The sequence below is a fragment of the Pelophylax lessonae genome (genome assembly GCF_965119305.1).
Source record: "Pelophylax lessonae genome assembly, chromosome: 1".
Taxonomy (NCBI): Eukaryota; Metazoa; Chordata; class Amphibia; order Anura; family Ranidae; genus Pelophylax; species Pelophylax lessonae.
The window spans coordinates 30,544,129-30,780,985 of record NC_138768.1 but is presented as its reverse complement, the minus strand read 5'-3'; the positions used below and the strand labels follow the sequence as shown (position 1 = coordinate 30,780,985).

Genomic DNA, 236,857 nt, shown 5'->3' with positions numbered 1-236,857 from the left:
TGCTGCAGTGTCTCCACAATGACCGCTGAGTTGCCCACATTCTAATTTGTGCTGATTACTGGGTGGCCACGCTGCTGGATCCCCGTTACAAGGACAACGTACCGTCCTTAATTCACTCACTGGAGTGCAATCGCAAGATGCGCGAGCACAAGCACACGCTGGTAGACGCGATGCTGCTGGCATTCCCACCTGACAGCGGGGCGACAGTGGAAGCACAAGGCCAAGGCAGAGGAGGAGGAGGAAGAGGTCGCCAACGCAACCAGGGCACCGCCAGCACCTCAGAAGGCAGGGTTAGCATGGCCGAAATGTGGAAAAGCTTTGTCAGCACGCCACAACAAACAGCAGCACCAGCAGCTCATATGGAACGTCTTAGCAGGAGGCAGCATTTCACCAATATGGTGGAGCAGTATGTGTGCACACGCCTACATGTAGTGAATGACGGGTCTGCCCCCTTCAACTTCTGGGTCTCCAAATTGGGCACATGGCCTGAGCTTGCCCTTTACGCCTTGGAGGTGCTGGCGTGCCCTGCAGCCAGTGTATTATCTGAACGTGTATTTAGCACGGCTGGGGGCGTTATTACAGACAAGCGCAGCCACCTGTCCAGAGACAATGTGGACAAGCTCACGTTCATTAAAATTAACCAGGCATGGATCCCACAGGACTTTTCCGTACCTTGTGCAGAATAGAGATGGATACCGACCTTACCCAGCCATTGTTGTTATATTTTTGATCTTTCTCACTCTTTTGAGGTGTACCCTAATTTAAAATGACTGAAAAAAAGCAGTGTTGGCTACCTCGTCCCCCTCCACCGCCGCTTCCACCTACACCGCCACATCCACTTCCACCTCAACCTCCCTCCTACTCCATATGGGCCTCGTCCTTCACAGATGAAGAAAATTGTTTTATTTTTCTGTTTTTTTTGTTGTTGTTTTAGGTTTTTTTCCCTATCCACATTTGTTTGCAGAGCACTTGCCATGCTCTTAACTACGTTTTGCTGCCATTTGCAGCACTCTAGCCCTTTCCATTGGTGTTTTAGAGCCATTTTAGTGCCTGAAAGTTCAGGTCCCCATTGACTTCAATGGGGTTCGGTGTCCGGGTAAAGTTCGGAAAAAGTCCGGGACACGGACCTGGACTTTTTTTTTTAAGTTCGGCCGAACCCGCCGAACACGGACATCCAGGTGTCCGCTCAACTCTATTCCTTGTGTATGGTCTGACCATCACATATCCTTGTTTTCCACGGAACTCATAGGCCTTTCGACAACCCCATACTCCTGGAGACTACATGATTCGCTATTGTCAGTTGACAACACCAGTTGTCAACAGCAAATTTCTGCGAAGATTGAAGAATATTTTCGTCTAAATGCCTCCCCTCAAACTCTCCCCTCTACTCTTTGGTTGGCCCATAAAACAGTCCTTAGAGGTAATTTAATTAAATTTTCTGCAGACCAGAACAGGGAAAGATGGAAAGATATCTTAAGAATAACAAATGACCTCCAACATCTATACAAAATACATTATAACATACACAATCCGAAAATTTCAGATACAATAAACCAGAAAAGGCTCGAACTTGACACTCTACTATCATATAAGTTCCTACTCAACCATGTTTGCTCGCAAATTCAACCAATCCATTAAACCACCCCATATACACAAACTTAAAAATAACTTAAACCAGATTGTCACCCATCCTCAAGACATCCTCTCTATTTTAAAAAAAATATATTAAGACCTTCTATCTAGTCCCACCTCCTTCATTTGATCCTCTAACACAGTGGTCCTCAACCCTGGCCCTCAGGGCCCACTAACAGGCCAGGTTTGCAAGATAACTGAAATACATCCCAGGTGATATAATTTGCTGCTCAGTGATTGCAGTACTCTAGTCTGCATCTCCCCAAGGTAATACTTAAAATCTGGCCTGTTAGTGGGCTCTGAGGACCGGAGTTGAGGACCACTGCTCTAACATATCCTGGCTGGACGGGATTTCCATCCCCTCCTTATCTTTAAGCCAACTTGCAAAATACAATGCTCCCTGCACAGAATATGAAATTACCCAGATTATAAAATCCCTAAAAAAAAATCAGCTCCAGGTCCGGATGGATTCTCCTCTTTATATTACAAACAATTCTCCCAGCTTCTTCTCTGTCACCTGTCCTCACTATACAATGACATTCTTAATGGGGATGTATTCCCAGAGGAAATGTTATTGGCCAATATGTCTCTAATACCTAAGCCGGACAAAGACCATACATTACCGCAAAATTATCGCCCCATTTCAGTTATAAATAATGATTTAAAAATTTTCAGCAGACTATTGCCTAATAGATTGGCTTCAATTATCCCCTCACTGATTTCCCCATATCAAACAGGCTTTATCCCAGGCCGCCAAATAACGGACAATATTTGTTTAGTGACAAACATAATCCAAGACGCAAATTTAAACATGAAACAAGTTCTCCTTTTGAGCTTAGACATCAACAAAGCTTTCGATAGCGTCTCCTGGCAATACTTAACTCTCATTTTACAGAAATGTGGGTTTTGTGGTGAATTCCTCCACGCATTTCAAACTTTATACAATAATCCACAAACAAGAATAAGAATTCCTGGATGTAATTCTTTGAAAGTGGCAGAGGAACAAGACAGGGTTGCCCCCTTTCTCCCCTGTTATTTCCGTTGGCCATAGAGCCCCTAGCCAAAGCGATTTTGTCACACCCTGATATTAATGGTTACACAACTGGCAAGACAATATATAAACTGAGCATATATGCGGACGACATGATTTTATTTCTCACCAATCCAATTATCTCCCTTCCAAACTTATTCAAAACGTTAGAGGACTTCTCCTCTCTCTCCGGTCTTACTATGAACATTTCCAAATCTATTGGCATACCAATAAATATTCCATCCGCACACTACAGCTCTCTTAAAAGCTTGTTTACAACTTCCGGTTCCTGCGCCGCATGGAGTAGTCGCACTTCACCTCAGCTCCCGCACCCGTCTTGAATATCTGCCTTACTCCCGCTTACACATCACTCGGGGACTCGCAACCCGGATGTGCACTCAACCGCCACCCTGATGGAACGATTTCTGGAGAAATCTGGTCCGCGGTCATCACAAGATTCGTCCGCTGGTCACGCCGTGCGTTCCTCACAGCGAGCGGCAGAGGCCTCAGAGCCCGCCATAGAGGTAGGCGGCTCCTCCTCCTCCCTTCCTCTGCAAATCAATCTGGGGCTCACCAAGCGGATCGCACAGGCCGTGGCCTCCCGGCTCTCCCCTACCATACAGAGCACTGTGGAAAAAAAGACTGGTATGCTTCAAATCAAGAAGGAGCTGGGGGAACATGCCACCAGGCTAAATGAGGCTGAGCAGCGTATATATAGCCTGAAAGATGAACTGTACCACATGCAGGCACAGGAACAGATGCAGGAAAAAACAATGTATTCCTGTCACAAAACCTTGAGGACTTAGAAAACCGCGCCAGGCGCAGCAACCTCAGATTTGTGGGGGTACCGGAAACTTTACCGTCCCCAGAGCTAATTGATTTTTGTGCCCGCCGCATCCCAGAGGCCTTTGGTCTGTCCGGAGTTCATGTGGTGAAATGTGCGCACCGCATTGGGGCTCACTCTAGCGACCGTAAGACCCCTAGACCCATTATTGTTAAGTTTCTAAATTGCGCAAGACAAAAACCTGATACAGCAGAAATACAGACAATCCAAATCTCTCCAAGTGGGTGGGGTCAGAGTTTTAATATTTGCTGATTACTCTATTGAAGTGTCAAAAAAACGCAAAGCCTTTTAGCCGATCTGTTCCCAGCTTTTCTAACAGCAAATAAAAGTCACTTTGGCCTACCCCGCCATTCTGCGTCTGAAGTCATCCACTGGTGAACAGCTATCATTCCAAGACCCCTCTGAAGCAGAAGCATATTTGCGCTCCATGCATCCAGGTGATCAGCAACCCTCTACTCCAAGACCATTCTCTTTCCCGAGACCTTTGGGTCAACGGACCCCCCACAAGTAATCACCGAAACACCTGCGCTTTTCCGGTCCGTCTCACCGTACAAGGCCTCGCTGAACATTTTCCTGCTTCTCCAGTCACAACACTTTTGTGGTATGATTTACCCACGTTTTGTAGGCCTCCGGCCTGCCTGTTCTACAGCTGAAGGTACTGTTTTCGGCCTTTTCACCTTCCATCCTCACAAACTCTAGTCTTATGGTGATACCTAATAAGGGTATATACTCCAGTGAGTGTATATTCTTTGCGCCTATGGGTGGCTAGGAGGGGGGTGATACATTGGGATTAATAAATAGGGGGAAAGGTGGTGTTAGCAGCTGCTATAAAATGGGTATAGAACAAGTAAAAACAAACCCAAAGTAGTTGGGATTAATATAGCGCTTGCTGTTGGGGTTCAGAGTGGGCAATTTTTGTCAGTAGCCTGAATAATGTATGTGAAATCAATAAACATATATATAAAGCGATGAATAAAATTACTAATGAATACATTTAAGTGATGACTTTGTGACTCAATAAATACCATATACTAGATAGTGATACATCAAACAATAATACAGGGGAAGGGCGTGGCTTCCGGCGCTGAAGATGGCCGCTTAATTCTTCAGCTCCGCTCGGCCACCCGGGACATCCTCCGACTACAGCCTCCACAGCGGGCGCCAAACGCCGCAACTTTTCCCTATCGACTCCGGGAACGATGAGGAACAAGAAGGGATCGTCTCAGTCGCGCAAGCTGGACGGATTTCTTATATCCAGCTCGGCTGGACTCCGGCAAGATGGCGCCGGCCGGCCCCCGCAGCAAGCACCCAGCCGAGGAGGGAATCAGGGCGGCGGAGCACAGCCATACAGGCAAGTGGCCAACCCGGACAGTGGCAACTCATCCGGAGCATCCTCTCCCCCTTCTCCCTCCTCAAGGAGTCCGGCCAAGCAGCGTCCCCGCTGGGGCTCTCCCCCCCCCCGATCCCGCTCAGCCATGCGGGATGGATCAATCTGCACCTTCCTCTGGGGAGCCTGGGGGATCGAGCACAATGTCTGCGGATCCTTTTGCCGCCTTCCCAGTGGGTGATCACCCGATTTCTGGCACTCTGCTTAAAGGAATGCTACATTCCCTCTGGTCATCGCTTCATACAGATTTAATGCAAGGCCTTAACCGAACAAGACATGATGTGCAGCAGCTGGAGGTGAGGATGGATGCTGCTGAGGCCTCCATGTCTAAATGCTCTTTGTCTCTCAATACCCTCATTTCAGCTCATAATGACCACACGGAGGATATAGATTGGATAAAAGACAAGCTTGCAGACCTGGAGGACAGGTCTCGGAGGAACAATTTAAAGTTAAGGGGGATCCCCGAATCTGTGCAGCCCCAACATCTGCGTAAAATGGCTACTGATCTCTTTTCTGCACTGGTTCCTACTCTAACCGCGGCAGAATTGGAGATAGATAGAATCCACAGGATTCCTAAGCCTCACTTCATTGCACAAGACCTGCCTCGGGATGTGCTCCTCCGTGTGCATTTTTTTCAGACAAAGGACAAAATCCTTCTGGCCTCTAGACAACTTCAGGCTCTCCCTGGGGATTTCCCGCAGGCCCAGATACTGCCAGACTTATCCAGGCACACGCTCCAGAAGCGAAGGAACCTCGCCACCATAACAAAAGCCCTGAGGAACCACCAAATCGTGCACAAATGGAAACATCCGGCTCAATTGTCTATTACCCATCTGGGCAACACTGTTACGATCGCTTCCCTGGAGGAAGGTATGGCCCTTTTGCATCGCTGGGGCATCATTCCGGATCCGCCAGCCGCTTAGTCGCGGTCTTCCAGATCTCCCTCGCCGCAGACCCTCCCAGAAGATTGGCAAGTGGCTTCCCGCAAGCGGTCCAGCTCTAAACACTTCTCACCCGGAGGTGAACGCAGCACGACGCCTGTTCAACGTTAGTCCCTGGCCTAGGTAATGTTGACCTACTGGCCCCTCTCTTTTGGTTGCAGGTTTTACCTGCCCCTAGACTCTTTTTTACTGTTTACCAGACCTACCCTGCCTCCCTGCCTTTCCTCCCTTCCTCCTCGTTTTGCTCCAGTCGGACTTTTGGACCTTTTGTTACTGAACGAACTGCACCTCCCTTGGCCCCCGACCAGACCATCCGCTCCGTCTCTCCGATGATTCCATGACCATCAAATTTTTGTCGTTAAATGTGAACGGTTTGAACCATCCAGTTAAGCGGTTCTCCCTGTGGACCGAGTTATGCAATAGTGGTGCTGATGTGGTATGCATCCAAGAGACCCACTTCAAGCTTCACCATCAGCCCAAGTTCTCCCACAGGAATTTTCCTACTTTGTTTTTCGCCAACGCCTCGGAGAAGAAGCGTGGAGTACTGATAGCTCTGAGAGACTCGATTGCCTTCTCGATGCATAAGCTGATTCAAGATCCTGACGGCAGATACCTCATCCTGCAGGGTGACTTTAACGCAAAGCCATTAACCCTGGTGGCTGTCTATGCTCCCAACACTCATCAGAAACGCTTCCTCTCTAGGTTGCTGAAAAAGGTTTCCGGTGACATTTACGGTAATCTGGTGATCTGTGGTGATATGAACTCAGTGGTCGACCCGGGGCTTGACACCTCGGTGCCCGCCCGGGGCCGACAACTCTCCTTGGGCTCTCTTTTAGCCTCGGAACAACTATTTGATGTTTGGCGCTGCCAACATGGTTCGGAAAGGGACTACTCGTTTTATTCCTCAAGACACAACTCCTATTCACGTATTGATATGTTCTGGGCTGACCTCCCTATCCTGGGTAGAGTCTCCTCCTCGGCTATCAAAAACATCACGTGGTCTGACCACGCGGCTGTTGAGATGGTCCTGGAGGAGTCTGGACCCAGGGAACGGACGTCGGTATGGCGATGTGATGTCAAGGTACTCCAGGATCCAGTTGCTGGTAAGCTGATTAGAGACCAGCTTTCTGAATATTTTAATCTCAATGCTCCCTCCGCGTCGGACTCCTGGGTGCTCTGGGGAGCGCACAAGGCGGTCATCCGCGGTGTGTGCATTCAACAATCTGCCAGAATGCGTAGGGCTTATAGTCGCAAACTCACGGCTCTCCTAACCGAGATACGCGATCTTGAGACTACACACAAATCCACTCCCACACAAGCCATTGCCTCGCAGCTCTCCAGAGTGAGAGACTCTCTGAAGTCCCACCTCATGGAACGCTACGACCGCCAATTGAGAGTGCTCAAACTCAAATATTACGCGCAGGCGAATAGGGCAGGCAAGTTTCTGGCAGCAAGGATCAAACAACGCAGGGTATCCACACGCATCTCCCACCTTTCCCAGCGCACTACTGGATCCAGACTAACCCATCCCCGGGATATAGCGAATGAATTCGCGAACTTCTATGGGTCCCTATACAATCTGGCCCTAGACCCAAACACTACCCAACCGACAACAACCCTCATTCGTCAGTTCCTAGACAAACTACAATTACCGTCCCTGACTGTGGATCAGCTGCAATCCTTATCATCCCCATTCACCCTGACTGAAGTATCCAAAGCCATAAAACTGCTCCCCACTGGGAAATCACCGGGTCCAGATGGCCTTGGTAATGAATATTACAAAATTCACGTTGATACCTTGGGCCCCCATCTAGTTGAGGTATTCAATCTGGCGATCCACAGGGCTGAATTCCCAAGAGAGATGTTGAGTGCCTACATCACCACCATCCCCAAACCCGGCAAAGATGCCAGTCTCCCAGCAAACTATCGTCCCATTTCTTTATTGAACAGCGACCTCAAGATTTATGCCAAAATCTTGGCGTCCAGACTTCAGCCCCTCCTCCCCCAGCTGGTGAGGGATGACCAAATGGGCTTTATGCCGGGCAGGCAGACGTCTGATGCCACCCGGCGAATCATAAATTTAGTCCACCTTGCGGAGTCGTCTAAAACGCCTTCTCTGCTCCTCACCTTGGATGCAGAGAAGGCGTTTGATAGGGTGAACTGGTTGTTCATGCGACTCACACTGGAAAAGTTTGGCTTCTCGGGTGGTATACTCTCTGCGATTCTTGCCCTTTATTCATGTCCCTCTGCTCAGGTCCTCACTGCTGGCACAACCTCGATTCCGTTTAATATAACTAATGGCACCCGCCAGGGCTGTCCCCTCTCACCTACGATCTTCAATTTGATGATCGAACCCCTGGCGGAGGCCAATAGATCGGATACTGATGTGATGGGATTTCAGCTGGGTTCCGTCTCCCATACGGTTAATTTGTTCGCGGACGACGTCGTGCTCGCTCTCACCAATCCAAACCAGTCTCTCCCGGCCGTTCATAGAATTCTCTCAGAATTTAGCTCAATATCCTACCATAAGGTGAACACGTCCAAGTCTTTAGTACTGAACATGGGTGTCAGCAAGCGAGATGCTGACCGCCTTCAGAGGGACTTTCCCTACCCCTGGACCGAAGTCTCCATCCCTTATTTAGGAATTCATATCACCCCCTCCACCAAACGCCTACTTCCTGCTAATATCGACGCCTTATTAAAAAAAACTTCTAAAGAAATGTCGGTAATATCCAAAACAGAACTCTCCTGGGGTGGCCGGATGGCCGCCTACAAAATGTCAATCCTGCCCCAAATATTATATATATTTAGAGCGCTCCCCCTCACCTTTCCCAAAAAACATCTGGACGCACTCTCTAGGGCTATGCGTGGCTTCGTATGGGGTGGTAAGAGAGCCCGTGTGGCTACCTCTACCTTAACCCTTCCCAAATCCCTGGGCGGCGCTAAACTCCCTGACTTGGCCCTTTATCTATGGTCCACTAGATTGGTTCAGATCCAAACTTGGTTCTCTAACTCCCACGCCCTTCCATGGGTCCACCTTGAAAGCCATCTCACTCCCACTAGGGACCTCCGTCTGTTTCTCCTCGGCGACTTATGGATCCCTTGGTCCTTAGCTCAGCTGCCACCCACGTCGCAGTCTTCGCTTTTGGCGTGGCGCAAACTTGCTCTCTCCGGCGAGAGGCAGGCGGATAGTCACTCACAGGCTTCTTTGTCGCTCCCTATCTCCATCCTGGCTGCCCACCTTCCCTCCCTGCAACTGACCCAACTAGTCAATCTAGGTATGACCTCTCTCTCTCACTTTTATCTACATGGCGCACTACGCTCTCCAGCCTCATTGGTAAGGGATTTCAATGTCCCTCCCACGCTAATCTTCACAATTCATCGTATATACAGCTTCCTAGTCAAACACCCTCCAACGACGGCCCGTGTCCCCGCCAAATCCTGGGAGTACTATCATGTGGAACCTAGTCCGCCCAAAGGTATCTCCCTCTTTTATGAGAACCTACTCCGTTCTGCAGACAACCCTAAGTCTATGTCTATGTTAAGGTGGGAGAAAGATTTAGCGACCACTTTTACTACAACTCAATGGTCCAGAGCTTTGTTGTCCACATATCGGTACTCGCATTGTACTTCACATTGGGAATTAATGCTCAAGATCGTAAATCGGTGGTATTATACCCCATTTCGGCTCTCGAAGTTGTTCCCCTCCACTTCAGCGCACTGTTGGCGGGAGTGTGGGGGAACGGGTACACTGGTACATATCCTCTGGGAGTGTCCTTCACTCACTAGTTATTGGAAGAAAGTATTTTGTAGTATTGCGGACTGCACAGGTATCCTTAGTCCCCCCAGAAAGGAGCTTGCGCTGTTGAACCTGGGCATCGACGGCTACCCACTGCTCTTCCGACAAATGGTGGTGCATATCCTGTTAGCGGCAAGAACGCTCATTCTACGTAGGTGGAAATCGCTGGAGATTCCGGGTTTTTCTGACCTGGTCTTACTAGTGAACGCTAATTACCGCTTGGAAAAAGCCCTGGCAACCAATGATATCTCCCTGGCGTTATTGGAAATATCACCAAACGTGACCTTGACGCTTGGTAGTCTTGTGGGATTCGGCCTCTTCCCTGGCAAGTATGTTCCCACTGGGATGTCGGGGGAGGGGCGATTGAAGCCCTCCGGGCCGGCCCGGCCTCATTGTCCTTTTTTTTTCTCACGTCCCTGTTTTAGGCCCTTCACAAGTCAGCTGGGTCTTGGAGTACATCCTAGTTTGTTTTGGGATATGATCTAGGGCTGAATGACGTGCATTATTTTCATGACTTGTTTTCTTTTTCTCTATTCTATATATTTTTTTCTTTTTTTTTGGGTTCACACGAGACAGTATCCATGTCTGTTTGATTTCCGCTGTTCACCTGTTGACCATTAACTGGTTGTGGCATATGACCTTCCTCGTTGCATATTTGTTTCATGCCTGTTATTAGACTTTACTGATATTTTGTTAGGTCCAATCTGGAACAATGCTCCCCCCCCTCCCCCCCCCTTTTTTTCCTTCTTTCTTCCCTTCCCTCCTGCTTCCCCCCCCCCCCCCCACATCGTTGCCTTTTTGAGTTATGTTCTACGTGTCCTGTAAACTATGCTCATGCATCTTGAATGTTTGTATACCTTTTCTTCATGTGAAAAATCAATAAAAATTATTGTTTAAAAAATAAAAAAAAAAACAATAATACAGTGTAAAATCAATATATAGTCATATGATATCAAATTATAAAGGAAACATATCACATAAGTGCCTTAAAGTGCAAATGAGTGCCAAAATAAGTCCAATCAAAGTTCATATGTGACTTAGGTGCATAAAATAGACTTCAGTGCCAAAGGGAAGGAAAGTGCAAGTGCTTGTGCTAGATCCTCCAGTAGTCCAAGGTACTTGTGGAGTAGCTTTAGGGAATGGTGGGGATGTGAACTCACCAGAGGTTGTGGGTCTAAGTTACCATATGGTAAAAATACCTATAGAGCCTTGTGGCCTCCTCGGCCAAAGAAGTGGCGACTGCTGGGCTTTGTAGTCCCCTCACGGCCGCGGTCCCCTTCCTGTATCAGCTAGGTCCTCAGGGTCCTTAGTCACTGGTGTTCCATAGAAGAGTTTATGACTTCCTGATATGTAGATTTAGAATGTAAAAACCAGTAAGACTCAGGAAGCAGGTTCATCAGCTGGCCTCATTGAGGCCCTGAGGACCTAGCTGATACAGGAAGGGGACCGCGGCCATGAGGGGACTACAAAGCCCAGCAGTCGCCACTTCTTTGGCCGAGGAGGCCACAAGGCTTCTATAGGTCTTTTTACCATATGGTAACTAAGACCCACAACCTCTGGTGAGTTTACATCCCCACTATTCTCTAAAGCTACTGCACAAGTACCTTGGACTACTGGAGGATCTAGCACAAGCACTTGCACTTTCCTTCTCTTTGGCACTGAAGTCTATTTTATGCACCTAAGTCACATGTGAACTTTGATTGGACTTATTTTGGCACTCATTTGCACTTTAAGGCACTTATGTGATATGTTTCCTTTATAATTTGATACCATATAACTATATATTGATTTTACACTGTATTATTGTTTGATGTATCACTATCTAGTATATGGTATTTATTGAGTCACAAAGTCATCACTTACATTTATTCATTAGTAATTTTATTCATCACTTTATATATATATGTTTATTGATTTCACATACATTATTCAGGCTACTGACAAATATTGCCCACTCTGATCCCCAACAGCAAGCGCTATACTAATCCCAACTACTTTGTGGTTTTTTTTACTTATGGTGATACCTAACCGTCTGGCTCCTGGCCAGCCTCTCAATTACTTAGTCGCATAGTTTTCCGTTCGAATGGGAAAATATATTTTACGTTACATAAATGTGATTTTATACGCCATTTACCCCCCCCCCCCCCCCCCACCTGGGTCAATGGCCCTGCTGCTCGCTTCATCCCTCCCAGGGCGCACAATCTTTCCCCCCTGCTTTATTAAGCCAGTGCAGCCATTTTGACATCTTTGGGGTGATTTTGTGAGCATCTGCGTGGGCCGTTGTGAGCGGGAGGCCTCTTGATTGTGACCCCATGCGGAAAAAAGAGAAGTTGTGTTGTTTTTATCATGTTATTGTAGGCTATTACCATCCCCTGTCTGTGGAGGGAGTAAGGAGAGGAGTTGAGCAGGAGAGTCATATAATTAAAAGGCGCATTCCCTTATATATTGAGGTGAGCGGCTAGCACACCCTTAGGGGTTTTAAGGATTGAGAAGCACCCCCTATTATCACTTGGTGAAAGGTGGCGGTCTAACATCAAAAAAGGAGGAATACCGCTTATGGAGTTAAAAAAAAAATTTTTTTTTGGACACTACAAGCACTTGTATTACCCATAAGCACTTTATGCTAAGTTTGTTTTTATATATTTGTCTGTATTGATTGAGCACTTATCACTTTATTTTTTCACCTTCCAGTCCGCCAGGAATATTAATTTATAGTTAAGATTGTTCCCTGGATATCAGCACTGTTGCACTTTATATATATTTATATATCGAGGTTGGTCCCACTAATATTGTTTAATTTATTTTTGAGTCACATATATGAGTGTGCATTTTCAAGGAATATTTAACCACTTTACCACTAGAGCATTTTGCTGTCTTACGTCTGGGCCACTATTTGCGATTCGGCACTGTGCGACTTTAACTGACAATTGCGCAGTCGTGCGATGCTGTACCCAAACGAAATTTACGTCCTTTTTTTCCCACAAACAGAGCTTTCTTTTGGTGGTATTTGATCACCTGTGCGATTTTTACTTTTTGCGCTATAAACAAAAACGAGCGTAAATTTTGAAAAAATAATATTTTTCACATATTTTTTTTATATGAAATTCCCCCCAAAAAATTTAAAAATCTAAATTTTTTTAAATTTTTGGCCAATTTGTTTTCTCCTACCTATGTTTGGTAAAAAAATTCACAATAAGCGTATTTTGATTGGTTTGCGCAAAAGTTATTGCGTTTACTAACAAAGGGAAAGATTTATGTAATTTTTGGTGTTTTTTTTTTTTAACGCGTAATGGTGGCGATCTGCGATTTTTTTTGCGGGACTGCGACATTGCGGCGGACAGATCGGACCCTTGACTGACATTTCTGACACTTTTGGGGGTACCAGTGACATTACTGCAGTAATCAGTGCTATATATATGCACTGTTACTGTAAAAATGACACTGGCAAGGAAGGGGTTAATTTTATTGGAGAGGGAGGGGTTAATATATGCCTGGTGCTTACTGACGTGTGTGGGGGGGGGGGGGGGGACTGTGTGAGACAGGGACAGATCGCATGTTCAGCTATGCTGAACAGTCCGATCTGTCATTTCGTGTCACTTAGGAGATCCGCCCGCTCTGTTTACACAGGCGGGCGGATCTCCAAACTGGATTACCCGACGATCGGGGCAGAGCAGCGGCGATCGCCGCCGCTCCTCCCCTGGCCCGACTCCCGCTGTGAATAAAAACAGCGGGAGCACGCCGCCTACAGGGGGAGGAGTCTGGCGACGTAGGTCTATGTCATCAGACGATAACGAGCCACTTTGCCGCAGTAGTACTACGGTACTCAGCGGTAAAGTGGTTAATGATTTGAACACCACCACAGAGATGCTTTATTGATCTAGACATTTTTCAGTATCACACTATATATTCACTATTTAGATTTATAAAAAAAATTTCCCTGAAGCGCGATACCTCCCCCCCCCCCCTCTAATACATGTCCTGTGGTTGATGAGACCAAGATAAACTTATTTGGTTGGTTGGTTCAGATGGTGTCAAGTGCATGTGACGGCAACCAGGTGAGGAGTACAAAGACAAGTGTTTCTTGCCTACAGTCAAGCATGGTGGTGGGAGTGTCATGGTCTGGGGCTGCATGAGTGGTGCCGGCACTGGGGAGATACAATTCATTTAGGGAAGCATGAATACCAACATGTACTGGGACATACTGAAGCAGAGCATGATCCCCTCCCTTCGGAGTCTGGGCGCTAGCAGTATTCCAACATAATGACCCCAAACACACCTCCAAGATGACCACTGCCTTGCTAAAGAAGCTCAGGGTAAAGGTGATGGACTGGCCAAGCATTTCTCCAGACCTAAACCTTAATAAGCATCTGTGGGGCATCCTCAAAGGGAAGTTGGAGGAGCGTAAGGTCTCTAACATCAACCAGCTCTGTGATGTCGTCATGGGGAGTGGAAGAGGACTCCAGTGGAAAAACTTTGAAGCCCTGGTGAACTCCATGCCCAATAGGGTTAAGGCAGTGATGTAAAATAATGGTGGCCAAACAAAATATTGACACTTTGGGCCCAATTTGGACATTTTAACTTAGGGGTGTACTCACTTTTGTTGCCAGCAGTTTAGGCATGAATGGCTGTGTGTTGAGTTATTTTCAGGGGACAGCAAATTTACACTGTTATACAAGCTGTACACTCACTACTTTACATTGTAGCAAATTGTAGTAACATCTTCAGTATTGTCACATGAAAATATGTAATAAAAAATGTACAAATGTGAGGGGTGTACTCACTTTTGTGAGATACTGTATATATATATATATATATATATATATATATATATATATATATATATATATATATATATACACACACACAGCATATTTATTAATAGTTAGACAGTTTTAAATAAAATATTTAACTTGCATCAATATATTGTGTGTGTGTATATATGTATGTATGTCCTGTATACGAGGAGGACTCGCAGCCCGCTCCGCTGACCACCAGTGATATGTTATTTTTCCTGCTTTTGAACCCGATATATGGGAAATAAACAATTTGAATCTTAATACTACTACACTATTTGGAGCCTTTTTTCTCCTTTTCCTACCACACTTGGCCGTTTACCCCGGAGCCTAAAGGAGCCGTCACCAGCCCATAGGACCACAAAGGGGAAACCTATTTAGCCCAGGGGGCTATTAAGCTCGAATGGTTCTAATGCCATATGGCATATAGGACCCACTAGATCAGGTAAGTGATCCAATCTATTCACTCACACGTGGCAAGGAATCGATGATACGGCCAATCACGCCTGAGCACTTGCACCTTCGAATTTTGAAGACTCACTTTCACTGAGGACTTTTACTAATATTTGAGCACTACAGTCACCGTTTATTCTGGACTATTCATAACTCATTCATATTATAATACTGTTGATTGTATTCATTTTTACCAATTTTATATCTAAAATTTTTTATATATCATTCACCAAGTCACTTATGCACATTTTGGCACCTATTTAATTATTTATTGGGAGTTTTTGAGGATTTATATTTATATTTGTTTACTTGATATTTTAACCTATATCTATAACACTTTTTATTGATTGATTATTTATACCTACCACAGAGATTGGCATGGAAATTGCTATCCAATAGTGATTTATTAGCAAGCGCTGTATTTGACCTTTCCACAAGGCCATTTATTTTTTCATTTATAAATAATGTTTAATAAACATATAGGAACTGTGAGAATGAATAAGTTTGTCTGGTTGTATGACAGAGGTCAGATTTATGGTTAGTTACGATGATGTAAATCTTATTAACCAATCATATTGTACCACATGTAATTCTATGGTGAAACTTTGCTAGAAAAATAGCCTGCGCTCCTTCTTGCTTTGAGCAACTAATGAATTTGCTTCCAGCTGAAGCTGATATTAAAGTCTCATTTAAAAAAAAAATAAATAAATAAAATAACAAACATGTTATACTTACCTCCTCTGTTCAGTTGGTTTTGCACAGAGCAGCCCGGATCCATCCTCCTCTTCTCGGGTCCCTCTTCGGTGCTCCTGGCCCCTCCCTCCTATTGGGTGCCCCCACAGCAAGCAGCTTGCTATGGGGGCATCCTAGCTGAAGTGAAGCTCCATGTGTCCATTTTAGACATGGAGCTTGCGTTTGGACCCCACACCCTTTCTCTGTAGATTGGCTCACTGACTTTGATTGACAGCCGCGGGTGCCAATGGCGCCGCAGCTGTATCTTAGCCAATCAGAAGGGAGAGTCCCAGGATGGCCGAGGAACTCGTGGACATTGCTGGACAGAGAGGGGGCTCAGGTAAGTATTAGGGGTGCTTGGGAGATTGCTGCACACAGAAGGCTTTTTATCTTACTGCATAGAATGCAGTAAGATAAAAAAAAAACCTTTGTGACTTTACAACTCCTTTAATAAACCTCTTGCTCTTTTGGAAATTCATTGCCCAGTTGTTTGTTATTATTTTTCATCATTCTGGAGGCCCCAGTGAGATCAGCACACCCCAGTACCCCAGTAGTCATCTAACTGATCTCCATGCTGGTGAGGCAATGGTTGCAACACAATCATGCGCATAATAATAAAAGGTAATGCAGACACCATTTTATTGAAGGTTCTGCATTGTGTTGTCCATGTTTTCTCAGCAATAGGGAGAGAGAAGGATTGTTGCCGCGTATCGCTGTGCCAGACAGATTTTCATGATAGCAGATTGGGTCTTTTGAACTGTAAGTGCATTAGATGCATTGTTAAGGATGAGATACCCTCCTGGGTGATAGCTTTTAGAAAATATTAAAGGGTAACCCTGCAGAGGTTTAGCTACCTCCATGTATAACCTGAGATTTACATGCATGTTGGTTCCCTAGACTGATAATAATTTTTACTTTTTGCTATAAAACACACCCAATAAAAAAAAAATCAAATTTCTTCATCAGTTTAGGCCAATATGTATTCTGCTACTTGTTTTTGTTAAAAAAAAAAATCCCAATGAGCGTATATTGATTGGTTTGCGCAAAAGTTATAGCATCTACAAACTATTCTTATTATTTATTTTTTACTAGTAATAGCGGCAATCAGCAACTTGTAGTGGGACTGCAACATTGCGGCACACAAATCAGACACTAATGTAAGTGAAACTTTTTGGGGATCAGTGACACCAATGCAGTGATCAGTGCTAAAAAAATATGCACTGTCACTGTACTAAACATCAGGGGTGATCAAAGGGTTAAATGTGTCCCTAGGGTTTGCTTTCTAACTGTGTAAGGGGTGCTTGTACTGTGGGAAGGCAGCGATCCATGTTCCTGCTTAGCAGAAACACAGGATCTCTGTCTTCCCTTGTCACAGAACGACAGTCTGTCTTGTTTACATAGGCAGATCGCCATTCTGCCTCTATTGAGAACGATCAGTGGGTCCCGCCGGACATCAGGTCCACTGGACCTACTGATTGGCTCCCCCTGTGTCCAATCACAAACCCAGAAGTGGCGAAGATGTACAGGTATGTGATTTTGCCTGTAGGAGCCCCCCACAATACATATACGAAGGGTGGTCAGCAAGCGCTTTATCATCATTGAAATAGTTTTTGGGGATTCTTTTTTTACTCCCCTCCGCTATATGTCTCTCACGGTCTACCTTGGCTGCCTTGATTGTGTTCTTACACTTCTTATTGCATTCCTTGTAGTGTTTGAATGCCGACAATGACCCCTCTGCCTATATTTCTTAAAGTTTTTTTTTTTTCCTTTTAATGTGACTTTTTACATTAAAGTTTAGCCACCCAGGTTTAATCTTAGCTCATTTATATTTGTTGCCTATTGGAATCCACTAGCTAATGCCTCTACAGTATTTAATATGTTCATAAAATTCTCTAATTTTTCTTCAGTGTTCATTGTTTCTAGGATTTGGGGATCAATACACTAACGTTCACCGCATATCAGAATCTGGAAGCCCTCCTTCATGTGAATGAGTAGGGTGTACTTATTCACCCAAAAAATTGTCCAAAAAAATAAAAATACACACACAGCTTTTGACTATTCTATATTAAAACAAAATGTCCCCCCGAAGTAGATCCAATGTCAATCATGACACCCGCTGCGCCTACAGACCGAAAAAGGGGAGAAAACAGAATATAGCATAAATACCAGAGACATAATTAAATCCTTCAGGGCCCCAGTGCAATGGAGGGCCCCTATTACCCCCCTAGTACTGGGTCATTTCCATTGGTCCCTGGACTTTTCTCTCAAAGCCTGGGGCCCTTCCAACTGATCCCAGGCTCTGCACTCCTGTCACAGGGCCCTTTAATACAGTCCCACAGTGGACCCTTTCACATGTTCGCAAGCCCCATTATACCATCTTGGGGCCTCAACATGGTGGTGGAACACCAGGGCCTGGTCCCAAGTGTGACCTTCGTAGTTCCATCACTGATGTGGGATCAGTGCAGTGAGAAGTGATGGTGCTTGGGAAAGACATTGTATGGAAGGTGTTGTATTTGTAGTGGCGTAAGTCAGTGTGGGATCGGTGCAAAGAGGAATGATGTCGGGAGAGACATTGTTTGGTAACTGCTGTGTTTGGAGTGGGATAAGTTGGTGTGGAATCAGTGGACAGAGAAGTGAGGGAGGGGTAAAGGGCTGGAAAGTGATGTGTGTGGCAGTGGTGAAACTAACATGGTCGCAGAGGTTGCACTTGCAACCGCGGGGCGGCTCCAAGATGGCAGGAAGGAGGCCTGCTGCAGAACATGTGAAAGGGTCTCGCTGCACACCTTAGAACACTGAGCACAGTGGGAATATGTACAGATCTCTGAGTCTGCAATATTACTATACACCGACATTGTAATAAATATAAAGAGGCAAGGATGACCAGCATCACACCAAACACTACAGAGAAGGTAACACATAATACAAGTTCTCTTTTCTGTGCAATCCAAGTTAGAAACTATTACATTGTGTAGATCTATTTATAACTGCATTCTGGAGCTCTGCTAGCTGCATAGAAATTGCACACATCGAAATGCTATAAAAACATCATTATGAAAATAGCAGAGACTGCTGGCTGTAGAACCTCAGGGGATACTAGAAGATCATGTATAACAGATGAAATATCAGCACACAGTCAAAAGCAACAATAAGAGTTAAAGCAGCTATGCACTCAAAATACAAAACCAGTCCACAGAATCACATAGTAATCAGTGCAGCGCTAATAGAACTAAAGAAACCTATAAAACTTAAAATTGGCATAAATAGTCCATATAGGAATTCTATAAAACCAGCGAAGATAGTCCATACAAGAAATCAGTGAGACAAGAGTGTTAAATACTGGACACGTGCTCTCAGTGTGTCGACCACCACCACATAGATTGGCCTCTCACCTGAAAACCAAAAAACAAGGGCGTACGTATATCTCCACTCAGCAGCCTCAATAAGAGAATGGTTAATCCAGTAAGATGCTGATGACCCCACAAAGAAGGCTTAGCTAGCCAGACAGAATCCCTTTCCTTAGGAACTGTGTAATCTAAGGCTTATGAAATATTCTCCTCCACAGCACAACTGCAGCATCCCAGCATTCGAAGCACTTTCGATTATATGCACATGCATCGAATTTCCATTTGTTCTGACTGGTACTTCCCCCAGGTGTCGTGTGTCCTTGTCCCACTCCACTCATCCACGATACCAAATTCAGGCTGCACTCTGTAAATGTCAATGTTTTAAAACTTGTTCTGCAAGGTTGACTATATACATCACTGTGCTCAGACATGCATATAATTGCTGTTCTTTTGATTCTTTTGATTTTGGATACTTTCCAGCCTTGTTGGAAGATCAAAGAGTAACAGCACACTAAGAAATCGGTGTACACTGGGAAAGCTGTAAGGAGGAAGACTAGGAGATCAGTGAATCTGGGTATAGCAGGAGATCGGTGACACACACACAGAGAAGTGATCTAACAGAGCTTGCCCTAACCTCTTACCCAGGCGTAGCAGCAGCTGCTAAATAGTGTTGGGTGAACAGTTTGGCCCGAGCATGAGTTCAGGCCAAACATTGGCCGTTTACTCTTTTGCCGAACACCCGAATTGTCATTATCTTTTGTTCGGCCTGCTAAACGCCCCCACAATGCACTGTGCACCACACAGTGCATTGGAAGCCCTGATTGGCTAAAGCAATGTAAGGTTTGCCCAAACAGGGCACAGAACACTGTCAGAGCCATAACTGGAATAAGTAATGATGACTGTTCCCAATCATGGCTCATTGCTCATAGACCCACCCCACAATATAAAAAGGTCCTTCCCAGAGCAGCCATTTGCAGTGTGATGTTAGAGTGGTGATAGATAGAACAGGGCTCTGTTCATTGCTACTAGTAATTTAGTGTGCTATAGTGTTCTATAGTGTTCTTTTGTGATTATATTGGAGTGTAGAGTGTTAGTGTAATTTGAATATAGTGATAGTGCAGCGTGAGGGTAGTGCGACCATTCATTTTTACTGTAGTGTCAGGGCAGGCTACATGCAGTATATTAAAGTGTGTCAGTGTAAAGTGGCAGAGCATTTTTATTGCAGTATAGTAGTGCGCCAGGGCACTTTTACTGCAGTATATTGAAGTGGGTCAGTGCGATTTTACTGCAGAATTTAGTATTGTATCAGTGGAGTGTGTCTGTGTAGTGAGTACTGAAATTAAAGTACACCAAACACCACTTTCCATTGATATAACTGCATCCAAGTACACATTTTTGCCCATCTTTATTACATTTAGGTAATAAGCCCCCCATCATGTCTGGGAGGCCAACAATGAGAGGTGGATGTTCCCATGGCACTGTGAGGGGGCCAGCAGTGTCTGTGTCCACAGGCAAAGGTGGACATCACAGACATTACTCTATTCTGATGTTAATTCTGACTCTGAGGTTGAGGAAGGTAGGAACATGAGAATACAAAGAGGGTAGAACACTGGTAAACAACAAATTGGCAGTCATGTTCCCCCAGCTGCAGCATATTGCCAAGTTGGCTCCAGTGATGATGAGGATAGAGAGGATAATGATGATGAGGTCACTGATGCGACTTGGGTAATGATTGTCATGATCTTTTGTTTGGCCTGCTGAGCACCCCACAATGCACTGCGCACCACTCAATGCATTGGAAGCCCTGATTGGCTAAAGCAATGTATGATTTGCCCAATCAGGGCATAGAACACTGTCAGAGCCATAACTGGAATAAGTAATGATGACTGTTCCCAATCATGGCTCATTGCTCATAGACCCACCCCACACTATAAAAAGTTCCTTCCCAGAGCAGCCATTTGCAGTGTGAAATTAGAGTGGAGATACATAGAACGGGGCTATGTTCATTGCTACTACTGATTTAGTGTGCTATAGTGTGCTATAGTGTGCTATTGTGATTATAATGGAGTGTAGAGAGTTAGTGTAGTTTAAATATAGTGACAGTGCAGCGTGAGTGTAGTGCGACAGTTCATTTTTACTGTAGTGTCAGCTTAGTGTGTCAGGGCAGTCTACATGCTGTACATTGAAGTGTGTCAGTGTAGAGTGTCAGGGCATTTTTTTTGCAGTATAGTAGTGTGTCAGGGCACTTTTACTGCAGTATATTGAAGTAGGTCAGTGTGATTTTACTGCAGAATTTAGTAGTGTGTCAGTGGAGTGTGTCTGTGTAGTGAGAACTGAAATTAAAGTACACCAAACACCACTTTCCATTGATTAAAGTGCATCCAAGTACACATTTCCCCATCTTTATTACATGTCTGGGAGGCCAACAAGGAGAGGTGGATGTTCCCATGGCACTGTGAGGGGGCCAGCAGTGTCTGTTTTCACAGGCAAAGGTGGGCGTCACAGACATTACTCTATTCTGATGTTAGTTCTGACTCTGAGGTTGAGGAAGGTAGGAACATGAGGCTACAAAGAGGGTAGAACACTAGTAAACAACAAATTTGCAGTCATGTTCCCCCAGCTGCAGCATATTGCCAAGTTGGCTCCAGTGATGATGAGGATAGAGGGGATAATGATGATGAGGTCACTGATGTGACTTGAGTGCTGTATAGAGCCGAGGAGGAAAGTCAGGGTGAACACAACCCCAAGAAAAAGAGTAGAGAGCAGCCACCCTATTCCATCACATTGTGGATCTGTTATCTCCCTGCCCACTTCCCACAGCTCAGCTGTCTGGGCCATTTTTTTAATACATGTGCAGCCGATTGCACTGTTGCAATTTTCAAACTATGCCTAAAGCAGATCAAGCGTTGCAAAAAAACACCAGTCCTTTGGGTATCACATGCTCAGAGATGTATAGTAACGAAGTAGAACTACTTAAGTACTGTACTTAAGTACCGAAATGCGGTATCTGTACTTTCCTAGAGTAGAATTTTTTTCTCCTACTTCTACTTTTACTTCACTACATTTTTTCGATGATTTCGATACTTCTACTCAAGTATTTTTTTTTGTGCTGCATAGTTACTCGTTACTTTTAAAAAAATTACCACTGCCAGAACAGTAGATGGAGGTTGCATAAAGCTCAAAAAATGTGTATAATGTCATTTGTAAATCAGCGCATACGAAAATAAAGGCTGTGTATAATAAAAGCTGCTATACCAAATCTTTCCAATAAAAAGAAAATATGAAACAAACAAATAAATGGTGCTACAGCGCTTAAAGTGCATCAAGAAACTACTAACAAACACAGGTTAATCATTTGAATAAATCATTTGAAATAATAAAAAACAATATGATGTTCAAACTTTTGACTTCTTTCTTTAATAACAACATAACACAGTACTTGTACTTCTACTTTCAGTACTTGAGTAGAAATTTTTTTTCAAAACTACTGGTACTTTTTACTTTTAGTACTTAAGTAGCAAATTTTTTGAAAAAACTACTTGCAATACTTAAGTAAAAAAATGTTGAATACTTTAGTACTTCTACTTAAGTAACTTTTTCTGTGAGCACTTCGACTTCTACTCAAGTCACTTTTTGATCGAGCACTTGTACTTTTACTCAAGTAGAAATTTCGAGTACTTTATACAAGTCTGCACATGCTTGACAAGTCATTTAAGGTCCCACCACTCAGCCCATTGGCAAGAACACATGAAAGCCACACATAAGGGACGCAATTCTGCTCCTCCTCACTCCTCACCTTTCTGGTCTACCCCTACTATATCTCATGGCCTCTCAGCAGCCTCCACTGACAGGGATGATGGTATAGTAGGGATAATGGGTGTCACAGGTCTTTGCAGCACGTCTGCCAGCAGCACACCACCAGCTGTAGAGCATAGCAGGCAAATTTCTCTGCCCTAGCTGCTGAAGCGAACAAAAAAAAATACAGTCACTGCCTCTCACATGCCCAGGCTCTAAATCCAAGCTCAGGCTCTAAACACAAGCTAGCGCATTATCCTCAGTAGGCTTTTATTAGTAAAATATAAAACAAAATGGCTACTCACAAGCATGCAATGTAAATCAGCATATCAATTCCATCGAACATCGTCCATGATGTTAGAGTCCAATATCTCGTAAAGGTGAAAGGCTAACGCGTTTCGAGGCAATGCCTCTTCCTCATGCTGATTTACATTGCATGTTTGTGAGTAGCCATTTTTTAATAATTTACTAATAAAAGCCTACTGAGGATAATGCGCTAGGCTGGTGCACCCTTCTTTTTGTTTATGTCTACAGTGCTTTATCGACCACCCCGGTCGTAGAGGCCAGCAAGGCTTAGCCATTAGTGGATGCCAAGTGAGAGTCCCGGGATAGAGGCAGTCTGTGAACCTGATTCTGAGCACAGGAGCATGGTGCCAAGCATCGCAATTTTCTTTCTAAATCCAAGCTGCTGGCTTTGCAACTTCTGCCTTTCCTTCTGGTGGATTCTGCCCCTTCCATGAATTTGCAGAATGTCCGTTACCACAATGGCAGGTTCCCAGTCACTATTTATTTTCATGTAAGGCCATTCCAGCTCTGTACCATCACATGGAAAGCAATGAAAGAAAGAAAAGGAGGCGCAACCACCTAGTGCATTACCCGTGGTACTGTATAAAATATTTAATAAAGGTGGGGGCGTGGCGACCGCCGAGGAACATGGCCGCATAGACCCTGAGCTCCGCTCCACTCAGGACTACATCGACTGACATCGGGCTCCCTGGACCCGTTTACGGCATCGCTACAAGCCGCCAGACATCCCCCACATCCTGCTGGCCCCGGCTATGCGGAGACGCCGCAACGATCCGCCGCAGATTAAGAAGTTATCCACCTTCTTCCCCCCGATGCAGCGTGGAAGCCGCCAAGATGGCGCCGCGGCCGGACCTCCGCATCCACCTCTGACCGCTTTGCAGCATCCATCCATGGACGGACCGGGTCGGGAGCAGGCGCACCAAGCACCACAGGCAAGTTTTGTGCCATCATCTTCCTCCCCCTCTTCAGAGCCATCCTCCCCCACCTCCAGGAGCCCGGTCAAATCTAGGCCGCGGTTCGATCCCCCCCTCCATGAGGCCTACTCACTCCCCATGGACACCATAGCGGCCCCCTCGCCTGATCCCTTTCTGAACTTCACCCCCTCAGATCAGCCTCTGTCAGTAACCCTCATGCTGGACATGCTGCGGACCCTGCGTTCATCTATCCAATAGGACATGTACTCCTGCATCAGGGAATGCAAAGCGGATATCTCACATCTGGGGGACAGAGTCAATCAAGTGGAAGATCAAATGGGGGAATTCACCTCTTCCTTTAACTCCCTAGTGGACTCTCATTCCTCTCACCACGATGTCATATCTTCAATGCAAGCCAAGATTGCGGACCTGGAAGACAGGTCTCGCAGAAACAACCTTAAAATCCGCGGAGTCCCTGAATCCATCTTACCTAATCAACTTCCGCACTACGCCAAGGACTTATTTCTTGCTGTCCTCCCATCACTCTCATCTGCGGATCTCACGATCGATCGAATCCACAGAGTCCCCAAGCCCTCTTTTCTGCCCGCTGAAACCCCCCGTGATGTACTGTTACGCGTACATTTTTTTCAAGTAAAGGAACACCTTCTGGCAGCTTTCCGCAAGCGCACAGATCTGCCCCCCCAAGCCGCCAATCTGCAAGTGCTCCCGGATCTGTCCCAATATACTCTCCAAAGGCGCCGCAATTTGTCCTCTATCACAAAGGCCCTACGGAACCACCAACTTGTGTATCGCTGGAAGTACCCGGCTAAACTTGAGATCACTCGTGATGGCTCCAAGCATTACATCTCCTCCCTGGAAGAAGGCATCCGCCTGCTCAAGTCCTGGAATATCCTTCCAGAGGAACAGGTTCACCACGGCAAGTCTGCTCCCTCGCCCCCTGCCCACATGCGCCAGGACTGGCACACGGTATCCTATAAAAAGGCCTCCAAGCAGAATAAAGGAACCAGGAATGCTCTTCTATTCTCCCCTCCGACTTGATTCCTGAGTGTGCTGCGGGTACTGGATGTTGTACCCGCTGCCCCTGCTACAGGCAGTGTCAACTGCTCTGGCCTCCCTGAGGCCGCTCTTTTTACCTTTTTTGTTTTTTGTTGTTTGCTACAGCTCCCTCATTCATGGTCACCATGGCTCTTTTCTTTCCCTTCCACCATATCCCCCTCTGCGACCTCTCAGTATCACCCGAGTCTCTACTGACTGTCTGCTGTCTCTCTGCTCGGTATTGTGGCCTGCACTGAGGCCCTCCCTTTATCACCATTGGACTTTCACCCTCTCCATTCCAGGTTGGACCTTCACCCAATGTCCTACTGCTCCCCTGGACTCTAGGTTGCCTGATTATGCCCCCCTCCCTCCGGAGTCGGGGTCTACACCTACACATGATGCCTTGGTATGGGGGTAAAGATTGTTTCCATTAACGCCCGGGGCCTCAACCACCCGGCAAAGAGAAGGTCCCTCTGGCAAGAAGCCCTCCAACTGAATGCAGATATCCTCACGGCCCAAGAAACACACTTTGACGTCCGTGCTTCCCCGAACTGTTCCCATCCGGCTTTCCCTCATATCTTCCGAGCCTCTGCTGAAGAGAAGAAGCGAGGTGTCCTTGTAGCAATCCGGGATTCTGTTTCATTTACCCTCAAAGACTCAGAGCTGGATCCTAATGGTCGGTATATTATTTTAAAATGTGATGTGAATACTTTGCCTCTCACTTTGGTATCTGTTTACGCTCCCAATGTGTGTCAAAAAAAATTCCTCCGCACTGTGCTAAAGAAAGTTTCCCTCTCCAAGTATGGTAATTTGATTGTGTGTGGTGACCTTAATGCCCCTGTTAACCCGGACCTCGACACATCCTCGTCTCACAGTCGGAGACCCCCTGCCCTGGCGGACCTGCTTGAGTCAGAGGATTTGTTCGACGTCTGGCGCTGTCTGAACTCTACAGATAGGTCATATACATACTATTCCTCTAGCCATAATTCCTATTCCCGCTTAGACTACTTCCTGGTGGACAAGTTTCTACTCCAAAGAGCTTCCCAGTCTTCCATCCATAGTATTGTGTGGTCAGACCATGCCCCAATTTCCCTCTTACTGGAGGACGGCATTTCCTCCTCCCCAGCTAAGGTGTGGAGATGTAATGCCTCCCTCTTTCAAAACCCCACCACCCACGCCAAGATCTCCCAACACCTTCAACAGTTTTTTGCACTCAACTCCCCCTCTGATACCAACCCCTTCACTAACTGGTGCGCTCACAAGGCCTTTATCCGAGGCATACTCCTTAAACTGAACTCCCAACTTAGGAAATCCTTCCGCTCCAAGCTAGACTCCCTCCTCAAGGACATTCGAACCTTGGATCTTGAAAATCAATCCTCCCCCTCCCTTACTTTGGCCGACAAAATTGCCACCCTACGCCACTCCCTAAGAGAACATCTGACTTCACAACACGACCAGCACATGAGTTCGTTGAAACTTAACTACTATGCCAACAATAATAGAGCAGGCAAACTCCTTGCAAACCGCCTCAAAGCCCGCAAACGTAAGACCAAAATAACATCCCTTACCCACCCGCACACCAACACTCTTCTTACTAATCCTCAGGCCATAGCTGATGCGTTTGCGGACTATTATTCTTCCCTTTACAACCTAGAATCCTGCCCCTCCACCCCACAACCTACGGATCCTAACATAGTGGACTTCCTCTCCAAATTGAACCTTCCCTCCCTGTCCTCTGCCCAACTGGAATCACTCAACCAACCTTTCACAGAGGAGGAGTTATCGAAAGTGGTCCGCTCCTTGCCCCTTGGCAAGTCCCCGGGCCCTGACGGTCTCTCCTCGGAGTACTTTAAATCCTTCCTCCCCACTCTGTCCCCTCACCTCCTCCTATCCTTCCAATCTGCAATCACTGGCAGCTCCTTCCCCGAGGAAATGCTGCTGGCTCATGTGGTTACCATCCCTAAACCTGGTAAATACCCCGACACCCCTTCCAATTTCCGCCCTATATCCCTCCTGAACGTGGATGTCAAAATCTACGCCAAGCTCCTAGCCTCTAGACTTCAAACCGTCCTCCCTTCACTGATCGCCTCGGACCAATCAGGCTTCATGTTAGGCCGACAGCCATCAGACGCCACCCGTCGGATGCTAAACCTCATACACCATGCAGGAGCTAGTCGGACGCCTTCTCTTCTTCTGTCTATAGATGCGGAGAAGGCGTTCGACAGGGTCCATTGGGGCTACCTCAAGGCTACTCTAATCAAATTTGGGTTTCAGGGACCGATCCTTTCTTCGATCCTTGCACTCTACTCCTGCCCTTCGGCCAAGGTGCTCACAAATGGCATGCTCTCGAAAGTCTTCCCTATCACGAATGGTACCCGCCAGGGGTGCCCCTTATCGCCATCCATATTTAATTTGGCCATAGAACCACTAGCCGAAGCAATCCGCTCCCACCCTCATATCACAGGATTTAAAATCAATCGAAGATCCCACACCATCAACCTTTTTGCGGACGACATTATCCTTTCCCTCACAAACCCCACAATTTCCCTCCCTTTCGCCCATGAACTCCTCCAGAGATTTAGTGATGTCTCCTTCTATAAGGTGAACTTTACAAAATCCATGATCCTTGACCTTGGAGTCAGTGCTCCTGCCAAATCGCACCTCGTGAATTCACTCCCCTACCTTTGGACTAGTCAGAGCATACCGTACTTGGGAATTTCCCTTGCCCCGTCGTTGGCCCAAATGTCCTCCTTGAATCTAACCGCCCTGCTGTCCCAGCTCAATACAGACGTGGCTTCCTTAGCCAAACATGAGATCTCCTGGGTGGGCAGAGTGGCCACCTTTAAAATGCTCCTGTTACCCAAAATTCTTTACCTATTCCGCACCCTCCCGATCCCCCTCTCGGCCCTCCAAATTAATAAATTGGCCGCCTGTATGAGACGCTTTCTGTGGCAGGGGAAGAGGGCCAGATGTGCTACGAAATATCTTACTTTGCACAGAAGAGCAGGGGGTCTGGGCCTACCGGATATCGGTGATTACTACACGGCCTCTGTCCTTGCCCAAGTGCCACATTGGTTTGCGGGACAAGGAGACTCTTGTTGGACCCATCTGGAGGCCGCCTGCTCTTCTACCCCCAATCTTTCCCTGCTCCTCTTGGCGGACTCCTGGATCCCACTTAACCTTTCCACCCTTCCCCCCCCAACGAAAACTACCATTCTGGCATGGAGATCTCTCCTCTCCCACTCCCACCGCAACCCCAACACCACGACGGTTAGACTCCCTCTTCAGACTTTAGAGGTTCTGATTCCCCACCTTTCCCTCAGACTTTTCACCGAAGCGGACATACTCTGGGTTGATCAACTATACCAGGGCACACAACTGCTCACATTTGACGTGCTATCCTCTACATTCGGCCTTCCAGATAAGGCCCGCTTCTCTTACACTCGCATCAAGTCCTTCCTACTTAAACGCCCACCACCAACCTTACACGTTGACTACCAAGCATGGAACCATTTTAATAAACCTAACGCACGCACCAGGGGCATATCCCTTTTCTACTCATTGCTCCACCAGAAGTCCCAGCTTCGCAAAACTCCCCAGATGCTCACATGGGAAACCGACTTAGCTACAGAATTCTCCCTCACCCACTGGGCGCGCTCGTTGGCATGCGCGTACTCCTCCTCCCACTGTATTAACCACTGGGAGACGTTCCAGAAGCTGTTGACTAGATGGTACAGGACCCCGCAACTACTCGCCAAATTCTACCCCTCACTGTCTCCGCTTTGTTGGAGAGAGTGCGGACAAAAGGGGACCATCCTTCATCTCTTTTGGTCGTGTAAATCGCTCACCAGCTACTGGAAACAGATATTTACTATACTCTCCCAAATCATTGGTATGATTGTTCCTCCTGGACCCGCCCTAGCTCTATTGCTCCTGGGCATAGACGTCTTCCCACCGGCTCTACGCACCTTGATCTCACACATTTTACTGGCTTCTACCTTGGCTATAGCAAGACATTGGCGCTCCCCTTCCCCTCCCAATCCTTCTGAAGTGGTCTCTCAGGTCCAACTGGACTATCATTATGAGAGCCTATTGGCCCTGAGATCCGCCTCCTACACAACCTTCGAATCCAACTGGGACCCGTGGCGGAAGTGGTATGGGAGTTCGTCCTTCCGGCCGCTTTCCCCTAGGGCTTCTCCATAAGCTCCTGGCCTCAGTTCCCTCCAGACCTCACCGCCCTCTACTTCCCAAGCAGAGAACTCCTCCTCCTCCCCTCTGTCCTCCTCCCCCCCCCCTCCCATCATCCAGACAGTTGAGTTGGGCTAATCGCCCATTCCCGTCCTCAGTGATACTAATGTTGTCTTACCCCTGTTGATGACTCTCTCAATTCCCTCATTTGATGATGTCCTGTATGCCATGACCATCTAGCACATGTTTGCAGTTCTAAAGTTTGTATCTTTCTCCTACATACCCCAGTTTATCAATATTGCTCCACGGCTGCGCCCGTGAGTTTTGCTTACTCTGCGTTGTTTTTCTTTCTTTGTTTATGTGAAACTCCAATAAAGAATATTTGAACTAAAATATTTAATAAAAAATGCCAAATGCATACTCACAAACATGCAGAAATAAAATCGTGTTACAAATTCCCTTCACACGTGTGCTGGAACATGTCCCTTAAGATGCGATAGCTAACGCGTTTTGGGAGTCAAGCCCCCTTCTTCAGAGCTTGCAGCATTGCATTTGGCATTTATTATTAAATATTTTATACAGTACCACGGGTAATGCACTAGGTGGTTGCGCCTCCTTTTCTTTCTTTCATATACCCGATTTGGAGTTCCCTGCCTGAGGAGAGCCGCACGCCAGTCTTTCCCTTTGAAGTGAGCTCTTGGTTGAAATATTTACATGGAAAGCAATGTTGCGGAATCGCTGGGCAAGACAATCAGCCGCAAGGTCCACATTACTGCAGATACATGGTTTAGCAAGCATTGTCAGCGCACTGCATACTATTTAGTTCACAGCACACTGGGTGTGTGATACAGCTGGTGGTGATGATGCAAGATATGTTAGCTCTACCCCCTCCTCCTCCTCCTTCTCCTCCATGCCCTTCTCTGCTGAATTGTCCTATGAACCACCAGTACCCCCTAAGCGTTTAAGGGGCTATTTAATAAGTTAGGCTAAATTATGCCATGCATTGCTTCAGATGGTCTGTCTAGGTGACAGGACTCACACCAGAGCAGAGATTCTTTCAGCTCTGCAGGGGCAGGCCCAGAGATGCTTTACACCACACCAGCTGGAGCCAGGAATGGTGGTGTGCGATAATGGCACTAACCTCCTGTCTGCCCTTTAACAGGGAAAGTTGACACATGTGCCATGCCTGGCACATGTCCTCAGTTTGGTTGTGCAGTGTTTCTTAAACAGGTACCCAGGGTTGGAAGATCTGCTAAAGCAGACCAGAAGAGTCTGTAGCCATTTTAGGCAGTCAAACACAGCCAGTCCTCAGTTGGCTGAAATTCAGCGGGAATTCCACCTGCCTCTAAACTCCCTGATTTGGGACATGCCCACCTGGTGGAACTCAACTTTGACAATGTTGCAGAGGTTGCACATGCAGCAGAGGGCTGTCAATGAGTACCTGTGTCAGTATGGCACAATTAAAGACTTAGGCCAACTTGGCTTTTTTCCCCATGCCAATGGCTGCTGATAATGGATGCATTAACTGTACCGTCACCATTTGAAGAGGCGACAAATATGGCGAGCCATGACAATGCATGCATCAGTGACACAATCCCTGTCGTGTACCTGCTAGAGCAGACTCTGCATGGCATTATGGACAGGGCACTCGTGGCAGAGCAGTGGGAGGAAGATGAGGATTTCCTTTTCTCTCAAGGCCACTTTATGCAGACACCATTCTTGCGATGCCACAGAACACACAAGAGGAGGAGAAGGATTCTGGCAGTTTTGCAGGCATTGAAGCAGAGCAAGACATACGTCAAACCTTAACAGATGGTTTTCTGTCTCCAGAACCCTTGGTTAGTACGTGTGTCAGGAAGGTCCTGCAAGAAGACTAGCTGGCAATCGCAGGCAAGGTCCTGCCCCTCGAATCTTTCAAGGAAGAAGTGCACTTAGCTAACGCTAACGTGTTAGCACACGCTAATTGGCGCTTTGGGGAATGCGGAAGCGCTGGGATGCAAATTTGAGTGTGCATGCGCTCGCTAATGTGAGCTAAACCTCATGACAGTTTAGGCACCAAAAGGGCTATTTAAGCTGGATCTGCTCCCAGGATCAGTGCTGTCTCGTCTACAGCGTTCTGTGCCAGTCCTGCTTCATGTTAACTGTGTTGATCCTGAAATCTTGACCCGGCTTGCCTCTGACTACTCCAGTTCTCTGCCTGCACCAACCCCAGCCTGTTCTTTGACCATTCTCCAGTCTCTCCACTTGTACCTGATCTGACCTCTCTGTGTATGACCCGGCTTGTCTGACTCTGCTTATCTTCCAGTATTCCACGAGGCTTCCAAGTTTCTGCTTTGGTCCAACTACTCCCAGGACACCTTCTCCTTCTGGAACTCTTCACTACCAGAAGTCCTGCAGCCTGCATGTCCATCAGCACTTGTGCGACTCTGCACTCTGCGCCTCCTGTTTACTCTATTAGGGGCTCTGAGTCAGAGGAGTAAGAGAGGCCTTCCTCCGCACATTCAGGCTCTAACTACCAGGTATGTGACAATGTGGCTGGGAGGAGGTGGTTCAAGATACTGTAATCCTCAGTAACTCTGAGGACTCTGCTTCTCATGCCTCTGAAAGTTTGCGGTCATGGGCATTCTTCAGACTATGAAAGGACCCGATAATTTGTGGTATCAAGGGGAAGGATCACTATTGGTTGGCAACCCTCCTTGACCACCATTAATAGGGGCAAGTCTCAGAACTCATCCCATCCTCGCAGAGGGCGCAGAGGATGAAATATCTTCAGGACACCTTAAAGAGGAGTTTATGTAATGCCTTTCCAGACTCTGCTAGGTTACAGTCTCATAGAAGGGCTAGTTTTGAGGCTTCTGTTGGTCAAAAGAGAAGCAGTGGAGAAGGGTGACACCTCCGTGATGCCTTTCAAAATTGTTTTAATCCTCGGCGCCCAGAGCTTGTAGGTTTCACATCCCATCAGCAGCGTCTGCATCATATAGTGGGAGATTATCTAGGTCTGAAAACAGACATGGAGAGCTTTCCAGTTGACGATCCACTGGGTTACTGGGCCATGAGAATAGACCACTGGCCAGAACTTGCCCAGTATGTAATTGGGCTGCACTGCATCCAGCCTGCTTTCCAAATGGGCATTCGGTGCTGCTGGAGGTTTTGTGACGGATAAGCACCACTCCGTTGACTGGCTGACAATAATCAAAATGAATCAGTCCTAGATTAGATGCAGCTATCAAGCGCCAAATTTTAGTGTCGCTAATTACGTTTTTTTTTGATCTGGAACCTTTACAAGACTGTCTACGCTTCCTAGCTGTGTGGGTGTTGATTTTATCTAGAAAAATTTTTTGGTATAGGTCTCATGGCACAATTACCACATTAGGACCAATTATTCCACACATGATTGACAGGTGCATATCATTTAAATCTTTTACAGCAAGGCCAATTCTTCCTTTTATCAAGAGTACCTCTATAGGGTTGCAGTATGAGAACTAGTGATGGACGAACATCGGCCGGGGCGGTTCCTGAACGCCAGCCGCAAATCTTTTCAAATGTCCGCAAACCGCAAGTTTGCGGCGGGCCCCATTGACTTTAATTTTAACCTTTAATTTAAACTTTTATTTGCAGCCACAAAATACTTACTAGCTGTGCACAAATAGTCCCACCACATGGACAATGTCATAACAGAAGTATTGCAATTGTAAAAGTTGCCCTAATTTTTTTTTTTTTCATAAATCAGCCAGAACTGACAGCAGTCGATAAATACATGTCAAATACATGTTGGGTCCATTCACACATCTGTAAAATGGGTCTGCATCCATTAAACAAGGTTAATAGATTGGTTTTGCAAGAACGATTTTACATGAATCCATGCTGATTACTACTAATAATACCGTTTTCATTACTAAAGTCTTGTATGTGGTCCCTTAACATCCCCTAAAAAATCTTGCAGACTACTGATGTTAGGCTGACCGGCCTATAGTTACCCGGGATATATCTCGGCCCCTTTTTAAATATTGGTACCACTTTGGCTTTTTTCCAATCAGCTGGCACCATACCCGTCTGTAAACTATCCTTAAAGATCAAGAATAATGGTCTGGCAATCAACTGGCTGAGCTCTTTAAGAACCCTCGGGTGCAAGCCATCTGGTCCCGGTGATTTATTTATGATAGTTTAGTTCTAAGTCTATCTTCTGTTAGCCATGGCGGTATTTCCTGAGGTGTGTTGTTTAGTTTGACCTTACAAGCTGGGTTAGTGTAGCCCCCCAATTCTTTTGTGAAGACTGAAGAGAAGAAATTATTTAACACTACCGCCTTTTCCCTGTCCTCTGTGGCCAAAACTCCCTTATCGTCTTTTATGGGGCCAATGTGTTCTGGCCTCGCTTTCTTACTGTTTATATACTTAAAGAATTTTTTGGTGTTCTTTTTACTCTCTTCCGCTATATGTCTCTCGTGTTCTATTTTAGCCGCCCTGATTTCGTCTTTACATTTCTTATTACACTCTTTGCAATGCTTGAATGCTGCCAATGACCCCTCAGTCTTGTATTTTTTGAAGGCCTTTCCTTTAGCATTAATATGCATTTTTATGTTGGAGTTTAGCCAACCAGGGTTTAGTTTTACTCTTTTAAATGTATTTCCCTTTGGAATGCACTGGTCAATCCCTTTGTTTAGTATGCTCTTGAAGCACTCCCATTTTTCCTCCATGTTCTTTGTTCCCAGGGTTCTATTCCATTTGATATTTTCTAGCAGAGAGCGCAGTTTTGGGAAATTGGCTCTTTTGAAATTCAGTGTTCTTATATTGCCCTTGTGTTTCCTATTACTATAATTAATACTGAAACTAATTGACCTATGGTCACTGTTTCCTAAGTTGCCCCATATTTCTATATCCATGAGCAGGTCTGTATTGTTGGTAATCAGTAGGTCAAGTACCGCATTGTTTCTTGTCGGTGCATTCACCATCTGACCCATGAAATTGTCCTGCAAAACATTTAGGAATTGCTGAGCCTTGGCTGAATGCGCGGTTCCTTCTGCCCAGTCTATATCTGGATAATTTAAGTCCCCCATTATAATGACATTTCCCATCCTTGCTGCCAATCTTATCTGTATAAGAAGGTCCGCCTCCCCCTCCTCCCTCTGGTTGGGGGGCCTATAGCATACGCCCAATATTACCTTCCCCACAGTGCCTTCCCTTTGAAGTTCTACCCATAGGGATTCTGCCTCGTCCATAGCTCCATTATTAATATCATCCCTCATATTTACCTGTACACTGTTCTTAATATACAGACATACCCCTCCCCCTTTTTTACCTTCTCTAGCTCTGCGATAAAGGGAATAACCCTGAATGGTCGCCATCCAGTCATGATTGCTGTCAAACCAAGTCTCTGTTATCCCCGCAAAATCCAAGTCCTCCTCAAACATCAGTAGCTCCACCTCTCCCATCTTGTTAGCCAGGCTTCTGCCATTGGTATACAAACCTCGTAATTTTGACCGGTTACATATATCTTCATTTGATGTTTTTAGGCTGCTCTCTTGATTTTTCCCCATACCCACCCTGGGTTTAGGAGCTCCGAACACCCTACTGCTAATGCCCCCATTTCTGCCCTCTGAATCTTGCTTTCCACTGGCTAATTCTACATCTGTACCCTCCCCCCCATCACCTAGTTTAAAAGCTCCTCTAACTTTGTGGCCATCCTCTCACCCAGTACGGCTGCACCCTCCCCATTTAGGTGCAATCCGTCCCTACCAAAGAGCCGGTGGCCGACTTAGAAGTCGGCCCAGTTTTCCAGGAACCCAAAACCCTCCTTACTACACCAGCTCCTCAGCCACTTGTTAACTTCCCTAATCTCCCACTGCCTCTCTGGTGTGGCTCGAGGTACAGGTAGTATTTCTGAAAATACTACCTTGGAGGTCCTACTCCTCAACTTAGCGCCTAAGTCCCTGAAATCGTTTAGGACTCTCCATCTTCCTCTGCCTATGTCATTGGTACCCACATGTACCATGACAGCTGGGTCTTCCCCAGCCCCACCCAGTAATCTGTCCACCCGATCCACGATGTGCCGAACCCGAGCGCCCGGTAAACAACAGACTGTTCGGCACCCACGGTCTTTGTGACAGATTGTCCTCTCCGTCCATCTAATGATTGAGTCCCCTATCACCAGCAACTGTCTTTCCTTCCCCTTTCTCCCGGCCTCACTGGAGGAGTTCTTCCCCTGGCAGCTAGGGGCGTCACTCTGCTCCAGCAATGCTGGTCCTGACTGGTTTCCCCAACATCACGCAACGGGGCGTATCTATTGGGGTGCTCCAGCCCAGGACCAGCCTCCTTGCCTTGTCCCCTTCTACCCCTCCTGTCACCCAGTCACACGCACAACACTCTCAGTCGCACAACACTCTGTCACACAACACTCTGTCACACAACACTCTCAGTCGCACAACACTCTGTCGCACAGCCCGGTCAGTCACACAACACTCACAATCGCACAGCCCAGTCAGTCGCACAATACTCACAGTCACACAGCCCAGTCAGTCACGCACAATACTCATAGTCGCACAGCCCGATCAGTCGCACTGCCCGGTCAGTCACAGTCGTAGAGCACAGTCACACAACACTCACAGTTGCAGAGCCCGGTCAGTTGCAGAGCCCGGTCAGTCACAGAGCCTGGTCAGTCGCAGAGCCCGGTCAGTCGCAGATCAGTCGGTCGCAGAGCAGTCGGTCGCAGAGCAGTCGGTCACAGAGCAGTCGGTCACAGAGCAGTCAGTCACAGAGCACAGACAGTTGCCTACAGTCCCTAGCTATTCCCCTCTGGTTTCCCCCCACCAGCTGCAAAACAGCTGATCGGTCACCTACTCACGTGAAGCTGTTCCGTTTCACCAGCTCACTCCCAATCCTTCAGCCCCCCTAGCCGTCCTCCGCCGCTGCCGCCGTTCGGTGGTCAAAAGTGGTCCCCCGCACATCTCCCCCCGCAGCTCCTAATCACTCACACACACTCACAGCGCTGCACACGCTGCCACACACACACACAGCTTGCGGCTTCCGGTCCTTCTCTTGTATTCTGTGGCTGAAGGTACATTAGGCATTCACAGGGTACAGAAGTAACTGTTGACCACTATAGGCCCCAAAACTTAGCCCACATGGGTTTATCTGACAGCTAAGAACATAGTATTCTGTGGCTGAAGATACATTAGGCATTCACAGGATGCAGAAGTAAGAGTCGGCCATAACAGGCCCCCCACAAATTAGCCCACATGGGTTTACCTGACAGCTAAGAACATTGTACTCTGTGGCTGAAGGTACATTAGGCATTCACAGGGTACAGAAGTAACTGTTGACCACTTTAGGCCCCAAAAATTAGCCCACATGGGTTTACCTGACAGCTAAGAGCGTAGAATTCTGTGGCTGAAGGTACATTAGGCATTCACAGGATACAGAAGTAAGTGTCGGCCATAACAGGCCCCAAAAATTAGCCCACATGGGTTTATCTGACTGCTAAGAACGTTGTATTCTGTGGCTGAAGGTACATTAGGCATTCACAGGATACAGAAGTAAGTGTCGGTCACTATAGGCCCCAAAAATTAGCCCACATTGGTTTACCTGACAGCTAAGAACATTGTATTCTGTGGCTGAAGGTACATTAGGCATTCCCAGGATAAATAAGTAAATGTCGGCCATAAAAGGCCCCAAAAATGAGCCCACATTGGTTTATCTGACAGCTAAGAACATTGTATTCTGTGGCTGAAGGTACATTAGGCATTCACAGGATAAATAAGTGTCGGCCATAAAAGGCCCCAAAAATTAGCCCACATGGGTTTATCTGACTGCTAAGAACGTTGTATTCTGTGGCTGAAGGTACATTAGGCATTCACAGGATACAGAAGTAAGTGTCGGTCACTATAGGCCCCAAAAATTAGCCCACATTGGTTTACCTGACAGCTAAGAACATTGTATTCTGTGGCTGAAGGTACATTAGGCATTCACAGGATAAATAAGTGTCGGCCATAAAAGGCCCCAAAAATTAGCCCACATGGGTTTATCTGACAGCTAAGAATGTTGTATTCTGTGGCTGAAGGTACATTAGGCATTCACAGGATACAGAAGTAAGTGTCGGCCAGTATAGGCCACAAAAATTAGGCATTTAATGAACATGAAATGCCTTTTATGCGGCTGTATTTACCGAAGACAAGGACCATGAATTGTTATGGGTGGATGGCGGTCTGGCGGATATTTGTGGCCTGTCAAGAGGAATTTAAATGAAACATGGTCTACTGGTCACATATGTTGAATTCCTCAGAGATCCATACCTCATTCATTTTTATAAATGTGAGGTAGTCTACACTGTCATGAGCTAGGCGAGTGCGCTTATCGGTCACGATCCCCCCCTGCTGCACTGAACGTCCTTTCGGACAGGACACTGGACGGGAGGCAAGCCAACAGTTCCATTGCAAATTGTGCAAGCTCTGGCCAGACATCAAGCCTGTCCACCCAGTAGTCCAGGGTTTCATCACTCCTCAGAGCATCCACATCGGCCGTTAACCCGATGTAGTCGGACACCTGTCGGTCTAGGCATTCCCTCATGCTGGATCCGAAGTACAGCTGTCGATGGGTCGGCTGAAAGAAGGATCTCATATCTGAACTGATCAAGACATCTTCAAACCGCCTTCTTCTTGCAGGCGCTGTTGGATTGCTACCCCCAACTGTCGCTCTGTGACTGGAAATTCCTCTGCCAGCGCACGCAAAAGCAGAATGCAGCATTTCTCGCAGCATGGCCTGGAAGTGCTGCATTCTGACCGCCCGCTGTGATGGTGGTAACATTTCTGCCATTTTTTGTTTTTTTACCGGGGGCGAAGTACGTTGCCACCCAGTACTGGTCCTAGCCCTTTATGCTTTTTATATGGGGGTCCCCCGTAAAAAAATGGAGCATGAAGGCCCCCATTTGCACTAAACTGGAAGTGGTGTAGTGGCCTGGCTCCAGCTCATCATCCAGGATAATGTCGTCCTCGTTCTCCTCCCCCCAATCCACGGATAACACCACGGATCCCAGATGGGTTTAAAACATGCTCTTCTTGCTCCTGTTCATCCCCCCCACCCCGGCACCATCTTCCTCTGACTCCTCTTCAGACGCCTTTTGTTGACTTGTCTCAGATGGAGTAGCACCCCCTGGGAATTCATCCAACATTGCAACTTCCTCATCTTTCTGCTCCTACTCCTCGACGGCTTAATCAATGACATAACACAATGCACGCTCCAGAAAGAAGGCGTAAGGTAAAATGTTACTGATGGCGCCCTGGCCGTGACTGACCAGTTTGGTGATCTCATAAAATGGCCACAGAAGTCTGTATGCATCGCGCATGAGCAGCCACTGGCGCGGTGAATAAAACCCAAGCTCCCCAGAACCTGTCCTGCCGCAGAGTTTGTACACGTAGTCGTTAACTGCACGTTTCTGCTGAAGCATCCTATCAAGCATATGCAACGTTGAGTTCCATCGCGTCGGACAGTCACAAATAAGACACCTGACGGGCAGGTTGTGTAGCCGCTGAATGTCAGCAAGGTGAGCCATGGCTGTGTAAGATCTTCTGAAATGGCCCAAGATTTTCCTGGCCTGCCTCAAGACGTCCTGGACCCCAGGGTATTTGGAAACCAATCGCTGCAGTCAGGACCAGGTTTGGACATCGTGCATGCAGTCACGTGCATGACTACGTGTGTTATTTTGCCCTGTTTTAGCACACTCAGCAGATTGGCACCTTTGTCGCACACCACTTTACCAACCGTCAAATTGAGCGGTGTCAGCCACTCATCTGCCTGTGAACGCAAAGCTGAAAGGAGTGCAGGACCAGTGTGGCTCTTTGGTTCCAGGCACAACAGACACAGCACAGCATGGCAAAGTCTCACCTGGCATGTGGAATAGGTTCTGGGGATCTTGGGCGGTGCAGCGGAAGAGACGGTAGAAGCGAAAAAGGAGGAGTCAGCCGAGGAGGAGAGGGAGGATGAAGGAGAAGAAGAGGCAGGCGTGCATGCAATCCGTGGTGATACAATCAAATCCACACGGGTGCCATGGGTTACATGCTTGATGGCTGTCACAACATTCACCCAGTGGGCAGTAAAAGTAATATACCTTCCCTGCCCGTGTTTGCTAGACCATGTGTCCGTGGTCAGATGTATCTTGGCACCAACACTGTGTGCCAGAGATATATTCATTTGCTGCTGAACATGGCCATACAGCTCTGGAATGCCCTTCTGCAAGAAATATTTCCTGCCTTGGACATTCCATTTTTGTGTTCCAATGGCCACAAATTTCCAAAAGGCCTCAGAGTCCACCAGTTGATATGACAGTAGTTGGCGGCTATCAGTTCCAACAAGCCAGCAGTCAAACGTTGGGCAAGAGGGTTATCCGGCGTCATCATTTTTTTTTTTAAAGCTCCAACATTTGGGCCATGGAAGCCTGCCTTTTTCCAGAACAACGTGAGGACAGCATCATGGAAAATGAAGTGAAGGATAATTGTGAGGAGAGAGGAGAAGGAGAAGAGGCTGGATGGTGAGAGCCTGGAGTGTGGCTTTGTGGGTTCTGACGGTGTTGCTCCCACTGGGCTTGTTGATGGCAGTCCAGGTGCCCTCTTAAGGCGGTTGTCCCTAGGTGAGTGTTGGGCTTACTGCGCAACACTGTTGTCAGCAACGGACACATTAAAAAAAGCCCACACTGCAGAGCCATGTGCTGGCGTCCTGGGAGCGCCAGATGGTTGATGGCTCGCTCCTGATACATTTGCAGTCTGCTTTGTACCTCTTGTGCAATGCAAGTTCCGCCTACCTCTCCTCCTTATCTGCTGGTCTGTCTCTCCCTCTGAACTCCCCTCCTCTTCCTCTCTTGTGGCCACCCACGTGACGTCCATAGACACATCATCATCCACGTCACCTTCCCCACAACTAACATTCGAGATCTCGGAGTAGGCAGCAACAGCGGGGACCAACCTCCTTGGGCTGATCTTGGTACTGTCGTCAGACTGCTGAGTGGCGGCTGTTGCTACCTCCTCTTCCTGATCCGATGCCAACAATGGCTGCGCATCACAAATGTCTTGTGATGGATTGGAAAATAATTCCAGTGACTCAAGTGGAGAGAATATGGTGGTGTCTTTGGGGGTGCACACAGCAGAGACTGAAGAGGGTGCAGATAGAGAGGATGAGGAGGGTGATGAAGAGGAAGGCTGAGTGAGCCACTCAACCAAGTCTGGTGCGTCCTTTCTGAAACCACCTTCTGAAACTTCACACTTTGGCTCCGGCCTACTGCTCCTGCCCTACCCCTACCACCCATGCGTAAGTGCCTGCCTCTTCCTCTGCCTGTCATTTTTTAAATAACCCTGTGACAAAAGTCTCTAGAGAAGCGCAGTATATGTGGAACAAGGTATATAACACCCCGCCTCAATCTATGGTATTCAGGGGCCACAGGTTTATCACCCCAGTTCTACAAATAATTGCCCAGTAACTGTTGTCACTGTGTGTAGCACAGTTAACACAGCAAAAGAGGCCAGATTTTTGCAGGACTAAAACACACTGTTATAAAAGTATACTGTTAAATATACCACTTCAATATGTGGTATTGGGGGGCCACTGGTTTATCACACCAGTTGTACAAAAAAGTGGCCAGTGAGTTTGGCACTGTGTGTAGCAGAGTTAACACAGCAAAAGAGGCAATATTTTTGCAGGACAAAAAGACACTTATACAAGTATACTCAGATAACACCCCACTTCAATATGTCGTATTGGGGGGGGCACTGGTCTATCACACCAGTTGTACAATAAATTGGCCAGTGAGTTTGGCACTGTGTGTAGCAGAGTAAACGCAGCAAAAGAGGCAATATTGTTGCAGGACACAAATACACTTAAAAAAGTATACTCAGATAACACTCCGCTTCAATATGTGGTATTGGGGGGCCACAGGTTTATCACACCAGTTCTACAAATAATTGGCCAGTAACTGTTGTCACTGTGTGTAGCACAGTTAACGCAGAAAAAGAGGCCACATTTTTGCAGGACTAAAATACACTGTTATAAAAGTATACTGTTAAATAACACCTCACTTCAATATGTGGTATTGGGGGCCAATGGTTTATCACACCAGTTGTACAAAAAATTGGCCAGTAAGTTTGGCACTGTGTGTAGCAGAGTTAACGCAGCAAAAGTGGCAATATTGTTGCAGGACACAAATACACTTATACAAGTATACTCAGATAACACCCCACTTCAATATGTGGTATTGGGGGGAAACTGGTCTATCACACCAGTTGTACAAAAAATTGGCCAGTGAGTTTGGCACTGTGTGTAGCAGAGTAAACACAGCAAAAGTGGAAATATTGTTGCAGGACACAAATACACTTATACAAGTATACTCAGATAACACCCCACTTCAATATGGGGTATTGGGTGACCACTGGTCTATCACACCAGTTATAATACTTTAAAAGTGCTTTTGTCACTGTTTGTAGTATTGCTGTAGAAACGCTCAACACACCAGTCACAATGGTGCACAGTGCCCAATACAAATTCACTATAATATGCTTTCTATATTAGAGAGTATATTATAAGTGGATTACACCCCTATATAGTGCAATGCACACCTATACCAAATACCAGCCCTTAAAAGGACTTTTGTGGACCTTAACCACTTAAGCCCCAGCCCTATTTCGGACACTTTTTGTTCACACGTTAAAACCAGTATTTTTTCCTAGAAAACTACTTAGAACCCCCAAACATTATATATATTATTTTATCAAAGACTCTGGAGAATAAAATGTCGGTCATTGCAATAATTTTTGTCACGCGGTATTTGCGCAGCGGTCTATAAAGCGCCATTTTTTTGGAAAAATTTTGAAAAATCACATTTCACTGCATTTAAAAAATACTAAACAGTAAAGTTAGCCCATTTTTTTTGTATATTGTGAAAGAAAATGTCACGCCGAGTAAATAGATACCCAACATGTTACGGTTTAAAATTGCGCCCCCCCGTGGGATGGCGACAAACTACGGTCAATAGAGATCTCAATCTGCGACGCTTTAAATTTATTTAACGGTTACCAGTTTAGAGTTAGAGTATAGCTCTTTTTTTTAATTATTGCTCACACTCTGGCGATCGCGGCGATACCTCACATGTGTGGTTTGAACAGCGATTTCATTTGCGGCTCGACTTGCGTATACGTTTTTTTTTGTGCGCGAGCTAACGGTGACGGGGGAGGCTAAATTTATTTTTTTTTCCCATTTATTTTATTTATTTTTTTAACTTTATTACAGTTTAAAAAAAAAAAAATCTGATCACTTTTATTGCTGTCACAAGCAATGTAAACATCCCTTGTGACAGCAATATGTGTGACAGGTACACTTTATGGAGGGATCGAGGGTCTAAAAGACCCTAGACCCCTCCACTACACTTCCCTGTATGCAAAACGCCAAAAACGGCGTTTTTGCATACAGCCGATTTTCAAATTTGCCGCCTTTTGCAGCACAGTAACCCGGAAGTGACGTCATGGACGCCGCCTCCGGGTTACGTCAACAGAGACCCGATCGATGCCGTTTCCGGCATTCATTGGGACTCCATCCAGCCTGTCGGATGTGCCGGCTGGGTGCTCGGGGCTCCCGGTGGGACGGGAGCCCCGAGCAAAGCCACGGAAGGCGGCGGGAGGGGGGGGACGTCCCCTCCCGCTCCCCCGGGTACCGATCGAGCGGTTCTCGAGCCGCATCGGTCGGTACCGACGGAAAGCCAACCATCGGCTTCAAACCACGGTACCGGAATGATCCCTTTAGCTAGAGGCATCATCCCGGTACACTACCGCAAAGTTTACTGACGTAGACCTACGTTAGTATGCGGTAAGTGGTTAACAGAGCAATTTGTGTCACTGACAATCGTCCCTGGTGGCCACAGCACACCTCTTCCTACACTGACAAAAGAGACTGTAGACCTATACCAAATACCAGCCCTTAAAAGAACTTTTGTGGATCTTAACAGAGTGATTTGTGTCACTGACAATCTGTCCCTGGTGCACACAGCAAACCTCTCCCTACACTGACAAAAAGCAAAATGTGAAATGGCCGCCAGCTCAGGTCTATTTATAAGGTAGGGGGTATGTCCATGTGCTGCAATGTTTCAATTGGCCGTCCCGTTCCACCTGATGACTGTGTCATGGGTCAAAGTTCTCCCCAATGTAAACTAATATGGCCGCTGCGAACAACATCATGTGTTTGCAAAATCGGCAGGCTGCAAACGAGCAAATTTCGCCGTGAACCGACCGCCGGGCAAACCACAGGGCCATCTCTAATGAGAACACCAACAACACCAAAAGCCCAATGTTTCCACCACTGTTTTATTGGGGCGTATCATTAAAATTTTTGACAACACAGCCAATTCTTGCTTTTATCAAGAGTATCTCTTACGGGTTACGGTGTGAGGGCACCACCAACACCCAAAGCCCAATTTTTTTTGCACCTGTTTCTTTCATCCAAAGTCTGCGAAACAGACACCATAAGAGAGAGTGTTGGTAATAATCGGTCACTTGCGTACATCTATTAGCAACACAGGTCACCTATAGGGCTATCGATTACATTATATCAGTGAGAGTATTGGAAATAACCGCTCACTTGCGTACATCTATAAGCAACACAGGTCACCTATAGGGCTATCGATTACATCACATCAGTGAGAGTATTGGTAATAATCGCTCACTTGCATACATCTATAAGCAACACAGGTCACCTATAGGGCTATCGATTACATCACATCAGTGAGAGTATTGGTAATAATCGCTCACTTGCATACATCTATAAGCAACACAGGTCACCTATAGGGCTATTGATTACATCATATCAATGAGAGTATTGGTAAAAATTGCTCACTTGTGTACGTCTATAAGCAACACAGGTCACCTATAGGGCAATCGATTACATCACATCAGTGAGAATATTGGTAATAATCGCTCACTTGTGTACGTCTATAAGCAACACAGGTCACCTATAGGGCTATCGATTACACCATATCAATGAGAGTATTGGTAATAATCGCTCACTTGCATACATCTATAAGCAACACAGGTCACCTATAGGGCTATTGATTACATCATATCAGTGAGAGTATTGGTAATAATCGCTCACTTGCATACATCTATAATAAACACAGGTCACCTATAGGGCTATCAATTACATCACATCACTGAGCGTATTGGTAATAATCGCTCACTTGCGTACATCTATAAGAAACATGGGTCACCTATAGGGCTATCGATTACATTACATCAGTGAGAGTGTTGGTAATAATCGGTCACTTGCGTATATCTATAGGCAACACAGGTCACCTATAGGGCTATCGATTGCATCACATCAGTGAGAGTATTGGTAATAATAGCTAACTTGCGTACATCTACAAGTCCTTCTCAAAAAATTAGCATATTGTGATAAAGTTCATTATTTTCTGTAATGTACTGATAAACATTAGACTTTCATATATTTTAGATTCATTACACACAACTGAAGTAGTGCAAGCCTTTTATTGTTTTAATATTGATGATTTTTGGCATATAGCTCATGAAAAACCAAAATTCCTATCTCAAAAAATTAGCATATCATGAAAAGGTTCTCTAAACAAGCTATTAACCTAATCATCTGAATCAACTAATTAACTCTAAACACCTGCAAAAGATTCCTGAGGCTTTTAAAAACTCCCAGCCTGGTTCATTACTCAAAACCGCAATCATGGGTAAGACTGCCGACCTGACTGCTGTCCAGAAGGCCATCATTGACACCCTCAAGCAAGAGGGTAAGACACAGAAAGAAATTTCTGAATGAATAGGCTGTTCCCAGAGTGCTGTATCAAGGCACCTCAGTGGGAAGTCTGTGGGAAGGAAAAAGTGTGGCAGAAAACGCTGCACAACGAGAAGAGGTGACCGGACCCTGAGGAAGATTGTGGAGAAGGACCGATTCCAGACCTTGGGGGACCTGCGGAAGCAGTGGACTGAGTCTGGAGTAAAAACATCTAGAGCCACCGTGTACAGGCGTGTGCAGGAAATGGGCTACAGGTGCCGCATTCCCCAGGTCAAGCCACTTTTGAGCCAGAAACAGCGGCAGAAGCGCCTGACCTGGGCTACAGAGAAGCAGCACTGGACTGTTGCTCAGTGGTCCAAAGTACTTTTTTCGGATGAAAACAAATTTTGCATGTCATTCGGAAATCAAGGTGCCAGAGTCTGGAGGAAGACTGGGGAGAGGGAAATGCCAAAATGCCTGAAGTCCAGTGTCAAGTACCCACAGTCAGTGATGGTCTGGGGTGCCATGTCAGCTGCTGGTGTTGGTTCACTGTGTTTTATCAAAGGCAGGGTCAATGCAGCTAGCTATCAGGAGATTTTGGAGCACTTCATGCTTCCATCTGCTGAAAAGCTTTATGGAGATGAAGATTTCATTTTTCAGCACGACCTGGCACCTGCTCACAGTGCCAAAACCACTGGTAAATGGTTTACTGACCATGGTATTACTGTGCTCAATTGGCCTGCCAACTCTCCTGACCTGAACCCCATAGAGAATCTGTGGGATGTTGTGAAGAGAAAGTTGAGAGATGCAAGACCCAACACTCTGGATGAGCTCAAGGCCGCTATCGAAGCATCCTGGGCCTCCATAACACCTCAGCAGTGCCACAGGCTGATTGCCTCCATGCCACGCCGCATTAAAGCAGTCATTTCTGCAAAAGGATTCCCGACCAAGTATTGAGTGCATAACTGAACATAATTTTTTGAAGGTTGACTTTTTTTGTATTAAAAACACTTTTTTTTTATTGGTCGGATGAAATATGCTAATTTTTTAAGATAGGAATTTTGGTTTTTCATGAGCTGTATGCCAAAATCATCAATATTAAAACAATAAAAGGCTTGCACTACTTCAGTTGTGTGTAATGAATCTAAAATATATGAAAGTCTAATGTTTATCAGTACATTACAGAAAATAATGAACTTTATCACAATATGCTAATTTTTTGAGAAGGACCTGTATATGCAACACAGCTCACCTATAGGGCTATCGATTACAACACATCAGGTCATTGAGTATCTATTGGTCTGTTGCGTATACCCTATATTGATCTATAGTAACATCATGTCCAAAAGGCCGACAAGTAAAGGCCGACACTCACAGGCCACGAAAAGAGGGCAAGCAACCGCCTGGATCCATTGTGAAAAGTGGTGGCCAAAGTCGACATAGTGCATCCTCTGCAGGCGGGTCACTCCCGTCCTTTATTTCCGGTGCTGTCCGTGCTATTCAGCCACAACAAGTGGAAGAGTTGGTAGAGTTGATCCATAAGCCGTCCTCATCCTCCTCATCCTCTGACACCCATGCTCACAGCAGTTTTCCTTCCACCGCAGCTGCCAAAGCGGCCCATTCCACATGCTCCTTATCCACAGCTGCTCCTTCTGTCACCCCACCATCATGCACTGAAGAGTCACCTGAACTATTCGATCACAGTGTCAGTGACATGCTGCTGGAGGATGAGCAGAAATTTGAAAGCTGTGATGTTGGTTTGCAGGTTGATGAAGTGAATAACGTGAGCCTAGAGAGAGGGGGTGACAATGACGGACAGGAAATCAGCAGTCATGTTGCCACAGCTGAAGCATATTGCCAAGTTTGCTCCAGTGACAAGGAGGGAGGGGATGATGAGGTCACTGACTGTTCTTGGGTGCCTGAAAGGATAGAGGAGGAGGAGGAGGAGGAGGGGGAGGATGAGGACGCACAACTCCAACAAGGCAGGATGTGCTCTAGGGGCCAACATAGCAGTAGCCAAGCTATTACGTCACAGCACAGATCTCCACAGGTGCAGGATGCTACAAACTCCCTGCGGACTCCCAAAAGTTCATTAGTGTGGGCTTTTTTCAGCACATGTGCAGTAGACCGCAGCGTTGCTGTTTACAACACCTGTCTAAAGCAGATCAAGCAAGGCCAGAACACCAGCCGCTTGGGCACCACATTCTTGACAAGGCATATGACAACCTGCCATGCAGTCTTTTGGCAACAGCACCTGAAAGAGGCACCAGATTAAAACAAGCATACAGTAACATCACCTTGCTCCTCATCTGTGATCTCTAACCCTACTATACCTAATGCCTTCTCAAATACCAGTATTGAGAGGGATGATGGTATAGCAATGAGTGGCCCAGAGACTTGCATCCAATCTGCTAGCAGTACACCACCGCTTGATTTGAGCAGCAGGCAAAATTCACTACCCCAGATTTTGAACCGTAGAAAGAAATACTGTCCCAGCCATCCACATGCTCAGTATCTTAACGCTAGCTTGGCCAAACTGCTAGCATTACAGTTGCTGCCTTTTGATCTGGCAGACTCAGTTCCCTTTTGCAAATTTGTGGAATGTGCTGCACCACAGTGGCAGGTCCCAAAAATTGCATTTCTTTTCACGTAAGGCCATTCCGGCTCTCTACCATCATATGGAAGGTAGTGTTTTGGCCTCATTGGACAAAGCAGTCAGCAGGAAGGTGCACATTATTGCTGACTCTTGGTCCAGCATGCATGGACAGGGCTGTTACATTTCTTTCATGGGGCACTTGGTAACTCTGCTGGCAGCTGGGAAGGATGCAGGACAGGGTTCAGTGTTGCAGCTTGTTTTGCCACCACGCCTCCAAAAAGCTGGTGCTGGTTCTGCCACATCTGGCTACTCCAACACCTCCTCCTACTCCTCCTCCTCCTCCATGTCCTCTTCTGCTCAATTGTCCTCTGAAGCAGCAGTGCTCCCTAAGTGTTCAAGGGGCTACGCAAGCAGTCAGGCTAAAAGATGCCATGCAGTGCTTCAGTTGGTCTCTCTAGGGGATAAGAGTCACACCGGTGCAGAGAATCTGTCAGCTCTACAGGGGCAGGCTCAGAGATAGTTGACGCCATGACAGCTTGAGCCAGGAATGGTTGTATGCAACAATGTCACCAACCTTCTCTCCGCCCTCCCACAGGGACACTTGACACATGTTCTGAATCTGGTGGCGCAGCATTTCTTGAGCAGATACCCAGGCTTCCAAGATCTCCTGAGGCAGGCCAGAAAAGTCTGTGGCCATTTCCACCATTCGTTCTATGCCAGTGCTCGCTTATCTGACATTCAACGGGAATTCAACCTGCTCACCAACCACCTTTTTTGTGACATGCCCACCAGGTGGAACCTAACGTTGGCAATGCTACAGCGGCTTCAGACTCAGCAGACGGCCATCAATGAGTAACTGTGTGAGTATGGCACAAGGACATGCTCAGGGGAGCTTGGCTTTTTTTTGCCATGCATCGTCCTGTCACCATTTGAGGAGGTCACAAGGATGGTCAGCCAGGACGATGCATGCATTAGTGACACTATTCTGCTAGTCTACCTGCTGGAGCACGCGCTGCGTGGAATCATGGACAGGGCACTTGAGGAAGAACAGCGGGGGGAAGAGGAGGACTTCCTTTCCTCACAAGGCCCCTTTTATGCAGATATCATTCCTGCAGGGCCACAAGACACACAGGAGGAGGAGGAGTATTTCGGCAGCATGGATGTAGAGGATAGCATACAGAAGTCTTCAACGGATGGATTTGATTCCCCAGAAACCCCAGGAGTTGTACGTGGTTGGGGAGAGGTTGCTCCTGCTGACAATGTCATCCTTTTTTTTTACAAACAAGGTTGCTCTTTATTGAAAAAAAAACACACGACAATATCCAACATACAGTACATGTGTAGCTGCTGTACATCATCAGACCACAGGGGAAAAAACAGATGTGCCGAAGGCAACTAAACCTATACAGTGGGGGATCCAACAGTAAGAACACGGTAAAAGGCATGGTGGGGCTAGATGCAAGTCCACTAAAAAAGAACAAAAAAGAAAGGAAAAACAAATGGAACACAGACAGATAGCATCAAACAGAACAGAGGATCAACCCGTGCCATCTATCCAAGGCTGCCAAACCTTTTCGTATTTATGGGGACAATTCCTATTAATGTAGGTGAGCTTATACATTGGGAGAGCCCCATGCACCAGGGCCCCCCACGCAGCCAGCGTGGGAGGGGAGGGGGAGACCCACCGAAGGACAATCTCCTTCTTAGCATAATACAGCAATAGAGAAATCAGTAAACGGGAATACTTATTGCGCCTAACCTGATCGGGGATGCCCAAGAGCGCCAGCTCCGGGGCGCACGTGACCGAGAGGTGAAGACGGGTGTTCATGACCTCGAACACCGCCCCCCAGAACTCCGCCACCCGTGGGCATGCCCAGAACATGTGGAAGTACGAACCCTCTGCAGTAAAACATTTAGGACAATCTGCCGGCCTCGCAGGAAACATTCTGTGCAGTCGCTGAGGAGTATAATAGACCCTGTGCAGGAACTTGACTTGAATAAGCTTGTCCCTGGAGGCAATGACCAGTCTGGAACCATTCCCCAAGCAGTCCTCCCAGTCCTCCCTATCCAAGTCGGGGATGTCCAAAGACCACTTCTGCCAAAGACGCTCCAACGCAGGGGAGTCAACAACAAGCAGGGTAGCGTATAGGGCAGAAAGGGGCTTAGGGAGGTCCGCCTGTGCCAGCACATCCTCCAGACGATCAGTCTGTATGACAGGGGTGACCGGGAACTGAGCACTGACCGCATGGCGCAACTGGAGATAACGAAAGCCTATCCAGCGGGGCAAGGCAAAGGACCCCTTAAGGTCCCGGAGCGAGCGTAGCTCGCCCACAGGCATGATGTCCCTCAAGCGCTGTATACCACACCGGCCCCACACCTGCGGGTCAGGAAGCATCCGCAGATGAGGGAGCGACGGATTGCCCCATAGGGGCTGATAAGGGGACCAGGTGTTAGGTTGGAGAAACCGTGCCCTGGCCACCCGCCAGACCCGCAGCGTAGTCATAGTGGGGAGGGGAAGAGGGGGGTACGCACCCGCGCCCCTGTAGGGCAGGTTGCCGAGGTCAGCTAAGGAGCCCAGGCAAGCTGCCTCCAGGCACGTCGCCGCGTTAGAACGAGAGCCGGCAAACCACCAGTGGACGGTAACTAACACAGCCGCCCAAAAATAAAATTTAAAGTGCGGCAAGGCCAGTCCTCCCGAGTCCACCGGGAGCTGCAGGGTGGAACGCGCCAACCGGGGGTGAGCTCCGGCCCATAAAAACGCGCCGATACAGCTGTCTAGATCACGAAAAAAAGCGGCGGGGAGCCAGGCCGGGGAGTTGCGAAAAACGTAGAGGAATTTAGGCAAAAAAATCATTTTGATGATATTGATACGACCCAGAAGGTTAAGGGGCAGGGAGGCCCACCCAGCGCATCGCGCCCGCAACCGCTCCAGGACAGGGGTCACATTACGTGGGACGTATGCCCCCGGGTCCCCAGAAACCCAGATACCCAAATATTTAAATTCGTTCACCCACTGCAAGGGGGAGGGGGCAGCCAGGGCTCGGGCGTCCGGGTCCAGGGGAAACAAAACAGATTTACTCCAATTTATCCGTATCCCCGAGAACCTCCCAAAAGACTCAAAAATATCCAGGGCCGCCCGCAGAGAGGAGGACGCATCTGCCAAATACAGTAGGGTGTCGTCGGCGTACAGCGACACCTTCTCCTCCAGGGGACCAATTCGCCATCCGCACACCTCCCTCGAGGAACGGAGCAGGGTAGCCAAGGGCTCCAGCGCCAGGGCAAACAGCCCCGGCGAGAGAGGGCACCCCTGCCTCGTCCCCCTGCTCAGCGGGAAGGCCCCCGAGACATCACCATTGGTACGAACACGGGCCATGGGTCGACGGTAGAGCAAGCGCAGCCAACGCAGGAACTTGGGGCCAAACCCAAAGCGACGCAGAACGCGCCATAGGTAAGGCCACTCGACCGAATCGAAAGCCTTCTCCGCGTCGAGAGAGGCCACCACCCTTTGCCCCGGATTAAGATGTGAAGCAGAGAGATTAAGGAAAAGGCGCCGAAGGTTAATGTCCGTCCCCTTCCCCGGCATAAAACCGGTCTGGTCCACATGGACAATATCCTCAATGACCGATGCCAAACGAAGAGCCAAGATTTTGGCCAGGAGCTTGGCATCTGCATTCAGCAGGGAGATGGGGCGATAGGAGGCACAGTCTTCAGGGTCCTTACCAGGCTTAAGTATAAGCACAATGAGGGCCTCAGAGAAAGAGTCCGGCAAGGCATCCAGGTCCGCAAACCTGGCCAGCAGTTTCACCACACGGGGGGCCAGCTGCTCCTGAAAACAGGAGAAAAACTCAATCGGAATGCCATCAGGGCCCGGAGCCTTACCGGACTGCATCTTAGTCAGAGCAACCTGAACTTCCTCCAGCGTAATGGGGCCATCCAACCTAGTCCTAGCAGCAGCGTCCAGCTCAGGGAGCGCAATACCGTCAAGAAAGCTATCCAACTCCTCAGCGCCATAAGCCACCCTAGAGGCGTACAGAGCACGGTAGTAGTCACTAAAACTATCATTGATGTCGCCCAGGTCAGTCAGTAAAACCCCCGATGACAGGCGAATCCGACCAATGTGCGTGACCGGAGCCTGTTCCCTCGACAGCCAAGCAAGAAGGCGCCCGTTCTTATCACCATATTCAAAAATGCGTTGAGCTGTCGAGAGAAGCGACTTCTCAGTGGCAGCAGTCCTGCACACCGCCAGATCACGAAGTGCGCACTGGAAGGATGCATAGTGAGCAGCATCCGGAGAGGCCACGTAGGCACCCTCCGCGGTACGGAGGGCCGCCTCCAGCTGCTCCAGAGACTGCACAGAACTCCTACGGGCCATAGCGATTTGAGTCATATACACCCCCCGCAACCACGCTTTAAAGGCATCCCACAGTATCAGAGGATTAGGGTGGCCCTCATTACTCGACCAGAATTGAGACAGTGCAGCCGGCAACGCCGCCAAGATCGAGGGCTCCATGATCCAGTACCTGGACAGCCTCCAACGCCCACCCAACCTCCCATCCGCCACCCGAAGTGAGAGCAATAGGGGGGCATGGTCGGATATGCCCCTAGGCAAGATAGAGGCAGATGTAACCATTCTCAACACCTCGGTGGAGGCCAGGGCCAGGTCAATACGAGACATGGTCCGGTGGGAGGCCGAGTGACAGGTATATTCCCTATCCGACGGGTGAAAGCAACGCCAGACATCCACCAAGGAAAACATGGACATCCAGCGGGCCAGGCCGTCAGACCAGGCAGAGGGAGGGTGGAGGCGGTCCAGATCAGGAGTGGGGGACAGATTAAAGTCCCCCAACAAGAGCACATTAGACACATCATAAGAAATGACAAGCTGCATAAGCGTGTACAGAAATGCGGGGTCAACGGGGGGAGGCAGATATAATCCCACAATAACAAATGGTACAGAGTATATAGTGGCGTGCAGTAGCACATAGCGGCCAGCCGGATCGGTCCGGACCTCCAGCAAGTGGAACGGCAATGACCTGTGAACCAAGATACTGACCCCCCTGGCGTAGTTAGAGTACGTAGCATGGTAGTGGGCGCCCACCCAGGCCCGCTTCAGGCTCAAAACTCGAGAGCTCAGCAGGTGCGTCTCCTGTAACACACAAATGTGAGGGGCGAATCGGCGTAGGAAATTAAACACCAGCGAACGCTTAACAGCCGAATTCAGCCCCCGCACATTCCATGATATCACGTCAACCTTAGCCATAGAGATACAAGAGATATAGCACCATGCGGGCGGGCGCCCACCACCCCGCCACCCGCGCCAGAAGGGGCACACAAATCAAATTCCCCCCCACCCCACCAGGCAGCCACACAGCAATGTAAATAAAGAGCAACAACATTAGAAAAAACAAAAAAAACAGTAAAAACCAGCAACGGCTGGGATCTCCCCCCCCCCACCCCGCCCGACCCCATCCCAGAGGCAGGCATGGAACCCCAAACCCCAACAATCAACCAGTCAAAGAAGTGGCGTGTAACCAAGGGCCAACGGGCACCAGGGTAGCACAGCTGTGTAAGGCACAACAGGTACCGAGTCAGTGCAGCTGCATGTCGCATCCGAGAGCAAAAAAAAAAAAAAAAAGGGGGTGTCTAGTGATATCCTGCACCCCAACAAACAGGGGGGGAAGAGCAGATAAAAAAATAAGTACATGCAAAACAGGAGGATAGTAACGCAGCATCGCTGAACAGGGAACAGCCCCAATAATCCTCGGAGCTAGTCCATGCCCCAGGTCCAGGAAAGACCAGCAGGATAGGCCGCCAGGCACAAGGGGTGAGAACTCAGGACCTCAGCAGAACAAGGACAGCACAAGACAGGCAGGGCAGTCACTTCCAGGGAGGCATCCTCACGCCCGAAGCAGTACTCACCCCCGGGGGGGCAGCTGATCCAGCCAGTCCGAGGCGTCCTTCGGATCCACAAAGAAGCGGGTGGTCTCGCCATCGACCACCCTCAGCTTGGCGGGAAACAGCATGGCATACTTGATTCCTCGGGTACGGAGAGCCGCCTTCACAGCATCAAAGGAGCGGCGCTGCTTCTGCGTCTCGACCGTATAGTCAGGGAAAATCATCAGCCTGGCATTTTGGAACGACAAGGAGCCCGCGACCCGGGCCGCCCGCAGGGTCTCATCCCGGTCCCGGAAATTGAGAAGCCGAAGGATCAGCGTGCGAGGGGGGGCACCCTCCGGACCCGGGCGCGGGGGGACCCGATGAGCCCGCTCCACAGTATAGTGCGGGGAAAAGCGGGCTGCAGGTAAGAGGGACTTCAGCAGGTCTTCCACGAACAACGTCGGGTCCTTACCCTCCGCACCCTCCGGGAGGCCAACGATCCGGAGGTTGTTGCGCCTATTGCGGTTTTCGGCATCCTCAGCACGAAATTCCAGGGCCCGAACCCGGGAATGGAGGACCCGGAGGGAGGCAGAGTGCGCAGCAAGAGTGTCCTCGACAGGGCCTACACGCTGTTCCACCACGGTAAGACGGGAGCGGACCTTGTCAAAGTCCTGTCTCAGCAAGCCCACATCCAGCTGAACCTCCTCGATTTTGGTGGTGAGGGCCGTTTGACAGGACACGATGGCCGCCATCACCTCCGGGATGCCAGGGGGATTAGCAGCAGCCCCCTCACTCGGGTCCGTCTGCGTGGCCATGTTGGTAGAGCACAGAGCGGGCTGCGGCCTAGTCCGCGCGGGATCAACGATCTCGGGTGAGGCTGTAGAAGGAGGAAAGTGGAGCTTCTTCCCCCTCTGGGACCTTCCGGAGGACCTGTAGGGCATGCAGAACGCCGGAACGGGGTACAGGTGAGTAGAATCAGGCTACGGATCACCGCCAGGATAGAATGCTCTCGGAGCTCACAGCAGGCACGTCTGTTCAAGTCGCCATCTTGGACACGCCCCCCGACAATGTCATCCTTAGTGACCCAGAGGACTCAGAAGCTCATGCCTCATCCAATTTACATTGCATGGGTCCCTGATTCTGAAAGGACCCGGGGATGCGTGCTATCAAGGAGAGGGATAATTACTCGTTGGCAACCCTTCTTGATCCACGTTACAAGGGTAAAGTTGCAGAGCTCATTCTGCCTTCCCAGAGGGAGCAGAGGATGAAACATTTTGAGGAGGCCTTGAAAAAACAATTTGTGTACCACCTTTCCAGACACTGGGAGGTCAATATTCTCTGGACGTGTTTCTGAGGCATCCTTCAGCCAAAGGAGGAGTGGTGGAGAAGAAGCGGCCAGCTGACCGATGCCTTTAATCAGTTCTTTTGTCCTCAGCAGCACCCAGGGCTGTTAGGTTTAAGCAACCATCGGCAGCGTCTCCATCATATGGTGCATGATTATCTAGGCGCAAGAGCAGACTTGGAGACCTTTCCAGCTGAGCATCCAATGGCTTACTGGGTCTTGAGGATGGACCACTAGCCAGAACTTGCTCAATATGCAATGGAGCTACTGGCCTGTCTTGCTTCCAGCATGCTTTCCTAATGGATGTTCAGTGCTGCTGGAGGTTTTGTGACAGACACAAGAGTGCGTCTGTCCACAGACTCTGTTGACTAGCTGACTTTTATCGAAATTAACCAGTCCTGGATCAACAAGAGCTATCAGACCCCTGATGCTGATGTAACTGATTTAATTTGCTAGGGGTCTGCCATCCCTTGAAGACTGCATATGCTGCCTATCCTATTCCTCTATCTTGATTCTGCTAGCTTCCAACAATGTTTTCGGTTTAGGTCACCACCCACCCCCAAGGCCTAATTTTTCTGCACTTGTATGACAGATGCATACAATTTAAATGTTGTATGTCATTTTTAACAGTAGGCCCTGTTCCTGTGCCCTGCTAACTGTGAGGGGTTACGGTGTTCAGGCACCACCAACACGACAACAGTGGGCCCAATATTTTTGCACCTTTATGACAAGTACATGCAATTTCAAATTTGTATGTAATTCTTAATAGCAGGACCCATTCCTGCACCCAGCAAGAGTAACAGTGAGGGCTTAGTTACGGTGTTCAGGCACCACCTACAGCAAAGGCCCAATTTTTGGCACTTGTATAGCACATGCAATTTCAAATTTGTATGGAATTCTTACCAACAGGTCCCGTTCCTGCACTCAGGAAGAGTAACTGCGAGGGCTTGGTCTTGGTGTTCAGCCACCACCTACAGCAAAGGCTCAATTTTTGGCACCTGTATAGCACATGCAATTTAACATTTGCATGGAATTCTTACCAGCAGGTCCTGTTCCTGCACCCAGCAAGAGTAACTGCGAGGGCTTGGTTATTGTGTTCGGGCTCCACCAATAGCAAAGGCCCAATTTTTGGCACCTGTATAGCACATGCAATTTCAAATTTGTATGGATTTTTTAGCAGCAGGGCCCTTTCCTGCGCCCAGCAAGAGTAACTGCGAGGGTTTACGGTGTTCAGGCACCACCAACAACCAAGGCCTAATTTGTCTGCACCTGTATGACAAGTACATTTGATTTGAAATTTGTATGTATGTTTGTATATGACATTTTTTGCTTTAGAAATGTCAGTATTGCTGCACCAGGCTACATACATTGTAGAGATGCACTACTTTACAGGCACATTCAGGGGACCAACAAGGCATAATATTTGAAGGAATTTTTAATTTTTTTAGTTTCACTTTAAGCCTCATTAAAAATCAGTAAATCAGTGCTCCTTTAAAAACAATAGTTTTTCAAAAACGTTTTTTTCATTTCTACATATTCCCCAGGTCAGTACCCAGACCCCCATACACTTTTTTGGGGCAATAACTTGCATTTAAGCCTTCAAAATGAGGCCGCTTGATTTTCAAGGTTTGAGTCCCATAGACTTCAATGGGGGTCGTTTGTTCGAACACACTTTTCCTCTGTTCGCTGTGTTCTGGTGCGAACCGAATCACTACTCCGAATCTATATTTTGTAAGTGACGGTTTAGGCTTAGGTTGTATGAGAATAATTTCTCTCCCCGCCTTCATTAATGTGAGGTTGAGCTGAACCCCCTTTTTTTTCTTTATATATACTAAGACCTTATCGCCTGCCAGTATATTTCACATTTTCTTCTTACAGCTGGCATGGAACAATAAGGTCCCAGTAGCTACCTTATGAATGACAGGATGAAGGAAAGAGAAGAAGTTCCTTGCTTTCTGATCTGGATGATCTTATTGCCCTTAGTACATAGGACCCCTGAGCATTCTTGGAAGAGAAGACCCACTTTTTACCACTCCTTGGAATATTTTTGGGTCTCAGAGGTGCATGTGCCTTCACTAGTTATGAGGAACCTATGCAGTTGACATTTCCAGGGATTATGCATTTGTTTTACATATCTGTCTCCCGAAACCAAAACCCTGGGCATTATGTTTACTTTCATCTCTTCTCCTTTGAAGATCCTTTGAAGACACTACATTTTGGACAGTGTGGTAATTATTCAGGTTTTCTCATTGTCATTGATATAATTGATATAACTGATGTCTTTTTGGAACTTGTCGGTGTACTGCTAGCCCATTGGGTGCAAGTATCTGTGGCACTCATTGCTATACCATCATCCCTCTCTGTGCAGGTTTTTGAGAAGACATGAGGTATAGTAGGGGCAGACATCTCAGATGAGGAGCAAGGTGAAGTATGCTTTTTTTTATGATGTTGGTATTTCAGGTGCTGTTGTCAACGGACTGCATGGCAGGTTGTCATATGTCTTGTCAAGCATGTGGTGCCCAAGCGGCTGGTGTTCTGGCCATGCTTGATCTGCTTCAAGACAGAGATTGCAAACAGCAATGCTGCGGTCTACTGCACATGTGTTGAAAAAAGCCCACACCAATGAACTTTTGGAAGTCAGTGTGAAGTTAGCAGTGCCCTGCACCTGTGGAGCTCTGTGGTGTAATACAATAGGGTGGCTGCCCTTAAGGTGGCCATTGGAGCATATCCTGCCTAATTGGAGTTGCTTTCCGAACGGACATTCAGTGCTGCTGGAGGTTTTGTGACGGACAAAAGAGTGTGTCTGTCCACAGACTCTGATGACCAGCTGACTTTTATCAAAATGAATCAGTTCTGGATCAACAGCAGTTATCAAGCCCCTGATGCTGTTGTAACTGATTGAATTTTCTAGGGGTCTGCCATCCCTTGCCTATTACATATGCTGCCTATTCCTATACCTCAATCTTGATTATGCTAGCTTCTAACAATGTTTTTGGTTTAGGGCACCACTAACACCCAAGGCCTAACTTTTCTGCACTTGTATGAGAGGTGTGCCAAGCTGCAAGTGCCTGGAGAATCAGAGTTGGCAACAGAGCATACCCAAAATAGTGTTAGTGGCCAGAAGTGACAGGTGGAGCATACCAGGAACAATCCATGGCCCTAAGATAGGATTTCATTTTCATTTTTGAACTAGAAGTAGAGAGAGGTCACATACAGTGACAAGAAAAATTATGTGAATCCCTTGGAGTTAACTGGTTTTCTGCAGTAATTTGCCATGACATGTGATCTGAGCCTCATCTTAGGCTGGGTTTGCACCAGCTCTCAATGGAGCCAGTCCATACATCTCATGGGCTACTGGGGAGCAGAATGAGGCGGCACTGATGAGGCTGCACTGATGGGCTCTGATGAGGAGGCACTAATGGGCACTGATGAGGAGGCACTGATGGGGCTGCACTGATACATATCAATGATTGGCTCTGATAGCCAGCCTAGATGGGCACTGATACGCAGCACTGATGGGCACTAATAGGTGTCACTGAAGGGCACTGATAGGTGGCACTGATAGACATCACTAATGGACACTGATAGGCGGCACTGATAGGCAGCACTGATGAGGAGGTACAGATTGGCTGCACTGATGGGCACTGACAGGCAGCACTTTAGGGCACTGATAGGCAGCACTGATGGGTGCTAAAAAGCACTGTTGTTTATGATCAGTGCACTGATTGTCAGTGTAGAGCAGTGCTGCCAACCGTGCGTATATTTACAGACAGCCCGTTAAATCAGGGCACTTTTCTCCTGCCCGTAAATGCCCGTAGCCGGAGAAAAGTGCCCGTGAAAAACGGCAGCGATCGGCTCGGTTCGGAACTGCACATGTGCAGTTCCGGAAATGCCCGAGATGACCTGATCATTTCCTGTATTCGGGCGGGCGGGCGGAGCCCTGGCCAGGGGGGTGGGTCTGGCTGCTGTCAAGACTCAGAAGCTGAGTGCGGCACGCCTACTTGACTTGTGACAAGGCGCCGCGACTCGCGAGTTGAGTGCTGCTGATCGGATGTCATGGCGCATTTCCTGCCACACCACCGCCAGGCGCCAGAATTTAAAAACCAGGAGCCAAGCTGAGCTTGAAGTTGAGCAGGCGGCGGCGGCGGAATATGGAGCCTTGTGTCGTGGTGGAGACAGTGTGACTGACTGTGCTGCAGGACGGAGTCGGACACGGACAGCATCCATCCACAGTCACAGAGGGAGTCACAGACACCAGCTCAGGAAGGCACAGGTTGGTCAGATAAAGGCACAGTCTTTGCTGTTCAGAGCTTCATGTTAAGTTAATGCAGCAGATAGATTTAGTTTGTGTAGAATGGACCTGGGTTAACGTATATTTCAGTAATTTTACTAAAAAGAATGTTTGCTCTGCCTCTGGCAAAGACAAATGTGTATTAGAAAGGAGCTTTTAAGCTACAATGTAAAACCATTTTTCAGCAATCATTAGGCTTTTAAATTGGGAGAGTGGTTTAAGAGTGCCCAGAGAAGAACTTTAATTTAAAAGCCTAATGCTTGCTGAAAAATTGTTTTACATTGTAGCTTAAAAGCTCCTGTGAGGAGAGAGCTCTTCCCAGCAGAGCAGACTGGCTGAGGAGATTCACCTTTTGGGCCCCAAAAATACACTAGAGGAGAAGAGAGAGAGACTTGGCCAGAGAGGCCCCCTCACCAGTCACCCACACAGTGCTAGAAAGTCAGACAGTCACTCAGGCAGAGACAGAGAGTGCAGAATGTGCTTTTGTTGGTCCCAAAAATGAAGTTGTCTTGGTTTAGTCAGCAATTATTTAAAAGAGATGATGCCATGATGGCACCTATCTCTTCTATTGCTGAAGAGTGTTGAGCGAACACGGACTGTATTATTCGTGTTCGTACCGAATAATTGGATTTTTTGTACCCGAACACGGACACTTTACTGTATGTTCGGGTAAAAATCCGTGTTCGGTCGTTTTATTTCCGGGTTTTGCATGCTTTGGCGCTCTTTTCATGGCGGGCTTTCAACAGCCAATCAACAATCGTTTAACTGGTGTGCCTTAAGCCATCCCAGCCATGCCTGCAAATGTCTCAGTAGCTGTGATTGGCCGTCTGAAGCATGTGACCAAGTCTTTATAAGTTCCAGGCAGCCGCAGCGGCTTCATTCTGCTGCTTAGATCAGGGACAGAGCACACATACGTGCTGGCTGCTGATTAGGGAAAGACAGGCAGGGAAAACAAATTGGTGTCCGGATAGAATTGAGGGACAGGTCGGAGTGTTTAGGCAGGGCGAGTTGTAGGCATTTTAGGGATAGAGTCTGCTGAATTATAGGGTCAGTGTCTTCTACAAACTACAATCGATATTGCTGTGTGGGGGGTGGGGTCTGCACTCAATCCTGATCTACGATCTCTTCTCAATCCTGTTAGGGAGAGGCTGCTGCTGAATTTTAGGGTCAGAGTGTTCTACAAACTACAATCGATATTGCTGTGTGGGGTCTGCACTTAGTCCCGATCTACGATCTCTTCTCAATCCTGTTAGGGAGAGGCTGCTGCTGAATTTTAGGGAAACTGTGTTCTACAAACTACAATCGATATTGCTGTGTGGTGTGGGATAGGAGATAGGCAGGTGTCAGTGATCCACATCCATTTTTCTGTGTGTGAGCTGCAGTGAACACAATCTTTTTGGGCTGCAGTGAACACAATCTTTTTGGGATGCAGTGAACAACATCCTTTTTGGGGTGCAGTGAACAACATCCTTTTTGGGGTGCAGTGAACACAATCTTTTTGGGGTGCAGTGAACGAAATCCTTTGTGGGGTGCAATGAACACAATCTTTGTGGTGTACAGTGAACAGAATCTTTGTGGGGTGCAGTGAACACAATCTTTGGGGGGTACAGTGAACACAATCTTTTTGGGGTGCAGTGAACAAAATCCTTTTAGGGTGCAGTGAACACAATCTTTGTGGGGTGCAGTGAACAAAATCATTTTTGGGGTGCAGTGAACAACATCCTTTTTGGGGTGCAGTGAACACAATCTTTTTGGGGTGCAGTGAACAAAATCCTTTGTGGGGTGCAGTGAACACAATCTTTGTGGGGTGCAGTGAACAAAATCCTTTTTGGGGTGCAGTGAACAACATCCTTTTTGGGGTGCAGTGAACAACATCCTTTTTGGGGTGCAGTGAACACAATCTTTTTGGGGTGCAGTGAACAAAATCCTTTGTGGGGTGCAGTGAACACAATCTTTGTGGGGTACAGTGAACAGAATCTTTGTGGGGTGCAGTGAACACAGTCTTTGGGGGGTACAGTGAACACAATCTTTTTGGGGTGCAGTGAACAAAATCCTTTTAGGGTGCAGTGAACACAATCTTTGTGGGGTGCAGTGAACAAAATCCTTTGTGGGGTGCAGTGAACACAATCTTTGTGGGGTGCAGTGAACAAAATCCTTTTTGGGGTGCAGTGAACAACATCCTTTTTGGGGTGCAGTGAATACAATCTTTTTGGGGTGCAGTGAACAAAATCCTTTGTGGGGTGCAGTGAACACAATCTTTGTGGGGTGAAGTGAACACAATCTTTTTGGGGTGCAGTGAACAAAATCCTTTGTGGGGTGCAGTGAACACAATCTTTGTGGGGTGAAGTGAACACAATCTTTTTGGGGTGCAGTGAACAAAATCCTTTTTGGGGTGCAGTGAACAACATCCTTTTTGGGGTGCAGTGAACACAATCTTTTTGGGGTGCAGTGATCAAAATCCTTTGTGGGGTGCAGTGAACACAATCTTTATGGGGTGCAGTGAACAAAATCCTTTTTGGGGTGCAGTGAACAACATCCTTTTTGGGGTGCAGTGAATACAATCTTTTTGGGGTGCAGTGAACAAAATCCTTTGTGGGGTGCAGTGAACACAATCTTTGTGGGGTACAGTGAACAGAATCTTTGTGGGGTGCAGTGAACACAATCTTTGGGGGGTACAGTGAACACAATCTTTTTGGGGTGCAGTGAACAAAATCCTTTTAGGGTGCAGTGAACACAATCTTTGTGGGGTGCAGTGAACAAAATCATTTTTGGGGTGCAGTGAACACAATCTTTTTGGGGTGCAGTGAACAAAATCCTTTGTGGGGTGCAGTGAACACAATCTTTGTGGGGTGCAGTGAACACAATCTTTTTTGGGGTGCAGTGAACAAAATCCTTTTTGTGGTGCAGTGAACAACATCCTTTTTGGGGTGCAGTGAACAAAATCCTTTTTGAGGTGCAGTGAACAACATCCTTTTTGGGGTGCAGTGAACAAAATACTTTTAGGGTGCAGTGAACACAATCTTTGTGGGGTACAGTGAACAGAATCTTTGTGGGGTGCAGTGAGCACAATCTTTGGGGGGTACAGTGAACACAATCTTTTTGGGGTGCAGTGAACAAAATCCTTTTAGGGTGCAGTGAACACAATCTTTGTGGGGTGCAGTGAACAAAATCCTTTTTGGGGTGCAGTGAACACAATCTTTTTGGGGTGCAGTGAACAAAATCCTTTGTGGGGTGCAGTGAACACAATCTTTGTGGGGTGCAGTGAACACAATCTTTTTGGGGTGCAGTGACCAAAATCCTTTTTGGGGTGCAGTGAACAACATCCTTTTTGGGGTGCAGTGAACAAAATCCTTTTTGGGGTGCAGTGAACAACATCCTTTTTGGGGTGCAGTGAACAAAATCCTTTTAGGGTGCAGTGAACACAATCTTTGTGGGGTACAGTGAAAACAATCTTTGTGGGGTGAAGTGAACACAATCTTTGTGGGGTACAGTGAACACAATCTCATACTTCTGAAGATTTGAGGGTGCTGCCTGTTCCATACTCCTCCTCCTACTGCTCAACCATCCTTTTAGGGGTACAAACAATAGTAATTGGGGCCTAGTGTGGTGGTGTACGTGTGAGATACATACACTTTCTTTTTGATCATATTTTCTATTCCGCTATTCAATTAAAACCTTTGGGGATCAATTAAATTGCGTGATAGTCTGTGTCGGTACGTGTGAGATCCACCTTTCCAAGTTTTTGGGGTTCATCTCATACTTCTGAAGATTTGAGGGTGCTGCCTGTTCCATACTCCTCCTCCTACTGCTCAACCATCCTTTTAGGGGTACAAACAATAGTAATTGGGGCCTAGTGTGGTGGTGTACGTGTGAGATACATACACTTTCTTTTTGATCATATTTTCTATTCCGCTATTCAATTAAAACCTTTGGGGATCAATTAAATTGCGTGATAGTCTGTGTCGGTACGTGTGAGATCCACCTTTCCAAGTTTTTGGGGTTCATCTCATACTTCTGAAGATTTGAGGATGCTGTCTGTTCCATACTCCTCCTACTCCTCATCCATCCTTTTAGGGGTAGAAACAATAGTAATTGGGGCCTAGTGTGGTTGTGTACGTGTGAGATACATACACTTTCTTTTTGATCATATTTTCTATTCCGCTATTCAATTAAAACCTTTGGGGATCAATTAAATTGCGTGATAGTCTGTGTCGGTACGTGTGAGATCCACCTTTCCAAGTTTTTGGGGTTCATCTCATACTTCTGAAGATTTGAGGGTGCTGCCTGTTCCATACTCCTCCTCCTACTGCTCAACCATCCTTTTAGGGGTACAAACAATAGTAATTGGGGCCTAGTGTGGTGGTGTACGTGTGAGATACATACACTTTCTTTTTGATCATATTTTCTATTCCGCTATTCAATTAAATCCTTTGGGGATCAATTAAATTGCGTGATAGTCTGTGTCGGTACGTGTGAGATCCACCTTTCCAAGTTTTTGGGGTTCATCTCATACTTCTGAAGATTTGAGGGTGCTGCCTGTTCGATACTCCTCCTCCTACTGCTCAACCATCCTTTTAGGGGTACAAACAATAGTAATTGGGGCCTAGTGTGGTGGTGTACGTGTGAGAAACATACACTTTCTTTTTGATCATATTTTCTATTCCGCTATTCAATTAAATCCTTTGGGGATCAATTAAATTGCGTGATAGTCTGTGTCGGTACGTGTGAGATCCACCTTTCCAAGTTTTTGGGGTTCATCTCATACTTCTGAAGATTTGAGGGTGCTGCCTGTTCCATACTCCTCCTCCTACTGCTCAACCATCCTTTTAGGGGTACAAACAATAGTAATTGGGGCCTAGTGTGGTGGTGTACGTGTGAGATACATACACTTTCTTTTTGATCATATCTTCTATTCCGCTATTCAATTAAATCCTTTGGGGATCAATTAAATTGCGTGATAGTCTGTGTCGGTACGTGTGAGATCCACCTTTCCAAGTTTTTGGGGTTCATCTCATACTTCTGAAGATTTGAGGGTGCTGTCTGTTCCATACTCCTCTTACTCCTCATCCATCCTTTTAAGGGTAGAAACAATAGTAATTGGGGCCTAGTGTGGTGGTGTACGTGTGAGATACATACACTTTCTTTTTGATCATATTTTCTATTCGGCTATTCAATTAAAACCTTTGGGGATCAATTAAATTGCGTGATAGTCTGTGTCGGTACGTGTGAGATCCACCTTTCCAAGTTTTTGGGGTTCATCTCATACTTCTGAAGATTTGAGGGTGCTGCCTGTTCCATACTCCTCCTCCTACTGCTCAACCATCCTTTTAGGGGTACAAACAATAGTAATTGGGGCCTAGTGTGGTGGTGTACGTGTGAGATACATACACTTTCTTTTTGATCATATTTTCTATTCCGCTATTCAATTAAATCCTTTGGGGATCAATTAAATTGCGTGATAGTCTGTGTCGGTACATGTGAGATCCACCTTTCCAAGTATTTGGGTTTCATCTCATACTTCTGAAGATTTGAGGGTGCTGCCTGTTCCATACTCCTCCTCCTACTGCTCAACCATCCTTTTAGGGGTACAAACAATAGTAATTGGGGCCTAGTGTGGTGGTGTACGTGTGAGATACATACACTTTCTTTTTGATCATATTTTCTATTCCGCTATTCAATTAAAACCTTTGGGGATCAATTAAATTGCGTGATAGTCTGTGTCGGTACGTGTGAGATCCACCTTTCCAAGTTTTTGGGGTTCATCTCATACTTCTGAAGATTTGAGGGTGCTGCCTGTTCCATACTCCTCCTCCTACTGCTCAACCATCCTTTTAGGGGTACAAACAATAGTAATTGGGGCCTAGTGTGGTGGTGTACGTGTGAGATACATACACTTTCTTTTTGATCATATTTTCTATTCCGCTATTCAATTAAAACCTTTGGGGATCAATTAAATTGCGTGATAGTCTGTGTCGGTACGTGTGAGATCCACCTTTCCAAGTTTTTGGGGTTCATCTCATACTTCTGAAGATTTGAGGGTGCTGCCTGTTCCATACTCCTCCTCCTACTGCTCAACCATCCTTTTAGGGGTACAAACAATAGTAATTGGGGCCTAGTGTGGTGGTGTACGTGTGAGATACATACACTTTCTTTTTGATCATATTTTCTATTCCGCTATTCAATTAAAACCTTTGGGGATCAATTAAATTGCGTGATAGTCTGTGTCGGTACGTGTGAGATCCACCTTTCCAAGTTTTTGGGGTTCATCTCATACTTCTGAAGATTTGAGGATGCTGTCTGTTCCATACTCCTCCTACTCCTCATCCATCCTTTTAGGGGTAGAAACAATAGTAATTGGGGCCTAGTGTGGTTGTGTACGTGTGAGATACATACACTTTCTTTTTGATCATATTTTCTATTCCGCTATTCAATTAAAACCTTTGGGGATCAATTAAATTGCGTGATAGTCTGTGTCGGTACGTGTGAGATCCACCTTTCCAAGTTTTTGGGGTTCATCTCATACTTCTGAAGATTTGAGGGTGCTGCCTGTTCCATACTCCTCCTCCTACTGCTCAACCATCCTTTTAGGGGTACAAACAATAGTAATTGGGGCCTAGTGTGGTGGTGTACGTGTGAGATACATACACTTTCTTTTTGATCATATTTTCTATTCCGCTATTCAATTAAATCCTTTGGGGATCAATTAAATTGCGTGATAGTCTGTGTCGGTACGTGTGAGATCCACCTTTCCAAGTTTTTGGGGTTCATCTCATACTTCTGAAGATTTGAGGGTGCTGCCTGTTCGATACTCCTCCTCCTACTGCTCAACCATCCTTTTAGGGGTACAAACAATAGTAATTGGGGCCTAGTGTGGTGGTGTACGTGTGAGAAACATACACTTTCTTTTTGATCATATTTTCTATTCCGCTATTCAATTAAATCCTTTGGGGATCAATTAAATTGCGTGATAGTCTGTGTCGGTACGTGTGAGATCCACCTTTCCAAGTTTTTGGGGTTCATCTCATACTTCTGAAGATTTGAGGGTGCTGCCTGTTCCATACTCCTCCTCCTACTGCTCAACCATCCTTTTAGGGGTACAAACAATAGTAATTGGGGCCTAGTGTGGTGGTGTACGTGTGAGATACATACACTTTCTTTTTGATCATATCTTCTATTCCGCTATTCAATTAAATCCTTTGGGGATCAATTAAATTGCGTGATAGTCTGTGTCGGTACGTGTGAGATCCACCTTTCCAAGTTTTTGGGGTTCATCTCATACTTCTGAAGATTTGAGGGTGCTGTCTGTTCCATACTCCTCCTACTCCTCATCCATCCTTTTAAGGGTAGAAACAATAGTAATTGGGGCCTAGTGTGGTGGTGTACGTGTGAGATACATACACTTTCTTTTTGATCATATTTTCTATTCCGCTATTCAATTAAAACCTTTGGGGATCAATTAAATTGCGTGATAGTCTGTGTCGGTACGTGTGAGATCCACCTTTCCAAGTTTTTGGGGTTCATCTCATACTTCTGAAGATTTGAGGGTGCTGCCTGTTCCATACTCCTCCTCCTACTGCTCAACCATCCTTTTAGGGGTACAAACAATAGTAATTGGGGCCTAGTGTGGTGGTGTACGTGTGAGATACATACACTTTCTTTTTGATCATATTTTCTATTCCGCTATTCAATTAAATCCTTTGGGGATCAATTAAATTGCGTGATAGTCTGTGTCGGTACATGTGAGATCCACCTTTCCAAGTATTTGGGGTTCATCTCATACTTCTGAAGATTTGAGGGTGCTGCCTGTTCCATACTCCTCCTCCTACTGCTCAACCATCCTTTTAGGGGTACAAACAATAGTAATTGGGGCCTAGTGTGGTGGTGTACGTGTGAGATACATACACTTTCTTTTTGATCATATTTTCTATTCCGCTATTCAATTAAATCCTTTGGGGATCAATTAAATTGCATGATAGTCTGTGTCGGTACGTGTGAGATCCACCTTTCCAAGTTTTTGGGGTTCATCTCATACTTCTGAAGATTTGAGGGTGCTGCCTGTTCCATACTCCTCCTCCTACTGCTCAACCATCCTTTTAGGGGTACAAACAATAGTAATTGGGGCCTAGTGTGGTGGTGTACGTGTGAGATACATACACTTTCTTTTTGATCATATTTTCTATTCCGCTATTCAATTAAAACCTTTGGGGATCAATTAAATTGCGTGATAGTCTGTGTCGGTACGTGTGAGATCCACCTTTCCAAGTTTTTGGGGTTCATCTCATACTTCTGAAGATTTGAGGGTGCTGCCTGTTCCATACTCCTCCTCCTACTGCTCAACCATCCTTTTAGGGGTACAAACAATAGTAATTGGGGCCTAGTGTGGTGGTGTACGTGTGAGATACATACACTTTCTTTTTGATCATATTTTCTATTCCGCTATTCAATTAAAACCTTTGGGTATCAATTAAATTGCGTGATAGTCTGTGTCGGTACGTGTGAGATCCACCTTTCCAAGTTTTTGGGGTTCATCTCATACTTCTGAAGATTTGAGGGTGCTGCCTGTTCCATACTCCTCCTCCTACTGCTCAACCATCCTTTTAGGGGTACAAACAATAGTAATTGGGGCCTAGTGTGGTGGTGTACGTGTGAGATACATACACTTTTTTTTTGATCATATTTTCTATTCCGCTATTCAATTAAATCCTTTGGGGATCAATTAAATTGCGTGATAGTCTGTGTCGCTACGTGTGAGATCCACCTTTCCAAGTTTTTGGGGTTCATCTCATACTTCTGAAGATTTGAGGGTGCTGTCTGTTCCATACTCCTCCTACTCCTCATCCATCCTTTTAGGGGTAGAAACAATAGTAATTGGGGCCTAGTGTGGTTGTGACTGTGTGAGATACAATTCAATAAAAACCTTTCTAGGGCAAGATCTTAAATTACAGAAATATGAGGAGACCGTCAAATAAGGGCCGTGGCCTGGGTCGTGGTGCTGCTGGTAGAGCTCCTGTTGCAAGGAGAGGACGTGGTCGATCTGTGCCAGCTACACGCACAAGTGAAACACCTTCCTCAAGTGTGAGTAGGCGACAGAACCTGCATCAGTATTTGGTAGGGCATCATACGCCTCTAGAAGTGATGAGGCCAGAACAAGTGGAGGCAATAGTAGATTGGTTTGCTGCTGACAGTGCCTCCAGTTCCTCCACATTGTCTCCCACCCAGTCTACTGCAGAAAGGTCACAGTTGGCACCTGCAGCCGATGTCCAACCGTCTTTCACATGACCCCCTTGCAAATCAGGCAAGCAGTCTGAGCCCCAAGCCATACAGCAGTCTCTTCTTCTTTTTGATGACTCTGTCAGCAAGGTTTCCCAGGGCCATCCACCTAGCCCTGCCCCAGAAGTGGAAGAGATTGAGTGCAGCGATGCCCAACCACTTATTTCTCAAGATGAGTACATGCAAGGACCATCGCAGCACGTCTCCGATGATGACGAAACGCAGGTGCCAACTGTTGCGGCGTTCAGCATTGTGGAGACCGACAAGGAAGGCAGGGGTGAAGACTGGGTGGAAGATGATGTGGAGGACGATGAGGTCCTCGACCCCACATGGAATGAACGTCATGCAGGTGACCTGAGTAGTTTGGAGGAAGAGGCGGTGGTCGCACAGAGCCACCAGCACAGCAGAAGAGGGAGCAGGGTGCAGAAGCGGAGCGGCCGTGCCCTAGACACTACGCCCACTACTGCCCAACGCAGCAAGGGAACGAGCGCACCAAAGTCAGCTCAAAGGAGTTCTCTAGCGTGGAAGTTCTTTAGAAAATGTGCTGATGACAGGACACGAGTGGTTTGCACCCTGTGCAATCAGAGCTTGAAGCGAGGCATAAACCTTCTCAACCTGAGCACAACCTGCATGATCAGGCATCTAAGTGCAAAGCACGAGCTGCAGTGGAGTACACACCTTTAAAACCAAGAAACGTCTCTGGCTCATCCTGCTTCCTCTTCTGCTGCAGTCTCGGCCGCTCCAGCCACATCTGTAGTGATACCGGCACCTGCCACCCCGCAAACAGACGATCTGTCAGCAACACCACCACCTGGGTCACCAACAACCATCTCCACAATGTCCTGTGGAAGCGTTCAGCTTTCCATCTCCCAAACACTTGAGAGGAAGAGGAACTACCCCCCTACCCACCCGCGATCCCTGGCCCTGAATGCCAGCATTTCAAAATGATTGGCCTTTGAAATGCTGTCATTTCGTCTGGTGGAGACGCACAGTTTTAAAAACCTTATGTCGGTGGCTGTCCCACAGTACGTCGTGCCCAGCCGCCACTACTTTTCCAGGCAAGCCATCCCTTCCCTGCACAACCAAGTGGGGGAAAAAATCAGGTGTGCACTGCGCAACGCCATCTGTGCCAAGGTCCACCTAACTACCGATACGTGGACCAGTAAGCACGGTCAGGGGCGTTATATCTCCCTAACGGCACACTGGGTAAATGCAGTGGCGGATGGGCCTGAGGCGGATAGCAATTTGGCGCATGTCCTTCCACCACCGAGGATTGCAGGGCGCTTCAGTTTGCCTCCTGTTCCTAACTCCTCCTACTCCGCTTCCTCATCCTCTACCGCCTCCTCATCCGGACAGCGTAACACCTTCACCACCAACTTCAGCACGGCCAGGGGTAAACGACAGCAGGCAGTTTTACAACTTGCCTGTTTGGGGGACAAACCACACACCGCGCAGGAGTTGTGGAGGAGCATGGAACAGCAGACAAATGAGTGGTTGCTGCCAGCGAGCCTCAAGCCCGGCCTGGTGGTGTGCGATAACGGGCGAAATCTCATAGCAGCTCTGGGCCTAGCCGGTTTGACGCACATCCCTTGCCTGGCGCATGTGCTGAATTTGGTGGTGCAGAGGTTCCTTAAAAACTACCCCGATATGTCAGAGCTGCTGCAGAAAGTGCGGGCCGTTTGTGCGCACTTTCGGCGTTCTCACCCTGCTGCTGCTCGCCTGGCAGCGCTGCAGCGTAACTTCAGCCTTCCCGCTCACCGCCTCATATGTGACGTGCCCACAAGGTGGAACTCCACCTTGCACATGCTGGAAAGACTGTGCGAGCAGCAGCAGGCCATAGTGGAGTTTCAGCTGCAGCACGCACGCGTGAGTCGCTCTGCGGAACAGCACCACTTCACCACCAATAACTGGGCCTCCATGCGAGACCTGTGTGCCTTGTTGCGCTGTTTTGAGTACTCCACCAACATGGCCAGTGGCGATGACGCCGTTCTCAGCTTAACTATCCCACTTCTATGCCTCCTTGAAAAAACAATTCGGGCGATGATGGAAGAGGATGTGGCACAGGATGAGGAGGAGGAGGAGGATGAAGAGGTAACATTTCCAAGGCTTTCAGGGCAGTCATTCGCAAGGGGCTCCGAGGGTGGGTTCCTGCACACACAAACGCCAGGGACACAATTGTCCAGCAGGGGCACAGTTCTGGACAATGAGGAGGATGAGGAGGAGGAGGAGCTGGAGGAGGAGATGGAACCATGTTCACAGCAGGGTGGCACCCAGGCCAGCTCATGGCCATCACTGGTGCGTGGCTGGGGGGATACAGAGGACACGGACGATACACCTCCCACAGAGGACAGCCTTTCGTTGCCTCTGGGCAGCCTGGCACACATGAGCGATTACATGCTGCAGTGTCTCCACAACGACCGCCGAGTTGCCCACATTTTAACTTGTGCTGATTACTGGGTGGCCACGCTGCTGGATCCCCGTTAGAAGGACAACGTACCGTCCTTAATTCACTCACTGGAGCGCGATCGCAAGATGCGCGAGTACAAGCGCACGCTGGTAGACGCCATGCTGCTGGCATTCCCATCTGACAGCGGGGCCGCAGTGGAAGCACAAGGCAGAGGAGGAGGAGGAGGAGGTCGCCAACGCAACCAGGGCACCGCCAGCACCTCAGAAGGCAGGGTTAGCATGGCCGAAATGTGGAAAAGCTTTGTCAGCACGCCACAACAAACAGCAGCACCAGCAGCTCAGATGGAACGTCTTAGCAGGAGGCAGCATTTTACCAACATGGTGGAGCAGTATGTGTGCACACGCCTACATGTAGTGAATGACGGGTCTGCTCCCTTCAACTTCTGGGTCTCCAAATTGGGCACATGGCCTGAGCTTGCCCTTTACGCCTTGGAGGTGCTGGCGTGCCCTGCAGCCAGTGTATTATCTGAACGGGTATTTAGCACGGCTGGGGGTGTTATAACAGACAAGCGCAGCCGCCTGTCCAGAGACAATGTGGACAAGCTCACGTTCATTAAAATGAACCAGGCATGGATCCCACTGGACTTTTCCGTACCTTATGCAGAATAACAATGGATACCGACCTTACCCACCCATTGTTCCATTTTTGCTCTTTCTCACTCTTTTGGGGTGTACCCTCATTTAAAATTTGTGAAAAGAAGCAGTGTTGGCTACCTCGTCCTCCTCCTCAGGGCCAGATTATTGTAGGGGCTATTGGAGCTGCAGCTCCAGGCCCCTACCTTTTATATAGGCCCCGGGTTGGCCATATTCACTGTTACCGCTCTTCTGTCACTTGAAAACACAGAAGTCTGGCTTCTATGCTCGCTTCCCCAGGCAGCACCCTCAGAACCTCCCCACACAGCGTGAAGGCCGGACAAGGAGGGACAGTTGCCGATGCATGGATGTGTTTATGGGCTTCAGAGACAGCATCCCATGTTGAATTAGGCATGCATGGCTGCACCCTTCCTCCTCTGGGTGCATGCCAAGGCACGGCCCTTAAGGCCCTTCAAAATCCTCAGCACCAAGCCCATGATGCTCTTAATCCGGCCCTGGTCCTCCTCCACCGCCGCTTCCACCTACACCGCCCATAGGTGTGCGCAGCCTATTGCATTAAGGTGTGCACCCCAAAGATGAAATACACATGCATGTGTTTGCCTACAGGTACATGGCCCCGATACATTACTCTCCCTGCTGGCAAAGAGAAATAGAGCAGAGCAGGTCCGAGGGAGATCTTTCCCATCTCCTCACTGGCAATGCTATGTGCCCTAGGTGATTAGGGTGTGCCCAGGCACACCCGGCACACCCTGTGCGCATGCCTATGTCACCGCCACATCCGCCACCACCTCAACCTCCCTCCTACTCCATATGGGCCTCGTCCTTCAGAGATGAAGAAGAACATTGTTTTATTTTTCTGGTTTTTTTTTGTTGTTTTAAGTTATTTCCCTATCCACATTTGTTTGCAGAGCACTTGCCATGCTCTTAATTACGTTTTGCTGCCATTTGCAGCACTCTAGCCCTTTCCTTTGGTGTTTTAGAGCCATTTTAGTGCCTTAAAGTTCGGGTCCCCATTGACTTTAATGGGGTTCGGTGTCCGGGAAAAGTTCGGTAAAAGTCCGGGACACGGACCCGGACTTTTTTTTAAAGTTCGGCCGAACCCGTCGAACACGGACATCTAGGTGTCCGCTCAACCCTATTGCTGACTAAACAAAGACAATTTCTTTAAACTTTTGTTTAACTTAAACACATTGCTAACAGGAGTATCTACATGTTTATAGTTTAATTATTCATATTTGCACGGTTTAGCACTGAAAACAGCTATTTTATGTACATTTTTGCAGTGCCAGTAAAAAATTGGTGCCGTCCGTAAATTTTGGCGTTCTACCAGTAAATTTCACTCTGGGGGGCTGGCAACACTGGTGTAGAGGTCTCCTGTCACACTTCCCGGTTACCATCTCTCCTTTCCTTACACGGTGACTATGCGTAAGGAAAGAAATGCTGATAACTGGCAGGAGTGTTTACATTCTGATCAGCTGTGATTGGACACTTTTGATTATGTGGTAAAGGGCCACTGTGATTGACCCTTTACCCCATCGGTGATCAGCTGTGTCCGAAGGGCACAGCAATCAGAGTGCACCACATACTCTGAATATCATTTTGGGGTTTTTAAATGTGACGTTGCCCTTTAGGATTGAGGTTGGACCATAGAGATTCTATCCACAAATTCTCCTAATAATAATATTTGTTCTTTATGAGACATATATACTGTATTCCAGAACCAGACCTCCTATGTAACTTTAAACCGGTAACCTGTAAAGTTGACTATTGAGATTTTTAGGTACAGTAGTTTGTCTCCATTTTATGGGTGTGCGCAGTTTTAAAATGTGACATATTAGATATTTATTTACTCAGTCTAACATCATCTTTTATGTTTTACCAAAACATTTGGTATTATATTGTGCTTTTATGCACTAAAATTATTAACATGTTTTTTTTCTAAAAATGTGTGTTTTAAAAATTGCTAAATATTATGCTCCATAAAAAAAACATTGCAGCAATGACCATTTTTTTTTTTTTTAAACAAATTTTATTGGAGTTTATCAGTTTCACAAAGAATAAACATACAGGACTCTCAATGAATCCTTTCTATACATAAAATGTTAAAGACATTAAAGCCCTAAGGCTATAACTTGGGGGATCCATATTACAAACCAAGATGGGGGGGGGAAGAGGGGGGAAGGGGGAGGGGGGGAATACCTTGGCAGGGAGAGATGAGCCAAGTTGTTAACCCGGAGACATTCACAAGGTGGCACAGCTAACATGACACCTCTCAAACGTCAGTCGGGGTTGGGGATGACCTGGGGATAAGCCGTCAGGAAAGGGGACCATTTGGACATGAAGCGATCAGTAGGGCCCGCTAGGAGCTTGGAGTCCAAGAGTTCCCTGGCATAGAGCCTGGTGAGTTCCTCGATAATATCCTGGGTAGTAGGGGGGTGAGGAGTTGTCCATTTCCGAAGTATAGCTCTCCTTGCTATCATAAGACATGTCGATATCCAGGCCTTAAAGGCATTGAGGATTTGTGTTTGGGATTGGTCTACTTCCAGAGTAGGGCCATGTAAGTTTCCAAAGAGCAGGAGGAGAGGGTTATTCGTCGGGGATAATCCTGTGGTGGTGGAGATCAGGCGTTGCACTGCCTCCCAGAATGCAGAGATGTGTGGGCAGAACCATAGTCTATGGGCCAAGGTGGGCCTTTGGGCTTGGCACCAAGAACAAGACTGGGCGGCCGTTGTAGTCGCTGAGAAAGAAAAGGGAGAGTAGGCTCTGTGTAATATTTTTAGTTGTTGTTCCCTCCAGAATTCGTTTACAATGTATTTGCATGTCGAGTTATACCCCCGTAGGATGTGCTCCCCTATGTTGGGGACATCAAAGTCTTTATTCCATGGAGAAATGGTTGGTGAGATAGACTGTGGTGAACGGAGGTCCAACAAAGGTTTATATACGTCAGAGAGTTTAAGTTTCTGTTTCACCAACAGCACATCCAGCAATGAGTCTTTAAGACGTTTGAACTGACGTGGGCAGAGGTCTTTGGCAAAGGAGATCGCCTGTTGCACATGAATGAAGTGCTGTCGTGGAATGCTGTAGGTGGTGTAGATGTCCGAGTGGGGGCGTGGGAGACCAGAAAGCGGGTCAAAAAGTTGTGCAAAGTGAGTGAGGCCGCCAAGTGCCCATTTGGCGAAGGCCTGGTATTCTCTGGATTGGGGAAATAGTGGGTGTCCCATGATGGTCAGATGTCGAGAAAAATATGAGGATAATCCTATTTTCTTGCTGACTTCACACCAGGCTATTATAGTGTCCCGTAAGAGAATGTTGGTTCTGATGCTGGATGGCAAGGCATATAGTGGGCAGTGGAGGATTGCTCCCAGAGTATAGGGTGCTACCATTTGTGTTTCAAGGGCTACATTCGAAAACCTAGGGATCTCAGTTATCCAATCAATCCCCACCATTAAGAGACATGACAGATTGTACAACCTCACATCTGGAAGATTGGCGCCCCCTCCCCTCCTGGGCTTCTGGAGTTTTTTCATTGAAATGCGGGGACGCTTGTTGTGCCAAATAAATTGTGAAAGTGCTTTATAGAGAGTCTGGACGTCTTTATGTTTTAGAAGAAGGGGGATGGTCTGCATGGGATAAAGTAATTTTGGGTAGCTGACCATTTTAAACAAGTGGCATCGGCCCAGGAGGGAGAGGGGCAATTCTGACCAAGACTCCAGTTGTCTCCTAATTACCTCCACCACTGGGGGGAAGTTCAAAGTGTATATAGAAGATGGCAATCTACCTATTTTAATACCTAGGTATTTAATGTGTGATTTAGCAATGGAAAATACTGAGTGTTTAAACCATGGTTGGTTAGCAGAATGGGATAATGGGAGAATTTCACTTTTAGCGAAATTGATGCGGAGTCCCGAACAGTCACGGAAATTCGTAAATATATCGTGAATAAGAGGGAGGTCGGATGCCGGGTCTGCGGTGAATATCAGTATGTCGTCAGCGAACAATGCCGTACGAATCTCCTGGTCACCCATGTGTATACCGTGTAGGGAATGGTGTGAAGACAAATAGCGAGAGAGGGGTTCAATGGCAATATTGAAGAGCAATGGGGAGAGCGGGCAGCCCTGTCTTGTGCCCTTGTAGAGAGGAAAGGAATCCGAGACATGGCCGCAGGCTACTACACTCGCTCGAGGGGCAGAGTACATGGCAGAGATTAGATGCAGAAAAGAGCCACCGAAGCCGAGCTTCTCCAGGACCATCCAGAGCCAAGAAAAACTGACGTTGTCAAAGGCCTTCTCTGCATCTAACGTAATTATGGCCATGTCATTTAAGGGATCCATGTGGGCCTTATGCAAGACTGCCAAAACCTTTCTAATGTTAGAAGTAGCAGTATAAATTCGCTCCGAAAGGGCCAATCAGCACCGGGTGCGGGAATTATTGTGCTAGGATAGTAAGATCCATATGGAAATCCTAGAAGTTGCCCCAACGCTACTTAGGAGCATAACGAGGCCTCTTAGGGGATTCCTTTCTGGGGTTGCGCAAGTCTCTGGATCCCGGGGACCGGTAAGAAGACATTGGGGCCTGAGTCTCCAAGTGGATATGCAGGTATGCCTGCAAGTAGTTGGTCGCTTCTTCCGGGTGTGAAAACGATTTAGCTTCTCCCGTGGAAGTGGTGAAACGGAGAACAGCTGGATAGGCCAGAGTGAACTTAATGCCTTTGTGAAAAAGCGCGGAGCAGATTGGTTGGAACGCCTTTCGCCGCCTTGCGACCTCCTGAGAATAATCCGCGAAAAGCAGAATTTTGTGACCATCCAGCTGTAAAGATTTTGCATTCCTGAAGGATTTCAGAACAGCAACCCTGTCGGAGTAATTAAGAAAGCGGGCAATAACTGGGCGCGGAGAGCGCCTATCATTGGAGGGGGGACCCAGGCGGTGTGCCCGTTCCACAACACATTTAGCAGAGATCCCCAAGGCCTGGGGAATTGTGGACGAGCAATAGTCCTCCAAAGCAGCAGTGGTGACAGTTTCCGGAATGCCGATAAAGCGGAGGTTATTCCTGCGAGAACGATTTTCCAAATCGTCAAGTTTTTCCAATATAAAGTTTTGAGTCTGTGAGCAGCGTTGATCGTTAGCTATATTGGCCTGTATCTCTTCTTCCACATCTGATAAGCGTGATTCGATATCAGTAATTCTTTTAGAGTGTTCTCCCATTTCCTTGCGGAGCTGTATGATTCCTGCAGTGACAGCTCTATCTACGGCTGATGTGATGGTGGGGGACAGGATCGCTGCCACTGCCTGAGCAATCCTGGCATATTGTTCTTCCTCCTGTGGTAGAGCGGAGGGAAAGTGAGGCATCAGCCCTGGCTCTGCCGGCCCCGCCGCGTGGGGAGAGGAGACATCCGCCATATTGGATTCCTGCGGCGCCGGAGCGACCGCTGCTGAGTGGGGATCTCCAGGCGGCGGATTGCCGTGAGTAACGAAGCGATCCATCACCGATGCAGGTAGGAGGTGCAGGGAGCACTGAAGAGTGTCCCTGCCGGCCGAGGAGGTGGTATAAGCGGGTCTAATATGCCGATGAGACCGGAGCCGCCGTTTCCCCGTCTATGGCATCAGGCGCCGGAACCGGAAGTCTTCGCAATGACCATTTTAATCTCTTGGGTCTCTGCTTTGGAAACATAACTAATATTTGGGGACTCTAAATAATTTTCTAGCAAACAAAATGCTGATTTTTACATGTATGTGAGAAATGTAAAAAATGTCCTGGGGGTCAAGTGGTTAAGAAGAACATTGTCATTTTAGTTTTATTGTTAGTAGTAATATTTTGCATTGTTGACATTATTGTCATCATGAATATTGTTTTTATTATTATTATTATTAATAATGTCTTCCACATTGGATAGACTATCTGAATGGGTTGCCAAGTAGTGTTGAGCGAACACGGACTGTATTATTTGTGTTCGTACCGAATTATTGGATTTTTTGTACCCGAACACGGACACGGACACTTTACTGTATGTTCGGGTAAAAATCCGTGTTCGGTCGTTTTATTTCCGGGTTTTGCATGCTTTGGCGCTCTTTTCATGGCGGGCTTTCAACAGCCAATCAACAATCGTTTAACTGGTGTGCCTTAAGCCATCCCAGCCATGCCTGCAAATGTCTCAGTAGCTGTGATTGGCCGTCTGAAGCATGTGACCAAGTCTTTATAAGTTCCAGGCAGCCGCAGCGTCTTCATTCTGCTGCTTAGATCAGGGACAGAGCACACATCAACGTGCTGGCTGCTGATTAGGGAAAGACAGGCAGGAAAAAAACATTTGTGTCCGGATAGGATTGAGGGACAGGTCGGAGTGTTTAGGCAGGGCGAGTTGTAAGCATTTTAGGAATAGAGTCTGCTGAATTATAGGGTCAGTGTCTTCTACAAAGTACAATCGATATTGCTGTGTGGGGGGTGGGGTGACTCTGCACTCAATCCTGATCTATGATCTCTTCTCAATCCTGTTAGGGAGAGGCTGCTGCTGAATTTTAGGGAAACTGTGTTCTACAAACTACAATCGATATTGCTGTGTGGTGTGGGATAGGAGATAGGCAGGTGTCAGTGATCCACATCCATTTTTCTGTGTGTGAGCTGCAGTGAACACAATCTTTTTGGGCTGCAGTGAACACAATCTTTTTGGGGTGCAGTGAACAACATCATTTTTGGGGTGCAGTGAACACAATCTTTTTGGGGTGCAGTGAACAAAATCCTTTGTGGGATGCAGTGAACACAATCTTTGTGGGGTGCAGTGAACACAATCTTTTTGGGGTGCAGTGAACAACATCCTTTTTGGGGTGCAGTGAACAAAATCCTTTTTGGGGTGCCGTGAACACAATCTTTTTGGGGTGCAGTGAACAAAATCCTTTGTGGGGTGCAGTGAACACAATCTTTGTGGGGTGCAGTGAACACAATCTTTTTGGGGTGCAGTGAACAAAATCCTTTTTGGGGTGCAGTGAACAACATCCTTTTTGGGATGCAGTGAACAAAATCCTTTTAGGGTGCAGTGAACACAATCTTTGTGGGGTACAGTGAACAGAATCTTTGTGGGGTGCAGTGAACACAATCTTTGGGGGGTACAGTGAACACAATCTTTTTGGGGTGCAGTGAACAAAATCCTTTGTGGGGTGCAGTGAACACAATCTTTGTGGGGTGCAGTGAACACAATCTTTTTGGGGTGCAGTGAACAAAATCCTTTTTGGGGTGCAGTGAACACAATCTTTGTGGGGTGCAGTGAACACAATCTTTTTGGGGTGCAGTGAACAAAATCCTTTTTGGGGTGCAGTGAACAACATCCTTTTTGGGGTGCAGTGAACAAAATCCTTTTTGGGGTGCAGTGAACACAATCTTTTTGGGGTGCAGTGAACAAAATCCTTTGTGGGGTGCAGTGAACACAATCTTTGTGGGGTGCAGTGAACACAATCTTTTTGGGGTGCAGTGAACAAAATCCTTTTTGGGGTGCAGTGAACAACATCCTTTTTGGGGTGCAGTGAACAAAATCCTTTTTGGGGTGCAGTGAACAACATCCTTTTTGGGGTGCAGTGAACAAAATCCTTTTAGGGTGCAGTGAACACAATCTTTGTGGGGTACAGTGAACAGAATCTTTGTGGGGTGCAGTGAACACAATCTTTGGGGGGTACAGTGAACACAATCTTTTTGGGGTGCAGTGAACAAAATCCTTTGTGGGGTGCAGTGAACACAATCTTTGTGGGGTGCAGTGAACACAATCTTTTTGGGGTGCAGTGAACAAAATCCTTTTTGGGGTGCAGTGAACAACATCCTTTTTGGGGTGCAGTGAACACAATCTTTTTGGGGTGCAGTGAACAAAATCCTTTGTGGGGTGCAGTGAACACAATCTTTGTGGGGTACAGTGAAAAGAATCTTTGTGGGGTGCAGTGAACACAATCTTTGGGGGGTACAGTGAACACAATCTTTTTGGGGTGCAGTGAACAAAATCCTTTTAGGGTGCAGTGAACACAATCTTTGTGGGGTGCAGTGAACAACATCCTTTTTGAGGTGCAGTGAACACAATCTTTGTGGGGTGCAGTGAACACAATCTTTGTGGGGTACAGTGAACACAATCTCATACTTCTGAAGATTTGAGGGTGCTGCCTGTTCTATACTCCTCCTCCTACTGCTCAACCATCCTTTTAGGGGTACAAACAATAGTAATTGGGGCCTAGTGTGGTGGTGTACGTGTGAGATACATACACTTTCTTTTTGATCATATTTTCTATTCCGCTATTCAATTAAATCCTTTGGGGATCAATTAAATTGCGTGATAGTCTGTGTCGGTACGTGTGAGATCCACCTTTCCAAGTTTTTGGGGTTCATCTCATACTTCTGAAGATTTGAGGGTGCTGCCTGTTCCATACTCCTCCTCCTACTCCTCAACCATCCTTTTAGGGGTACAAACAATAGTAATTGGGGCCTAGTGTGGTGGTGTACATGTGAGATACATACACTTTCTTTTTGATCATATTTTCTATTCCGCTATTCAATTAAAACCTTTGGGGATCAATTAAATTGCGTGATAGTCTGTGTCGGTACGTGTGAGATCCACCTTTCCAAGTTTTTGGGGTTCATCTCATACTTCTGAAGATTTGAGGGTGCTGCCTGTTCCATACTCCTCCTCCTACTCCTCAACCATCCTTTTAGGGGTACAAACAATAGTAATTGGGGCCTAGTGTGGTGGTGTACGTGTGAGATACATACACTTTCTTTTTGATCATATTTTCTATTCCGCTATTCAATTAAAACCTTTGGGGATCAATTAAATTGCGTGATAGTCTGTGTCGGTACGTGTGAGATCCACCTTTCCAAGTTTTTGGGGTTCATCTCATACTTCTGAAGATTTGAGGGTGCTGCCTGTTCCATACTCCTCCTCCTACTGCTCAACCATCCTTTTAGGGGTACAAACAATAGTAATTGGGGCCTAGTGTGGTGGTGTACGTGTGAGATACATACACTTTCTTTTTGATCATATTTTCTATTCCGCTATTCAATTAAATCCTTTGGGGATCAATTAAATTGCGTGATAGTCTGTGTCGGTACGTGTGAGATCCACCTTTCCAAGTTTTTGGGGTTCATCTCATACTTCTGAAGATTTGAGGGTGCTGCCTGTTCCATACTCCTCCTCCTACTGCTCAACCATCCTTTTAGGGGTACAAACAATAGTAATTGGGGCCTAGTGTGGTGGTGTACGTGTGAGATACATACACTTTCTTTTTGATCATATTTCCTATTCCGCTATTCAATAAAAACCTTTGAGGATCAATTGAATTGCGTGATAGTCTGTGTCGGTACGTGTGAGATCCACCTTTCCAAGTTTTTGAGGTTCATCTCATACTTCTGAAGATTTGAGGGTGCTGTCTGTTCCATTCTCCTACTCCTCATCCATCCTTTTAGGGGTAGAAACAATAGTAATTGGGGCCTAGTGTGGTTTTGTACGTGCGAGATACATACACTTTTTTGGATCATATTTCCTATTCCGCTATTCAATAAAAACCTTTCTAGGGCAAGATCTTAAATTACAGAAATATGAGGAGACCGTCAAATAAGGGCCGTGGCCTGGGTCGTGGTGCTGCTGGTAGAGCTCCTGTTGCAAGGAGAGGACGTGGTCGATCTGTGCCAGCTACACGCACAAGTGAAACACCTTCCTCAAGTGTGAGTAGGCGACAGAACCTGCATCAGTATTTGGTAGGGCATCATACGCCCCTAGAAGTGATGAGGCCAGAACAAGTGGAGGCGATAGTAGATTGGTTTGCTGCTGACAGTGCCTCCAGTTCCTTCACATTGTCTCCCACCCAGTCTACTGCAGAAAGGTCACAGTTGGCACCTGCAGCCGATGTCCAACCGTCTTTCACCTCACCCCCTTTCAAATCAGGCAAGCAGTCTGAGCCCCAAGCCATACAGCAGTCTCTTCTTCTTTTTGATGACTCTGTCAGCAAGGTTTCCCAGGGCCATCCACCTAGCCCTGCCCCAGAAGTGGAAGAGATTGAGTGCAGCGATGCCCAACCACTTATTTCTCAAGATGAGTACATGCAAGGACCATCGCAGCACGTCTCCGATGATGACGAAACGCAGGTGCCAACTGCTGCGGCGTTCAGCATTGTGGAGACCGACAAGGAGGGCAGGGGTGAAGACTGGGTGGAAGATGATGTGGAGGACGATGAGGTCCTCGACCCCACATGGAATGAACGTAATGCAGGTGACCTGAGTAGTTTGGAGGAAGAGGCGGTGGTCGCACAGAGCCACCAGCACAGCAGAAGAGGGAGCAGGGTAAAGAAGCGGAGCGGCCGTGCCCTAGACACTAAGCCCGCTACTGCCCAACGCAGCAAGGGAACGAGCGCACCAAAGTCAGCTCAAAGGAGTTCTCTAGCGTGGAAGTTCTTTAGAAAATGTGCTGATAACAGGACACGAGTGGTTTGCACCCTGTGCAATCAGAGCTTGAAGCGAGGCATAAACCTTCTCAACCTGAGCACAACCTGCATGATCAGGTATCTAAGTGCAAAGCACGAGCTGCAGTGGAGTACACACCTTCAAAACCAAGAAAGGTCTCTGGCTCATCCTGCTTCCTCTTCTGCTGCAGTCTCGGCCGCTCCAGCCACATCTGTAGTGATACCGGCACCTGCCACCCCGCAAACAGACGATCTGTCAGCAACACCACCACCTGGGTCACCAACAACCATCTCCACAATGTCCCGTGGAAGCGTTCAGCTTTCCATCTCCCAAACACTTGAGAGGAAGAGGAAGTACCCCCCTACCCACCCGCGATCCCTGGCCCTGAATGCCAGCATTTCAAAATTATTGGCCTTTGAAATGCTGTCATTCCGTCTGGTGGAGACGCACAGTTTTAAAAACCTTATGTCGGTGGCTGTCCCACAGTATGTCGTGCCCAGCCGCCACTACTTTTCCAGGCAAGCCATCCCTTCCCTGCACAACCAAGTGGGGGAAAAAATCAGGTGTGCACTGCGCAACGCCATCTGTGCCAAGGTCCACCTAACTACCGATACGTGGACCAGTAAGCACGGTCAGGGGCGTTATATCTCCCTAACGGCACACTGGGTAAATGCAGTGGCGGATGGGCCTGAGGCGGATAGCAATTTGGCGCATGTCCTTCCACCACCGAGGATTGCAGGGCGCTTCAGTTTGCCTCCTGTTCCTAACTCCTCCTACTCCGCTTCCTCATCCTCTACCGCCTCCTCATCCGGACAGCATAACACCTTCACCACCAACTTCAGCACGGCCAGGGGTAAACGACAGCAGGCAGTTTTACAACTTGCCTGTTTGGGGAACAAACCACACACCGCGCAGGAGTTGTGGAGGAGCATGGAACAGCAGACAAATGAGTGGTTGCTGCCAGCGAGCCTCAAGCCCGGCCTGGTGGTGTGCGATAACGGGCGAAATCTCATAGCAGCTCTGGGCCTAGCCGGTTTGACGCACATCCCTTGCCTGGCGCATGTGCTGAATTTGGTGGTGCAGAGGTTCCTTAAAAACTACCCCGATATGTCAGAGCTGCTGCAGAAAGTGCGGGCCGTTTGTGCGCACTTTCGGCGTTCTCACCCTGCTGCTGCTCGCCTGGCAGCGCTGCAGCGTAACTTCGGCCTTCCCGCTCACCGCCTCATATGTGACGTGCCCACAAGGTGGAACTCCACCTTGCACATGCTGGAAAGACTGTGCGAGCAGCAGCAGGCCATAGTGGAGTTTCAGCTGCAGCACGCACTCGTGAGTCGCTCTGCGGAACAGCACCACTTCACCACCAATAACTGGGCCTCCATGCGAGACCTGTGTGCCTTGTTGCGCTGTTTTGAGTACTCCACCAACATGGCCAGTGGCAATGACGCCGTTCTCATCTTAACAATCCCACTTCTATGCCTCCTTGAAAAAACAATTCGGGCGATGATGGAAGAGGATTTGGCACAGGATGAGGAGGAGGAGGAGGAGGAGGAGGAGGATGAAGAGGTAACATTTCCAAGGCTTTCAGGGCAGTCATTCGCAAGGGGCTCCGAGGGTGGGTTCCTGCACACACAAACGCCAGGGACACAATTGTCCAGCAGGGGCACAGTTCTGAGGAGGATGAGGAGGAGCTGGAGGAGGAGATGGAACCATGTTCACAGCAGGGTGGCACCCAGGCCAGCTCATGGCCATCACTGGTGCGTGGCTGGGGGGATACAGAGGACACGGACGATACACCTCCCACAGAGGACAGCCTTTCGTTGCCTCTGGGCAGCCTGGCACACATGAGCGATTACATGCTGCAGTGTCTCCACAACGACCGCCGAGTTGCCCACATTTTAACTTGTGCTGATTACTGGGTGGCCACGCTGCTGGATCCCCGTTAGAAGGACAACGTACCGTCCTTAATTCACTCACTGGAGCGCGATCGCAAGATGCGCGAGTACAAGCGCACGCTGGTAGACGCCATGCTGCTGGCATTCCCATCTGACAGCGGGGCCGCAGTGGAAGCACAAGGCAGAGGAGGAGGAGGAGGAGGTCGCCAACGCAACCAGGGCACCGCCAGCACCTCAGAAGGCAGGGTTAGCATGGCCGAAATGTGGAAAAGCTTTGTCAGCACGCCACAACAAACAGCAGCACCAGCAGCTCAGATGGAACGTCTTAGCAGGAGGCAGCATTTTACCAACATGGTGGAGCAGTATGTGTGCACACGCCTACATGTAGTGAATGACGGGTCTGCCCCCTTCAACTTCTGGGTCTCCAAATTGGGCACATGGCCTGAGCTTGCCCTTTACGCCTTGGAGGTGCTGGCGTGCCCTGCAGCCAGTGTATTATCTGAACGGGTATTTAGCACGGCTGGGGGCGTTATCACAGACAAGCGCAGCCGCCTGTCCAGAGACAATGTGGACAAGCTCACGTTCATTAAAATGAACCAGGCATGGATCCCACGGGACTTTTCCGTACCTTATGCAGAATAGCAATGGATACCGACCTTACCCACCCATTGTTCCATTTTTGCTCTTTCTCTCTCTTTTAGTGTGTACCCTCATTTAAAATTTGTGAAAAGAAGCAGTGTTGGCTACCTCGTCCTCCTCCTCAGGGCCAGTTTAACGTAGGGGCTATTGGAGCTGCAGCTCCAGGCCCCTACCTTTTATATAGGCCCCGGGTTGGCCATATTCACTGTTACCGCTCTTCTGTCACTTGTAAACACAGAAGTCTGGCTTCTATGCTCGCTTCCCCAGGCAGCACCCTCAGAACCTCCCCACACAGTGCGAAGGCCGGACAAGGAGGGACAGTTGCCGATGCATGGATGTGTTTATGGGCTTCAGAGACAGCATCCCATGTTGAATTAGACATGCATGGCTGCACCCTTCCTCCTCTGGGTGCATGCCCAGGCACGGCCCTTAAGGCCCTTCAAAATCCTCAGCACCAAGCCCATGATGCTCTTAATCCGGCCCTGGTCCTCCTCCACCGCCGCTTCCACCTACACCGCCCATAGGTGTGCGCAGCCTATTGCATTAAGGTGTGCACCCCAAAGTTGAAATACACATGCATGTGTTTGCCTACAGGTACATGGCCCCGATACATTACTCTCCCTGCTGGCAAAGAGAAATAGAGCAGAGCAGGTCCGAGGGAGATCTTTCCCATCTCCTCACTGGCAATGCTATGTGCCCTAGGTGATTAGGGTGTGCCCAGGCACACCCGGCACACCCTGTGCGCATGCCTATGTCACCGCCACATCCACCACCACCTCAACCTCCCTCCTACTCCATATGGGCCTCATCCTTCAGAGATGAAGAAGAACATTGTTTTATTTTTCTGGTTTTTTTTGTTGTTTTAAGTTATTTCCCTATCCACATTTGTTTGCAGAGCACTTGCCATGCTCTTAATTACGTTTTGCTGCCATTTGCAGCACTCTAGCCCTTTCCTTTGGTGTTTTAGAGCCATTTTAGTGCCTTAAAGTTCGGGTCCCCATTGACTTCAATGGGGTTCGGTGTCCGGGAAAAGTTCGGTAAAAGTCCGGGACACGGACCCGGACTTTTTTTTAAAGTTCGGCCGAACCCGTCGAACACGGACATCTAGGTGTCCGCTCAACCCTATTGCCAAGAATCAACTAATGTAGTACATTTTGATACACAGCACTGTAACCGAGTATATATCTAGATAACGAAATTCTTGGGTTGGGCCTAATCTTTGATCCTTCTGTAGTTTAATTGACATTGCACTTTCTGATCTTCTTTTTCTTGGATATTCTTGGTGCAAATTTCTCCTTTTCCGCAGTGAGATGAATTATTAAAATGTCCTTATTATCAAGCTCCATAGTTACATAGTTTGTCAGGTTGAAAAAAGACACCAAAAGACAAAAAGTCCATTTGGCTCAACCAATAAAAAACAAAACAAAGTAAAGAAAACCCAACCATACAATCCCATATACACAATCCTATACTTACAGTTGATCCAGAGGAAGGCGAAAAACCCCAGCAAAGCGTGATCCAATTTGTTACAGCAGGGGAAAAAATTCCTTCCTGATCCCTCAAGAGGCAATCGGATATTTCCTGGATCAACTTTACCTATAAATATTAATACCCATTTATATTATATACACCTAGGAAAGAATCCAGGCTTTTTTTTAAAGCAATATAGTGAGCTAGCCAGCACTACCTCTGGAGAGAGGCTAGTCCACATTTTCACAGCTCTTACTGTGAAGAAAACTTTCCTGTTTTGGAGACAAATTCTCTTTTCCTCTAGACGTAAAGATTACTCCCTTGCATTATATTTTCACCCATCAAACCCTTATATACAAAAGGCAAAGCAAAAAAAAACACTTTAAACTGAAAAACCAGATCTCCAACATTAGCCCTACACCACCACCTCCCACACCACACCTTTTAACCTTCATAAAAAGGCAAATTCAGTCCTGTTGATCAGAAAATGGAGCTGACACAACTTGGCCTATAGGGTCATAAAAAACATAGGAGTTCATTTACTAAAACTGGAGAGTGAAAAATCTGGTGCAGCTCTGCATATGAAGCAATTAAATTAAAGTTTTTTTCTCAAAGCTTAATTGAACAAGCTGAAGTTAGAAGCTGATTGGCTGTCATGCACAGCTGCACCAGATTTTGCACTCTCAAATTTTAGTAAATGAATCCCATAGTGTTTATCCTCTCCAGTGTTTTAAAATCGTGCTTATGCCACATACAGATAGGCCCGAAGTAAAAAGGACAAAGCATGAATGCAGGGTCAACATGATAGGGTTAAAAAGGGGTTGGCGTGTGGAAGGGGCTTTTGGTCAGTGGGGAGCATTATTTGAAAGAATACTTACGTGATTGGTGGGGAGGACTGTAGAAGATGGGACTGCGGTAAAGGGATCTGTAGGAGTGTCTTGGAAGTCGTCAGTCGGAGGAGAGTGTGCTTGAGAAGGAGGAACTTTTGCAGTTCAGCTCTCTTTAGATCTGTTCGAGAGACAGAGGAAAACACCCATGGGTGACTTGGATGATTTATTGTCCCAGCTGGGGGCTGTGGCAGCTGGGGACAGCAGTGACTGGCTGCATCATCATGCCCAATAGCTGCTAGCGGGAGTCTGGCAGAGGGGTGCTGCTTCTCCCCCTCCTGTCACCACACAACCTCGAAGGTCAAGGCCTCCAGAGCGATTGCATCCCGAGATCACTCCCCGGGTTCAGAATCACACAGGGACAGTCACAGCGATGGTGAGGCCTGGGAGGAAACCCCACCATCAGGGGAACCCTTCGGCTTACCCCCCTTCTGCAGTCCTTCACTCATTGGGACCCCGGGTCGGCTCCACATGGCAGCTTGGTTGCTGTGTCAGCTTATCAGCGAAGGAGAGTGTGCTAGGCGGGGATCAGCCTGTTACCTAGGGTGGCCATTGCTCCTTTTCCTGCAGAAAGACACACAGTGTGGCTGTGGGAGTGGCATCTAGTGAGCTGGTGGAGGCAGGTTCCAGGCATCCATCACAGAGTGGGAGAGCTCCGCGAGTCAGTTTAATGATGCTGAAGCAAAACTGACATATATATAAAGAAAAAAATACATTTAAATTGCTGGTAATACAATGCCATTGCAATACAAAAGTGTAAAAAAAAAGGCATGGGGTCCCCCCCAATCTATACCAGGCTGTTTGGGTCTGGTTTGGATTTTAAGGGGAACCCCATGCCAAAATGTAAAAAAAAAACAGTGTGGGGTACCCCCTCCAAATCCTTTCCCAACCCTTATCTGAGCATGCAGCCTAGCATGCAAGGAAAGTGAGGGGAAGAGTAAGCACCCCCCCTTCTAAACCATACCAGGCCACATGCCCTCAACATGGGGGGTGCTTTGGGGCTGCCCCCCACCGCAAAGCACCTTTTCCCTATGTTGATGTGGACAAAGTCCTCTTACCCACAACCCTGGGCTGTGGTTGTGGAGGTCGGCAGGCAGGGGGCTTATCGGAATCTGGAAGCCCCATTTTACAATTAATAGTTTAACAAATGTACCTATAAAATGTGGGAGACCTCCTTTGTCTCTAAGCAAGGCTGTAATCCCATCTTTAGTTGCTAACAGATGAAATGGGAATCCCCATTTATGGTTTGCATTGCTTGTTGCAGACTTCTATAAGTGGGCGAGGTACTTTATTCCTTTGCAGTGTTTGCCTTGAGAGGTCTGGAAATAATTATAATCTAGACCCTTTCTACTCTATAAGGTGTCCAACTCTCATCACTCTCATTATGACCTCCTTGATAGTATCCTTATGTAGCCTGCAAATTATGTCACAAGGCTTACTGTCAGGACCTGTGTCCTCATTACTTGGGTCATCTGCTGGTGGCACTGTTCTTCCTGGAATCAAATGGTGTAGTTCTGTTGGCCACCAGTGGGTGTCTCCCAACAGCTGGATTATAAAACGAATTAGGATGCAACTGATGTGGACTACTGTGGGTATATAAGCCCACCCTTAACTGAGGTTGAGGGCTTTAGTATTCTTCCTGCAAGCCGTGCTCCTGAAGCAAGAGATGAGTTGCTCCAACAATAATCCACACAGGACAGTAGCAGGTATAGAAGGTTGACGCGTTTCACACAAAAATGCTGTGCTTATTCATAACAAGCTGTGTCCCTGCCTGAACCTAATCCTGATCCTGATCATTGTTCACGATACTTGTACCCTGACCCTGAGACCTACTCCCTGTACCCTGCTTCTTGCTTCCAGCTCCCAGTACCTGCCTTCCTGCTCCCCTTGTCTCCTGTCCCTGTCCTGAACTTGTCCTGCATATGTGTGCTCCCTCAATTTTGCATATAGTTAGTTAGGTTCCTATTTTGTGTTTTTGCACTGTCACATTTATTTATTACTTATGTTGTTTATGGCTTACTGGTGTTGGTATTGGAAGTATGTCATTTGTCTTAGTAAACATATTTTAACCTTATTCAGTCTGGTTCCTGATTTCTTAAGTTGGAGTCAACTGATCTGATCATCCTTGTTGGATGCCTGCATGTGATATCCCTAACACTTATTTAAATTCTGAGATGGAGGACCAGAAGGTTTGTGCACCCAGTCTTTCGCAATATAATCTGGCGCTTCTTAACCTAGTATTTGCTTAAAACTTTCCTGCATCGTAGATGTCAAATCAGATAAAGTGATGGTTTCTGGGACGCCCTGAATTCTTATATTTTGCCGTCTATTATGATTTTCCTAATCATCTAGTTGATAAGTTAGATCTGTGATCAATGCTTCTTGAGCTGTAACTTTGGCTTGCAATTGTTCAAAAGATTGTACTATTTTTCAAACTTTTTTTAGAAAGGTATTACTGTACCTATACTGTAATTATAATTTTTTTGTAATAAGATGTATAATATTGACATGATTTCAATATTAGGAAGCTTCTTTTCTCATGCTGGTCAAACGGAAGTGATGTCATCAGCAGGCACACCCAGGAGTGCTCAATTTCAGGATCAATGTTTTTAAATAGACCCCTAGTGTCCAAAATTGTCCTTACAGCAGCCTCTCCTTAATACAGTTATCTTTCCCTATTGGTCATTCTGAGCCCTAAAGCTGGTTATAGATGGTTCAAATATTGGCTGGTTCAGCAGGGACTGGCCAAGCTTCAAACCATGTATGGGCAGCATGATTGCACCTAAGTTGATCCACTGATCGACTTGGGTACAACCAGCATGTCAGATTTTTAGGATGTAATTATTGCCAGTGGCTATAGCCACTAACAATAATCATTACGTACTCCCAGCTGGGAAAACACAATAGATCAATGGGAGGTATTCCCCCTTCAACACTGAGGATGAGGGCTACTCTCTAGGATTTAGACTGGGAGGGAATATTGGCATCGATGAGCACAGAACAGAAATGGGAATTTTTCAAAAACACTTTATGCAAACTCAATGCAAAGTATATTCCCATGGGTAATACGTTTAAAAGGCTAAAAATAAAACCTATGTGGCTCACGGCAAAAGTTAAAAAAGCTATAGATAAAAAGAAAAGAGCTTTTAAAAAATATAAAAATGAGGGAACACTATCATTGTTTATTTGTTACAAAGAATATAACAGAATATATAAAAAGGAAATCAGGGACACAAACATTTAAAATGAACGACAGATTGCAAAAGATAGTAGGAAAAACCCCAAAAAAGTCTTCAAATATATTAACAGTAAAACGGTTAGGTCTGAGCATGTAGGCCCTTTACAAAATAATCAGGAGTGGGTGACTGGGGACAAAGAGAAGGCAAATTTATTAAATACTTTCTTCAGCTCTGTATATACAAAGGAGCATGGGGGAGCTCATGACCATAATGAGGACGGTATTGACACAGCCCCAAATGATCCACAATCGCTCAAAAGTGATATGGTCTAGAAATATTTAGACAGAATAAGGGTGGATAAAGCACCTGGACCAGATGGCATCCACCCACGCATCCTAAAAGAATTGAGTGCTGTAATTTCAAAGCCTTTGTTTCTAATTTTAAGGTACTTGTTAAGGACTGGAATAGTACCACTGGCTTGGCATAGGGACAATGTGGTGCCTATATTTAAAAAGGGATCAAAGTCTTTGCCAAGTAACTATAGACCTGTTAGTTTAACTTCTATAGTCGGATATTGGAGAGTTTAATAAAAGACCACATAGATGAGTTCTAGCTGGAAAAAAATATTTTAAGCAACAGACAGCATGGATTCATGAAAGACAGAAGTTGTCAAACAAACCTGATTTCTTTTTATATGAGGAGGTAAGAAAAACCTTGGACAGGGGGGTGGCTGTGGACGTAGTATACTTGGATTTTGCAAAAGCGTTTGACACAGTTCCCCACACACGGCTAATGTGTAAGGTAAAGTCTACTGGCTTGGAAAGTTCAGTTTGTAATTGGATAGAAAATTGGATAAAAGATAGAATTCAGAGAGAAGTGGTTAATGATTTTTACTCTGAATGGTCTAAAGTTATCAGTGGTGTACCCCAAGGTTCAGTGTTGGGACCATTACTTTTCAATATCTTTATAAATGATATCGGGTCTGTGATTAAAAGTAGCATTTCAGTCTTTGCAGATGACACCAAGCTTTGCAGTGGAATAACTTCTTTACAGGATGTCTCCAACTTACAAGCTGACCTCAATGCACTGTTTCATTGGGCAACTATGTGGCAAATGAGGTTTAATGTTGATAAAAGTAAAGTTATGCACTTGGGGGCTAAAATATGCGTACATCATACATACTAGGAGGAGTAGAACTGGGGAAATCCATAGTGGAGAAGGTTCTGGGTGTTTTGGTAGATCATAAACGTAATAATAGCATGCAATGCCAACCTGTTGTTTCCAAAGCAAGCAAAGTCCTTTCTTGTATTAACAGAAGCATGGACTCCAGAGAGAGAGATATCATTTTGCCCCAGTACAAATCATTAGTAAGACCTCATCTGGAATATGCCGTTCAGTTTTGGGCACCAGTTTTTTAAAAAGGATATCGGGGAACTGGAGAAAGTGCAGAGAAGGGCAACCAAACTGATAAGAGGCATGGAGAAGCTCAGCTATGAGAAAAGATTAAAGGAACTGAATTTATTCTCTCTTGAGAAGAGGAGATTAAAGGGGGATATGATCAACATGTATAAATACATAAGGGGTCCATAGAATGAACTTGGTGTTGAGTTGTTTACTTTAAGGTCAACACAGAGGACAAGGGGGCACTCTTTACGTCTAGAGGAAAACAGATTTAGTCTCCAAATACGGAAAGGTTTCTTCACCGTAAGAGCTGTGAAAATGTGGAATAGACTCCCTCCAGAGGTGGTTCTGGCTAGCTCATTAGATTGCTTTAAAAATGCCTGGATTCTTTCCTGGGTGTACATAATATAAATGGGTACTACATTTTTTTTTAGGCAAAGTTGATCCAGGGAATATCCAATTGCCTCTCGGGGGATCAGGAAGGAATTTTTGTCCCCTGCTGTAGCAAATTGGATTATACTTTGCTGGGGGTTTTTTCGCCTTCCTCTGGATCATCTGCGGGTATAGGATTGTGTATATGGAGAATGTGCTAAAGACCTAGAGCCTGGTGTGCCAACATCCCTAATACGTATGCAAAAGATTTAGGTTCCCCTAAATTGGGACTTTTTAGGCACAGATAATTGAAAAGATAGGTGGATCATATAAATAAAGAAGTTTTTATTAAATACAAATAGAAATCAAAATTTAAGAACAGTGTGCAAGCAAAAAACAAACAGAGAGGATATAACTTATAGTGCTCGAACATAACCCGACATGTTTCGGAGCTGAGGGTACTTGCTCCTTCTTCAGGGGAGTTCAAGCAGTACTCTGGTGGTATAAAGATAAGTGTGTAAGAAAAACCAGTATGTTTTTATAAAGGATTCTTACATAATATGAAGTGACTAAAAAAGTTCACATAATATATAGCATAAATAATGAGTACTTACAGGGTTATACCGTAACTGAGTTTAAAAGAGGCCTGCACAGAGGTTAAAAACAACTGGTGATAAAGATTGGTCCGGCAAACATGTGTAGCAGTGTGGGTTATAGATCGATGTTAATATTTAGAGAGGAGAGACACAGCTGTTAGATCACGGACGTGACCGACACTCAAACTGGGCATCTGGAGTCCTCAAACAAAGGGGGGAAGCCAGGTACAGTTTCTTGAAAGAGATATAGGTACAGCCGGTCTGAAAGATAGGCAGACAACAACTGATTAAAAAGCGGTTTAAGCATATCAAAGGGATTATGCGAAAAGATTATGCAAAAAACGGTATATATTTAGGGGACGAAATATATTTAAAGATAATGTCAGGGGAAACAAATGCCCGTATCAGGGACTACAAAATGTCATAGAATTGAAAAATAATAACAAAAAGCAATTAGATGGGTAGATATCATCCTTTGAAGATTTGGGGCAAGGGAAATGCACATACCTTGATAAAGACACAGGTTATAATGAGATAGAAAAACGTCCTCTCCACACTGCAGCCAGCAACCAAAATGCTGGCTGAGTGCTAGGAGAGGTGCCCTAATATATGCCGGCTAATTGATTGAAATGTGATTCAGCTGGCTTCACAGGACTTCCTGAGACACAGATACTGAGCCCGCCTCCATGCGTCACGCATTGGCGTGACGAGGTATAGAAACAATTGGGCTGGCTTCGCAAGGAGGGCTCCCTGGAACGCAGATGCCAGGCACGCCCCCACGCGTCACGCGCTAGCGTGACAGGGTGTGGGCGGAGCCGGCATATGCGTTCCACCGGCACGGAGATCGCAACCGGAAGTGGAAGGAAACCACCACGGCTGCTTATTGGTCGCCACTGGACCGTGAAGAGACCAGGGTAGTTGGAAGCAGGACCAAAGAGACACACCGCACGCTGCGGTGTGTGTCTCACCGTGCCGGGATGCTCAGAGAGAGAGGAGGAGCACAATCCGGAGTTAAAACATGCTGGAACTCTATAAATCTAAATGAAGAAAATATTGATGTTTTTAAATATTAAATGTCAAAACTAGCTATATGTTGCACAGATTTAGAATCGATCACCAGGTGTGATTAACATGTTAGTCACTGGTAGTGGGCAGCCATATATTTACAACAAATAATCAACAGAACAAAAACAGGAGAAATAGAACAAAATTATAATATAAAAATTGACAATTGATGTATAGATGTACAAAAAAAAAAAAAAAAAATTTATATGATAGAACAAACTAAAGTACAAAAAGAAATGTATATAATAATGCTTCAATGAATAGAATTGTATACAGTAAATTATGCAAAGCTGAACCAACAGGAAAAATTAGGAGAATGGTGCCTGCAAAGGATATGACAGGCATAAGGCAAAAAGAGACAAAAGAGACATCAGGTGAGGACAAAGATGTAATTAATTCAAAGGTAGGAAAGAATAATTAAAAAATGGCATATGTAGTACATATGGAGAATGCCAAAACATCAAGTTTCCATCCCTCCAGAATTGAAACCTTCGAGATATGGTTTGAATGATAAGGTCCCATTTAATCCTGGTGGCTCGGTGGCCTTTAGGAGATAAATCCACCTGAGCTCAAGCTGGAGGAGGGACTTATTCCAGTCACCTCCTCTAGGGCCCGGGTGGATTCGGTCTAGGATCAGAAACTTGACTTTAGGCATCTTGCCTGCATGTACCGTGGCCACATGTCTGCCCAAGGGTAGATCAGGGTCTGATTTACGCATGCTTAGGATATGGCGATAAGCACGTCGCCAAAATTCTTGTTTGGTTTTGCCAATGTAAAAACATTGGCAAGTACAGAGCAAGAGATAAATTACGCCTATTGTCCGGCAATTCGCGAAATGTTTTGCTTGGTGAATATTGCCATTGGGAAGTACAGGGCATTTTTGTGTAAGCATGTAGCCACAATAACTACAACTGCCACATATGTAAGTACCCTTATATTTGCAGCAAGTGGACGATGAGGTGTCAATGAATTCACTGCGCACAATTTTGTCTCTTAAGGCGGGAGCCCTTTTGAAGACAAAATTGGGGGAATCAGACACATACTGGCCAAGGACCGGATCAGAAGACAAAAGGTGCCAGTGCCTGGACACAATGCGTCTTATTTTATGGTGTTGCTGCATATAGGGGGTAATGATCCTGAGGGTGTCCTTAGTGTCAGATGTAGTGACTATTTTTGGAGCCAGTAATTTTTCCCTGTCGCTTGACAACGCTCTCCGGTAAGCTTGTTTGAGGGATTTATTGGAATAACCTCTATGTTGGAGTCGTTTTTGAAGTCCATTGGCTGCCTCTTGGAAAGTTTTCAGAGTGGAACAATTGCGTCTGAGTCTCAGGTACTGGCTGGTGGGAATGGACCGAAGTAAGGGAGTGGGATGGAAACTAGACCCATGCAAGATGGTGTTTCCTGCTGTGGGCTTGCGAAAAAGGTTACTCTGAAGGGTCCCGTTGTCACTGCGTGTGACTTCAATGTCCAAGAAGGTAATACGATGAGAATCAAAGTTCATGGTAAATGAGAGATTGAAATCGTTTTTGTTTATGTGGGCCAAACAAGCTTCAAGAGATTCCCTAGGGCCATCCCAGATAAGGAACACATCGTCGATGTATCGCGTCCAAAAAGTGATGTGGTCGGTATACACCGACAATGTGTCATCGGTCAAAAAGAATTGCTCCCACTCCCCCAGGTACAGGTTAGCGTAGGACGGAGCACAGCATGTGCCCATCGCTACTCCCTGTACCTGGAGGTAGTGGGACCCATTAAAAGTAAACACATTATGAGTAAGGATATACAATAGCAGGTCCAAAATAAATTCACCATAGTCATCGAGTAAATTTTGGCAGGACATGATGTGTTTGACAGCTGCAATTCCCCTGGAGTGGGGAATTGAGCTGTAGAGGGCCTCAACGTCAATGGTTACCAAAGACGCAGTAGGAGGGACCCACAAATTCTCAATTTTATTTAAAAAATGAATAGTGTCCTTAGTAAATGAAGGTAGCCTATGAACTAGTGGCTGGAGAAAGGCATCCACAAGTTTGCTTGCGTTATCCGTCAATGCCCCACATCCCGAGATGATGGGTCTTCCAGGTGGATCTGTAGTGCTTTTGTGCACTTTGGGAAGCCCATAAAAAGTCGGGGTGATGGGGAATTTGATACGGATATAGTCCCATATTTGTTTGGTAAAGACATTATTTAAGTAGGCTGTATCGACTAGCTGGTAAAACTCCAAGTTGTATTTAGCAACTATATCAGGGGTGATACGCCTATACCAATCGGTATTTTTTAAGATGTTATTACACATACGTATATAATGGGAATTGTCCATTATCACGATGTTGCCACCTTTGTCAGCCTGCTTGATGGTAATAAGTTTGTTGGTGGCTAATTTATTTATTGCCTCTCTTTGAACTTGAGAGATATTGGATTGGGACATAGAGCGTAAATTCAACTTTTCAATATCATTGGATACCACTTTAAGGAATGCGTTGATATTTGCATTCTGGATTGCGGGGTAGGCATCTGATTTCTTACGAAGATCAGTGCCTGCTATCTTTTGCTGTTCTAATGGTTCAGGGGAGATGCCCGCAAGTAGGGAAGTGAGGTCAACGCGATCAATAAGATCTTCGTTCTCCTCAAGTAGAGAAATCAAGGTCTCTAAAGCTGGATCGTGTTTATCCAATTTCTTGTTATCCTTGTGATAGATATATTTGAAGTTAAGTTTTCGGACAAACAGGTGAAGGTCTTTGATGAAATCGAATTTTTTAATGTTGGATGTTGGGCAAAAATTTAGGCCCTTTTGTAGAATGGATAGTTCCGCATCCGATAACTTGTATTGGGATAAATTAATAATGGAAAAATCCGTAGTATCCTGTACCAAAGTATGAGGTACAGGATCAATTAGGTGGGGGGAGGGAGTGACGATAGTGCTGGTGTGAGTTGTAGGGCTCGTGAATGAACAAGATCTAAAAAACTTTGATCCTGTAGATCGGTGATTGAAGAATGGTGTATGGGTAGGTTGGCAGGATTGGTGGAGGGTGGTGCTAAACGTGGAGTGGGTGTGCTGGGAGGTGGGAAATCAGTGGGTGGTGGAAAGAGGGAAAGTCCATCTTTTTGTTGTGGTTTAACATTCGACTTTTTGGATTTTTGATCCATTCCAGGGTCATTATGATGTGGACGCTTAATGCGTTCCATTTGTGTTTTATGTGGTTTGGTGATGGGGGGTGGCTTCACAGGATATTGAACTGTAGATGATGCGATATCTTTCATGGGTGGGCGGACATTGGGCCTATTACCAGTCCAATGATAGGCTTTACCTTGTTGAAAGATGCTTCTGTCTTTATTTAGAATTTTTTGTTTTTTGATTAACGTGTTCTTATTGAAAACATCAAGTTGCTCTTTCAATTTAATTTCTCGATGGGGGAATGTAGTATGGGTCTTAAATTTTTTAAGCCTTGTACATGTGGAAGCTATATCAATATCTAATTTTGTGGCTCTCACTGTATATTCCTCGATAAGGAGGTTCATAAGGACCCCAGAACAATGTTGTAAGGCTTGTTCCCATTTGTTTTTAAATGAGGGGGTTAGATCCTCAAGTATAGGGAACACCTGGGGTCTGAGCCCATAGGGACTTATATTTTCTCTGATGTGTTCCTGGAAAGACCTAATATTCCAAAAAAGGGTAGATTTGCGTTCCAGCATTTTAGAAAGCTGGAAGAAAAGAGATGAAAGCTCTGTCTCTATAAATTCCTTATTTTCGAATTCCTGTTGATATTGTTCCATAAGGTTGTTCCACTCATCACCGATGAAGCCTGACAGCGTGCTGTCTTGCGTCATTGTGATGGCCAGTGACAGCGTACCAAAAGAAAAAAGATTTTAAGATAATTATTTATTCGATTATGTTAAATCATTAAACTAGATTTTTAGTTTTTTTGGGAAAACCCAGGATAAAAACCAAAGGAAGGAAAAACCAAAACAGCAATAGGTCTGAAATAGACTGCGGGGGCGGTATCTACTACCTGGAAAAATGTGGAGAATGTGCTAAAGACCTAGAGCCTGGTGTGCCAACATCCCTAATACGTATGCAAAAGATTTAGGTTCCCCTAAATTGGGACTTTTTAGGCACAGATAATTGAAAAGATAGGTGGATCATATAAATAAAGAAGTTTTTATTAAATACAAATAGAAATCAAAATTTAAGAACAGTGTGCAAGCAAAAAACAAACAGAGAGGATATAACTTATAGTGCTCGAACATAACCCGACATGTTTCGGAGCTGAGGGTACTTGCTCCTTCTTCAGGGGAGTTCAAGCAGTACTCTGGTGGTATAAAGATAAGTGTGTAAGAAAAACCAGTATGTTTTTATAAAGGATTCTTACATAATATGAAGTGACTAAAAAAGTTCACATAATATATAGCATAAATAATGAGTACTTACAGGGTTATACCGTAACTGAGTTTAAAAGAGGCCTGCACAGAGGTTAAAAACAACTGGTGATAAAGATTGGTCCGGCAAACATGTGTAGCAGTGTGGGTTATAGATCGATGTTAATATTTAGAGAGGAGAGACACAGCTGTTAGATCACGGACGTGACCGACACTCAAACTGGGCATCTGGAGTCCTCAAACAAAGGGGGGAAGCCAGGTACAGTTTCTTGAAAGAGATATAGGTACAGCCGGTCTGAAAGATAGGCAGACAACAACTGATTAAAAAGCGGTTTAAGCATATCAAAGGGATTATGCGAAAAGATTATGCAAAAAACGGTATATATTTAGGGGACGAAATATATTTAAAGATAATGTCAGGGGAAACAAATGCCCGTATCAGGGACTACAAAATGTCATAGAATTGAAAAATAATAACAAAAAGCAATTAGATGGGTAGATATCATCCTTTGAAGATTTGGGGCAAGGGAAATGCACATACCTTGATAAAGACACAGGTTATAATGAGATAGAAAAACGTCCTCTCCACACTGCAGCCAGCAACCAAAATGCTGGCTGAGTGCTAGGAGAGGTGCCCTAATATATGCCGGCTAATTGATTGAAATGTGATTCAGCTGGCTTCACAGGACTTCCTGAGACAAAGATATATATATACCGTTTTTTGCATAATCTTTTCGCATAATCCCTTTGATATGCTTAAACCGCTTTTTAATCAGTTGTTGTCTGCCTATCTTTCAGACCGGCTGTACCTATATCTCTTTCAAGAAACTGTACCTGGCTTCCCCCCTTTGTTTGAGGACTCCAGATGCCCAGTTTGAGTGTCGGTCACGTCCGTGATCTAACAGCTGTGTCTCTCCTCTCTAAATATTAACATCGATCTATAACCCACACTGCTACACATGTTTGCCGGACCAATCTTTATCACCAGTTGTTTTTAACCTCTGTGCAGGCCTCTTTTAAACTCAGTTACGGTATAACCCTGTAAGTACTCATTATTTATGCTATATATTATGTGAACTTTTTTAGTCACTTCATATTATGTAAGAATCCTTTATAAAAACATACTGGTTTTTCTTACACACTTATCTTTATACCACCAGAGTACTGCTTGAACTCCCCTGAAGAAGGAGCAAGTACCCTCAGCTCCGAAACATGTCGGGTTATGTTCGAGCACTATAAGTTATATCCTCTCTGTTTGTTTTTTGCTTGCACACTGTTCTTAAATTTTGATTTCTATTTGTATTTAATAAAAACTTCTTTATTTATATGATCCACCTATCTTTTCAATTATCTGTGCCTAAAAAGTCCCAATTTAGGGGAACCTAAATCTTTTGCATACGTATTAGGGATGTTGGCACACCAGGCTCTAGGTCTTTAGCACATTCTCCACATTTTTCCAGGTAGTAGATACCGCCCCCGCAGTCTATTTCAGACCTATTGCTGTTTTGGTTTTTCCTTCCTTTGGTTTTTATCCTGGGTTTTCCCAAAAAAACTAAAAATCTAGTTTAATGATTTAACATAATCGAATAAATAATTATCTTAAAATCTTTTTTCTTTTGGTACGCTGTCACTGGCCATCACAATGACGCAAGACAGCACGCTGTCAGGCTTCATCGGTGATGAGTGGAACAACCTTATGGAACAATATCAACAGGAATTCGAAAATAAGGAATTTATAGAGACAGAGCTTTCATCTCTTTTCTTCCAGCTTTCTAAAATGCTGGAACGCAAATCTACCCTTTTTTGGAATATTAGGTCTTTCCAGGAACACATCAGAGAAAATATAAGTCCCTATGGGCTCAGACCCCAGGTGTTCCCTATACTTGAGGATCTAACCCCCTCATTTAAAAACAAATGGGAACAAGCCTTACAACATTGTTCTGGGGTCCTTATGAACCTCCTTATCGAGGAATATACAGTGAGAGCCACAAAATTAGATATTGATATAGCTTCCACATGTACAAGGCTTAAAAAATTTAAGACCCATACTACATTCCCCCATCGAGAAATTAAATTGAAAGAGCAACTTGATGTTTTCAATAAGAACACGTTAATCAAAAAACAAAAAATTCTAAATAAAGACAGAAGCATCTTTCAACAAGGTAAAGCCTATCATTGGACTGGTAATAGGCCCAATGTCCGCCCACCCATGAAAGATATCGCATCATCTACAGTTCAATATCCTGTGAAGCCACCCCCCATCACCAAACCACATAAAACACAAATGGAACGCATTAAGCGTCCACATCATAATGACCCTGGAATGGATCAAAAATCCAAAAAGTCGAATGTTAAACCACAACAAAAAGATGGACTTTCCCTCTTTCCACCACCCACTGATTTCCCACCTCCCAGCACACCCACTCCACGTTTAGCACCACCCTCCACCAATCCTGCCAACCTACCCATACACCATTCTTCAATCACCGATCTACAGGATCAAAGTTTTTTAGATCTTGTTCATTCACGAGCCCTACAACTCACACCAGCACTATCGTCACTCCCTCCCCCCACCTAATTGATCCTGTACCTCATACTTTGGTACAGGATACTACGGATTTTTCCATTATTAATTTATCCCAATACAAGTTATCGGATGCGGAACTATCCATTCTACAAAAGGGCCTAAATTTTTGCCCAACATCCAACATTAAAAAATTCGATTTCATCAAAGACCTTCACCTGTTTGTCCGAAAACTTAACTTCAAATATATCTATCACAAGGATAACAAGAAATTGGATAAACACGATCCAGCTTTAGAGACCTTGATTTCTCTACTTGAGGAGAACGAAGATCTTATTGATCGCGTTGACCTCACTTCCCTACTTGCGGGCATCTCCCCTGAACCATTAGAACAGCAAAAGATAGCAGGCACTGATCTTCGTAAGAAATCAGATGCCTACCCCGCAATCCAGAATGCAAATATCAACGCATTCCTTAAAGTGGTATCCAATGATATTGAAAAGTTGAATTTACGCTCTATGTCCCAATCCAATATCTCTCAAGTTCAAAGAGAGGCAATAAATAAATTAGCCACCAACAAACTTATTACCATCAAGCAGGCTGACAAAGGTGGCAACATCGTGATAATGGACAATTCCCATTATATACGTATGTGTAATAACATCTTAAAAAATACCGATTGGTATAGGCGTATCACCCCTGATATAGTTGCTAAATACAACTTGGAGTTTTACCAGCTAGTCGATACAGCCTACTTAAATAATGTCTTTACCAAACAAATATGGGACTATATCCGTATCAAATTCCCCATCACCCCGACTTTTTATGGGCTTCCCAAAGTGCACAAAAGCACTACAGATCCACCTGGAAGACCCATCATCTCGGGATGTGGGGCATTGACGGATAACGCAAGCAAACTTGTGGATGCCTTTCTCCAGCCACTAGTTCATAGGCTACCTTCATTTACTAAGGACACTATTCATTTTTTAAATAAAATTGAGAATTTGTGGGTCCCTCCTACTGCGTCTTTGGTAACCATTGACGTTGAGGCCCTCTACAGCTCAATTCCCCACTCCAGGGGAATTGCAGCTGTCAAACACATCATGTCCTGCCAAAATTTACTCGATGACTATGGTGAATTTATTTTGGACCTGCTATTGTATATCCTTACTCATAATGTGTTTACTTTTAATGGGTCCCACTACCTCCAGGTACAGGGAGTAGCGATGGGCACATGCTGTGCTCCGTCCTACGCTAACCTGTACCTGGGGGAGTGGGAGCAATTCTTTTTGACCGATGACACATTGTCGGTGTATACCGACCACATCACTTTTTGGACGCGATACATCGACGATGTGTTCCTTATCTGGGATGGCCCTAGGGAATCTCTTGAAGCTTGTTTGGCCCACATAAACAAAAACGATTTCAATCTCTCATTTACCATGAACTTTGATTCTCATCGTATTACCTTCTTGGACATTGAAGTCACACGCAGTGACAACGGGACCCTTCAGAGTAACCTTTTTCGCAAGCCCACAGCAGGAAACACCATCTTGCATGGGTCTAGTTTCCATCCCACTCCCTTACTTCGGTCCATTCCCACCAGCCAGTACCTGAGACTCAGACGCAATTGTTCCACTCTGAAAACTTTCCAAGAGGCAGCCAATGGACTTCAAAAACGACTCCAACATAGAGGTTATTCCAATAAATCCCTCAAACAAGCTTACCGGAGAGCGTTGTCAAGCGACAGGGAAAAATTACTGGCTCCAAAAATAGTCACTACATCTGACACTAAGGACACCCTCAGGATCATTACCCCCTATATGCAGCAACACCATAAAATAAGACGCATTGTGTCCAGGCACTGGCACCTTTTGTCTTCTGATCCGGTCCTTGGCCAGTATGTGTCTGATTCCCCCAATTTTGTCTTCAAAAGGGCTCCCGCCTTAAGAGACAAAATTGTGCGCAGTGAATTCATTGACACCTCATCGTCCACTTGCTGCAAATATAAGGGTACTTACATATGTGGCAGTTGTAGTTATTGTGGCTACATGCTTACACAAAAATGCCCTGTACTTCCCAATGGCAATATTCACCAAGCAAAACATTTCGCGAATTGCCGGACAATAGGCGTAATTTATCTCTTGCTCTGTACTTGCCAATGTTTTTACATTGGCAAAACCAAACAAGAATTTTGGCGACGTGCTTATCGCCATATCCTAAGCATGCGTAAATCAGACCCTGATCTACCCTTGGGCAGACATGTGGCCACGGTACATGCAGGCAAGATGCCTAAAGTCAAGTTTCTGATCCTAGACCGAATCCACCCGGGCCCTAGAGGAGGTGACTGGAATAAGTCCCTCCTCCAGCTTGAGCTCAGGTGGATTTATCTCCTAAAGGCCACCGAGCCACCAGGATTAAATGGGACCTTATCATTCAAACCATATCTCGAAGGTTTCAATTCTGGAGGGATGGAAACTTGATGTTTTGGCATTCTCCATATGTACTACATATGCCATTTTTTAATTATTCTTTCCTACCTTTGAATTAATTACATCTTTGTCCTCACCTGATGTCTCTTTTGTCTCTTTTTGCCTTATGCCTGTCATATCCTTTGCAGGCACCATTCTCCTAATTTTTCCTGTTGGTTCAGCTTTGCATAATTTACTGTATACAATTCTATTCATTGAAGCATTATTATATACATTTCTTTTTGTACTTTAGTTTGTTCTATCATATAAATTTTTTTTTTTTTTTTTTTTGTACATCTATACATCAATTGTCAATTTTTATATTATAATTTTGTTCTATTTCTCCTGTTTTTGTTCTGTTGATTATTTGTTGTAAATATATGGCTGCCCACTACCAGTGACTAACATGTTAATCACACCTGGTGATCGATTCTAAATCTGTGCAACATATAGCTAGTTTTGACATTTAATATTTAAAAACATCAATATTTTCTTCATTTAGATTTATAGAGTTCCAGCATGTTTTAACTCCGGACTGTGCTCCTCCTCTCTCTCTGAGCATCCCGGCACGGTGAGACACACACCGCAGCGTGCGGTGTGTCTCTTTGGTCCTGCTTCCAACTACCCTGGTCTCTTCACGGTCCAGTGGCGACCAATAAGCAGCCGTGGTGGTTTCCTTCCACTTCCGGTTGCGATCTCCGTGCCGGTGGAACGCATATGCCGGCTCCGCCCACACCCTGTCACGCTAGCGCGTGACGCGTGGGGGCGTGCCTGGCATCTGCGTTCCAGGGAGCCCTCCTTGCGAAGCCAGCCCAATTGTTTCTATACCTCGTCACGCCAATGCGTGACGCATGGAGGCGGGCTCAGTATCTGTGTCTCAGGAAGTCCTGTGAAGCCAGCTGAATCACATTTCAATCAATTAGCCGGCATATATTAGGGCACCTCTCCTAGCACTCAGCCAGCATTTTGGTTGCTGGCTGCAGTGTGGAGAGGACGTTTTTCTATCTCATTATAACCTGTGTCTTTATCAAGGTATGTGCATTTCCCTTGCCCCAAATCTTCAAAGGATGATATCTACCCATCTAATTGCTTTTTGTTATTATTTTTCAATTCTATGACATTTTGTAGTCCCTGATACGGGCATTTGTTTCCCCTGACATTATCTTTAAATATATTTCGTCCCCTAAATATATACCGTTTTTTGCATAATCTTTTCGCATAATCCCTTTGATATGCTTAAACCGCTTTTTAATCAGTTGTTGTCTGCCTATCTTTCAGACCGGCTGTACCTATATCTCTTTCAAGAAACTGTACCTGGCTTCCCCCCTTTGTTTGAGGACTCCAGATGCCCAGTTTGAGTGTCGGTCACGTCCGTGATCTAACAGCTGTGTCTCTCCTCTCTAAATATTAACATCGATCTATAACCCACACTGCTACACATGTTTGCCGGACCAATCTTTATCACCAGTTGTTTTTAACCTCTGTGCAGGCCTCTTTTAAACTCAGTTACGGTATAACCCTGTAAGTACTCATTATTTATGCTATATATTATGTGAACTTTTTTAGTCACTTCATATTATGTAAGAATCCTTTATAAAAACATACTGGTTTTTCTTACACACTTATCTTTATACCACCAGAGTACTGCTTGAACTCCCCTGAAGAAGGAGCAAGTACCCTCAGCTCCGAAACATGTCGGGTTATGTTCGAGCACTATAAGTTATATCCTCTCTGTTTGTTTTTTGCTTGCACACTGTTCTTAAATTTTGATTTCTATTTGTATTTAATAAAAACTTCTTTATTTATATGATCCACCTATCTTTTCAATTATCTGTGCCTAAAAAGTCCCAATTTAGGGGAACCTAAATCTTTTGCATAGGATTGTGTATATGGGATTGTATGGTTGGGTTTTCAATACTGTTTTTTTTTTTTTTTTTTTTGGTTGAACCAGATGGACTTGTGTCTTTTTTCAACCTGAATAACTGTGTAACTATATATATGTAACACTGACTGTGTTTATGGGGGGATCAAGCAATTTTCTTTTTGTAGTTGCAGGAAAGAAAATCGTGTCATCTATAGCCGGATAAAGTGTCTTCAGTGTTCTAGTAGGTAATAGGGTCAAACTGACAATTGTTTTTGACTGTAGTGATAAAAAAAAAATCAGCGGAGAACAATGGTAAATGCTTTCTTTACAAACAAAATTGTAACAGTAAATGTAGCTTTATTTTTGAGAAATTCCATTCATTTCAAAATAAAATATTAAAAGCAAACAACATTTTGAAGTACTTTTGAGTTACTATTGTCAAGTTATATTGACAGTATTAAATATCAAAAATCTACTGGTGTCACTTCCCTTCGACAAGTTTCAACATTAAACTTCCTCAGGATCTTGAGGAAGTCGAATGATGAAACTAATCAAGCGGAAGTGACATCATCAGAAGGTACACCCAAAAGTGTTGTACTGTGATCTTAAAGTGAATTTGCATGTTTTTTTTTTTTTTTTTTTGGGAGATGTGTTTTATGAATACAGTGCTTTCTGTTCTAAATTATATTAATTTTATACACTCATAATTCTAAAAATAACAATAAAAATATGAAACATGCATCCTTTATTTTATTATGTAATGTTCTTAAAGCAAAACTGAGCCATCAGCATAAATCAGCTAAATAAAAGTAAAATAAACGTTTGTTGAAACAGCGGTCTCTCCACAGAGGTCCAACATGCTCCCTACATGAGACACAATTAGATTTTGATACAAACATTTATATAAAAAATATTCTCAGTACATTGATATTCCCAACAAAAACCTGACGAATCTCAAAACCACAATCACTGTTAGAATTGCATTTGTATGAGAAAATATGTCTATCCTGCTCATTTGATTTTTTTTTTTTTTTATCGCTAGAGTCAAAAACAAATGTCAATTTGAAACCATAACTAATAGAACATTTAATGAACATTCTAAAACACAAGTTTTTTGAACAAAAAATGAGGCCTTTTTCACACGAGAGGTCTGATCAGGTCCGCCTGTCTGTTTTTCAGGTGGACCCGATTGGACAACCCATTCTAATCTATGAAGCAGCGAATGTAAAATGACTTCTGGTGGTTTAGACTCACCTATCTCCAATCTAATCAGATCAGGCAAAATCAAACCGAAGGGGATCCGCTCCGTTCTGTCTGGCCAGATTGGATCAGATGGCAGCTGGTTGTAAATAAGCAGCCAGTCCGTTTGCATCGGACTGCCCATAGAATAGAGGGAGCTGTGTCTATGTCTGCTCTGCATAGACTGAGTGAACACAGACCTCGTCAGTTGCCTTTTCTGCTCTGCTCATCAGGATCTAAGCAGACCAGATCCCCTGCTGAGCAAGTCTTTCAGTGGAGTCCAGCCCATGTAAAATAAGTGTTAGGGCTCAGTTTTGGGCAATAGCAGAGGCAACTGCTGTAAGGAGAGGCCACCATAGGGAGAACTTTGACTGATGGAGACTGGAGGGTTTGTTAAAAAATCTTTAAAAAAAAATCTTAATCTGCATATTGAAGTGCAACACTAAATGGGTTTTTTAAATATTAAAGGGATAAATAAGATAGCATATTTCAGGGCTCCAACATCAGCCCCTTTACCAAGTCTTAACAAAATATAGGGTTGATAATCTGGTGACTCAGACATAACTAATGAATTAGGATAGATTGCAGTGTGAACACACACATATATTAACTTCATCAGTACCAAATTAAATTTGGGCATAAATTTAATTTTGGACTCAATTTGGTATGATTCTCCAATTTCTAGATCAGAGTTTTAATACACAACCCAGGGTGATTGTAGTGACACCTTGGCTTGATGAACACAAAATCATCATCCACTTCCAGCCCAAGGTTTCATTACCATCTAACTACCAGAGTATTAAAAATTAAATCACACCAGGTTCACACAACTTTCACCCAGGATTAACATTTTCCACTTGAATCTCTTTAGACTTGGACTATTTAACTATATGACACCGTGTGTCTCTTGTGTGAAAACATTTAAAGACAGATCCCTAAGAATTGTTACTGTTGTCTATTTTTGCTTTCAAGTAAACATGATTGTGTATTCAATTTAGGTTTAAATAAGATAATGAAACATTTTGGAAAAAATATACAGCTTAGAAGTCCAGCACTTGAGGCCAATATGGCAAATACCTCCACAGCCACCATGTATTTCCCTCTGGTGCTCAGATAGGCCGGGATCATGGCAATCCAGACACTGCAGAACACCAGCATGCTGAAGGTGATGTATTTGGCCTCATTAAAACTGTCCGGTAATGTCCTCACCATGAAAGCCAAAACAAAGCTTAGAGCTGCCAGAAACCCCATATAACCCAACACAGAGTAGAACCCGATAACTGACCCCTCATTACACTGAATGATGATCCTGTCCTGATAAGAGTGAGTGTCCATGTCCTTAAAAGGGTGAGAAGAGGACAACCAAATAAGACATATTATTACTTGAATGGATGAACACACTGATACTATGGAACTGGCCAGTTTGCTTCCAAGCCAATTCCTCCAGTAGCTGCCAGGTTTGGTGGCTTTGAAAGCGATGCAAACCATGATTGTTTTAGCAAGAAGAGAGGAGATGGCTATGGAGAAGAGGACTCCAAATGTCATGACACGCAGTATACAGGTTATATCCAGTGGCTGACCAATGAACAAAAACACACAGAGGAAGCTCAACAAGATGGAGATAAGGAGAACAAAACTCAGATTTCTGTTATTAGCTTTGACGATGGGGGTGTTCCTATAGGAAATAAAAATCCCCTTTATTAAAACAGTCACAATGCAGAGTAAAACAGAAACTGTTAGGAATACATTAGAAATGCCATCAGTGTAGGAAAGGAATTCAAGGGGTTTTGGAATACACCGATCTTTCTTCTCATTGGGCCATTCTTCTCCTGGACAATTCATACAGTTCTCACTATCTGCAATAGATACAACACAGATTCATTTTTAATAAAATTATTTAAACAGTCATTGGTGGAGGAGAAGTGGGGATGTAATTTGTACATACATTTTCTTGTGTTTTTCAGTACTTGGAATTTGAGGGTAAACCAATTTTTCTCATTGCACCAAAGCAACCAATAATACTCTAGGGCAGTAGGTGTAATGTAAATTATTGCTATGATGTTGGTGGTTCGCTTGCTTGTAAAAATAGCAACTCATGATGCTAATCCACGGCAGGCAGCATGCATACAGTATCCACTCCAGTATTCAGGCGAGGATGGAAGTCTGACTTTTCTAGACTTGCTCCACTTACAGGCCCCTACCACACTGCTGGAAGGCTTTGATGTGAAGAGAGGACCTTGTGAACAGGGGGACTGTGTGAATTAGGGTAATGTGTATTGGGGAGCTCTGTGATTTGGAGAGAGTCTGTGAGGGTGGACTCTGATGTGATGAGAAGACTTGGTAGGATGTTGGGAATCTGATGGGAGGTCTCCGACATACAGTATAATGGGGACTTTGACATATAGGGAGGACTTTGTTGTATAGGGGGACTCTGACGTGATGGGGGACCTCTGATGTGAAGAGGGGCTTGTGATGTGTAGTTATTTATTTAAAGTGGTTGAGTGCATCATCACAGGCTCAGGTTTCTCATTGATAAGTAACATTTGCATTTTGCTATATTTTAGACTGGGGTCCCTCAGGATTTTGCACACTTCTAACCACCTGCCGAACCACCCCACGTATATATACTGTGCTGCGGCGGCTCTCCTGCACAAAATTATGTACAGGTACATGATTTGGTTCTTCCCGGTCTGTGGTGCGCAAGCGCACCACCGGCAACCAGCTCCTGCTGTGACTGGACACAGGGGGAGCTAATCAGTGGGTCCACTGGACCTGATGTCTGCCGGGACCAACCGATAGTTCCTGGGAGAGGAAGAACGTGGTCTGCGTATGTAAACAAGGCAAATCGCTGTTCTGCTAGTAGGGGAGACAGAGATCCTGTGATTCTGCTAAGCAGGAACAGGGATCTTGAGCTTCTCACAGAAAAAGCACCCCCACAGTTAGAAAGCACTTGCTAGGAACACATTTAAGCCTTTGATTGCCCCTGATGTTAACCCCTTCCCTGCCAGTGTCATTAGCACAGTGACAGTGCATTTTTTTTAAGCACTGATCACTGTATTGGTGTTACTGGTCCCCAAAAAGTGTCACTTAAAGTCAGATTTGTCCGCCGCAATGTCACAGTCCCACTAAAAATCACTAATCACCGTCACAAGTAAACAAAAAATAAAAAAATAAAAACTCCATAAAAATATCCTATAGTTTGTAGACACTATAATTTTTGCGCAAACCAATCAATATACGCTTATTGGGATTTTTTTTACCAAAAATATGTAGCAGAATACAAATTGGCCTAAACTGATGAAGAAATTAGATTTTTCTACATTTTTTTTATAGCAGAAAGTAAAATTATTATTTTTTTTTTCAAAATTTTTGCTCTTTTTTTGTTTATAGTGCAACAAATAAAAACTGCAGAGGTGATCAAATACCACCAAAAGAAATGTATATTTGTGGGAAAAAAGGATATCAATTTTATTTGTGTACAGCGTCGCACGAATTGTCAGTTAAAATTACGCAATGCCATACCGCAAAAAATGGCGTGGTCATGAAGGGGGTAAACCTTCTGGGGCTGAAGTGGTTAAAGGGTGCAGTATCTGAAAAAATGTTGAGAAACACTGGGCTAAATATATCCTCCTGAGGCTCCCCAGATGTCCACTAACATAGGCCTCCTAACTGTATTTGCCTCCCCTTTCTTTAATTTGCGTAGATATCTTTGGGAAGGTCGCTATTCGCTAAGTCTTTAGGTTACTAGATTATCTTGATATTAGCAAATTCCATTTATCATCAATATAATACCCATAGATTTAATGTGGAATAGAGCAAAATATTTAATCTAGCTCCCATGGACCCAATCCAGACGGTTTATCTTTTGCCTATATGAGTGGTGGTAATGATTTTATTATATTGGCTTTGGCCTAATACAAGCCCTTACATGTAAACTTTTGCATTTTAATATATGATTGGTTTTCATTTTCATGTTTATAATTAGTGATGAGCCAAACACCCCCCGGTTCGGTTCGCACCAGAACACCGCGAACAGGGGGAAAGTTTGTTTGAACATTGAAGTCTCGAAAGTCAAAAATCAAAATTCCTAATTTTAAAGGCTTAAATGCAAGTTATTGCCCAACAAAAGTATATGGGGGTCTGGGTACTGACCTGGGGAACATGTAGCAATGCAAAATTGTTTTTTTAATTGATTTTAATGATGCTTAAAGTGAAACTATAAAAATGAAAAATTCCTTTAAATGTCTTGCCTGGGGGGTCCCCTTAATGTGCCTGTAAAGTAGTGCATCTCTACAATGTATGTAGCCTGCTGCAGCAATACTGACATTTCTAAAGGAAAAAAATGTCATATACAAATATACATACAAGTTTCAAAGCACATGTATTTGTCATACATGTGCTGAAAAATTGGGCCTTGGTTGTTGGTGGAGCCTGAACACCACAACCCCTCACAGTTACTCTTGCTGGTTGCAGGAACGGGCCCTGCTGCTAAAAATTCCATACAAATTTGAAATCGCATGAACTTGTCATACAGGAGCAAAAAAATGTGGCCTTTGTTGCTGTTGGTGCCTGAACACCGCAACCCCTCGCAGATACTCTTGCAGGGCGTAGAAACGGGCCCTGCTGGTAAAAGTTCCATACAAATTTGAAATTGGCTAAGATAAAGTGTAGTATCTGTTCTTATAAGTGATCTAGTTGGGGCACTGTGCTGTCATCTGACCTGGCTAAGGTTGGGTGTCGGCTATGCAATCCTGCTGGAGTGATGGGGACCTAGAAGATTAGTATCAGCAAGAACTGAAACTGAAATTGGGCCTTTGGTGTTGGTGGTGCCTGAACACCGTAACTCCTCACAGATACTCTTGCTGGGCACAAGGACAGACAGGCCCTGCCCTTAGAAATTTGATACGGAATTGAAATTGCATGAACTTACATACAGGTGCAGAAAAGTTGGGCTTTTGGTTTTGGTGGTGCCTGAAAACCGTAACCCCTCACAGTTACTCTTGCTGGGCACAGGAACAGGCCCTGCTGGTAAAAATTCCATACAAATTTGAAATCGCATGTACTTGTCATAAAGGTGCAAAAAATGTGGCCTTTGGTGTTGGTGGTGCCTGAACACCGTTACCCCTCACAGTTACTCTTGCTGGGCGCAGGGCACAGGGACAGGGCCTACTGTTAAAAATTACATACAACATTTAAATTGTATGCACCAGTCATACAAGTGCAGAAAAATTAGGCCTTGGCTGCTGGTGGTGACCTAAACCAAAAACATTGTTGGAAGCTAGCAGAATTAAGGTTGAGGAATAGGATGGGCAGCATATGCAGTCTTCAAGGAATGACAGACCCCTAGTAAATTCAATCAGTTATATCAGTATCAGGGTCTTGATAGCTGCTGTTGATCCAGGACTGATTCATTTTGATAAAAGTCAGCTGGTCAACAGAGTCTGTGGATAGACGCACTCTATAAACCTCCAGCAGCACTTAACATCTGTTTGGAGAGCACACTGGAAGCAGGAAAGGCCAGTAGCTCCATTGCATATTGAACAAGTTCTTGTCAGTGGTCCATCCTCAAGACCCAGTAACCCAGTGGATGCTCGGTTGGAAAGGTCTCCAAGTCTGCTCTTGCCCCTAGATAATCATGCACCATATGATGTAAAAGCTGCCAATGGTTGCTTAAACCTAACAGCCCTGGGTGCTGAGGACTAAAGAACTGTTTAAAGGCATCAGTCAGCTGGCCGCCTTCACCACTGCTCCTCCTTTGGCTGAATGATGCCTCAGAAACATGTCCAGAGAATGTTAACTTCCCAGTGTCTGGAAAGGTCTTTTCAGAATCAGGCAGCCCATGCAACGTAAGTTTGAGGAGGCATGAGCTTCTGAGTCCTCTGAGTCACTAAGGATGACAATGTCAGGAGCAACCTCTCCCCAACCACGTACAACTCCTGGGGTTTCTGTGGAATGAGAACCATCCCTTGGAGACTGCTGGATGCTATCCTCTACACCCATGCAGCCACAATCTTCCTCCTCCTCCTCCTCCTCTTCCTCCTGTGTGTTTTGTGACCCCGCAGGAATGATATCTGCATAAAAGGTGCCTTGTGAGGAAAGGAAGTCCTCCTCTTGCTCCCGCTGTTCTGCCTCAAGTGCCCTGTCCATGATTCCACAAAGTGTGTGCTCCAGCAGGTAGACTAGAGGGATAGTGTCACTGATGCATGCATCATCCCGGCTCACCATCCTTGTGGCCTCCTCAAATGGTGACAGGATGGTGCATGCATCCTTAACCAAAAGCCACTGGCATGGCGAAAAAACCCAAGCTCCCCTATGCCTGTCCTTGTGCCATACTCATACATGTACTCATTAATGGCCCTCTGCTGTGCGTGCAGCCGCTGCAGCATTGCCAATGTTGAGTTACACCTGGTGGGCATGTCACAAATGAGGCGGTTGATGGGCAGGTTTAATTCCCGTTGAATGTCAGATAGCTGAGCACTGGCATTGTATGAACGCCAGAAATGGCCATAGACTTTTTTGGCCTGCCTCAGGAGATCTTGTAAGCCCGGGTATCTGTTCAACAAATGCGGCACCACCAAATTCAGGACATGTGCCAAGCATGCGTCAAGTGTCCCTGTCGGAGGGCGGAGAGAAGGTTGGTGCCATTGTCGCATACAACCATTCCTGGCTCAAGCTGTCGTGCCGTCAACCATCTCTGAGCCTGCCCCTGCAGAGCTGACAGAATCTCTGCCCCGGTGTGACTCCTATCCCCTAGATAGAACCACTGAAGCAAAGCATGGCATCTTAAAGCCTGACTGCTTGCGTAGGCACTTGAACTCTTAGGGAGCACTGCTGCTACAGAAGACAATTCAGCAGAAGAAGACATAGAGGAAGAAGAAGTGGAGGAGAAGGAGGTGGAGTAGCCAGATGCGGCAGAACCAGCACCAGCTTTCTGGAGGCATGGTGGCAAAACAAGCTGTAATACTTAACCCTGTCCTGCATTCTTCCCAGCTGCCAGCTGTGAAGGAAATGTAACATTCTGTCCATGCCTGCTGGACCAAGAGTCAGCAGTAATGTGAACCTTCCTGCTGACTGCTCTGTCCAAGGAGGCAAAAACACTACCTTCCACATGATGGTGGAGAGCCGGAATGGCCTTACGTGAAAATAAATGTCTTTGTGGAACCTGCCACTGTGGTGCAGTACATTCCACAAATTCATGAAATGGAGCAGAGTCTACCAGATGAAAAAGCAGCAATTGTAGTGCTAGCAATTTGGTCAAGATAGCATTGAGACGCTGAGCAGGTGGATGGCTGGGACAGTATTTTTTTCTGCAGTACAGCAACTGGGGTAGTGAAATTTGCCTGCTGGTCAAATCAAGCTGTGGTGTACTGCTAGCAGATTGGGTGCAAGTATATGTGGCACTCATTGCTATACCATCATCCCTCTCAATGCAGGTTTTTGAGAAGACATTAGGTATAGTAGGGTAAGAGATCCCAGATGAGAAGAAAGGTGAAGTATGCTTGTTTTTATCCTGTGGCTCTTTCAGGTGCTGTTGCCAACGGACTTTATGGCTGGTCATCATATGTCTTGTCAAGCATGTGGTGCCCAAGCGGCTGGTGTTCTGGCCAAGCTTGATCCGCTTCAGATGGAATTGCAAACAGCAACGCCCACACTAATGATCTTTTGGAACTCCGTGGGGAGTTTGCAGCACCCTGCACCTGTGGAGCTCTGTGGTGTGATGCAATAGGTTGGCTACTCCTATGGCGGCCCCTGGAGCACATACTGCCTCATTGGAGTTGTGCTAACTCCTCCTCCTCCCCCTCACTTTCCTCCTCTATCCTGTCAGGCACCCAAGTACAATCAGTGACCTCATCATCCCCTCCCTCCTCATCACTGGAGCAAACTTGGCAGTATGCTGCAGCTGTGGCAACATGACTGCTAGTTTCTTGTCCGTCATTGTCACCCCCTCCCTCTAGGCTCACTTTATTCCCTTCATCAACCTGGGAACCAACACCACAGCTTTCAAATTGCTGTGCATCCTCCAGCAGCATGTCACTGACACTATGATCGAATAGTTCAGGTAACTCCTCCGTGCATGATGGTGGGGCGACAAAAGGAGTAGCTGTGGAGAAGGAGCCTGTGGAATGGACCACTTTGGCAGCTGTGGTGGAAGGTAAACTAGTATGAGCCTGGGTGACAGAGGACAAAGAGGATGAGGACGGCTTTGTTAGCCACTCCACCAACTCTTCTGCATGTTGTGGCTGAATAACATGGCCAGCACTGGAAAAAACAGGATGGATGTGCCCTGCCATCAGAGCATGCACCATGTCTGTGACCACCACTTTTCACTGTGGACACAGAGGCTGCTTGCCCTCTTTTTGTGGCCTGTGAGCATCAGCCTCTCCTTGTAGGCCTTTCGGACATGATGTGGATTTGGGGGGGGAGGTTAGTACTGGTTGATAAATATATAATATATATATATATATATATATATATATATATATATATATTGCACTGCTCATATATAATAAATTGAACAATAGATACTGAATGGCCTGATATATAATCAAGTGGCCTATATATATATATATATATATATATATATATATATATATATATATATATATATATATATATATATCAATATATGGTCTGTACAATCAATTCAGCCAATCGCTCACTCCGAAGGGGAAGACCGGTGGGCTGCTCTCCTCAGGCGGGGAACTCCAACTGAGATACATAAGAGAAAGAAAAGGAGGCGCAACACCTAGTGCATTACCCGTGGTCACCGTATAAAATGTTTTATTAAAATGTCAAATGCATACTCACAGACGAGAAAAATATAACATCGCATTAAAAGATTCCACCACAGATGGTCTATACTGAACTGACTGATAGATAGTGATGGACGAACATCGGAAGAGGCGGTTCGCGAACGCCATCTGCAAACTTTCTCAAAGGTTCGCGAACATAGTCCCACAACATGGACACTGACATACCAGAAGTATTGCTATTGGAAAAGTTGCTATAACATTTTTTTTTTTTCCAAATTTTTTTTTTTCTAAATCAGCCAGAACTGACAGCAGCCAGTAAATACATGTCAATTACATATAGGGTTCATTCACACGTCTGTAAAATGGGTCCGCATCCATTCCACAATTTAGCGGAACATTTACAGACCCATTGCTTTTCAATTCCAGTTTGAAAAATTAGGCATTCACAAAGAGGTAAGTGTCGGCCAGTACAGGCCCCAAAAATTAGCCAACAGGCGTTCACCTGACAGCAAAGGACTTTGTATTCTGGGACTGGAGGTTGCTGTGTGGTATAGTGACTTGTCGCTAGCTAATAGGTCCACAAAAGTCTTTTGTCAGTGTAGGGAGAGGTTGCTGTGTGGAGCTGGGACAGACTGTAGCAATTAGGCATTCAACGGACATAAAAGGCCTTTTATGCCGCTGTATTTATCTAAGACAGGGACCATTAATTGTTATGGGTGGTGGCGGATATTTGTGGCCTGTCATGAGGAATTTGAATCAAACATGGTCTACTGGTCACATGTGTTGAATTCCTCCGATATCAATGCCTCATTCATTTTTAGAAATGTGAGGTAGTCAAAACTGTCGTGAGCTAGGCGAGTGAGCTTATCAGTCACGATCCCCCCTGCTGCGCTGAACATCTTTTCGGACAGGACACTGGACGAGGGGCAAGCCAACAGTTCCATTGCAAATTGTGCAAGCTCTGGCCAGAGGTCAAGCCTGCTCACCCAGTAGTATAGGGGTTCATCACTTCTCAGAGCATCCACATTGGCCGTTAATCCGATGTAGTCGGACACCTGTCGGTTTATGCGTTCCCTGATGCTTGAGCCTTTGCAGTCAACGCATAAGTTGCGGTAAGCCCAACACTCACCTAGGGACGATCCACTGGACAGATGGAAAATAGGGTTTCCATCCATCCAGATTTGACAGATCGGATCGGATGTCAGTGAACATGTCTCCGCTGACATCCGATGCCCCATAGACATGCATGGGGGGATAATTCAGATCCGCCAAAAAAACGGACAGGTGGATCTGAATGGTCCGCCTGTGTGAAAGGGGCCTAAGAAGGCACCTGGACTCCCATCACCAAGCCCAGTGGGAGCAATGCCATCAGAACCCACAAAGCACACTTGAGCCTCTTCTCCTTCTCCTCTCTCCTCACAATTGTCCTCCACTCCACCTTCCATCATGCCGTCCTCACGTTTTTCTAGAAAAAGCCCAAATGTTCGAGGGTAAAAAAATGATGTTGCCGGATAACCCAATTGCCCAATGGTTGACCGCTGGCTTGTCGGAACTGACAGCCGGCCAGCTACTGCCATATAAACTGTGGGACTCGGAGGCCTTTTGAAAATTTGTGGCCATTGGAACACCACTATGGAAGGTCCCAGAAAGGAAATATTTCTCGCAGAAGAGCATCCCAGCTACATGGCCATGTTCAGCGACAAGTGAATGTATCTCTGGCACACAGTGTCGGTGCCAAGATACATCTGACCACAGACACGTTGTCTAGCAAACACGGATAGGGAAGGTATATAACTTTTACTGCCCACTGGGTAAACCTTCTGACGGCCGTCAACCATGTAACCTGTGGCACCCGTGTAGATTTGGTTTTACCACCACGGATTGCATGCAGGCCTGCTTCTTCTTCTCCTCCTCCTACTCCATCCTCCCTCTCCTCCTCTGCTGACTCCTCCTTTTCCGCTGCTACCGTCTTTTCCGCTATGCTGCCCAAGATCCCCAGAACCTATTCTACATGCCAGGTGAGACGTCGCCATGCTGTGCTGCGTCACTTGTGCCTGGAAGCCAAGAGCCACACTGGTCCTGCACTCCTTTCAGCTTTGCGTTCACAGGCAGATCAGTGGCTAACACCGCTCAAAATGACAGTTGGTAAAGTGGTGTGCGAAAACGGTGCCAATCTGCCTAGCGAGCTGAAACAGGGCAAAATTACACATGTGCCATGCATGGCACACATCCTGAACTTTGTCATGCAGCGATTCATTGTCAAATACCCTGGGGTCCAGGACGTCTTGCAGCAGGCCAGGAAAATCTCGGCCCATTTCAGAAGATCTTACACAGCCATGGCTCGCCTTGCTGATATTCAGCGGCGACACAACCTGCCCGTCATACGTCTTATTTGTGACTGTCTGACACAATGGAACTCAACCTTGTATGTGCTTGAAAGGCTGCTCCAGCAGAAACGTGCAGTTAACGACTACCTGTACGAACTCTGCAGCAGGACAGGTTCTGGGGAGCTTGGGTTTTTTTCACCGTGCCAGTGGCTGCTCATGAGCGACGCATGCAGACTTCTGCGGCCATTTGATGAGATCACCAAACTGGTCAGTCGCAGCCAAGGTGCCATCAGTGACATCGTACCTTACGCCTTCTTTCTGGAGCATGCATTGCGTCGTGTCATAGATCAAGCCATCGAGGAGCAGGAGCAGGAAGATGAGGAAGTCGCAATGCTGGATTATTATAGAAAGCATATTATAGTGGATTTGTATTGTGCAGCATTGTGACTGGTGAGCAGTTCTGCAGCGATACTACAACTACAAAGAGTGACAAATGCAATTAGAAAAAAGTATTATAACTGGTGTGATAGACCAGTGGCCCCCCAAAACGACAGATTGAAGCGGGGGTGTTATATAACAATATACTTTCATAAAAGTGTATTTGGGTACTGCAGAAATTTTGCCTCTGCATCATCAACGTCACCTTCCCCACCACTAACATTAGAGATCTCGGAGTAGGTAGCAACAGCGGGGACCAACCTCCTTGGTCTGATCTTGGTACTGTCATCAGATTGCTGAGTGGCGGCTGTTGCTACCTCCTCTTCCTGATACGATGCCAACAATGTCTGCGCATCGCAAATGTCTTGTGATGGATCGGAAAATAATTCCAGTGACTCAAGCGGAGGGTATATGGTGGTGTTGGTGGTGGTATCTTTGGGGGTGCACACAGCAGAGAGTGAAGAGGGTGCAGATAGAGAGGATGAGGAGGGTGCAGAAGAGGAAGGCTGAGTGAGCCACTCAACCAAGCCTGGTGCATCCTTTGACGTAATCAAACGCACCTTCTGCAACTTCCCACTTTGGCTCCGGCCTGGTGCTCCTGCCCTACCCCTACTACCCCTGCGGAAGGGCCTGCCTCTTCCTCTGCCTGTCATTTTTTAAATGACCCTGTGACAAAAGTCTCTAGAGAAGCGCAGTATATGGGGAAGAAGGTATATAACACCCTGCTTTAATCTGTCGGTTTGGGGGGGCCACTGGTTTATCACACCAGTTATGAAAATATTTTCTAGTAACTTTTGTCACTGTGTATAGCAGAGTTAATGCAGCGAAAGAGGCAAAATATCTGCAGTACCCAAATACACTATAATATGCTTTCTATATTAGAAAGTATATTATAAGTGTATAACACCGCTATATATACTGCACACCAAACAATAGTACACCTATACCAGTCCTTTCAGTGCCGGTTCACACTGATGCAATGCGAGAACACTGCGAATATATCTGCGTGTTCCCGCATCGCATCCGCAGCACAGGCAGTTTACACTGCCATACGCTGGGGGTGTCAATTCAAAGTTAACGACACCCCCAGCTCAGATCGCAAATCGTAGTGTGATCTGACAGTTTGCACAGAATCGGATCGCACTGTTGTGAACCACAATGCGATCCGATTCTGCTGCGGACCAAAACCCTTGACTTAACTTTCAAATTGACCTTTGGAAAGAATTAGAGTGGAGACTGCGAGACAGGCCTTCTCATCCAACCTTAGTGACTGACCTCACAAATTTGCTTCTGGAATAATGGTCAGACATTCCCATAGACACACTTCTAAAGCTCGTGGACAGCCTTCCCAGAAGAGTTGAAGCTGTTATAGCTGCAAAAGGTGGACCAACCTAATAATGAAACCTACGGACTAAGACATTACATTTATGGGCGTGTAAAGGCAGGCCACCCAATACTTTTGCCATTATAGTGTGTGTATGTGTGTGTGATGACATCATGGAGCAGGTGGATGTTATAGACCTTGCGCTCCTCCACCTTCCATTTGAAGATACCCCACAGATACTCAATAGGGTTTAGGTCTGGAGACATGCTTGGCCAGTCCATCACCTTTACCCTCAGCTTCTTTAGCAAGGCAGTGGTCGTCTTGGAGGTGTGTTTTGGGTCCTTATCATGTTTGAATACTGCCCTGTGGCCCAGTCTCCGAGGGGAGGGGATCATGCTCTGCTTCAGTATGTCACAGAACATGTTGGCATTCATGGTTTCCTCAATGAGCTGTAGCCTCCCAGTGCCGACAGCACTTATACAGCCCCAGACCATGACACTCCCACCACCATGCTTGACTGTAGGCAAGACACACTTGCGTTTGTACTCCTCACCTGGTTGCTGCCACACACGCTTGACACCATCTGAACCAAATAAGTTTATCTTGGTCTTATCAGACCACAGGACATGGTTCCAGTAATTTACTGTATGTCCTTAGTCTGCTTGTCTTCAGCAAACTGTTTGCGACAGCCATGCAGACCAATTTGATGCAGTATGCGGCGTATGGTATGAGAACAGGCTGACCCCCCACCCCTTCAACCTCTTCAGCAATGTTGGCAGCACTCATACGTCTATTTCTCAAACACAACCTCTAGATATGACGCTGAGCAACTTCTTTGACCAGGAAGAGGCCTGTTCTGTGTGGAACCTGTCCTGTTAAACCACTGTATGGTCTTGGCCACAATGCTGCAGCTCAGTTTCATGGGTCTTGGCAATCTTCTTATAGCCTAGGCCATCCTTATGTAGAGCAACAATTCTTTTTTTCAGATCCTCAGAGAGTTCTTTGCCATTAAGGTGCCATGTTGAACTTCCAGTGACCAGTATGAGAGGGTGAGAGGGATAACACCACATTTAACATACCTGCTCCCCATTCACACCTGAGACCTTGTAAAATTAATGAATCACATGACACCTGGGAGGAAAAATGGCTAATTGGGCCCAGTTTGGACATTTCAATTTAGGGGTGTACTCACTTTTTTTGTCAGCAGTTTAGACATTAATGGCTGTGTGTTGAGTTATTTTGAGGGGACAGCAAATTTACATTGTTATATAAGCTGTACACTCACTACTTGCAGTAGTAGTAGTAGCACATTGTAGCAAAGTGTCATTTCTTCAGTGTTGTCACATAAAAAGATAGAATAAAATATTAACAAAAATGTGAGGGGTGTACTGATTTTTGTGAGATACTGTGTGTGTGTGTGTGTGTGTGTGTGTGTGTGTGTGTGTGTGTGTATATATATATTTAGATATACAAACCCAAAGTTGGGACACTGTACAAATTGTGAGTAAAAAGTAAATGGACTATTTTACAAATCTCATAATCTTATATTTTATTCACAATATAATATAGATAACATTAAATGTTGAAAGTGAGACATTTTGAAATGTCATGCAGAATATTGGCTTATTTTGGATTTCATGAGAGCTACACATTCCAAAAAAGTTAGGACAGGCAGCAATAAGAGGCTGGAAAAGTTAAATGTACATATAAGGAACAGCTGGAGGACCAATTTGCAACTTATTAGGTCAATTGGCAACATGATTGGGTATAAAAAGAGCCTCTCAGAGTGGCAGTGTCTCTCAGAAGTCAAGATGGGCAGAGGATCACCAATTTCCCCAATCCTGCGGCGAAAAATAGTGGAGCAATATCAGAAAGGAGTTTCTCAGAAAAAAATTTGATAGAGTTTGAAGTTATCATCATCTACAGTGCATAATATCATCCAAAGATTCAGAGAATCTGGAACAATCTCTGTGTGTAAGGGTCAAGGCTGGAAAACCATACTGGATGCCCATGATCTTTTGCCCCTTAGACAGCACTGCATCACATACAGGAATGCTACTGTAATGGAAATCACAACATGGGCTCAGGAATACTTCCAGAAAACATTGTCGGTGAACACAATCCACCCTGCCATTCGCCGTTGCCATCTAAAACTTGATAGGCCAAAAAAGAAGCCATATCTAAACATGATCCAAAAGCGCAGGCGTTTTCTCTGGGCCAAGGCTCATTTATAATGGACTGTGGCAAAGTGGAAACCTGTTCTGTGGTCAGATGAATCAAAATTTGAAGTTCTTTGAAAACTGGGACACCATGTCATCCGGACTAAAGAGGACAAGGACAACCCAAGTTGTTATCAGCGCTCAATTCAGAAGCCTGCATCTCTGATGGTATGGGGTTGCATGAGTGTGTGTGGCACGGGCAGCTTACACATCTGGAAAGGCACCATCAATGCTAAAAGGTATATCCAAGTTCTAGAACAACATATGATCCCATCCAGACGTTGTCTCTTTCAGGGAAGACCTTGCATTTTCCAACATGACAATGCCAGACCACATCCTGCATCAATTACAACATCATGGCTGCGTATAAGAAGGATCCGGGTACTTGAATGGCCAGCCTGCAGTCCAGATCTTTCCCCCATAGAAAACCTTTGGCGCATCATAAAGAGGAAGATATGAAAAAGAAGACCTAAGACAGTTGAGCAACTAGAAGGACAAATTTCCTATTCCTAAACTTGAGCAACTTGTCTCCTCAGTTCCCAGACGTTTGCAGACTGTTATAAAAAGAATAGGGGAGGCCACACAGTGGTAAACATGGCCTTGTCCCAACTTTTTTGAGATGTGTAGATGCCATGAAATTTAAAATTAACTTATTTTTCCCTTAAAATTATACATTTTCTCAGTTTAAACATTTGATATGTCATCTATGTTGCATTCTGAATAAAATATTGAAATTTGAAACTTCCACAGCATTGCATTTTGTTTTTATTCACAATTTGTACAGTGTCCCAACTTTTTGGGAATCGGGTTTTATATATATATATATATATATATATATATATATATTAGAAAACATTATTAAATAAAAACTGTATATAAAATATTACAAGAATCATAGGGTGCTTCTGTTAGGGAAATCAATCCTCTGTGATGGACAAGTGATAGCCTTTGTGATATACAGTATCTCACAAAAGTGAGTACACCCCTCACATTTTTGTAAATATTTTATTATATCTTTTCATGTGACAACATTGACAACGTGACACTTTGCTACAATGTAAATTAGTGAGTGTACAGCTTGTATAACAGTGTAAATTTGCTGTCTCCTCAAAATAACTCAACACACAGCCATTAATATCAAAACCGCTGGCAAAAAATGTGAGTACACCCCTAAGTGAAAATGTCCAATTTGGGCCCTCAGTGTCAATATTTTGTGTGGCCACCATTATTTTCCAGCACTGCCTTAACCCTCTTGGGCATGGAGTTTACCAGAGCTTCACAGGTTGCCAGTGGAGTCCTTTTCCACTCCTCCATGATGACATCACAGAGCTGGTGGATGTTAGAGACCTTGCGCTCCTCCACCTTCCGTTTGAGGATGCCCCACAGAGGCTCAATAGGGTTTAGGTCTGGAGACATGCTTGGCCAGTCCATTGCCTTTACCCTCAGCTTCTTAAGCAAGACAGTGGTTATCTTGGAGGTGTGTTTGGGGTCGTTAGGTTGGAATACTGCCCTGTGGCCCAGTCTTGGAAGGGAGGGGATCATGCTCTGCTTCAGTATGTCACAGTACATGTTGTCATTCATGGTTCCCTCAATGAATTGTAGCTCCCCACTGCCAGCAGCACTCATGCAGCCCCAGACCATGACAATCCCACCAACCTGCTTGACTGTAGGCAAGACACACTTGTCTTTGTACTCCTCACCTGGTTGCTGCCACACACGCTTGACAGCATCTGAACCAAATAGGTTTATCTTGGTCTCATCAGACCACAGGGCATGATTCCAGTAATCCATGTCCTTAGTCTGCTTGTCTTCAGCAAACTGTCTGCGGGCTTTCTTGAGCATCATCTTCGGAAGAGGCTTCCTTCTGGGATGACAGCCAGGCAGAACAATTTGATGCAGTGTGCAGCGTATGGTCTGAGCACTGACAGGCTGACTCCCCACCCCTTCAACCTCTGCAGCAATGCTGGCAGCACTCATATGTTTATTTCCCAAAGACAAACTCTGGATATGACACTTAGCACGTTCACTCAACTTCTTTGGTCGACCATGGTGAGGCCTGTTCTGAGTGGAACATGTCCTGTTAAACTGCTGTATGGTCTTGGCCACCGTGCTGCAGCTCAGTTTCAGGGTCTTGGCAATCTTCTTATAGCCTAGGCCATCTTTATGTAGAGCAACAATTCTTTTTTCAGATCCTCAGATAGTTCTTTGCCATGAGGTGCCATGTTGAACTTCCAGTGACCAGTATAAAAGAGTGAGATCGATAACACCAAACTTACCACACCTGCTCCCCATTCACACCTGAAACCTTGTAACACTAACGAGTCACATGACACCGGGGAGGGAAAATGGCTAATTGGGCCCAATTTGAACATTTCAACTTAGGGGTGTACTCACTTTTGTTGCCAGTGGTTTAGACATTAATGGCTGTGTGTTGAGTTATTTTGAGGGGACAGCAAATTTACACTGTTATACAAGCTGTACACTCACTACACTACATTGTAGCAAAGTGTCATTTCTTCAGTGTTGTCACCTGAAAATATATAATAAAATATTTACAGAAATGTGAGGGGTGTACTCACTTTTGTGAGATACTGTATATGGAAAACTACACTGACACCCAGGCAGCTCTTCTGAAGAGTAGAAGCAATATAAAATATACCTGTCTTATTGGATATCTGCCCTTCTGAACATGGGACACAGTCATAGCAGCAAGAGTGGATTGTAGATTGTGGCTTTTTTCTGTATCCGGGCAAACAAACATCCGCACAGAGAGATTTCAGCTTCTAAAAGGAAATATAGAAAAAAAAAATGTACTTGTTTGAAATAACATTGGGGATTCAATAGAAGTGTGTTGCAAAATGTTACTGTATCTCCTTATCCATTGCTTACATTTCCCTTTAAAGTGCATGCAAACCCCAAATCTATTTTTCAGTATGCCTGTCAACATGTCTTGAGAGAGAGAAAGGCACCTCTAAGTGCAATATTAAAAGTTTTATTATAGTGCACAAGGGGTTAAAAAATGTTATAGGATCGTGGTTAAAAGAAGGCATATCATAGAAAAGTCCTCATGCAAATCGCTTGTCCTTTGTCTTATCTGAGGGGGAGAGTGGATCCATCGGATCCAATGGGTCCATTACGTAGGCAGAACAATACGCACCCTACGCAAGCGTTTTGGGGAGCATCGTCGGTTCATTGAGGGTGGCAGAGATGACCACAGCATCCCCCGATATTTTACAGAATACCACCAGAAATCCACCAATGGCCTAAAGTGTGGGTCATTGAATCCATCCCTGCCAGTTTCCCCGAAGCAGAGAAATTACAGCGTCTCTGCCAAAGGGAAACATACTGGAAATATGCCCTAGACATGCTCTCACCAGGAAGGATCAATGTAGATTTAGAAATGAATACTAAAATATAGAACTTGTGAAAAAGGAAAAAATAACTGTGCTATACAATACCAGAGAAAATAAATAGATAAATAAAAGCTGCAACTAAAAAGTGAGATAACACCCAAACAGACAAAAATACCAGAAATAGTTGCGCTAAAAATGCAATGAATAATTGTGTATAGTGACAAACACAAAACATATGAAAGGTGATATATAAACAACAATAATAAACCACCCGTGATAGGCCAAAATTGGGAAAATATACTTTAATTACAGTATGAAACTGTATACTGGTATAAGTCTATAATATGACCAGTGACACTCCAAAGGTAATTCTTCAATGTGGAGACACAGTGTGAGACTGTATATTTAATGGATAACCACCATCGATTAACCGGTTGCCGACCGCCGCACGACTATATACTGCGGCGGTCAGCCCCGGCCAGGCAGAGTGACGTATCGGTACGTCACTCGCCTGTCACTGACTTGCGAGCCTATCGCGCCCGCCGCGGCTCGTTCACAGGCAAGTCAGTGCGTGTGACCGGCGGACTCGATGTCCGCCAGTCACACTGCGATCGCTCCTGTGAAGGGAGAAAGACAGAGCAGCTTGTGTAAACAAGCTGCCTGTCAGTTCTCCCTGTGTAAAAGTGAAGATCTGTCCATTCTACTATGTAGAACGGTTGATCTTTGCTTTTACACCAATAGGAATGTCCCTACACAGTTAGAATCACGCCCCTAGGACACACTTAACCCCTCCCTGTCCAATAAAGTTAACCCCTTCCCTGCCAGTGTCATTTTTGCAGTAACAGTGCATATGTATAGCACTGATTACTGCAGTAATGTCACTGGTAACCCCAAAAGTGTCAAAAATGTCAGTCAAGGGTCCGATCTGTCCGCCGCAATGTCGCAGTACCGAAAAAAAAATCGCAGATCGCCGCCATTACGCGTTAAAAAAAAAAAAACAAAAATGACAAAAATCTTTCCCTTTGTTAGTAAACGCGATAACTTTTGCGCAAACCAATCAAAATACGCTTTTTGCGATTTTATTTTACCAAATATAGGTAGCATAAAACAAATTGGCCGAAAAATGTTAAAAAATTTTGATTTTTACTTTTTTTTGGGGGGAATTTCATATAAAAAAATGTGAAAAATATTGTTATTTTTGCAAAATTTACGCTCTTTTTTTGTTTATAGCGCGTGATCAAAAAATCGCACAGGTGATCAAATACCACCAAAAAAAAGCTCTGTTTGTGGGAAAAAAAGGACGTCAAATTCGTTTAGGTACAGCGTCGCACGACCGCGCAATTGTCCGTTAAACTCACGCAGTAAAAAAGCGCAAAAAAACCCCTGGTCCTTTAGCAGCCAAATCCTCCGGGGCTTAAGTGGTTAAAGATGTCCACCACAAGTAAAAATGGCTGCTTACCAGAATCACTTGACCACAAGGGTAACAAGACACTTGTACACTCCACCAGATCATTGAGTCCAAACAGGGGATCACAACCACTGATCCATAGAGGTCCGCAGAGCTCACGGGGTATTGGGACATACATACCCATACAAAATGGGAAAGGCACCATAGTGTAAAACTGTCATATTTATTGGAAAAGATAATATCACTTACATGATATAACTGGGTTGAGCGAACCCAGACTGTATTGTTCGGGATCATACCAGACTTTTGGGTATTCGGTACCTGGACCGGAACCCGAACATTTCACTGTATGTTCGGGTATTGTCCGTCGTTCGGTAATGTTATTTGATGTTTTGGCGCGGTTTCAACAGGTGCAAGGCAGCCAATCAGCAAGCGTTTAACAAGTGTGCCCTAGAAGCCATCACAGCCATGCCTACTAATGGCATGGCTGTGATTGGCCAGTGCAGCATGTGACCCAGAGTCTATATAAGCTGGAGTCATACAGCGACGCACGTCACTCTGCTATAACTATACTAGGGAGAGGTTCCTGACTGCTGCTGAGGGAGAGATAGGAGTTTACTGTAGGGCGAGGCTGGAGAGATTGCTTGTAGGGAAAGCATAGGATAGGATCAATCTGCTTTAATCAGACAGTGATTAACATTGATTTGGTTGTGTGGGGGTGCAGTTCACGATCTTTTTGCCCGGAGGGAGAGATAGGAGTTTACTGTAGGGCCAGTCTGGAGATTGCTTTTAGGGAAAGCATAGAATAGGAACAATCTGCTTTAATCAGACAGGGATCTACATTGATTTGATTGTGTGGGGGTGCACGATCTTTATGCCCTGACCTGAGCCCAGTGAGGAGGAGAAAGGGGAAAAAAAAACTTTAATCAGTCTGTTAGGCGTGCAGTGCTGCACATTTCATGCAAGCTCAGTGTCTGCTTAATCTGCATTTAAAAAAGAAAAAAGATTTTTTCCTTCATATTTAACTTTGACATACAGTCTTTAGACAGACATTGCTTTTCTAACCTGCTCTTCAAAAAGCACCAATGTAAGGGGAAAATATTTATTTTTCAGTATTTAGGGGAAAAAAATATTTTTCAGTTTTTCATTCAAATGTTTTTTTTTTTTTTTTTTATTCAATAGCGGAATAGAACAACAACAGTATCCAACCTGTTAGGCGTGCGGTGTGTAGCGGGCATTTCCTGCAACCTCAGTGCATATGTATCTGCTTAATCTGCATTTTGAAAAGAAAAAACTTTTTTCCTTCATATTTTACTGTGACTTACAGCATTTAGTCAGACACTGCATTTCAAATCTGCTATTCAACAAGCACCAATTAAGGGGACAATTATTTTTCAGTTTTTCATTCATACGTTACAGTGCGATACACCCATTGCATACTGTTGTTGTATTGCAATTTGCAATAAAAAAAAACATTTAGGGGACAAAAGAGTTCATTGCGGCCCTGTCTGCATATGTTACAGTGAGATACACCCATTGCATACTGTTGTATTGCGCTTTGCAATAAAAAAAAAAACATTTAGGGGACAAAAGAGCTGATAGCGGCCCTGTCTACATATGTTACAGGGACATACACCCATTGCATACTGTTGTATTGCGCGTTGCAATAAAAAAAAAACATTTAGGGGACAAAAGAGTTGATTGCGGCCCTGCCTGCATATGTCACAGTGACATACACCCATTGCATACTGTTGTATTGCGTGTTGCAATAAAAAAAAAACATTTAGGGGCAAAAAAAGTTTATTGCGGCCCTGTCTGCATATGTTACAGTGAGATACACCCATTACATACTGTTGTATTGTGCGTTGTAATAAAAACCCATTTCGGGGAAGATCTAAAATTCGATAAATATGAGGAGAAGGTCAAATAAGGGAAGTGGCCTGGGTCGTGGTGTTGCTGGTGGAGCTCCTGTTGCAAGGAGAGGACATGGTCGATCTGTGCCAGCTACACGCACAGGTGAAACACCTTCCTCAGCTGCGAGTAGGCGACAGAACCTGCAGCAGTATTTGGCAGGGCCTAATGTGCCTCTACAAATGTTGAGGCCAGAACAAATACAGGTGATAGTAGATTGGGTTGCTGACAGTGCCTCCAGTTCCTTCACATTGTCTCCCACCCTCAGTCTTCTGCTGATAGGTCAGAGTTGGCACCTGCAGCCGATGCCCATCAATCTTTCACCTCACCCCCTTGCAAATCGGCCAAGCAGTCTGAGCCCCAAGTCATGGAGCAGTCTCTTCTTCTTTTTGATGACTCTGTTAGCATGGTTTCCCAGGGCCATCCACCTAGCCCTGCCTCAGAAGTGGAAGAGATTGAGTGCACCGATGCCCAACCACTTATGTCTCCTTATGAGTACATGAGAGGACCATCGCAGCACGTCTCGGGTGATGACGAAACACAGGTGCCAACTGCTGCGGAATTCCGAATTTTGGAGACCAACAAGGAGGGCAGGGGTGAAGACTGTTTGGAAGACGATGTGGAGGACAATGAGGTCCTCGACCCCACATGGAATGAACGTCATGCAGGGGACCTGAGTAGTTTGGAGGAAGAGGCGGTGGTCGCACAGAGCCACCAGCACAGCAGAAGAGGGAGCAGGGTGCAAAAGCGGAGCGGCCGTGCCCTAGACACTATGCATGCTACTGCCCAACACAGCAAGGGACCGAGCACACCAAAGCCAGCTCACAGGAGTTCCCTAGCATGGCAGTTCTTCAGACAATGTGATGATGATAGGACACGAGTGGTTTGCACGCTGTGCAATCAGAGCCTGAAGCGAGGCATAAACCTTCTCAAACTAAGCACAACCTGCATGACCAGGCATCTAAGTGCAAAGCACGAGCTGCAGTGGAGTGAACACCTCAAAAACCAAGAAAGGTCTCTGGCTTCTCCTGCTTCCTCTTCTGCTGCTGCAGTCTCGGCCTTTTCATCCACTTCTGTAGTGACAGTGGCACCTGCCACCCCGCAAACAGAGGATCCACCAGCAACACCACCACCTGGGTCACCAACAACCATCTCCACAATGTCCCGTGGAAGCGTTCAGCTTTCTATCTCCCAAACACTGGAGCGGAAGAGGAAGTTCCCTCCTACCCACGATCCCTGGCCATGAATGCCAGCATTTCAAAATTCCTGGCCTTTGAAATGCTGTCATTCCGGCTGGTGGAGACGCAGAGTTTTAAAACCCTTATGGTGGTGGCTGTCTCACAGTACGTCGTGCCCAGCAGCCACTACATTTCCAGGCAAGCCATCCCTTCCCTGCACAACCAAGTGGGGGAAAAAATCAGGTATGCACTCTGCAAAGCCATCTGTGGCAAGGTCCACCTAACTACGGATACATGGACCAGTAAGCATGGTCAGGGATATTATATCTCCCTAACAGAACACTGGGTAAATGCAGTGGTGGCTGGGCCTGAGGCGGATAGCAGTTTGGCGCATGTCCTTCCACCACCAGGGATTGCAGGGCGCTTCAGTTTGCCTCCTGTTCCTAACTCCTCCTACTCCGCTTCCTCATCCTCTACCGCCTCCTCTTCTGGTCAGCGTAACACCTTCACCACCAACTTCAGCACAGCCAGGGGTAAACGACAGCAGACAGTTTTAAAACTTGCCTGTTTGGGGGAAAAAAACACACACCGCGCAGGAGTTGTGGAGGGGCATTGAACAGCAGACCGATGAGTGGTTGCTGCCCGTGAGCCTCAAGCCCGGCCTGCGACGAGGTTCCTTACCCTTATTAGCCTGTGGTAGAAAGGTGTTCTTGCCCCCAGTGAGATCCTTAATAATCTCATCCAAGGTAGCACCAAACAGGCGATCCCCCTGAAAGGGGAGATCAGTCAATGCATTTTTGGAAGCCTGATCCGCCGACCAGCACTTTAACCATAGCATGCGCCAGAGGACCACCGCCGAGATCGACACACGCCCCAGCAATGGGGCAGCGTCCAGTGCGGCGTCACAAGCAAACTGTAGCCCCTGCACTATTTGCTCCAGCAACTCCGGCACGGCAGGAGGGAGACTTCTCACCTCCAGGTCATGGCGTAATAGCTTGGCCCATTCCGTCAATGTCTGTGAATGGTAAACACTGGCCTTAAGGCCGACCCTGCCAGGGAGAATATGGAACGGGACACAGATTCCGCCCTACGGTCAACTAGATCCCAAAAGGAAGGGGAAACCTCCACCGGGATAACCGTGGCCTTATTTATTCTGGAAACCGGCGGATCCACCGCAGGTGGCACTGTCCATTTTTTAAGGAGGGACTCTTCAATGGGTAGCGCCTAGCAATACGTTTAGGCATCCCAGGGGGTCGTTTTGGATGGGCCCACTCATCTTTAATAATATCATCAAAGCATTTAGGAAAGGGAAACACCTTTTCCACCTTGGAGGGCTTGCGAGTGCCAAAGGCAACTTCCGTCTGAACTGCCTCCACTGATGCAACCTCCAGTTTTAGGGTCTCCTGGACTGACATAATCAGTGCGTCCACCAGTGCCTTGTCCTGTGCTATGGCAGAGTCAGGGAGGTCATCCTCACTGTCAGAGGAGACAGGGCGCGGGACATCAACCCTAAAGGAGGAACCCACAGCAGCAACGACCGGCTCAGAATCAGAGTCTGAGGCATCAGACAAGACAGGGGTAGGCGGGGGTCGTTTTTTAGCCCCCCTGTCCCTGACAGGCCACCTCCACCCGGGACACAAATGACTCCAGGACCGCCGAAAATGCATCAATGGTGAGCAGAGAATCGGAGGGCCCTGCGGCCACCTCGTGGGGATCAGATGGGGACACATGTGCAGTAGGGTCCATGGCAACGCCAGGGAAACCTGTCAGCAAAAAATGACAAAATTTAAAAATAAACGAAAAAACTTTTTTTTTTTTTAAAGAATCCCCCAGCGCTACAGCGCCCCTCAGTGGTCACGTGCCTCGAGACCCCCGCAGAGAGAGAGAAGAGAGACCCCAAAAGGCTCACCACACGATGCACCAGAATTCAAAGCAGGACTGCTCTCTTACATGACAGGAAATCCTGTGGAGTGATTTTTCCCGGGTCTATGGAGGGGCTCCGCCCCCTTACACGCCCTCAGTAACTCCCACAGCTGCTCAGCTCTCAAGCAAGATGAGCTGGGTGTACCAAGATGGCCGCCTCCATGCAGAGCACATGTAGGCTACAACAAAATGGCGGCCCCGTGCGGTCCGCAGTGCCAAAAAGGGGACCTCCGTGTGCCTACCCACAGATCGATCGGTGGATGGACCTGAAGGCACAGGTAGTAACCCCCCCACACGATCGTTTAGGGCAACACCAGCGGCGCACCCCACCGCCCCCATATGCGGTCTGTAACCCAGATTGAAGGAGGGGGCAGATAGGTGGGGGGTGCATAACAGGTCAGAGGGGAACCCGGGATCATGAGGGTCCAACCATCCCAGGGAGGGGCCGTGTCTACCCCAAACCGGTCAGGGGGAGAGGGGGAACATTCTACTCACCATACCAGAACAGGCGGGTGCCAACTCCTGACAGAACCCCTCTCCACCGAGGTGGGGGGGCTGTCGGCCAACACGGACGCCGCGACTCAGATTCAGACTGGTCGTAGGCGACCTGGCGAGACGTTTAACTTGCGGGGCCAGTCCCTGCTCAGTGGGACTATGTCGCGGCCGACCCAGCGCGAAGCTAGGGCCTGCACACGCTCGTAGGCCGGCTGGGGTGACCACTGGATCTCAACATCCAGCCCGTCGCCCAGATCCGGCATAATTGCTTGAAGATCTCACAGGAACAACTGGAGAAAAAAGCTAACTAAAAAAAGATTTAGCTAAAAAAGCTTGCCAGGACCAGAGATCCCAGCAAGGAACTTAGGTCCTTACCCCTGACTAGGCAGAAAAAAAACTGACATCCTATAGCAGGGAGAGAGAGGATAGACCCCCTGGGACTGCCCATAGGTGTGACCAGAACTTTTTCCTGCCTAGTGTCCTACTCCTGTAGGGGGCAGTATATCCCTACTGATATTAATCAAGAAGTCTGCGTCTGTCAATGAGCGACAGAGAAATACTGACAATTTTGAGAAAACAAAAAAAAACAATATTTTACAATATTTAAAAAACAAAATGTCTTCATAAATTTAGGCCAAAATGTATTCTGCTACATATTTTTGGTAAAAAGAATCCCAATAAGCATATTTTCATTGGTTTGCACAAAAGTTATCGCGTCTGCAAACTGTGGGATATTTATATTTATTTATTTATTTTTTATTTATTTTTTTTTTTTTTTACTAGTAATGGTGGCGAGCAGCGACTTATAGTGGGGCGGTGATATTCTGGTGGACATCTGACACTAACACTTTTGACACTTTTTGGGGACCAGTGACACTAATACAGTGATCAGTGCTAAAAATATGGACTGTCACTGTACTAATGACACTGGCTGGGAAGGTCTTAAACATCTAGGGCAAAAAAAAGGTTAAACGTGTGCCTAACCAGTGTTTATGTGTACTGTGTGAGATTTTTTTACTAGGAGAAGAGACGGAATTTATTCCCTGCTTTGTAGGAACATAAACTCCATTCCTTCCCCCGTCATAACGGCAATCTGCCTTGTTTACAGATCGCAGTTCTGTGTCTCTGCCTGATGATTGGCGGGTGTTAGCGGACATCGAGTACTTGGTACACACTGATCGGCTTACCCTACCCAGAAGTGCAGAATCATATATAGATATATAATATACTGTATATATGTATGTGATCCTGTGCACAGCTGCCGCCCTGTAGCAGTGTAACTGCTATATGATGGTCGGCAAGTAGTTAAAGTGTAATAAAAAATATTTTTGTAGATGGTCTCAGCCTTCAATTGTATATTTAACAGAGCAAACTGGAGGATAATTTCGCTCTTAGGTTTACATAGAATTTAAATAAGTTTAACCGGTGGAGGGGCAGAAGTCATTCCCTATGGAGAACCCCATAGTCAATGAGTATGAACAAGAAATAATTCCTACAAAATATTTTACTTTCTTGCTTAATTTCTGTTATTTTTACTGAAATGTGAGAGGCAGATAAAGCTGATATAATATTTGAAGCAATAAAGTTCATTGGTAAAGCCTGGTACACACTACAAGTTTTTTTTTTTTTTTTTTGTACAACCCAGTGGGTTGAACTAAAAAAACTATCAGCTCCAGTTGGAGATGCTGTACTAATGATCCGACATTAGTGCAGCAATCTCCCCAGCAGAGCTGTTGTGTTCTGACAGAGAGACGCCCCCCTGCATGAACACTCCGATCAGCACTCTCTGCCATTGGCTGATCGAGAGTCGGATGGCTGTTGGTTTTCCAGTATGCTCATCGGACAGACTGACTTACACACGGGGTGAATGTTGGCTGTTTTTTTCTTAACCAGCAAATGTCTCCTGACATTCGGCCCACGTGTACCCGGCTTACCACTATGAAAAGTCATTGCTCGACTATAATTGTTACACATCTTTTGTGAAAACTGTCCAATGGGTGGCCAATGTCATGAAAAGTGAGTGCCACATGTGCTCCTCCTCACCGTATTATTGCCATCGTTCCATGTTATATTGTTGGGGTTGATGTGAAGTTGGTCTTCCTCTGTAGCCCATGGTGTGTATAAACCAACATCAGTAGAGCTTATTCTTAAGCGGCGGTAAGACTTCACCCAATTTACTATTTTGTAGTGGAAGGGAAATTCCCCATTTTCGTCAAAGAAGGTCATTCTGTCTGCCGTCTTATATGGATTTTTTATTCGTTTCACATATTTATGCAACTGGAAGACAGAAAAACCTCAAACAAGTTAAACCTGAAATTTTAACTGTTTATATATTACTTTCCTTTGTTTCTCCATCCCCCATTATAAACACATTCATTTTTATTTCAATAAAATCTTTCTGTTTATATTACATACCTTATTTTCGACTAATTGAAGTCATCACTGGATATCTGTGCCTCTCTATGCAGTTCAGACAGATCATGGCTAGTGGGGGGGATGGAGAGGGTGTTGTACATAGCTTCATAAAAATATCTCAGCACCTTTCCACCACAGGTCCCTTCTCAGAGCCCTCAGCCCCGATACAAGCAGTGGTCTGGATCTTGGGAGGAGATATGCAAATATCACAATGCCCTGATGAATGGATGTCAGCCTGGAGGAGTCGGCATTACTTGGCAGGCTGTATTTGCATGTAGACCATCCTAGGTAACACCCATATGTGATGCTGAGCCTCCATTATTTATATATGTTATAGGGGCTATATTGCAGCTTACCAATTCTTAGATGTGATGGCTGCATTTGTTTTCTATTTCAACTACTTTCTTCTATTTTCTTCTGGTGATCCAGCCAGTTGGGTTGTTTTTCAAAAGCTCTCTTGCAGATGTATCAGTTACAGAAATTACACAAACCATTTACCACTGACAGGGTGCTTACAATGATCAACTTTTATTTATTTATGTAAATCTTTATCCAAAAAGGAAAAAAATAACTGCTTGCTGTAACTGTTTGTAAACTATTATCTGGAGTTTGGCTTTGATGTGTTAGTGTATCTAAATCTGCTAGAACATCCTATCCCCCCCCTCCCCAGACTGACAACTGACAATGCTGCTGTCCAAAGGTGCCCCCTGTGCTCCTTCATCCAGAGTGGGGGCACTGTAATTCAAGAGGTGTGTTACTAGCCAGATCACCAGGTGAAAACAGGTTGTAAAAAAAAGCCTAAAAAAAGAAAACAAATGCAGCCACCACATCTAATGATTGGTAAGCTGCAATATATTACCTGTTTCCATGCATCCAGACAAGAAGGGGTAATAGGCAAGTGCTCCTATGTTTTAAAGCTTACTATTGATGACCATAGCTTCTGGGTATTAATAACCAGTTCACCTACTAACATACAGCAAGGGGACCACTACATACCCACACCGTATCACAGACTTAATTATCTGGTATAGTGAATGTAAGATAAAAACAAGAAGACAACTATACTTCTGTCACCAGTCTTTACATACCTGTATATATACACAGTATCTCACAAAAGTGAGTACACCCCTCACGTTTTTGTAAATATTTTATTATATCTTTTCATGTGACAACACTGAAGAAATTACACTTTGCTACAATGTAAAGTAGTGAGTGTACAGCTTGTATAACAGTGTAAATTTGCTGTCCCCTCAAAATAACTTAACACACAGCCATTAATGTCTAAACCAGTGGCAACAAAAGTGAGTACACCCCTAAGTGAAAATGTCCAAATTGTGCCCAAAGTGTCAATATTTTGTTTGCCACCATTATTTTCCAGCATGGGTTACTCTTGGGCATGGAGTTCACCAGCGCTTCACAGGTTGCCACTGGAGTCCTCTTCCACTCCACCATGACGACATCGCGGAGCTGATGGATGTTAGAGACCTTGCGCTCCTCCACCTTCTGTTTGAGGATGCTCCACACATGCTCAATAGGGTTTAGGTCTGGAGACATGCTTGGCCAGTCCATCACCTTTACCCTCAGCTTCTTTAGCAAGGCAGTGGTTGTCTTTGAGGTGTGTTTGGGGTCGTTATCATGTTGGAATATTGCCCTGCAGCCCAGTCTCTGAAGGGAGGGGATCATGCTTTGCTTCAGTATGTCACAGTACATGTTGGCATTCATGGTTCCCTTAATGAACTGTAGCTCCCCAGTGCCGGCAGCACTCATGCAGCCCCAGACCATGACACTCCCACCACCATGCTTGACTGTAGGCAAGACACACTTGTCTTTCTACTCCTCACCTGGTTGCCGCCACACACGCTTGACACCATCTGAACAAAATAAGTTTATCCTATCATCAGACCACATAACATGGCTCCATTAATCCATGTCCTTATTCTGCTTGTCTTCAGAAAACTGTTTGCGAGCTTTCTTGTGCATCATCTTTAGATGAGGCTTACTTCTGGGATGACAGCCATGCAGACCAATTTGATGCAGTGTGTGGCGTATGATCTGAGCACTGACAGGTTGACCCCCCCCCCACCCCTTCAATCTCTGCAGCAATGCTGACAGCACTCATAAGTATATTTCCCAAAGACTGCATCTGGATATGACGCTGAGCATGTGCACTCAACTCCTTTGGTCGACCATGGTGAGGCCTGTTCTGGGTGGAACCTGTCCTGTTAAACTGCTGTATGGTCTTGGCCACTGTGCTGCAGCTCAGTTTTAGGGTCTTGTCAATCTTTCTAAAGCCATAACCCCAAATTTAACACACCTGCTCCCCATTCACACCTGAGACCTTGTAACACTAACGACTCACATGACACCGAAGAGGGAAAATGGCTAATTGGGACAAATTTGGACATTTCCCCTTAGGGGTGTACTCACTTTTGTTGCCAGCGGTTTAGACATTAATGACTGTGTGTTGAGTTATTTTGAGGGGACAGCAAATTTACACTGTTATACAAGCTGTACACTTACTACTTTACATTGTAGCAAAGGGTCATTTCTTGAGTGGTGTTCCATGAGAAGATATAATAAAATAATTACAAAAATGTGAGGGGTGTACTCACTTTTGTGATATACTGTGTATATATACAGGTATGTAAAGACTGGTGACAGAAGTATAGTTGTCTTCTTGTTTTTATCTTACATTCACTATACCAGATAATTAAGTCTGTGATACGGTGTGGGTATGTAGTGGTCCCCTTGCTGTATGTTAGTAGGTGAACTGGTTATTAATATTATTCAGGATTTATAGAGCGCCAACAGTTTGTGCAGCACTTACAACAGGAGTGCAGACAGTACAGTTACATTGCCATTCAATACAGGAGAAATCAGAGGGCCCTGCTCATTAAAGCCTACAATCTAAGAGGGAGTGTCAAGTGATACAAAAGGTAATAACTGTGGGGGATGAGTTGATGAAGAAAATGAAAGTACAATTGTTAGGTGGAGGCAGGTTAGGCTTCTCTAAAGAGAAACTTTTTCAGGGATTGCCTAAAAGTGGATAGAATTGGAGGTAGTCAAACAGATTGGGGTAGGGAATTCCAAAGGATGGGAGAAGCTCAGGAGAAGTTCTGGAGGCGGGTATGGGAAGAGGTGACAAGGGAGATATAGAGCAGGAGGTCTTGGGAAGTATTAAGAGGACAATTTGGTTGGTATTTTGAAACTAGGTTAGTGATGTAACTGGGGCAGAGTTGTGGATGGCTTTTTACATTTTTTTAAATATTTTGAATTTAATTAGTTGGGTGAGTGGCAGCCAATAGAGGGATTGGTAGAGAGGGGAAGCAGACTCTGAGTGGTTTGTAAGGTGTGTGAGTCTGGCAGCAGAATTCATGATGCAATGAAGGAGGGATAACCTACAGTATTTAAAGGTAAGCCAACAAGAAGGGAGTTGCAGTAGTTGAGGCGAGAGATGACCAGGGAGTGAATCAGGAGCTTTGTAGTTTCATTGGTTAGGAAGGGACGTATTTTGGAGACCTTGCGAAGATTGAGGCGGCAAGCTTTGGAAAGTGATTGGATGTGGGGCCGAAAGGAGAGTTCAGAGTCCAGGATAACACCTAGCAGCCTAGTATGTGGGGTTGGGTGGATGGTTGTGCCATTGCTCTTGACAGAGAAATCGGGGGAAGAGGCACGTTAGGGAAGAAATATTATGAGCTCGGTTTTGGATAAGTTTAAGTTTGAGGAAGTGGTGTGAAATCCAGACAGATATAAATATTAGTAAATTAAATAGTAAATTAGTGTTGCATGAGGAGACTGATGGAGTGAGCTGTGGGGTGGAGAGATAGACCTGAGATTTTTCACATATATCTTAAATTTAAGGGTCTCCTATTGGCTCACCTTCACCTGTTTGTCAATTTCACCTTTCAATCGTTCTTATGGATACTTAATTTTTTTTATTTTCATTTTTTTGCATTATTTCACCCAGTGTCAATTTACTTGTTTTTATTTGAATCACCTGCCATCATCTTTCTTAATTTGAAGTCCTCACACACATCTATTTGATTCATATTGTTTTCCACGTTTGTGTTATTCATTGGGGTACATCACTTATCAGATCCTATTATTAATTTAGCGCAGCATATTTCTTCTTTTTTATCCCATTTTTCTCAGCCTAGGATGGGCTGACTAATGGTTGCAGCTCCAACATTCCTTTTAATAATATTTTTTTACTTTTTTCAAGATAGCGCAGGGGTATCCTCCTATATTGTAGAGTCAGAGGGTGACTGTTGTATTTGAGAGGGAACAGGGTCCAGGGGACAAGTGTTAGGTGGGCATAGAAATGAGTTTAGAAACCTTGTCTATAGTAGTATGGTTGAATAAGGGGAATTTTAATTGTGCCTGTTTACATGGGGTGTTAAAGCGGAGTTCCAGCCACAGAATTGTTGTTTTTTTTTTTTTTTTAATATCCCCCAAACAGTGACCCTTAGACCTCTATACATTCGCTAATCCTGTTTCATACATTGTAATAATATGTTTGCAAGCATGAAATCTTACTTTATAAAAATTCTTGTGAGCACCACCATCTTTGTCCTGGATCGCCGAGTCAGTTGTGGGGAAATGCCTGCCCTGCTTCCTGGTTGTAGTGGGCGGAGGCCGGTGAATCCAGCACCCATTGCATCCTGGGAGCCACTAGTAAGAGCTCCCAGGACGCATTGTGGGACAGGAAGTGACGGCGCGGGCCGCGGCCGAGGAAGGAGGAAGTGGATGGTAAGGTGAGTATATTATCCTCTCTAAAAAGGTAAGTAAGAAAAAAAAATGCCGGGAATATCCAATTAAGGCTTAGGAAAGGATAAGGAAGCAGATGCCATAATATCGGCAGGCATGATTTTGGGGCTGGAACTCTGCTTTAAGTGGAGGAGATATTTGTAGAGTGGAGATGTCATCATGAATTGATGATAAAAAATCTTATTTTTTAAGTGAATATCAATCTCCTGGGCAGTGAGTGAGTTAGTGGGGGGAGGCAGTGGATGACAAAGTAGAGAGTTAAAGGTAAAGAAGAGTTGACAGGGACTGGATGAGAAGATGTTAATGAGAGTGATAAAGGTCGGCTTGGCAGTGTGGAGGCAAGAATTTTATTTTTGGAGGCCAGATTTGTATTGGTTGAGGTCTTTGAGAAATGTGGTCTTCCGCCACTGATGCTCAAAAGCGCAGCTATATTTTTTGAGATTTATGGTGTCATCTGTTTGCCAGGGTTCAAGACCTGTGTGTAGTGAGAGGGGCAAGCTCGCCCCAGGGTGGAGGACAGGGATCTATTGTAGACAGAAGTGGCTAGATTGGGGCAAGACAGGGGTGATATTTTGTCATAGAGGTAGTCAGCAGCAGAATAGAGAAGAGAAGGGTTGAAGTGGCTAATGTTTCTACGGATGATTGTTAGGCGATTGGCGGGAAAGGTGGTGGAAGACAGGGAGAGAGAGAAATGAATAAGGTGGTGATCAGAGAGAAGAAAAGGATTGTTGGAGAGGTTGCATGGAGCACATAGATAGTAAAACACAAGGTCAAGAGTGTTGCCATCAGAGAGAGTAGAAGCCTGTACCCATTGCTTCAGATCAAATGAGAAGGTTAGACTAAGAAGTTTAGAAGTAGCAGGAGGGTTTGTATTAACAGGGATGTTGAAGTCGCAGAGAAGGATTTTTGGAAATTTAGAGGAGAGAAAGTAGGGCAGCCAGGCAGAAAAGTAATCAAGGAAATCTAATCATGGTGCAGGGGGGTCAGTAGATCACATCTGTTCTTAAGAAAATTGGAGAGAATAGATGTATACAGTGAGCTTTAACTGCTTCCATACAGAGCAGTTAGACCCCCTTCCTGCCCAGACCAATTTTCAGCTTTCAGCACTCTCACACTTTGAATGACAATTGCTCGGTCATGCTACACTGTAACCAAACAAATTTTTTATCATTTTTTTCACACAAATAGGTGGTATTCGATCACAACTTGTTTTTTTTTCCGTGATATAAGCAAAAAAAGAGCAAAAATTTTGAAAAAAAAAACACCTTTTTTTAGTTTCTATTATAAAATTTTGCAAAAAATTAATTTTTCTTCATACATTTGGGCCAAAATTTATACTGCTACATATCTCTGATAAAATGAACCCAAATGAGTGTATATTATTTATTCTGTGTGAAAGTTATTGAGTCTAGAAGCTATGGTACCAATTACTGAAAATTGATCACACCAGATGTACTGACGGTCTATCTCCTTTCTTGAGGCCCTGACATGTCAGGACAGTACAAATACCCCCCAAATGACCCCTTTTTGTAAAGTAGAAAGTTCAAGGTATTTAGTATGAGGCATGATGAGTTTTTTGAAGTTATAATTTTTTCCCACAATTCTTGGGAAAATGAAGACATTTTTTTTTCTTTTTTTTTTCCCCACAAAGTTGTCAATTTATAAGCTATTTCTAACACATAGAATGTACACAGCAAAAAATGACACCCCAAAATACATTCTACTACTCCTCCTGAGTATGGTGATACCACATGAGTGAGACTTTTACACAGCCTGGCCACAAAAAAGACTCCACATCCAAGTAGCACCTTCAGGCGTTCTAGGAGCATAAATAGACATAAAACTTTCTTACTACCTATCACACTTTTGAAGGCCCTAGAGCACCAATACAATGGAAAAGTCCACAAAATGACCCCATTTTGGAAAGCAAACACTCCAACGTATATTCTATGAGGCATTATGGGTCGTTTTAACATGTTATTTTTTTCCACAAGTTTTTGGAAAATGTGGGAAAAAAATTAAAACTTTTTTTTTTTTTACACAAAGTTGTCAATTTATAGGATATTCCTAACACATAGCATGTACACAGCAAAAATGACACCCCAAAATATATTCTGCCACTTCTCCTGAGTATGACAATACCACGTGTGAAACTTTTTCACAGCCTAGCCATATAGAGGAGCCCAACATCCAAGGAGCACCATCATGCATCCTAGCCACTTGCCTAGGCCTATTTTTGACATTTGGTGTTTACAAGCTAAAATCAGTTGTTTTTGCTAGAAAACTACTTAAAACCCCAAAACATTATATATTTTTTTTTAGCAGAGACCCTAGAGAATAAAATGGAGATTATTGCAATATTTTTTATCACACCGTATTTGCGCATCGGTCTTCCAAACGCAATTTTTTTGGAAAAAATTCACTTTTTTGAATTAAAAAATAAGAAACCAGTAAAGTTAGCCCAATTTTTTCCATAATGTGAAAGATAATGTTACGCCGAGTAAATAGATACCCAACATGTCATGCTTCAAAATTGCGCACGCTCATGGAATGGCGACAAACTTTGGTACTTAGAAATCCCCATAGGCGACATTTTAAAAATTTCTATAGGTTGCCATCTTAGAGTTACAGAGGAGTTCTAGGACTCAAATTATTGCTCTTGCTCTAATGATCGCGGCGATACCTCACATGTGTGGTTTGAACACCATTTACATATGTGGGCGGGGTTTCTGTATGTGTTCGCTTCTGCGCGCGAGCTCACGGGGACAGGGCGCTTTAATGTTTTTTTTTTTTTTACTATTTATTTTATTTATTATTTTTTACACCGTTTTAAAAAAAAATAAAAAAATGATCATTTTTATTTCCATTACAAGGAATGTAAACATTCCTTGTAATAGAAAAAGGCACGACAGGACCTCTTTTTGTGAGATCTGGGGTCAAAAGTCCTCAGATCTCACAAGTACACTAAAAGATAGAAAAAAAAAAAATAATAATAAAATAAAATGAAAAAAAAAAAAGCAACCTTTAAACCGGTTGATAGGCAACGACATTTGCCATAGCTCCGGTCCTCCAAGACCATAGAGTCGAGTGAGGGTAAGCTTGCCCTCTCTCGACATCCTGTCTATGAGGATCCGGGACCGGATCATTTTCCCCGCTGCCGGCGGGTCCGGTAAGCGGGGAGAAGGACCGGAACGCGACGGAAGGGTGATCCCGCGGCGAATCCTGCTGCCGGGACCACCCTTATCGGAAAGCCAACCATCCACCGTTTAAAAAAATACCAGGGTTATGGCAGCTATCTGCTGCCATAACACCGGTATTTAGGTTAAAACGGAGGACATATATAAACCTTTTTGGACTTGGACATGGTGGCTGTATGAAGGATGACAGGTACTCGGGTACTTTGCTGGGCAGGTGACAGGTACTCGGGTACTTTGCTGGGCAGGTGACAGGTACTCGAGTACTTCGATAGGCAGGTGACAGGTACTCGGGTACTCTGATGGGCAGGTGACAGGCAGGTGATGGGTACTGATGAGTAGTACTGATACTGATAGGTGATACTGATACTGTACTGATGGGTACGGATGATCAGTACTGATACTGATAGGTGATAGGTACTGATGGGTACTGATGAGTACTGATGAGTAGTGATGGGTACTGATGAGCAGGTGGCAAGTACTCAGGTACTTCAGGTGTCAGGTACTCTGATGAGCAGGTGGAAGGTACTCGGGTACTCTGATGAGTAGGTGACAGGTACTCGGGTACTCTGATGGGTAGGTGACAGGTACTCGGGTACTCCGTTGATGGGTACTCGGGTACTCCGATGACGGGTACTCGAGTACTCCGGTGACAGGTACTCAAAGTACCCGAGTACCCTTCATCAGAGTACCCGAGTACCCATCATCAGAGTACCCAAATACCCGTCATCAGAGTACCCGAATACCCGTCATCAGAGTACCCGAGTACCAGTCATCAGAGTACCCGAATACCTGTCACCAGCCCATCAGAGTACCCGAGTACCTCTCTGTATCCCATCAGAGTACCCGAGTACCTGTCACCTACCCATCAGATTACCCGAGTACCTGTCATCAGAGTACCTGATGGGCTGGTGACAGGTACTCGGGTACTTTGATGGGCTAGTGACAGGTACTCGGGTACTTTGATGGGCTAGTGACAGGTACTTTGATGGGCTAGTGACAGGTGCTCTTTATTGGGGGAGGGGCAACCAGTGTGTTTGGGGTGCACTTTAATTGGTAACTAGCTGTTACCACAATCTCCTCCTCACACAGGATCAGTGTGTGAGGAGGAGAACACGGTGCCAGCTAGTTACCGTGTTCTCTGTTGACATTTGTGACCGGCTGTGATTGGACACAGCCGGTCACGTGGTAAAAAGCCAATTTCATTGGCTCTTTACCTAGATCGGGGATGGGCTCTGTCCGAGGGAACGAGCGGCTCGCGCTGGAGCCGCTCATGTGATTGGCTGTGATTGACACAGCCGATCACGTGGTAAACAGCCAATTTCATTGGCTGTTTATCGTGATCGGGGTTGGGTTCAGTCCAAGGGATGAGCCTCACCCCCTATCGCCGCGTTGCGCGCCTGCGGGAGCACGCCCGCGGGAGCGCGCAGTAGCGACGAGACCAGGCGGACGTCAAATGACATCCGCCCGGATCGAGAAAGACTTCCTGCCGCCAGAATTTTATTATGGCGCGGTATGGAAGGGGTTAAATGATGAGAGGGACATAGAAAGAGGAGACGGAGGAGCCTGGAGGGTGTTCTGTGGGGATAGGAGGATTCCCACTGCACCTCCCTTGCATCCATTTGGTCTAGGGGAGTGAGTCCAGAGAAGGCCACCATGAGAGACGGAAGCAAGAGAAGACATGTTGGAAATAATGAAACAAAGTTTTGATCGCAGCAAGTGGATTAAAGGAGTTAGTGACAAAGAGGTTGTGAACAGCGGTGAATTTGTTGCAGACAGAGCAGGCATTCCAGAGGGCACAGGAGAAGGGGAAGCTGGTGTTGGAAAGAAGAGGAACGGAGACCAAATTGCGACTGCTGCCAGAGGATGTGGGGTGATGGTGATGGGTGTGTTGGGTACAGTTAAATAAGGGAGGCCAGAGTTTGGGGATAAATCTCCAAGGGAGAAGTAGAAGAGTGAGGGAGGTAATATGAGAGTACAATTTATATAAGGGGGCATGCCTAAGCATCCTGGGGGTTTTATTAGTATGTGGGAATAGAATTAAAAGGAAGTGGTGAGTGCAGTAGGGAGAGAGGCTGCAACTGTGAAAAGGAGAGGTAAAGAGCGCATATTTCAGAGAGGAAGGAGACCTGAATTGAAAAGGAGGTCACTTGCAGTCTGGTGATTTGTAAAGTAGTTTGCTATCAATGTTAGCTTTGTGCAAATCACTGAACTGCAAGAGCAGAAGTTTTTTGCAATAGAGTTTATATGCAGTTCCTGTCACTTTAAGTAACCCTGTCCCTTCTTGTCTGGGACTCAATAGCTAGTATTAGCTTAGGGTTCAATAACCAGCATGGGCTAGCACCATGTTCAATATCCAATTTACACTTTTGGTAGTTAGAGGTTCAGTTTAATGACAGATTAGAATCTACTAGGGACTAAGATGAAGAGGAAATAGGTTGACTCTTAATTACAGTGCCATACCATGGTATCACCCACCTGGTAACAGACCTTGATATGATGAGGAAGGTCCCTTTTACACCTCTGTCTTAGATAGTGTGAAAAGGAGGCGCAGTTGTGTATAGTGGCACGAGTGCCTGTAAGTCTTGCTAGTAGTAGAGCAGGTGTCCATGCCAAGCAGGTGATGTCAGCGAAGCAGGCCAACTGGCAGGCAGATGATAGGCAGCAGACTGGAGCAAGCAATTGAGGCAAGTGCTGGTAGCAGACTATAGGTCAGCAGGCACAGCAGGATGGTAGGCAGGTACCAGTGACTGTAGGAAGAGTAGCAGAGTAAGGTGGGCCGAGTCATACACTGGCAGAGCAGATCATATACAGAGGCACAGGCAGGAGCATGGTCAGGGTACAAGCTGGGTCAGGATCAAAGGAACAGAAGCAAATAGAACAGGCAGAAGCGGTGGTCAGAGGAAAAGCCGAGGACAATGCAGGCAGAGTTCGGGGAGTAAGTGTATATTCAAGTAAAAACAAAACCTCCTGCGCTCAAGTGCTGTCTGATGGAGTAGAAAGAGGTGCACTACAAACTCGGATGTAAAGAGAGCTGTTTGGTCTTGCTGCCCCCTTCAGGATCAAGGGTATCCAGAACCACTGGTAGAAAAGACAAAAAAGAAAAAGAGGGGCGCACCGACCTAGTGCATTACCATAAAAACATTTATTAAAATATTAAAAAGTGTACAAAGTACTCACAAGACTGGTGTGATACATCACACATCAAGAATAGCATATACAGTCTCCAAGGTAGCCAGGTCCCAATTGTGACGAATGAGCATGCAAATAGTCGCATAGGGCTGCTGTGGCTAGGCTGACGCGTTTCAGGGGCGAACCCCCTTCCTCAGAGCCAGAAAAAGTGCTGCTAGATCGCAAGCCAGACGGCCGAAGACTAAATGGGAGCTGGCCACACCTCTTCCTGCTCCGCCCCAGACCCAAGGGTGGGGCAAAGGGGAGGGGGAAAAAGAAGAAAGGGGGAGGGGAGGGGAAGGGGAAGGAAAAAAAAATTTAAATATAAAAAATAATAATAATTTTTTTTTTATTATTATTTTTTATATTTTAATTTTTTTTTTCTTCCCCTTCCCCTTCCCCTCCCCTCCCCCAGCTCCCATTTAGTCTTCGGCCGTCTGGCTTGCGATCTAGCAGCACTTTTTCTGGCTCTGAGGAAGGGGGTTCGCCCCTGAAACGCGTCAGCCTAGCCACAGCAGCCCCATGCGACTATTTGCATGCTCATTCGTCACAATTGGGACCTGGCTACCTTGGAGACTGTATATGCTATTCTTGATGTGTGATGTATCACACCAGTCTTGTGAGTACTTTGTACACTTTTTAATATTTTAATAAATGTTTTTATGGTAATGCACTAGGTCGGTGCGCCCCTCTTTTTCTTTTTTGTCTTTTCTACCAAGAGTTCGGGGAGTAGTCAGACAAGCCGGGTCAGCAACTGGAGACAGGATACAGAATCAGTGTTTCAGCATACTCAGAAGGCTGAAGACAAAGCAGCACTGATCCTGAGCACTGCCACAGTTTAAATAGTCCATTTGGTGCCAACATATGTCACAAGTGCTTTTGATGCACATGTGTATGCACATGAGCATGTGCCCAATTCCTACGTCCACAAGAAGGAACATTGATTAGCTTGAGAAGAAGCACAGAAGTCCATTCAGAGGAGCATCTTGTCCTGGCATGCCCTTCCTGACACATGGTTTCTGCTGTTGAAAAGCTCAGTTCCAGGCTGGTTGGACAATGGCTGGAGAGTCTCCTTATCACTGTAGATCATTAGGTTTCCTCAGAGGCCCCTGAAACAGGACTTTGCTGCAACTTTCATCTGCAGGTATCTCTAGTAATAACTATATACAGTATGTCTGGATATGTGCACAGTTCCACCGGGAATGGTATTGAGCCCCTTCCTTTCAATACCTGTATTTACATTGGAAGTATGTACTATTATTATTCTTCTCTTATATAAAGCCTGTATTATGCCCATACTGGTGTGAATTCATATACTTATGGTTAATGTTATATGCTGGCTGCAGTAATGCTTCGGCTCTCAATTATTATGTTTAAATGACCAATTAATTTCCCAGGAAGGGAATCTCCTCTGTCCACAGAAGTCCTGTCCTGGGTGGAGGTACTGCCTCTATTATCAAACCCACTCCTCCACTTAAAGAAGGTTCTGGTTCTGTTACTAACCTACAGGTTTAGTGCAATATTCTGCTTGAGGAGGGCCATTTTTTATAATCCTCCAAAAGAAGTCTACACCTATCTTATTCTGGTGAAAATGTGCTCAATATCTTCCATGTCAGTTGCTAAAGAAAAGATTGTAAATAGATATCAGTGCATCATACTGGATAGACGTTGGTCTGGATTACCGTGTTTCATATAATTGCCAGCATGGTGAATTTTCCAAAAGTTGATCATTTGCACCCAGATTCTAATGGCTAAATATAACTGGCCAAGTATTAGCATATACAATTTAATTTCACATTACTCTGATTTCTGCACAAATGATGAATGATATTGGAGCATAATTACACTGCTTACCTCAATAACCATGTATGCACTGTACAAACATATGGTTTATTGACTACTCTGTAGATGACTCCTAAGCATTGATATCTAAGAAAAATATGAATATAAAAATAGACGTATGATACTGTATGTGTGAATACATAAGCAGATCCTTCTTCAAATGTTTCTCAGAAGTTCTTATAAAGAAATAGAATTCTCATGTATTTTGCTGATGAATAAATGACATTATAGTGCTCATAAGGAAATGTAATGTTGGTTATTTAATAACTAATTTACTTTGCTAGATTGATTTTGAAGAAAGATCCTATTTGAACACTTGGTTCTTCTCCGGATTGTAGGAAAGCCTTTCATGTGGAACATGAAGACAGTTAATGTTCTTGTTCTGCAATAAGGGATTTTGAAAACTTGAGGTGTGTCAAGTAGGGATGATCGAACGGTTCGGGTCGACCATGGGTTCGACCCGAACATTGGCTGTTTGAAATTCTGGCGAATTCCGAACTTTTTGCGGTAAAAGTTTGGAATTCGGCCACCAGAACCGCCCAAAATGCAATGGGACAGGAACTGGGCTTTAAAAGCCCATGATTGGCCCAGAAACATCAGTAAAATGTGATTGGAGTGACTACGGGGTCCAGAGCCCAATGAGGAGTGAATACACCCCCCATACGCCCCCCAGTATATAACATAGCCCCGCCTAAACTCTAGCATTGTAATACAGGGGCTGTGGAAGAGAGTTGAAGCATTTGTGTTGCTCCAGTGTCATTTTGCAATTATTAGTGTAAGGAAAGGGATATGCAGTGTAGTTAGGGTACTATACCACTATAGTTAGATTTAATAACCTAGTTTCTGTAGGGAAAGTGTTAAGTGTCAGGGTGACCATAGTTTAGGGTGACAGAACTCTTCCATGTCAGGGTGACAGAACTCTTCCATGTCAGGGTGACTGCCAGGAAAAAAAGATAATTTTTCTTAGAATTTCAGTAGAGCAGGGATGGGGCTCCGCTCTTTTTACACCTGGCCGTTTTTGTTGCAGGCGTTTATTGGGCATTTTTTGGGCGTCTTTGGAGGAAGGCATGACATCTGAACTTCTGTATAGGGGTATATATACAGTATATATATATATATATATATATATATATATATATATATATATATATATATATATATATATATATGTGTGTGTGTGTGTGTATATATATATATATATATATATATTGAACAGACAAGGACTCACTGCTCAAGGTGGTGTAATTGCCTTGCACAGGTGCATGCCCCGGCTCGCCTCCGTGAAAACTTGATAAAGGAAAAGGTATTGGCAGCACTCCGGGTTGAGTCAAAATCCAGATTTATTGACTGGACATCCAAATAATGACAATCGTGACAAGGTAGACGCGTTTCACACACTGACTGTGTGCTTAATCATATATATATATATGTATATGTATATATATATATATATATGTATATGTATATATATATATATATATATATATATAAATATGTGTGTATATATATATATATATATATATATATATATATATATATATATATATAGAATCAAAAAACACAATTTTGAAGCCCTAAAACCCAATAAATGCCCCTAAAAAGTGCCTAGGGTTCTGGGTCATGCCCCAGGGACTATTAATCACACAAAAAAAAGTTCTTAAAAATTGTCATTTTTGATAGAGAGCCAATTATTGAAAAAAATATTTAAAAAAAAATGAGATTTCTTTGGATTTAGTGTCTGGGGGGGGGGTCTAAAAGTGTACCTGTGAAGTTTCAGCTCTGTAGCATGTCCAGAACCAGAAAAAAAAGATAATTTTTCTTAGAATTTGTAGTAGTGCAGGGATGGGGCTCCGCTACTTTAACACCTGGGCGTTTTTGTTGCAGGCGTTTATTGGGCATTTTTTGGGCGTCTTTGGAGGCAGGCATGACATCTGAACTTATGTATAGGGGTATATATACACACAAACATATATGTATATATACACATAGACACATATAGGTGTGAGAGGAGCGGAACCCCATCCCTGCGCTAATGAAATTATTTGCAGGGATAGGGTTTCCGCTCCTTTCACACCTATATGTGTGTATGTGTATATATATATATATATATATATGTGTGTGTGTGTGTGTGTGTGTGTGTATATATACCCCTATACAGAAGTTCAGATGTCATGCCTGCCTCCAAAACGCCCATAAAATTCCCAATAAACACCTGCAACAAAAACGCCCAGGTGTGAAAGGAGCGGAGCCCCATCCCTGCGCTATTGAAATTCTAAGAAAAATAATATTTTTTTTTTCTGGTTCTGGACATGCTACAGAGCTGAAACTTCACAGGTACACTTTTTAGACCCCCCCCCCCCCCAGACACTAAATCCAAAGAAATCTCCTTTTTTTTTTTTTTTTTTCAATAATTTTTTCAATAATTGGCTCTCTATCAAAAAGGACAATTTTTAAGAACTTTTTTTGTGTGATTAATAGTCCCTGGGGCATGACCCAGAACCCTAGGCACTTTTTAGAGGCATTTATTGGGTTTTAGGGCTTCAAAATTGTGTTTTTTGATTACCGAAGTTCGGGTCCCATTGATTTAAATGGGGTTCTGGAATCCGGGCCGAACTTTCGGGATGTTCGGATGTTCTGGCCGAACCAAACTTTTCAAAAGTTCGATCATCCCTAGTGTCAAGCTGATAAGATGTTCCAAGAAAACAAGAATGAATGTCTCTTATAGTGAACAATGCACAAATTGTTAAAGTGGTTATAAAGGCAGAAGGTTTTTTATCTTAATGCATTCTATGCATTAAGATTGAAAACCTTCTGTGTGCAGCTGCACCCCCCCCCATACTTACCTGAGCCCCATCTCGATCCAGTGATGTTGAACAAGAGCCTTGGCTGTCTTGGACTCTCCCTCCTTATTGGCTGAGACATCAGCAGGCGCCATTGGCAGTCAGTGAGCCAATGAGGAAAGAGAGGGGGTGGGGCTGAGCCAAGGCTCTGTCTGAATGGACACACAGAGCAGCAGCTTGGCTCTGGTACCCCCATAGCAAGCTGCTTGCTGTGGGGGTACTCAGCAGGAGGGAGGAGCCAGGAGTGCCAGCGGGGGACACGATAAGGAGGAGGATCTGGGCTACTCTTTGCAAAACCACTTCACAGAGCAGGTAAGTATAGCATGGTTGTGATTTTTAAACAAAAAAACAAGACTTTAATATCACTTTAAGCATATGCTTTAATGTGTAAAATGTTTATGTGTGGAAAGCCCTATGTGGCAGCCATCCAGAATTGGAGCGTAAAAGCCACCATGTTAAACCTGAAGATGACATTCGGTAAACTGCTGTTATCTTGGAACTTCTCCCCTTTTTTTAACCCTTTAATCTTTTATGTTCTTTGTTTGTTACAAGCCTGATTCCAAAAAAGTTGGAACACTGTACAAAATGTGAATAAAAACAGAATGTAATGATGTGGAAGTTTCAAATTTCAATACAGTATTTTATTCAGAATACAACATAGATGACATATCAAATGTTTAACCGGTTGCCGACCGCCGCACGACTATATACTGCGGCGGTCAGCCCCGGCCAGGCAGAGTGACGTATCGGTACGTCACTCGCCTGTCACTGACTTGCGAGCCTATCGCGGGCGGGCGCGCGCCCGCCGAGGCGCGCGCCCGCCGCGGCTCGTTCACAGGCAAGTCAGTGCGTGTGACCGGCGGACTCGATGTCCGCCAGTCACACTGCGATCGCTCCTGTGAAGGGAGAAAGACAGAGCGGCTTGTGTAAACAAGCTGCCTGTCAGTTCTCCCTGTGTAAAAGTAAAGATCTGTCCGTTCTACTATGTAGAACGGTTGATCTTTGCTTTTACACCAATAGGAATGTCCCTACACAGTAGAAAGTACGCCCCTAGGACACACTTAACCCCTCCCTGTCCAATAAAGTTAACCCCTTCCCTGCCAGTGTCATTTTTGCAGTAACAGTGCATATGTATAGCACTGATTACTGCAGTAATGTCACTGGTAACCCCAAAAGTGTCAAAAATGTCAGTCAAGGGTCCGATCTGTCCGCCGCAATGTCGCAGTACCGAAAAAAAAATCGCAGATCGCCGCCATTACGCGTTAAAAAAAAAAACACCAAAAATGACAAAAATCTTTCTCTTTGTTAGTAAACGCGATAACTTTTGCGCAAACCAATCAAAATACGCTTTTTGCGATTTTTTTTACCAAACATAGGTAGCATAAAACAAATTGGCCGAAAAATGTTAAAAAATTTTGATTTTTACTTTTTTTTGGGGGGAATTTCATATAAAAAAATGTGAAAAATATTGTTATTTTTGCAAAATTTACGCTCTTTTTTTGTTTATAGCGCGTGATCAAAAAATCGCACAGGTGATCAAATACCACCAAAAGAAAGCTCTGTTTGTGGGAAAAAAAGGACGTCAAATTCGTTTAGGTACAGCGTCGCACGACCGCGCAATTGTCCGTTAAAGTCACGCAGTAAAAAATCGCAAAAAAACCCCTGGTCCTTTAGCAGCCAAATCCTCCGGGGCTTAAGTGGTTAAACTGAGAAAATGTATCATTTTAAGGGAAAAATAAGTTTCCCTTAAAATGGCATCAACACATCTCAAAAAGTTGGGACAAGGCCATGTTTACCACTGTGTGGCATCCCTTCTTCTTTTTATAACAGTCTGCAAATGTCTGGGGACTGAGGAGACAAGTTGTTCAAGTTTAGGAATAGGAATGTTGTCCCATTCTTGTCTAATACAGGGTTCTATCTGCTCAAGTGTTTTAGGTCTTCTTTGTTGCTAAATGTTTTCTATGGGTGAAAGATCTGGACTGCCGGCTGGCCATTTCAGTACCTGGATCCTTCTTTTATGCAGTCATGATGTTGTAATTGATGCCGTATGTGGTCTGGCATTGTCATGTTGGAAAATGCAAGGTCTTCCCTGAAAGAGACGACAACTGGATGGGAGCATATGTTGTTCTAGAACTTGGATATACCTTTCAGCATTGATGGTGCCTTTCCAGATGTGTAAGCTGCCCATGCCACACACACTCATATTACATAGTTACATAGTTGGTGAGGTTGAATAAAGACAATAGTCCATCCAGTTCAACCTGTGTAGATGTGTGTGGCTGTAATCATCTTGCATACCCCTGAATGTTCTGATCCTTGAGATGTACGTCTAAGAGTCTTTTGAAAGCCACCATACTACCTGCAGAAACCACCTCATGTGGTAGAGAATTCCACAATCTTGTAGCCCTAACAGTAAAGAACCCCCCACGTTGCCTGAGGTTAAAACGCTTCTCCTCTAATCACATTGTATGCCCCCGAGTTCTCATGCAATCCCTTCGACTGAACAGCTTTTTTTCTAAGCCTAGATCCCCATTTAGATATTTAAAAATTGCTATCATGTCCCCCCTCAGGCTTCTCTTCTCCAGGGAGAATAAATCAAGTGATTGCAGACGCTCCTCATAATCAAGGTCCTCCAATCCCCTAATTAGTTTAGTTGCCCTTCTCTGGACTCTCTCCAGCTCCAACACATCCCTTCTGAGGACTGGTGACCAGAACTGGACCGAATACTCCAGATGAGGTCGGACCAGAGTTTTATAAAGTGGAAGGATTATAGTCTTATCTCTGGAATACATCCCTTTCTTTATGCATGCTAATATTCTGCTAGCCTTGGCAGCTGCCGCTTGACATTGCATGCTGTTGCCTAGTCTATCATCAACCAAGACTCCCAGATCCTTCTCCATTTTTGATTCTCCCAAGGGTTCCCCTCCTAACGTGTATTGTGCTTTTATGTTTCTAGTCCCCAAGTGTAAAACCTTACATTTCTCCACGTTAAACCTCATTTGCCATGTCTTTGCCCACTCCGTTATTTTGTCCAGTTCATTCTGTAGGATATCTGCTTCATGCTGTGCTGTTATTGCCCTGCCTAATTTTGTGTCATCTGCAAAAACTGATATTGAACTACTGATCCCGTCCTCAATGCTGTTTATGAATAAATTGAACAAGGTTGGTCCTAGGACTGAGCCTTGGGGGACCCCGCTTACTACCTCAGACCAGTCTGAGACACGCCCTTTTAGCCAGTTCCGTATCCAAGAGCAAACCCTGCTGTCGATACCTGCAGACCTTATTTTATAAATTAAGCGCTTATGGGGAACTGTATCAAACGCCTTAGCAAAATCTAGGTACACCACATCCACTGGTCTGCTCCTATCTAGCTCACAGCTCACCTCCTCGTAGAATGTTAAGAGATTGGTTTGACAAGAACGCCCATTTGTAAACCCGTGCTGGTTACTTCTGATGATGCTGTTGTCCTTAGCAAACTCCACGATATAGTCCCTTATCATCCCCTCCAGAAGTTTACATACTACTGATGTCAGACTGACAGACCTATAATTTCCCGGTATATGCCTCTGACCCTTTTTGAATATCGGAATCACGTTAGCTTTCCTCCACTCCCCTGGTACATCTCCTGTCCTAATACTGTCCGCAAAGATCAGGAACAGTGGTCTGGATATAACCTTACTGAGTTCCTTGAGTACTCTGGGATGTACGCCATCCGGGCCTGGTGATTTGTTTGTGTTGAGTTTATCCAGCCTTTCCCTGATTTCACCCTCTGTTAGCCATAGTGGCAAGTCCTGTGTATTACCACTAACCATACAGTCATGGTCAGTGTACCCCTCCGATTCCTGTGTAAAGACTGATGAGAAAAAAGCATTCAGCACGGTTGCTTTTTCAGTGTCCTCTGTAACCATCCTCCCATCATTGTTAATTATGTGTGCAATATGCTCTGCCCTAGTTTTTTTGCTGTTGATATACTTAAAGAATTTCTTTGGGTTTTTTTTGCTATCCTCTGCTATTTGTCTCTCAAAGTCTATTTTAGCCATCTTGATTTTGTGTTTACACTTCCTATTTGCCTCCTTGTATTGGTCGAAAGCCAATACTGTGCCCTCTGATTTATATTTCCTGAAGGCCAATTTTTTTCCCCTAATAAGTTTTTTAACGCTCCGGTTTAGCCAGCCAGGTTTGGCTTTGTCCCTTCTAAATTTATTTCCCATAGGAATGCACTGCAAGATGCCTTTGCTTAATATGTTCCTAAAGCATTCCCATTTTTCCTCTGTGGTCAGGGATCCCAGGGTTCGGTCCCAGTTTACCCTTTCCATCAACAAGTACAATTTTGGAAAGTTTGCCCTTCTGAAGTTTAGGGTTCTTATGTTCCCCACTTGCCTTGCTATATTGTTATTTACGCTAAATGTGATCATCCTGTGATCGCTAGAGCCCAGGTTGTCCTGGACTCCTACCTCCGAGATTAGGTCTGGGTCATTAGTGATCAATAAATCCAGGATTGTGTTTTCTCTGGTAGGGGAATCCACCAACTGTGACATGTAATTATCCTGTAAGGTTTCCGTGAATTGGCGGCCCTTATGTGAGTGTGTAGTCCCCTCTCCCCAGTCAATGTCGGGATAATTGAAGTCCCCCAATATGATGACTGATCCTAGCTTTGCCACTTTACCCATAAGTGCTAAAAATTCCTGCTCTACCTCCTCCCCTTGTTTAGGTGGCCTATAGCAAACCCCCACAATTACTTTTCCCTTATCTCCTTCCCTATGGAGTTCTACCCACACGGATTCTAACTCCATACTCATCCCTTCCGTAATGTCACTCCTCTCTATCACCCTTACATTATTCTTGACGTAGAGACATACCCCTCCCCCTCTTTTTCCTACCCTGTCCTTCCTGTACACTGAATACCCTTGGATATTTGCCAGCCAGTCATGTGAGGGGTCGAACCAAGTCTCCGTTATTCCCACTAGGTCTATGTCCTCCTCATGTACTAACATTTCCAACTCATCCATTTTATTAGCTAGGCTCCTGGCATTAGCATATACCCCTCTTAGTTTTACGGAAGTTAACGTGATTGGTTATGTTTATTCCTGTTTGGTCTGTGGTTCTCCCGCACAGACCTGCCAATTGACGTTGTGGACCTACTGTCGCTGCTGACCCTACAAATGCCTTCAGTCCTTTGCTCCCTCCTAACTGACTCTACTTCTGAGCCCTCCCCCCCGTCTCCTAGTTTAAAAGCTCCTCCAACTTGGTGGCCATCTTTCTCCCCAAAAGAGCTGTACCGCCCCCATTAAGGTGCAGCCCGTCCTTACTAAAGAGCCGGTAGCCGACTGAGAAGTCAGCCCAGTTCTCCAGGAACCCAAACCCCTCCTTCCTACACCAGTTCCTCAGCCACTTGTTAAGTTCCCTAATCTCCTTCTGCCTCTCCTGTGTGGCTCGAGGTACAGGCAGTATTTCAGAGAAAACCACCTTGGAGGTCCTTTTCCTCAATCTATTACCTAAGTCCCTGAAATCGTTCTTAAGGATCCTCCACCTACCTTTAACTTTGTCATTAGTGCCCACATGCACCATGACCGCTGGGTCATCCCCAGCTCATGCAACCCCATACCATCAGAGATGCAGGCTTCTGAATTGAGCGCTGATAACAACTTGGGTTGTCCTTGTTCTCTTTAGTCTGGATGACATGGCGTCCCAGTTTTCCAAAAAGAACTTCAAATTTTGATTAGTCTGACCACAGAACAGTTTTCCACTTTGCCACAGACCATTTTAAATGAGCCTTGGCCCAAAGAAAACGCCTGCGCTTCTGGATCATGTTTAGATATGGCTTTTTTTTTGGCCTATAGAGTTTAAGCCGGCAATGGCGAATGGCACGGTGGATTGTGTTCACCGACATTGTTTTCTGGAAGTATTCCTGAGCCCATATTGTGATTTCCATTACAGTAGCATTCCTGTATGTGATGCAGTGCCGTCTAAGGGCATGAAGATCACGGGCATCCAGTATGGTTTTCTGGCCTTGACCATTACGCAGAGAGATTGTTTCAGATTCTCTGAATCTTTGGATGATATTATGCACTGTAGATGATGATAACTTAAAACTCTTTGCAATTTTTCTCTGAGAAACTCCTTTTTGATATTGCTCCACTATTTTTCATCGCAGCATTGGGGGAATTTGTAATCCTCTGCCCATCATGACTTCTGAGAGACACTGCCACTCTGAGAGGCTCTTTTTATACCCAATCATGTTGCCAACTGACCGAATAAGTTGAAAATTGGTGCTCCAGCTGTTCCTTATATGTACATTTAACTTTTCCGGGCTCTTATTGCTACCTGTCCCAACTTTTTTGGAATGTGTAGCACTCATGAAATCCAAAATGAGCCAATATTTGGCATGACATTGCAAAATGTCTCACTTTCAACATTTGATATGTTATCTACGCATATTATATTGTGAATAAAATATAAGTTTATGAGATTTGTAAATTAACAAATCAAAAATGTGTTGCGCTAAATCATAAATATACAAATGTGATACAGGAAGATCTCATACATATAAATAATATGAAAAAAAAATGTCCATGTGATCAAAAATGGTGACTGTAGTGATATAAATGCTACCTAGGGCAAATCATACAAAAAGTCTGTGTAAATCCAGGTTGCTGTGGTCAAACAATTCCAAACACCTCCGTGACTGTGCTCAAATCCACCAGCAGAAATGCAAGCCTCTCACCTTACTATCTGACCCGGGAGTCACCCATAAGGATGATCGAACTTTTGAAAAGTTTGGTTCGGCCAGAACATCCGAACATCCCGAAAGTTCGGTCCGGATTTCAGAACCCCATTGAAATCAATGGGACCCGAACTTCGGTAATCAAAAAACACAATTTTTAAGCCCTAAAACCCAATAAATGCCCCTAAAAAGTGCCTAGGGTTCTGTGTCATGCCCCATTAACTATTAATCACACAAAAAAAAGTTCTTAAAAATTGTCATTTTTGATAAAAAAGCCAATTATTGAAAAAAAAAAAAAGAGAGATTTTTTTGGATTTAGTATCTGGGGGGTCTAAATGGTGTACATGTGAAGTTTCAGCTCTGTAGCATGTCCAGAACCATGAAAAAAAAAAGATAATTTTTCAGTAGAACAGGGATGTGGGACCCTCCTTTAACACCTATATGATCTTTTTTTCTGGTTCTGGACATGCTACAGAGCTGAAACTTCACAGGTACACCTTTTAGACCCCCCAGACACAAAATCACACAAAAAAAGTTCTTAAAAATTGTCATTTTTGATAAAAAAGCCAATTATTGAAAAATTAAAAAAAAAAGAGATTTTTTTGATTTTTACTTTGGATTTAGTATCTGGGGGGTCTAAAAAGTGTACATGTGAAGTTTCAGCTCTGTAGCATGTCCAGAACAATAAAAAAAAAAAGATTGTTTGTATTAGAAAACTTTCAGCACAGGAGGTTGGCTTCACTGCTGTAACACCTTGCCGGTTTAATAGCAGGCATTTTTTTGGGTTCTTTGCAGTCAGGAAAAACATCTGAACTTGTGTATAGCGGTACTGTGCACAAGTTCTGATGTTTTGCCTGCCTCCAAAACCCCCCAAAAAATGCCAGCAAAAACACACCTGGGCATTTTTTTTTTGACGCTAGCGGTTTTTTTGCATTTTTTGGGGTTCTTTTGAGGCAGGCAAAACATCTGAACTTGTGTATAGTGGTGTGTATATACACACACACGTATATTTATATACACACCTAGACATATATAGGTGTGATAGTAGCAGAAATATATGCTTGTGCTAATGAAATCATTTACAGTAATATATTTCTGCTACTATCACACCTATATATATGGCTAGGTGTCTATATACATATAATTATGTGTGTATATATACCACTATACACAAGTTCAGATGTTTTGCCTGCCTCAAAAGAACCCCAAAAAATGCCAAAAAAACGCTAGCGTAAAAAAAAAATGCCCAGGTGTGTTTTTGCTAGCATTTTTTGGGAGTTTTTGGAGGCAGGCAAAACATCAGAACTTGTGCACAGGACCACTATACACAAGTTCAGATGTTTTTCCTGACTGCAAAGAACCCAAAAAAATGCCTGCTTTGAAACCGGCAAGGTGTGAAAACCGAGGAGAGAAGCTAACCCCCTGAGCTGAAAGTTTTCTAATACATACAATCCTTTTTTTTATGGTTCTGGACATGCTACAGAGCTGAAACTTCACAGGTACACCTTTTAGACCCCCAGACACAAAATCACACAAAAAAAGTTCTTAAAAATTGTAATTTTTGATAAAAAAGCCAATTATTGAAAAAATTAAAAAAATAACAAAAAGAGATTTTTTTATTTTTACTTTGGATTTCAGATCTGGGGGGTCTAAAAAGTGTACATGTGAAGTTTCAGCTCTGTAGCATGTCCAGAACCATAAAAAAAAAAGATCGTTTGTATTAGAAAACTTTCAGATCACAAATATGGCTTCTCGGTTTTCACACCTTGCCGGTTTAATAGCAGGCATTTTTTTGGGTTCTTTGCAGTCAGGAAAAACATCTGAACTTGTGTATAGTGGTACTGTGCACAAGTTCAGATGTTTTGCCTGCCTCCAAAACCCCCCAAAAAATGCCAGCAAAAACACACCTGGGCATTTTTTTTTTGACGCTAGCGTTTTTTTGGCATTTTTTTGGGTTCTTTTGAGGCAGGCAAAACATCTGAACATGTGTATAGGGGGTATATATACACATATATGTCTGAATATATACCCCTAGACATATATAGGTGTGATAGTAGCAGAAATATATTACTGTAAATGATTTCATTAGCGCAAGCATTTATTTCTGCTACTATCACACCTATATATGTCTAGGGGTATATATTCAGACATATATGTGTATATATACCCCCCTATACACATGTTCAGATGCCCCTGCAGCATAAAAAATGCTTGATTGGTGAGAAGCCATATGGGTGTGCCGAAGCAATTCAGAGAAATGATCATTTCTCTATAGCGGTCACCCTGCTATGGAAGGGTTTTGTCACCCTGCCATAGCAGTCACTGCCAGTTAACCCTACACTACACTACGGTCCCCTTACACTTAACACTTTCCCTACAGAAACTAAATTTTTGAAGCTAACTTAAGTGTAAAGGAGCACTCTAACTACACTAGATATCCCTTTCCTCACACTAAAAATAGCTAAATGACACTTTTAAAGTAAAATTAACAGAACTGCTTCCGCTCTCTTCCATGTCCAGTATAACAATGCTAGGAATATGGTGGGGGCGATCTTATATACTGGGGGGGCGTATTCACTAATGATTGGTCTAGGGACCCCCTAGTCACTCCAATCACATTCCTAGCATTCTCCTGCCCCCTCAATTGGCTTTTGCTAATGGTTCTGGTCCAATCACGGGCTTTTAAAGCCCATTTCCTGAAGCATTGCATTTTGGGCAGTTCTGGTTGCCGAATTCCGAACTTTTTGGGCAAAAAGTTCTAAATTCGGCCGAACCTCGAACACCCAATGTTCGGGCCGAACCGATGGTCGACCCGAACCGTTCGATCATCCCTAGTCACCCAAGGTCAGATACAGCAGTCCTCTATTGGGGTAGTAGATAGCCAACAGGATGGTATACAAGAGAGTGTCCAGGATCAAGCAGCTCCCAAATCCATCACAAAAAGCCAGATAGAGAGGGAAACAGAACAGACAAAATCTAGTGCTCTTTGTAACGTTTGTAGTGAAGCAATTTATTCATCAGATAGGGTACTCACAAAACACTATGTGACACTGGGCATATCGAACATCTGTACATCATTACGTTGGCGTGCAGGGTATTGACTTCTTCAGCAAGGGGTGGAGCTTAGCATACAGCGGTCGGGTTATATCGGCTTCACAGGCCAATCAGCTTGGAAATAGTAAAAGTGCCTGCCCCTCCAGACAAAGCAGGAAGAGGCTCCCGGAAAAAAGTACACTGCCCACAGAGCAGTGCAGCCCACAATACAGCAGTATCCGGCTAAGGGAACCGTTTGTGCATAGATAAATGCTGGGGACAGGTATTGCAGAGCCCACTGCCAGAAAGAAAGTGACAGTAGGTACTGGCATTTTTAATATCAGCGGCACCACTTTAACCAAGAATGAGATTAGGGTTCTTGATAAAGAGTTGAAATATGCACCTATCAATAACCCTAATAAATTTGATACATATGTAAACATACAGAAATTTGTTAGGACCCTCAACCAAAATAAATATTTTCTAGCTAAACAGGATACCAGACCCCCAGTGGTTGGGAGAGGGCATCACTCCACCTTGAAAAATAAGTCAGTTTTCAATCCCCTCAATAAGGACAACAAATGTGTGGATGTTTTTCGTAATCTGGTGGTGTCTGATCTGGAGAAGTTACATGTTAAAAAAGTCCAAGATCCCCAGTTGATTAAGAAAGGTATTTCTAGCTTGGAGAAGAACAAGCAACTTGTTGTGATCCATCTGGCAGATAAGGGGGGAGGGCTGGTGTTGATGAGTATGGTATATTATAAGGAAGAAATGCTGAGACAACTCTCTGATAGGGACACTTATTGCCTACTCAACAGTAACCGCCTTAATGAGTTTAAAGCACGGTTGGATAAATTGGTCAAAAAAGGATTGAATAAGGAGATCTTAAATAATAAGGAGGCCCAGTACCTTAAGCAGGCAGCATGTAGAACCCCTATTATATATTTTCTCCCTAAGATGCAGAAGAACGTAGAGAGACCCCCAGGGAGACCTATTATTAATGGAATTGACTCCCTTATCTCTAGGTTGGGCCAATATATTGATTTTTTTCTTACAGCCCCTAGTATTGCGCACCTAAGCCTTTCTTAAGGATACCAAACATGTTATACAATGCTTACAATCTATAGGTGATGCTGAGACATGTATTCTTGCCACTGCGGATGTCAGCTCCCTATATAGAATCATAGGGCACGAATCAGCCCTAGAGGCTGTAAAGTGGATTGCTCAGAAATAAAAGAGGAGCACTCCAAATACATTGTGGAGTATCTCAAGTTCTGTCTTGGCCATAACTATTTTTGGTATTCTGGTGATTTCTATCTCCAAACAAGAGGTGTTACTATGGGGGCTAGATTTGCTCCGAGCGTAGCAAATCTTTTTATGGCCCAGTGGGAGAATGATATTGTACTGAAAGACTGTCCAATGGAACTCCTATGTTATAGGAGGTTCATTGACGATCTAATGATTGTTTGGAGGGGTGACATGCAATCCTTTGATCTGTTCAAGGAGAAAATGAACACTAATGATAGAGGGATTGAACTCACATGGACAACACTGCTGGGCCAAGTGTTGCTGCAACCTCCAGAGAAACTCCTCCTCATATGGGGACGCTGCACGGGTGTTAGCTTGCTCCATAATGTTACCAGTGTCTCCAAGAGCTGCTTCTCATCGCACTAGGATGCCAACCCACCACTTGCCACCAATGTAACAGATCAACCTGCACCCCAACTGGGTACCTCCATTGACGGATGCTCCTAGTGCTTTCCAAGCACTCCACCAGACACCATAACCACCCTAGACCCCACAAACCGCCACAGCTTGGTTGGGTCTCGCCGTCTCCTACCCACCCTGGACCTACGACAAGGCTCCAGGTTCCCGTGGGTGACCCTCTCTTTCCCCAGAGAGTGAAGCAGGAACAAGCTCCTACGTAAGCTCTTACAAGAGCTTAGTGATTATCCAAGGGAGTATGAAGAGCATAGCAATCCCTTGTAGCAGCTTCCCCCAATGAGAGACAAGACTCTAGATTGAGGGTGAAGTATATCTCTTTATTAAACAAGAAACATACTTTTATACAGTTTCCCCCCACAAGATTACCACCCAGGTGGACCTTGTGAAGAACAGGACATGGCATTCACAATCCAATGAAAGCAGAGTTTTACACTCCCATACAGTGTAGACAATTCCTCCCCTCTGCCTGATTATAGTAGCATATGCAGATTAAAGTGTATACAGGAACAGAATTAACCTAAACTAATTATCTAGCCATCTGGACAGAACAATGTGAGGTCATTAACATTTAACAATGGGACAGGCACAATCCACATTCCATTTCAATGCACAAACAATAGGGAAGTCTGCCAATAACAGTCTGTGTGTCTCTCTCACAGACAAGCACACGGAATACACATTATCTAGGAGTCAGACTTCATGGCAATGATCTATAACAGTCTAAGTCTCCCAGTGTAATGTAGGATTAAATCTTCATATTTCTATATGAAGATATTGCTGACAAATATTACTGTCCCATCTGAAGCAATTCAAACCATTAATTAACTGTCCGTTACCCCGTCACAAGGAGGATTCACGTTCAATGGTCCTATCAATATAATGTTTGATATTTCCCAAAGACTTTCACTGTGGGGATATGGTCCTCCTATGACACACTGATATGCCTATAACAGGAATGTTTGGCTCCTGCACTAAAACATACTTACCTGGTTTGACATCTAGGGTAAGAACTGTCTCCCAGACAATTCAGTGTAATTCTGCTGTATAGGAATTGATCATGTATGAAGATAGATAATAGGGCTGTATGGCCCCATATGATATTGTCACTAAATGTATACAGGCAGTCCCTGAGTAGGGAGGAGCTTCGAGTTCGAGTCTAAGCTAACTTCGACTCAAACATCGAACGTTCAATCATTCTTCAAATGACAAACGAATGTGCTTCTTCGTGGAGATTCGAGATCCCATAATTCACTGCGCGTGCGCGGCACGTGCAGAACGTTATGTGATTGGCCAAAGCATACACCCTGACCACATGCTTTGGCCAATCAAATGATCTCTGCCATGATTGGACAAAAGGCAGGCTGCCCTTAGCCAATCATGACTCAGGGGCCAAGTACACAATAATAATGATTAAAATAATTTCAGGGCATTTTTATTCTGCATCAAAAACATATGAACACGCTCACTTATATTGCATATGTTTGTTTTCAACATTTCCATGCACTCCTCTTTTTTCATTTTGTGATTTGTAACGAACTGGTCTAACCTTCTGTGATCTTGATTGTAATTGTTTCTTTGTTGTTTGACTTATTTTCTCTCAATAAAAATTTATTGAACAAAAAAAAAAGGACCAAATGGGTTTCGTATGAGGTAGGCAGCCCTCGGATGCAACATGTCTAATTCTGAATATCATACATCATGCAAAGGTCTCTCGAATGCCTTCTCTGCCATTGTTTATTGACACAGAGAAGGCGTTCGATAGAGTGGACTGGGGATATATGGCCGAAGTCTTAGCCCGCCATTCGGGTTCCACGGGGAGCATTAAATCGACCATTATGGCCTTATACTCATGCCCATCTGCCCAGGTATACACATCAGGACTCCTCTCAAAACCCTTTCTGATTTCAAATGGCACCCGTCAGTGGTGTCCGTTGTCACCCACCATCTTCAAAATTATGATTGATCCCCTTGCGGAGATGATTCGTCGCCAGCCTCTCGTTTTGGGTTCCCGAGCGATCACTGCCCCAAGTCCTGAGAATCTTGAACGCCTTTAGTGCAATCTCATACTACAAAGTCAATTACTCCAAATCCCTTATTCTGGATTTGGGTGTTCCCGTACCATCAAAACTGAACTCCAGGAAGTCATGCCCTTCTCCTGGGCGCAGGACAGGATCCCTTACCTGGTATTACCCTCACCGCATCTATTCGGTCACTGGCCAAGGCGAACTACGAGCCACTAATCCTATCCATTAACTCCCAACTACGTAACCTGGCCAAAACTGAATTATCATGGGTGGATAGGCTGGCAGCCTACAAAATGTCCATTCTTCCACAAATTCTATACTACTTCGGAGTTCTCCCGATACCATGCCAACACGGTTTGTCAAGTCACTAACCAAGTCCCTACATGGATTTCTTTGGCAGCACAAAAAACCTTGCTGTGCTCGTAAATATCTCATCCTGCACAAATCGGTAGGTGGCATGGGCTTGGTTGATCTGAACAACTATAGACAAGCGGTAATCCTTGATCAGCTCCAATATTGGTTCCACACTGACAATGACCCCCGCTGGATATCGAATCTGTGGCAACTGACACCCCGTATTTGATGTCTCTCCTGCTTCTTGATGCGTGGGATCCCAGGGACCCCTCTTCTCTGCCTTTCCCCCAATGCATGCCTCGATCTTGGTCTGGCGTCACATTCTTCGTAACTCCTCCAGGGAACCCCCCATAGACATGTCTGCTATGCCGATACAAGCATTATCTCTCAGGATACCCTTACTATACACTAAACCATTGCAATCACACCATATATCCCACTTACAGGACTTTTTCCGCTCAGGTGAGCCTTGCGGCTGGTCAGACATGAGGGACACGTTCTCTCTTCCTCCTACTCTGCATTTCCTATGCTATCGCATAACTCAATTCCTTGCAAACCGCCCCTTACCCAAATTGACTATTCCTTCGGGGGCATGGAAATTCCTCACGCACCCTACCCCAATGAAAGGGGGCATATCGCTTAACATGTCCTATGCCTTGGCAGACTGGCAGATTGGCAGCTGGCGATTCGATCTTCCTTCCTCTATTCTAAGTGTGTAAGTCATTGGGAAATGATGTTCAAACTGTTACATAGGTGGCACTATACCCCTTACAAACTGTCTCAATTTTCCTCACAGCATTCTGCTTTCTGCTGGCAGGGGTGTGGACAGACTGGCACACTCTCACATGTTATGTGGGAGTGTCCCAGCCTGACTAGCTTTTGGAACAATACCTTCAAACTGATATACGCAGTTTCGGGCATTCTGGGTCCTCCCTCTGCGGGGCTAGCACTCTTAAATCTCAGTTTTCATCTTCAGGTATGAAAGGGGTTAAAGTCGTTTAGGACATCCCATTCCTTAACACAAAGGCAGCTACCGGGCACCAAACAAGAAACCCAAACGAATAATCCCCCCCCAAGTACTAGACGAGGCTCTGTATTGAGGGTCAAGCAGGAATCAGACTCTTTATGAAAAGCATACAGGCTCTTTATATACACCTAAGAGTACTTCAGTCATCACAGAATAATGACCCAAATCCAGCCCCCAACATCACACAATGGTTAAATTAAGAGCCGCCAATACACATTGCTCTGAGTGTCAATACATCCCTTAGCAGACAACAGGTGAGTTCATTAGCAGACTTAACAATAGGTGAATGGAAAGCCACCTCAGACAAGATCATCACAATTTACTTATCCAGACAAAAGCAACATCGTTAAGCAATAGGCAGTCGGTCTCCCTGCACCCTAAGTGACTCCCGTCACAATGTCATTATTGCAATACAGCGCAACTATTCCTTTTGAACGTCTGCTAGCAATTAATCAGGGCAATTGTACAGCTTTTGATAACAGATGGACTTCCTGGTTGCATATGACAGGTAAATCCCCTTGAAGTATTCCTATTCCTATCTCTCCGGAGATCAGGATGGCGTGGTGGGCCTCAGGGGAAGCCTGCCGCCTGTACCCCCCTGCACAGTTTGTGCCCATGTGGGGTGTGGGGGAGGGGGCGGGCTCCCGGGGGAACACTATTCGCCCTATCAGCTGGAACATGGTCATTATCTTAAATGGTTGGCACCTCATCACTTCTGTATGTGCTCCTCTTCTTTCGGCAATGTCTAACCACTGAATACCTGAATATTGTGTTTGTTACGTTATAACTTTCCTGTTTGTACCTGAATTCCACTGTACGTTACATTGGTTTGCACTTGTTCTTGTCCTCTAAATTTAATAAACATTATTGAGATAAAAAAAAAAAACATATGAACAGTGTTTTATAAAAACAAACAAATATGGTGCAAGGGACTTTAAAGAGACAACCATATATAAAACTACATAAATCTTATTCTACAAAAAGGGACCCCAGAACTTGAAGTGCTCCCAAGATCTAAATCTGGCACTGCATGGACTGTTTATTTCATGGTCTTATGTACCTTCTATGACCAATGGGTCTTACCATAACAGTTTGAAAGAAGAGAAACCAGATGCTGAGTTGTGAATACTGAGCAAGGAAGTTTATTTTTTTTTTCGCCCAGCATTCTGACTCAAATAATTATTAAAATGGAGGAAGGTGCTTCCTGTATCTCGGTCAGTCTCTTCACAGGTGGAGTGTATTTGATATCACTCAACCTGTGATTCACTCAGACTGTCAGTACGGAGCCGGAACTATACAGGAAGCATCAGCTCCATTCTGACAGCTCAGCTGAGACAGACACAGACTCAGCGGCATGGGGGCCAGACCAAATGATTTTGTAGGTCGCATACAGCCGAAGGCCGTAAGTTCCCCAACGCTGATCTACTGAACATACTTCACCCCATCCATAGATCTCCTGCTCTGTATGTATAATCACTCACCCCGTCCATAGATCTCCTGCTCAAAGGAGCATGGGGGAGCTCATGACTATAATGAGGACGGTATTGACACAGCCCCAGATGATCCACAATGGCTCAAAAGTGATATGGTCCAGAAATATTTAGACAGAATAAGGGTGGATAAAATGCCTTGACCAGATGGCATTCGCCCACGCATCCTAAAAGAATTGATCGCTGTAATTTCAAAGCCTTTGATTCTAATTTTTAGGGACTCGTTAAGGACTGGAATAGTATCACTGGATTGGCGTAGGGCCAATATGGTGCCTATATTTAAAAAGGGATCAAAGTATTTGTCAAGTAACTATAGACCTGTTAGTTTAACTTCTATAGTCGGGAAGATATTGGAGTGTTTAATAAAATAACACATAGATGAGTTGCTGGAAAGAAATATTTTAAGCAACTGACAGCATGGATTATTGAAAGACAGAAGTTGTCAAACAAACCTGATTTCTTTTTATGAGGAGATAAGTAAAACCTTGGACAGAGGGGTGGCTGTGGATGTGGTATACTTGGATTTTGCAAAAATGTTTGACACAGTTCCCCACACACGGCTAATGTGTAAGGTAAAGTCTACTGGCTTGGAAAGATTGGTTTATAATTAGATAGAAAATTGGCTAAAAGATAGAATTCAGAGAGTAGTGGTTAATGATTCTTACTCTGAATGGTCTAAGGTTATTGGTGGTGTACCCCAAGGTTCAGTGTTGGGACCCTTACTTTTTAAATATCTTTATAAATGATATAGGGCCTGGGATTAAAAGTACCATTTCAGTCTTTGCAGATGACACCAAGCTTTGCAGTGGAATAACTTCCTTATAGGATGTCTCCAACTTACAAGCTGATCTCTATGCACTGTTCCATTGGGCAGCTATGTGGCAAATAGGGTTTAATGTTGATAAATGTAAAGTTATGCACTTTGGGGCTAAGAATATGCATGCATCATACATACTAGGGGGAGTAGAACTGGGGGAATCCATCGCAGAGAAGGATCTGGGTGTTCTGGTAGATCATAAGCTTAATAATAGCATGCAATGCCAAGCTGTGGTTTCCAAAGCAAGCAAAGTCCTTTCTTGTATTAACAGAGGCATGGACTCAGGATAGGGAGATATCATTTTGCCCCTGTACAAATCATTAGTAAGACCCCATCTGGAATATGCAGTTCAGTTTTGGGCACCAGTTCTTACAAAGGATATCGGGGAACTGGAGAAAGTGCAGAGAATGGCAACCAAACAGATAAGAGGCATTGAGGAGCTCAGCTATGAGAAAAGATTAGAGGAACTGAATTTATTCTCTCTTGAGAAGAGGAGATTAAGGGGGGATATGATCACCATGCATAAATACATAAGGGGTCCATATAGTGAACTTGGTGTTGAGTTGTTCACTTTAAGGTCAACACAGAGGACAAGGGGGCACTCTTTACGTCTAGAGGAAAACAGATTTCGTCTCCAAATATGGAAAGGTTTCTTCACCGTAAGAGCTGCGAAAATGTGGAATAGACTCCCTTCAGAGGTGGTTCTGGCTAGCTCATTAGATTGCTTTAAAAAAAAGTCTGGTTTCTTTCCTGGGTGTACATAATATACAGTAAGTGAGTACTATTTTTTTTTTTTTTTAAGTAAAGTTGATCCAGGGAATATCAGATTGCCTCTCGGGGGATCGGGAAGGAAATTTTTTCCCCCTGCTGTAGCAAATTGGATCACGCTTTGCTGAGTTTTTCGCCTTTCTCTGGATCAACAGTGGGTATAGGATTGTGTATATGGAATTGTATGGTTGGGTTTTCAATATTGTTTTTTTTTTTTTTTTGGTTGAACCAGATGGACTTGTGCCTTTTTTCAACCTGACTAACTATGTAACTATGTAACCATGCCCTGTATGTACAATCACCCCCCCCCCCCCCTCCACGTCCATAGATCTCCTGCTCTGTATGTACAATCACTCACCCCGTCCATTGATCTCCTGCTCTGAGCAAAGGTTACTGTGGTCTGTGATCCCTATAGAAAGTTCCACAACTGAGCAATGGTTACTGTGGCTAATATCTGAAGTAATCTCTATTCCTAGTGGTCTGTGATCCCTATAGAAAGTTCTACAGCTGAGCAATGGTTACTGTGGCTGATATCTGAAGTGATCTCTATTCCTAGAGGTCTGTGATGACTATAAAAAGTTCCACAACTGAGCAATGGTTACTGAGGCTAATATCTGAAGTGATCTATATTCCTACAGGTCTGTGATCCCTATAGAAAGTTCCACAACTGAGCAATGGTTACTGCAGCTGATATCTGAGGTTATCTATATTCCTAGAGGTCTGTGATCCCTATAGAATGTTCCACAACTGAGCAAGGGTTACTCTGGCTGATATATGAAGTGATCTCTATTCCTATAGGTCTGTGATCCCTATTGAAAGATCCACAACTGAGCAAAGGTTACTGTGGCTGATATCTGAAGTGATCTCTATTCCTAGAGGTCTGTGAATATTATAGAATGTTGCAGAAACTGACCGATGAACAAAACTGTGAAGAAAGAAAGCTCTACCTACCTCACACAGGAACCTTGGCCCTCCCTACACTGCTACTCTCTAACTGGCGCTATACTGTCTGATATGATGTAAAGAAATAAATCTCTCCCTACCTCACACAGGAACCACGCCCTCCCTACACTGCTAGGATTGTCAGTCTGCACTGTCTGACTCAAAAAAAACTACTCTCTCCCTGCCTGAATCGCATGCCTGTCCCTGTCTCATCACCCGCACAATGACACTACGCGCTGCGGTTGCGGAGCAGCCTTTATGTAGTGTGGGGAGTGTACTTGGCCCCTGAGCCATGATTGGCTAAAGGCAGCCTGCCTTTAGTCCAATCATGGCAGAGATGATTTGATTGGCCAAAGCATGAGGTCAGGGTGCATGCTTTGGCCAATCACATAACGTGCTGCACGTGCGGCGCGAGTGCAATGTATTATGGGAAACTTGAATATCCATGAAGAAGCACATTTGTTCGTCATTTGATGAACGATGGAACGACCGATGTTCAAGTCTAATGTAGCCTCGACTCGAACTTGAAGCTAATCCCTATTCACCACCTCATGTCAGTATTCTAGGTGTAATCCTGGACTCTGCCCTCTCCTTCTGACTTCATAGCTAATCACTGTCCAAATCTTGCTGCCTTAACCTCCGTAACATCTCTAAGATACATCCCTTTTTACCAATGTCCCCACCAAGCTACTAATTCACTCTCTTGCTATCCTTCACTTTGACTAGAACAATTACCTCCTCATTGGCCTACCTCTACACAAGATATCCCATCAATAGAGCTAATGCTAGACTTCTTCATCTTACCAATAGCTCATTAACCACCAATCCTCTTTGCCAATTACTCCACTGGTTTACACTCATCCAACAAATAAAATTCAATCTACTAACAAGAGCCCTGCCTTGAGGAGCTTACATCACCAACTTTATCTCGAAAAGTCAAACCATCCTCTCTGCTCCCGCATGACCTCCTGCTTTCTAGCTTCCTCAACATCCTCCTATACTCACCTTCAGAGCCTCTTTCATCCTTTGGAACTAGTTAATGTCTGGCTATCTCCTGCTCTGTCTGCCTTCAATGAGTCCCTGAAAACACGTTTGTTCAGGGAAGGCTATCCCACCACAACTTAAAACTATACCTTTATTTTCTCCATTAGATAATCCAACACAGGTATTTTTGTATCACTTGCAGATCCCTTTTAGATTGTGAGCTCCCATGAGCAGGGCCCTCCTAACCCTCTTGCATTGAATTGTATTGTAACTTTACCATTTCTCTTTTTTTTTTTAAAAAAAGCACTGTGCAAAGAGTTGGCGCTATTTAAATCCTGCATTATAAAAAAGGCCAAAATGTTTAGTCAAAGTACTTTTTAAAAAACCTTCTTACATTTCTATACAAAAATTAATCTAAAAAAGAAGTAACTGTTGCACTATACTGTTTTACCTTTTTAAATCTGTTAATATTAAAACTGTGGTTAAACTTGTTGAAATAATGTATAGCTTCGGCCATAGCTTTTACTGCAATATACACTCGTACCGATTCTCCGCTAAGAAAATGTATGGCAATTTTTGGAAGAAAGACTCCTAATAAACTTTCACTAAGAATAGTAGCATTTTGGAAATTAATATTTTTCCCATTTTGAGTTGATGTTAAATTGTAAAATGTAATCATCAGATTATCCAGCAACAGCCCAGTTTGTGAATGTCTTGATAATAGATTGTCATCAAACAGACTTTCATCTATAAGAATTTGTGGATCAAAAAAATCTAAAGACAAACTTGTTATAAAACTTATCAAAGCAGTTAATATCTTTATTTCACCTGACGTCCAGCCTGGGGGAAGGATAAGCATATTGTTTTCATTAAACTTAAAGTATTCATTAAGGTAACTGTGAGCATTGCTTGTGAAGGATCCACAAAGTATTAAAACGTTACAATTTACTTCACGAAGTGTGTATTTCCACTGACCCATTGTAACATAATTCATAGTCATTCTTTTTTCAAAAGCCACACAAATCTCCTGGGAAGCCAAATGTCTCTTAAGAATTTGTGCCTCATTCTCTCCGGTATCATCGTCTGATAAAAGTATTCCAACCCAATTCCAGCCAAAATATTTCAATAGTGTGGCAATTGCTAAATAATGAACATAATCATTCTGAACGGTCCTGAAAACATGCGGGTAAAGGCGTCTGTCACTTAATGAGTAATCGGTGGCTCCATAGCTGATCTGAAAAGAGGAGGATTACCTATTAACTCTAATGTGACTACATTTTCTGATTACAGATGTAGCACCCTACAGGTAGGTGCTAGGTAAAGTATAGTGGGCCTTTCCTGCCTAACAGCAGGGCCATGATTTATTTTTGTCAGTCAGGGTGTCATGGCTTCCAGGTGTGTCTGCTGAGAGGGGAGTCTCCCCACTGGTCCTGTGAAAGTTTTCTCATTGGGCAGTGGAGGAAACCCAATCAGGGACACATTCAGGCTTGTAACTACCCCAGAAGGCAGATTCTGTCACAGAGGATTTTGGGAGTGGGTATAAGTCTGAAAGGGGGAGCATGGTGCAGTGTCTTTGGCGGGAAGCAGAGTCCCAGTAGGGAGAGTACAGCTGTCTCTCCTCCTATCAGAGGAAGCGAGTGTCCCGGGTGGTGGCCTGAGAATCCAGAGAGTGTGAAGCTGAGCTGCAGAGGGGATCCGGTGTGCCGAGAATCAGCGGAGAGAGAGAGGGGTCCAGTTCCAGGAAAGCCTACAAAGGCCGTGAGTACTGTGGACTTCCCCTGGGGGTCTGCCTAATGTCAGAGGGGACCACTCTGGAGAAGGTTCTAGGGATCCAGGAGTCAGCTAGTTGTAAAGGGGGTACCTAGTGAGAGGATCCTGAAATATTAGAGGGGGTACCTAGTGAGAAGACCCTGTTAAAGGGGGCGCCTGCAGTTTGGGCCCTGAAGAGTCAGTGTACAGTGTGAAGTGTACAAGGTTAAGAGTTGCAGCAGCATAAGTATCTACACAGAGCTACCTCAGCCAGTGCCGGGCTGGAGGGAGCTGTTCAGTGACATTTGAGCTAAAAGCAGTGTCAGGAGTCAAATGTTCTACAGTCCTGGATCTTCTGAGTTAAAGTCGAGGTTCCAGCACAGTTTCAGTACTACAGTATCTTTGAGCATCAGGAAGCGCTGGTCAGCATTCAGGCGGCGTCAAGGCATTTTCCTTCAAGTGTCCCAAAGTGTACCTAGTTGAGCCAGAGGAGTATCCCACTCATTCCCTTCTCCCATCCCCTAAATACAAAAAAAACAAACAAACCAAAGATGCCGGAATGCTCATTGTCTCAGTTCTCACACCTGGGGTCACAACTGGAAGTGTCACCAGTAGCAATGGCAGACCCACCTTAGGCTCTAGACCTAGAAATCCTGCTACACAATCATATCCAGCTGCCACTGAAATTATCATTGGAGACTGCACTGTACAAATATTTAAAAACACAACTGATTTTCCAGATGAAATCAGCAAAATACAGTCCAGGTGCATTCAATTCAAGATGTCCAGTCTTACATGTTTTCCTATATAGGGTGCAGCCAGAGCCTGAGTAGAAAAGCATGCCCCTGCCAGCATGCTGCAGAGAAGGATCCATGGTCTCTGCATTGAAGATCTAAAGCTCTCCAAACAGCAAGGGTCAAAAGTATTATACACCAAAGTTTGAACTTATCAGTGGGCATGTTGGACGTCTGCAAAGAGACCACTGCTTTCCTACAGCAAACAGTGACCTTTCTTTGCAGCAGGCTGGCAGGGGACAGGCTTTCCTGCTAAATTATGCATAACCAAAAAAACTGCAATTCAGGAGACCTGACATTAACCTGACTTTACTTGTGATCTGCTTGCTCTGGATCACTGATTCTGGCTAGCCAGAAAAGACCGTTTACCAGCAGTTTCAGAAAGAGGTCAGCAAAGGATAGTGTACATTTTTCTCTCAGTACCTGTGCATGAATGAGTACTTTATATTTATACTTTTAAAAACTAACAGCATACCAAAAATGAATCAGAGAGTCCAGTAAACACAGCAAACACTCTAATACAACTTTAACCACTTAAGGACCAGAAGGTTTTACCCCCTTAATGACCAGGCCATATTTTTCTGATACGGCACTGCATTAGTTTAACTGAAAATTGTATCATCATGTGATGCTGTACCCAAACAAAATTGATAACCCGTTTTTCCTACAAATAGAGGGTTTTTTTTTGGTGGTGTTTGATCACCTGTGCAGTTTTTTTTATTTTTTGCGCTATAAACAAACAAAGAGCAACAATTCTGAAAAAAAAAAAAAATAATATTTTTTACTTTCTGTTATAAAACATTCCCAATAAAAAAAAATAAAAAAATCAAATTTTTTCATCAATTTAGACCAATATGTACTCTGCTACATATTTTTGGTAAAAAAAAAATCCCAATCAGTGTATATTGATTGGTTTGCGCAAAAGTTATCGCTTCTACAAACTAGGGGATAGATTTATGTCATTTTTATTTATTTTTTACTAGTAATGGTGGCGATCAGCGATTTTTAGTGGGATTGCGACATTGCGGCTGACAGTTCAGACAACTAACTGACACTTTTGACGGGACCAGTGACATTTTTGACACTTTTGGGGGGACCAGTGACATTACTACAGTAATCAGTGCTAAAAATATGCAATGTTACTGTACTAATGACACTGGCAGGGAAGGGGTTAACACCAGGGGTGATCAAAGGGTTAAGTGTGCTCCTAGGGAGTGCTTTCTAACTGTGTGGGGGTTGGACTCACTGGATGAACTCAGAGACCTGTGTTCCTAAATAGGAGAAACACAGGATCCCCGTATTCATCTCTGACAGAACAACAGTCCGCCATGTTTATATAGGCAGACCACAGTTCTGTCTCCATGGGAAGCGAACATGGGTGGCTGGCGGACCCGCTGATTGGCTTCTCCTATGGCCCTCTGGTGGCACACGAATGCTCCCACTAGCTGTTACACAAAGCGACGTACAGGTACATCGTTTTGCGTAACAAAGCCAACCTGCCGCATTAAACTATGGCAGCTGGTCGGCAAGTGGTTAATAAAAAACAGAAAACCAATGCACTTCCAAGTGAGAGGCAATCATTAGGAATAATATACACTATGTAAATAGAAAGAACTGGAAATAGCAGCCAATCCTTGTAGTGTCACCACATACACAAAAATGACATTTGTTATGATGGAGCTTGGTCCTGCAGCCTTACAATTTCACCATCCAGTATCGGCCAGGAAAGCAAAATGGGAATGCTGATGGCTTTCCCGGCAAACAAAACTATAAGACTGCCCCGGACAGCCCCGAGCACGACCCGTGGTGGATCTAGTAAGGTCTGCCAGACTATGGGACAAGGGGGGTAGGGGGATATTGTCACAGACACTGGCTGCAGGTACCTTTTCTGCCCACATTCATCATGTTAATTGTTATTGCTATATATTTTTTTATTATTATTATTATTATTACATATTTTTGAGGGACTGTTTTCTTGTATTTGCCATAAAGACTATTCCTTGCCTGTTTGATTCTAACCATTGTTCATTGAAAGAGCTGGTCACATTGGCCTCTGTTCCATGTTCTTCAATGTAAGAGATGGACAGTCTGTTACTGGTGGTCTCCTGCTATTGTCTGTGTATTAAGGTGTGATGTATTTTCTGTTAAGCATGTCTGTCCCATTGTTAATTGTTAATTAACTCACTGTGTGGTATATATTGTGTGTGGGTTTGTTCAATAAATGTTATAGACCTTATAAAAGCTATTCTCAGCTAGACTTGTATATCGTGTCCACAATACCTGATGTCTCGACAGGTGACAGGGTGGGCTAAGGGATCTTGGATTGTGCTGGTACAAGGCAAGGGAAGCTTATACAGTGGACATACTCTTTTTGAGTATGGCGGTCTGTCACAGGGTTGCCCTGTAATATTGAACAGAAAGCTGATATAAATTTAGGGGCCAGGCTTCGATTAAATGTTCTAAAATAAAACAACGTAAACCCCTCAGGTCCTGGGGCCTTTCCTACTGGCATACTCTTTAGGACCCTATTAAAGTCTTCTTCTGGGGGGGTGTGGCTTGGCGCTTGGAGTGAATGGCTGCCTGAACTCCTTTCTCCCGGCCAGAGAGGGACACCGAGCACTTTTATCTGCATCATCTTCCCCCATCGAGTGTCCCAGCAGGACAGTGTCCAGCGCTACCTCCTCTCCCTCCCGGTCCCGATCTCCACGGGCCCCGGCAACCCCGCAATACCGGAGCATCCCGGACCTGTTCCGGCCGCCACAGCCGGTACGCGAGGCCCCGGCTTCATCCGCGGCCTACTCGGAAGTTCCACGAGGGGCACCCGCTGCACTCACTGCAATTGAGCTTTCCTGCAACCCAGCGACTATACCAGGTATGCCAACACCTGCCACAATGCCCCCTCCTGCCGTTCCTGTCACTCTCCTTGACCTAAGAACCATTGCTGATGAAATGAAAGCCTCCCTTGCCATAGCAGTCACAGAGCTGAAAAGGGACATCCACTCCATCAGCCTTAGAGTTAATGAAGTAGAGGAACGCTCCAATGCCCACGAGGAATCTATCCAGATCCTCAATGACACTGCCAGGACCCACAACGCCCAATTTAGAGATCTCCAAAGGCACCTGGAGGATCTGGACAACAGAGGCCGCCGACACAATCTCAGGGTTAGAGGCCTTCCAGAGTCCATTGATCATACACAGATTACTAATGTGACAACCTCTATCTTTAACAATGTGCTGGGAAGACCACCTGACACGCATATCGAGTTTGAAAGATTACATAGAATTTTGAGACCTAGAGCACGTGACACTGACCCACCCAGAGACATTGTCTGCTGTATAGTGAACTTTAGGCTCAAAGAAGATATCCTGAGGGGTTCCAGAGACCGTCAATCTCTCCTCTATCAAGGCTCTGAAATAAAAATTTTCCAGGGCCTGTCCCGAATAATACTGCAGAGGAGACGTGACCTTTGCCCCTTGCTGAAAGCACTGCGCACAAGAAATATCTCCTACCGTTGGAAATTTCCTTTCTGTCTTTCTGCCTACTCCAATGGTCGCACTGCCAATTTACGAGTCCCAGAGGATCTACACTCCTTCTGCAACACCCTGGGAATCCCTCTTGTAGACCTCCCAGACTGGTACAGAACCCCGCAACCGCAATCGCTCAGAAGAGCAACTTCAATGGATACCATCCCGGAGAGAGACGACTTCCTGATCAGAAGATGCAGAACCCCCTCTCCAAGAAACAGTTCATTCTCCCGTACCAGACCGCACAGGAATGGCAGCCCCACTGCCTCTCCCTCCCATAGGAGATCGAGAAACGACAGATCCTACTAACGGGCTGCTACATCACACATCTGTGATGTTCCTTTTTTCACTCTTTTACCCCCCAGCCTCATGCTACCTTCTACTCCATCCCTGCCCCCTCTTCCTTTTTTGTCTCCACATCCAGGTCCACAGTTGATCTTCTACAAGGGACTGCATCTACTCCGCTTCTTCACCCTGGACCTTGTTTCCTCTGGGTGTCCACAATACGTTTGAACACGATCCGCCAGACGAACAGCAGCTTCTTCAACAAAAACATACTTTACCTCTCTCGTCCTCAGCTTACAGAATTCGCCACACAGCCTCACAGTACATTTTTATTAATGTCTTTAATCACACTTCAGTATCTCGCCCCCCTGTCATGGTCTTACCTTCTTGCTGTTCTCCTTCGTTTGACATGTGCTGGCGGCCATCTTGGTTTCTGGGTTTCTTGTAGCCTCCCACCCTGCGGCTCCTCCTTCCCACTGGGAGGAGCTGGATGCCTAGCTCATATATATAGGAGGTCTGTGGCTTCAGTTCCTTGCTTGGTCCTCCTGTGTTCACATGCTTCTAAGACTGCTGCTGCTTCTGGTCCCTGATCCTGGCTTCGTCTGACTACCCTGCTGGTTCCTGATCCTGGCTTCGTCTGACTACCCTGCTGGTTCCTGATCCTGGCTTCGTCTGACTACCCTGCTGGTTCCTGACCTCTGGCTTCGCAAGGACTCTGCCTCGGTTTCGCCTTCCGTTTGGACTTTTGCTTTACAGCTTGATTTTCAATAAAGCCTTCTTATTTTCACTTATCTGTTGTTGTACGTCTGGTTCATGGTTCCGTGACATTAGGACCAAGCCATGAATTCTGACGGTACAGGGCCATCCTCGCTACCCACGCTGGTTGCCAGACTTGATCAGCAGGATCACCTGTTGGGTCGGTTCGCCGTGGCGTTGCAAACCCTGCTTGAACGCACGGCTCATTTCTCTCCCGTTGCCGATGGGTCGGTTGTCGCTCCTGGGCCCGCTCCTACTGCCGCTCCGGTTGTTGTGCCAGAGTCTACCCCGACACCTGTTGTTGCGCCTGCGGTGTTTCGGGGTATGACCGGTTCTGCCCCCCTTCCACAGCGCTTTGGGGGAGAGCCAACTCAGTGCCGAGGTTTCCTTAACCAGGTGGGCATTTATTTCGAGTTGCTGCCACATGCCTTTCCTACTGAGAGATCAAAGGTGGGCTTCTTAATTTCGCTGCTCTCGGACAAGGCCTTGGCCTGGGCCAGCCCTTTATGGGAGAACAACAATCCGGTGGTTGCCGAGTTTTCCGGTTTTGTTGCTTCTCTTCGGAGGGTATTCGATGTGCCGGCTCGTGCTGCCTCTGCTGCGAAGCTCCTTATGTCCATCAGACAGGGTTCACGATCCGTAGCTGAATACGCCATTGAGTTTCGTACCCTGGCAGCAGAGGTGGGCTGGAATAATGAGGCTCTGGTCGCTGCTTTCTCTCATGGTCTCTCGGATGCCTTGAAGGATGAGGTTGCAGCTAAGGACCTACCAGTGGAGCTTGAGTCTCTTATTTCTTTCTTGATTTTGATTGACACCAGACTCAGGGAGAGACCTTCCTTTAAGGAGAGTTTGCGGAGACCTCCTAACAGATTGGCGCCTACCTTTGCTGTCCCACCCGTGTCTCCCTCTCCTCCCACGCCTCCTGGGGATGACTTGGCTGGGGGTGAACCCATGCAGCTGGGCTTTGCTCGCCTGTCCGAGGGGGAGAGGGTACTCCGAAGACGCGAGGGTTGATGCATGTACTGTGGTCTCGGTGGGCATTTTCGGTTGGCATGTCCGAACCGTCCGGGAAACGCTCGCACCTGAGATCCTGTCGGGGGCAGATCTTGGGTGGAGTCTCCTCGTCCCCGGTTTCCCGTGTTGACAAACCACTGATCACTGTTGTCCTCTCCTGGGTCGGGGGCTCAGTGACGACCCAGGCGTTGGTGGACTCTGGTGCTGGTGGTTTGTTCATTGATAGTGTGTTCGCTGCCGCCAATTCCATTCCTCTGCAGGCCCGAGGTTCTCCACTGGCTCTTGAGGCGATAGACGGCAGACCCCTTCTGCCGCCACACGTGACTCATGAGACCCTTCCAGTGGGGATAGCCATTGGTGCCATTCACAGAGAGTCGGTCTGCTTCCAGGTTATTTTGTCTCCACACTACTCGGTGGTCTTGGGGTACCCCTGGCTCCAGAAGCATAATCCGACTTTCGATTGGAGATCGGCCGAGATCCTCTCGTGGTCACCGCAGTGTGGGGCTAGTTGCATCCATGGGCCTGTCAAGTTGCTGTGTACTTCCTCGGACTCTCTGTTGCCTCCTGAATACGAGGAGTACCGGGATGTATTCGATAAGGTGCGCGCGGTTGCCCTACCTCCGCACCGCCCATACGATTGTGCCATCGAGTTACAACCTGGTGCCGTTCCTCCTCGTGGCAAGGTCTATCCACTGTCGGTAGCGGAGAATGAGGCCATGGAGGAGTACGTGAAGGAGGCGCTTTCACGCGGACACATTCGCAAATCCCCGTCCCCGGCAGGGGCTGGATTTTTCTTTGTGAAAAAGAGGGGCGGTGAGTTGAGGCCTTGCATCGATTACAGGGGTCTCAATCGCATCACGATCAAGAACGCTTACCCGATACCCTTGATTTCCGAGCTGTTCGATCACCTTAAAGGGGCCACGGTCTTTACCAAACTCGACCTGAGGGCGGCATATAACCTCGTAAGGATCAAGGCGGGCGATGAGTGGAAGACCGCGTTTAACACCAGGACCGGTCATTATGAATCCTTGGTTATGCCCTTTGGGTTGTGCAATGCGCCTGTAGTCTTTCAGGAATTCATTAACGATGTTTTCCGTGACCTGTTGCAGCAGTGTGTGGTGGTCTATTTGGATGACATCTTGGTATATTCTGAATCCATGGAGACCCACATTCTGGATGTCAGACGAGTGTTGCAACGGTTACGAGAGAACAAGCTGTTCGGTAAGCTTGAGAAATGCGAATTTCACCGATCCCAGGTAACCTTCTTAGGTTACATCATTTCCGCTGAGGGGTTCTCCATGGATCCTGAGAAGGTTTCGGCTGTCTTACAGTGGCCCCAGCCCAGTGGTCTTCGCTCCCTGCAGCGCTTTTTGGGCTTCGCCAATTATTATCGGAAGTTCATCAGGGACTTTTCCATGCTAGCCAAGCCTCTCACGGATCTGACCAGGAAGGGCAGTAATTCCCAGGTCTGGCCGCTCGAGGCCATCCGAGCTTTTGAGGCTCTAAAGTCCGCCTTTGTGTCGGCTCCGATTCTGTCGCATCCCAACCCTGGGTTGCCCTTTGTCCTCGAGGTGGACGCGTCTGAGACGGGAGTAGGCGCCCTTCTGTCTCAGCGTAGAACACCAGAGGGTCCTCTGCTTCCTTGTGGGTTTTACTCCCGGAAACTGTCTTCCGGGGAGTGCAACTATCAGATTGGTGACAGGGAGTTATTGGCCATCGTGCAGGCCCTTAAAGAATGGAGGCACTTGCTCGAGGGTTCGGTGGTTCCGGTCCTCATTCTGACGGACCACAAGAATCTGACCTACCTTTCTGAGGCCAAGAGATTGACACCACGTCAGGCCAGATGGGCTCTTTTCTTGTCACGCTTTAATTATGTGGTCTCCTACCTACCCGGTTCCAAGAACATCAGGGCGGATGCCTTATCACGGCAGTACTCCGACCTGTCCAGGGAGGAGTCGATTCCGACTTCGGTCATACCTCCGAATCAGATCCTGGCCGCCATTCGCACCAGCCTGACCTCTCCCCTGGGTGAGCAGATTTTGGCGGCTCAATCTGGTGCTCCCTCTGAGAGACCCAACGGCAGATGTTTTGTGCCTGAGGAGTTGCGCACTCGGTTGTTACGAACCTACCATAACTCCAAGACCGCGGGGCATCCTGGAAAGAATCAGCTGTCCTGGGCTGTTTCACGTCTGTTCTGGTGGCCTTCCCTACGTTCCGACATCGCCGCATATGTAGCGGCATGCTCCGTTTGTGCCCAGAGTAAGTCCCCTCGGCACCTTCCGTTGGGCCTTCTGCAACCCATAGCCACCGGGGAGCGCCCATGGTCACACCTGGGGATGGATTTCATTGTGGACCTTCCTGCATCCCGAGGCCATACGGTCATTCTCATGATTGTGAATCGATTTTCCAAAATGTGCCACTGTGTTCCTCTCAAGAAGTTACCCTCTGCACAGGAGTTGGCCACGATTTTTGCCAGGGAGGTCTTCCGGTTGCACGGTTTGCCCAAGGAGATTGTGTCGGATCGGGGGAGTCAGTTTGTATCCAGGTTCTGGCGCGCCTTTTGCTTCCAGTTGGGGATTCATCTCTCCTTCTCCTCGGCCTACCACCCTCAGTCCAATGGGGCCGCAGAACGATCCAATCAGGCCTTGGAACAATTCCTTCGTTGCTATGTCTCCGATCACCAAGACAATTGGGTTGACCTCCTGCCTTGGGCTAAGTTTGCCAGGAACACGGCGGTGAACTCTTCCTCTGGGACGTCTCCCTTCATGGCCAATTATGGGTTCCAACCTGCCATGTTACCGGAGGTATTCTCTCCCCAGGATATTCCGGCTGTGGAGGATCACCTTTCCGTCCTACGTGCTTCTTGGGTACAGATCCAGAAGTCCCTTGAGGTTTCTGCGCAGCGCCAGAGACTCCAGGCTGATCGCAGACGAGCGCCTGCTCCTTCCTACCAGGCTGGAGACCGTGTATGGTTGTCCACCCGCAACCTCAACCTTCGAGTGCCCACTCCCAAGCTGGCGCCTCGCTTTGTTGGTCCCTTCCGAGTGCTACGCAGGGTAAACCCGGTAGCCTATGCCCTTGCGCTTCCTCCTGGCATGCGGATCTCCAACGTGTTTCATGTCTCCCTGTTGAAGCCACTGGTGTGTAATCGTTTCACTTCCTCGGTTCCTCGGCCCCGTCCGGTCCAAGTGGGCAATCGTGAGGAGTATGAGGTGAGCAATATCCTGGACTCACGCCTGGTCCGCGGTCGGGTGCAGTTTTTGGTTCATTGGCGTGGTTATGGTCCAGAGGAGCGTTCCTGGGTTCCCTCCGCAGATGTCCATGCTCCTGCCTTGCTCCGAGCCTTCCACGCACGCTTCCCTCAGAAACCGTTCTTTACTCCGCGGAGGAGGGGCCCTTGAGGGGGAGGTACTGTCATGGTCTTACCTTCTTGCTGTTCTCCTTCGTTTGACATGTGCTGGCGGCCATCTTGGTTTCTGGGTTTCTTGTAGCCTCCCACCCTGCGGCTCCTCCTTCCCACTGGGAGGAGCTGGATGCCTAGCTCATATATATAGGAGGTCTGTGGCTTCAGTTCCTTGCTTGGTCCTCCTGTGTTCACATGCTTCTAAGACTGCTGCTGCTTCTGGTCCCTGATCCTGGCTTCGTCTGACTACCCTGCTGGTTCCTGATCCTGGCTTCGTCTGACTACCCTGCTGGTTCCTGATCCTGGCTTCGTCTGACTACCCTGCTGGTTCCTGACCTCTGGCTTCGCAAGGACTCTGCCTCAGTTTCTCCTTCCGTTTGGACTTTTGCTTTACAGCTTGATTTTCAATAAAGCCTTCTTATTTTCACTTATCTGTTGTTGTACGTCTGGTTCATGGTTCTGTGACACCCCCCCTCCTCATATATACCCGGATAAAAATTGATCTCCCATCTTTGACCTTAAAAACACTGAGGGATTGGAGGGTTGGCCCGGGTTCTACAATCTTCATATTGCATATGTGTTAACTTGATTAATGTTATTCTCTAACTATATGATTTTTGTCCTACAATCATACCCATATGTACATGCTTGTATTGTATGCCTACTTCGAGATACATGTCCTCCCTGTATCACGTGACGTAATGTATTCTCCCCTCTCCATACCATCACCCGACGATACACCATTATTTTCTGAATCATTCTTTTGAAACGCGATGTCCCCACCTTCTTTTCTTTCCCCTTGCTCTTTTCCTCCCCTGTTTGACATCCGTACTCTCTTACTTACACTGTCCTGGATTCCCCCTTCCTGCCTGGCAGAATCTCTCTCACAGCTTGGAAGATGATTTCTACTATTAATTATGTATCTCCCTTTCTGGCCGGAAACCCTGACCCTTTTTCTTTACTTCCAATCTCATTCACTCTTCAGTCGCTGCTGCTCCCCCATGAGACAGAGTTTGTACTCCCCTCGTACTCTCTGTCACCTCCTCCGACTTGTACATATACAGGTTAGGTGAACGTTCATTCTTCTCCTAACCTTCTGCTCACCCCTATCCCCTGTACTCATCCTATACCCCTCCTTCCTTCCCATAACCTTCCCCTCCTCCCCGCCTCGTACCTTGTTTTTCCCTTTCCCTCACACCCCGGGCCTTCGTCCTGGATCAGTTCATTATAACATATCCTGCCCATCCCTATTCCACCACTAAACGACACTTCTCCTCTCCAGCCATAATGACCTCGCCTGCCCAAAACACGGATCCCACCCCTCTCAAGATAATTTCCCTAAATGTCAAGGGCTTAAACGTCCCAGAAAAAAGATCTCAAGTTTTAGACTTGATGCACAAACTCAGAGCAGACATAATTTTCTTACAAGAGACCCACTTCCATTCCCAAAATACCCCTAAGCTCAAAAATCAAAATTACCCTTTCTCCTATCTTGCTACTAATCCCCTTGGCAAAACCAAGGGTGTGGCTATCCTAATCTCAAAGAACCTTGATTGGTCCATGACAGATTCCATCATTGATCCAGAAGGTCGATTCGTACTCTTAAAAGGGCACATAACGCTTAAACCAGTAACCTTTGCTAACATATATAGCCCTAATACAGCACAAGTACCTTTTTTCAGACGTATATCGAATACTCTAGCTCAATTTCAGCAAGGTATCACAATACTAGGAGGTGATTTCAACGTCGCACTACATCCGCTACTTGACTCTTCCACTGGTACCTCTTCTCTCCCTTATAGAGCTCTTAAGCAGATTAGACTTTCGCTCCAGGATCTTCTACTACAAGACACTTGGCGCACACTGAATCCCTCTGTTAAAGATTACACATTCTTCTCCCCCCCACACCAAAAATATTCTCGTCTTAACTACATATTCTTGTCCCAAAATTAAAAAAACCTCAATAGAACCCATGCTGATCTCCGACCACCACCCAGTCACCCTGACCCTAGCCCTGCATGCTGACTCTCCAAAAAACAAATTCTGGAGACTAGATGCTTCCCTCTTAACCCAAGAAAATGACATTTCGTATCTCAAGGAAAAAATCACTGACTTTTTTAGGGAAAACAACACTACTGACATCTCCCCCATCACAATATGGGAAGCCCATAAATGCACAATGAGGGGAATCCTCATGTCCCTGAAATCAGCTAAGAAAAGGGCCTCCCAGGCCAAAACGAGAGACATTATTCAAAGGATTAGTGTACTTGAAAAAACACACAAAAGAACCCAAGCTATATCTACATACCAGGAACTGATACACAATAGGCAATTACTCCTAGACGACCTTCACATTAAGACCAAACGCAAGTTCATTTTGCAACAAAAGTTATTCTATGAATTTGGGAATAAAAGCGGAAAATTTCTCGCTATAGCTTTGCAATCGAAGAAAGCGAAGGCTTCCATCCATTCCATCAAAAACGACCAAGGTATTACTCTGACCCAAACACCCGATATAGCTGCACAATTTAAACGTTACTACACCTCCCTTTATAACTTGAATCCCGCTATTTCTGAAAGCAAAAAAGATACACTCATACAAAATTTCCTTCAAGAAAATTGCCCCAAAATCTTGCCCCATATGGACACCCAAGATTTAGACAACCCTCTCTCCCAAGAGGAACTTAAAACTGCAATCTCCCAGTTGAAGCCGGGTAAGAGCCCTGGCCCTGATGGCTTTACCGCCCCCTACTTTAAAACTTTCACAGAACTTATCTCTACCCACTCCTTAATGCCTTCAACGCACTCTCCAACCCCTCTGTTCCACAACACAGACTTCTAGAAGCTCACATTTCTGTCATTCCCAAAGAAGGTAAAGATCCGTCCATAGTCACAAACTATAGGCCCATTTCCCTTTTAAATGTGGACATCAAACTTTTTGCAAAAATAATTGCCAATCGTATACTCCCTCTTGTCCCACTACTCATACATAAAGACCAAGTAGGCTTTGTCCCTGGGCGAGAAGCTCGAGATAACACCATTAAGGCTATAAACTTACACCACTGGATGACCTCTAATAAAATACAAGGCTTTATGTTATCATTAGACGCCGAGAAGGCGTTCGACAAACTGGACTGGTCCTATATGGCAAACACCCTACTTTTTATGGGCTTCCCCAATCGCTTACTAACCCTTATCCTCTCTCTGTACTCTGGCCCATCTGCCTGTGTCAGAGTCAACGGTTGTCTGTCGAACGCCTTCTCTATTGGTAACGGGACTAGACAGGGCTGCCCACTATCCCCCATATTATTTGTCCTTACCCTTGAACCATTTCTACGCTCTCTGGCCCAAACCCCATAATATCCACGGCATCTCTATCCACCACAGATCCTTCAAAATAGCTGCCTTCGCCAATGATATTCTCCTCTTTCTCAGCAAGCCCCTGATCTCGATCCCCGCCCTTCTCCTGGAATTCAAATCTTTTTTAACCATCTCAAACTTTAAAATCAATTTTTCAAAATCGCACGCCCTAAACGTCTCCCTCCCCCCTCGCCTAACACAACAATGCAAAACAAACTACCCCTTTCTTTGGAAACAAGTCGCCATTAAATACCTAGGCATTTCCCTCACCACTAATCTCTCGTATCTTTATCAAAGCAATTTTCTTTCAGTGCTGAAAGCCATTAAAGAAGATATCCATAGATGAAATAAACCACATTTCTCTTGGTTTGGACGTGCAGCTATTTTAAAAATGAATGTCCTTCCCCGACTCCTCTACCTTTTCCAAGCACTCCAGATTAAAATACCGAACTCGTTCTTTGTGTCCTTTAGAAGCATTTGCAGTAATTTCCTCTGGAACAAGATGAGACCCAGAATAGCCTTCTCCCTTCTGACTAAACCTAAACTACAAGGTGGCATAGCTCTGCCCGATTTGAAAAAGTACTACTGGGCTTGCCACCTTACCTGTATACTAGACTGGTTCCTACACGGCAACAATAAAGACTGGGTTCCCCTGGAAAATACATTTAGTCCCTTTCCACTTAAAGTGCTACCTTGGTTGGCCTCAGACAAAATTCCTCAGGTTATCAAAAAACACCCCCTAATAAGCAACACCCTGGACATCCTTAAGACCACATCTAATTCCCTTGCAATAACATCCAACCCAGGACCCATGACCCCCGTCAAACCCAACCCAGACTTTATTCCTGGCTTGGAATCATCATTCCTATCTAATATCTGGAATGCGGACATGATCAGAGCACACAGTTTCTTTAAGAATAACATCCTTCTTGACCGACTGGCTTTAACGGCACACACAGCCCCCTCTACTTTCCCTGCTTGGTCCTACTTTCAAATCCGCCATTTCCTAAACTCTCTTAACAAAAACTCATCACTATCCAGAGACCTCACGCCTTTCGAAAAATTATGTAACAGCTCCACCCCCAAACGTCACCTCATTTCCACTTTTTACACAATCCTTGTATCAGATCAAACAGATCTCACCAACAGAGCCAAACAAACTTGGGAGTCAGATCTTGATGTCCCCCTCACAGACAACGACTGGGAGAACATTTGTTACATAACCCACAAAAGCTCACTCAACGAAGCTGCCCAAGAAAACTGTTTCAAAATAATGTCAAGATGGTACAAAACCCCCTCGCTTTTACATAAGTATTACCCCGAGATCCCAGAAGAATGCTGGAGGTGCCGCGAACGACCAGGCTCCCTATTCCACATTTTTTGGCAATGCTCCCGGATCCAACCTTTTTGGAAGGAAATACATAGCTTTATCACCTCCACCCTTAATATTGCATTACCTTTTTCTCCAGCACAATATTTGCTACACCACACTTCAATCCCCCCTCACAAATACTGTAAATCTTTAACCCCTCATTTGATCAACGCAGCCAAAATGTGCATCCCTACACACTGGAAATCAGACACTATTCCCACAATTCAAGAATGGGTCAGGAGAATAGAAAAAATTGCCAAACTAGAAGAACTCGTAGCTATCGCCAAAGACAAAACTACAATCCATGCTCACATCTGGCACCCCTGGACCTTATTCTTAAATTCCCCATCCTCTCCTCGTTCCGCACCCGCTTTGGTCTACAACAACAATATCCCAAGCTAGATACATCCCAACAGTACCAATGGATCCCCATGGTGTCTTGACACCCTACTTACTCCCATCTGTAATCCCTTACCCCACTTGGGAACATATACTCACATCCTAAGGTGAAACCACGTCGGATTTCTCCCACCCCTAAAAATGGGAAGCCTGTGGGAGATTTCCTTATTATAACCCCGTTCCCACTAACACCCCTTTTTCACCCCCATCCCCCACCATCTACCTATTTACCACCTCTGAGCTCTCCAAAATGGAGCACTATCCTCAGAAGACGTCCCCCAGGGATGGAGACCCGATCCTGTTTACCCATCCCTTCCCTCTCTCTTGCTTTATCCTCATGTTATGATATGATATGATATACCTCTTGTTATGATTGTCAATGTTTCTTCTACGATATATCTGTTTTCATACACTGTTTCGCCCAATTTTTTTTTCTCTTTGTCAAATATCTCATGCTTTTGACTGTTTAAACGAAATGCTGTTAATATTTCTATTGGAAAAATTTCAATAAAAATCGTTTTTGGAAAAAAAAAAAATAAAGTCTTCTTCTGATATAGGTTTTTTTAAGTACTATTTTTTTTCTTCACAGGAGAGTTTTGGGAGGGAGGAGTCTGCAAGATATGTAATTATTAGATCTTCTCTCTGGGCAGATGTCATATGGGACAATTTATCTGGAAGATTGTATAAAGCTGAATAAAAAATCTTTAAAACAGTTCGCTATTTCTTTGGTAATTTTTGATTTTCTATAGACATAATAGTCTGAATGGGGATCTATGTGGATGAAGTACCAGGTAGTGCCAGAAGTCTACCTGCTTTATTACCAAATTTGTAGTACAGGCGCCTACTATATAGCATTTTTGTTTTGGCTTTTGATAGCAAGAGGGAGTTCACCTGCTCCCGTAAATTAGCAAGTTCTGCTGTTAATTGCATCACTTTCAATAAAATGTATGCACAATATTAGTGAATTCAGTTTTTCCATGATATACCCTTTTGCGTCTACAGCCAAGTTTAATCAAGGATCCCCTAATGTAACATGTATGGGCCTCCCAAATTGATAGTGGTCTAACCTCCTCAGTATCATTTAATTCAAAAAAAGTTGAGAGTTCAGCTTGGAGTGGTGTCTTTAACACTTCTTCTTGCAGGATGCTTTCGTTAAGGCGCCACTGTCTATTCTGGGAAGATTATGGAACCATGGATAAAGTAATGGGAGCATGATCCGACATGATCATTGGTTGTATCGTTTTCTTTACCACATCTTCTATTAGTGCTTGGAAAATAAAAAAGTAGTCGATCCTGGAATAGGATTGGTGTACCGAAGAATAAAAGGTATAGTCTTGCGTGTTGTGATGCTGAAGGCGCCATATATCCATCAACTTGGCCATACGTAGGCATTGTTTTATTTTCCTTAAATATGGATATGAGAGATGTGATAAAAAAACCCATAGAAGAGGGGAGGGACCTCTGTGTCCCGTGATGTACTTCAAGAAATTGATCTTACAGGTAAGTATGAAATAAAAATCAATTTTTCTTTTTGTACATCACGGGACACAGAGCCATAAATTATAACATATGGGACGTCCCAAAGCAATGCATCTGAGGGGAGGGGGACACCAAAAAAATACCGCCATCTAACCCTTAACAGAAGGATTACACCTTTGCCTGCAGCACACTGCAGCCAAAAGCAGACTCCTCCTGGGTCCCAACATCCACTCTTTAGAAACGAGCGAACGTATGCACCGATGACCAGGTCGGGGCCTTGCAAATCTGAGCCATAGAGGCTTGAAGGTGATGTGCCCAAGAGGCACCTACTCCTCTAGTAGAATGTGCCTTTACAGGAAAAGGTGGAACCTTTCCTACTAAACCATATGCCTGGGTAATAACCTGGCGAATCCAACAAGAAATCAAACATTTAGATGCTGCCAATCCCTTTCTGGGGCCTTCTGGCAGTACAAACAAGCTCTCGGTCTTACAAATCTGAGCTGTTCCTGGTTAATAAAAATTAACTGCATGCATTACATCAACAGAATGCAATAACTCTTCCTCCTCTGAGTGAGGATCTGGAAAAAAAAGAAGGTAGTATAATGTCCTGATTCAAATGAAAGGCGGACACTACCTTGGGCAAAAAATATGGGTGTGGACGTAAAATTACCCTATCTTGATAAAATATCAAGAATGGCTCTTTTCAAGAAAGAACTGCTAGTTCCGATACCCTTCTAGCTGAAGTTATCGCAATCCAAAAGACCAGTTTCTTGGTCAAAAGAACCAGGGGAACCTGCCCCAGAGGATCAAAAGGCTGTTTTTGCAAAACTGCCAACACCAAGTTTAGGTCCCGAAGACACAACGGTGGCTACACTGGTGGAAGTAAATGCAAACGAAGGTTTGAACTAACGAATGGGAAGCGATTGTTTCTTGGAAACAAAATGATAAGGTGGGTGAAATCTGCATGTGACGGTCTGACCCCCTCTCACAGTCACGGTTTCCCCTTTTAAGAACAGCAAATAATCCATCAAGGCGAAATAACACCAGCATAGCATAACAACCCCCCCATACATGAGCCAAGGCTTAATGCTGGGTAAAATATACTTTATTAACCATTCTCAAACACTATATATACAACACAGGGACACAGGTCAGGGCCCCGATTACATTATCATGTAGATGAGATTGTGTACAGAACGAGAATCAATCTGAACCAATTATCTAGCCATCTGGATAGAAGTTCATTAGCAATTAACAAGGAGACACACAGCACACCTTAATATACAAACAATAGGAAGACCACCAGGGATAGACTGCCCGTCTCCAATACCAAAGAACATGGAACAGAGGCCAAGGTGAATAGCTCTTTCAATAAACATATTCAGAATCAAACAGTCCAGGGACAGTCTTCACATCTTTCTTGAGACACATTCCTGACAAACATTACTGTCCCTTTTGAGTAATCCAAACCAAGTGTACAAAATGAGTCCAGAGTGATAGGGTTCTCCTTCACACTGCCCCTTAATCATGCTCAGGGCTAATTTATTATCTAACCCTGCTTGCAGGAAGGATATAATTCTCCCAATAATATATGTGTGGGGATGCCATTTCCTGGCTTCACACCAGGCAATGTAGGATTTCCAGACCCTGTATTAAATATTTTTAGAGACTGGCTTCCTGGCATTTATCAGTGTATGAACTGCGGGGCCAGACACACCCTGCTCTTCCAATAGCCATCAAGGCTTATTAAGGCTTCAATAGCCAAGCCATCAAATTTAGAGACCGTATAGCAGGGTGGAATATCGGACCTTGAGAGAGAAAGTCTGGACACAGTGGAAAAACCCAGGGCCTCGTCACTGCCAACCTCTGGATTTGTGCATACCAAATCCTCCTCAGCCAAGCCAGAGCTACCAGAATTACTGGTTTCCCCTCCAGCTGGATCCTGCGCAACAAACGCAATATCAGCTGTACCGGAGGAAAGGCATAGATCAGGTTATACTCCTCCCAAGGAGTTACCAAAGCATCCACTCCAACTGTGAGTGGATCCCTGGTCCTGGACACAAATCTCTCCAATTTGTTGTTGAACCTGGATGCCAACAGATCTATGTCTGGGACCCCCTAGCATAGGCAGATCATTTGAAAAGTCTCGGGATGTAACCCCCCCCCCCCCCCTGGAAACATCTGTTGACGGCTCAAGAAATCTGCCTGCCAGTTCTCTATTCCTAGAATGAACACTGCTATCGGGCATAGCACAAACTTCTCTGCCCAGGACAGGATAATATCCACCTCTTTCTTGGCTGATCGACTCCTTGTGCCTCCTTGATGGTTGATATAAGCCACGGCCGTGGCATTGTCAGATTGCACCCTGACAGGGTGACCCCAAAGTCTGGGCGTCCAGAATTTCAGAGCCCTACTGACTGCACAAATTTCCAAAATGTTGATGGAAGATGACTCTCTACCCAAGACCATTTCCCCTGGACAGTAGCTTCCTCCAGAACTGCTCCCCAGCTAGAGAGACTGGCATCTCTAGTCACCACCTTCCAGGTCACTGGAAGAAAGGATCTCCCCTTCTCCAGATTTCTGGTCTACAACCACCAATTCAGACTCTGTCGTACTCTTGGTACCAGAGATATGGACCGGTCCAAGGACTGAATTTTTCTGTTCCATGCAGACAGAATGTTGTTCTGCAAGGGTCTGGCATGGAATTGAGCATAGGGAATTGCCTCGAATGTGGACACCATCTTCCCCAGTAACATCATGCACAGACGTATAGATGGATATATCAGTCTTACTATAGACCGAACCTGACCCTTCAGGTCTGAGACCCTTTTTGCTGGCAAGAATATCTTTGCCTGCACCATGTCGACAAGAAGCCCCAGGTATTTCAGACGCTGGACTGGCTGTAATGCTGACTTTGCTAAAATCAGTATCCAACCCAGACGTTCCAAAAAATGTACTGTCTGAATGACATTTCGGCTTAGAGCCGACGCCGGTCGATCTATTAGTAACAGATCGTCCAGATATCCTATTACAGATATACCTCGGGACCTTAGAATAGCCAGTACTGGAGCTAGGATCTTTGTGAACACTCTTGGAGCTGTGGCCAACCCAAAGTGCAGGGCCACTAACTGGCAATGATGGATTCCAATTGAAAACCGAACAAACCTTTGATGGGTCTGAAATATAGGCACATGGAGGCACATCTATTTTTCGGGCGGACAGGCGACTGATCATTGGGGGGGACACTATTTTTTTATTTTTTTAATAAAAGACTTTTCCAAAACTGGCTTTTGTCTTTATTTTTTTTTGTACACTTTTTTGGTGAATGGGTAGGGGTACAATGGGGGTCCCCTTGTTAAAGGTGGCTTCAAGATTCCGATAAGCCTCCCCCCCGCAGACCTCCACAACCACAGACCAGGTTTGTGGGGAAAGACCCCTGTCCCCTCAACATCGGGGCAAGGTGCTTTGGGGCGGGGGGGGCGGAGCCATAAGGAGAGTAAATATGATGGGCGAAAGTGGGCATCCTTGACGGGTGCCATTTGTAATATGTATATGTTTGGATTTAATGCCTGAGGTAAGAACGGTGGCAGACGGGTTAGAATATAGGGACAAAATGCAGATTGCAGCCAGTCTCTGATACCAAATGTGTCAAGTACTTTTTGAAGGTAGCCCCAGTGGACCCTGTTGAATGCCTTCTCCGCATCCAAAGATAGGAGCCGAGAAGGCGTCCGAGAGGGTCCAACCTGGGAAATCAGATTGAGGAGATGTCTGGTGCCATCAGGGGCTTGGCGTCCCGGGACAAACCCCACCTGGTCAGGGTCCACTAAAAGGGGGAGGACCTTCTGAAGTCTAAGGGCTAATATTTTGGCATTAATCTTGACATCAACGTTTAAGAGGGAGATGGGCCTATAATTTGCAGGGAGCGAGGGATCCTTGTTTGGCTTAGGTATAGTGACTATTACAGCTCGTAACATGTCAGGAGTAAATGAGGCAGTGGAGGAGGTAAGGGAGAAGATGGACTGCAAATGAGGTGCTATTTCTGTAGAGAATCGTTTATAGTATTCCTTGGAAAACCCGTCCTCACCAGGTGATTTGTTATTAGGGAGTTTAGCGAGAGGTAATGGGCTGCGATATAGATTGTAAGTAAGTCTGCAGAAAGAGTTGGCAAAATAATTTTAGACAAAAAGGCAATAATAAGTTCAGGCGTAGGTTGGGGCGTAAGATTATCATTACGGAGATTGTGTAACGATTGATAATATGTCGCAAAGGCATCAGCTATGTCCTTCAGGTTAGTCAGGAGGTCAGCCGGGGTAGGGTAGGTCAAGGATAACATTTTTTGCTTAAGCTGCTTAGATTTGACTCTCCTAGCCAGCCAAGCACCTGCCATGTTGTGAGGGGCATAAAATTGAGCCTTCATGTACTTAAGATGGTTTTCATATTTATATAAAAGAAGGGATCGAAGAGCTTGTCTTTCGGATGTTATAAGTTGGGTAAGGTGAGGGGAAGGGTTAATTTTATTTTCCCGTTCTTTGCCTGCAATAGAGAGCAGTACGTCCTCAATCTGCCTCCTCCTCTGCTTTCGAAGCACAGAGGCCATTTTAATAAGGACACCCCGCATATATGCTTTATAGGTATTCCACAGTGTGAATCTATCAACATCTGGGCTATCATTATACACAAAAAAGTTGCGGTGTTCTTGTGAGATTTTTTGGCACAATTTCTCGTCAGCCAACAATGCAGAGTTAAGTCTCCATAAATGAGGGGGAGAGTTGCGTAGCCGATCGTCGAACCAATACAATTGGTGCGTGGTCCGACCAAGAAATTGTGCCAATCTTTACAGTAAGCATTTTCTGCAGAGAGCTTTTTGTTGTCAGAAAAAGATCTATGAGGGAATACGAAGAATGTGCAGCAGACATAAAGGTGAAATCTCTTTCAGAACCAAGAAAACATGGTCATACATCGTACAAATCATGGTTATGCAGTAGAGGGACGATGGAGTGGGTTGGTCTTCTGGAGTGGGAGGTAGTGTCCATAGAAGGATCCAGGACAGTATTGAAGTCTCCTCCTATTATAAGAGTGCCTTGTGAAAGCTCCATAGTCTCAGACAGTAGTGGGGCCAAGAACTTCCTCTGTTTCATGTTCGGGGCATAGAGATTAACCAGGGTAAATACGCTGTTGTTAAGTTGACAAAAGGATATAATGAAGCGCCCATTAGGGTCAGCAACCAATATGTTTGAAAGACACTGAGTCTCTGATGGCTATAAAGATGCCACAAGCTTTCTTCGGACCATTAGCCATATACACATGCGGGAAATGTGGGAAGAAAACCTTGAGGCATTTATGGGACGCAAAATGAGATTCTTGAATAAAAATTACAGTGGGTACGGAAAGTATTCAGACCCCCTTAAATTTTTCACTCTTTGTTATATTGCAGCCATTTGCTAAAATCATTTAAGTTCATTCTTCTTCCTCATGAATGTACACATAGCACCCCATACTGACAGAAAAACACAGAATTGTTGACATTGTTGCAGATTTATTAAAAAAGAAAAACTGAAATATCACATGGTCCTAAGTATTCAGACCCTTTGCTCAGTATTTAGTAGAAGCCCCCTTTTGATCTAATACAGCCAGGAGTCTTTTTGGGAAAGATGCAACAAGTCTTTCACACCTGGATTTGGGGATCCTCTGCCATTCCTCCTTGCAGATCCTCTCCAGTTCTGTCAGGTTGGATGGTAAACGTTGGTGGACAGCCATTTTTAGGTCTCCCCAGAGATGCTCAATTGGGTTTAAGTCAGGGCTCTGGCTGGGCCATTCAAGAACAGTCACGGAGTTGTTGTGAAGCCACTCCTTCGTTATTTTAGCTGTGTGCTTAGGGTCATTGTCTTGTTGGAAGGTAAACCTTCGGCCCAGTCTGAGGTCCAGAGCACTCTGGAGAAGGTTTTTGTCCAGGATATCCCTGTACTTGGCCGCATTCATCTTTCCCTCGATTGCAACCAGTCGTCCTGTCCCTGCAGCTGAAAAACACCCCACAGCATGATGCTGCCACCACCATGCTTCACTGTTGGGACTGTACTGGACAGGTGATGAGAAGTGCCTGGTTTTCTCCACACATACCGCTTAGAATTAAGGCCAAAAAGTTCTATTTTGGTCTCATCAGACCAGAGAATCTTATTTCTCACCATCTTGGAGTCCTTCGGGTGTTTTTTTAGCAAACTCCATGCGGGCTTTCATGTGTCTTACACTGAGGAGAGGCTTCCGTCTGGCCACTCTGCCATAAAGCCCCGACTGGTGGAGGGCTGCAGTGATGGTTGACTTTCTACAACTTTCTCCCATCTCCTTACTGCATCTCTGGAGCTCAGCCACAGTGATCTTTGGGTTCTTCTTTACCTCTCTCACCAAGGCTCTTCTCCCCCGATAGCTCAGTTTGGCCGGAAGGCCAGCTCTAGGAAGGGTTCTGGTCGTCCCACGGACGATACGCGTGCGCAAGGGAGAGGAGATCATGACGTCACTCGTAGCCCCTGTCAGCAGAGCGTTCCGCTCTGTCTGGAGACCAGCTGGATTGCTGTACTGCTCGTTTTTGCATTACCTTGAAGTAAGAGGCTGTCCATTTGTTTTATCAATAAATTGTGGTGTTTGAAACATATTGCACTATGGTCTGCCCCCTTTCTATTACATGGGGATCGTTGTGAACACCTTAACAAAAAGGAGAGATGCCCTCTGTGATTGCTGTCCTGGTCAGGATTTTCACATTGCTGGGAGTGTACTTTTAAGGCTGTCTTTTCACAGCCTACAGGTGAGAGGCTAGCACCTCTGGTGAAGGATTGCACTGAACAAGCACTTGTGTCCTGTTTACTGATCAGCACTGAGCACTTTCATTGGGATTTCTTATTGGACTGTTTTCTCCTCTTTTTTACAAGACTACTGTGTGCCATTCATAGACTCTTCATTTATCCATTGATGTTTTTATTGTCTTATTGTTTTAGCGCTGCACTTTTCATTATCCGCCCCAAACATCTTCCATTTGAGGATTATGGAGGCCACTGTGCTCTTAGGAACCTTAAGTGCAGCAGAAATCTTTTTGTAACCTTGGCCAGATCTGTGCCTTGCCACAATTCTGTCTCTGAGCTCTTCAGGCAGTTCCTTTGACCTCATGATTCTCATTTGCTCTGACATGCATTGTGATCTGGAAGGTCTTATATAGACAGGTGTGTGGCTTTCCTAATCAAGTCCAATCAGTATAATCAAACACAGCTGGACTCAAATGAAGGTGTAGAACCATCTCAAGGATGATCAGAAGAAATGGAAAGCACCTGAGTTAAATATATGAGTGTCACAGCAAAGGGTCTGAATACTTAGGACCATGTGATATTTCAGTTTTTCTTTTTTAATAAATCTGCAACAATGTCAACAATTCTGTGTTTTTCTGTCAGTATGGGGTGCTATGTGTAAATTCATGAGGAAGAAGAATGAACCTAAATAATTTTAGCAAATGGCTGCAATATAACAAAGAGTGAAAAATTTAAGGGGGTCTGAATACTTTCCGTACCCACTGTACATCTGCTCTGTGAGATTTAGCTTCCCTTATCAAGGCTGCTCTTTTGTAAGGGCTGTTGAGGCCTTTAGCATTCAAGGATACTATCTGCAGGGGCATATTGGGAGAGAAGGAAGCGCTACATCCTTAGGGCGTCTACGGCCTGCAGTGCAAGATAATTGGTAAACAGTACCTTCTAGTGAAAGACCTCCGGGAGGTAAAGACCAGTAGTAAGGTATGAGAAGCGCTTGGAACACATGCAGGATGTTTAGATCTGTAAGTCGGTGGAAGATCCAAATTCTTCAAAGTTTCCATCTTTGAGGATTGTCTTGTGTCTAGGCAGGTGGAGAGGCTAAGTAAGGAGCTGCAAAAAAAGGAGGGAACAACATAGACAGACAGGACAGACACCATACATATAATAAAAGCCTGAAAAAAAATCAGGCGCAATGGGCGGCTACTAGAGCCGCTGCGGCCAGAAGGGGGCACAGTGTTGCCCAGCAACATACTGAGCAAAAACAACATGGTAGGTTTTAACTATAATCAGGAAAAATAATAAAACCTGAGTCCATAAAAAAGATGGACAAAAAAAAAAACAAATCAGGTAACATGTAGGTGGGCTGTCAGCAGGCCTCTGCATAGTTGAGGAGGTTCACGGAGACGAGATCATGAGGAGCAGAACATTAGGTCAGGACCACTCAGATTGTAGATGTTCCAGAGGAGTAGTGATGGGTGAGCGTTCATCAGCAGGTATCAGGCGCCATTGTTTAAAAAGTTGAATTCCTTTTTCCACGCTGTATACAGGATAGGTCTTCCCATTCCATGTAATCAGGAGTTTCGTGTGGAAGCCCCACTTGTAGATAACTTTGTTGTTACGTAAAACTTTGGTGGGCGGAGCTAGCTTCTTCCTATTCAGAGCTGTCTGTTGGGAGATGTCTGTATAGAGAGAGATGCCTATAAATTCATCAGGGACTACTGGACTTTGTTTAGCCGCCATCATAACACGTTATTTGACGTGGTAGCAATGTATGCATGCCAGGGTATCTCTGGGTGCTGTGTCTGTTAGGAATTTGGTTTTAGGAATGCGGTGTGCTTTGTCCACGCACAATTTAATGTCGCTTAATGATGGGATAAGGGCTTTCATCAGACGTTGCACAAAGTTAGTAAGTAGGGATGATCGAACTTTTGAAAAGTTCGGTTCGACCAGAACACCCGAACTTCACGAAAGTTCGACCCGGATTTCAGAACCCCATTGAAATCAATGGGACCCGAACTTCTGTAATCAAAAAACACCATTTTTAAGCCCTAAAACCCAATAAATGCCCCTAAAAAGTGCCTAGGGTTCTGGGTCATGCCCCATTAACTATTAATCACACAAAAAAAGTTCTTAAAATTGTCATTTTTGATAAAAAAAGCCAATTATTGAAAAATTAAAAAAAAAAAAAAGAGATTTTTTTGATTTTTACTTTGTATTTAGTATCTGGGGGGTCTAAAAGGTGTGCATGTGAAGTTTCAGCTCTGTAGCATGTCCAGAACCATGAAAAAAAAAAAAGATAATTTTTCAGTAGAACAGGGATGTGGGTCGGGACCCTCATTTTTTGGGGTTCTTTTGAGGCAGGCAAAACATCTGAACATGTGTATAGGGGGTATATATAGTGTAAGGGATTAGCTCGGTGGTAGGCGTGGATGACCCCTTGGGGGGTGCGTTTTCCCAGAGAGGTAGCCGACAAGTGCTTGCAAACAAACAGTGTGGTTTATTAAATGGTACTTTCTTCACCAGGCTGTATGCAGCAAAACATCCAAAATAAAATAAAACAGAAAATAAATCCTTGCCTCTGTGGGCGGCTACCTTCTAACAACTGGAACCTGCCTAAGTGTCTGTCTCCAACCTACCGTCGGGCAGACTTCCTTGTCCTACAGTGGACACTCAATAGTCCTTTTATAATAGTTTCACAGGGCAACACAGTCCTTTTGTTTCTTTCACACAGAAACACTTCGTCTTCTCACCTTTGAGACGTATTCACCCTTGGTTACCGTCCCGGGCACACATCACTCCGGGGGGTCTTCTCCCAGGCCCACACATCCTGTCGGGAGGCACACGCTGACTGTCCTCCTGCTCCCAGCCCACATGGCTTCAGGATGCAGCTTCTGGAGGCAGCAAACAATAGGACTTTCTCTGAACAAATTATAGAGCCTTAACTCCCTCATTCTGAACAGGTGAAGGCCTTTCAACTTCCTGCTGGCTAGCTCTGTAGCCAACACCCTAAATTAATTAATGGACTTCTCAATCAGGTGGAAATGTATCTCCTTCCTGTGACTACATTCCCAGATTTAGCTGACTTCCTGTCACAATAGGCATATATGTCTGAATATATACCCCTAGACATATATAGGTGTGATAGTAGCAGAAATATATTACTGTAAATGATTTCATTAGCGCAAGCATTTATTTCTGCTACTATCACACCTATATATGTCTAGGGGTATATATTCAGACATATATGCCTATATATACCCCCTATACACATATTCAGATGTCATGTCTGACATCAAACATGTCCTCAAAAAAGCACTGGCAGTGGCAGCCCCTGCAGCATAAAAAATGCTTGCTGGTGAGAAGCCTTATGCCTGTCCCGAAGCAACTCAGAGAAATGATCATTTCTCTATAGCGGTCACCCTGCTATGGAAGGGTTTTGTCACCCTGCCATAGCAGTCACTGCCAGTTAACCCTACACTACACTACGGTCCCCTGACACTTAACACTTTCCCTACAGAAACTAAATTTTTGAAGCTAACTTAAGTGTAAAGGAGCACTCTAACTACACTAGATATCCCTTTCCTCACACTAAGAATAGCTAAATGACACTTTTAAAGTAAAATTAACAGAACTGCTTCCACTCTCTTCCATGTCCAGTATAACAATGCTGGGAATATGGCGGGGGTGATCTTATATACTGGGGGGCGTATTCACTAATGATTGGTCTAGGGACCCCCTAGTCACTCCAATCACATTCCTAGCATTCTCCTGCCCCCTCAATTGGCTTTTGCTAATGGTTCTGGTCCAATCACGGGCTTTTAAAGCCCATTTCCTGAAGCATTGCATTTTGGGCGGTTCTGGTTGCCGAATTCCGAACTTTTTGGGCAAAAAGTTCTAAATTCGGCCGAACCTCGAACACCCAATGTTCGGGCCGAACCGATGGTGGACCCGAACCGTTCGATCATCCCTATTAGTAAGGTCACTGTGAGGTATAGATTCAGGGATACCCCTAAATTTAATATTATTTCGCCGAGAACGGTCCTCTAGGTCGGCTATTTTGTTTTAGAGGTGTTGCAATTCATTCTCTTGATCAGTGTAGGCATCAACCAGATCATTGTGGGCAGAGTAGAGGTCCACCATTTTAGACTCTATATGCTGTATCTTATCTGCATGTGTCTGGACTGTCTCATGAAGAAACATGGTGAAAACATGGCTGAAAAAACATGGTGAAAACATGGCTGAAAAATCTGCATGTAGGGTGCTCCTTAATGATAGTAACATGTTCTTCATGGTGGTTTCAGAGATAGCCTGATCAGAGGCAGGGAACATGTCTATTGTGAGACTGGGTGGATTATGCAGCCGAAGAGCCTGGGCTGCCATGTGCTGTGGGGAAGGAGAGATCTCTTTACCCTCCCTGCGCTGTCTGGACTTAGCGAGGCTACAAGCAGTGGGAGAAGAGGGAGGGGAACACTCTTCTAGGGCACCCATGCCTTCAAACTCCCCTTATACGGGTCATGTTCCCCCCCAGGCCACCGGGTGCTGTGCACCGCGCTGAGTCCGGCGCCATCTTGCTTACCACGCTGCAGAGCTGCAGGGAAGAAATCTGTCAGGCACTGGGGAGGTTTATTCGCCTTTTGGACATTATCCTGCAGGTGAGCGGGCTGCTGTGGACCTGAATCCGGTTGAAAATGTCTCCCTCCGAAGGTCGCTGTGAGCTGCTTTGAGATAGAGGCTGCCGGAGCTCCCTCGTTAAGCGCCCATCTCTCTCGCCGGCCGGTCACACCCCCTATTTATTTTTTACTAGTAATGGCAGTGATCTGTGATTTTTAGCAGGACTGTGACATTGCGGCAGACAGATCAGACCCCTAACTGACATTTTTGACAATTTCGGGGGGACCAGTGACATTACTACAGTAATTAGTGCTAAAAATATGCACTTTTACTGTAATAATGACACAGGCAGTGAAGGGGTTAACTCGGGGGCGATCAAAGAGTTAAGTGTGAGCCTAGGAAGTGTTTACTAACTGTGAGGGGGATGGAATTGTGGAATCAACACATTGACCTGTGATCCTAAATAGGAGGAATACAGGCGCTCTGTGTTCATTCCTAGGGAGAACAACTGTCTGCTGTGTTTATAACAGCAAACCGTCGTTCTCTGTCCACAGGGAGTGATTGCAGGTGCCCGGTGGCAATCGTTGCCACCAGCCCTTGTGGATCGGGTTCCCCGCTGCCTAATGGGGACGCAAGAAGTTATGGCAGTTCGTGCAGCTGAGCCAGCCTGTCGCAGTATACTGTGTCTGCGGCGGGCGGTCAGCAAGTAGATAACCACAGTTATGACACACAACCACAGACAAAAAAAAAAAAACTCTTTGTCCCTTTTTTGGTGCTTTATAATATTCTCCTCTGCAGTAGTAATGAGTCGAACACCGTGAACAGGGGAAATGTTTGTTCAAACAAACAAACTTCATTGAAGTCTATGGGACTCGAACCTCGAAAATCAAACAATCTTATTTTGAAGGCTTAAATGCAAGTTATTGCCTCAAAAAAGTGTATGGGGGTCCGGGTACTGACCTGGGGAACATGTAGCAATGAAAAAATCTTTAAAAAAAAAAAAAAAACGTTTTTAAAGGAGCACTTATTTACTGATTTTAATGAGGCTTAAAGTGAAACTATAAAAATAAAAAATTCCTTTAAATATCGTGCCTGGGGGGTCCCCTTAATGTGCCTGTAAAGTAGTGCATCTCTACGATGTATGTAGCCTGATGCTGCAATACTGATATTTCTAAAAGAAAAAAATGTCATATACAAATATACATACAAGTTTCAAATCACATGTACTTGTCATACAGGTGCAGAAAAATTGGACCTTGGTTGTTGGTGGTGCCTGAACACCGCAACCCCTCGCAGTTACTCTTACTGGAGGCAAGAACAGGCCCTGCTGCTAAAAATTCCATTCGAATTTGAAATTGCATGAACTTGACATACAGGTGCAGAAACATTGGGCCTTGGTTGTTGGAGGTGCCTGAACACCGCAACCCCTCACAGTTACTCTTGCTGGGCGCAGGAACGGGCCCTACTGGTAAAAATTCCATACGAATTTGAAATCGCATGAACTTTTCATACAGGTGCAGAAAAATTGGGCCTTGGTTGTTGATGGTGCCTGAACACCGCAACTCCTCGTAGTTACTCTTGCTGGGCGCAGGAACAGGTCCTGCTGGTAAAAATTCAACACAAATTTGAAATCGCATGAACTTGTCATGGAGGTGCAGAAAAATTGGGCCTTGGCAGTTGGTGGTGCCTGAAAAATGCAACCCCTCACAGTTACTCTTGCTGGGTGCATGAACAGGCCCTGCTGGTAAAAATCCCATACAAATTTGAAATTGGCTAAGATCAATTGCAGTATCTGTTCTTATCAGTGATCTAGTGGGGGCGCTGTGCTGTCATCTGACCTGGCCAAGGTTGGGTGTTGGCTATGCAAACCTGCTGGAGTGATGGGGATCTGGAAGGTTAGTATCGGCAGGAGCTGAAACTGAAATTGGGCCTTTGGTGTTGGTGGTGCCTGAACACCGTAACCACCTCACAGTTACTCTTGCTGGGAGCAGAGTCAGTCCCTGCCATTAAAAAATTAGATACGAAATTGAAATCGCATGAACTTGTCATACAGGTGCAGAGAAATTGGGCCTTTGGTGTTGGTGGTGCCTGAACAACGTAACCCCTTGCAGTTACTCTTGCTGGGTGCAGCAATGGGCCCTGCTGGTACAAATTCCATACAAATTTGAAAGCGCATGTACTTGTCATTAAGGTGCAAAAAATTGGGCCTTTGGTGTTGATGGTGCCTTAACACCGTTAACCCTCACAGTTACTCTTGCTAAGCGCAGGGCACAGGGGCAGGGCCTGCTGTTAAAAATTACATACAAAATTTAAATTGTATGCACCTGTCATAACAGTGCAGAAAAAATAGGCCTTGGGTGTTGGTGGTGACCTAAGCCAAAAACATTTTTGGAAGCTTGCAGAATCAAGGTTGAGGAATAGGATAGGCAGCATATGCAGTATTCAAATGATTGCAGACCCCTAGCAAATTAAATCAGTTACATCAGCATCAGGGGCTTGATAGCTGCTGTTGATCCAGGACTGATTCATTTTGATAAAAGTCAGCTGGTCAACAGAATCTGTGGATAGACACACTCTTTTGTCCATCACAAAACCTCCAGCAGCACTGAATGTCTGTTCGGAAAGCACACTGGAAGCAGGACAGGCCAGTAGCTCCATTGCCTATTGAGCAAGTTCTGGCCAGTGGTCCATACTCAAGACCCAGTAACCCAGTGGATGCTCAGTTGGAAAGGTATCCAAGTCTGCTCTTGCCCCTAGATAATCATGCACCATATGATAGAGATGCTGCTGATGGTTGCTTAGACCTAACAGCCCTGAGTGCTGAGGACTAAAGAACTGTTTAAAGGCATTGGTCAGCCGGCCGCCTTCTCCACTGCTCCTCCTTTGGCTGAACGATGCCTCAGAAACACATCCAGAGAATGTTAACCTCCCAGTGTCTGGAAAGGTGTTAGACAAATTTTTCTTCAAGGTGTCCTCAAGATGTTTTAGCCTCTGCTCCCTCTGTGAAGGCAGGATGAGCTCTTCAACTTTACCCTTGTAACGTGGATCAAGATTGCCAACCAGTAATTATCCCTCTCCTTGATAGCACAAATCCTCTGGTACTTTCGCAGGATTTGCAGAATCAGGGAGCCCATGCAATGTAAGTTTGAGGAGGCATGAGCTTCTGAGTCCTCTGGGTCACTAAGGATGATATTGTCAGGAGCAACCTCTCCCCAGCCATGTAAAACTCCTGGGGTTTCTGGGGAATGAAAACCATCTCTTGAAGACTGCTGTGTGCTATCCCCTACATCCATGCTGCCACAATCCTCCTCCTCTCCCTTCTGTGTGTTTTATGTCACCACAGGAATGATATCTGCATAAAGGGGACCTTGTGAGGAAAAGAAGTCCTCCTCTTCCTCATGCTGTTCTGCCTCAAGTGCCCTGTCCATGATTCCAAGAAGCGTGTGCTCCAGCAGGTAGACTAAAGGGATAGTGTCACTGATGCATCCATCGTCCCAGCTCACCATCCTTGTGGCCTCCTCAAATGGTAACAAGAAGGTGCATGCATCCTTTATCAAAAGCCACTGGCATGACAAAAAAAACCCAAGCTCCCCTGAGCCTGTCCTTGTGTCATACTCACACAGATAAAAAATTGATTTCCCTCTGCTGCGTGTGCCGCTGCTGCAGCATTGCCAACGTTGAGTTCCACCCGGTGGGCATGTCACAATTGAGGTGGTTTGTGGGCAGGTTGTTTTCCCGTTGATTTTCAGATAGCCGAGAACTGGCATTGTATGAACACCGGAAATGGCCACAGACTTTTCTGGCCAGCCTCAGGAGATCTTGGAAGCCCGGGTATTTGTTCAAGAAATGCTGCACCACTAATTTCAGGACATGTGTCAAGTGTACCTGTCAGAGGGTGGAGAGAAGGTTGGTGCCATTGTCGCATACAACTATTCCTGGCTCAAGCTGTCGTGGTGTCAACCATCTCTGAGCCTGCTCAGAATCTCTGCCTCGGTGTGACTCCTATCCCCTAGACAGACCAACTGAAGCACTGAATGACAGTATTCACCGTCACTGGGAGTGAGGGATAGATACTTGGGGGACGCTGAGAGAATGGTTTGAATGGCTTCAGATGGGACAGTAATATCTGTCAGCAATATCTCTCAGGAAATGTATGAAGATGAATGGTGTGACTTTTCAGATTGCTAGAATATTGCAGGAGTGTCTCATAGACCCTTGCTAGAAAGTGAGATGGGGTAGGGTTTGTTATTGGTAAGTGCCTGTATTCCATTGTTCTGTTGTTTCTGTCTGCCCTAAGATAAACTTATTATGGGATGTATATGTGTATGTGGATTGGCTGCTAAGGGTGAGGGGGGATTGTCCCACAGTGTATATCTCTTTGTGCATGTGTTTCAATAAACAGTTTGAGTTCTACTTTACCCTCAATCTAGAGTCCTGTCTCTTATTGGGGGAATCTGCTACAAGGGATTGCTATGCTCTTAATACCCCCTTGAATATTCACTAAGCTCTTGTAAGAGCTTGTTCCTGTTCCTGCTTCACTCTCTGGGGAAAGAGATGTTCACCCACTGGAACCTGGAGCCTTGTCATAGGTCCATAGGTCCAGGGTGGGTAGGAGACGGGGAGACCCCAACCAAGCTTCGGCAGGTCGTGGGGTCTGAGGTGGTTATGGTGTCTGGTGGAGTGCTTGGAGCCCTCGGGAAGCACTAGGAGCATCCATTAACGGAGGTTACAAGTCGGGGTAGATGTCGGTAGATCTGTTACATTGGTGGCAAGCAATGGGATGGCATCCTAGTGTGAGGAGAAGCAGCTCTTGGAGACACCGGTAACATTATGGAGTGAGCTAACACCCGTGCAGCATCCCCATATGAGAAGGCGTTTCTGTGGAGGTTGCAGCAACACTTGGCCCAACAGGTTCGGGCCTATATCAGAGGATGCCCCTCGAAAAGAACTGTGGTATGAGGCCTTAGAGGTTGTGCAGTGGAGGCAGAGAGAGAGCCTTCCCAGTGAAGAACAGCAGTTCCAGGTATACGTTGCCTTGTTGTTACCTTTCCTAGGAGAGCAACCCCTGGATGAGTGGGTGACGGAGCTGTGGGACCTGATTTGGAAGGAGTTGTGGCTGGATGAAGCTTACTGGGCACTAAAGTGGTACGCCACCCGGTGCAACCACTGGATGGCTGATGACAATATGTCGGGCTGGACTGAGGACTATAATGGCACAGGCTTACTGTGGGAGGCCTTTGAGGAGAGCAATGACTTTGGATGTCCAGCAGAGTGTCGGCTCTGGGAAATCCACAACACCAGGGAAGCCCTACTAGATCTTCCCAGAGTGGACACAATGGGGTCAGACCTGATTCATCTGGTCAGAATGGAGTGGGAACTGGAGCAGGACTACCAACGCCTGCTCTGCTCCATTCTGCCCCAAATTACCCTGCATACAGATCCAGAGTGCTGGGTGGCAGATCCAGACCTACAACCCTTCAGTTGGAGAGACATTATAGACTGGTACAAGCAAGACCCACCGATGGCAGGTGGAGATGGGACCGAGGTCTCTCTACCGGCCCTACAGGGAGGCTGGGCAGCCCGCCCAGATACCTAGCTACAGCAGGAGTTACTTGGAATAGAGACAGTCGGTTCTACTCCCCAGCGGAAGACAGAGTAACAGGGAGCCGAAGGTGTCATCCTTCCTTCCCAGTGTCAGTATGTGTTATAGGGAGCTGAAGGTGTCCTCTTTCCTCCCCAGCAGCAGTGTACCTTCCAGGGAGAGGAGACAACGCTTTCTCCCCACAGGAAAACAGCAGCCCTAACCCCAATGGTGCAGATGGGACCGCGGTCTCTGCACCAGACCTTCAGGGATGCTGGATGGCCAGTTCAGATTACCAACCCACCCCACAGGAATACCAGGAGGAGGAGGTAGGTGATCCCTCCTCTCTACAGCAGACCCCCAACCAGGTCCTTGGGGTAGTATTCACCAACCCCAACCCAGCAGAAGATCTGGAAACAGAGCAGAGCGTGGCTGGCCTCTGTTCTAGACATACAAAAGATGGAGTTCCTGTGGTAGTGGATGGGACTATAGTCTTCACTTGTATACCCCAGGGATGCTGGACAGTCAGCCCAGATCCCCAACAGTCTGACGAAGTGAGCCCCACCACCCTGTCTTCTCTCCAGTGGCTGAAAAGGACTACTGGGAGAAGGGCCAGTCCACGCTTATCCCCAGCGGTGGGTATGTGCTACGAGAGAGGCAGAGGTTGGCTGGGTGAATAATGCTGTTTTCCAGACAATTTGTTTGGGGTACTGGGTGGGTGCAGACATTGGGAGGGCCTGTGGAACACAGCCTACTTTAGAGAGGTTGGAAAATTCCTCTCTCAGCCCCCTAGGCTCCTCTTATGCTTAAGTCACCCTGTGTCTATTAGGGACACAGGGTGACCAAGAAGCCCAGTCTGGCCTGCCCAAACCAAACTTCCACAGACTGATCGGCTATGAGAGCTCCATGCGCCTTGCCAGGACAAACTTACAAACTATGTGAAACTTTGTCAAGGAAGCTGCTATGATGGATTGACTGTTTGGGACTTGTTACCCGACAAACTCAGACAAAGACCAGTTGGTGGGGGAAGATATGTGACAATATTCACAGTCACTGGGAGTGAAAGACAGATACCTAATAGTTTGAATTGCTTCAAGTGGGCCAGTAATATTTGTCAGCTGTTTGATTCTGAACATGTTCATTGAAAGAGCTAATCACATTGGCTTCTGTTCCATGTTCTTCAATGTCAGAGACAGGCTTGCCCTATTGTTTGTGTATTGAGATAATGTGTATTGTGTTAAGTCTGCCTGTTCCTTTGTTAAATGTTAATGACCTCACATTGTTCTGTCCAGAAGGCTAGATAATTACTTCAGGTTAATTCTATTCCTGTATACAATTTCATCTGCATATGAAAATGTAATCAGGCAACCCCTGACCTGTGTGTGGTAATATGATCAGGAGGGGGAGGTCCATGCTGTATATACATTCTGTGTGACTGTTCAATAAAGAGTTCTACTTCACCCTCAATCTGGAGTCCTGTCTCTTATTGGATCTGCTACAAGGGATTTCTATGCTCTTCCTACTCCCTTGAATAATCACTAAGCTCTTGTAAGAGCTTATTCCTGTTCCACTCTCTGGGGAAAGAGAGGTTCACCCACTGGAACCTGGAGCCTTGTAATAAGTCCAGGGTGGGTAGGAGATGGCGAGACCCCAACCAAGCTGCGGCGGTTCGTGGGGTCTGCGGTGGTTATGGTGTCTGGTAGAGTGCTTGGAGCCCTTGGGAAGCACTAGGAGCATCCGTCAATGGGGGTACCTAGTCGGGGTGCCAGTTGATCTGTTACAGTAAAGAATATTGTTTTTTTTTTTAAATGTTGGTCTTTTTTGTTTAGATGCAAAATATAAAGTAGGGATAAAATACAACCAAAAGGAAACTTTATTTGTGTAAAAAAAATTATATAAATTTAATTTGCACACAGTATTGTATGACCACCCAATTGTCAGTTAAAGGCAGACAGTGCTGAATAGCAAAAAATGGCCTGGTTATGAAGGGTGTTAAATCTTCTGGAGCTCATGTGGTTAACTCTCACAGACTGGCATAATTCTAAATGTATACTGTTGTTTCCATTGGCTGAGAATTGTATTACAAATATACAAGCAGTTTTCACTCACCTGTGTGTATCTGTACAGTGAGAGAATTTGGGCCATTGGGATTGTAGTGGATGAATAGCGATCTCCAATAACACCAGCCAGCTTGCCTTGTCCTTTACAGGAATAATTAGGAACTGTCCCATTTGGTCCAGATAAGATCTGCAGTAAGCTCTGTACAGCCTTCCTGGGTTCCAGCCATGAGTCATATAGATGGAAGCCGAGAGTGATATTGGGTAAGATGTCTGGATCCTGGTTAATATTATCAATTGCAGAAAGGAAAGCTAGCAGATTCATGAAATACCGGAGAGATGGGCTACAAAAAGTTTTTGTTTTCAAAACAGTAAGTTAATAATTTCTATATACTGTATATGTAAAATATGTTTAAAATATTCATACATGTGATCAGTTTAACATTAAATTCATAAGGAAAGAATTTTAGGCACTGCTTCCTGGGGACTATATAAAACAGCAGAAACAATGTTGAGGTAATGCTAAGTTTTTACAAGTCTATACATTAAGGTCTCACTACTAGGTGTTTAAACCAATCATGGGGCCTTTGTAGATCCAGAACACCTACTTGTGGACTGTTTTGGTATATTCTGCACAGGCCTGGCAGGTAGTGATGAGCCAATCTGCCCTGGGTTTGGTTCAGCAGGAGTTTATTGAACTTCATTAAAAATTACCATTTTCTGCGTTTACAGGCAAGAGGGTGTCAAAAAGGGGATAGACATTACCCTGAGGAATATGCATCAATGTAAAAAAAAGAAAAATGCCAAGAATTAATTTGGGCAGGAGCAGTGATTTTTTTTAAATGCTTAAAAAATCTTTTGAGTCTTGTATTGATTTTAAGAGTGTACTTTATTTAAAAAATATGCATGAGGTCCCCAAGGAAATACATAGCCTTTGGTTCTGGTACAGATTTTAAGGGGGCTCCACACCAAAAAAGAAAATAATGAAGTCCATCTTAAAATCTACACCAGACCCTTAATCCAAGCATGCAGACTGGCTGGATAGGGAAGGGGGGATGAGCATTCACCTCCCCTCCTGAACCATACCAGGCCACATGGCAAGTGTTGATCCTACCAACAATATCCCCAATGATCAAAAACGCATTGGGAAATTTGTCGGCAGGATCAATTTTGTGTAATATTTGTATATTAAAAGCTCATACCTGCTTCTATTTGCATATATACTGTGGCAGGCTGGCTCGGCTGCGCGAATCAAAGTATGGGTATGTCGGTTCGTGGGAGCCGTGCTAGCGGTGAGCACGTGCCTGCCCTAACTAGACATCAGGGAAGCCGATACACGGGGCCGGAGGCCACGATTGCCACCGGGCACCCACGATCGCTCAGACCGTTGTTCTCTCTGAAATGATCACAGAGAGCCTGTGATCCTCCTATATAGGAACACAGGTCTCTGTGTTCATTTCACAAGTTCCTCCCCCATACAGTTAGATCCGCTAAAAATCGCAGATCGCCGCTATTACTAGTAAATAAATAAAACTGACATAAGTCTTTCCCCTAGTTTGTAGATGCGATAACTTTTGTGCAAACCAATCAAAATACGCTTATTGTGATTTTGTTTACCAAAAATAAAATACATTTTGGCCTAAAAAGATGAAAAATTTAGATCTTTCCTGTAACAACACCCCGAGTACGAAAGGGGTTACAGTCGTCTAGGACAATCCACTCCCGAACACCAGGACAGCTATCGACTAGGGATGATCAAACTTTTCAAAAGTTCGGTTCGGCCAGAACATCCAAACTTCCCGAAAGTTGGGCCCGGATTTCAGAACCCCATTGAAATCAATGGGACCCGAACTTCGGTAATCAAAAAACACAATTTTGAAGCCCTAAAACCCAATAAATGCCCCTAAAAAGTGCATAGGGTTCTGGGTCATGCCCCAGGGACTATTAATCACACAAAAAAAAGTTCTTAAAAATTGTCATTTTTGATAGAGAGCCAATTATTGAAAAAAAAAAATGTCTTTGGATTTAGTATCTGGGGGGGGGGGGGGGTCTAAAAAGTGTACCTGTGAAGTTTCAGCTCTGTAGCATGTCCAGAACCATAAAAAAAAGATCGTTTGTATTATGTCACTTATAGAACAGGGATATGGCTTCGCTATTTTCACACCTATATATGTGTAAGTGTAAAATACATATAAGTGTGTGTGTATATATACCACTAAACACAAGTTCAGATGTTTTGCCTGCCTCCAAAAACCCCCAAAAAATGCCTGCAACAACACACCTGGGCGTTTTTTTTTTTTTGGCGCTAGCGTTTTTTTGGGCATTTTTTTGGGTTCTTTGGAGGCAGGCAAAACATCTGAACTTGTGTATACCGGTATATACACACACATACTTATATGTATATATACACCTAGACATATATAGGTGTGATAGTAGCAGAAATATATGCTTGCGCTAATTAAATAATTAACACTAATATGGCTCTGGTCCTATAACACCTATATATGTGTAAGTGTAAAAATACATACAAGTATGTGTGTATATATACCACTAAACACAAGTTCAGATGTTTTGCCTGCCTCCAAAAACCCCCAAAAAATGCCTGCAACAACACACCTGGGCGTTTTTTTTTTGGCGCTAGCGTTTTTTTGGGCATTTTTTTGGGTTCTTTGGAGGCAGGCAAAACATTTGAACTTGTGTACATGGGTATATATACACACATACTTATATGTATATATACACCTAGACATATATAGGTGTGATAGTAGCAGAAATATATGCTTGCGCTAATTAAATAATTAACACTAATATGGCTCTGCTCCTATAACACCTATATATGTGTAAGTGTAAAAATACATACAAGTATGTGTGTATATATACCACTATACACAAGTTCAGATGTTTTGCCTGCCTCCAAAGACCCCAAAAAAATGCCGGCAACAACACACCTGGGCATATTTTCTTTTTTTTTGGGCGCTAGCGTTTTTTTGGCCATTTTTTTGGGTTCTTTGGAGGCAGGCAAAACATCTGAACTTCTGTATAGGGGTATATATGTACACACACACACTTATATGTATTTTACACTTACACATATATAGGTGTTATAGGAGCGTAACCATATTGGTGTTAATTATTTAATTAGCGCAAGTATAGTGTTCTGCTCCTTTCACACCTATATATGTGCAGGTGTATATATACATACATGAGTGTGTATATATACCCCCTATACACATGTTCAGATGTCATGCCTGACTCCAAACATGTCCTCAAAAAATCCCTATACACACCTGCAGCCAAAAAGCAGGCTGACCGGCGAGAAGCCATATCAGTGCTCTGAATGTGACATAAGAGAAACAATCTTTTCTCTATTGCGGTCACCCTGATATGGAAGGGTTTGGTCACCCTGCCATAGCAGTCAGAGTCAGTTCACCCTACACTACATTACGGTCACCCTGGCACTTAACACTTTCCCAACAGAAACTCATTTTTTGCATCTAACTAAAGTGTAAAAGAGCACTCTAACTACACTAGATATCCCTTTCCTGACACTAATAAATGCTAAATGACACTTTTGAAGCAAATTTAACAGAACTGCTTCCACTCTCTTCCATGTACCTGTATTACAATGCTAGGAATTTGCCAGAGCTATCTTATATACTGGGGGGCGTATTCACTAATGATTGGCCTCTGGACCCCCTAGTCACTCCAATCACATTCCTAGCATTCTCCTGCCCCCTCAATTGGCTTTTACTAATGGTTCTGGTCCAATCACGGGCTTTTAAAGCCCACTTCCTGACCCATTGCATTTTGGTCGGTTCTGGTTGCCGAATTCTGAACTTTTTCAGCAAAAAGTTAAAAATTCGACCGAACCTCGAACAGCCAATGTTCAGGTCGAACCGATGGTCGACCCGAACCGTTCGATCATCCCTACTATCGACCACTCCAATCCGCCATACATGAAGCCCATACAAATAATCCCCCCCCAAGTACGAGACAAGGCTCTGTATTGCGGTCAAGTGAGAATAACTCTCTTCTTCTCTTTTATTGAAAGAAACACAGCATGTATATACACTTTGAGAATACCACATGAACAATGACTGTGTAATTACATCCCTTAGTAGACAGCCAGGTGAGCTCGTTAACATACTTATCAAAAGTCTCCAAACCCAATTAACATACTGTCCTATTTTAGACAAAAGCACTTAATCAGTAGACATTCTTTAGGAGGGGCTGCTGGAAACAATCCCCCCCTCTCTCTGCAGCTAATACACATTGATTAGCAGACATGGTGTCTCTCATAGTTCCTGGACGCCCAAATTAGGAGTTGCACTTCCTGTGCCTTACAGTGTATAGGAATAAGATAGATCTCCATATTTCCTGAGAAATATTGGTAATGCATATTACTGTCCCATTTGAAGTAGTCCAAACCATATTCTCAGTGTACACCACCCTCCCGTTCACCCTACATCCATAAAAGATGCAGGGTGACTTAAACATAAGAAAGCCACACAAGGCTGGACATGGTGCCTCCCAACCTCTTTAAAGGAATTTGAGGTCCACAACCCCCATGCCCAAAGTGACTCCTGTCACATTTCCTTTTTTTTTTTTTTTTTTGAGGGGGGGGGGGATGTTATATAGCAGAATGTGAAAGATATTATTTTTTTTGTTTGTTTGTTTGTTTGTTTTTTAGAATTGTTGCTCCTTTTTTGGTTGTAGCGCAAAAAATAAATATTGCACAGGTGATCAAATACCACCAAAAGAAAGCGCTATTTGTGGGAAAAAAAGGACATCAATTTTATTTGGGTGTCGCGTGACCTCAAAATTGTCTGTTAAATAACTAATTTGCAAAAAATGCCCTGGTCATTAAGGGGGCTGTGACAGGAGTCACTTTGGTTGAGGGGCCCGTGGAACACAGCTTACCTTAGAGAGCTTGGGAAATTCCTCTCTCAGCCCCCTAGGTCCCTCTTATGTGTAAGTCACCCTGTGTCTAATAGGGACACAGGGTGACCAAGAACATGATGGACTTAATGGACACTGAGAATATGGTTTGGATTACTCAAATGGGACAGTAAAATTTGTCAACAATATATCTCAAGGAACATATGAAGACTCTGGGACTCTAGACCTAGGATTCATGTTAAAGTGGAGTTCCACCCTATTTTTATACTTACCTCCATCTTCTCGCTCCGGGTCACCTGAAAAAGAAATGGATAATCGCATATTTTTTTTTCTTTTACTTACCTCGTAGCGAAGAAAAAATACTTACCTTACTTCCTTCTTCCTCCTTCCTCGGCCGCGGCCCGTCGTCACTTCCTGGCTCTGCAATGATTCCTGGGAGCTGAACGTCATAGCTCCCAGGAATCATTGCGCCTGCACCGGCCCCGACGTCAGTTCCGGGACGCGCGCGTCATCCCCTTCTAAACAGCTTCTGGGCATGCCCAGAAGCTGTAGAGGGATGACGCGCGCGACCCGGAAGTGACGTCGGGGCCGGCGCAGAGCATCGTGGGACCAAAGAAGGCGGAAGAAGACGCCGAAGGGGATCTCGCTGGCTTCAAGCTGCCCACATCTGAGATGGCAGCGCTGGACAAGACGTTTGCAAGGTAAGTATTTGTCCTAACAGGTAAGTGCAACCCGGGACAGATCAGAGGCTAGCCATTGTGCAATGCACTAGCCCTGACTGTCCCGGGGGTATTAAAAAAAAAAAAAATCCAGGGTGGAACTCCGCTTTAAGGCCTAGCTGTCTATTGCTAATAAGAGACTGCTTCACGCAGTCAGACTCGTAGCAGATGCTAATATAATCAGCTCAACCACCTGTCTTACACACATTGTTGAATATGCTGATTTACTCACCCTTTATCTACTGTGGGTTCTGCATTTACACTTATGATAATGTGTATTGTACTTCAGGAGCTCAAGGTTGGCAATCTGCTAGTTAATTGGCTCAGGTTGGTTGAATCACTGTCATCTATTAGTTACTGGTGGAAAAGTAGAATACTGTTTGTGTTGGTTGTTCTTTAGATATGTTAATTATATTTCTATACACAATTTCATCTGCATATGATAATGTAATCAGGCACCTGACCTGGTGTGGTAATTTTATCAGGAGGGGGATGTTTCCCTGTACTGTATATATTGTGTTTGAGACTGTTCAATAAAGTTGTTGGTTCCAGAACCTATACAAGCTAAATTGTCAGTTAGTTTTGTATGGGGGCGGCTAGAATATCTGATATCTATGTTCAGACTGGAGGAAGCGGTATCCTGATGGAAGCCCACGAACACAGTGTGGGTCGCAGCTCCATTACAGGGGCAAATCCTTCTGGTCCAGAAGTGGTTAAGGTTATCATACTATTAGTATATCCCAGTGGGTTTATCTCCAACCAGAGTTCATATTTTAGCCTATGTTAGTTTTTAAGATATTTGTAACAATACATTTTTCAACTTTTTAAAAAAATACATTGCTTGGTGATTGACTTATGGTTTCTTGCTGCTAAAAAAAACCCTGGTGGATTTTCTATCTAAGTTTTAGGACCACAATAACAATCTTCAGAATGGCTAACAGTGTGAACAGAGGAGAGATCACATACCTGATCCCTCCTCCATACAGCGAACCTGGAAGAACTCTGCTCTGAGCTCTTCTGAGTTTGTAACTGTCAAATAACAGCCACTAATGGCAGGTGCTTGAGCTGATCAGGGACTTTATTAGCCCTTAAAAAGAGAAATTAAGGCACCTTAAAATAGCGAGCCTCTTGAGATCATCTGTAAAACCTAGCAAGGGTATATCTACCTTCTACAATTTAATGCAAGACAAAGTTACATAGTTTGTGAGGTCGAAAAAAGACACCAGTCCATCCAGTTCAACCTATGATGTGTGTGTGTGATTGCTATTAACCGTACATTGTATACCCCTGTATGTTGTGGTCTTTAAGGTGCCCATCTAATAGTTTTTTGAAACTATAAATGCTCCCTGCTGATACGACTGCTTGTGGAAGAGAATTCCACATCCTTACTGCTCTGACAGTGAAGAACCCCTTACGTATTTTAAAGTTAAACCGTTTTTCCTCAGGTTTTAGTGAGTGGCCACGTGTCTTATTGTATTCCCTTTCTCTGAAAAGTTTGTTCCTTATGCTAGGGTCGCCAGTACAGTATTTGTACATTGATATCATATCCCCCCTCAATCGTCTCTTCTCCAGAGAGAATAAGTTCAGTGCTTGTAGTCTTTCCTCATAGCGGATGCCCTCCATTCCCCTAATTATTTTTGTTGCCCTTCTTTGGACTCTCTCCAGTTCCAGCACATCCTTCCTGAGGACCGGTGCCCAGAACTGGACAGCATACTCCAGATGTGGCCGGACCAGAGTCTTGTAGAGTGGGGGAACAATCTCTTTATTTCTGGAGTGAATTCCCTTTCTTATACATCCCAATATTCTGTTGGCTTTGCTTGCAGCAGCTTGGCATTGCATGCCACTGCCAAGCCTGTTGTCTACCAGTACCCCCAGGTCCTTTTCCATCCTAGACTCACCCAGAGGTTTCCCCCCCCAGTGAGTAGCTTGCTTTCGTATTTCTGACGCCCAAGTGCATTACTTTACATTTTTCAAAATTAAACCTCATCTGCCATGTAGTTGCCCACCTCATTATTTTGTTCAGATCCGCTTGTAAGGTTTCCACATCCTGTATAGAAGATATTGGCATGCTTAGTTTAGTATCATCCGCAAATACTGAGATTGTACTCAATATCCCCTCCTCTAGATCATTTATGAATAAATTAAACAGGATTGGCCCAGGACAGAACCTTGGGGGACCCCACTTTCCACACCCGCCCAATCCGAGTACTCCCCATTAATCACCACCCTCTGTACTCTCCCCTGGAGCCAGTTCTCTATCCAGGTACTCACCCTATGGTCCATACCTACCTTCCTTAGTTTGTACAGTAAGCGTTTGTGGGGAACGGTGTCAAAGGACTTTGCAAAGTCCAGATACACCACATCCACAGGCTTACCTTTATCTAGGTGGCAGCTCACTTCATCGTAGAAGGTTAATAGATTGGTTTGGCAAGAACGATTTTTCATGAATCCATGCTGATTACTACTAATAATACCATTTTCATTACTAAAGTCTTGTATGTAGTCCCTTAACATCCCCTCAAAAATCTTGCAGACTACTGATGTTAGGCTGACCGGCCTATAGTTAACTGGGATATATCTTGGCCCTTTTTTAAATATTGGTACCACATTGTTTATTTTCCAATCAGCTGGCACCATACCCGTCTGTAGACTATCCTTAAAGATCAAGAATAATGGTCTGGCAATCACCTGGCTGAGCTCTTTAAGAACCCTCGGGTGCAAGTCATCCGGTCCCAGTGATTTATTTATGTTAAGTTTCTCTAGTTTAGTTCTAAGTCTATCTTCTGTTAGCCATGGCGGTACTTCCTGAGGTGTATTATTTCATTTAGCCTTACAAGCTAGGTTAGTGTAGCCCCCCGATTCTTTTGTGAAGACTGAAGAGAAGAAATTATTTAACACTTCCGCCTTTTCTCTGTCCTCTGTGGCCATATTTCCTTTGTCGTCTTTTATGGGGCCAATGTGTTCAGGTCTCGCTTTCTTACTGTTTATATACTTAAAGAATTTCTTGGGGTTCTTTTTACTCTCTTCCGCTATATGTCTCTCGTATTCTATTTTAGCCGCCTTGATTTCGTCTTTACATTTCTTATTACACTCTTTGTAATGCTTGAATGCTGCCAATGACCCCTCAGTCTTGTATTTTTTGAAGGCCTTTTCTTTAGTATTAATATGCATTTTTATGTTGGAGTTTAGCCACCCAGGGTTTAGTTTTGCTCTTTTAAATGTATTTCCCTTTGGAGTACACTGGCCAATCTCTTTGTTTATTATGCTCTTGAAGCACTCCCATTTTTTCTCCGTGTTCTTTGTTTCCAGGGTTCTACCCCATTTGATATTTTCTAGCAGAGTGTGCAGTTTTGGGAAATTGGCTCTTTTGAAATTCAGTGTCCTTATATTACCCTTGTGTTTCCTATTACTATGATAAATACTGAAACAATTTGACCTATGGTCACTGTTTCCTAAGTTGCCCCATATTTCTATATCCGTGATCAGGTCTGTATTGTTGGTAATCAGTAGGTCAAGTACCGCATTGTTTCTTGTCAGTACATTCACCATCTGACCCATAAAATTGTCCTGCAAAACATTTAGGAACTGCATTATAAGTCCCCCATTATAATGACATTTCCCATCCTTGCTGCCAATCCTATCTGTAAAATGAGGTCCGCCTCCCCCTCCTCCCTCAGGTTGGGGGGCCTATAGCATACGCCCAATATTACCTTCCCTATAGTGCCTTCCCTTTTAAGTTCTACCCATAGGGATTCTGCCTCGTCCATAGCTCCATTATTAATAGCATCCCTCATATTTACCTGTACACTGTTCTTAATATACAGACAGACCCCTCCCCCTTTTTTACCTTCTCTATCCCTGCGATAAAGGGAATACCCCTGAATGGTAGCCATCCAATCATGAGAGCTGTCAAACCAAGTCTCTATTATCCCCACAAAATCTAAGTCCTCCTCAAAGATCAGTAGCTCCAGCTCTCCCATCTTGTTGGCCAGGCTTCTGGCATTGGTATACAAACCTCATAATTTTGACCGGTTGCATATATCCTCGTTTGATGTTGTTTTTAGGGTGCTCTTGTGATTTTTCCCCATACCCACCTTTGGTTTAGGAGCTCTGAACACCCTACCGCTAATGTCCCCAATTGTGCCCTACCTGTACCTCGAGCCACATCTCTCACTATCAATGCAGCCTCACTAGTGTCCATCAATGTATCCTCACCAGTGCCTATCAATGCAGCCTCACCAGTGCTCATCAATACAAGCTCATCAATGCTCATCAGCTCAGTCTCATCAATGCCCATCAGTGCAGCCTCATCAGTGCCCATAAATGCAGCCTCATCAGTGCCCAGCCATCAATGTAGCCTGTTTAGTGTCCATTAATGCAGCCTGACCAGTGCCCATCAATCCATGCTGTTTAGTGCCCATCAATGCAACCTAATCAGTGCCCATCAATGCAGCCTGATCAGTGCCCATCAATGCATCCTGATCAGTGCCCATCCAATGCAGCCTTTCAGTGCCTATCCAATGCAGCTTCACCAGTGCCCATCCAATGCAGCCTCACCAGTGCCCACCAGCTCACCCATCAATTCAGTCTCAGCAGTGGCCATCAATGCAGCCTCACCAATGTCAATCAATGCAGCCTCACCAGTGTCCATCAATGCAGCCTGATCAGTGCTCATCAATGCAGCCTCACCAGTGCCCATCAGCTCATCCTCATCAATGCCCATCAATGCAGCCTCACCAGTGCCCATCAATTCAGTCTCACCAGTGCCCATCAATGTAGCCTCACCAGTGTCCATCAATGCAGCCTCACTGGTGCCCGTCACTATGGGTCCTGCTGGCCGGTGGCCTGTAGTTTCTGCTGGGAGCTGGCCATGGTCTTTGTGCCCTGCTGGCCATTGGCCTGTAGGTTCTGCTTGGAGTTGGCCCTAGCCTGTGGGCCACAGGCCATGGCCAGCTCCCAGCAGGACATACAGGCCAGCAGGACCCATAGGCCATGGCCAGCAGGACCCACAGGCCATGGCCAGCAGGACCCACAGGCTATGGCCAGCAGGATCCACAGGCCATGGCTAGCAGGATCCACAGATCATGGCTAGCAGGATCCACAGGCTATTTTGAGGTTACTGGGTGGGTACTGGGGCAGGGTAAATGGGGTGAATGGGGGTAGAGAGATTGAATGTGGGGGTCATCTGGGGGTGTCAGGGTCTTACCTCAGCTATGGCAACTGCAAGCTCAGCTCAGCGGGTCCTTGCACGGCCTCCTCCAGTCCTGGGGGGATGATGCTGCTGTCCTGGGGTCAAGTAAACTTGCCAGCACTCAGCCCAACAGTCTAAGCCAGTCATGTCACATGCATCCTGACTTCCTGGCTCACCCTGCCACTGCCTGCCTCCAAGATCCAGGAGTTGTAGTTTCCTGGCTGGCCTCGCTACTCTCAAATCTCCACCCACCGGGAGCTTGAGCATTGCCGCGGACTACAACTCCCAGAATGCAGCAGCATCATCAGCTAGTTGGCCACTGTGGCAGCCGTTCCCCTGGCCTGACCTCCACAGAAACCACAAGAAGAAAACAAAAATTGTCAGCGGGCAGCTGTCGCTGTGCTGGCCATTTTAAATATAAGTTAGGGTGACCTGGAGGGCCATTGCCACCCTGCCTCCCGGCCTAGCCCACCCCTGGTTCACAGTATTGCAATGACAGACATTGCATGTGATGCGCACCACATTGCTGTGCAGATCACATGCGATGTCTAAGTAATGCGAATTCAGCCATACAGTTTGTATGGCTGAATTTGCATCACATTTGGACCAAAAGGGTGCAGGACCCTTTTGGTTGTCAGCACTGGAATCGGATCGCATGGGTGTTCACACCCATGCGATCCGATTCCTGCACCATTTCACATTTTGCACTGCGATCTGCGAACCAATCTGGTGGGTGTCATTACCTTTACATTGATACCTGCAGAGGTTCGCCTGCGAGTGACATGTGATGCGGGAACCTGCACTGAAATTTCGCTGCTTCCCACATTGCATAAGTGTAAACTCAGCCTAAAAGTGAAGTTAAAAATAATAAAACTGAAAGAAAGACATAAGTAAAGTAAAAATAAATATATAAAGAGTCACAGTTGATACCCTTAAGCACTTATGTAAAAATATGTGCAGCTAGGAATGGTAACTGTCACCTGTGTAACACATATTGGAGGAGAGAAATAGTTCTATTACAATATTTATGGTTAACTCTAAAATGAAGAGCTGGAAGGGCTTTTGAAAGCATCACTTAAGGATGTTTGTTTCATGGGTGCATGCAATTTTTATATATACACAGGTGTATCTCATAAAATTAAATTATCATCAAAAAGTGAATTTATTTCAGTAATTCAATTCAAAAAGTGAAGCTCATATATTTTATATAGAGTGATGTATTTTAACCACATCTGGACCGGAAGATTTTCCCCCTTAATGACCAGGCCAGTTTTTCCAATATGGCACTGTGTTACTTTAACTGAAAATTGCCCGGTCATGCGACGCTGTACCCAAATAAAATGGATGTCTTTTTTTTCCCCCACAAATTGAGCTTTCTTTTGGGGGTATTTGATCACCTGTGCAATTTTTATTTTTTGCTCTATAAACAAAAAAAGAGCGACAACTCTGAAAAAAAAAAAACAATATTTTTCACTTTCTGCTATATAACATTCCCAATAAAAAAAATAAATAAATAAAAAATCTAATTTTTTCATCATTTTAGACCAATTTGTATTCTGCTATATATTTTTTTTTAAAAAATCCCAATACATGTATTTTGATTGGTTTGCGCAAAAGTTATCGCGTCTACAAACTAGGGGAAAGATTTATGTAATTTTTTATTTATTTATTTATTTTTATTAGTAATGGTGGCGATCTGTGATTGTTAGCGGGACTGTGACATTGCGATGGACAGATCTGAAACCTAACTGATATTTTTGACACTTTTGGGTGGATATGTACTGTTACGGATATGTACTGAAAATATGCGCTGTTACTGTACTAATGACACTGGCAGGGAAGGGGTTAACCCAGGGGCAATCAAAAGGTTAAATGTATGCCTAGGGGGTGTTTTATAACTTTAGGGGGAATGGGCTCATGGAATCAACACAGAGACCTGTGTTCCTATACAAGAGGAACACAGGAGCTCTGTGTTGATTGCTGAGAGAACAACGGTCTGCTGTGTTTACAACAGCAGACCACCGTTCTCTCTCCATGGGGAGCGATCGCGAGTGCCCGGCGATTCGCGGGGACCTGCTGACCTGCCGCCATATATATGCGGTGGCTGGTCGGCAAGTGGTTAAGCATTTTTTCTTTTAATTTTTAAGATTATGGCTTACAGCTAGTGACAACCCAAAATTCAGTATCTCAGAAAATTAGAATAGTACAGAAGACCAATAACAAAAAAGATTTTTAATACAGAAATGTTGGCTTAGTGAAAAGTCTGTCCATGTACAGTATAGTATGCACTCAATACTTGGTTGGGTCTCCTTTTGCATCAATTACTGCTTCAATGCGGCGTGGCATGGAGGCGATCAGCATGTGGCACTGCTGAGGTGTTATGGAAGCCCAGGGTACTTTGATAGCGGCCTTCAGCTCATCTGCATTGTTGGGTCTGGTGTTTCTCATCTTCCTCTTGACTGTATCTATAGATTCTCTATAGAGTTTGCTGGCCAATCAAGCACAGTGATACCATGATCATGTGACCAGGTATTGGTACTTTTGGCAGTGTGGGCGGTGCCAAGTCCTGCTGGAAAATAAAATCAGCATCTCCATAAAGCTGGTCAGCAGAGGGAAGCATGAAGTGCTCTAGAATTTCCTGGTAGAGGGCTGCACTGACTTTGGACTTGATAAAACACAGTGGACCAACACCAGCAGATGACACGGCTCCCCAAATCATCACTGACTGTGGAAAATGTTGCATTTCATTTGGAAATGAAGGTCCCGGAGTCTGGAGGAAGAGTGGAGAGGCACAGAATCTAAGTTGCATGTGGTCAAGTGTGAAGTTTCCACAGTCAGTGATAATTCGGGGAGCCATGTCATCTGCTGGTGTTGGTCCACTGTGTTTTATCAAGTTCAAAATAAGCTGCCCACATTGCCAAAACTACCAATACCTGGTCACATGATCATGGTGTCACTGTGCTTGATTGGTCAGCAAACTCGCCTGATCTAAACCCCCATAGAAAATCTTTGGGGTATTGTCAAGAGGAAGATGAGACACCAGACTCAACAATGCAGAGGAGCTGAAGGCCGCTATCAAAGCAACCTGGGCTTCCATAACACCTCAGCAGTGCCACAGGCTGATCACCTCCATGCCACGCTGCATTGATGACGTAATTCATGCAAAAGGAGCCCCGGCCATTGAGTGCATCCTATACTGTACATGGACAGACTTTTCACTAAGCCAACATTTCTGTATTAAAAATCCTTTTTTTTTATTGGTCTTATGTAATATTCAAAATTTCTGAGATACTGAATGTTGGGGTGTCACTCGCTGTAAGCAATAATCATCATAAAAATTAAAAGAAAGAAATGCTTGAAAAATATCACTCTGTGTGTAATGAATCTAAATAAAATTTAATTTCAGTTTGGATTTAATTACTGAAATAAATTACCTTTTTGATGATATTCTAATTTTCTGAGATACACCTGTATATTGTTTTGTGAGTAATAAAAAATAATGTCAGTGGTTTTTTTTTTTTTTTTCTGAAAAAACAGCTTTGATACGCAATTCCACAGATATGGTGCAACGTAAAGATTTACAATTATCATCATTTATTTCTACAGGTTCTCTGCTTTCAGAAATATACTGTATAATGTTTGGGGAGTTTAAAGTAATTTTCAGGTCTAAAAATGTGAATTTTCCCATGTGTGTCAAAACATTAAAATCAAACTCCAGGCAGATAATGAAATACATAAATGAAAAGCATACACGGGAGCTGATTTACCTGCCAAAAGATTTGTATTTCTGTCCATCCAGTTCTGATATTTACACAGCTCTGCCATATACAGGACAGGACTGGAGACCTGATTTTTCTCTGCTGCAGTTCAGAAACAATTACAGGTTTTGTCCCTCCCCCAGTCTGTTGCTGATACCAAGTAAAATGCCGTCTCTTAACCCCTTTACGCAGGTGTAACGCAAATATGAGGCCTCGGCTTCGAGAGGTTGTACCGGGGTGATGCCTGCAGCTAGAGTGATCACCCCGGGATTGTTGTTTAGAGTCGACGGTCGTTTTTTTTGTAATAGCAATCGATGCGCCTCAGTAGTCACTCGGTTGTTATTACAATAAGCAGGAGGGGACACCCCCTCCTCCTCCTCCCGCCGCCTTCCACTGCTCGTCTCAGGTCTCCCGTCCCACTGGGAGACCCGAGCGACCCGAGTGACCAGCTGGCAGTATTAAAAACAGCTAAACTTGGGGTTTTGAATGCTTTTAAGTGCAGAGGAGGGGTTTGGGGTCTTTTAGACCCCAGATCCCTCCACAAAGAGTACCTGTCACTGCCTTTTACTGTCACAAGGGATGTTTAAATTGCAATAAATGTGATCATTTTTTTAAATTTTTTAAAGGGACAGTGTAAAAATAAATAAAATTAAATAAAATAAATAATAACTAAAAAAAATAAAAGATTTTAGCGCCCCGTCCTTCCATGATCGAAGTCGCGCCCACATATGTATATGGCGTTTCAAACCACACATGTGAGGTATTGCCGCGATCAGAGTAGTGAGTAGAGTGAGAGCAATAATTCTAGCACAATACCTTCTCTGAGCCCCGGTTCACACTTCTGCGTGTGCGGGGTTCGCATGTAATGTCGGAGCGCACTGCTCCGACATTACATGCGATCAGCTGTGCGGTGCGAGTTTAGCCATACAGTTTGTATGGCTAAATTCGCATCGCACCCGCAGCAAACACGCACAGGAGGCATTTTTGCTGCCGCATCAGGATCGGATCGCACAGCGGTTCACACTTGTGCAATCCGATCCTGTGCGAACTGCACGATCGCACTGCGATATGCGATCGAACTGGGGGTGTCGTTAAGATTACATTGACACCCCCAGCGTATCGCATATGGCAGTGTGAACTGCCGGGGGTGCGTGTGCGATGCGGGAACAGGCTGCGAGTTCACAGCCTTCCCGCATCGCATCAGTGTGAACCGGACCTGAAACTCTAAACTGGTAACCATTAACATTTTTTAAAATGTCATCATTAAAAAATCATCGAGTTTTTTAAGTACTGTAGTTTGTTCCCCATCCACAGGTGTGTGCAACTTCAAAGCATGACATGTTAGATATCTATTTACTCAGTCTAACATAATCTTTCACATTATACAAAAGAATTGGACTAACTTTACTGTTTTTCTTTTTTAGTTCATGAAATTGCATTTGAAAGACCTCTGCGCAAATACCATGTGACATAAAATATTGCAATGATCCTCATTTTATTATATCTATCATTTTATTTATTATTTATCTAGGGTCTCTGCTAAAAAAAAAAAAAAATAAATATAATGTTTGAGGGTTTTAAGTAGTTTTCTAGCAAAAAATACAGATTTTAAACTTGTAAGCAACAGATGTCAGAAAAAGCCTTAAACGTGAAGGGGTTAAACCAGTGTAATGATGTACTAATGAATATGGAGATGCATTCATTTGTGTCTTTTATAACTGCCTGGGGTTCGGATTTAAAACCTTTAAACATACATAAAGGTTATAAAAACAATTTGGTAGAAGAACCCTCGGCTCTGCCCTGCGTTTGAGTTTGCAAAAAATAAATAATAACAGCACAGATTGCATGTATGGCGCTATAAAGAATGGAAACGGAACAATTGGAATTAAACTGTGAGTGCATTTAACACTTTCTGCAAAAACATTTCCCTTCCTCTAGAGGATTTTTTGTAAATTTGTTCACACACATGTTAAAATCTGCATTTTTTATTATAAAACTACCTAAAATCCCCAGAACTGAATATATTTTCTGAAAGCAGAGGCCTTGTAAATCAAAAATCTGTGAATTCTGACAGTGGAGAGTCCCACTTTCAGAATACAATGTCTCAGTGGGGAGGATTCCTCCATCTACCTCGCTGGGGGGAAAAACATAAATCATCCATTGACAGTATTAAAGTGATCACTTTTACAGCAAAAAAAAAACAAAACAAAAAAGTAATAGATCAGTTTGCATGTAAATGAGCAGATATTTTATATACATTATATACTGTACAGTCTTATAATATGTCCATCACGTGTATTTCTTCCAATCATTGTGTAAAGTTCTATTTGTTGTCACCCTGATCACTTTGTTTTTTCTCTTCCTAGCAAGTAAGTTACATACCTGTATGTCTTTTCTTCCGGTGAATCTAGATTTTCTTTTTTTGACCTCACAGTGAACACTCCTCCAATGATCACATCTCCATCCTGAAAATATTGGAATTCATCAAATACCTGAATATGATTAAGGGTACAGGCCGGACTCTGCATTCCTGATCTCAAGAGTGTCGTACATTGCAGGATCACACAGAACTGGAAGATGTAGGTAAATGATACACCCATGGCTCCGATCACTGGATTCTTCTTTAGTTAGAGTCTATAATTTTAATTGTGACACAGACCTCCGCACCATGTGTATCACAACAACAATATGATGAGCTGGCTCCTCTCCTCTCTTTTTATACAGTTCAGTACCATACATCTCTCATTGTTCTCAAAATACCGACATCATCTTCTATCTACTTTTAGTTGTTTGTGCAGGTAGTTTATTTGTGAGTGGTTAAGTTTAGTCCTCTATTATTCATTTTATTTTAAAACCTCTAAACCAAGACACAATATTCCTTTACTTAAAGTAAACTAAAAACTATTCTGCATGCCAAATAATTCATACAATTGAAATACACAGGTAGTACCAGATAATATCATAATGATTCTTCCACTTACAATAACAACGCACATAAATGTTCTATATGACTGTTTTATAATCTTAAAGTAACTCTGTAAACTAAGCACGGCCTGTAAAATAAGCACATGTTTACTTACCTTTTTGTTGGCTATTGCCTTCAAACGTGTCCAAGTGTTGGAATACAGGCGGTCCCCGGGTTACAAACATCCGACTTACAAACAACTTCTACTTACAAACAGAGGGCGACAACAGGAAGTAAGAGGAAATCTACCCCTAGGAAGGGAAATTCACTCCTGCAAGAGTTCTCATGGGAAAAAGGTGTCTCCATTGAAGCTTTATCACCAATCCTTGTTTCCACAACAACCCAAAATATTCAAAATCAAATTGTCATAGGGACAGAAAGTGAGGTGAAATCTTCTAACCAGGGACACAGACAGCAAAACAAATATTACGGGGGTGGTAACCCTTCCTTATGCTATCCAAAAAACGTAAAAATTATTATTTTGGCTTGAGCTACACTTAAAAAATTTACCTGTTCCGACTTGCAAACAAATTTGACTTAAGAACAAACCTACAGTCCCTTTCTTGTTTGTAACCCAGGGACCGCCTGTACCTTCTTCTCCATGTCTTCTGTATATACACTTATGAAATAGCAATGGCTTTATGTTTTTTTTTTCCTAAAGTCATTCCACTTGGGCTCTCTCTGGAATGGTGGGAGTAGATCCACCAGAATTCCCCCCTTGAATTGAGAAGGGGAGACATGTCTCCCTTGAAACTTCCCACTATAATTCCTACTGTTGCCAGCACTCCAACACTTCTCTTCCTAACTTTCAGCACCCCAACACTCCTGCTGCCTTATGGCATTCTACATGCTGATTTGGGACAAAGAATGGCTTTTTGCACAAAATAGTGGCACTGGCTTGAACTTTGGGTAATCAAAAAAATAACTGATATGTATCATTGTAGAGGAGAAAAACTGCAAATTAATAGTCCCAATTACTGATTGAAATGTGTCCTCAAGTATGGCAGCTTGGACCAATGCACCAATGCATATATCATACCTGTGGGATCCATTCTACAAGCAGAAGCACAGGACCCAAATGCTAGTAGAGAGCTGTGTAGTAGCAGTGTCTACCACTGTGATCTCCAGTAGCTTCTGGGTCCTGTGCTGAACAGCTGCCTAGCTGCATTCTAATACAGGTGGTCAGAAGCTCTGCATGGATCTTACTCAGAGAATACTTTGCATTTAATTTACAAAGCTTTCTCTGATTGGATAAGATTGAGAGGTGTGGCACTGATGTCACAACCTCATGTGTTCAAAATGCAGCAGGGAAAGTACTTGGCAAAGGACACACAAGCTAGTTGAGATCACTGTAGTAGTGCTTTCTACTAAAGTGATTTCCAGATTCTAGAGGGATTCCACTGGTACGACATATGCATAGTTAGATTGATCCAAACTATGTAAAAAATGCCATATGGTGCATTAGCATGTTGGCAGGTACAGTGTTGCCTCCTATCAGTAGGGGGTGCTGTGTCACGGCTGCTGTACAGGAGAGAGGAATGGAAGACAAGAGAAACTTTGCCCCTCTGGAGCTTCCATCAGTGTCATCAGTAGAGCAGCTGACCCACTGAGCACTGCAACCCTGGGTGACCTCTACGGCCATTTTTAGTGACACAAAATGATGTGAATTTTGTGGAGTGAGCAGTGAAGGGATATGAAGAAGATAAAAGCAGCGCCAAAAATTGTGATAAAACTGAATAAAAACGTCCAATTATAGTCCAAAATGTCCAATACAGTATATGGAGGAAGGAAAGTAGGAGCAAGATCCCAGATACCGATGGTGAGGTCAGATGGAATGTACACCCAGTTGTGATGAGCACACTAACTGCTTACCAGATGGTGATCATATACAGGCCATGTAAAATTCTCAGACAGATCAACCAAGGAAAGGATATGTCACAGGACCTATTCTCAGTATCTCCAATATACCTCCAATAAACCTCAAAGAACAGAGGAGGACAATAGTGTAGACTGTACAAGTAGACATTTATTTATATAAAAGTAATGTACTCACAATCTTGCGAAAGATTTCAAAGCATAACATAAATCAAAGAACCGCGGTATACATAGCGTGCTGATCGGAGTCACCGTACGCGTGTCGTCATAGGAAATTACATCATCAGAGGCCTCAAGGGATAATTTTCATTCCCCAGAAACCCCAGGAGTTGTATGTATCCTCTACATCCATGCTGCCACAATCCTCCACCTCCTCCTCTTTCTCCTGTGTGTTTTGTGACCCAGCAGGAATGATATCTGCATTAGGGGGGCCTTGTGAGGAAAGGAAGTTCTCCTCTTCCTCCGGCTGTTCTGCCTCAAATGCCCTTTCCATGATTCCACGAAGTGTGTGCTCCAGCAGAAAGACTAGAGGGACAGTCTCACTGATGCATGCATCATCACGGCTCATCATCCTTATTGCCTCCTCAAATGGTGACATGACAGTGCATGGATCCTTTATCAGCAGCCACTGCATGGAAAAAAGAAGCCAAGCTCCCCTGAGCCTTTCCTTGTGCCATACTCATACAGGTACTCATTGATGACCATCTGCTGCGTGTGCAGCCACTGCAATGTTGAGTTGCACCAGGTGGGCATGTCACAAATGAGGCTGTTGGTGGGTAGGTTTAATTCCCATTGAATGTCAGCCAGCCGAGCACTGGCATTGTAGGACCACTGGAAATGGCCACAAACTTTTCTGGCCTGCCTCAGAAGATCTTGTAAGCCCGCATACCTGTTTAAGAAATGCTGCACCACCAAATTCAGGACATGTGGCAAGCATGTGTCAAGTGTCCCTGTCGGAGAGCGAAGAGAAGGTTGGTGTCATTGTCACATACAACCATTACTGGCTCAAGCTCCTGTGGCATCAACCACCTCAGAGCCTGCCATTGCAGAGCTGATAGAATGTCTGCCCGGAGTGGTTCCTGTCCCCTAGACAGACCAACTGAAGCACTGCATGACATCTTGTAGCCTGACTGCTTGCATAGCCCCTTGAACGCTTAGGGAACACTGCTGGATCACAGGACAATTAAGAAGAAGAGGCCATAGAGGAAGAAAAAGAGGAGGGGGTGGAGGAGACAGATGTGGCAGAATCACCACCAATGCTTTGGAGGCATGGTGGTGGAACAAGCACTGAACCCTGTTGTGATGGTGTTCACCGTCACTGGGAGTGAGGGACAGATACTTGGGGGATGCTGAGAGAATGGTTTGGATGGCTTCAGATGGGGCAGTAATATTTGTCAGCAATATCTCTCAGGAAATGTATAAAGATGAATGGTTTGACTTTTCAGATTGCTAGAATATTGCAGGGGTGTCTCATAGACCCTTGCTAGATAGTGAGATGGGGTGGGGTTTGTTATTGGTAAATGCCTGTATTCCATTGTTCTATTGTTTCTGTCTGCCTTAAGATAAACTTATTATGGGATGTATATGTGTATGTGGATTGGCTGCTAAGGAGGAGGGGGGATTGTCCCACAGTGTATATCTCTTTGTGCATGTGTTTGAATAAACAGTTTGAGTTCTACTTCACCCTCAATCAAGAGTCCTGTCTCTTATCCGAGGAATATGCACAAGGGATTGCTATGGTCTTCATTAGAGTTGAGTGGAGACCTGGATGTCCGTGTTCGGCGGGTTCGGCCGAACTTGAAAAAAAAGTCCGGGTCCGTGACCCGGACTTTTTCCGAACTTTACCCGGACACCGAACCCCATTGAAGTCAATGGGGACCCGAACTTTCAGGCACTAAAATGGCTCTAAAAAACCAATGGAAAGGGCTAGAGTGCTGCAAATGGCAGCAAAATGTAGTTAAGAGCATGGCAAGTGTTCTGCAAACAAATGTGGATAGGAAAATAACTTAAAACAACAAAAAAAAACAGAAAAATAAAACAATTTTCTTCATCTGTGAAGGACGAGGCCCATATGGAGTAGGAGAGAGGTTGAGGTGGCGGTGGATGTGGCGGTGTAGGTGGAAGCGGCGGTGGAGGGGGACGAGGTAGCCAACACTGCTTTTTTTCAGTCATTTTAAATTAGAGTACATCCCAAAAGAGTGAGAAAGATCAAAAATATAACAATGGCTGGGTAAGGCCGGTATCCATCTCTATTCTGCACAAGGTACGGACAAGTCCTGTGGGATCCGTGCCTGGTTCATTTTAATGAACGTGAGCTTGTCCACATTGTCTCTGGACAGGTGGCTGCGCTTGTCTGTGATAACGCCCCCAGCCGTGCTAAATACACATTCAGATAATACACTGGCTGCAGGGCACGCCAGCACCTCCAAGCGTAAAGGGCAAGCTCAGGCCATGTGCCCAATTTGGAGACCCAGAAGTTGAAGGGGGCAGACCCCTCTTTCACTACATGTAGGCGTGTGCACATATACTGCTCCACCATGTTGGTGAAATGCTGCCTCCTGCTAAGACATTCCATATGAGCTGCTGGTGCTGCTGTTTTTTGTGGCATGCTGACAAAGCTTTTCCACATTTCGGCCATGCTAACCCTGCCTTCTGAGGTGCTGGCGGTGCTCTGGTTGCGTTGGCGACCTCTTCCTCCTCCTCCTCTGCCTTGGCCTTGTGCTTCCACTGTGGCCCTGCTGTCAGGTGGGAATGCCAGCAGCATCGCGTCTACCAGCGTGCGCTTGTACTCGCCCATCTTGCGATCACGCTCCAGTGAGTGAATTAGGGATGGTACGTTGTCCTTGTAACGGGGATCCAGCAGCGTGGCCACCCAGTAATCAGCACAAGTTAGAATGTGGGCAACTCGGCTGTCGTTGTGGAGACACTGCAGCATGTAATCGCTCATGTGTGCCAGGCTGCCCAGAGGTAACGAAAGGCTGTCCTCTGTGGGAGGTGTATCGTCTGTGTCCTCTGTATCCCCCCAGCCACGCACCAGTGATGGCCATGAGCTGGCCTGGGTGCCACCATGCTGTGAACATGGTTCCATCTCCTCCTCCATCTCCTCATCCTCCAGAACTGTGCCCCTGCTGGACAATTGTGTCCCCGGCGTTTGTGGGTGCAGGAACCCACACTCAGAGTCACTTGTGAATGACTGCCCTGAAAGCCTTGGAAATGATCCCTCTTCCTCCTCCTGTGCCACATTCTCTTCCATCATCGCCCGAATCGTTTTTTTAAGGAGGCATAGAAGTGGGATAGTTAAGCTGACAACGGCGTCATCGGCACTGGCCATGTTGGTGGAGTACTCAAAACAGCGCAACAAGGCACACAGGTCTCGCATGGAGGCCCAGTTATTGGTGGTGAAGTGGTGCTGTTCCGCAGAGCAACTCACGCGTGCGTGCTGCAGCTGAATCTCCACTATGGCCTGCTGCTGCTCGCATAGTCTTTCCTGGCATGTGGAAGGTGGAGTTCCACCTTGTGGGCACGTCACATATGAGGCGGTGAGCGGGAAGGCCGAAGTTACGTTGCAGCGCTGACAGGCGAGCAGCAGCAGGGTGAGAACGCCGAAAGTGCGCACAGACGGCCCGCACTTTCTGCAGCTGCTCTGACATATCGGGGTAATTTTTAAGGAACCTCTGCACCACCAAATTCAGCACATGCGGCAGGCAAGGGATGTGCGTCAAACCGGCTAGGCCCAGAGCTGCTATGAGATTTCGCCCGTTATCGCACACCACCAGGCCGGGCTTGAGGCTCGCTGGCAGCAACCACTCATTTGTCTGCTGTTCCATGCTCCTCCACAACTCCTGCGTGGTGTGTGGTTTGTCCCCCAAACAGGCAAGTTTTAAAACTGCCTGCTGTCGTTTACCCCTGGCTGTGCTGAAGTTGGTGGTGAAGGTGTTACGCTGACCGGAGAGGGGGCGGTGGAGGATGAGGAAGCGGAGTAGGAGGAGTTAGGAACAGGTGGCAAACTGAAGCGCCCTGCAATCCTCGATGGTGGAAGGACATGCGCCAAATTGCTATCCGCCTCAGGCCCATCCGCCACTGCATTTACCCAGTGTGCCGTTTGGGAGATATAACGCCCCTGACCGTGCTTACTGGTCCACGTATCGGTAGTTAGGTGGACCTTGCCACAGATGGCGTTGCGCAGTGCACACCTGATTTTTTCCCCCACTTGGTTGTGCAGGGAAGGGATGGCTTGCCTGGAAAAGTAGTGGCGGCTGGGCACGACGTACTGTGGGACAGCCACCGACATAAGGCTTTTAAAACTGTGCGTCTCCACCAGACGGAATGACAGCATTTCAAAGGACAAGAATTTTGAAATGCTGGCATTCAGGGCCAAGGATTGCAGGTGGGTAGGGGGGTACTTCCTCTTCCTCTGAAGTGTTTGGGAGATGGAAAGCTGAACGCTTCCACGGGACATTGTGGAGATGGTTGGTGACCCAGGTGGTGGTGTTGCTGACAGATCGTCTGTTTGAGGTGTCACTACAGAGGTGGATGAAGAGGCCGAGACTGCAGCAGAAGAGGAAGCAGGAGGAGCCAGAGACCTTTCTTGGTTTTGAAGGTGTCTACTCCACTGCAGCTCGTGCTTTGCACTTAGATGCCTGATCATGCAGGTTGTGCTCAGGTTGAGAAGGTTTATGCCTCGCTTCAGGCTCTGATTGCACAGGGTGCAAACCACTCGTGTCCTGTCATCAGCGCATTGTCTGAAGAACTTCCACGCTAGAGAACTCCTTTGCACTGGCTTTGGTGCGCTCGATCCCTTGCTGCGTTGGGCAGTAGCAGGCGTATTGTCTAGGGCCCGGCCGCTCCGCTTCTGCGCCCTGCTCCCTCTTCTGCAGTGCTGGTGGCTCTGTGCGACCACCGCCTCTTCCTCCAAACTACTCAGGTCACCTGCATGACCTTCATTCCATGTGGGGTCGAGGACCTCATCGTCCTCCACATCATCTTCCACCCAGTCTTCACCCCTGCCCTCCTTGTCGGTCTCCACAATTCTGAGTGCCGCAGCAGTTGGCACCTGCGTTTCGTCATCATCGGAGACGTGCTGCGATGGTCCTTCCATGTACTCATCTTGAGAAATAAGTGGTTGGGCATCGCTGCACTCAATCTCTTCCCCTTCTGGGGCAGGGCTAGGTGGATGGCCCTGGGAAACCCTGCTGACAGAGTCATCAAAAAGAAGAAGAGGCTGCTGCATGACTTGGGGCTCAGACTGCTTGCCTGATTTGCAAGGGGGTGAGGTGAAAGACGGTTGGACATCGGCTGCAGGTGCCAACTCTGACCTTTCTGCAGTAGACTGGGTGGGAGACAATGTGAAGGAACTGGAGGCACTGTCAGCAACCCAATCTACTATCGCCTGTACTTGTTCTTGCCTCAACACTTGTAGAGGCGCATGATGCCCTACCAAATACTGCTGCAGGTTCTGTCACCTACTCACACTTGAGGAAGGTGTTTCACTTGTGTGTGTAGCTGGCACAGATCGACCACGTCCTCTCCTTGCAACAGGAGCTCTACCAGCAGCACCACGACCCAGGCCACGGCCCCTATTTGACGTTCTCCTCACATTTCTGTTATTTATGATCTTGCCCTAGAAAGGTGTTTATTGAATAGCGGAACAAAACAACAACAGTATCGTACGGGTGTATCTGACAGTCAAATATGCAAACTATGCCGCAATTTAAAGTTTTTTACCCCAAAAGGGTGTATATTGAATAGCGGAATAGGAAAAAGGTTAAAAAAATGGTGTATCTCACACGTACAAACACCGACTAGGCCCTGATTAAAATTTTTTGTACCCTAAAGGGAGGATGAGGAAGAAGAGTAGGAGGAGTTGGGAACAGGAGGCAAACTGAAGCGCCCTGCATTCCTTGGCGGTGGAAGGAGATGCGCCAAACAAATTTAAAAGGTGTATCTCACACGTACCGATACAGACTATGCCGTAATTTAATTTTCTTACACTCCAAAAGGGTGTATATTGAATAGCGGAATAGGAAAAATGTTATAATACGGTGTATCTCACACGTCAGTATCGCACGGGTGTATCTCACAGTCAAATATGCAAACTATGCCGCAATTTAATTTTTTTTACCCCAAAAGGGTGTTTATTAAATAGCGGAATAGAAAAACAGTATACAAATAAAACAGGTGTATCTCACAGTCAAATATGCAAAGTATGCCGCAATTTAATTTTTTTCACCCCAAAAGGGTGTATATTGAATAGCGGAATAGAAAAAAATTATATAAAACGGTGTATCTCACACGTACAAACCCAGACTAGGCCCCGATTACAATTTTTTGTACCCTAACGGCAGGATGAGGATGAGGAAGAGGAGTAGGAGGAGTTCGAAAGAGGAGGCAAACTGAAGCGCCCAGCAATCCTCTGCGGTGGAAGATGCACCCAAAAAATTTAAAAGGTGTATCTCACACGTACCGATACAGACTATGCCGCAATTACATTTTTTAGCCCAAAAGGGTGTATATTGAATAGCGGAATAGAAAAAAATTTATAAAACGGTGAATCTCACACGTACAAACACAGACTAGGCCCCGATTACAATTTTTTGTACCCTAAAGGCAGGATGAGGATGAGGAAGAGGAGTAGGAGGAGTTCGGAACAGGAGGCAAACTGAAGCGCCCTGCAATCCTCGGCGGTGGAAGATGCGCCCAAAAAATTTGAAAGGTGTATCTCACACGTACCGATACAGACTATGCCGCAATTTAATTTTTTTTACCCCAAAAGGGTGTATATTGAATAGCGGAATAGAAATTTTTTTATAAAACGGTGTATCTCACACGTACAAACACAGACTAGGCCCCGATTACAATTTTTTGTACCCTAAAGGAAGGATGAGGAAGAGGAGTAGGAGGAGTTCAGAACAGGAGGCAAACTGAAGCGCCCTGCAATCCTCGGCGGTGGAAGATGCGCCCAAAAAATTTGAAAGGTGTATCTCACACGTACCGATACAGACTATGCCGTAATTTAATTTTTTTTACCCCAAAAGGGTGTATATTGAATAGCGGAATAGAAAAAAGTATTTAAAAAGGTCTATCTCACACGTACTGATACAGACTATGTCACAATTTAATTTTTTTTACCCCAAAAAGGTGTATATTGAATAGTGGAATATAAAAAAAGTATATCAAATTGGTGATTTTCAATAGCACTTGTGAACACAGCAGTGTCTTATGTTTTATGTCACGGTCAGCAGCAGGCTATGAAGGGAAAAAAAAAAGAAATTCCCCTTTAACTTTGTAATTTTTAAATAGCAGATTAGAACAGCAATCTGTGGTAAAATATAGCTGAACGCTGCTCACAACAGACTGATAAAAATATATTTTTTTCTCCCTCCTCCTCAGTGGGCTCAAGTGAGGGCAAAAAGATCGTTCACTGCACCACCCCCCACACAGCAAAATCAAAGTAGATCGCTAACGGACGATTGTTCTGTCCTGTGTCTCCTAATCTCTCCCTGCCTAATCTCTCCAGCCTGTCCCTAAAATGCTCAGCACAATGTTGTTTTACCCTGTCTGCCCCTAATCAGCAGCAGCCAGCACCGTTATGTGTGCTCTCTCCCAACACTACAGCAGACTGACGCACTGCGCGCTGTGTCTCGAGCTTATAAAGACCTGGGTCCCATGCTTCAGCTGGCCAATCACAGCCATGCCATTAGTAGGCATGGCTGTGATGGCTTCTTTGGCACACCAGTTAAACGCTTGTTGATTGGCTGTTGAAAGCCAACCATTAAAAGCGCGCCATTACATACAAAAGAGGAAATAAAGTTACCGACACGGATTTTAAACCCGAACATACAGTAAAGTTTTCGGGTCCGTGTCCGGGTAGCAAAAATCCAATTATCCGGTACGGACCCGAATAATACAGTCCATGTTCACTCAACACTAGTCTTCATACTCCCTTGCATAATTATTAAGCTCTGTAAGAGCTTTTTCCTGCTTCACTCTCTGGGGAAAGAGAGGTTCACCCCCTGGAACATGGAGCCTTGTCGTAGGTCCAGAGTGGGTAGGAGACGGGGAGACTCCAACCAAGCTGCAGCGGTTCGTGGGGTCTGAGGTGGTTATGGTGTCTGGTGGAGTGCTTGGAGCCCTTGGGAAGCACTAGGAGCATTCTAAAAACTGAAGTACCCAGTTGATCCGTTACACCTGTCCTGCATCCTTCACGGCTGCCAGCAGAGTTACCCAGAGCGCCGTGAAGGAAATGTAATATCCCTGACCATGCCTGCTGGACCATGGGTCAGTAGTAATGTCAACCTTCCTGCTTACCGTTCTGTCCAACGAGGCCAAAGAATTGCCTTCCACATGATGGTAGAGAGCTGGAATGGCTGTACCTGAAAATAAATGTATTTTTGGAACCTGCCACTAGGGTACAGCACATTCTGCAAATTCATGAAAGGGGGCAGAATCTACCAGATGAAAAGTAAGCAGTTGTAGTGCTAGAAATTTGGCCAAGCTAGCATTTAGACGCTGAGCATGTGGATGGCTGGGACAGTATTTATTTTTTCATGGTTCAGCAACTGGGGTAGCAAAATTTGCCTGCTGGTCAAATCAACAGGTGGTGTACTGGGGGGAGCGTGGTTTCCGCATGCTGCTGTGAGGATGCTCTCTCTCTGAGCTCCTCCGGGATCCCTGCTTATTTCAGCCGCCAACTATGTTAATCTGCCACCTGCTCTCTCTTAAACGATGGGGAAACATACCGGGCGCTCCCTACCTCAGAAGCCGCCATCCTCGGGGACCATTAAGAGATTTCTAGCCACAGAGAACGAAGACTCCTTGGACGCCAGAGGCCTCGACCGCGCTCTGGTCAGTGCAGGCTCTGCCCCTCATTGGAGCTCTCCTTCACGCCACAGGTCTTTGCCTCATCGCGCTGCTCTGACGGGGCACAGATGGTTCCCCTAGCCAGTCTTCAGCAGCTGAACTCGTGAGCGGTCTCCCCACCAAGACCGAGCTTGCCTCGATGCTACACAGCCTGGAAAAGTCTATCAAAAAGGAAGTCTTCTCAGTGAGTGCTGACCTCTCCCACGTTCTCACTTGCGTAGAGGACTCGGAACACAGGCTTGGCTCACATGCCATTGCTATCAGAGGATTACAGAGCCACGCCAAGAAGCTTACTATTGCCCACAGAGTGGCGCTTTATTGCCTAGAAGATCAAGAAAACCGGAACCGGCACAATAATATCGGAATCTGCGGCCTGCCGGAGGCTACCAAAGACCCTGATCTCTTACCTACGGTACATGGCATTTTTAATAAACTGTTGGGACTTATGATTGATAACCCTATGAAAATAGATTGTGGCACAGCGCCCTTCGCCCTCGTAATCTTCAAGTGGATACCCTGCGTGATGTTATCTGAAGGGTCCACCATTACCCTGAGAAGGAGCTCATTATGCTCAGGGCAAGGGAAGCTGCCTCATTGGATTTTGATGGAGTCACCATCTCTTTGTACCCTGATCTTTGTACCCTGAACAGACTTTGAAAAGAAGTTGGGCCCTGAAGCCCCTAATGGAGAAATTGCATGCTAACTCCATTCCCTACCGCTGGGGTTTCCCTGCGTGCCTGATTGCCTCCAGGGATGGTCGCTCTGCCACCCTCAGATTTCTGGAGGATCTTGAAAAGTTTTGTCTGGATCTTAACATCACCCCCCCGGACGTGCCTGGTTGGCAGGATCAGGGCCGGCCTTTGGGGTGTGTGAGCTGTGCAGCCGCACAGGGCGCCATGGGCAAAAGGGGCGCCGTGCGGCCATTGCAGCTTGTACATGATCAGGCCGCACAGTGGGAGGTAAGCGGCGACCGCTGCATGGAGAGGGTTAACACAGGCCACGGCCGCCGCTTACCTCCCGCTGTGTGGCTGTGCCTGTGTCTTCTAGCTGCAGGGCTGAGCTGTGTATCACACACAACTCAGCCTCAGATCCACCGCCACTGACAGATCCCCCCCTCTCCAGGGACGCCAGAGGAGAGATCGTCGGCTCCCCCTCCTCCCGCCCCTTCTCCTCCTCCTCCCGCCCCTTCTCCTCCTCCTCCCACCCCTTCTTCTCATGGTAAGCCTCCATACTAAGGTAAGTAAGCTCTCTCCTGAATCAAATGTAAGGGGGGGCTCTGTGTGGGGGGTCTCTCATGTAAGGGGGGGCTTTGTGTTGGGGGTCTCATGTAAGGGGGGCTCTCTGTGGGGGTATCTGATGTAAGGGGGGGGCTTTGTATGGGGGGGTCTCTGATGTAAGGGGGGACTCTGTGTGGGGGTCTCTGATGTAAGGAGGGGCTTTGTGTGGGGGGGTCTCTAATGTAAGGGGGGCTCTGTGTGGGGGATCTCTGATGTAAGGGGGGGCTTTGTGTGGGTGGTCTCTGATGTAAGGGGGGCTTTGTGGGGATGGTCTCTGATGTAAGGGGCTCTGTGTGGGGGTCTCTTATGTAAGGGGGGCTTTGTGTGAGGGGTCTCTGATGTAAGGGAGCTTTGTGTGGGGGGTCTCTGATGTAAGGGGGCTCTGTGTGGGGGTCTCTGATGTAAAGGGGGCTTTGTGTGTGGGAGGTCTTTGGTGTGGGGGGTCTCTGATGTAAGGGGGCACTGTGTGGGGGGTCTTTGATGTAAGGGGGCTCTGTGTGGGGGGTCTCTGATGTAAGGGGGGGTCTCTGATGTAAGGGGGGCTCTGTGTGGGAGGGCTCTGATGTGGGGGGCTCTGATGTAAGGGGAGCTCTGTGTGCAGGGGCTCTGATGTAAGGGGAGCTCTGTGGGGGGCTCTATGGGGGGGCTCTGATGTAAGGGGGGCTCTGTGGGGATGGTCTCTGATGTAAGGGGGCTCTGTGTGGGGGGTCTCTGATGTAAGGGGGCTCTGTGTGGGGGGTCTCTGATGTAAGGGGGCGCTGTGTGGGGGGTCTTTGATGTAATGGGGCTCTGTGTGGGGGGTCTCTGGTGTAAGGGGGCTCTGTGTGGGGGGTCTCTGATGTAAGGGGGCTCTGTGTGGGGGTCTCTGATGTAAGGGGGCTCTGTGTGGGGGGTCT

At 45.3% G+C, this 236,857-nt stretch overlaps 1 protein-coding gene across 1 annotated transcript; it reads right to left on the bottom strand.

The window, feature by feature from the left end:
• Nucleotides 1-106,744: 106,744 nt before the first annotated feature.
• LOC309567350 (vomeronasal type-2 receptor 26-like) lies at nt 106,745-223,585 on the bottom strand (the record flags this gene model as incomplete). The annotated part of the gene is made up of 6 exons (XM_082272765.1): nt 106,745-107,655; nt 123,520-123,643; nt 133,172-133,405; nt 169,697-170,479; nt 206,471-206,762; nt 223,368-223,585. 6 exons carry the CDS (start codon nt 223,583-223,585, stop codon nt 106,745-106,747), a joined length of 2,562 nt encoding a protein of 853 aa, XP_082128891.1.
• Nucleotides 223,586-236,857: the final 13,272 nt, after the last annotated feature.